This window comes from Monodelphis domestica, chromosome 6, assembly GCF_027887165.1.
Source record: "Monodelphis domestica isolate mMonDom1 chromosome 6, mMonDom1.pri, whole genome shotgun sequence".
Classification (NCBI taxonomy): domain Eukaryota; kingdom Metazoa; phylum Chordata; class Mammalia; order Didelphimorphia; family Didelphidae; genus Monodelphis; species Monodelphis domestica.
Window position 1 is genome coordinate 134,746,395 of NC_077232.1, and position 288,358 is coordinate 135,034,752.

Below are 288,358 nucleotides of genomic sequence, written 5' to 3' on the forward strand. Positions count from 1 at the left end.
TATGAAATTGCAATAATAATATCTAATTCAGAGAATTAGTGTAAGAATCAAATAAGAAACATGTAAATTACTCTTCATATCTTAACGTTCTATATAAATGTCAGTGATATAATGATGATAATATCAATTTTTCCTCAGGAACATTGTTAATCTATAATCAACTATCTTATCTATTGTTAAATAATTATTTCATTGTTTCAAACCAATTAGTGATATTGACAGCATGTTACTTGTGTCCTTATAGATTTATAATGGAGAATTTCCTTTTTACTTTTCTAAATTCTCTTATGTTATGTGTCTACTTGTAATTATACTACGGATCCATAGTGACCCAGGATAGGGTCTTGGTATTCCTTAACACAATGTCCGTATCGGAAATGGCCATGGACAAATGCTGAAAATGTCTTACTGAACATGCTTTGACTTGTAGACCATGATTATATTTATTCCTCTTAAAACCAAATGCAATTTTGTGATTAAAGTCTATGAATTCCTGAAAGGGTTACATATTCTCCAAGGCTTAACTTAATGGACATTGAAAGAAGGAAGAAAGATATTTATGGTTTAAGAAGGAAAGATATTCTTAGAAATATTTTACTTTTTAAAAAGTTAAAGAAGATGCTTTGATTGTAAAAACTCCATTAATAACACAATTGTAAATTAAAATATATTATAATTAACATTTCTATTATATGCCCAACATTTATTGTCATAACATTTGTAATGCACATATATTTATTCTAACTAAAATTATTAATGTTAATTTTAATTGCATAAATGAAATTGTGAATATAATTAAGCTACCAATATTTCTAGCTTTTAATAACAAAAATAACTTTGACTATTGGTACTTTTGGTTCTGATTGCATAAATTTCATATTTTAGTGAGTGAATAGAGATCCTCATTTTTAAAGATTATATCCTCTGTATTCTCATTTTTTTCTTATAATTACGAAGGTACTTATTTAATATCATGATGGTATAAGGTATGAAACATTTAATCATTAATATGGTTGCTTTATTTATATGGTCCCAGTGGCATATTGGATTGATATAAAACATATCAATAAAGAAACAAATGAAGAAACAAATTTTCTGTGTGTTCTAAATTCATTTTGTTTTCAAATGATTTGGAAAAAGAAATTATTGAATTGAAATAAAATTGACTAATCTTTTCTTTTGTCATCTTTGCTAATATGCTATGAGTGATATAAAACCTTAGAGTTCTTTATATTTAAATTTCTCTTATTACTGGTGACATGGATCATTTTTATGTCCCACTTTTCTATTGGGGAATGACTTTTGGTTTTACATGTAGGTATTAATTGTCTCTAACTTATATGTCAAGCCCTTAGTGGATATATTTTAGAGGAAACATTTTTCCTTCCAATTGATCACTAATTTGTTATAGGAGCTTTTTTAATTTTTTCTTACAAGTTATTCATTTTTTAATTTAATTAACAATTCATTCTTTATTCACATATATATGATAGATGCTATGATAGAGAGCAGCATGGAGTGAATAGTAGGACCACAATCAGGAGAAGGCCTGAGTTCCAATTTGGCCTGTGATACTTTCTACCTATATAACCAAAGGCAAATTATGCTATTATTACAATTAACTTCTGCTTGCCTTACCTGAAAATGAGGATAATAATAGCACCTATTTCCCATGATGTTTTTGAGGATCAAATGAGATAATAATTGTAAATTGTTTAGCACAATGCCTGGTACATAATCAGTCTTGTATATATATATTAGCTAATATATTTTTTCAGCGTCACTCTTTTATTTAATGTTTTTCAGTTGCACATGGCCCAACTTTGCTACTTTGGACTCAAAATCCAACATGTATTCAGTATTTTATTTGTCAGTATGTGGAACTTGACTAAAATTTTATATCTGGAATTTTTTTTTACTACTTTGTCATACCCAATGTATAATCTTAAAAAATCTCTTATAATAAGTAAATTTTGTTTAAGTACTCTGAAGACAGGTAGTATTTTCCTTTCTTTTTTAATCCCTAGAATATCTCACCTAGAAGGTACTTAATAAATGTAGGACTAGCCTTATTTTGCTTTGAAATTGAGAGATGAGGATGAGTGTCACTGCATGGCCATTTCTATTTCTGGAATTTCTAGGTCATTTAAAATAATTAGGTCATCAATGACACCAATATTATATGTTCTAGAATGTGTCTGCTTTGTTCTGACTATTATAAATTTTCCAAGATGAATTGCATTAATTAAAAAGATTTCCTTGCATGTTCTCTTTAATGCTCTAATTCTCTCATTTCATTTCAAGTTTTGCCAGTGACAAGGGATGCATTTTTAAATGACATTCGGACATGTCTCAAGAGGCTTTCTTCAAAACAGGTATATTAAATGGGATGAAAATGATCATCCAATATGCCTATTTGACGGGGACACCATGAAACAAGTGCCAGGATTCCATCATTGAGAAAAGAGACTGAGAGAGGGAGAAAGATAGGTAGATAGATAAAGATGAAGGGCCAAACAGGGAGGCATGTCCATGAACTCTGTTTTTTGTGACAAAAAGAAAGGCTTTTATAGACAGTAAAATACTAAGCATTAAAACATTCTTGTGGGGGGGGGGGCGTTACTTTCCCTAGGATAATATTTATGAAATTACTTCAGACAAGGACATTATCTGGGTTGCTTTTACAGATGTGAGCAAGTTGAGAAAGAGTGACAGCTAATCTGTTCTGTGTAACTTAGAGAAAAGAAAGTCTGGTGCTTTAAGACCTGATATAAAGACTTCTTTGCTTTTAAGAGTGAAGGAGGATTTCCAGTTTAATGATGACCTTTGGCTGAGAGCAGGAGTACCTTTGTGTGAGAGACTGGGACCTTGCTAGCTAGTGAACATGACTGCTTTTCCTCAGTAGGCCTAATTTTTCCCTTTATATATCCTCACACCTATTCACATTGATTTTTATACTATAGAATTCAGAGCTCTGCTTCTATTAAACTTTGAGCCATACCTAGTATATCTGTTGTGTGGCTAGATGGAACAATGGATAGAATGCCAGACCTGAAGTTAGAAAGACTTATTTTACTGAGTTCAAATATGACCCGAGACACTTTTTAGTTATGTGATTCTGGGTAAGTCACCAAACTCTATTTGCCTCAATTTTCTCGATGGTAAAATTAATTTGAGAAGGAAATGCAAACCATTCCAGGATATTTGCCAAGAAAACGCTGATGAGGTCACAAAGAGTAGAACATAACTAAAAAAAGACTGAGCAACAAGGACAACCCTAAATCAGTTTTTCTTTTGAAATCTCCCCTTCCATGGACTGTCAGGATCTAGAGTGCAGCTGACAGTGGTATTCCCCAACCTTATCTGTTCTTGCATTTCCCTACTTCTTCATCTTAGCTTTTCCAATAATCTTGAAATATTGAGGAAGTAAAGGAATTCAAAGAGGTGCATGTATATTACTTATTCATGTGTACATGTTATTCTGCTCTACATTGATTAATGTTTATGATTTTTATTGCAGGAAGGTCTGAAAAAATGCATTTATTATCTTTGCTTTTCTGCATTTGCTTGCAATGTTTTTATGACCTAGTATATGGTTGATCTTTCTATATGAGCCATGTGCTGCCGAAAAGAACGTATATTCTTTTTTATTCCTATATGTTTTTCTCCATATATCTATTAGCTCTACTTTTTTATAATATTTCACTCACTTCCCTTGTTTCTTAAATATATATTTTGGTTCACTCTATCTAGTTCTGATAGAGGAAGGTTGAGGTGCCCCACTAGTATGGTTTTACTATCTATTTCCCCCTTAAGCTCCTTTAGAAATCTAAATGCTATACCATTTGGTACATATATGTTGAGTACTGATATTTCTTCATTATACTGCCTTTTATGGAGATGTAATTCCATCTGAGGGAACACAAGGAGGCCCTGGCCCATGCAGGATCAACTCTGTGTCTTCTGGCCCCAGTGGCTGGGGCAAACCACAGCCCCATTAAGGCAGCTCCAGAGGCTGGGAGTGAGTCATGCCCACATCACTAGCTGAGCCCAGCCTGCCCTTAGCCTCCCAGCTGCAGAGGCCCTGCCTCCTCATCCTCCCTGCCCCATTAGGCTCCAAGGACTAGGAGCTGACCCTGTACCTGGCCGAGTGGAGAAGCAGGACAGGTACCTACAACAGAGGAGCAAGTGTAGCTTCCACATCATTCCTGATGGCAACTATCTGTACCCAGCCATGAGCAATGTGGTGTATGGAGATCAGAGTCTGCACCAAGAATTGTGAGAGCAGGCCATGCACTACATTGCAGACCATCTGGACCACTTTGGCCCCCTCATTGAGGGTGACATCCCCTTTGTGTTCATCATTGCTGGGGCACAGGATGGAGTCTGGGTTGGCTATCCTGAGTTGATAGTCATGGGGCAAATGCTCAGGGTCAACATCAACATAACTACAGGAGGGAGCCTGGAGAGCCCTAAAGTCTCCACTATGATTCACTAGCTGGGCCCAGAGGACTCACTCCAGCCTAGCATCTGGCTGAGCTGGCTCAGTAATGGGAACTATGATGCTGTGTTTGATCACTCCTACCCCAACCTGGAGTTTGACAAGTGGTGCAAGGAAATGCAGGTACAGAGGAAATGGGATTAGGAGATCGCCAGGTCCAGAACCACCTCCCTGTCTAAAATGTGCATTGACCAGATGCTTGAAGAAAAATTGGGGGGAAGGAAATGAGGTAGAGGAAAAACTTTGTCTAAAGAGCAGAACAAATTTTCTCTGAATGATGGAGTTTCTATATTCGTTGATATAGTGATTCTGTACTTTTGGTTACTCTGTTAAAGTGGCCTCTGATTATCTAGTGCTCTTGGTTTTATTTGTTTTCCTTTGTTACAGTAGGATTTTAACATAGGATAAAATATGGTAACAAGATAATCACTTTTTATAATATTTATATAATAATATATAATTTATATAATATATATAATTTATATAATAATACATAATAATATTAATTTATAAAAATAAAATAATATAATAAATAATGATACACCTTGGGGATTTAAAAATTAACAATATAAATATTCCTAACAGCAATTAAATTGTGTCAGGAATATATTATCTTTGTACTTTGGTCCTTTGAAATACTTTCAAGGGTAAAATGGAATTGTCCTGTATTCTTATATAAATCTGTCTAAAAAGAATTTGTATGCTTTGCTGAGTCAAACATTTCCAATTTAAGCTATCTTATTTCCAATTTCAACTACTTGTAGTCATATTTGTTAAGTAATGCAATTTGTACTTTTTATTTTGTAATATTTTCTATTGTTTTTACTTTTGACTATATTTATAATAGGACTATTCTCATCCAATGGAATGAATAAATACATACTTTAAAATGTGTTTCATATTTTTCTGTTTTGTCAATCATTTGATTTTGTTTTAGAGATTCTTTTTTTAAATAAGAAAATATGGTGTTCATTTGAATAATTACAAACTGACTGAATGTAAAAATGTTGTCCAGTGCTAAAAAATGGAAAACAAAAGAATAGACTTTAACAGATTATAACAATTTCTAAAGGAAGTTGGACCCATGTAAATCAACTTCCATAATAAGGAGGAGACCAAAGGAACCTCATAAAAACATTTGATCTCCTTGCCAAACATAGAAACATGGAAGCCAATAGGAACACTGGTTCAGATTCTTAACCTCCTATGGTCTCCTATGCAGAAAAAAGTTTGCAAAAAGCTCATCCAGATATCCAGTTAAGCCAAATCATCCTAAGAACACTTAATGAAATTGGACAAAAATACATGAAAAATGGAAAATATCTAACAAAGATTTGTACAACAAATTATTTTCACCAAGTTTAGTGGAACAACTATATTAGGACTCTAACATCAGAGGTTTGCCTGTACTTCCTGAAAAGTGGAAATGGCACTGAATTAAAAAAAGATGGAAAAAGAAGTTGAACTCATCTAAGCACATATAAAGGTGGTCTGTGCTAGAGACGATGCAAGATTGTGGGTGTTGAGTTTTCCATTCTCAAGGTATCTTCATGACTAATTCCTGAAAGAAGCTGAGTTAATGGTTTTTGTGGCTCAGTCATATTTATTTTTTTTATGTATACTAGGATAACACTGAGAAGCTCCATATGATCTTCCTCATGTACAACAGGAATAGATTCTAAAATCAGGTTTATCTGTTCAAGTTCATGTGTACCTATGTTAAGGGTGAATTTTTGGGTTGAGACTAAATATATTATTTACTGGTAACCAGGGATTTAAATTTAAAATCCTAATTCAATACTGTGAATTTTAAAACTGTTCCACCCTACTCAGACTGTACTTTAGAAGATCTGATTAAGCTATTTCCTGATTAGTAACAATGGAGATACTTGGTTTAACAGAATAAAGTCTTAGGAATTTTACATTTTTCCACCCTACTTATTTTAACAAGATCAGGAATGTCTGCATTATACTGAAAGATTTAATTATCTGAGAAGATGGCCTTCAACAGACATGTGCAGAAACAGCTGACAGACCCCTGGGCTGTCCTAAGTCAAGCTAAGCTATCATTGGTACAGATGAGACACAGGAAAGTGATGTAAAACCATCTATATAAGACACGTCACTTCCTCCCTTCTCCCTCTTTCCCCAGAGAGGCAACTCTGGCTGGTAGAGATCTAAGCATTCCAACATCTTGGAGTGGTGGCAGGTATTGTCTGGATTTCTCAGTGAATTTGCCCTTGAGCTGATTCAGGTTCAGGCATCTTGGCTGAGCCTTTTAGACTTCAGGCTGATTCCTTCCTCCTCACCCTTCAAAACCTTATCTCCCTAGAGCCTCTGGTCTTCCTCCTGGCAGGAGAAATCCTACATCCTTTTCCTCTTTCCTTCTTCTTAATTTCTTTCCACTATATCAATTAAATCACCATAAATTTCCAGCTGACTTGGTTACATAAATATATATTTTTTTATATTTGGGATATCCATGGCGACAAAATAACATAGTGTAAGTCACAACACTAAATTATCCTTTACAATACTCAATTCAGAGTGGGATTTTATGGTGGTTAATTTACAATAGAAGGAAGAAATTAAGAAGGAGAAAGAGGGAAAAGGATGAAAATCTACTCCAGGCTGGCCTAAGCCAGGGGGAGATCAGAGGCCTCTCAGCCAAGGGGACTTCCAAGAAGATTAAATCTAGCTCAGCTTCAATCTAGGAGGCCTCCTCCAAGATAAGGGGCCTCCTTGGAGGCTGGAAACTTCAGAAGGGTCAAGGGAAAAGGGAGTCAGCCTTATCACTCACCACGTGGTCATTTAGGGAAGCCATCACACCTAGACCATTCTTCAGAGCTCCCTCAAGATAAATTCCACCACCCATGTCCACAAAAGCTGCAAATGCCACCAAAGGCACAAAAACCCCCCTCACTGGAAGTGAAGTGAAATATAAAGGCAACATCACTTCCTGTGTCTCACATGTACCAATGGTGACTTAAACTTGACTTAGGACAGCCCAGGGGGTCAATCAATTGTTTCTGATTTATCACTTGCTAGCACACACAGGTCACAGACCATCCTCCCCTACATTTAATCCTTAAGTGTGGGTGTTTACAGTCCTGGTTGATAGAATAATAAAGACTAAGCAGGGTGGAGTAAATATAAAATTCACACCTACAAAGAGGTTTTCCCAGTCAGCATTCCAAAGAAAATAGCTTTAATATAGTTATTAGGAGAAAGTAAAAGTTGTGAAGATCTGTACCATTTAGTAACCAATCCTTCAGAAAGATGGCCCTTATGGGAATAATGGGGATCCATGATTTGGCAGGACAAAAGTAACCTATATTCAGCACTATAAAAAGTAACACATTGTTTTGTAATCTTGATTTGTGTAATCTTGCAAAGAGGCTATGGCCACTGCTTGATTTGATTTTTCTCTTTCAATTTCTTCCTTAAAACTTTTTTTTAATATTATTTGGTCAATTTCAAACATTATTCTATGGTTACAAAAATCATATCCTATTCCTCCCTCCCCTCCTCCAAACCCCCATTGCCAATGTGCAATTTGACTGGGTATTACATGTGTCCTTGATCAGAACCTATTTCCATGCCATTGATGTTTGCACTAGGATTTTTCTTTAGTGTCTATATCCCCAATCATATCTCCCTCGACCAATGTAATCAAGCAGTTGTTTTTCTTTGGTGTTTTTACTCCCACAGTTTTTCCTCTGAATGTGGATAGTGTCCTTTCTCATAGATGCCTCCAGGTTGCTCAGGATCACTGCATTGCCAATAATGGAGAAGTCCATTACATTCAATTGTACCACAGTCTATCTGAATCTGTTTACAATGTTCTCCTTGTTCTGCTCCTTTCACTCTGCATCACTTCCAGGAGGTTGTTCCAGGTTCCATGGAATTCCTCCAGTTTATTATTCCCTTGAGCACAATATATACCAACATATACCAACAATATATACCAACAAATCACCAACATATACCACAGTTTGTTCAGCCATTCTCCAATTGAAGGGCATCCTCTCATTTTCCAATTTTTTGCCATCACAAAGAGCACAGCTATGAATATTCTTGTACATTTATTTTTCCTTTTTATCTCTTGGGGGTATGAACCCAGCAGTGCTATGGCTGAATCAGTATTTTAGCACCCTTTGGGCAAGTTCCAAATTGCCCTCCAGAATGGGTGGATCAATTCAGAAGTCAACCACCAATAAATTAATGTCCCAATGTTGCCACATCCACTCCAGTATTTTTTACTTTCCTTTGCTGTCATGTTAGCCAATCTGCTAGGTGTGAGGTGGTAGCTCAGAGTTGTTTTGATTAGTATCTCTCTGATTATAAGAGATTTAGAACACTTATTCATGTGCTTATTAATAGTTTCGATTTCTTTGACTGAAAATTGCCTATTCATGTCCCTTGCCCATTTATCAATTGGAAAATGGCTTGATTTTTTTGTACAATTGATTTAGCTCTTTGTAAATTTGAGTAATTAGACTTTGTCGGAGGTTTTTGTTATGAATATTGTTTCCCAAATTACTTCCCTTCTAATTTTGGTTACATTGGTTTTGTTTGTAGAAAACCTTTTTTATTTTCATGTAATTAAAATTATTGATTTTATATTTTGTGACTTTTTCTAAGTCTTGCTTGGTTTTTAAAATCTTTCACTTCCCAAAGTTCTGATATGTATACTATTCTGTGTTCACATAATGTACTTAGTTTCCTTCTTTATGTTCAAGTCTTTCACCCATTCTGAGTTTATCTTGGTGTAGTGTGTGAGGTGTTGATCCAAGCCTAATCTCTCCCTCACTGTCTTCCAATTTTCCCAGCAGTTTTTATCAAATAATGGATTTTTATCCCCAAAGCTGGGATCTTTGGGTTTGTTATAGACCATCTTGCTGAGGTCACTTATCCCAAGTCTATTCCACTGATCCTCCTTTCTGTTTCTTAACCAGTACCATATTGTTTTGATGACCACTGGTTTATAGTAAAATTAGAGATCTGGTACTGCAAGACCACCTTCCTCTGTGTTTTTTTTTTTCATTATTTCCCTGGATATCCTTGATCTTTTGTTCTTCCAAATGAGCTTTATGTTTTTTTTCTAATTCAGTAAAAAAGTTTTTTGGTGGTTCAATGGTTATGACACTAAATAAGTAAATAAGGTTGGGTAGGATGGTCATTTTTTTATGTTAGCTCTTCCAACTCTTGAGCAGTTAATGGTTTTTCCAATTATTTATATCTCCTTTTAATTTTGTGGAAAGTGTTTTGTAGTTGTATTCATATAGTTAGTGTGTTTGTCTCAGTAGATTGATTCCTAAGTATTTTATATTGTCTAGGGTGAGTTTAAATGGAATTTATCTTTCTAATTCTTGCTGCCGAGATGGGTTGGAGGTATAGAAATGCTGATGCCTTATGTGAGTTTACTTTTTATCCTTCAACTTTGCTAAAGTTGTTGATTATTTCCACTAGCTTTTTAGTTAATTCTCTAGGATTCTTATATCATCCACAAAGAATTATAGCTTGGTCTCTTCATTGCCAATTTTAATACCTTCAATTTATTTTTCTTCTCTAATTGCTACTGCTAGTATTTCTAGTAAAATGTTAAATAATAGCAGTGATAATGGGCATCCTTGTTTCACTCCTGATCTTATTTGGAATGTATCCAGTTTATTCCTATTGCAGATAATGTTAGCTGATGGTTTTAGAAAAATACTTTGTATTAGTTTTAGGAAAGATTCTACTATTCCTATACTTTCTAGTGTTTTCATTAAGAATGAGTTTTGTATTTTGTATAAGGATTTCTTTCTGTGTCTATTGAGATAAGCATGTGATTTTTGTTGCTTTACTTGTTAATATGGTCAATTATGTGGATGATTTTCTCAATATTGAACCATCCTTGCATTCCTGGTATAAATCTCACCTGATCATAGTGAGCAACCCTCGTGACGACTTTCTGGAGTCTTTTTGTTAGTATCCTATTTAAGATTTTGGCATCTATGTTCATTAAGGAGATTGGTCTTCAGTTTTCTTTTTCTGTTTTTGACCTTCCTGACTTTGGAATCAATACCATATTTGTGTCATAAAAGGAATTTGGTAGAACTCCTTCTTGGGTTATTGTATCAAATAGTTTGTATAGTGTTAGGATTAGCTGTTCTTTGAATATTTGATAGAATTCACTTGTGAATTCATCAGGCACTGTGGATTTTTTTCTTAGGGAATTCTTTGATGGCTTGTTCAATGTCTTTTTCTGATATGGGATTATTTAAGAATTCGATTTCTTTTTCTGTTAATCTATGCAATTTATATTTTTGTAAATATTTATCCCTATTACCTAGATTGGCATATATATTGCCATATAATTGGGCAAAATAGTTTTTAATGATTGCCTTAATTTCCTCTTCATTGGAAGTGAGCTCTCTATTTTCATCTATGATATTGTCAATTTAGTTTTCTTCTTTCCTTTTTTTTATTAGATTGACCAGTACTGTGTCTATTTTGTTTGTTTGTTCAAAATACCAGCTTCTAGTCTTGTTTATTAGTTCAGTATTTCTTTCACTTGCAATTTTATTAATTTCTCCCTTAATTTTTATGATCTTAAATTTAGTTTTCTTCTGGGGATTTTTACTTTGTTCCCTTTCATGTTTTTTGATTTGAATGTCAAATTCATTGACCTCTGCCCTCCCTAATTTGTTAATATATGAATTCAAGGATATAAATTTTCGCTTGAGTACTGCTTTGGCTTAATCAAATAGATTTATCAGGATGTATCAGGATGTGTCTCATCATTGTCATTTTCTTCAATGAAATTATGGTTTCTATGATTGATTTGTTCTCTACCCAATTTTGGAGTATCATATTATTAATTTCTGATTATTTTTTTTCATTTTTTTCTCGATGTTCCCTTACTGATTATTATTTTCATTGCATTATGATCTGAAAAGGTTGCATTTATTATTTCTGTTTTTCTGCATTTGTTTGCCATGTTTTTATGACCTAGCACATGGTCAATCTTTGTGAATGTACCATGTGCTGCTGAAAAGGTGTTTTCCTTTTTTTTTTCTATTTATTTTTCTCCTGATATCTATTAACTCGAATTTTTCTAAGATTTCATTCACATCTTTTACCTCTTTCTTATTTCTTATTTTTTATTTTATTTATCTAAATTTGATAGCTGTAGGTTCAGGTCTCCCACTAGTATAGTTTTACTATCTATTTCCTCCTTCAATTCTACTAGTTTCTTTAGAAATTGGATGTTATACTGTTTGGTGCATACATGTTGATTACTGATATTTCCTCACTGTCTATGCTGCCTTTTATCAGGATGTAGTTACCTTCCATATTCCTTTTAATCAGATCAATTTTTATTTTGGCTTCTTCAGATATTATGATTGCAACTCCTGCATTCTTTCTCTCAGTTGAGGACCAATAGATTTTGCTCCAACCTTTAATTCTAATGTTGTGAGTATCTATCTGCCTCAGGTGTGTATCTTGTAGACAACATATGGTAGGATTTTGGATTCTAATTCACTTTCCAATTTGTTTTTGTTTCAAGGGTGAGTTCATTCTATTCACATTCAAAGTTATGATTGACACTTGTGTATTTCCCAGCATTTTGATATCCTCTCCTAGTTCTGTCCTTTTTTCTTTTGCTATATCCTTATAAATCAGTGGTTTACTTTTAATCAATCCCCCTAAACCCCTCCCTTAATATGCTTCCCTTTTTGGTCTCTACCATTTTGTTCCCTACTTTTTTTTAGTTTCTTTTCAGTTCCATTTTCCATCTTCTTCCCTCCTATTTTGTACTCCCTCTCACCTATACTCCTTAGTTTTTCCTTCTCACTTACCTTGTAGGATAAGATTGAATTCAAGTCCCCAATGGATCTGGATGGTCTTCTCTCTCAGAATTGATTTCACTGAAAGTAAAGCTTAAGTATTACCCATTAGCTCTCTCTTCCTCTCCTTCTTATACGAGTTTTTTTCCCTTCCCTTCCCATGTGTATCTTTGTGTGATAAAGATTATCCTATGTGTTTTATTTCTTCAAGTATCTCTTGGTGCCATCTTCAATTCCCCCCTTCCTTTTTTCTTTTTTGCATATCATTTAAATAGTCCATAATGCCCCAATCTCTTCCTGTGAATGATTCTTCTAATTACTATAATAATTAATATAGTTTTTGAGAGTTGCAAATAACATTTCCCTCATATATTAATATATATAATTTGGTCTAATTGTAGCCCTTAAAGAGGAGAATTTGAATAAAAAATGTTTTTTCACATTTTTTCCCTCTCTTTCTTATTTACCTTTTCATGTTTCTCTTGGTCTTTGTGTTTGGATTTCAAACTTTCCACTTAGTTCTGGTCTTTTATTTACAAATACTTGGAAATCTCCTATTTTTTTAATGCCCATACTTTCCCCTGGAAGTATATAGTCATTTTTGATGGATAGGTAATCCTTGGTTGAAGAGCCAATTCTCTTACCTTTCTGAATATCATGTTATAGGCCTTGAGGTCCTTTTGTGTGGGAGCTGTCAGGTCTTGTATGATCCTCATTGGTGCTTCTTGGTATCTGAATTCACTTTTTGGCTTCTTATAACATTTTCTCCTTAGCTTTAAAGCTCTGGAATTTAACAATTATGTTCCTGGGAGTTGTGTTTTGAGGATTTATTGTAGAGGGTGCTCTATGAACTCTTTATATTTTTATTTTATCCCCCTTGTTCAGGGACATCAGGGCAGTTTTCTTGGATGATTTCTTGTATTATGATGTCAAGATTTCATTTTATTTCTGGATTTTCAGGTACACCAGTGATTCTCAAATTGTCTCTCCTTGCTCTGTTTTCCTGATCTGTCATCTTGTCAGTGAGATATTTTATGTTTTCTTCTATTTTGTCAGTCTTTTGACTTTGCTTCATTAATTCTTGCTGTTTTGCAAGATCATTGTCTTCCAGTTTCCTAATTCTGATTTTTAAAGATTGGTTTTCCTTTTCAGTTTGGTCTATCCTGTTTTGCGTATCTTTCAGCTGTTTCTACAGTTGGGAATTTTTATCCTCTAAACTGTTATGTTTTTTCAACTATTTCCCACTTTTCTTGCTAGAAGGCTTCCATTATTTTTTATAAGTTCTAATTTAAATTCTTTAAGAGCTTGTGGACAATTTCCATTTTGGGGGGAAGGTTTTGGGTTTATTTAAGTTTTTTTCCTCTATTTCCTCTGCAGCCTGGGTTTTTTCTCTGTAAAGATTTTTGCGGGTCTATCCCTTGTTCCTGTTTTCTTAGAGGGAGTTTGTTTCTCCTAATCACAATTTGCCATCATTGTGGAGGTTTTTCCTTCCCTTTTTACTCAGAAATGTCATCGAGATGGGAAAGCTGTGTATAGAGTTAAGGAGCAAAGATTTTGCCTAAGGCAAGCTCTCAAATCTCTGCAGCTTCTGTTTTTCCCTGCCGTTCTCTGTGCTATTTTCCCGTGAGCCCCCACAGTCTGAACTCTTTAGCCTGCCAGGGTTTCAGGTGTAGCTTCTCTCAGGGGTAGGTTTTTGATGGTCTTAGTCAGCTCCCAAGGACCTAGAGGTGCCCCTTACTCATTCAAGAGATGCCCCTTGCTCACTCTCTGATTCTGGCATGTGCTGGCTCTGATTCTGCCTCCATAGGTGGGGTGGGGGAGGGTAGATCAGCTTGTGCTTTTATGGGAGCTTTTTCACCCCCTTATTGTGTGGAAATGCCCAAATCCCACGTACCTTCAATGCTGTGCCCTACTGTAGAGTCCCTTCATTCTTGTGAATTTTTTTTTTGGTCTTTTGAGGTAGTCTATAGCGGTGGGTGCTAAAGAGAGGAAGAGTCTTGAATGTAGACTGCCACCATGTTTACCCAGTATAAAGATTATTTTAGGTTTGTGACCTAAAAATCTAGATTTAATTGGTCGCCAAATAAAATACCCAAGTCAATCTGGAAATTTATGGAAAATTAATTAATATAGAGGGAAGGAATTTTAAGAGATGGAGGGAAGAGGATATAGGATTTCTCCTGCCTGGCCTGTGCCAGTGGGTATTTAAAATCCCTGCCTCTAGGTCTCTGAAGATTAAAGGCTTCTACAAGACTAAAGTTGGAAAGTAAAGGAGGAAATTCAGCCAGAAACTTACCACTCAACCATACAATAGCTTGTAGCCATGCTAAGATGCCAAAAGGGCCAGCACCTTGCTCTTAGGTAACTCTCCACCACCGAACAAGGAAAGAGAGGCTTCTGAGAGGCAAAAAAATCCCAAATATATAGAATTTCACCTGTGTGTCTCCTCCTCTAAATTTTCACATCTACCAATCACATCAAAGGCTTTCTTCAGAACAGCCCATACTTTTAGTTCTCATATTCTTTGATTATATCTTTTGAGTTATTTAACAGCTCTTTGTTAAGTTCACCTTTTGTTAGTTACTTGACCTTTTTGTGATTAATTTAACCTCTATAATTACTTCACATCTTTTTGTATTAAGATACTTGACTTTTTTGTGATTAATTTAACCTTTATAGTTACTTAACACCTTTTTGTATTAAGACCTAAAAATAGACTTAGCTTAAAGTTCTAGCTTCACTATAAGGTGAGAACTAAGTACCTTCAATGTTCAATCAGATTACAACTTTATCTTCCTCTAAAGTAGGTCTAAGTAGGGTGGAGTAATTTTAAAGTTCACACCAGAAGTCTCTCCTTTACACTTTATTTCCTCTCCTTAATGTCTCTATTAAATCACTGTTCTACTCATATTTATTTTCATGGCTGTTGAATACATAAACTGCTACTCTCCTCAATTCTTCAGGGTTCATATTATCCCAATTTGGATAACTGGTCTTAAAATAATCTCTGACCACTTTACAATAGTTTTCCACAAATTTTCTCTGGCAATATCCAGGTCTATATATCTACCTCCCAGTTTAATAAGACTATGCATAAATTAGGAAAGATTTTCATTGGGATTTTGTTTAAGATCTTCAAATTTCATCCATGTACCAGACCTATCAGAGCAAGCTTTCATTGTGGTTAATCATTCCCCTCTAGCCTGGTGTAGTCTTGTATAATCTTGCTAATTGTTGGAGTTCCATTTTGGGTCTTGCAGAGGCCACAAACTGCTCTCCTTCCTTGAGCCAGATTGACAAGAGAGACAATTTTATTTTCTCTCTTTCTGTCAAAAAAACTTGGAGCAAATTTTCAATATCAATCTATATGGGCTCATACATGCAAAAATGTTCTCTAGATTTGTAATAATTACAATTGGCTTATTCTCAAAATGAGGATATTTTGCTTGGATATCTCCATATCTTGGGGGGTGAATGATGTATGATGCCTTAGAAAAATTACTTCTCCATTCTTATCAAAGTTGGGTGCTTCTTTCAAAAGGAATAGACTCGTAACTGAATTATTTTTGGTTTTTGCCTCTTGTTTTTTTTTATTTTATTTGCCATAGAACAGCTAATGAATGTAGTTAAGGAAATAGAATTAATGGGAGTATTTGGGGTAGATTTAGAGATAGTTGGAACTTTATAAGGAGGAGTTGAGGTGGTTTTAGTATGAGCAGAATTGCATGGAGCACAACTGAACAGAGACTGAGTCAGCTCTAATAATGATGGAGTGTTGAGAGATAAATTTCTCTTCTTACTCTGGAGATCTTTCAAGCCTTCCTCAATGCTTTTTTACATAAGCTTTGAGATCCTCCAAAATCTCCTTCAGATTTTTAAGGTCATTCAAGTTATTTTCTTGTTTTTCTTCAAGGTGAACTTTTAGTTCAGCAAAACTATTATTCTGTTTCTTCATGAGGAAGAATAGGCAAAATGTCAAGACTCCTATCACTATAAATACAGCTAGGAACAGTGCTATATAGAACCACTATGAAATATTCTATTGGATGATAAGTCAGTTTAGATAGACAAGAAACAAATTGAACTAGACTGCCCAGAATAATAGTTAATTTGTTAATTTTGTTTGCAGTTCTACTTTCTGTCAGTAGATGGTGATACTTAAAATAATGTATCAATAGTTGTAAGGGAATTAACTGCTAAGAACTTGACTTAGGAATAGTTTTAGTAAAAAGTAAGAAAAATAATCAGAAGGTTGTAGGTTTGAGTGTCCCTTCACGGTCTCCAATTAAATATAAGAGTTAACATAAGGGCTTTGAAAAAATAAGAGAGCAACTTTTAATAATTTAAGTTTTAATGAGAATATAGTAGAGTTGTAAATTAGTATTATCCCTTTAACTCAGAGAAAAGAAAACTTCTAGCAACTTTTAATAATTAACAATTTAGTTTAACTAAAATAGAGATATTAAAAGAATATAGTAAAGGAGGGAGAGATAAAAAAGAAGAAAGATTACTAATCTTATACCCTATAAATATACCTAAAATTCCTAATACTACCTAAAATTCCTAATAACTACCTCTAATTGTCTTCTGATGACAGCTTCTTCTTTACTGGCACACACCAGGCCTATCTAAACTACACTATCTATAAATGATATAAATGATATACTGACTACCTAACTTCCTAAAATAATAGACAGCCACTCACTCATTCCTTCAAACAGTTTTCTATAGCAGCCCAAACTGTCACTAGCCAACTGAGAGCAGATCGTTGTCTATGAGGCAGACTTCCTGCTCTCTAGAGATCCCAGACACAAAAAGGCCTCTAAAGGCTAAAGCCAAAAGCCCTCTCAGTAAGCACAGGCCCATCTTTATATTCCAGCAACTAAATGCAAACCACCAACTAATCACCAATCCACACAAACAGCAGCCAACCCCCAAAGACCAACTCATGCCCAGCAGCCAACTTCCTATAACTGCCAGTCCTAACTGTCAGCAACTGACTGACCAGCTGTCAGCAACTGACAGTCTGCAACTGATGCTGGCTCAGCAGGGGTTTTCCCAGTTCCTACTCTGTCACTGTGGGCTGGTTAATCCCTACACATCTCTGGTAAGAGGACCTCCAAATCCCCATTAAATTAAAGAAATTGAAGAATTCCTTTTTAGAGCACCAAGTCTTCAGTATTAATAAAAAGATTAGATGGTTGGAGATCTCTGTGCAGTACATTTGTAGAATGAAAATACTTGAATATAGTAGCTGATGTATGAAAAGCCTGGCATGCTCCTCTAGTAAAAGGTCCTGCTCTAGCAGATTAGCCAAGTCTATCTCCATGTACTCTTAAACAATGTAAAAACACTGTTCACTTCTTTCAGAGAGCTCACATTATTTGTTAACTGACTTCAACTGGGACCAAGAATTTTAAGTGCTTTCACAATGTTGTCATGGTCCAGTATTCTAATAATTTTGATTTCATGTAAAGCATGGTTAACACTCTGGGAATCTGTGAGAACAATTTTCTTGACAGTCATTCTTTTGTCACAGTCTATTCACAGAAAAAAAAAAAAACAAACTAAGCCATTGCACCATAACCCAATAGTTTTAAGTCTGTATACGGAGAGCCCAGATCAACTATTTTAAAACATTTAATATTATTTTCCTTTCAAACTGATGACCTTTTGTAAACACAGAAGGAAACTGGTATCAAAAAGAAAGATCTTTCAAGAAGAGAGAAAAATAACTCAGCTTCCATGGCAAGATGGTTTCTTGATACTCATTGCATGTGACAACCAGGCCTATTGAGTTCCCTTTAAATTTACAGTTTGTAAACTATAACTCATACTGAGAATTAGAAAGATTGCAGTATCCATAGCTCAAGATAGGGGCAGCAACTCTGCAGACACTTAAAGAAAACACTTAAGAAACTCAAATGGAATGAAATGACAAATTGTGTCCTCAGCTTTACTTTGCTAAACATGTTAACATTTTTTAAAAATGTGAATAAATATGCACATGATAGGCATCTCTAACATTTTCCTCATAGTGCAAATATACTGCAAAAGGCTTCCTCCTACTGGACAATGAGCTAGTAGAGAAGGTTCACAGACTCCCCAGCTCCCTTATGCTCAAGAAGTTCACCTACATGATGGAGCAGAGAGCTGTTGACACAGCCCTCTTCATCCTGGGGAGCAGTGACAGGGAGGGGCAGGGCTCCAGGGAGTTGGCCCCATTCTCTAGGGGTTCCCAAACATTTTACACAGGGGGTAGGTTCACTGTCCCTCAGGCCATTGGAGGGCCAGACTTTTTAAAAAAAAACTATGAAAAAAATCTGTATACCACTGTCTGGGATAGTGGAGGCTGCAGTCACACCTTGCACAGGCCCATCACTGCCACTACTATAACGGGCAGCAGTATACACAGTGTGGCATTCCCTTCCCCAGATCGTCGTTCACCATGCTGATGTCTTCCATTGTGCAGCCACATAATCCTTTGTGCAGCGCCTCATTCTTATTCAGTTTAGATAGTTTCAGAACAAGGGGCCACACAAAGGATTATGTCACCAGAAGTAGTACTGTACATGAGTGACACATAGCTTTGTGGTGCTGCCACATGCAATGCTCCTCTCACTGACCATCAATGAAAGAGGTGCCCCTTCTGGAAGTATGGTGGGGGCCAGATAAATGGCTTCAGGGGCCGCAGTTTTGGGACTCTTGCTCTATACCCTGCATAACAACATGCTGGAGTTGTTGACCCCAATTGGCTCTGCCCAGAGACACCAGAAAGCTCTATCTCTATGCTACCCAGGATGTGACTCTCATGCTCCTGCTGATAACCCTGGGCATCTTCGACCACAAGTAGCCTCCTTATGCTGAAGACCTCATTATAGAACTCTGCCAGCATGAGAAGTCCAAGCATTGGTTCATCCGACTTTTATACAATTGCAAGGAACAAGGGGTTCAGCAGAAATCTTCCCACTGCAGGAATTTCTCGTTGCCATGTGCCCCTATGACATGAGCACAGACAAATACATCACACTGTGCTCCAAGATGGAGAACAAGGGCCTCAGAGATGACCAGTGTGTGTGTGGCACCTGGGGGGGCCGACTTTTAATAAAGACCATTTGCATAAAAAAATATTGCAGTGATGGACTGCTCATGAGTAGCATCATTTCTAGGGTGACAGTAAACACTGTTAGTTTTGTTTCTTTTCCTCCTTATTTGTTTACTGTTTATTTGAATAGAAAACTCTGGCAGTTGTTGGTTTACAGAAGAGGTCTTTTGTTAGTGATCAGGTGGCTCCAACTCACCGCAATCACAATCAAAGCTACCATCCATCTTACTCTGCTTCTTAGGCATGAACCTAAGTTAGAGGAGTGGTAGCTGAAGGTTGCGACCACAGTGGCTTCTTCTCTGCTTCTCTCTTCTAGTTGCCTCTTTTCCAGCTGTGGTCAGAGCCCTGAGCTTCATGCAGATGTGGTAAAGGTACTCTGTCCCAGTTGGAACCCTCACCCTGAGATCCCATGGATACCAGAGTCTCAGCATAGTAGATGAGGGAGGGGCACTGGGATCTTCCTTCTTTCTTTTCCTTAAACCCAAGAATTCAAACTTCTCTGTGTACCTTTTAAGGTGAATAAAGCAGCAGGGTCCTGCAGCTCTGCCTTGCTTTTAGATATGCTTTTTCTATCCCTCTAAAGATTAAAGCTCAGTTCATTGTAGAATGAACTGAGTTTTTCAATAATCTGTCCACAGGGGGAATAATAAAAATAATCCTGATCCTGAAGAGAGAATTAAAAGAGAATGCAAAAGGAGAAAGACAATAACTAGAATCAAAGAATTTGCACTAAATTGCCTTAGGAAATCAGATAATGGTTGCACTGAATAAATTGTTCATGAAAATATAAGATAAGTTATTATTGGGACACAGGTTCCAAAAAAGAAAATTTCAGAGAATACCAGTTAATATGGACTGCCAAGAATGAAGTGAACAGGAGCAGAACATTTTGTATAAGGTTAAAAACAGAAAAAGCAACAGCAATAATTACAAATTTTAAGTACTTACCATTTATGATCAAATCCGAGGGCATATGAGGAAGCATATTATTTACCTTTTAACAGAGAAGTAGGTAAGGGATAAAATGTACAGAGACATATATTTTTTGGATGAGAATAGCATGTCAGTTAATTTTGTTTGACTTTGCTTATTTGTTATAATTTTCCCCTCCCTTTTTCTTACTTTCAACTCAATTAATAAAGATGAAGTTTGGGGTGAAAGGAGAAAAATTGGTACAAACATATGTAAGGTCATTTTCTTGGGCATATGAAGTAATTGTTCCTAAAACTAAACACTTTATGAAATTAATAGAACCAAGAGAACATTGTAAACTTAAAGTGAAACATTGTGAAATTATCCAATGTACTGGACTTTATACTAATAGTAATACAACAATCCAGGATAATTCAGAGAGATTTATGAGAAAGAATGCTATCTACATGGAGAGAAAGAACTTTGGGGGTAGAAATGCAAAAGAAAAACTTATGATTTATCACTTATCACATGTTTATATGGGTATATGATTTGGGTTTTTTACTTTAAAAAATTGCTCTATGGTAAAAATGAATAATGGGGAAATAAGTAACAAATAATTTTCTACAACTCAGTGGAATTTCTTTTGGGCCCTGGGAGGAGGAAAGGTAAAGGGGTGAGAAGGAAAATAAATCATGGAAATAGAGAAAAATATTTTAAAGAATAAAATAAAATTAAAATAAAAAAATAAAACTATACACTCAAGCAAAATGAAGAAGAATATCATCAAAGTTGGAGCAGAATTCTCAAATCACATACAAATAATGTTACTCTTCAGTGTTCATATGAGACCTTTGGATTAGACTTGCCATTTAAAAAGCAATTTTCACAAAATAATTAAATTATTAGCTTCTGGTTACTCTGTCATTTCTTATACTTTCTAACTGTCTCCTTCATATTCAGTAAAGTTATTTCCACAAGAACAAACTAAGAGAGGTCACAACCACACCTAAATCTCAGTAGCTATGTTTTGAAATATTTACACAATAGTTCTGACAAAGTTCTAGCATCAGATTTGACCTACTTCAGCTTTGGTCAGAAGAGGTATGGAAGTGTAGAATTAGAACATTTTTAGGCAGAGCAAAACTATTTATGGTGTATTTATCTTATTAAATAATTGTAGGGTAAGTTTGGAATTCAGCTCTGAAAGTATCCCAATAATTTTTAAATAGGAGGAAATCCATAGACTAAGGGGCTTACAAAAATGTTTCTTACATCATTAAAAGGTAACACAAACTGAGGTCAGCTAAGTTAAAATTTTACCTCAGATGTTTCTTAAATATGTGATGCTAACAAATCATTTAACCCCAATTGTCTAGCCCTTACCACTCTTCTACCATGGAACATTTAGCATTGATTCTAAGACAGAAGGTAAGTGTTTAAAAAAAGTAATACCAATTAATTTGGCTTGTATTTCATTACTCGAAAGCCTAACTCTAAACCTTTCTCATTCAGAAAAAGTAATAGGCATGGTCAAAACACCCATATTTGAAGAAAATATTGAGTAAGCTTAAAATCCATTTATAAGGGCAGGTTCAAATATTAGGACTGTGTTTTCAAATTTCAGAACTTCATTCTGAATGACCAGATGTAATGAAGATAATTTATAGGTCAAATAGTTCAGTTCATTCTTTTTAGATGAAGAAACTGACAAGCAAAAAGTAAAGTAACTTGTCTACTGTCACATGTATACCAAGTGGCAGAATTTGAAATAAAAGCCAGGGAAAAATTCAGTCTATCAAATTTTCTAAATGATTTTCAACAAGCCATTTCCTATAAAGTTTCACACTCCTCATACCTCTTCTCATTTGAGCTGGTTTGGCTTCATATGGACCAGTGGTATTTAAACTGTACATAAAAATCTCTGTGAATTATGAATCTTAAAACTGCTCAGACTCTACTTCAGAAGATTTGATTAAGCTATTCCCCATTTTTAACAATGGAGGTACTTGGTCAGGAATGTATTGAGAACTTTTAAAATTACTCCACCCTACTCAGACAGTGCCTTAGGGAAAGATAAAGTTGTAAACTCCTGATTGAACAATAAAAGTCCCTAACTCATACTTATAATAAAGCTAGAACCTTAAGCTAGGTCTATTTTTAGATCTAATACAAAAAAAGGTGCTAAGTACCTATAAAGGTTAAATTAATCACTAAAAGGTCAAGCAACTTACAAAAGGCAAGCTTAACAAAAAGAGGTATGAAGTACTTAGTAGATTTTATCTAACCAGAGAAGGTGAGAACAAAAGAAGATGTGAACTAAGAATGGGCAGTCCTGGGAAAAAGTGTCTACTGTGATTGGTAGATGTGAAAATTTAGGGGAGGTGACATAAGATAAAATGTCTTTAAAAGGAAGGGACTTATAGAATTTGAGGGGATTAGAACTCAGTTCAGGAGTTCAGTGGATGACTGGAGCTTGCTTGAGATGATCTAGTGGTGAGTGACAAAGACTGACTCGCTCTCCCTTAGGCCCTTTCTACAACTTTCTCTTTCTTTCTCTTTCTCTCTTCTTCCCTTAATTCCTTCATTTGTATTAATTAAAATCTCCATAAAATCCAGCTGACTTGGGTATTTTTATGTTTTGGAACTTTCCCCACTTAATTTTAGATTTTAAATCAAGACACTAAAATTTATCTTTATAGTTTGGCTGAAACCTTTACAAATTTGGCAATTCACAGTCTTGGCAAACCACATTTTTCATGGTTACAGAATAAAATACTTACTTAGAAAACCATATATTTACATTACCTCTGTCCTGCTCTGTTTTGAATTATTTTTACAGTGTTTTCCAATTTCATTTTCATAAAGTTGTATTTTTATTTGTAAATGTTGCAGGCTACATGGTTGGCAGGCAGTGGTTGACCCTGATGATGTAGATAAAACAATTATTGATTCATTGGAGTATGTTTAAGAATGACTGGATGAAGTTTTTAAGTCTTAAAAAAGTAGTTCATATTTGCAATGTTTTTGTTAGTGTATAAATTGTTCTGCTGATTCTCCTCATATCACTATGCAACAATTCATAAAGATCTCCCCAGGCTTCTCAAAACATTTTGTTCCAGAATGAAACACATTTTCCAGTATGGACAATATAAGGATTTTTTTTTTGCTTAAATATGAATATTTACTATATTATGTTTGCTTTTTAATTGGGAATGGTAGCGTGAAAAATAAATGTTGATTAATTGAAAATATAAAATTTAATTTAATCAAAGATGAAATCAACAGTAAGTCCTCATAAAACCCATTGGGAATTGAGATGACTATTCAAGTTTTTCATCTGGGTCAATGAAATGGCCTGCAGATAAAAAAAATGATTTCAACATATTCTTGAAAATTCATTGTGATATTTTTACAGAAACCAACAAATCAGGAAGCATTTTTGAAGATGTTGCAAAGCTTCTTTGTCTCCTTTAGTTTCCCATTCTTTATCTTCCATTTTTCCCTGGAGAAATAAGTTGTTCACTGACACTAGTCAAGGGATTTCTTATATGTTTTCTGAGTGCTATGAAAGATGAGACTATAAAAGGCACTGGTTTGTCACATGTAAGCATAAATCTCCAGCTGTACTATAGCCAATTTAGAGGAGATAGTCTTTGGATAGCTCACCTTCTGGATCTTATTATATAAAATCTGGTTACACATTCTCCAGAGAGCTCAGTAGCTATTGTGCTTTTTTGACAAGGCCTGAAACATCACAGAAAAATCTCTGTATTTTTCTGCCTAGGGATTCAATAGAAATTAGTTAGTAGAAGGACATCATAAAGAACTATCTTTCAATTTAAAAGAGTATTTTTTCCAAGTGTCCCCTCTTTGTAGACACTGCAACATTTATTTTAAATTTTAAAAATTACAAGTATTCATAATCAATTGACATTCTTGTGAGGTTGCTGCCCTCCTTCAGAGAAATTATAGATTGGCTCTTTCTAGGAAATACATAATTTATACCATGAAAGTGATTATATTCTGATAAAATATAAGTTAATAGAGATTGTTCTCATATAATTGTGATTTTCAGTTGGAGGTTAGAACTAAACTTTTGTGTCTTTATTATTTAACTTATTTTCATTCCATCTATGTATTTTCACTAAGTATTTACTAGATGGAAGATATACTAAATTCTTATGCTTCAATGAAAACCAGTTCCTGCTGACAAGATACTTTCATTCTACTTGGGATATAACATGTATATAGTTATTTGAATACAATAATATTTGTCCTATTGTCAAAGTTATTGATGAAGAACTATAAGCATTTGTAAATTAAGTTGAAATAAATTTAAAGTGATCAAAGTCTATGGATGAAGTTAATTTTCCATATGGTTAAATGCTCCAAATGCTCTCAAACTTAGTACTTTTACATTTTTTCAGGAAGACAAATTATTTAAAGATAACTTCAAATTTAGTGCTCTAAGGTCACAGGTTAATACTTCAGGAAAAGCTGAAAATGCTGTTATGATAAGCTTATTTTTTCATTCTTTAAAATTGTTTTCATAACAATATTGGTAGATACTTAAAAATCTGTGTTGTGATTGTAAACTTAGGTACTGAAATGATAGATTTTTAAAGGCAGAAAATAACAGATTATCTCTTCTACCTCACCCTCATTTTAAAGATGAGGAAACTGAAAAGTGGAATATCAGTTTGGTCTTGAAAGAATCCTTGGAAGCCAGGAGATAGAGATGAGAAGGGAGAACATTCCAAGCAAGAGTGATAGCCAGAGAAAATTCACTAGGGAGGAAATGGAATATCTTGGTCATGAAAAAGCAAGGTGGCCAGAGTTAATTATCAGGAAGTAAAGTTTAATAAAATAGAAAAGGGAGAGGCAGGGGTAGGTAGATAAGAATATTGACATGTAAAAGGATTTGGAAGTCAAAAAAGCATTCTATTTGATCCTGGATGTAGAAGGAACCTACTGTACTTTATTAAGTAAGGGGATGATATGGTCAGAACTGCAAATGGTGAATGGATTGGAAGAAACCTGAAGCATGCTGATTCACCAATAGCCTGTTGCAAAAGTTTAAACATGAATTGAGGAGAATCTGTTCCATGGCAGTAGCATTATTTCAGGAGAGAAGGGATTTTATGCAAGACCCATTACTTTTCATAACAACTAAGGGGGGTGTAGTGCAGATTAGCCAGAGCACTCACCTAAAAAAAAACAATCCTAGCCACTGCTCTGGCTAATCTGCACTACACCCCCCTTAGTTGTTATGAAAAGTAATGGGGGACTTCCAGGTAAGCATGGTGGCAGTTAAGACATGGGAAACTTACTCTCCTCAGCACCAACCGATATAGACTACCTCAAATGACCAAAAAGAACCAAATTCATAAGAACAAAGGGACTCGAGCCACGGCAGATTTTGTTACAAAGATACTTTTAAAGAAAATTATTCCTCGCTTTGGACTACCAGCACATATTGATTCTGATAGAGGAAGTAATTTTACTGATTCTGTCCTAAATCAGATATATTCTTGCTTGGGAATAACTCCCAAATTCCATGTTCCATACCATCCCCAGAGCTCAGGACAAGTTGAGAGGATGAACAAAGAACTTAAAACTATGATTGGAAAATTATGCTTTGAGACACATTTAAAATGGCCTGAAATTCTCCCTCTGGCCCTATTTTATCTTAGAAGCAGGCCTAGAGGAGACCTACACATCTCACCATTTGAGATGCTTTTTGGACATCCGCCTATTTTGGCTAAACCATTTTCCCCAGCATATACATCACTATTAGGAGGAGATACTACTATTGCTTCCTATATAAAGGAGTTACAGCACAAACTACATGAACTTCATGAATCCGGAGCTGCAGTACAAGCTGGACCACTAGATTTTTCTCTGCATGACCTGAACCCAAGAGACAAAGTTTATATTAAGAATTTCAAGAGAACTGGAGCAACTCAACCTTCGTGGGAAGGACCATTCCAAATATTGTTAACTACTCCAATATCTATAAAGATTGGAGGAAAGGACTCTTGGATTCACTGCTCACATGTGAAGAAAGCATCTTCTGCTGAGACTGATTTACTGTACCCTATCATATGAATTAGAGATAATAATCCATAGACAAATGGATACTGTTTGTTTTTTGAGAACACATAGAATTACTGATTTTTTCCTTATTTTTATTATTGCTTTTCTTTTATTTTTGATTAGAATATTTGATTTTTTCTCATTTCTTGTACAAAAGGTACACATAAATAATATTATTTTTCCTGCAGTAATAGAAGTTAAGTATATATATTCTTCCTATAATGTCAATGCATACCTAAAAGCTTTAAACTATGGGAACCTGCCATTTATTGATACAATATTATAGGACTGGGATTAATGTTTGTATCTGATTCTAGAAAAAAAGTGATAGAAAACAAGGAGCACAGACTTAACCTGAATAGTGCCGAAAAGAGCACACAGGAAATACTAATGTGAGACTCAAGGTTGCGATGCTTGACATATGTTAAGTCGTAGGACTTCCTTGTATCTACACTCTTTGCAAAGTACTCATACAAGTACAAAGTTTGACTATCATGCTGGCTCCCTATATTCCTGAGAATGACAAAAAGGTCAGACGAGGGAATGACATTTCCCCATCAAAATAGAATTTTAATTCTTATTCCTTCTTATGTTATGGCAACTTCCTGTAGTCTTGGGTAAAATGTCTAAATGAAATATTACTGCATTCTGTCCTACAGACTTGTGGGATAGAAATTACTTTAAATTGGACCTATACAAGGACCTATTTTGAATTTTTCCCTTATGTTTTTTATTGTTTTTTCTTTTCTTTTGATAATTGACTCATACACCCCCATAACTCAATATTTCATTCTGAGTTGAACTGGATGTTTTTTAACACCAACTTCAGGGGGAATTGTATTTTAATTTAAAATCTAAGAATTTTTGAATTTTTTTGGTTTGAGATTATATTTTTATGAAAATCCAAGAATTTAGATTTTTTATTGAAGGTTATAATTTTATAAAAATCCAAGATTTTGATTTTGTTTGAGAAAATATTTTCAAGAAAGAAGCTTGAAACTCCTATATCCAGAGAATGAATTGTTGCAGAAAGATACCGGAAAATCCACACTTCATCAAGAAGATCAAGAATGAACTTTGGATATGATTAATTGAACTGAACTTTGATTGAACATTGATTATAAATGTACACATTTATGCCAAAAAGGACTGCCTCTAATTTGGCTTTCTGTCAATGCACCTAGAAAAACATTGGTTTTGCTTTCTTTTCTTTTCTATCTCCTCCCTCACTATTCTAATTTCTCTTAGAAAATTGAATATTGTGTATATCTATAGTTAGAAGTGTATTTAGGATTACAAAATGATTATGTTAAATGATCAATGGGGAGACTAGTCTCCCAATGATCATCAGGGGGTATTGTAAATCTTGAAATTTCTCAGACTTGTGAATGTTAAAAATTTCCACATTGGGGAATTCTCCATTGGAACAATTCCCTACTGGGAACATTCCCCATTTTGACAGTGAGAACTCTACTTGGATCAGAAATGGGAGGGCTTTTACTCCACCCGTTCTTAAGACTGCTTTAGGGGAGAAAACTCCTTGCTAAACAATGAAAGTACTTAAACCCATACTTATAATGAGGCAAAAATTTCTTTAAGCCATGCCTAGTTTTAGAATTAATACAATAGGGTGCTAAATACCTATTAAAGGTCAGGCAACTTGTAAACTTGCCAAGACCAAAGAGGTAAAAACATATTCAGAAGTTTTTGTTGTTTTTTTTTTCTGATTCAAACTTACTAAAGGGATTAGTCGACCTAGCAGGGAATTCAGAATGGTCTGTCCTTTGGAAAACATCTACTGTGGTTGGTAGATGGAAAAATTAAGGGGAGGTGACATAGGAGAAAACCCCCTATATAAGAAAAAGCAGAATCTCTTGGAAAAAATCCTTTTGGAGAATCACTCGAGAGAGGCTCTGGAGAAGGGAAGCTCTTGGAGGACAATCTATAAGGAGGTCTCACTGGAGCTCCTCTGAGGGGACTCTGTCCCTCTGGAAGCTCTTGAGAGAGGCCCTTTGAAACAGTCTCTGGCTGGAAGACTCTTTGAGGAGGACTCTGGCTAGAACTCTCTCTGAGGAGACTCTGTCACTAGAATCCTTGCTTAGACAAACCTTGTGGTGAGTGATAAAGACTGACTGACTGATCTCTCTCTCTTAAAATGCAGGTCTAGGCCATGTTGGCTTAAGGCCCTTCATACTTATTTCCTTTTTCTCTCTTTCTCTCTTTTCTTTAATTCCTCATTGTATTATTAATTAAATTATCTATAAAACCCAGTTGACTTGGGTATATTCATAATTGGGAATATTTCCCTGGCGACCACCTTATATTTGATTTAAAACCAAGACACTGTAGTGAAACATATTTTCTGTGGTCTCAAATTTACTCACCCACTCTTATATCTATCACAATTTATATCTTCAACTATTTTAACTCTTACAGTTTATGGCATTAACTCTTTTAAATGCCACAGTTTATGGCATCCACTATTTGAAATATAACAGTGGGATGGGGAGCACAAAACTTGGATGCTCTTAGGAAGATAACACAGAGAAGGGCAGTGAACAGCGGAGACTGTGGAGATTCAAGAGCTTGTCTCAGGCAAAATTCTTGCTCCTTTACTCCATTCACAGAGAGCCAGCCAATCTCATTCAGATTTCTGACAAAAAAGGGAAGGAAAAACCTACACAGTGATGACAAATTGTGCACAGGAGAAACAAATACACTCCAAGAAAAACAAAAAAAAATCATTGGGCCTTGGAAATTTTTATGGAGGAAAAACCCAGCTACAGCAGAAATACAGGAGGAAATTCAAACAAACCAAAAAACCTTCCAAAAAAGTAGAAATTGTCCACAAGTTCTGGAAAAATTTAAATTGGAATGTACCATAAAGATGGAAGCATTCTGGCAAAAAAGTGTGGTAAATAGTTCAAAAACAAAATCAAAAGATTATAGCAGAAAATCAAAAGATTAAAGCAGAAGACCAAAAGATTATGACAGAAAACCAGGTGTTAAGGACCAGAATTGGGCAACAGGAAACCAATGATCTTGAAAAACAGAAAGAATTAATAAAGCAAAGTAAAAAGACTGACAAAATAAAAGAAAACATAAAATATCTCACTGACAAGATGACAGATAAAGAAAAAAAATAACAATGAGACAATTTGAGAATTATTGGTCTACCTGAAAAGCCAGAAATAAACAGAAATCCTGACATCATACTACAGGAAATCATGGAAGAAAACTCCCCTGATGTTCTTGAACAAGGGGGCAAAATAGACATTGAAAGAGTTCATAGAATGCTTCCTACACTAAATCCTCAAAAGACAACTCACAGGAATGTAATTGCCAAATTCCAGAGCTATCAAGCTAAGAAGATTATCATTCTACAAGAAGCCTAAATGAGACAATTCAGATACCAAAGAGCATCAATCAGGATCACACAAGACCTGACAACTTCCACACTAAAGGACTGCAAGGCCAGGAACATGATATTCTGAAGGGCAAGATAATTGGGTTTTCAACAGAGAATCACCTATCCACCAAAACTGACTATACACTTCCAGGGGAAATTATGAACATTCAAAAAAAAATAGAAAACTTCTAAGTATTTGTATAGAAAAGACCAGAACTAAGTGGAAAGTTTGATATCCAAACACAAAGATCAAGAGAAACATGAAAAGGTAAATAATAAAGAGAGGGAAAAGAAAGAAAATGTTTTTTTATTCATTCAAACTCTCTTCTTTAAGGGCTACAATTACATCAAATTATATATATATTAATATATGGAGAAATGTTATCTTTAACTCTCAAAAATTGTATTCATTATTATAGTAATTAGAGGAATCATTCACAGGAAGAGATTGGGGCATTAAGGGCTATAAGATGATATGCAAAAAAAAAAAAATAAAAAGGGTTGGGGGAGTTGAAGATAACACCAAGAGATACATGAAAAAATAAAATAAATAGGATAATCTTTATCACACAAAGATACACATGGGAAGAGGAGGGGAAGAATACTCTTATAAGAAGGAGAGGAACAGAGAGCTAATAGGAAATACTTAAACCTTACTCTCAGTGAAATCAATTCTGAGAGGGAAGAGCATCTAGATCCATTGGGGTCATGAATTCTATCTTATCCTACAGGGTAAGTGAGAAGGGAAAAATAAGGGAGTTAGTGGGAAGGAGTACAAAAAGAGAGGGAAAAAGAGGTGAAGAGAACTTAGCAGACCCAAAAAAAACCAAGGAGGGAACAAAAAGGGAGGGGCCAGAATGGGAAGCATAACAAGGGAGGGGATTAGGAGGACTGATTAAAAGTAAACCTCTGTTTTAAAAAGATATAACAAAAGAAGGAAGGACTGAACTACAAGAGGATATCAAAATGCTGGGGAAGATAAATGTGACAATCATAACTTTGAACATGAATGGGATGAACTCACCAATAAAATGAAAAAGAAATAGGAGAGTGAATTAGAATCCAAAATCCTACCATATGTTGTCTACAAGATACACACCTGAGGCAGGTAGATACTCACAAGGGTAGAATTAAAGGTTGGAGCAAGACCTATTAGGTTTCAACTGATAGAAATAAAGCAGGCATTGCAATCAGGACATCTGACAAAGCCAAAGTAGAAATAGATCTGATTAAAAGGGATAGGGAAGTTAAATACATCCTGATAAAAGGGAGTATAGGCAATGAGGAAATATTAGTAATCAACATGTATGCACCAAATGGTATAGAATCCAAGTTTCTAAAGGAGAAACTAGTGCAATTGACGAAGGATTTAGATAAGAAAACTACCCTAGAGGGAGACCTGAACCTGCCACTTTCAAATTTAGATAAATCAAATAAAAAATATGAAAGAGGTAAAATATGTGAATGAAATCTTAGACAAATTGGAATTAATAGATATATGGAGAAAAATAAATAGGGACAAAAAGTAATACACCTTCTTTTCAGCAGCACATGGTACATTCACAAGGATTGACCATGTACTAGGGCATAAAAATATGGCACACAAATGCAGAAAAACAGAAATAATAAATGCAAACTTTTCAGATCATAACACAATAAAAATAATGATCAGTAAGTTTATATGGAGAGCCAAATAAAAAATTAATTGAAAATTAGATAATATGATTCTCCAAAATCTGTTAGAGAACAAATCTTAGAAACAATTAATAATTTCATTGAACAAAATGACAATGATGAGACAGCTTTTCAAAATCTATGGAATGCACCCAAAGCATTACTCAGGGGAAAAAGTATATCTTTGAGTTCATATATTAACAAATTATGGAGAGAAGAGGTCAGTGAATTGAAAATGCAAATCAAAAAACTTGAAAGCGAAGAAATCAAAATCCTCCAGAAGAAAACTAAATTAGAGATCCTAAAAATTAAGGGAGAAATTAATAAAATCACAAGAAAAAGAAGTATTGAACTAATAAATAAGACTAGAAGCTGGTATTGTGAAAAAACAAACAAAATAGACCAAGTACTGGTCAATCTAATATAAAAAAAGAAAAAAATAAAACCAAATTAACAGTATCATAGATGAAAAGGTAGACTTCACTTCCAATGAAGAGGAAATTAAGGCAATCATTAAAAATATGTTGCCAAATTATATGGCAATAAATATGGCAATCTAGGTGATATGGATGCATATTTACAAAAATATAAATTGCCTAGATTAACAGAAGAAGAAATAGAATTTTTAAATTATCCCATATCAGAAAAAGAAATTGAACAGGCCATCAAAGAACTCCCTAAGAAAAAATCCCCAGGGCCTGATGCATTCACAAGTGAATTCTATCAAAAATTCAAAGAACAGCTAATCCCAATAATATACAAACTATTTGACATAATAAGCAAAGACAGAGTTCTACCAAATTCCTGTCAAGACAAAAACATTATAATGATTCCAAAACCAGGCTGGTCAAAAAGGAGAAAGAAAAATACAGATCAATCTCCTTAATAAACATAGATGCAAATATCTTAAATAGGATACTAGCAAAAAGACTCCAGAAAGTCATCACGAGGGTTATTCACTATGATCAGGTAGGATTCATACCAGGTATGCAAGGAGGTTCAAAATAAGAAAACCATCTACATAATTGACCAATACAAGACAAGCAAAACAACAAAAATCACATTATTATCTCAATAGATACAGAAAAAGCCTTGGACAAAATATAACACTCATTCCTATTAAAAACATTAGAAAGTATAGGAATACAAGGATCTTTCCTAACAAATAAACAGTATTGATCTAAAACCGTCAGCCAACATCATCTGCAATGGAGATAAACAAATGCATTCTCAGTAAGATCAGGAGTGAAAAAAGCATCCCTATTATCACCTTTATTATTTAATATTGTACTAGAAACACTAGTAGTAGCAATTTGAGGAGAAAAAGAAATTGATGGTATTAAAATTGGCAATGAAGAGATCAAGCTTTAACTCTTTGCGGATGATGTGATGGTCTACTTAAGGAATCCTAGAGAATCAATTAAAAAGCTAGTGGAAATAAACAACTTTAGCAAAGTTGCAGGATACAAAATAAACCCATATAAGTCATCAGCATTTCTATTTATCTCCAACACATCTAAGCAGCTAGAATTAGAAAGAGAAATTCCCTTTAAAATCACTCTAGACAATATAAAATACTTAGGAATCTCTCTGCCAAGACAAACACAGGAACTATATGAACACAACTACAAAACACTTTCCACCCAACTAAAACTAGATCTGAGCAATTGGAAAAACATTGACTGTTCATGGGTAGGATGAGCTAACATAATAAAAATGACTATCGTTCCCAAACTTATTTATTTATTTAGTGCCTTACCCATTGAACTTTCAAAAAACTTTTTTACTGAATTAGAAAAAAAAAAAACATAGCAATGTTCATTTGGAAGAACAAATGATCAAGGATATCCAGGGAAATAATGAAAAAAATTCAAAAGAAGGTGGCCTTGCAGTACCAGATCTCAAATTATACTATAAAGCAGTGGTCATCAAAACAATTTGGTACTGGCTAAGAGACAGAAAGGAGGATCATTGGAATAGACTTGGGATATGTGACCTCAGCCTTAAGGCAGTCTATGTATGATATGCCCAAAGATCCTGACTTTTGTGACAAAAATCCACTATTTGATAAAAACTGCTGGGAAAATTGGAAAATAGTGTGGGTGAGATTAGGCTTGGATCAACACCTCACACCCTACACCTAGATGAATTCAGAATGGGTGAATGACTTGAACATAAAGAAGGAAACTATAAGTAAACTAGGTGAACACAGAATAGTATACATGTCAGTTATTTGGGAAGGGAAAAATTTTAAAACCAAGCAAGACTTAGAAAGAATCACAAAATGTAAAATAAATAATTTTGATTACATCAAATTAATAAGTTTTGTACAAACAAAACCAATATAACCAAAATTAGAAGGGAAGTAACAAATTTGGAAACAATCTTCATAACAAAAACCTCTGATAAAGGTCTAATTACTCAAATTTACAAAGCACTAAATCAATTGTACAAAAAAATCAAGCCATTCTCCAATTGATAAATAGGCAAGGGATGTGAATAGGCAATTTTCAGTCAAATACATCAAAACCACTAATAAGCACATGAAAACGTATTCTAAATCTCTTATAATCAGAGAGATTCAAATCAAAACAACTCTGATATACCACTTCACACCTAGCAGATTGGCTAACATGACAGCAATGGAAAGTAATGGATTCTGGAGGGGATGTGGCAAAGTCGGGACATTAATTCATTGCTGGTGGAGTTGTGAATTGATCCAACCATTGTGGAGGGCAATTTGGAACTATACCAAAAGGTCACTAAAAGACTGCTTGCCCTTTAATCCAGCCATAGCACTGCTGGGTTTATACCCCAAGGAGATAATAAGGAAAAAAGACTTGTACAAGAATATTCTTAGCTGCGCTGTTTGTGATGGCAAAAAAAAAAAAAATTGGAAAATGAGGGCATGTCCTTCAATTGGGGAATGGCTGAACAAATTGTGGTATATATTGGTGATTGAATACTATTGTTCTCAAAGGAATAATAAAGTGGAGGAATTCCATGGGAACTGGAACAACTTCCAGGAAATGATCCAGAGTGAAAGGAGCAGATCCAGGAGAACATTGTACACAGATACAGATACACTGTGGTACAATCGAATGTAATGGACTTCTCCATTAGTGGCAATGCAGTGTTCCTGACCAACCCAGAGGGATCTATGAGATAGAACACTATCCACATTCAGATGAAAAACAATAGGAGTAGAAACACAGAAGAAAAACAATTGCTTGAATACATGGGTCAATATTGATATGATTGGGGTTATAGACTAAATGAATATCCTAATGCAAACACCAACAACATGCAAATGGGTTCTGATCAAGGACACATGAAATACCCAGTGGAATTGCACGTTGGCTATGGGAGGGCTGGGGGGAGGAGAGGGAGAAATAGAATATGGTTTTTGTAACCAAGGAATAGTGTCTGAAATTGACCAAAATAAAATAAAATATGAAAAAAGAAAGGTAATGGTCTGTGGTAAGTTTGGCAGGGCCCTGGGAGGGTCCTATTTCCAAATTGGACCCAGACTTCATCTTACAGTTATTGAAGACAGCTGGTTCATGATCACAAGGTTCTTCTCCAAGGGAAATTCAATAACCAGATAAGTATAAGTCAGCAAACAGGAAAGGGCAGTAGGATAGTATCAGCATCCCAAAGACAGACATTTACTCTTCCCAGGTACACCCAGAGAGAGAGATAAATGAACAGTCCCTTTTTTTCAGCATTCCAGAATTCTTTTCCTGTTAGTCTAATGCTTCTATCCTCTTGCAAACTTACATTTTTTATTAACCTAATCTATTCTATAACATTTCCCACCAATCCCTCTTTAACAAATCATCAAAAGCCATTGTTTTGGTAACTCAACCTGTATTTTCCTATGCCTCAAAATAGCCTATATCCTATAGCATTCCTTTGTTTTGATATGGTTCATTTACATTGGAGAATCTAAACTTGTGTTTCTTCAGCAGAGGTCTGACTATGACATTGTCCTTTTTCAATAAAAGCCAAAGAATTCCTGTTATCTGCAGGATCCAATAAAGAGTTCTTCTATTTGGCATTTATAGCCCTTCAATGTCTGCTCCAAACTACTTTTCCTTGGTTACTAAACGTTAAACCTCTTTACTTACTCTGAAATTTATCTAAATTCACATTTGACATTCTATCTCCCATCTCCATGTTTTTCATACTGGTTTTACCTCAAGACTGAAATGATCTCCTTATCTTCCTCTACTCCTTATCAAATGACATTTTTATATGAAACTTCTCTTAATTTTCCTAGCCATTATGGCCACTTCATATTTCTTTTTCAATCTTTTGGATATATGTATCTTAATTAATCAATAAGTATTTATTTAGCTTCTACTGTGTATCAGCACAAAAGTGAAGCAATCCCTCTACTGAGGGAGTTTATATTCCACTGATAGATATAACATAAATATAGATATATAGATATATACACATACTTATGCATTAGGATATATACATGTATGTGCATATATATATATAAAAAATATATATATATATGTGTGTGTGTGTGTGTGTGTGTGTGTGTGTGTGTGTGTCCATAGGAATTGATAGAAAGGTCTGGAGGAAAAAGTATTAGCAAGTAGTGAGTATTTGAGTTAAATATTGAAATAAACTAGTGATTCCATGAGACAGAGTTGAGAAGGGAATGCATTTGATTTCTTTTTTCTTTTCTTTTTTTTAACAGAATCTCAAAAATACTCAGCAGTGAAATTGGTTCACTCAGATGAGTACTAAGAAATGGAGCAAGAACATGGCTTGTAGGTAGTTTAGAACTTAAAAGGTCTTTAGAAACCTAATGAGTTCCTCCTTTTTTGTAAAGACCAATTTCCAAAAGGTGATTAGCAATGAAGGCTTCTATCCACAGCTACTTCTGCTTATATAATCAGCTCTGCCTCTTTTATTTTTCTATGCCTGAAAATAGCCTCTAATGTTCTTTTGTTTTAAAATAGTTTCTACAGATTGGGACACCGATTCTTGTATTTTTCCAGCAACCTGAAGCCACTTAGTACTTTCCCTCCTTTTTTCCCCATCTACTTTAAAGTATTGGGAATATGTGTATATGTGATAGTTGTAGGAGAGGGATTTATACTTTCTCTGACAGTGTCTTAGTAAGATTAAGCCATATGATTGACAAAAAAATGACAAAAAAAGTATTCCTTTTTTTAAACCCTTACCTTCAAACTTAGAGTCAATACTATGTGTTGGTTGCAAAGCAGGAGAATGTTAAGGGCTAGGCCAGAAATGGCAAACCTTTTAGAGACTGAGTTCCCAAACAGAAACCCTCACACCACATGTGAATACCCCACCTTACCGCAGACAGGGGAGGAAGGAAGTGCTCCCATTGAATTGCTGGGCAGATGGCCATATCATATGAGAAATGTCCTAAGGCACAGAGGAGAGGGGCAGGTGAGCAGCCCCTTCTGGCACACATATCCTGGGTTCTCCAACATAGGGCTAGGCAACAGGGGTTAAGGAATTCCCAGGGTTACAAATCTAGGAAGTGTCTGAGGCTAGATTTGAACCCTCTCCAAAATCTAGGGCTGGCTCTCAATCTACTTAGTCATGTAGTTTCCCCAACAAGTACCTTCTTGCAGCAAATTTCTTGAGCAGAGGAACCGGATCTATGTTGTATACTATGTATGTAAGTCAATTTCCTATAGAACCTTCCATAGTGCCTTTATCCTCTCCAATGGATATAATTTCCATCTCCATGATGATTACTCATAGATCCATATATACAGTTATAATATTTCTCCAAAACTTCAACCTTCTGTCACTAATTTATTATTAACATTTCAAAATACCTTACTTAAATGTTTGAAACTCATCATACCCAAAAGAGAACTCACTGTGTTTTCCCAACACAAACACCACTTTTGAATTTAGTTACATCTGTTAGAATACACTATCATAGTGATGGAGAACTTTCTATGGACCAAATGCCATGCCCCCACTCCCTGTTGAGACCAAGTGTCACCCTACCCCTATTCCAGACAGGTGTAAGGGGTAAATTTTATGTTTGGTCTGAATATATTATTTTAGCTGGTTGCCAGGGATTTAATTTCCAATTCCCAATGGAATACTCAAGTCAGAATGGAATTTTATTGTGGTTTATTTACAATAGAAGGAAGCAATTAAGAATGAGAAAGAAAGAGAGAAAGAGGGAAAAAGGAAAGTAGATCTGCTCTGGTCTGAGCCAGGCAGGAGTTCAGAGGCCTAAGCCAAGGGGTTTCTCCAGAAAAGCCAAGGAAAAGGGAGTCAGCATTATCACTCACCACATAATTGTATAAAGGAAACAGTCTGAGTTCTATCACTGGAGCTACTTCAGGGTTGAGTTCCATGGCCAATTCCCTCTCACAGGAAGTGAAACAAAATATAAAGACAGTTCTTTATGTCACTTCCTATGTCTTACATGTACCAATGGTGGCTTACACTTGGCTTTAGATGGCCCAAGAGTCAGTGAGTTGTTTCTGATTTGTCACTTGCTCACACACGTAGGTCATGGACCTTCCTCCCTCACACTTAATCCTTAAGTGTGGGTGTATACATTCTTGGTTGCTAGAATTCTAAAGATTAAGCAGGGTGGAGTAACTAAACTAAAACACACAGGGGAGGGAGAAAGCACTTCCATTGGGCTACTGGCCAGAGGGGCAGATGAAGTGAGGAATGTCTTTAGGTGAGAAGGAAGGGGGAAAGGAGCATCTTGACCCAAGTCCATCTGAATTTCTAGTAACAAACCTTGGAGAGTGAAGGCACATGTGCCCACAGGGAGGGCTCTGTGTAACTTCCCTGGCTTACATATCATAGTTTTACCACCATGGCACTATCACTTATCTAATCTCAAAGATTCATACCCTTCAGTTTCATACTCTTTCTACCTACACATATCTACTCAGCTAAATCATGTTTTTTAGAAATTTTTATTTAGTCAATTTAGAACATTATTTCTTGGTTACAAGAATCATATTCTTTCCCTCCCTCCCCTCCCCCTCTCCCTCCCATTTCCTGTAGCTGATGCTCAATTCCACTGGGTTTTACATGTGTCCTTGATCAGAACCTATTTCCATGTTAGTGATGTTTCCATTAGGATGATAATTTAGAGTCTAAATTCCCCTCAACCAATGTAATCAAGCAGTTGTTTTTCTTAGGTGTTTCTAATCCCACACATTTTCCTCCTAATGTGGATAGTGTTCTTTCTTATAGATCCCTCCAAGTTGATCAGGAACACTGCATTCTCACTAAGAGAGAAGTCTATTACATCTCTGTGTACGATGTTCTCCTGGTTCTGCTCCTTTCACTCTGCATCACTTCCTGTAGGTTGTTCCAGTTCCCATGGAATTCCTCCACTTCATTATTCCTTTGAGCACAATAGTATTCCATCACCAATATATACCACAATTTGTTCAGCCATTCCCCAATTGAAGAGCATCCCCTCATTTTCCAATTTTTGGCCACCACAAACAGCGCAGCTATGAATATTCTTGTACAAGTCTTTTTCCTTATTATCTCCTTGGGATATAAACCCCTCAGTACTATGACTGGATAAAAGGGCAGAAAGTCTTTTAGTGCCCTTTTGGCATAGTTCCAAATTGCCCTCCACAATGGTTGGATCAATTCACAACTCTATCAGCAATGAATTAATGTCCTGACTTTTCAATTCAATTCAATTCCAATACACGTAAGAGTTGAGTATTTTCTATCTCCAACCTCTTTACCCTTCCAATGTATTGATTTTCTCCACCCTCCCACCATCAACTTAATTGTGACATATAAATGTAACCCCTTTTGTTTCTTTTCCCATTTCTTTTAATATCACCCTCCTTTTTAGCTCTAGTTGTATATATACATATATATGTATTTATGCATACATTTATCTGTGTATGTATTTATGCCTTGGCATTTCATTATATTCAGTTTGTCAGTGTTCCCTCAAAGTATAATTTTTCTAGCTGCCCAGGTGATAATAAAAAATTTTAAGAGTTACCTCTTTTCTTATAGGGATACATATCATTTTAACTTTTTGGGTCCCTTAAAAATGTGGGGGTTTTTTGGTGTTGTTTTTCTTTTTTCCCTCTTTCTTAATTACCTTTTGATGATTCTTTTGAATTCTGTGCTTGGACATCAAATTTTCTGTTCAGGTCTGGTCTTTTCTTTACAAATGCTTGGAATTCCTCTATTTTGTTGAGAGATCATACCTCCCCCTGTAAAAATATACTCAATTTTTCTGGGTAATTGATTCTTGGTTCTGGACCTAGTTCCCTTGCTTTCTGGAATATCACATTCCATACCTTTAGGTCCTTCAGTGTACATGCAGCCAGATCCTGTGTTATCCTCACTGTGATTCCATGGTATCTGAATGGCTTCTTCTCAGCAGCTTGTAATATTTTTTCCTTGGTCTGATAGTTCTTGAATTTGGCTATAACATTCCTGGGTGTTGTCAGTTAGGGATTAAGTACAGGATGTGATCCGTGTATTCTTCAATCTCCATTTTTCCCTCTTGTTCTAGAATATTGGGGCAGTTTTCTTCTATAATTTCCTGTAGTATGGTATTGTAAACCTTAAAATTTCGTAGACTTATAAATGTTGGAAATTTCACCATTGGGAAATTTCATACTCAGAAAATTGCCTATTGAGAGTGGGAACTCTATTGGAATGTGAACCCCATTGGCATGGGAGGTTCCTCCTCCTCCCTTCTTAAGATTACTTTAGGACAGAAACCTTTTGCTGAACAATGGAAAGGGCTTTGACCTATGCTTAAGCATAGAACAGGAATTTCTTTGAGTCATGATTGATTTTAGAATTGATACAATGGAGATACTTGGAATGACAGAACCAGGTCTTGGAAATTGCAATCTCCACCCTACTCAGTCCTAACAAGGTTTAGGAAGGGCTACAGCATAGATCAAAATTTAATTATTCCAATCTCTACCCTACTCAGGGTAACAGGATTTAGGAAGGGCTGTAGCAAAAGATCAAGATTTAATTATTTGAGAATATGACCTTCAACAGACATGTGCAAAGCCACAGACCTCTGGGTGGTCCTGGGTTAAGCTAGAGCCACCATTGGCACAGGGAAAATGATGGACAGTGATTGGTAAATGTGAGAACTGAGGGGAGGGAACTTGGATGGTTTCCTTAAAGATAGAGGGGTCTGAGAACTGAGAGGGTTGGTTGGAGAGTTTTGGCTCTGAGTGGTTGGAGAGGTGCTCTGAAAAGCTTGCTCTGAAGGAAGCTGGAGGTGGAGGCCCTTGAGACTGTTTCTCCATTTTGGTCACGTGAGTAATAGGGACTGATCTCCTTTCTTTGCCCCAGCTATCTAAGGGCTTGGGCCTTTTGGCCCAGCCTAAACAGAAGGGGTATTTAAGCCCTATTCTCTTCTCTCCCCTTTCTCTCTCTCTCTCTCTCTCTCTCTCTCTCTCTCTCTCTCTCTCTCTCTCTCTCTCTCTCTCTATCTCTAATTCCTTTCTTCCTCCTGTTTGTAATTAAACTCTATAAAAGATTGACGGCTGATTTGAGTTTTCATTTAGCAATTACATAGCTGAATTCCTTGGCGACCTTAAATTAATATATATCAGTCTTTTAAAGTGATTTCCTTGTCACAGTATCCAGGATTTTTCTTTTATCATGGTCTTCTGGTAGACTAATGATTCTTAAGTTGTCTCTCCTGGAACTATTTTCTAAATCTTCTGTTTCGTGAATGAGGTGTTTCATAATTTCCTCAATTTTTTCATTCTTTTGATTTTGTTTTATAATGTCCTGCTGCCTTGTGAAGCATCTTGCTTCCAGTTGTTGTATTCTGAATTTAAAGACTGGATTTCTTCCCTGGATCTTTGGTCATCCTTCTTCTGTTCTTATTTTCTTTGAAGGTCATCTTTCATCTTTTTTGCCTCATCTTTCATCTCCTTTGCCTCATTTTCAAACTGATCAATTTTTGCTTTCAAGACACTTTTTTCTGTTTCCAGATGACTTATCTTGCCTTTTAATTTCTTTTCCCAGTTGTCTTCAGCCTCTCTTAATTGTGTTTTCAATTATATTTTGAGTTCTTCCAGAAGCTGTATTCAATTTGCTGGGGTTTCTGTTTTTTGTTGTTTTTTGTTTTTTTGTTTGTTTGTTTTTCTTGGAGTTCCCTCATCCTTCTCTGTTCTATTGAATCTTTGTTCATTGCCTTTATAGAAGTTGGCAATTGTAATTTCTTTTTTCTTTTTATGTTTTTTGCTTATATTTATCCCCTTTTTACTCCTTGCTGTTGCCTTATTTCTTGATCCTCTCACTTTTTTGTGGTTTGGGGCTATTCTTTCCACCTTCACAGTTCGTGTTTGTCAGTAAATCTCTCAGTGCAGTCTATGGGGGAGGGGTGTTGGAGATTGAGATTCCCTGCCCTCTGGAGGATTTGATAGGATTATGACCAACTGGGTTGCTGAATATGCCCTGAGTCCAAAACCCTCTGGAAGGTGAGGAGGGGTGCAATATGGAGTGTCTCTGCTGCTGCAACTATGCCTCCCACTCTGTGCTCTGTGTTTCTTCTCTGATTCCTACTGCCTGTGTTGGACACTCTGAGCCTGGCACAGCTTTGCCAGCAAGATACTCTCTCCAGACCAGCACCTTTGCCCGCCCAGAGGTTCCAGCTGATGCTAGAGGCTTAGTACTCTAGGTGGGGGAGGGGTGAAGTTACCTTCCTTCTTCCTTCCCCTTAAACCAGAGTGTTCTCAAATTCCAGGTTTTGGGGGCCTAGCTTTTAAGTTGAGTCTAGCAGGAGGGTTCCTTGCCTCTGTCTTGTTGTTAGGTTTGATTTTCAGTCCCCTAGGAGCATTTATTTTATAATCAGTAAGGAAGAGTTTTTAGAGGTCTGAACTTTTGCTGCCTTTATGCCGCCATCTTTCTCAGCAGCAATTAAAAAAAAATACCATTGTTCTCCACTCAAAACCTTACAGTTCCCCAGCTTTGCATGCATATACTATAGCTAGGGATAAATTTAAATATTCATTCACATTATTTGTCCACAATGGAGATGTCATTTCTTCATACTGACTCTTCTGTAGAAAGCAACAAGGGATTGATGTATTCAAATCCTTCAAATTCAAACTGGTCTATTCTTTTTATTACATCCTTATCATCTGGGGTTAGCTGCACAGGTTCACTGGTGAACTGTGTATCAAAGTTATCCAGACCATAATCATCAGTTATCTGAGATTGAAATGGAGGGAGGGCTTGCTTATTCCCCAGCAGATCCCAGTCTATGCTGCGGAAGAACATGTGAGACTTGATATCTGAAAATCCCATGTGTGGTTGGCAACCAAGCCTCTCTTTTAGATGCTTATTTAAAAATTCCTTTAAGACATGGGAACCTTTGACAGAGAGAAATTTGGGGATTAGAATAGACTTTTCAAGGATAACTTGGAAGAGGTAATCTTCAATGTTCATATCCGGGTTGTCTGTGATTATATCAAATGGTGTTCTTCCTGCCATCATCTCAAACATCAGGATGCAAAGAGCCGACAAGTCCACACTGAACCTGTATTCTTCTCCTCTTAGGATTTTGGGTGCAATATAATTTGTTGTCCCACAAATGTGCTTGTTCTGTCACCTGGCCCCAAACCTTCCTTGCACATGGCATAATCTGTTAATTTGATGTGACCTTTGGCATCAAAGAGGACATTATATAGTTTTAAGTCCCTGCAAATAATTCCTCATTTGTGGAGAAGTTTAGAGGAATATATATTTCATCAGTATAAAGCCTGGCATGCATTTCTTTGCATTTGCATATGAAACATGAAATCTCCTCCATTCACATACTCCATGACAAGCAATAACTGACTTGTTGTTTGGAAGCAGGAGTGTAGGCCAACAAGGAAGGTTACTGGAGGCCTGTTCAAAAACATGCTTATCTATCTGCAGCCAGTCAATATTTTCATCATCATGGACCAACTCCTTTTTTACTACCTTCACAGCTTAAATCTGGTCATTCTTTTTCAATCGCACTAAGAGAGCTTTGGCATAATGCCCCATCCAATATCTCTGATTAAATTGAAGTCCTGCAGCCCGAGCCCCTGGTATATTTTTATTCCATCCATTCCATCGATAACTAGCTTAATGTCCTCAGAATCGTCTTTAAAACTGTCATGTTTCAGGGTTGAGGGAATATAAACAAGCCCATCATTTTTTTTGGAGGGAAGGTCAGCTTCATTGTTTATATCATCTATTTGAGGTTCTTAGGAAGGCATCACCAAATCCATATTCCTTTTGCAGGTCAGTGGTACAAGTATATGACAAGATTTATAGACCAGTAATTTGAAGCTGATATACTTTTAGCCTTGCCTTCCGAGACCCCATATCCTTTCATTGCACTGGCCACAGTATGCTCTTCTGTTGAAATATTTGGCTTGAAACAGATGCCCATTCACTTGGTAGGGTTTCCTCCATCTTCTGGCACCACAGCAGTCAATTGATTTGTCTTCTCCTGGATAGGGCATTCATGGCTTCGCTGGGATGCTTGGAAAAACATGAATGATGAGTCTTTCATATCTGTGTTGACACTACAGATGAAATGCTTCTTCCAGTTCCATCTGAGACAATATGTTGTATGGGTCACCTTCATCATCAATACATTTGAGGGTGATTGGCTGCTACTGCTGTAAACTACACATTTCTCTCACTTTGTCAAAAAGGTTGTCATGTCATAGGTGGTCAACGCATCCATGTTGGTTATTAACATGGACCCATTATAGTGTGCCTTGATGCAGATGCTCTTGGCCCACATTCCTCTTGGACCCCATCCTGTTCTGCATGACATTAATCCCAAGCAGAGGAGTCTGAGTCCTGAACACATACAGAGCTGTGGATCTGGCTCCCAAGAGGTCCCTGGAAGAGGCTCCTGGGCTCAGGACTTGGGAATGGGGCTCACAGGCCAACTCAGGGTTCTCCGGGCTCTTCCCATTTCAGCACTGGGCCCACTGGTGGAAGCTGAAACACTAGGATGGGCACACTGGCCCAAGAGGATAACCCTTGGTAATGGATTCTGGCTGTGCTAGGACTCCAGGTGCTGGGAGATACCTGGTAATAAGGGTCTGGGATTTAAAATTAGAAAGGCCCTCAAAGGTCATCTAGTTCTATCCTCTCATTTTACAGATGAGGAAACTGAGATCTGGGGCTGGGACTTGTATTTATTTAGAATCTTGAACCCTAGAGACTACATTTCCCACAATCCCTTTTTCCTTTTCCTTTTTGTGCATCTGCTTACATGGGTTAATTTTGAGTTTCTGTTTTCTGCCTATGTGGTCTCTGGGTCAATGGTGGAAGAAGGAAGAGTGGCTCTTGGTTTTTGCTAGCCTTACTTCCTTATACTTCAAGATAAATATTTAATAAATATTATTAAACATAATACTTAAATTACTAGATATTAATTTTAATCTTTACATTTTGGCAACCATGAAGGGATTCTAGAACTTGGCTTTTCTTTTTCCTTTTCTTTAAAGCAAGCAGCCTGGTTACAGTTGAGCAACTCATCAGTTTAAAACTGTTCCTGGTTTGCAACCAAAGATACTTTTCTACCAGTAGTTTTCAAACCCCCTCTCCAGCCACCCAGCTGTGGCCCATTCTTCTAACTCTCCTTCCACCTTCCAAGCTTCTGGCAACTGCAAGTATTTAAGTATGTTTACACCCCTGGCCTCCATGCCACACCCAGCTGTCTTAATTTAGGGGACTTGGTGGAGAAGCCACTCCCCACCCATGGCCTGGAGAGCAGTCCAATCAGCCTGTTTGACCATTCCTGCCCACAGCTTTGCCAAACCCTGGCTACCGCTGCTTCAAACTTCTACCTCAGTCATGGAATCTGTGAGCCCAATCTTTATAGACCCTTGTAGGCAAGGGTTTAGGGAAGCCAGGGAAAGGTACTGACTTGTAGGGAAGAACAAATCTGGGAAGTTGACTGGAATTCATTAGCTCCCCTTGGGCAAGGAGGTTTCCTGGGGAAGTACAAGTGTGGAAAGGTGGGATTTGTAACCTTAAGTAAACAGTAGACCTTCAGGGAGGATGAAGCTAGGGGAGGGTATGGGGGCTTGGAGAAGCATCCTGAGTGTTTACTGGATTGGGGTGGGGAGGAAGCCACTAGGTGAGAGGCAATCTGGAGAGACCTTGGGGGGTTCTGGAGGGAGTGGAGGACCCAAATTTACTCAGGATGCAGGCCCCTTTCCCTGACCCCTTCATCTCCTGTGGCTGCCATAGAAGGGAAAGCCCAGGCATTACCCCTGATCCTACCTGGGAATTCTGCAACCCCTGCCCCACTTTGCTCCACCAAAGATATTAGAGCAGGGTAATTGGCATGGGGCTGGCCTGCGCACATGAGTGCCACCCATGGGAGATCAGGAGGCATGTGATAAGCCCTCAGAGGTCCCTGGAATAGCCTTCTTGCAGGCTGTACCTTCCTTTCTTCCTAGTGACTTTCTCTCCCTACTTTCCAAGTTGTCTTCTGCAAGAATATTACATCAATCTATCACTTTGTTGGGTCATTCATAAATTTATTTTGAAGCCTTATTTTAAAGTTGGTTTGAGTGAATTGTCAGAGAGACTAGGACTTTCAGTTCCTCTACTTTGCCATTATGGCTCCACCAATTTTGTTTGTCTTTTAAAAGCATTTACATCCTGACTTCAATGTGTCTTTTCAGTCTTGCTAAATCCACCATTTCTTATTCAAACAAAGAAAACAAGAAAAAAGAAAGAAAAGAGGAAGAAAAGAAGAAATAAAAGGGAAAGGAAGAAAATCTAAGAAGAAATGAAGGAATGTATGATAGCATTTATTATAGAAAAAGTTTTATGGTGTGGACTGAGGTAAAAATAAAAGAGTAAGCCTCTACTGTCAAGGACCTCATAATGGGGGGGTTAAGAAATAAGAAAGATCTTAAAAGCAAGTCCAATGGAAAGATCTTTTGATCCTTAGTGGCAAAGTAGAGAGTAGTGTCTCTTTTAATGTAATTTTTACAGATAAAAGCTTATTGGTTTCTGATTTGGAACCATTTTATAATGCCAAGGAATTTGTAAAAATGATTTTTAAAAAATTAAAAAAAAATTTTAATTATAAAAAAATTTTAAAAAATTAAAAAAAATTTTTCTTTTTTTGAATCTTCATGAATGTTTATGCAGTACCTGAAGGCACAGTTGCCTAGCTACATTTCCACAGGAGATGCTTTCCGGGATATCTTTGGAAATTATCCTAGAAGCTTTGCTATTCTCAAGACTCAGGTTCCAGGTCCTAGATTATCTCCCTTGGAGTTTCTAGGTGAAATAAAAGCAGTGGTGGTCTGACTTGTCTGACCCATGCTGCCTCCTTTTCCTCCCTCAATATGTTTGCTGTTTCAGTTGGGCTTGTCTGCCTTGTGGGGTGCAGTTTATTGAAATTTGGTAGGTGGGTTGGCACCCTGTTCACAGAAGTTGCTTCCCTGGATAATGTGGCTATGAAGACTAACCTGGGAACAGGTGCTATCATCTGGTAGTGCAGGATTTTTTCACACTTGTGGTTCATGGGCTTATCTTCCAGTTGGTCAACAGTTATTTATTTATAAGCATTAGGACAGAAAGTTTGTCCTCCATGATGATTTCTCTGTATTCTTTATACTGCTTGCTTTATCTCCTATCTCCATGTCTTAGCATTGACTTTCCCTCATGCTTTACATAATTTTGTTATATGAAGATTAGATTTGGCTTTCTTCTGATTGTAACAATGAAGGTACTTAGCTCTTCCTTAATTGTGAAGATTAAATTGTAATCCCCTGCCTATTTTTAGATTTAAATCCCCCAAAGTGTAAACCCAGTATTTAAAGTAGATCTACCCATTTTAACCACAAAAAAAGGTATGAACTAAGTACAAAAAGGTATGAACTAACCACAAAAAGGTATGAACAGCCATTTCATACATTGACAGGGAGGTCTGTGACCCATGTGTGAAAGAGTGGGAAATCCTGGAGAAGAGTGTCTGCTGTGATTGGTAGACATAAAATTTAGGGGAGTTGACACAAAAGAAAATGGTTTTTAAATAGTGGAAAACAGAGACAGAATCATGTAGTCACTCAGAGTTGGACTAGAAGACAGACTCTCCGATGGAGTAAAGAGAGACTCTCAAACTTGGAGTGAGAGAGAGAGAGTCACTCAGGCTAGGAGTGAAGAGTCACTTGGAGTTGGAGTGAAGAGAGACACTTGAGAGACTGGAAGACAGACACTCAGACTTAGAGTTAAGACACTTGGTGCTGGAAATGGACCCCTGGAGAAGCTTGTGCAGGAGACCTCAGACTGTTTTACTTTTAGATGGTCACCATGGTGAGTGTAAAGGCTGACTTCCTTCCTTGCCCTTTCTGGAGGTGTGAACCTCCAAGAAAGGCCCATTGTCTTGAGACTCCTTTCCCTTGACTGGTGCTTTAAAAATTCTAACTGCTTCAGAGGAAGCTGGAGCTTTCTCTCTCCCCTTTTCTCTTTTCCTTAATATCTTCCCTCTATTGTAAAAATAAACTATCATAATTCCATTTACTTGAGTAATTCATTTTTAGGATTTAGAAATTAAATCCCTGGCAAACACCAATTAAATATATTCAGTCAAACCATAAATCTAACAGTTTCTAACATTTTCCTGAAAGCACCAAACTCTTCTTTTAAGATGTAGTTCAAGCAACATTTTCTACATGGAGCCTTTTGTGATCCCCCAAGTCTTATCATCTCCTTTCCTGCCAGAGGCCATCATACCCCAGCCGGTTGACAAGGTCACAGTCTGAAGAAGGAAGGTCAGCAAAGCAGACCCCAGAATGAGGGCCCCCCCACTTATCCCCCTCTGTGACTTCAATCCCCAAATTTTCCCCACTAATGGACTTATTATGATTATAATTCTCTCCCCAATACAGGAGAAATAATATGAAAGCAAATACTTATAGGAGCAATAACTATATACTCTACTTTAAGCCCCCTAGGTTATTACCCTGAAAAGATTATAGTTACAGAATTAAAGGCCAAAGATTACTGCTCATGACCTTTCCTTTCTCAAGCACAAGACATGCTCCAAGGCCCTACAATAAACACCGGCCAAAAGCTTGAGTACTATAATGAATCTTTTCCTACAGTTACCACACTCCAAAGAATTTTTGGAACAGAAGTAAAGCAGCATTGCTAGGCACTTCAAAGTAACAGAAGAAAAACAGAACTTGTAAATTGAGGAAAATCCCAAAACTGGTCTGCTTTAAGTCCTCACACCTAGATATGAATACATTTTGTTGTTTGTCTCCCAAGCGATTATGATGGATAGTGAAAGCTGACCAAAAGCACAATGAACCTCGCAGCAGGTAAAGGGGTACTAACCTACAAATGGCTTTATTCACATTAATCATATCAATCACAGAGTCTTGTAGAAACCTAGTAAATTATCACAGAATTCTTTGCTGTAGTAGCATCATAAGAGTTTTGTTTAGGTGATTTGATAATATCCAATCAAATTGTAGAATGTCACATACATAGAGAATTGATTGTGTGTGTGTATCTGAAAACCTATATAATAAATGAACCATGATACTATGGCAGAGCACTGTGTGATTCCTGCACACGTGGGTTGAACCCATATCTCATTTCCTTATTCCAACCATAAAGTCACATCTAGGCAGAGCGACCTAGAATCCTCAGAGGGGCCACTGGATGGACCCCTATCTTTTCCTAATTAAAATGTTTTAACTGCTTTTTATTTATTTATTTCTATGAATTCTGTATGTATACACACAAAAAATATAGAAGCATTTATTGTGTCCCCCCTTTTTTTTACAAAATGATTGATACACAAAATACTAGAGACATAGTTTATAAAATACCTTCCTTACAAGAAAGTAAAAGGCTTTACTTCCTACTCTGAAGAGATTTTTAGGGTTTAGAACAGTAAAACACAAAACAAATCCCCCAAACATGAAAGAAATCCTTTTGTTTTGAAATTTCTTAAACCTGGGGACAGTCAATTTGGATGTGATTTGTGATTTGGTAATGAAAATTGCACAATATACTAGCATGTCCTCTCCTCTAGAAATCTGTTCCAATAAACCCTTCTGAGGTGATTCTCGCAGAAATTTCACCTCATTAGATTCCCTTTCTCTTTATTTGGTTATAACTGATATTTCAAATTCATATAACTCAGACCCTCATCTAACTCTAATATAGTGGGTTAAAATTATTTAAGATAACCATTTAACTTTTATAAATTCTTCCATAAGACAGTGTTATGTAAATGATGTAAGATGGGGGTCATGGTATTCTGACTACAAAGGTTTGTGGGTCACTGATAGACAATCAAAATGAAGTAGAATGATTCAGAATATTGCTGTTAAGGAAATATATTTCATGATTTTACAATTCATATTTTATCTTGGGAAAATCCATTTGTTGTTTTTTTATGGTCAAGAATTTGGGTGACTAAACACCATAGCCAATTGCATAGTATATTGCCATTCTCACCTTCCCCACCCTAAACTAAATACCCAAAGAATAGGGGAAACAGTCACAAAGACAAAAGGAAAGACATAAAGTGGCATTAAAATCCCAATCATACTGTTTCTGGAATGAGGTCTTCTGTAATTTTTGTCTTTCTCAATACTACCTCCTATCTTGAATTTCACTTCTTTTTTAAAATTTTTATTTTTAAATATGTTTCCATGATTCATTTTCTTTCCCTTTCTTCTTACTTTCCCCCTCCCAGAGCCAACAAGCAATTCCACTGGATTGTACAAATGTTATCACTTGATCCCTATTTCCATATTATTCATTTTCTTCTATAGAGTGATCTTTTAAATCCTAAACCCCAAATCACATAGCGATATATACTTGTGATAAGGGATGTCATATGATTTTCTTTTGCATTTCTACTCCCATAGTTCTTTCTCTCAATGTGGTTAGCATTCTTTCCCATAAGTCCTTCAGGAGTGTCCTGGCTTGTTGCATTGCTACTAGTAGCAAAGTCCTATAGCCCCCAGGAGTGATAATGCACATCAGGATGTAAAACTTCTGGGTGGATAGAAAATCAGGGGCTTTCCATTCAGCAAGACTGTGGAAATAAACCTAGAACATCCCAGAATGCAAGGTATCTGGGGAAGCCATTCACTTAAAAGCATTAAGACACCTAGCATTTCCCCTTAGCCTGAACCCAACCTATTCTTCTCTCTGAGTTAACAGATGTTATGCCAAAAAAAAAAAAACACTAGAGAAGAAACTCATCAGGAACCTTGCTAGGGAGTCATCCACTGAACTACCAAATCCAGCTGAGCAATCATACATTCTCATATTGATCATTCATATATAGAAAACTTTTGTTTTTAATCACTGAACTAACCTATGTTCATTGTCCTTTACCCTGTGAATCTTTACCTATCATTTTTTTTTCTGTATGAAGATTACCTAATTCTTTTACCTACATCATTTACCCTATAAATTGTAGACCCCAACTCAATAAAATTTACCTCCACTCTAAGAGACTGTCTGCATAATTCTTAGATGAGGCTGGTCCTCCTGTAACCCAGCCCCTCATGCTTCTTACCCCGACTTGATGACCCACAGAATTCAACAAAGTTCATTACATTGGATTGTTCCACAATGTTTTACTTTCTGTGTACAATACTCTCCTGGTTCTGCTCATTTCACTCTGCAATCAGTTCATTGAGGTTGGCCCAGTTCAAATAGAAATCTTTCATATCATCATCCCTTACAGCACAACAATATTCCATCATCATTATCACATACCATAATTTGTTCAATCATTCCCCAATAGAGGGACAACAATTCATTTTCCATATTTTTGCTACCACAAAGAGTGAAACTTTGATATTTTTTGTAAAAGTATTTTTCTTTATTATCTCTTTGGGGTACAAAAAAGTATTGTTGGATCAAAGGGTAGGTATTATTTTAAAGTCTTTTGCACATATTGAATTTCACTTCTATATATATAAAGACAAAGGTTAGATGCAAAATATTTTAATATTAAATATTTATCCCATTTTTCCTTATGCACATAAAAAATTGGCCCTGTGTAGAAAAGAATCTGATATACCCTTTTGTGATATTTTTTCCTATAGCCGTCTTCTTGATAGCTTCATGATAAGCTAAATTCTTCTATATTTTTCATGGCTACACATAGTATATTTTGAAGTCTATAGAGTCTAGATCCTCCATTCCTGGCAGTCAAGATGGTAGAATAAGAAATGTTCCAAGCTCACCCAAACCCATTTTAAACAGCCACAAAAATATTTAAAACAAATTTTGGGGTGACAACCAACTGAAGACAGAGTGGGCAGAGTTTCAGTCAAGGAAAATTTAGAGAACAGCAGGTAGGACCCAAGAAGTGAGAGCACTGAAATTAGCAGCATGAGGAGCAGCCTAGTACAAGCATATATTGAAGAGCTTGAGAAGTGACCTGGTACAAATACAGCATGGGGAACCCTCATTGGAAGGAATAATTCTATTGCTTGCAGTATAAGAGGGAACAGGCAACAGAATAATGGAATCCAAACAAGATGCTTCCATGTGGCACCCAGCAGAACACAGGGGCAGTATCCCTTCAATCTCAAAAGTATTTCTAAGAGAACAAGACCTAGATATGGGAAGTCATGGATTCAATTCTGGCCCCAAATACATCCTAGCTATGTAACCAGGGACAAGACACTTAAACCCCATTGCCTAACCCTTATCACTCTTCTGTCTTAAAACCAATACATAGTGTTGATTCTAAGATGGAAGGCAAATTAAAACAAAAAAAAATTGCCTTAGATCTCTGTATTGCTGAGAAGATTTATTATTCATGGTTGATCATTATACAAAAATTGCTTTTACTATATACAGTGTTCTCCTGGCTCTGCTCAATTTATTTTGCAGCAATTCATGTAAGTCTTTTCAGGTTTTTCTGAAAGAATTCTGTTTATCATTTCTTATAGAACAATAGTATTCCATCACAATCATACATCACAGCTTGTTCAGCCCTTCCCCAATTTACAACCCCTCAGTTTCCAATTCTTTGTCACCAGAAAGAGCTGTTATATATACCTTTGAATACATGAATCCTTTTCAGAATTGTTTTTATCTCTTCAGAATGCAGATCTAGTAGTAATATTGCTAGGTTAAAGGGTATGCACATTTTTATAGGTCTTTGGGCATATAGATCCATATTGTTCTCTAGGATGGCTGGATCAGTTCACAACTTTACTAACAACGAATTAGTGTCCCAATTCTTCATCCTTTCCTTTATTGGTCATTTTTATTTTCTGCTATCTGAGACAATTTGATAGGTGGGAGGTGGTACCTCAGATTTAATTTGAATTTTGTTAATCAATTGTGATTTAGAGCATCTTATATGATTATACACACCTTTGATTGTACTATCTGAAAATTGCCTATTTATATCTTTTGACCATTTATCAACTTGTGATTGACTCATAGTCCTACAAAATCAACGTGCTTTTCTATATTTTTAAGAAATGAAATCTTTATCAGCAGCTTGTGTTTTGATCTTTGTATTTATCAGTTACATCTTTTTTTAAATTATATTTTATTTGATCATTTCCAACCTTATTAATTAAAGACATAGATCATTTTATTTTCCTCCCCACACCCCCCATATCCTACGTGTAAATCCACTGGACATTACATGTTTTCTTGATTAGAACCCATTGCTATGTTGATAATATTTGCATTAGAGTGTTCATTTAGAGTCTCTCCTCTGTTATGTCCCCTCAACCACTGTATTCAGGCAGGTGCTTTTCCTCAGTGTTTCCACTCCCAAAGTTTATCCTTTGCTTATGAATAGTGTTTTTTCTCCTAGATCCCTGCAAATTGTTCAGGGACATTACACAGCCACTAATGGAGAAGTCCATTATGTTCGATTATACCAGAGTGTATTAGTCTCTGTGTACAATGTTCTCCTGGTTCTGCTCCTCTCGCTCTGAATCACTTCCTGGAGGTTGTTCCAGTCTCCATGGAACTCCTCCACTTTATTATTCCTTTTAGCACAATAGTATTCCATCACCAACATATACCACAATTTGTTCAGCCATTCCCCAATTGATGGGCGTCCCCTCATTTTCCAGTTTTTGGCCACCACAAAGAGCACAGCTTTGAATATTTTTGTACAAGTCTTTTTGTCCATTATCTCTTTGGGGTACAGACCCAGCAGTGCTATGGCTGGATCAAAGGGTAGATATTCTTTTGTCGCCCTTTGGGCATAGTTCCAAATTGCCCTCCAGAATGGTTGGATCAGTTCACAACTCCACCAGCAATGAATTAATGTCCCTACTTTGCCACATCCCCTCCAGCATTCATTACTTTCCTTTGCTGTTATGTTAGCCAATCTGCTAGGTGTGAGGTGATACCACAGAGTTGTTTTTATTTGCATCTCTCTGATTATAAGAGATTTGGAACACTTCTTCATGTGCTTATTAATAGTTTTGATTTCTTTATCTGAGAACTGCCTATCCATATCCCTTGCCCAATTATCAATTGGAGAATCACTTGATTTTTTGTACAATTGATTTTGCTCTTTATAAATTTGAGTAAGTAAACCCTTGTCAGAGGTTTCTATGAAGATTTTTTCCCAATTTGTTGTTTCCCTTCTGATTTTAGTTACATTGGTTTTGTTTGTACAAAAGCTTTTTAGTTTGATGTAGACAAAATTATTTATTTTACATTTTGTGATTCTTTCTATGTCTTGCTTGGTTTTAAAGCCTTTCCCCTCCCAAAGGTCTGACATGTATACTATTCTGTGTTTACCCAAATTACTTATGGTTTCCTTCTTTATGTTTAAGTCATTCACCCATTTTGAATTTATCTTGGTGTAGGGTGTGAGGTGTTGATCTATTCCTAGACTCTCCCACACTGTCTTCCAATTTTCCCAGCAGTTTTTATCGAATAGTGGATTTTTGTCCCAAAAGCTGGGATATTTGGGTGTATACTGTCTTGCTGAGGTCGCTTTCCCCCAGGCTATTCCACTGATCTTCCTTTCTGTTTCTTAGCCAGTACCAAATTGTTTTGATGACAGCTGCTTTGTAATATAGTTTAAGGTCAGAGACTGCAAGGCCCCCATCATATGTGTTTTTTTCATTATTTCCCTGGATATCCTTAATCTTTTGTTCTTCCAAAAGAACTTTGTTATGTTTTTTTTCTAAATCAGTGAAGAAGTATTTTGGTAGTTCAATGGGTATGGCACTAAATAGATAAATAAGTTTGGGTAGGATGGTCATTTTTATTATATTGGCTCGTCCTATCCATGAGCAGTTAATGGTTTTCCAATTGCTTAAGTCTAGTTTTAGTTGTGTGGAGAGTGTTTTGTAGTTGTGTTCATATAGTACCTGTGTTTGTCTTGGGAGGTAGATTCCTAGGTATTTTATTTTGTCTTGGGTAATTTTGAATGGGATTTCTCTTTCTAGTTCTTGCTGCTGAGCTGTGTTGGAGATATATAGAAAAGCTGATGATTTATGTGGATTTATTTTGTATCCTCCAACTTTGCTAAAGTTGCTGATTATTTCAATTAGCTTTTTGGTTGAATCTCTAGGATTCTTTAAGTAGACCATCATGTCATCTGCAAAGAGTGATAACTTGGTCTCCTCCTTGCCTATTTTGATGCCTTCAATTTCTTTTTCTTCTCTAATTGCTACTGCTAGTGTTTCTAGTACAATATCAAATAGTAGAGGTGATAATGGGCATCCTTGTTTCACTCCTGATCTTATTGGGAATGCATCTAGTTTATCCCCACTGCAGATGATATTAGCTGATGGTTTTAGATATATACTGTTTATTATTTTTAGGAATGACCCTTCTATTCCTATGCTTTCTAGTGTTTTTAATAGGAATGGGTGTTGTATTTTATCAAATGCTTTTTCTGCATCTATTGAGATAATAATGTGGTTCTTGCTGGTTTGCTTGTTGATGTGGTCAATTATGTGGATGGTTTTCCTAATGTTGAACCAGCCCTGCATCCCTGGTATAAATCCTACTTGATCATGGTGAATGATCCTTCTGATCACTTGCTGGAGTCTTTTTGCTAGTATCCTATTTAAGATTTTTGCATCTATATTCATTAGGGAGATTGGTCTATAGTTTTCTTTCTCTGTTTTTGACCTGCCTGGTTTTGGAATCAGTACCATGTTTGTGTCGTAAAAGGAGTTTGGTAGAACTCCCTCTTTGCTTATTATGTCAAATAGTTTGTATAGTATTGGGATTAACTGTTCTCTGAATGTTTGATAGAATTCACTGGTGAATCCATCAGGCCCTGGGGATTTTTTCTTAGGAAGTTCTTTGATGGCTTGTTGGATTTCATTTTCTGATATGGGATTATTTAAGAATTCTATTTCCTCTTCTGTTAGTCTAGGCAGTTTGTATTTTTGTATATATTCATCCATATCTCCTAAATTGGTGTATTTATTGCCATATAATTGGGCAAAGTAATTTCTAATGATTGCCTTAATTTCCTCTTCATTGGAGGTGCTGTCCCCCTTTTCATTTTTGATGCTGTTAATTTGCTTTTCTTCCTTCCTTTTTTTAATTAGATTGACCAGTACTTTGTCTATTTTGTTTGTTTTTTAAAAGTACCAGCTTTTTGTCTTATTTATTAAATCAATAGTTCTATCCCTTTGATGTTATTAATTTCTCCCTTAATTATTAGGATTTCTAGTTTGGTTTTCTACTGGGGGGTTTCAATTTGATCGCTTTCAAGTTTTTTCATTTGCATTTCCAATTGATTGATCTCTGCTCTCCCTAGTTTGTTAATATAAGCATTCAGGGATATGAATTTACCTCTGATTACCACTTTGGCTGCATCCCAAAAGGTTTGAAAGGTTGTCTCTCCATTGTCATTTTCCTCGATGAAATTATTGTTTCTATGATTTCTTCTTTAACTAAAAGGTTTTGGAGTATCATATTGTTTAATTTCCAATTGGTTTTAGATTTGGTTTTGCATGTACCATTACTGATCATTATTTTTATTGCCTTGTGATCTGAGAAGGCTGCATTCATTATTTCTGCTTTTCTGCATTTGTGTGCTATGTTTCTGTGACCTAATGTGTGGTCAATTTTTGTGAATGTGCCATGTGGTGCTGAGAAGAAGGTGTATTCCTTTTTATCCCTATTTATTTTTCTCCATATGTCTATTAATTCTAATTTTTCTAAGATTTCATTCACTTCTTTTACCTCTTTCTTATTTATTTTTTGATTTGATTTATCTAAATTTGATAATGGTTGATTTAAGTCTCCCACTAATACGGTTTTACTATCTATTTCTTCCTTCAATTCTCCTAGTTTCTCCATTAGAAATTTGGGTGCTATATTATTTGGTGCATACATGCTGATTAATGATATTTCCTCATTGTCTAAAGTCCCTTTTAACAAAATATAATTACCTTCCCTATCCCTTTTGATCAGGTCTATTTTTGCTTTGGCTTTATCAGATATCATGATTACCACCCCTGCCTTCTTTCTGTCAGTTGAGGCCCAGAAGGTCTTACTCCATCCTTTAATTCTGACCTTGTGGGTGTCAACCCACTTCATGTGTCTTTCTTGAAGACAGCATATGGTAGGGTTTTGGATTCTAATCCATTCTGCTATTCATCTACGTTTTATGGGTGAGTTCATCCCATTCACGTTCAAAGTTATGATTGTCATTTGTGGACTCCCTGGCATTTTGATAGCCTTCCCTAATTCTAACCTTTTCTTCTTTGGCTCTACCTTTGATTCCAGTGATTTACTTTGAATCAGTCCCCCTTGTCCCCTCCCTTGATGTTTCCCTTTTTAGTCCCTCCTTTTTTGTTCCCTCCCCTCCCCCCTCTCTTTCCCTCCATTTTTGTTTTCCCTCTCCCCCTCCCCACCCTTGGTTTTCCCTTCTCCCTACCCTTGTTGAGTAAGATAGAATTCAAGATCCCAATGCATTTGGGTGTTTTTCCCTCTCAGAGTTGATTTCCCTGAGATTAAGGTTTAAGTAAAAAACCCTCTCTTCCTCTCCTTCTTATAGGAGTTTTCTTCCCCTCCCCTTCCCATGTGAATCTTTGTGTGAGAAAGATTATTCTATTTTGTCTTTCTTTACCCCCTATTTATACATTACATTTTCCCCACATGTTAGTATACATAGATTGATAGAGATGTAGTCCTTAAAGAAGAGAGTTTGAGTAAAAGAAGAAGATAACATTTTTCCCCTTTCCTTAATATTTACCTTTTCAGGTATTCATTGCTCTTTGTTTTTCGGTATCAAACTTTCCACAGAGCTCTGTTCTTCTCTTTGCTAAAAGTTGGAAGTCTTCTATTTTGTTGAATGCCCATACTTTCCCTTGGAAATATATAGTCAGTTTTGCTGGGTAGCTGATTCTTGGTTGAAGACCCAGCTCTCTTGCCTTTCTGAAGATCATGTTCCATGTCTTACAATCATTCAGAGTAGAACTTGCAAGGTCTTGTGTGACCCTGATTGGCATTCCTTTATATCTAAATTATCTTTTTCTGGCTTCTTGTAGGATTTTTTCTTTTGTTTGAGAGCTTTGGAATTTGGCAATTACATTCCTGGGAGTTGTCTTTTGGGGCTTTAGTGTAGAAGGTGTTCTTTGAGCTCTGTCAGTGGCTGTATTACCCCCTTGTTCTGATATCTCTGGGCAATTTTCTTTGATTATATCTTGTATCACGATGTCGAGTTTGGTGTTTATTTCTGGCTTTTCTGGAAGTCCAATTATTCTTAAATTATCTCTTCTTCCTCCATTTTCCAGATCTGTCACCTTGTTGGTGAGATATTTTATGTTCTCTTCTAATTTCTTGGTATTTTGGCTTTGCTTCATTAATTCTTGCTCTTTTACACGATTGTTTTCTTCCAGCTGCCTGATTCTGGCCTTTAAAGCCTGGTTTTCCTTTTCACTTTGGTCAAACTGGTTTTGTAGATGCGTGAATTTCTTTTGCATTATTTCCCACTTTTCCTCCCAGAAGGGTTCGAACTTTTTGGTCATTTCTGTTTCAAATTCTTCATGTGTTTGTGGAGAGTTTCCATTTCCTTTGGAAGGTTTCAGAGCATTTTCTTGTGCATCGTCTTCTATCTCCTCTGTATTTTGTATTTTGGTTCCATAGAATGTGTCCAAAGTCACCCCTTTCTTCTTATTTTTCTTGGGATTTTGGGGCTTCTCTGCTTCTGTGGAGTTTGCCATCTCTGAATGGAGAGGATTAGCTTTTCTTATCTCTGTCTGGTGTTCAGAGGCTTTAGTCCTGGGCAGATTGTCGGTTATATGAGCTTTCCCTGGGTTAAATTGAGTATGCCTCCCGGCAATGACTTTTACTGGAACTGGAATGGAAGGGTCGGACCAGGGGGCCACACTCTCCCCTGGCTCTATCTGCTTCCCTGCTGCTAAGGTGCCCCCTCGACTGGACTGTGTTGGGTTGATTTCCGGAAGCTGCCTTCAGAATAGCTGGCCGTGAGGCTGTTTTGTTGGCCCTGAGGGTTGCTGTTTTTTCAGAAGACTCTGCTCTCTGCGGGGGAAGGAGTCGGGGCTTCCCGGAGCTCTGAGGGCAGTGACTTTCACTGAGACTTGGATAGCAGGATCCAGCTGCTGAGGCTGTCTTGCCCGCCCTTAGGTTGCTGGTGTTTCAGACCATCCTGCTCTCTGAGCGGGGCGGGGCTGCGGCTTCCCGGAGCCATGGACTCTGTGCTCCTCCCCCTTAGGTCCAAGTGATCTCGGGTTCTGGCTTTTGAGGGGGGCCGTACCTTTTGATCCAGGTCCAGGTCCAGGAGGAGGATTCCCAGGGTCTATGCTGTTGATAGTTTTGAATTTCGGCACCTTAGGAGCTTATAGTTTGAGATCGGTCGGGAAGGATTTTCTGGAGATCTGAACTTTAGCTTTCTCTAAGCCGCCATCTTGACTGGACAGTTACATCTTTTTTTAATGATTTTTCTTCCATTGGTTTCAAGGAAACCCAATCATACCACAAAGTAAAAATGGTATTTTCTTTTGGGAATTTTAGGGATGACATTCATATAAGCTTTGAAATTAATGGGCTGTACTAAATTTTTATTTCTTTTGCTTTGCATGTTTTAATTTAAATGATTTTGTTAATTCTTGTTAAATTTTACTATAGTAACATGTTTCATCCACATTATTAGTTGTTCTAATAGTGTTTCTTTTCTAGTCTTGAGAATTTCGCTTTCTCTTTCAATGATCAATATCATCAATTATTTACCTCATTTGATAGATAGTGGATATTCCAGTAATAAAAAAGTAATTCTAATTTCACAGCATTTTAGTAAATGCTGTTTATTGCTTTTGTTACATATCTTGATTCATATATTAATGGTGGGAGAGCATCTATGTATGTATGTGTATACATATCTATCTCTCTATATCTTTTTATCTATCTATCCATATAGGAAAAGTTTTTAGGTCCATACTATTATTGTCATCAATATCATTACTGCCACATACAAATATTTTTATTGCAAAAAGCAACCTATTTGTATTGTCTCCTTTGATTCTAACAATAGGATATCATTCTATATTGTTTATTATTGTATTCAACATAATAAATATTATATATAATTTGAAGAATAGGCTAAATTACTGAATAAAATATTATGTAAGTGACTCTTAAAGTCTTGTGCTGAAATATGAAATATTTCCTAAACACCTTTGAGAACTGGTCATCTAGTTATGGCTTTAAGAATGAGAAAATTAATTACCTACCAAATTAGCCTATTTAATTTTACAGAGTTCTAACTTTTAATAGCTTTTAATTTAATTGACCCCAGGTTTTCCTCAATGGAATTTCCACATACTTCCCCTTATATTGGCTTTTGACTATAAATCAGACAAATTTAATTTCTCTTCTACATGATAGCTGTTTAAATACTGAAAGAAAATTGTTTTTCTCTAAATCATTTATACTCCAGATTAAATATTATCCTACTTAATTCTTTAAAAAAATATATAAATATGACAGACTCTGCAGAATCATCATTCTTGTCATCCTCTTCTAGAATAGAATCTACATTTTTATGTTTTATTTTAATTATTTTTTTAAAATGAAAAAAATAAATCATATTTATAAAAATAATTTCTTTTCAAATAGCCTGAAGAGATGAACACTTCTAAATATACTCTTTCCAGGACAATGAATATTAGTACTATAATGTCCTTTATTCTGAATATCATGCATCCCTTTCTCTAAGATTTGAATGCATATCCCACTGTTGACTTACATTAAAAGAGCAAACTACAAAAAGTCAAGAGATGTCTAGATGAATTATTCTCTATCAAAATCTCCCTCATTTTTACTTGTGAAATTTATTTTTCTTGTACCCAAATATAGAATTATATTGTGAAATTATATTTATTAATTCTCATCATATTATATTGTATCTTCCCCAAACTCTTGTCATATTCAAATATTCTCCAATATTTCAAATATTTTTAGAGAATTACTAAATCTTTACATTTCACAAAGATGACTTACATACATACAATTCATGGGTTAAAAAATATTTCATGAAAGATCTACCGGGGATTTCCCTCTAAGATGATGTCAACATCAATCCAATATGATTATGCTTAGGGCCTTATCATTCAAACAGTTTCAAATTGAACTAAATATAATATTCTCAGCCCAAAGGTTCCCAGTGTTTAAAATGAAGAGTTTATATCAATGATAGTCATTTGGATGAGTAACCATACTATTTTTTTTATTAAAACCCTTTCCTTCTGTCTTATTGGCTCCAAGGCAGAAGAGTGGTGAGGGCTAGGCAATGGGGTTCAAGTGACTTGCCCAGGATCACACAGCTGGGAAGTGTTTGAGGACAGATTTGAACCTAGGACCTCTAGTCTCTAGGCCTGACTCTCAATCCACTGAGCCACCTAGCTACCCCCAGTAGCCATACTATTGGTAGGCTTCCATATGTACCTTACTCAGGAATTTTTTTTAAAAAGAATTTATGTTCTAGTAATCATATTATCTACAGTTGTTTGAAAAGATGTATCACATAATTATGTTTATAGAAGGGACATTAACAATGTTAATTTACAATACTGAGACAATTGATAAGTTGGTTATTGTAAAAATTAGTTCAGAGACTCTGAAATAATTTCCTTTCCTCCTTTAGTTTCACAGCTTGAGAACCACTTAGGTTGCAAAAAATTGTTAATGTTATTTATAAAAAGATTATATTGATAAAGCTAGACACAAATTATAATAATTAATACTTTTTCCAAATATTTAAAATAACAGCTTTCAATAATTTGTTCTAAAAATTTGCCAAGCATAGAATTTAAGATTGTTTACAGTTTCTAAATTCTCTCACATAAAAAAAAATTGGTCAAAATTTGCCTTTTCTAGTCTTGCAGTTCATTTTTTTATTTCCCACAATATTTTATTAATCAATAAATAACATTTGGTTATCACATTTGATAATTCACTTAGTACTCTAAGATGTAGTTCATCTGAGCATGGCACAAAGATTGCATAGAGGTAAACTAGGTGCTCCCTAATTCTTTTCTTAGTTGTCTTGAGCTTCATTTTCATGCTCATACTTGTATTCCATATTACCGTGTCTAAAGATCATTTCTTCCTAGGTTCAAATCTGACCTCAGACACTTCCCAACTGTTTGACCCTGGGAAAGTCACTTGATCCCCATTGCCTAGCCCTTACCACTCTTCTGCCTTGGAGCCAATACACAATATTGACTCCAAGACGGAAGGTAAGGGTTTAAAAAAAAAGATCATTTATAAATGTTTACATCTTTAAATAAAGAGCAGATCAATTAAATAGCCATACAACTAAAAAGCTGCAAGTACAACCAATTAAAGATGACCAATTATAAATCCAGAAAATCAAAGGAGATCCATAAAACTGAAAGAAATTAAACCACTGAGCTATTAAATAAGATAAAGATTTTTTTTATTATAGGAAAAATAGGTAAACCATTGATTCATTTGAATTTTTTTTAGAATCCTTACCTTCCACCTTAGAATCAGTACTGTGTTTTGGTTTCAAAGTAGAAGAGTGGTAATGGCTAGGCAATGGAGGTTAAATAACTTGCCTAGTATCACACAGCTAGGAAGTGTCTGAGCCCTATTGTGTTCCAGGACACCCAGTCTCTAGGTGTGACTCTCAATCCAATGATCCACCTATGTTCCCTTGATTAACTTGATTGAATAAAGAGGAAAACCAAATTCCCAGTATCAAAAATGAAAAAAAGATAAATTCACAATCAATGAAGAATAAATTAAAGCAATTTTTCTAGTAATTTTGTCCAACTCTGGGCAAACCTGACACTGTAAATGATATTGATGAATGCTTATAAAATTTGAACTACCCAGATTAACAAAGGAGGAAATAGAACACTTAACCCCATCAGAGAAACAGAAAATGAAGGCCACTGAAGAATTTTCTAAAAAAAAGGGCCCAGGGCAAAATGGATTCAGAAGTTAATTCTAGCAAACATTCAAAGAACAAATAATTCCAATAATTTATATAAACTTTTTGGGGAAATAGGGGTAGAGGGAAAAATTTAAAAATTTTTATGACAAAAATATGGTACTGATACCAAAATCAGGAAGATATAAAATATAATGAAAACTTCAGACCAATCTCCTTAATGAACATTGATGTAAAATTTTTAATAAAGTATTAGCAAGAAAGTTATAATATTATATTACAAGAATTATATACCATGATTAGAAATGTTTTATATCAGGAATATTGAGATGTCCCAAATTATGAAAATTATAATCATAATTGATCATATTAATAAAAATAATAGAAACTACAGAATTATTGTAATAGATGTTCCCCAAAAGCATTTGATATGATAGAATATATTTTATTTTTAAAAATTGACATAAATATAATCTTCTTTAAAATAATGTAGTATTTCTCTAAAACTAACAGCAAACATTATTTATAATGAGGATGAACTAAAACTCTTCCCAATAAGATCAGATGTAATGCACGGATGCCCATTATCACCCCTACTATTTTATATGGTACTAGAACTGGTAATGACTGCAATAAGAACAGAAAAATGAAGGAATTAGAATAGCAAATGAGGGGGGAATGTTTTTGTTCTTTGAAGATGATGTGATGGTATAGCTAGAGGATCAACCAAAAAACTGACAGAAATGATTAACGACTTCAGCAATCACAGGATCCAAAATAAGATGCCATATATCAAAAGCATTTCTAATTATCCTCAACAAATTTCAATAGCAAGAGATAGAGAATGAAATGCTATTCAAAATAATTTAAGATGACATAAAATACTTGGGGATATACCTACCAAAACATATCCAGTAACTGTATGAACACCATTACAAAACATTCTTCATATAAAGTGGATCTAAACAACTGAAAAAATATGAATTACTCAAGAAATAATGAGCTAATATAATAAAAATGACAATCCTACCTAAATTATTTTTACCTATTCTCTGCCACACCAATTAAACTATTCAAAATATGCCATAAATTTAGACTAAATAACAAAATTAATCAGGAAAAACAAAGAGCCACATTATGAAGTAAAACAATGAAAAAATATATATAAAAGAAGGAAGTCTAGCTCTAGCAAATCTCAAACTATAATATAAAGTGGTAATAATCAAAACAATCTAGTAATGGTTAAGAAATAGAGTAGTGAATCAATGGAATAGATTTAGAAATCAACTTGTAATTAATGTCCATGTTATTAACTTAGTGTTTTATAAACCAAAGAATCCAAGCTTTTCAGGAAAGCACTCACTATTTTGACAAAAACTATGAGGGAAACTTGGAAACAGTATTTCAAAAACTAGACACTCCATATACTAGAATCAATTAAAACTCGATAGTTGATCTAGAAATACAGAGTGACACCCTAAAAAATTAGGAGAGCATAGAAATGTTTACCAGTCAGATTTATGATTAAGGGAAGAATTTATGACCAAAAAAGACAGTTATTAATAAAGAAAAAAAATAGATGATTTTGATTACCTTAAATTAAAATTTTCTGTACAAACCAAACTGATACAACCAAGATTAGAAGGTAAAAACAAATTGGGGGGGGGAGAGGAAATTACAGCAAAATGACTCTGAGAAAGGCCACATTTCTCAAATACATAGAGAACTGCATCAAATTTGTAAGAATTTAAAACATTCCCCAATTAAAAGTGGTCAAGGATATGCATAGGCAATGCTCAAAGGAAGGAATAGAACCCATCTATAGTAATATGAAAAAATGTTCTAAATCACAAGGGTTTATAAAAATGCAAATTAAAACATCTCTGAGATATCATTTCACACCTATCAGATTGACTAACATGACCAAAACAGCCAATGATAAATGTTGGATGGGAGTGAGAAAATTGGTACACTGATATATTGTTAGTTAAAAAGTGAACTGATTAAACAGCTTTAGAGAGTAATATGAAACTATGTCCATAGAGTCATAAAATAGGAATACCTTTTCACTCAAGAATATTCCTACTGACTTTAAATCTCCAAGATATCAGACAAAAAGATTTACCTATATATAAAAAAAAACTTACTGCTCTTTTTGTAGTGACAAAGAATTAGAAATAATGGTGTTATTTTTACTTGTGGGATTGCTGAATAAGTTGTGGTATATGGTTGCATTAAAATACTATTAATGGAGTGGTGGGGTCAAGATGGTGACATAAAAGCAGCAAAAGCTCAGACCTCTAAAAACCCTTCCTTACTGATCACAAACTGAATGCTCCTAGGGGATTGAAAATCAAACATAACAATAAGACAGAACCAAAGAACCTTCCTGATGGACTCAATTCAAAAGGTATGCCCCCCCAAAAGCCGGAATTTGAGAACACTCAGGTTTATAGGGAAGGCAGAAAGAAGGTCCCAGGAGACGCCCCCCCCCCCGTCACCTAGAGCTCTATGCCTCCAGAGGCAGCAGGAACATCTGGATGGGCAAAGGTGCTGGTCTGGAGGGTGTATCTTGTGGGCAGGACTGTGCCAGGCTCAGAGCGTTAAACACAGGTGGTGGGAAAAGAGCTTGAGAGGGATTGCAGAGCACACAGCCTGGTCAGAGTGGCAGAGACCTTCCATATTGTTCCAGCCTTCCAAGACCTCAGAGCACATCCAGCCCAACCCAGCTGAATTTAATACCTTCAAAAGTCTTCAGAGGTCAGGGAAGCCCAAGGTCCAATACCGCTCCCTCACAGATTGTTGGACTTTAATCCAGTCAAAAGCCTCCATAATACAAGCAAGCTAAACTCAGATACCCCTCCCCAACAGACTGCACTGAGAGATCTGACAAAGCTCCAAGAGAAGAGACTGACAGAAAGCCCCAAAACAAAAAAAAATAAAATAAATGAGATGAGGAAGAGCACAGACAAATAAGGGACTAAATAAGGGGTAAATATGATCAAACAACAGAAAAAGAAATTACAATTAACATCTTCTGTACAGGCAACAAACAAAGCAAATGGAACAGAGAAGGAGGCAAGCAATAAAACAGAAATCCCAGAAAAATGGATACAGACTTTGGAAGAACTCAAAATGCAATTTAAAACACAATTAAGAGAGGTTGAAAACAATTGGGGAAAGAATTTAAAAACTAAGATAAGTCATCTGGAAACAGAAAATAGTGTCTTGAAAGCCAAAATCAACCAGCTTGAAAATGAGGCAAAGGAGATGAAAGATGATGTAATGAGAATGAAAGATGACCTCCAAAGAAAATCAGATCAGAATGAGAAGGATGACCAAAAAGCCAGGGATGAAATCCAGTCTTTAAGAACCAGAATACAACAAATAGAATTAAGTGATCTCACACGGCAGCAGGACACTATTAAAAAAGAAAACCAAAAGAATGAAAAAATTGAGGAAAATATGAAGCATCTCATTCACAAAACAGAGGATTTAGAAAATCATGCAAGGAAAGACAATTTAAGAATCTTTGGTCTACCATGACCATGACAAAAGAAAAAGCCTGGACACCATACTACAGGAAATTATCCAAGAAAACTGACCCAATATTCTAGAACAAGAGGGAAAAGTGGAGATTGAAAGAATCCACAGATCACCTCCTGTACTTAATCCCCAACTGACAACACCCAGGAATATTATAGCTAAATTCATGAACTATCAGACCAAAGTAAAGATATTACAAGCTGCCAAGAAGAAGTCATTCAGATACCATGGAAACAGAGTGAAGATAACACAGGACCTGGCTGCATACACACTAATGGACCAAAAGGCATGGAATATGATATTCCGGAAAGCAAGGGAACTAGGTCTACAACCAAGAATCATAGGTAATTGGATATGTTATACATGTATTATCACACAATAACTATTTTCATGTTCATCATGCTTTAGAAAAGGCATATCACACATATACAGGAAAAATTCATGAAGGAAATAAAATGAAAAATGATATGCTTCAATCTCCTCTCAGATTCGATCAGTTCCTTCTAGGGCATGGTTAGCCTCTTTCATCCTGAGTCTTTTGGAGTTATCTTGGATCCTTGCTATCTGTATAAAATTTGTCATACATTCACAGTTGATCAACATATATTATTACTTTTATCATATACAATAGTCTCCTGGTTCTTCCTGGTTTTTATCACTTCATATGAGTCTTTCCAGGTTTTTTAATGATAATTTCTTATGACATAGTAGTGATCCATTAAAATCATATATGTGGCATTATTTGTTGTTATTGGCATGACTAGGTAATAAGAATGTGTTAATCTAGGGAGAGGCAAGGCTGGATTTTGATCCTGAATTGAAGAGATAACCATAAAGAGAACTAAACATCTCTTGATCTCAGTTTCTGTATCTTTAAAACGAGAAGGTTGAACTGAATCTTCCTTAATATTGCTTTTTATTCTAACTCCTATCAGCAATGCAAACACCCAGGAAAACTTCAAGGGACTCATGACAAAAAAGGCCATCCACTGCCCTAGAAGGAACTACCATAATCTGAATGCAGATTAGTGCATTTTTTCCTCCATGGATTTTTCTATGGTGTAAGAGATCTGTGTCTTCTTTTACAAGATGATGAATGTGGAAATATGTATTGTATAATAGATAACACATATAACATACATATCATATCATGTACTGTCTTGGGGATGAGGGAAGGAGAATGGAGGTTGAGAATATGGATAGGAAAATATCAGAAAATTATTATTGAAAATTGTATCAAAATATAATTTGTGTAAAAAAAATTTAGGTTTTAATTCATTGATCTATGGATCATATCTTGGGCCATGCTCCCCCAAAATGCTAGTTCTTCTTGACTTTTTATTTATTCAGTAATCCCTAGGATATGCTACCTTTCATATACCTATTCTGCTCACATAAAGCAACACATGAGGATATTTGCTAAGAGCACAAGTACCTGACAATTTATTGCATCACCAAAGTTTCAGTGGTATTGGCAACTTCCTGAGTAGATATGGATAAATTATGGAGACTGGGTAGCAAAGTTCATATGTTCAGAAAGACCTTGGCTTAAATTCTGCCTCATATTCTCTGAGACCCTGGAAAAGTTTCAGTTTCTTTTTTGATATTCATGTTATACATATATTAAATGTGAATAATACTAGTTCCTTCATCATAGGATTATTGTAAAAAAACAAAATTAGGTTATGATATGTATGTAAAGTTCTTGGCAAACCCTAAAAAATAAAGAGGTGTCATCCACATTTTCTTTTATTATTTTCTCTAATAGCTGATATTAATAGTAAAAAGTGTAAAAACAATACCCTTGGGCATACATGATTTATTTGAAGAGTACATTAAAAAATGAACCATTGACAAGTCTATCTTTTAATAAAACAGTTTCTAGCCTTGATGTAGATAAGCATCTTACTAAATGTTGGGACTCCCTTCCATATTTGTTTATAGTATTCTTAATATTGTTAAGCATAGTTCTGGGTACATAGTAGGCAATTAAGCATTGTTAATGTCTAGAATCTCTGCTTATGTGCTCCATGTTTGTCATTATGTAATGTACTATGGTATGTACAGTTGCATTTGCATTTTTTAAGCTTTCCTTCTACTTTTACTCAAGAAGTTATAGATGCTCTGATATTTTATCAGCAACAAACTATTCTTTCTTACCTTATTAGAATGACAGCACTTTGGGGACATTGAGGAAAATTATAATATTGGTTTTGGATGAATATTTTGCTTAATTTTGATAGTGTTCACAAGGTCAAAAGCTATAATCATAAGAAGCTTTAATATGTATTCTTAACTTGGAACCATGATTAAAATATTTTGGTAACTATATTATATCAAATTTTTTTTTGGTATTCTATGTATTTTTAAGCATTGAAAATAATTATTTTTAAATGTTGTTTATGGGATTCATCCCAAAGTGTTTCAACACATACATAATGCACCTATATATACATGCATGGGAAATGAAAAATCTATGTATTAGAGAGTTTCTTATCTAACCCATATCTTTTTAATAAGGCAACTGAGACTCACAGAGGTTAAAGGTTAAATGAATAACCTAAGTAATACAAGTAATGGATGCATGTGGGTTAAAAAGCCATCTACTTTGTCTTCAAGTCCAATATATTTCCTCCTATTTCTATATTGAAATACTTTGTTGATTTAACTTTCATAGCACAACATTTTAGAGTTTTTTTCTTTGTTTTCTTTAGGTAAATAACAAAATATTCCATAAGATGTGGGGAAAGAAGCATTGATTGATAAAATGTAGGAACACTATTCAAGTCCTGTGTCTATCACTAAGTACCCATCTGACCTTGGGCAAGAGTCATATTACCTCTCTAAATCTATTGGTTTATGTAAACAGTAATGAGTTTTAATTACTTTTCTCTCTAGATGTCCTCCATGATTTAAAATCTCAATGGCTTCTTCAGAGGTTTCTAATTCCTGTCAGTAAATTGTATATCACCAATTATCTAACCACTTAGGTTCCTTCAGTTCCAACACGGAAATACCTCACTACAGAAAATTCCCTAAATTTTGAAGTCCTTGCTAATGCACTAATTTTAGGAATAAAATGTTTGGAACTGCATTATGGATTAAAATACTTGATTGGAAGTCTAAATGAGGGTTAGGAAAGAACATGGTTAAGGTAAAGTGTAATCAAGTAGATGATAATAATAAGGGTACATAAAGTGTTCTGGACAATACCAAAGAGACTAAGACAAAAGTTCTCAACTTCCTGGTTGATGGTTCATGAAACACAGAAGGCTGGTCAAAAAATGTATAAATACCTGAGTCAGAGGTTACAACTATGATTTGCTCCAAAGAACATTTCTGCTTCTTTCAAAAACTTAGTACTTAATTTGCATGTCTCCTAAACACTAACCATATTAAATTCTATTTTATGGGAATTTCAGCCCTCAATTAAATTATATGCATCATCAGAGATACTATATATTCAAAAGACTAAGGAATATGACTTATTTAGTTCAAAGAATGTCTTTTAAATTATTTTATTCCCTAATCCTTGAATCAAAAGTCTTCATTCACCCAGCACTTGCTGATTTTGCTCTGAAGCCTGAGAATATTTTTTAAATGGGAGTAGCTTAGATCTGATGATACTTGAAAGCCTAAAACTATTTCATGTAGTCTACTTCCTAAAAGATGGAAACTGGTTTATCCCACATTTGAGGAGTTTAAGAAAAATTATATCCTTTTCCTCATAGCAGGTTTACATTTTCCTTAATAATGAACTATTTACAACATGCAAAACTCTGCCAGCAGAGCTTGTGTTATTTGCTTCACTTTAATCCAAACTTTCCTCCTATAAAGTTCTGGATCTTATTGAAAGATAATTTCCTCATAGGGACTATTACATTTTTTGGCTTTGTATCTTCAGCTTATAGTCTAGTGACTTCCAGAAAAAAGTGGCAAAATAACATTTTTTAAATGGACAAGATGCTATGAAGTAAATATAATGTCACCTCTATGATCCAATTTATCATTATCCTGATATTTTTCATGATTAAATTCCTTACTAATATCTTGAATTGGAGTGCTATCCCTCTGGGAATGATGCTCAATGATGGTTGCTGAGAGAACAGCCCTTCTAAACTCCACATCATGCACATCAAAATTATCTCTTCTCAGTGCACTCAAGAATTTTTAGGTATTCATAATGCTTATTGTTTCATTCAATAAGGAGAGAAACACATTTTTCTTTGCATAAAAATATGTTCTTTGTTATCACATTTAATTCCATTGTTATTGTTACTCAATGGGCAATGATTGGATGGATACAAATCAAAAACAATGCAAAAAAAATCACTTATGAGACCCCATTAAATGCTGGTGAAAAGATTGAGTATTAAATAGCCTGAACATGTCAACTGAAATGGAAACACAGAAAAATGCTAATCTTTTTTTCTATTTTAATTTGTAATCAAAAAGACTTTTGAGAAGATATTAGAGGTTTAATAATGCAAATATTGGTTTCCCCCTTTACCTCAGACTAATTTCTTTCAGTGACATTTCCAAAAGAAACATTACCTAATTGTTCAGTATTGTAAATCTGTTTCTATAGTGAAAATACATATTTCTTAATAATTTCAATAGCACTTGATGTAGATAAAGGAGGTGAAGACTGTAGGAAGAGAGAATTGCTATTAACAGGGAAATTGACAAAAAAAGACTTAAGTGATAGCAAATAATCAATGTAAGGGGTGAAGTTATTTTTGATGATTTTTACTTCAAAGAGGATTTATTTTCCTGTTAAATGTAACATTAGCTGATGTTGTTTTGCAATGAAAAAATAGGAAAGAATACACAGATTTTCATGACCACCTAAGCAGTATTTTCAGAGTAATTTTATTTGAATAAATATTTAATTCACTTCTCATATTACGCTTGTGTTTTACTACCACATTACAGTATGTGCATTTTAATTATTAAAGTTTGCAATTCAAATACTCACAAAAATAAAAGTTTTTTTAATTGTACAAAATGACAAACAACATAGAAGCTTCCTTGTGAGTCTGTTAGATGAATTAAAAAAGCATTAATTTTCCATCCAAATAATATAAACTCAAGATCTGAATATTAATTAATAGACACTGTTAAACACATTTAATTTTTGATAAATTCATACAAGACTAACAAAGTTAATTGAAGTTGAGACAGGATGACTTTCAGTATTTTACACTTTACCTTTTACTCCAAATACTAGAATAGATCTTAAAATGATTTCACCCTAAATATACAAAGATCCTACTTTATTTAACTTATGACTCTCCTAGAACTTAGCATAAATTCCAGCCCATATTAGTCATGTGTGAAGCATTTGTTCCATTGAATTGAAATTAACAGGGTAGTTACAGTATTTCTGCATTCTCTTTCTATCTTTTATCTCCATATTACTATATATGTGTCTGATGTATGCTTGGACCCTTAGGAATAAGCCAGAAATAAGAAGGTATACAACAATGGTCCACCAAGGTTCTGGATGCCTGATTTTAATACATGCTAATGAAAATATATGAACTATTTACAATTCATATAAGTATATAGAGTCTGGCATAGGGCCCATCAATCCATTTTCCAAGTACATCTCATTTTGAAGGGTGCTAACAGGCAGTTTTTGAAAAATGTGTGTGCTGGTATCATTATAAACTATCCGAGAAATCTCCTCCAATCTTGAATGCCACCTAGGCTTGAGGAGGTGCATTACTGAATATTAAAAGTATTAATATTGTGAATTGGTGCTAAAGTTAAAGTGTAGAAATTCATGAAAATAAACATTTACCACTGACAAATATATAAGCTACTGTAAAGAAACACACCACACTGAAGTTAGTTCCAATAAAGTCTTTTCATTTTGAAAGATATATATTTTGGAGGTTAGCCTCTTGGTTAAGTACCTATTGATACTGATGTTACATATTCCTGTATTATCACATAGTAGGCATTTCATGAATATTTGTTGAGTGAGTTCTTCAATAGACATGAGTTCCTACAATGTAGTCCTGCCTAGAGATGTAGAAGAAGCATATCACTTAAGTTATTTAAACCATTTTGAGGTAGTGTTCTATCCAATGAAATTCCCTAAAACTAGGTAAATATTTCAGTGACTCTAAGAACCTAAACATGAACACACCCACTTTCCAGGCAGGACTAAATATTAAGTTGATTCTTTGGGTAGTTCCATGATTAGCTTATAATCACAAATTAAGTCTGATTTCTGAGGGTCATCTACATACTTCAGAATACAAAGGTAGATATTTGCATGCATACTCATAGAAACACTTTGAAAGTTAATTCTTATTCATCAAGTTATAAATTGTAATATTCCAGCCTGCAAGCACTCATGGAATAATAACATATTCAAGATTTTACCTTTTCAAATTTTTCCCAAGAAAGTGACAAATCATGAAGAAATTACTCAAGAGTCAAAAACTATTATATTCACAATCTATAAAACTTCACTCTTCTATGAAGCTATAGACAATGATGTCAAAGAATGCTTGATTAGAAATTAGACAGGAAGTTGATATCAAATATATTAATAACTTATAAAAATAAGGTAAAATAACTTCCATTCAGGATAACTTGACAAGCTCAAGAAATAATTTATCTCATCCATTGTTCCACTTAATTCACCACTAACCAACTCCTATTATGAAATATTTGGAAATATACATTACAATAACTGACACTTTTATCATTGTAATATTTTTAAAATAAATCTAGGAGGTAGGTTATGCAAATGTTCTTAGCCTCATTTTATAGATAAGGAAATATGTTCACTGAGGATAACTGAATTATAGGAAAATATATTTAGGGCAGTAAGAGTTTTAGGGGACACTGAGTGAAATCTCCTCAATTTTTAGATGAGAAACCAAGGTGGAGAGAGAATAGGCAACTTGTCTGGGGTCATGTAGCTAATGCATGCCTGAGGTGGGATTTTGTTTTATGTCTTCTTGACTTTGATTCCACTGTGTTATTCATTACTCTATGCTGCTTTGTTTAAGGTAACATTAAGTTTCCAATCTGGCAGGAATTTTCTGACTGTAAGGAGTCCTATGTTCTCTTTTTAGAAAGAATTAATTGATATTTACTTATTTTGTTACATTGCGATCACTCCCCAATATATCTCATTCAAGTCATACCCTCTCCTGCTGCCAACTACAGCCAGAAAAACAAATCAGACTGCTAAAAGTTTTGCATGCCTTGTCCACCCCTAGTTTCCCAGTTCCCTATTCAGTGGAGGGAGACATGTTTCAACAACAGTTCACTGAAGCCTGAAATAGTCACTGTATTGATTTTAGTTCTGATGTCTTTCAATGTTGTTTATATCTATATCTATGTTTATAGATATAGATATTATTTTGAAACTTTTCCCTTTCTGCTACATCTTATTCCACACTGCCCCCCCCCCAAGGGCTTTCTCTGAGACACTTGTTTCAAGGAATTAAGAATATAATTATCCTTTTTCTGGCAAAGTTTCTAGTATGTGAGTACATATATATATATATATATATATATATATATATATATATATATATATATCCTAAAAGACAGCTAGGCACCTCTCCTACTTTGCTTTGTCCAAGTAATTTCCCTGAATCATTTATATTGGAACTCAGGGCTTCTCCATGTTAAGGAAGTATCATCTTAGTGACAGATAGATGCATATAAGTACACATTTATAAAAACATAGGATAAAGGATAGATGGCTGGAAGGAACTTCTAAGCCTGATTTAACTTTAAAGGATTATCTTTCTCTTGTTCTAGCCACCAGGAATTATAAGGGTTTTTTTTTTTAATCCATTAAATTTTATTTTTACTGAAATTCCAAAAATAGACTAGAAAATAATTTGATCTCATTTTTCCTTGAGCACTTTAAAAAACTAGTTCTTTGAGGAGAAATGCCACATAAGTATATATAATATCTGAATATGTAATTCAGACTTTTCACTACACCTTATTTTAATATCCTTATTTGTCTTTACCCACTTATCAGCAGTTTCAGCCCAAATCCTACCATTTGTCTTTTGTAATCATTCAGAATCTGGACATAGATTTTCCCCCAGTTTTATTTTGCATTATTCTCCTCATCAAATCTATATGCTCATCTTTCCAGGCAAACTGACTTCACAGATAATTCTTTGATCATAACTCCTTTCTCTATGACTTTGAATAGATTATCTCCTAAACCTAGAATCTTGTTCTCCATATAATCTCATCATTTTCTGGAATGTGTAACTCCTTTCAAGGTTTGACTCAAGTGCTATGTCCCACAATACTTCTTTCCTGTTTCTCCAAGTACTCCCTCTCCATAATATATTGTATTTACTTTGTATTTAAAATCTGAAAAAAATGTGGGGCCAAGTCCTGTCACTAACATATATTACCTACATGGCCTTTATTTACGTCACTTCATATTTTGAATACCCTAGATTATTCTTTAAGATTATTAGTTGCAGAGAAGCTAGCAAACTACCTTAATAGAGGGAATTCCTTTCTCATATCTCCATATTCTGTTTAAATCTGAGGTCCTATGCTGAACCAAAGGATTCTTTGTTCCATGAAATGCTCAAATAAGGCCCAATCTGCTCAACCCAATTTGTGTAGCCTAGAGTTGGAAGATCTAATCAATATACATTTAGCTTTACCCTAATAGAATGTAAGCTCTTTAAGGGCAAGGGTTGTTTTGTTTCTGTATACTAAGCAGATAGCACAGTTTCCAGTATTTTTAATTGAATATTTGATTTTATTTTTAGAAGATCCTATATCTAATAACACATAGAGTCTACTCTGCAACTTATGGAGAGATACATGAGTACATAGAAATTTTAAATGTTTTGGCAGGGTCAAACAGCTGGTACTTGTTAGTTGTGGTACTTGAACTTTGATATTCCTGTCATTGCATTCAGATCTGGATGCATTATGCCACATTCTATCTTTTGTTAGCACATTTTAGATGCTTCATACATATTTTTGAGTTACATTGAATATAAAGTCAAAGAAAGGTAAAAAGTATGCAGTATCAGGATAATGCTATATTTTCTTTTTAATTCAAGGAAAGTTTATTTTGGAAACTCTTCTTTAGAAGGGAATTTTAGGCCATGCTAAAGACGTGGTAATTGTTTCTTATGGCTCCTCAGTAAAGCTTGAATTGTTCTGATAGCAGTCAAGGAAGTGTCAAAGTGGCTCTTTGCAAGTGAGGAATGGGAAAAGAACATCTTAGCATCACTTGTTTTCTCATATCTTCCACTTGAGTTGACATGAAGCAATTTTAGTTTTGAATATAAAAATTACAGTAATGTAAAAAAGTTGTGTCATTCCATCAAAAACATCATATATATTAATTAGACCCCTACTATATAGTATGCTAACAAGAATAATAGTGTTAATGGAAAGAGATTGAAAGCTTGATAAAGAGGAATTTATATATCAAAGGAAAAATCAATTTAAGTTCCATAGACAACTTTTTATGGACTTAGGCTGCTTAGATCATGATCAAAAATTATTTCTCAGATTGAAGATAAGATCATTCATAAATAATTATGCAAATTGTGTCATAAGTAGTCTATTCATTTTTAACACATTTACTAAACAATTTGTGTGAGGTATATATTTTAGATCAATATTATATTATGATGGAGATGGTTTATAACTTCTTTGTGTGTTTACATGGTAAGGAATTCAGCTACCTCATTCTCCTGTCTAATATTATGCATTTTATAAAATTTGAATGGTATTTTTCCTATTCCAATTTTTTTAGAAGTTGATAGATATATTATCTTCACCCTTCTGGCATTGATCTATGATTTATTTGAGGGTTTCTTTCAAGAACATATCACTTGCTTAAAATAACATATCTGAAAATAGCTTTGATTCACTTTAGTACAATTTATTTCATGCTTATTTCCTGAGATAAAATATGGGGATTGTACATACATTGATTTTGATATTAATTTTAAATTACATCACCGTTGACACATTCCTACACTAAATAAGCCACATCTATTTAGAATCTAATTCATCAAAATTTTATGGTTTTATTTACTTTTTTCCTCCTAGATACTTTATGTTATATATTTATTACACTTTTAGTTTAACTCAGGGGAGTCTTAAATATACAAGTCATTTCAGAATATTATTTCTATTTTTATAATATTCAAATAATATGAAAGAAACATAATATAAGTGATTCCTTTTTTTAATAGTTGATTCATAAAGCAAACTAGTCATGTCATTTGATAGGTAAGAGAACCAGGTCATCATAAATTATACTTCAAAAGCTTATCACTTCTCAAATTTGTTGTATTAATGTTTATATGGTTGTGTGAGGCAGCATGGCATATTGGATAGAAGGAATGCCTAGTGTCATAAGGAACTGAATCAAGACTTGTGTCTAATACAATTAAATCATTTCTCTCAAAGTATTCCAGGTTTCACTCAAAGGCTATATGTGACAGATATATTTCTAATATAAGCTGTTGAGAGGAGTTTCCATATCCACAGCTCATTATACTGAGGACAACATAGGTTAACTCTCCAATAAAAAATAACAATATTGATTTGTTTTCATTCCAGCTAGGGAATACAATGTTCCAAACACAATTGATTTTTGGGGGGAAGACAAATATCCATGAAGAACTATTATGGAAGACAACAAAGGAAATAATAAAAATCATTGGAAATAACATTTTTGTTTATACTATCATTGAATCACCACATTCATGTGATGTTGCTACACTACAGTAGAAGAACCTGGGTTTGGATCCCAGCTCTATTTTATCATACCCATGTAAATTTGGATAAACCCTCTCTGTACCTTGATTTCCTTATTCACAAAATGAGAATACTACATCAAATGATCTGTCAGGTCTTTTAAATATTTTAATCAGAAACCCTAGAAGAATCTAAGCAAACAAATATCATATTTTCAATACTATTAACAGACATGTTACCCCTTCAAATTCAGAAAATCAATAATAGCTTAATAAATGCTTGAAGTATAATTTTTAGAATCATAAAAAACATAACAGTAAGATTTTTAGTTAGAATTTGGAACGAAACTAAAGTCTGTGCATGCAGTCATATTAAAAATGTAGTCCTTAGCTAATGCCTGAATTATAATTTCAAATATGTATATTGTTAAAGTAAATTTAACTTACCATTTTTATCACATGATTTATTATGCTAATCCTAGGTGTATGAATCTCATTTGTAATTCACTTTATATCAAACTTCATTGTAAGGGGCTATAGAGACCAGAAAATCAACCAAAGGTCATGGAGGTCAGGAGCTTTTAGAGGGCCAGAGCCTTGGTGGCCAAGAGCTCTTAAAGGGCTCATGGAAGTTGGGATGTACTATGTCAAAATAACCTATAAAGAAGCCCAGATCAAAAGTGTTCTGACACGGACATGATCTATAATTCACCATTACTCATATCAACAGTGGCCCCTAAGTCTGTAAATTTCACTTTTGGCTTTTAAAAACCTATCAATGTCAATAGCCAGGGACTTAGAATTTGAAATGGGAGGAAACCTAAAGACTTCTGGCCCTGCAATTTCTCTGTCACAATAAATCCAGATCTATAACCAGAAGGGTCTCCCAGCATCTAAATTTTACAAAAATGATATATTTGAATGTCAATAGGGTCCTCTTGAACTTTTTATCTTATTAAAAAGGAATGGTAATTTGGGAGATAATTATAACAGCAATAATAATAATTATCAGTGTAAAATTCTTTAATGTTTGAAAAGCATTTTATATTGTCTCATCTGTTACATTCAGAAATGAGTTGGGAAAGACAGTAGCACCCTTTTCCTCATATGACCAGGATCAATCCTACATCATATAGCCTTAAGGAGTTTACAGGTATGAACTTTCCAGTATCAGACAGTCTAATTGGTTACCTATTCTGTTAACTGTTAAAGAATATCTTAATAAGTAAGGTCTCCTTCATGGCAGAGGAATGTACAGGAATGGGTTCTTTATTTAAAGACAAGCAGATCTTGGTTTAAATCCTTTCTGCTACTTATACATTGTGAGACTTTAAAAAATCATTTATTCCTTCTTGGCCTTAACTCCTCATCTTAAAATAAAGGGTTTGGACTAATCTATAACAGGGATGGATATAAATGATACCAATAAAGAAGAGATAAATCCCTTGTCATTGATCATCTTTGAGCAGCAGTAAAAACTCAGGAGCCTCACTTTCTTCTTTCCTCATAATCACTCAACAAATGCTTGTTAAACATTAGCCATCTATCATGCACTGTACATGGGGGGATACAAAGAGAAATGGAATTTTTAAAGGAGAATTTCAGTCTACCTTTTTATACTAAACATTTAAAAATAACTATGTTTTGGCTTTTGAAGAAGACTACAAAATGATACAGACTTGTCTTGTAAACTACAAAAAACTTTGTTTTTAATCCTAAAATAGAATGATTCCTTTAGGATAAATCATTTTAAAATTTTCAAAAAGAGTAAATATACTTTATAGAATCATTGAACTAGCTTTCAAGATTCACTGTTTAAGACCTTTTAATCCTCTCAGAATATTTAAATAACACTGACATGATTGTACTGAGAACTCACTAACCTCAGAATTCCAGAACTGCCCTTTATGACATCACTTCTAGTAATCTCCTGTCTATGAGGGGCTTCTTGCAATCGAAATTTCAAGATAATGGGTCATAAAGCTATGGCATATCAAAACAGAACTGGTCCAGACAACATAAACATCATTCAGGCTTGTGATAATCTGGAACTTAAATCATTACTTTGTGAATGGAAACTTCAGAAGCAATAAAATCTTCACTATGTGCAATCAGTGACAATAACATACTAATGACAATGCCTTGAACATGATAGGAAATCAATAAATATTTTTGGAATATATGATTGGAAAATTCTGCCTCTTCTTCCATAAAATTTCTTGATAACAAAACAGTATTCATTCTAGATGCACCTCAATTTCTAACAAAAGATGTGTCATAACTGGATTCACCCAATCACCCTTATATATTTTTATTTTTACTTGTATTTTGAAGATGTGTGGCATGAGAGATCAATGTGTTATTCTCTAGGTAACAGTTATTAATATATTGAAAATTAATATGCCTAGGACCCCAGTAAAATTAGTCTCCCTTTGAATTGCCTCACCTCATTCAGAATACAAAGGTCTGTTAAATACTTTTACTGGAGTGAGACAGAAACAACTTATATCTTTACTATACAAAGTATTTTTTGGAATTGTGGGATACACCTTTCAAGCTGATATTTTCCTTTGTTAATAAGTTTGTACCTTACTACATGCACTATATATCTATCTTCATTTTGCATGAATATGAACCTCTAATTAAACCCTGATGAGTGTTCCAATGGACTCTATGTAGTTATGCAAATTAGAACCTCTAACTGACAAGAGACTATTCAAACTGAATTCTGTGGGAGTTAGAAAGAGGGTTCCAACAGAGTAGGTAGCAAGTCAAAGATATGAGGGACTTTTCATCAGGTTTTTCTTTTCTTCTTTCTCAATAAACAACTGCATTGTGATTGATGGCTTCCTGGTCTCTTGAATAGTGCTAGAGAGACATTGTGCACAGAGAAATTAAGATTAGGAAGAGACTGAAACAAAATTAGAAGACTGATACTAAATCCATTATTTCCTTAATCTTTCTGGCTTGAGTTAGACAAGAAGCCTTCTATGGTTCTAATATTCAACTTCTCATGTTTATGTCTTTATAACTGTATCTGGAAATAAGATAAACTAGAATCCAATATTAATTTTGCCATCAATTACCTAAGTAATTGTGAGCATTTTGCTTAAACTTTCTGTGGCTTGATTTCTTTATTTATAAAATGAACATAGTATTATGTGTTATTTTTGCTACACAAGTTGTTACAACATAATGCTAAATGTAAACATTTTTAAATAAGTTAAATTACCGATACAAATAAAAGATATTTTCATCATTACTTAGAATATTGTAACTATCTTTTGAGAATCAAGGAAATAGATGAATGTGGTTATATAATTGACAAGTTAAAAGCATTACTTCTAAGTTTTGAATAAAGTTCAACATCAAGCTTATGTAATATAAAGGTATTTGTTACCTTTTTTTTACAATAATTTCTGTTTGTTGATTTCAATATTTATATATTCACATCTCCATTTTTAAAGGATGTTATAGTTCTGAAATCTATATATATATATATGCATATATCTACACATACATATATATGTATATATGTATGTATACTTTAGTGGATGTATTTCAGGTTCCTAAATTACCATTTGGCATAATATGACAGTATTTAGGTTGTAAGGGTAAAATGATGCTCTGTAATCTACAACAGCAAAGTTATAATTTTGTATCATTCTTTAGAAGCTTAGGCCTTGGTCCTTTGATGGTCTGTATTCTCTTTATGAAAGATTTGGTTCCAGCACGTAATATATAGTGAATGGGAATAAGCCTTTTCTTTAATAGTGTAAATAGCAGGCATTTACATAGACTTTTATGGTATACAAAAGCACTATATATACATAAATTAATTTTTGAATTGTATAAATACATTTATATGCACATATATGTATACATACATATATGTATATAGTCCAGTAAGCAAAAGCCTTTCTCAACCCTGTTAGGCTGGTGCTCAGGGAAGAGTCTGTCACCAGACTTATTCTGTACTCAAAAATTTTCTAGCTTGGAACTGGATAAGACCTGACAGAGATGATTTTCAGCTGGCTTAGGCTTTAAAAATCCAAGAATACTTCCAGGCCATGACAAAGAGATAATTAATCTTATTTTGTTTTGTTTTCTTAAAGCCCTAAACACATCTACATGAATGATATACAAAGGAAAATGAAGACAAATCCTCATTGTTTCCCTATTTCTCCTCAAAATCCACATGATTTCTTTAGCTTGACTGTGCATATTTCAGTGAAGAGGATAGGTGTGAGGGAAACAAAATATAAATTGAAAATGATATATAATTTACTATATATGTTCATTATTCTTAGGCCAGTATTCCTTCTGACCTGAAAAAAAAAGGTTAATATCAATTTTTCTTTTCTAGAATTTGACTCTCCCAACAAATGTTGAGAACACATATTTCAATATAACATCAGACATGGGCGTACTTACTACAGTGAAGCTGTATTTACAGAAAATCAATTAACTAAAAATTAAGCAAATGTATAGATAAAATAATTTTCTTGTGAGTAAGGGCTAGCAATATCACCAACTGTAATTTACATGTGCTTAATTCACTTTGGTTTAAGTGCTGCAACTATAGAATCCTCAGAAAGATATGGATGGATGGAATGTTTAAAATGTTCACTGTTTTTCTGCATTAGTAAAAAATAAACTTCATGTTATTGATGTGAATAGAACAATATCTATGTTTAGCTAGGCTTTTTCAATATTTGGGAGTAATGGGAGTTTATAAGTAAAGGTAGCCAATCCAATAAACAAGATTAAATAGAGCAAAGGCTGTTGGGAAAAATATACGTGAATATGAGTCGATTTTGGCAACACGGATGTGTATTCTTCCTTCCCTCCAAGACCCTGTCCGGCAGTCTTCAAAGCAGCAGAAGAAGCTGGCACAGTCTTTGCCTTCCAGGCATTGATATCCATAATCATCCTCTCGTTGTTGTGGATGAGAAATGCTGTTTATTGGAATGAATGTAGAACCAGGACGAACTGAAACTGCAGGTGATTTCTGAATAGAAAGGAACATTAGATTTTTCTGATTGAATTAATATTAACAATATTAAAAGAATATCAGAACTATTAAAATCTCTATAGTATTCATTTGTATATACAAATATTTCAGTTCCTTTTTAATAAATCCTCAAAAATAAGCTAATAATAGAATAAAGATTTACATTTTTATACATTTGTACATCTGTGCAATTATTTTCTTTTTCTAAATTTACTTCAGAAATTAATGTGTTAATTGAAAAACACAATAACCAATGTAACATGGAAGATTAAGCTACAATTTAACCATGCAATAATGAGTTTGAGTCTCTATAAACCTAATTCACCAAACCATTCAATAGAAGCATAACCTTAAGAAAATAAATCAAAATGTACCTTATATAATGCCCTCCTTTAATGATAGGTAGATTTTTTTTACCTTTTTGTTAGTCTGTTATTAGGTTTTTTAAAATAATATTAGAGGATTCTAATGAAGTGAGATTTTGAGATGCTGTGTGAATGGGGAGAAAAGTGAAAGATGAATTTTAATGTGGATAAATGTAAAACATTGCTATTGGAGAATACTGTTAGGGAATATATACAGGTTTATTTCTAGAAAAATGGGCACTGAACTACACTCATACTATGCATAAGAGACATGGAGGTTGTAGTAGGTTGATCACTGGAAAATATTGCTTCTTAACATTGATGTATCTAAGAAAAAAGCCAATTAAACATGATCTATACTCAGGGATGGTATTGAAAATAAAATGCAAATATACAGAAGTAAACAAAGCCAAAGCAACTGGAATACTATTTGCCATATTTATCATTAGACCTCAGGAAATAAGGAAGTTGTAAGTAATGTAAAATGACAACTAAATTATTTTCAAATATTAGTGTATCCCACATGAGAATAAACTTGACATATTTAGATTCTTCAGAGAGAAAAAAAGGAAGGCTAGATAAAGAATGATTTTACAATCTCTCAAACAATTCACTAAACTCTGAAACATAAGAGAGAAAATCTTTTCTAAGGAGAAAATGAAGATAGGTTCATATAAAAATAAACCTAACATCATACATTGTCTAATATACAGAGAGAAGTAATTACATTCATCTAGACCTCAGTATCATACAACAACTCCTGAAAGTCAATAGTAGCACAAAGGTAATTGTATATGTTTGTTTAAAACTTTGCTATTCTTTTGGAAAAAAACATTTCTTTTTCTTAATCAAGACATACAAAAAAAAATATTTAGATGGACTCATGTTGCTATAGAACATAGAGAAGTGAACCTGGAGTAGGTAAAATCTAAGTTTGAATTCTGACTCAGATACTTATAAACTGAATGATTATGGACACTACACTTTGTTGTACTTAGACCAATATGTTCATTATAAAATAAAAAGGATTGGACTAGATGGCTTCCAAAGTCTGTTCTAGATCTAGACCTCTAATCATATTAGAAACACTAACTTTGAAATAGTATATACCTTACAGGATTTCTGTCAGGCTCAAATTAATAAGAAATCCACAAGTATTTAAGAACCCATTAGCTGTATTGTAGCACTGCACTTAGTGCTAAAGATAAAATGGCAAAAAGCATCACAGTTTCTCCTTTAAAGGAGATTGTATTGTATGGGGAAGGACAATATACAAACAGATCAAATACAAAATTATATGGGAGAGGAACCAATAGCTCTCAGGATTAGGAAAGTATCTCAGTGAAAGTGGAACTTGAACAGATTTCTGAAGACAGTAAGAAATTTTCTGAGTCAAAAGTGAGGAGACAATGAATTCCAGGCATAGGGATGACCTATGCAAAAGTATAGAAGCCTAAGACTGAATGCCATATATGAAGTGTTTTCCAAATTTTAAAATGTCTTATAAGTGAGAGAAGTTACTGTATGATTGTAACTCACCAATAACATTATTTTGCAGCAAATCTTTTCAAAGCACCTACTTAGGAGAAGTAAAATTTTAGAATGACTACAATATAATACATATTGAATACATTTTCCAAGTTCACCATATATACTGAATATTTTGAAAAGACAAAGTAGAATGTGTGTGTTCAAATAGCCCTGCTTATGTGGACAAATATATACATCACTGTGTTTAGCTAAGTGATCAAGTAGCTGTCACTTTTGAAAGGGAAGAAAGTATTGAGGATATATAGAATTGTATCATAGAAACCACTGAAAGATTAACCAACACATTCCCTGTTGGTTTGCTTATCTCTGCTGTAACTCAGGAAGATATAGGGAAAATCACTTCATCATCACAGCTATTAGTGATGCAAACATGGACAAAAGAGATTCCATGTGAATTGTTTAATATTGTAGAAGGGGGTGGGGGGGATCCAGGTTTTTAGTTATATCTCTTTACCTACAGTGACAACTTTTGTGGCTAGGAAATGGACCCTGAAAGCTCTAGGGAATTTATGCTCAAAATGGTTCTCTCTATGAAGCTGAAATAAAAATCAAACCCCGAGGGTTATATAATTATCCATTAAAAAATAATGATGCCTTGTGACTGCTTACCCATGGAAAAGGTCTCTAAACAAAGGGTTTCAAAATCTCCACTTTAACATATTTGACAGTCAGTCCCTGACCCTTAAAAGCTGTGGAAGTAAGCTACTTGCTACTCCCTCTGTCGTGTAATCTTTCCTGGGAACTTTGCCAAATGCCATTTATAAGGAGAATTTTTAATATGTCTGAAAATTTTGTTTCTACAAATATTCATCTCTCTGAAAAGGACATGAATATGTCTCAGTCACTCTCTGGGACCCTCAATGCCTATTTAACACTTATCTCTTTGAGATATGGAGAGGCTTAGAATGTCCTCTTCAAAATATATTTTTAAATGACCTCGGGCTCAGAGAAGGCCAAGGGGATATGGATGTGATGACTTTGTGACACAGTTTTCATGAGTTGACCAGTATGGCTGAATACATAAAAACCCTCAGGTGAAGATTCTATAGGACAGATGACTTGACTAGTGGGATCTTCAGGCTCTTCAATTACTATCATCACTGGTTCATTATCATGTGCCTATGCACAACTTTAAGTTTTCCTCAAATGTTAAAATAAATCTTTCTTCCTAATCCAACTTCTGTCTCATCTTCCTTCTCTCCTTCATGGTCACAATTTTAGAAGAATTCATTTATACTCAATGATCTACTTCCTTGTCAATAACACTGCTTATTCCGTGGAAACCTGATTTTTACCTAATTCAATATTCCTATCTCAAAAGACACTTTTGCTAAACTAATCACTAAATCTACTGACCTTTTCTCAGACCACATCCTCCTTTACCTCTTTTTAGATGTTCACACCTTTTGCCATACCTGCTCATGGATGATTTTTGTTCCCTTGAATACAGAGATAGCATATTCTATTTTTTGAATAATTACTCTTCTTTCTCTTTTTCTGGCATTTTTTTCAAATAAGATGGGCTTTTCATCATCCCTCTATCCATGGCACACTAATCTTCTCTCTTTAGACATTACCTTTAAATCTCATTGAGTTATAGATTCCCAGGATAAGAAATTTAGAAATGGAAGAGACCTAGCTGATCTCTTCATTTTATGGTTGAGTGAACTAGATCCTAGAGAAGTTACTAAAATTATTTACTCCTTTCATGAAGATGACAAAAATGTTCTACATCTCTTTCCTGAGATATGAATCCACCCTCCTACAATCCATCTCTACCTGGATGTTCCATCACAATATCAAAATCTATATATTCAAAACAAAGCTCATTATACTTTCTTCTTGACTTGCTCCTACTTCTCATTTAACTAATTCAATAAGTTGCATCATTTTACTTAATCTGCCATCTTTTACACCCAGTGTTCTTTTTATTCTTCCATCCAGCTTTTCAAATGAAATAATTTCTCTTAATCAAACCAGAGAACTATCCTTCATCAATTCTACTTATATAATATCATTTCCTTTCATTCAGTAATCATCCCTACTATCATCACTTTAATATGAACCCTTATTAGGCTATTTAAATATTTTCTCATTATCTACTCTCTCCCCATCCTGAAATATCATTTTATTTCTTCCGGGATATTCTTTGTTATTCATAATCCTGATAACACAACATTTCCTTATCTATAAATCTTCAGTGACTGTTTATTGGCTACCTACCAAGTACAAATTAAATACTCACAGGCCTCCACAATTTGTTTTTGCCTTACATTTCTGATTTTATTTCATGTTGTGCTCATCCATGTATTCTGTGCATCACCCAAACTGTATTATTACTTACTTTCTAAACTTGGCTTGTCCTTTCCTGTATCTAGGTCTTTATTATGTTGTCCTCTATGTTCTCACACTTCTTTTTTTTTATAAATCTTTCCTTTAAAGTTTAATTCAAATTCTAACTCTTCCATGAAGATGGGCTGGTTCCTTTTCATTACTGACCAGCTTCCTTAGCTGCTTTTGGTTAAGAATTCAATAGTGGGTATTGTGTGGACATGGAATAATAGAAATTTTGACAAAATTACCCAATGATGTTAGCTGAGAATGCCTATTAAAGAAACTCAATGGATGATTAACTGCTTTTGCTCCCCAATACTTTTGACAGTGCCATAACAAATTCTTCTATTTATATTTGACATATTTTGCTTAATTTACATATCTTTTCTTTTAGAAATGACCTAATCATTTACAAATAAAATTAGCGACCATTGGAAATGACACAAAAATAATGAGTATAAAAACATTAATTTAAAGGTACAATCCATTTCCTTCATCCTGAGAAACTGATAGGTTGAAAAAATTTACCTTGTCAGGTCTCACTGCACCCATGATTTAATTATTTTGAAGTTTTGGGTATTCCTCAAGCAAAGAATCCAAGGACTGAAGGGTCGAGATTTTTTTTTCCCTAGTAACTGTTCTATGGAATGTTTTCTCTGTGCTTCAAAGATGCCCTGACCTTTCAGCTATTCTGGCCTAGCAACTTCAGCATCACACTCTAGAGCTGTTATTAAGGAATGAGGGGGAAAGTTAGATCTATATATCTAATATTATATATATATGTATATATATATATATTCATCCATAATTTGATTATGTATTTATCTGAAATTTAGATTTCCTTAAAAGCTTATATTTTTCAGAGAGGAAATGTATGAGATAGAACAGAATAAACAGATGTGATGGCCAGAATACATGTAGATTTTTTGGCACTGAGCTTACTATCTGTTTGCTTAGACTAGAAAAGAAAGGATGCAGAGATTCCATAAGGGTTTCAAGTATATGGTTTATAGACAGCAGTATTTACAGCTGTCTATGCAACATAAAAATGTGCTACAACCCACCTGATTAACAAAACCATATGACTGAACACTGAACTATGGGGAGAATCAGATATTATCACTAATCCCAGTTTTTCACTCCACATGCCATCTATGGTTGAAAGAATTGGCAAGGCAGCATAACCAAACTACAGAGGAAAACAAGGATTTGAACTCCATAGGTAGCCTCTTAGGGCTCAAGTTTTTAGAAGGTACTAAATGAAATCTTTTTTTTAATCCTCAGGAAGAGCATAACATGTAATTACAAAGTCCTGGTTTCATACACCAACTTATTAATATTTGTAATAGGATGCTGGGAAGACCAAAATAGCCTTAAAAACAAAATACCAGAAATTGTACTACCCAGTGCCAAGATGGCAGAGTGGGGTCAGAACTTTACTTAACTCTCCCAAATTCAAATCACTTTAAAACAAAGCCTTTTACTGAATTTTGGAGCAGTTCTCCTACATAGAATAGAGAATCTGTAGAAGGTTTCTTTCCATGGGGTGGGGAGGGAAGCTTAGTTCTAAACAGGCAGCCTGAGCCAGAACAGACAATACACAAGTGGTGGGAAGAGGGAGAAACCTCAACACAAAGGAAGCCAGCAGTAGTCCAGGAAAGTAGAGGGTAGCAAAGAGGGTTTAACTGGATATTGGCATACAGTGGCCCTACCCCCAGTGTATGCTGTCAGCAAGGACCCCACTGTGCAGGACAATAAAAGGGCTCTATCCCCACTGAATGCCATTAGTAAAGTTTTACTTCTAGGGCAAAACAGCAGAATGGCCACAATAGAGTCTTAACCCTGCACAAGCTATTTCCAACACAGGCAAACTGTGATGATTTACACCCTAGGCAAGCTAGGATCAAGGAGTGAGGCCCCTTGCAGAAGGTTTTCAAACTTGTACAGATACTAACAAGGCCCACAGCCTCATGGTAATCCTAACCAATAGGCAAGGCAGTTGTGAGGTCAACCCACTATGCAAGCATACAGAAAGGTTGCCCATTGTGCCAACCAGCAGCTAAGACTCTCGAATGAACATTGAATAAGTCAGCAATAAGGACCCCCAACTGGTGCAAGCCAGTAATGAGGCCTACAACTGTGAAAGTAAACAGCAAGAGCCTTACTGTGCAAATCTGCTGTAAGGGTCCTACTACTTCAAGTCAGAAGCTAGACCCTAAGAATTGCACAAGCTGTGCTCCACAAGAAGAAGTGTGGGACAATGACTTCTCCAATACAAGAACAGAACCCAGCTTTAATTTTCAATGAAAAGTTACATAATAAATTGAAAAAATAAGGAAAAAAGAGTCTGACTATAGAAGTTATTATGGTGCTAGGGAGGATCATGGCACATCAAAAAGGCTGTAAGTGAAACCTTAAAAACCTTCCAAAAAAACTTCTCGAAGAGATATTTTTAAAAAGGACTTAAAATCAAGTAAGAGACTTAGAAGAAAAATTGGAAAAAAAATGAAAGTAATGCAAGAAAGTCATGAAATAAGGGTAAAGGGAAGTAAAAAAATGGGAAAAGATAATCCAAATATTACCAAAGAAAACTCCTTAAAAAGAACTTTTTCGCAAGAAGGAAAAGGAGATACAGAATATCATTGAAGAAAACAATTGCTTAATAATTAAAAATGGGGAAATGGAAGTTACTGATTCCATGAGACAACAAAAAACAATCCATCATTTTATAGAAAATGAAATAAATAGAAGAAAATGTGAAACATTTCCCTGCAAGAACAAATGACTTGGAAAGTAGATTTAGGAAAAATAATTTGAGAATTATTGCACTACCCAAAGACCAAGGTAAAAAAAATGATCCTGGACATGATATTTCATGAAATTATCAAGAAAAAATTGTCAGGAAATGCTAGACTCAGAGGGTAAAATAGAAATTGAAATAATCTAGCAATCACTTCCAGAAAGAGATTCTGAATGAAAAATCCAAAAAATATAGCAGCCAAATTCCAGAGCACCTAGTTTAAGGAGAAAATACTCAACCAGCCAAAAATAAATAAATATCACCACAGTCAAGATAGCACACAATTTATTCCCTTCTATCATAAAAGTCAGAGGTCCTGGAAGATGACATTCTGAAAGGCAAAAGAGATAGAATTACAACCAGAAATTACATACCCAGAAAAAACAAGTATAATCCTTCAGGGGGAAAATGATATTTAATTTATGTAAATAAAAATGGCAATTTAATTCAAACATTTCTAATTAAGAGACGAGAGCTGCATAGAAAATTTGACATTCAGACAAAAGATTCAAGAGAAGCAGAAAAAGGTAAACAAGAAAGAAAAACCATAAGGGATTCAAACACTTTATGTTCTTATACAGGGAGATAATAATAATTCTAAGGAACTATATCAACATTAGGGCAGTTAGAAGGAATATGCAGAGAGAGGATATGGGTATAAATTTTGATGGTATGTTATTTAAAAAACTGAAATTAAAAGTTGAAAAAGTGGACTATTGTGGAAGATAAAGGAACAGTGAATAGGGTGAATTATTTCAAATAAAAGAGACATAAAAGAGCTATTATAATGAAGGGAAGATGGGAGGGAATAATGGGTAATGCTTAAACCTTACTCTCATCAGATTTGGCTCAGAGAAGGAATAATATACACTCTAATTTAGATATAGAAATCTATCTTACCTGATAGGGAACTAAAAATGGAAAGGGATAATAGAAAGGAGAGGAATATGATAGAAGGGAAGACAGGTCTAGAGACATGTTGCTCTCTGAGCAACATTATTATATGCTCAGAGGAGCAACAACTTATAAGGAGGAACAAAATTAAAGGAGTTAAAGAGAAGGATAAACAGTAAATGTAAGGTGGAGGAGGAAAACACATAGTTAATTATCATAACAGTAAATAAGAATGAGATGGATTTGTCCATAAAACAGAAGCTGATAGTACAATGAATCAAAAACCAGAATCCTTTAATATGCTTTCTAAAACAAACAAAATTGAAACAAGGAAACATACACAGAGTAAAGGTAGGTGGCTGGAACAGGATCTATTGGGATTCAAATGGGTTTATAAAAAGCATGGGCAGAAATCATGATCCCAGACAAAGAAAAAGCAAAAAGAAATGCAATTAAAAAAGATAAGGAAGGTTATTACATCTTAATAAAGGTTTCATGAAATAATAAAAATACTTAACACATATTCATTTAATAGTATAGCCTCCAAATTTGTAAAGGAGAAATTACATGAACATAAGGAAGAGATAGACAGCAAAACTCTACTAGCTGGAGATCTTAGTTTCCCCTTCTCAGTATTAGATAAATATATCCAAAAGGTAAACAAGAAAAAAGTTAAAAGGGTGAATAGAGTTTTTGACAAATTAGATATGATAGATGTCTGGAAAAAAACTGAATAGGAATAGAAAAGATTACAACCTTTTTTTTCAGAAGTATAAAGCATATACACAAAAATTGACTAGGTATTGGGGCACAAAAATATCACAAAAATGTGGAAAAGCAGAAATATTAAGTATATCTTTTTCAGATAAAAATGCAATTAATATTACATTCAATAAAGAGTTATAGAAAGACAGATAATAATCGATTGGAAACTAACCTAATTCTAAAGAATAAGTGGGCTAAAGAACAAATTATAAAAAATCATCAATAAAAAGAATGACAAGAATAAACATAGAGAGGTGGAGTCAAGATGGTGGCATAGAGGCAGGGAAAGGTCAGACCTCTGAAAATTCTTCCTCACTGATTATAAACCAAATGCTTTTAGGGGACTGTAAACCAAACCTTACAGGACAAAGCTAAGGAACCCTCCTACTGGGCTCAACTTAAAAGGTATGCTCCCCCCAAAGCCTGAATTTGAAAACACTCTGGTTTAAGGGGAATGAAGAAGGAAGGTCCCAGGACCCCTTTCCCACCCAAAGTACTGAGCTTCCAGCAGTGACTGGAATCTCTGGGCCTGCAAAGGAGCTAGCCTAGAGGGAGTAACTTGCTGGCAAAGCTGTGCCAGGCTCAGGGCTCCAAATACAGGTGGCTGGGAGTTATCTCAAGAAGAAGCACAGTAGATACAGTCTAGTCACAGCAGTGGAGACACTCCATATTGCCCCTCCTTCCCAAAGTTTTGGTCTCAGGGTACATCCAGCTCTGAAATTTCAACTCAACTGGACTTAATCTCATCATGCCTTCTGAGGGCAGGGAAGCTCAAGCTCCAAAACCCCTACCCCACAGACTGCTCTGAGTGCCTTGCTAACTTCCAAGGGTGAAGGCTGACAGAAAAGCCCAAACCCACAGATTCAACACAATGAGAGGATCAAGAGTGCAGGCAACTACAGGGGAGAGAGAAGGGGCAAATATGAGCAAACAACAGAAAAAGAAAAAAAGAAATTACAATTGACAGCTTCTATCCAGGCAATGAACAAAGAGCAAATGGAACAGAGGAGGAACAAGGAACATCAAGCAAAAACACATAAACCACAGCAAATTGGACACAGGCTTTGAAAGGACTTAAAATACAATTCAAAACATAATTAAGAGAGACTGAAGACAACTGGGAAAAGAACTTAAAAAGCAAGATAAGTCATTTGGAAACAGAGGCAATTTTACTAAAATGAGTAAATAATTGCTTTAAAGCCAAAATAAATCAGCTTTAAAATGAGGCAAAGGAGATGAAGGATGAGGCAAAGAAAATGAAAGATGGGGCAAAGGAGATGAAAGATGGCCTCCAAAGAAAATCCGACCCGAATGAGAAGGATGACCAAAAAGCCAGGGATGAAATTCCATCTTTAAAAACCAGAATACAACAATTAGAAGCAAGCAATGTGACAAGGCAGCAGGAAACTATAAAACCAAACCAAAAGAATGAAAAAATTGAGGAAAATATGAAACATCTCATTCATAAGACAGAGGATTTAGAAAATCATTCCAGGAGAGACAACTTAAGAATCATTGGTCTACCAGAAAACCATGACAAAAGAAAAAGCCTAGACATCATCCTACAGGAAATTATCCAAGAAATCTGCCCAGATATTCTAGAACAAGAGGGAAAAGCGGAGATTGGAAGAATCCACAAATCACCTCCTGTACTTAATCCCCAATTGAAAACACCAAGGGAAGTTATAGCCAAATTCAAGAATTACCAGACCAAGGAAATAATATTACAAGCTGCTAAGAAGAAGTCATTCAGATACCATGGAACTATAGTCAGGATAACACAGGATCTGGCTATATCTACACTGAAAGACCAAAAAGTATGCAAAATGATATTCCAGAAAGAAAGGGAAATAGATCTACAACCAAGAATCAATTACCCAGCAAAACTGACTATATTCATATACAGGAAATTATGGTCATTTAATAAAATAGAAGAATTCCAAGCATTTGTAAAGAAAAGACCAAACCTGAACAGAAAATTTTATGTCTAAGCACAGAATTAAAGAGAATTATCAAAAAGTAATTAAGAAAGTGGAAAAAAAGAACAAAAAGAAACAAAACAAAACAATAAACAAACTCTTCTTAAGGGACCCAATAAGTTAAAATGATATGTATCCCTACAAGAAAAGAAGATATAGATAACTCTTAAAAAATGTTATTATCACCTGGGTAGCTAGAAGAATTACACTTAGAGGGAACAGTAAAAAACTATATAGGATGAAATGCCAAAATATAAGTATGTATATAGATATATGTATGCATAAATATATATGCATATATACACACACACAACTGGAGTTTTAAAAAGTGGTCAATACTAAGAGAAATGGGAAAAGAAACAAAATGGGGTGAATTTATATGTCACAAAGAAGCTCATGGAGGGAGGGTAGGGGAACATCAATACACTGGAAGAGTAAAAAGGTTGGAAACAGGAAATACTAAATTCTTAGGTACATTGAAATTGACTCAAAAAGAAAAGAACAATCACATACATTGGGGCAGAGAATTTATTTTCTCCCTATAGGGAAGAAGAAGGGTAACAAATGGACTGGTGGGGAGGGAAGCAATACAAGGGAGGGACAGGGTGGAGGGGTAGTTAAAAAGACTGGAAAGAAAACAAGAGGGGAATAAGAAGGCAAAGGAGTATAAAATAAATTAAAATAAGGTTGGAAATTAGGGGAACTGATTAAAAACAAAACACTGGTGTAGAAGGAAATATTGAAAGAACAAAGGGCAGGACTGGGAGTGGAAATAAAAATGCTGGGAAATACACAGCTGGTAATCATAGCTCTGAACGTGAATTGAATGAACTCACCCAAAAAGCGCAAGTGAATAGCAGAGTGGATTAGAAGCCAAAACCCTACCATATGCTGTCTACAAGAAACACACATGAGAAAGGTAGACACACACACAGGTTAAAAGTAAGAGTATGGAGTCAAATCTATTGGGTATTAACAGATAAAAAGATGGCAAGAGTCACAATCATGACATCTAACAAAACCAAAGTAAAAATAGACCTAGTCAAAAGAGATAGGGAAGAATAAACAATATATCAAAATTTATGGTATACAGCCAAAACAGTATTTAGGAGAAAAGTTCTATTCCTAAATACTTATATCAGTAAATTAGAGAAAGAACTAATCAATGAACTGGGCATGCAACTAAAAAAAGTTAGAAAAGGAACAAAATAAAAACCCTAATTTAAACACCAGATTGGAAAACTTGATACTTAAAGGTCAGATCAATAAAACTGAAAATAAGAAAATCATTGAACTAATGAATAAAACTAATAGCTTTTTTCATGAAAAACAATAAAATAAACAATTGGTTAATTTGATTAAAAAGAAAAGAATATAAATAAAATAACATTAACAAAAATGAAAAGGGTTTCTTCACAAATGATGAAGAGGAAACCAAAGGAATTATTCAGTCATTTTACCCAATTCTGTGCTCACCAATTTGATAATCTGAGTGAAGTGAATTAATATTTACAGAAAATAAAACTGCTTTGATTTAATAGTTAAGGAAATTGAATACTTAAATATTTGCCTCTAAGAAAATGAAATTGAACAAGAACTCAGTAAAGTCCCCAAAGGAAAAAATAATTCAAGACCAGATGGGTTCATAACAGAATTTTACCAAATATTTAAAGAATAATTATTCTCAATACTATGCAAATTATTTAGAAAAAAAGGTCAAAGAAGGCATCTACCAAATATTTTTATGGCATAAATATGTTCTAATACCAAAACCAGGGAGAGCAAAAACAGCAAAAAATAAATAAATAAAATAGATCAATTTCCCTAATGAACACTGGTGCAAAAATCTTAAATAAAACACTAGCTTAAAGATTAAATGGATATATTACAAGGATCATTCACCATGAAAAGATGGTCTTATACCAGGAATGCAGAGACGGTTCAATATTAGGGAAACTATTAGAATAATAGACCATATCAATAACAAAACAAACAGGAATATAACTTACTCAATATATACAGAAAAAAGTTTTTACAAATACAATATCTTCATTCCTATTAAAAACACTAGAGAGCATAGGAATAAATGGAGCTTCCTTTATAATGATAAGTAGTATGTTTATATAAGCAAAATCATCAGCAAGCATAATATGTAATAGGGATAAGATGGAAACCTACCCCATAAGTTCAGGAGTGAAACAAAGATGCCTATTATCACTACTATTATTCAATATTGTACTAGAAATGCTAGCTATAGCAATAAGAGAAGAAAAAGATAGTAAATAAATTAGAATTGGCAATGAAGAAACAAATTCTTTGAAGATGATATGATGGCATACTTAGAGAATTCTAGAGAATTAACTAAAATTAGTTGAAATAACAGCTTCAGCAAAGTTGCATGATATAAAATAAACATGTTAATTCATTAGCATTTCGATGTATTACCAACAAAGCCCAGGAGCAAGAGATTAAAACATAATTACATTTAAATTAACCATTTTAACATATATCATATAAATAACATAATATACTACAATATGTTTGAGTATACTTGCCAAGAAAGGCTGAGGAATTGTATGAACTTATTTAGAAATTTAGAAAATGCTTTTCATGTAAATAAAATAGAACTATTAACTGATTGTTAACAATCAAAAATATTAATTGCTCTTGTATGGAGCAAATTTAATAAAAATCACAATTTTACCTAAAGTAATCTGCTTATTCAGGATCATACAAATTGCACTTTCTCCAAATTATTTAAGAGAGCTTGCAAAAATAACAAAATTCATATGGAAATACAAAAGTTCAAGGATATCAAGGGAATAAAGGGAAAAAAATAATGTGAGAAAAAGTGGCCTAGCAGTACCAGATCTCAAGCTTTATTGTAAAGCTGTAATCATCAAAACAATCTGGTTCTGGCTAAGAATTAGACCGGTAGATCTGTGGAACTGATTAGGTATACCAAACCTAATAATAAATTACAATAGAAATTTAGTGTTTGATAAATCAAAAGGTCCAACTCTTTGGGACAAGAATTCACTGTTTGACAAAATGGTAACATCTCATACCATATTACCAGATAAAGTCAACATGAGTACATGAGTACACTATATATTAAGAGTGATACATAAACACATTAGAGAAAGATAGAATAGTTGGTCTACCTGTTAGATCTATGGAGAAGGGATGACTTTAGGATGAAACAAGAGATAGGAATATCATAAAATGTAAAATGGATAATTAGGATTATATTAAAATGTTTTCCTAGAAATAAAACAATTTCAACCAGGATTAGAAGGAAAGTAGAAAGCTGGGGGAAAATATTTTGTAGCAAATATCTCTGATCAAGACTAATTTCTCAAATATTTACAGAACTAAGTTAAATTTTTAGACATAAAAGTAAGCCTCCAATTGATAAATCTTCAAAAGATATGAAGAGGTAGCTTTCAGATGAAGAAATCAAAGCCATCTATGAAAAAAAAATTGTGATTTTTTTTGGAGAATATCTTTTATTTTACCAATTACTTATGATAACTACTTTCCATATCAGTTATATAATCCAAATTGTACATATTCTATCATGCAAAATATATTCCCCATATTATTTATTTTTCTAAAAATAAACATATAAAACCAAAACTCTAAAATAAAAACACAATCTAAAATGAAAACGCTTTGATCTGATTCTGATTCTAAAAGTTTTTGCCCCACACAAGTAGCTATCATACTTTGTCATGTACTTCAGAATTATCCTGGATACAAAGTCTCTCACAGTTGATGATTTAATAATGTTCCTGTTACTGTATGTATTGTTTTCCTGGTTGTCCTCCTTTCCCTCTGTGTCAGTTCATGTAGAACCTTTTAATTCTTTCTGAAATCATCTTGCTTATCATTTCTTATAGTACAATATTCCATCACCATCATATCCCACAATTTGTTCAACCATTCCCAATTGATGGACATTCTCTTAATTTCTAATTCTTTGCCACCACAAAAAGAGCTGCAATAAAAGTTTTGTCCAAACAAAATTTCCCCTTTTAATCTCTTTTGCATATAGACCTCATAGTGGTATTACTGGATCAAAGAGCACATAGAATTTTATAGTCCTTTGGTTATAGTTCCAAATTATCTTCTAGGAGGGTTGGATCAGATCCCAATTATACCAATCATGTATTAGTATTTCAATTTTGCTACATCCCCACTCCTGGTTAGAGACACACAAATTAAAACAACATGGATGTGCCCCTTACTACTATAAGATTGACCAATAAGACAATAAAGGAAAATGATGGATGTTGGAGAGGATGTGGGAAAATTAAGACACTAATATATGGTTGGTGGAGTTGCAATCTGATCCAACCATTCTGGAGAGTAATTCAGAACTATGCTCAAATAACTTTAAAATTATATAAAATCCTTGGCTCAGAAATATCATTACTAGGTCTGTACCCCAAAGATGAAAAAAATTTTAAAGTACCTACCTGTAGTAGGTACTTTGTAGTAAACAAAAATGTTTACTACAGTTCTTTTTGTCATAGAAAAGAATTGGAAATTGAAGGGTTCTCCAACAGTTGAGGCTAGACATGTTGTAGTATATGATAATTATGCAATAATATTGTGCTATAAGAAATGATAAGCAGTATGATTTCTGGAAAATCTGGTAAGACTTACATGAATTGATGCAAATTGAGGTGAGCAGAACAAGAACATTGCACACAGTTCCAGATATATTTCTTGATGGAAAATGTTGCATAAACATAGATATTCTCAGTAATATAGTGATCCAAAACAATCTTAGAAACTCATGATGAAAAATACCATCTGCCTGTTCATAAAGAATTGATGGAGTCTGAATGCAGAATGAACATACTATAATTCATTTTATTTTTTTAAGACCTCTTTCACAAAATGATTAATATAGAAAAATGTTTTACATGATTACAAACAAAAAATCTATATTAAATTGTTTATTCTCTCAGATTTTATAAGGGGAATTTTGGGGAAGGGAAAGGTTTGAGGAAGGGACCACACAATTTTATAAACAGATTATTAAATAAAAGGGAAAGGAATGGCAAGGAATGGAAATCTAACTTACCCACCCAGATATTAACTAACTAATATTTCCTAATCTAAATAAATCTGGCTGCTAAAGGATAATAACTTTAAGAGAGATTTGGTAAGGAGAAGCCAATCCAAGGCCTGTATTAGAAATAGATAATCTGTGGAATATTTTTAGTTGCAATAAAGGATATACTCTGGCTCTGCTAGAGAGATACTAGGGGAAATCTGTTGTCTATTGATCACTACTGAGGGCTAATAGATTAATGTTTTTCCTACCCCCTCCTCCCTCAATTACCCCCTTCACCACCCTCTTCTGAAGCCCCTCCCCCCAGTGTCAACTCTGAGGTTTATGAGGAAACACTCTTTTCCTTTCTCAAGTAAGGGAATTGATTGGGAACAAGATGGAGGACCTAGGTAAGATGAGGTGAAAGGGAAAGGGTTGTCCCTAGTCTATAAGGAGGGTTAGAAGGACTTTGGGAAATGTCAGTCCTTTCACAACTGTGACACAAGTTTCTTAAGAAAATGGGAGGACAACTGTTTAATCTTCTTTCTTCTTCCAATAACACAAAGCCACCAATAAAATTAATTTCTTTTCAGCCTAGCTCCAGAAGCACCCCCTCCAAGGGTCCTTCAACCTAGGACAGAAGAAGCCAGTCTCTCCCTGGTCAGAAACCAAATCAGTCACCCCCTTGGTCAGAAGCCAATGCAGTCTTTCAGTTCATCTCCTGGATGGGCTCCAACTGATTTTTCTGGGAATATTCGTTTTGGAATGTTCACCTTGATTGACAGATGATGTCCCCAACTTTCTGTCTTGCATGCATGAAGTTCTCTCTTTCTTCATGCCTCTTCCACATTCCCCTCTTTTTTTCTTTTTTAAAGAAATTCACATCCACAAATTTCAATGATACTTACCTTTAATATAATTCTATCTATTCTCAACTCTGTACTATCTGAAATATTCCCTTCCCTCCCCCAAATAACAAAATCCTAACTTATCTTACCTATTCTGTCTACCTAATGCTAAGCTGAGTGGTTATAGGAAAATCGTTTAGGTAAGGGATTTACATGAACATAACTTTTACAACAAAATCTGTAACAATTTTTAAAATCATTTCAATAATTTCACTAACATTCAGAATATCAATTGTCCTATTTTCTAATGTCTATAAATTTAACCAAGAAAATTCCTACCACTAGCAAATACTAACTTACAATAACAATGCAATCTAACTTTTATACTTAAGAACTTCTGTCTCTCTACTTCCATAAGACTTGAATAAATTCACTAGTCTGTCACTATTGTTAGTAGTTAGAATATTAATAAACTTTTTACAATAAAGTTAGTTTATTAGTCAATTAGTATTTACACGTGTACATAATTCTAGATTTCTGTGCAAACTCATGCAGATAATAAATATCGTTATCTGTTTGAATTTCCACAGAAATTTTTATCAGTGTATCTTATTGTTATGCAACTATGCATGTTGTATACTACCCTGTTCCATGAGATATCTTCCTAAAGTGTAATCCTATGAAGCATGTGCATGCACATATGTGATGTTGACATGTATAACACATTCTTACATATCCTTATGATCAAAAGATCCAAAATTTAAAAGTCCTTCCACATCCTTTTATGTTGCTTGTAGAAACTCTTTTGTCCTCTCTGGTCCTCCATCTGATCAGCATGCCAGTTGTCTTCTTCCAGTCTTGATTGAAGATATGTTCTTTAAATCAGTATCCACTGGAATAATCAGGAACACACAGGAACAAAACACGAACATGTATCCATGTAATATTTTTACATGTGCATGCATGTAAGAGTGAAATGTACATGTGCATGGAAGGAAGTTGACATCTTCATGAATGTTTGTCAGAATTTATCAATCTTTATGTGTGAAATTATAGATTACATGTGTTTTCTTCATGCATGGGGGTAAGATTTACATATATACATCTTCTTGAATGCAAGTAAGCTGTACATATGTTCATCATAGGTGGCTGTGAGCATTATGCATAGGTTCTCATGAGTTTTGTTAAAAATAGTGATTTGAAGTTTCTAATCTTTTGCTGTGTAACTATTTACAAGGAGATTTATTATATGGTTACTGTAATCATTTCTTGTATAGTTACTATACTTATTTCTTAGAGAGAACTTAAAGAATTATGTATTCATTTTCAATAACATTGTTTCTGTCTGTTCAGTTACTGTGTGGCTGGCAGACACTTTGTATAAAAATTATACAGAGGCTTTTACATGGCTGCTAACCTTTCCTTTTGCCTGTATTACTGGCTGTATTTGCTTCAGGGGTACTTGTTGTCCTGTTGTCATTTTAACATATACAATGCTCTCTTATTTGTATTTTGGTGGAAAGAACTCCCATGTGCTTTCCTTTGTTTTCAGTGGGAATGTTATTGTTTATCGATTATTTCCTAGAGCTACTCAATATTATGGGTGTGATACAATTTCACATGTGAAGCATGGAACAATGGATCTCTTTGATCAACCTTTATAGATGTTGTTGGTCCTATCCATCTTGGTTATGCATTAAAGTTTTTTACATATACCTTATTGTCTGGTTTTATCTTATGCAGTGAAAAATCTAGTGGTATCTTTTGCACAAGCAAACCCAGTTTCCTTAGTTCTTCAATCCTACATTGTATCTGTTTTAAGTATTCATGAAGAACACATTCCCCTCTTAACTTGGACAAATAAGGTGGCTTTACTGTCCTACCATGCCAAAGAGGCTGACAATATAGCATTTCAAAAGGCAATATATGCAGGTCAGTCCTAGGCCTGGCAAAGCAAGAGGCAAAACATCTGTCCATTTTAAGTGTTTTTCTGAACAGAGTTTACCTATTTGTGTTTTCAATTCTTTCTTCATATGTTCGACCTGATCAGAACTTTGGAGCTGATAAACTGAATGGTAATTGCACTTAATGCCCAAATTCTTGTAGATTTCTTGTATAACCTGGGAAGTGAAGTGGGACACCTTGTCTGAATCTATGGCATTGGGAATGCCATGTCTTGGTATAATCTCCTTTAAGAGAAGTCTCACTACTGTGGCAGTATCATTTTTCTTGGACAGACATGCTTCAACCCATCTAGTCAATCTATCTACAATAACCAATGCATATTTGTATCCCTTGCCTTTAGGCATGTTGATATAATCAATTTGAATACACTGGAAAGGCATATAGCTGAGTGGTCTGCCTCCCAATGCTACAACCTTAAAATGTCCTTGATTACACCTTCTGCATGTTTCACATGCCTGACAAGTTCTACTGACATTTGTTGTAATTCCTGGTGCTATCCAATACCTCTGTATGGTATCCAGAATCTCTTGCATTCTGTAATGTCCCCTTGCATGAATTACAGTGCATAGATGTTGATATAACTTTTTAGGGAAAATAGGTTTACCCCTTTGAGCAATCCAGATGCCTTTCAGTAGTTTAGCACCTAGCTGCTCTTTCCATGACTGCATTTCTTCTCCATTGTAGGGTTCAGTGAGATTATGCCTTTTGGTCAGAGAGAAATTCAGCACATGGAGGGGACCGAATCTTGCAGAGTACTTTGATGTTATGTCTGCTCTATCATTCCGTAGGGATATTCTGTCCTTTCCATGAGTATGTGCCTTACAATGGATTATGGTCACCTCTTCAGGAAAGTCTACAGCACTTATAATACAATATATCAGATTGCCATATGCAATTGGTTTCCCAGCTGAAGTTTTATACCCTCTTTGTTTCCATATGTATGATGACCAATGTACAGTGGAGAAAGTGTATTGTGAATCCAGAAAAGTATTAGCTCTTTTATCTCTAGCTAATTCTAAGCCTATGAGCAGAGCCTTGAGCTTAGCTCCTTGGGTGCTGACATGACTTGGTAGTGAAGCATGCCAAAGCATTTTGTCATTGTCAACTACCACTGCCCTGTGAATTTTCTCCCATTACAAATATAGGAGGATCCAACTGTGTATATTTCTTGATTTCTATTTCTGGATCAATAAGAAATGTATCTTTAAGGTATTCATTTGACCTATGCATGAGTTCCACTATTTGATCACAATCATGTAATACTTCTCCACCCATTGGCAAATCAGGAATCAGAGTTGCTGGGTTCAATGGTGCACATCTATGAATTGTGATGTTATCATTGCCTAACAGAATGATTTCATACTGGGATATTCTTGCATCTGTGAATGAATGCATATTCTGCGACCATAACAATATTTCAATTTGGTGTGCAGAATACACATGCAATTTACATTCCAGTACTATATCATATGACTTCTTGACCATTAGAGCTGTAGCTACTATGCTCCTAAGGCACTGCACCATTCCTTGTGCAACCGTGTCAAGGATAGAACTGAAAAATGAAATAGCCTTCAGATTTAACCCCAAATACTGTGCTAACATTCCAGAAGTGATGCATTTTGCTTCATGGACATACAAGTGGAATTCTTTCTTATAATCAAGTATTCCCAAAGCTGGAACTGATAAAATAGCTCCTTTCAACCATGATAAAGCATGTAAATTTTCTTTATTCAATTGTAATGATTCTTGAATGTCTTTCTTTGTCAAATCAGTTAAGGACTTGGAAATATGAGAATATCCCACTATGTACTGTCTTGAGAAACCAGCAACCCCTAGAAAAGCTTTATGTTCTTTCTTAGTTTTAGGATGCCTAGATTCTGTATTTCTGCTATCCTTTTATTAGAGATTTTCCTGGTGTCCCCCTCCAGGACAAATCCTAAATATTCCTCTGTTGGAAGGACCCAATAAATCTTCTTTTTAGAAACTTTATGTCCTCTCTTATAAAGTTCTATCAATAATTTCTTTGAATCTTCCAAACATGTTTTTGGGTCAGGGGATTCTAGCAGCAAATCATCCATGTAGTATATTAATCTGCTAGGTTTGAAAGTTATAGTGGCTAGATCTCTTTGCAACAGTTGACAAAATATTGAAGCAGACTCACAACAACCTTGCACTAATCTAGTATAGCACAGCTGAGTTTGTCCCCATTGGAAAGCAAAAATATTTTGAAAATCAGGATGCAACAGTATAGTAAACTAAGCATTGCTCAGGTCTAACACTGTGTACCACCTAGCTTTGGCAGGAATTTGAGTTATGATATTGTTTGGAGATGGTGTTACAGTGTGTTTTACCTCATAAAATTAATCACAGCCCTCAAATCCATCACAAATCTCCAGGTAGGAGTGCCATCTTCATTTAACTTATTCTTTTTAATAGCTAATATAGGGCTATTGTATCCAGATACCATAGGTCTCAATATACCTTGCTCAAGCAAACTATTTATGATAGGTGTTATTCCTTCTCTTGCTTCTCTACTCAATTTGTATTGCTGTATCTTAAGTGGTATTCCTTCCCTGACCTCAATCCTTACAGGAGTAATCAATTTGATCTGACACATCATTTTGATGTTTTGCAAAACACCCCTTGTGGTATCTCTGTTGGTATGTCATACATATAAGTTACAACTTGAATCTTTTCAGATTCTTCTTCTAGCTGTTCTAAGTATAACAAAGGATAGTGCTTTAGTGAATTCTTGGACAAATGCAAATAAATTTCCCCAGATTTGTCATATTATAATGTTGCCTGAATGTTACACAAAAAATCTTGTCCTAAAAGGTTGTCTGGGCATGATAGAATCAACAATAAGGTATGATCTATGGTGAGAGGGCCCAATTTAGCCATAGTGCTTTTGAGCTCAGGGACCTGTTGTATTTTTCCCATTGCTCAGCAATGGACACCATACCCCCTATGTCGGTATGTCCTAGACATGTCTTTAGGACAGATTTTGAAGCACCAGTATCTAAGAGAGCCTTATAGTTTTTCTTTCCCACCTTAATCCATACACATGGTTCTGGCCTGTGTGTAGCTAAAGAGTTTATTGCCACTGAATTACTACTCGTGTCTTTGCTACCCTCTGCCAGCTGTATGTGTGTCTCAGCAAATTCTTCTTGATTTGATTCATTTCCTTTGAAGTCTACATTTGAGATTGTATTCTCTACTACAATGGAACATGAACCTAAACCACAGATGTTGCTTTGCCCAGATATCCCTTTGCCCCTTAGAATGTTGGCTTCAAGCCTGTCTTTTGAATTCATGGTAGTTTTTTCCAGTTGGTAAGAATTCTATTCCATCCCCATATTCAAATTTAACTGTTATGTTACCTCCATTACTTTGAATAGGACTAGTGTTTTCAAAAGTAATTTCTGCTTCATTTTCAGTTAATTTTTTTCTCATCTATATCACTCATTGCTGGATGGAAGGTATCAGCTTCTGAATTCAAATCAGGTGATTTTTCTAAGGGTACCTTTGCCATAAAACTATTTACAGAATTAACTGAATTTGGTGGGAGTTCATGATACAAATCTGTGAATGGTTTCAAAGCCTTTATATTTTCTTCTTTAGCAACAGTAACCTCTAGGCAATTGAAATGATGTGTCTCTGTATCTGTCTCAAACTTTTGCTTGAGTTCTTGTGATTTTTTCATTTTTTCCTTTTGCATAATTCAATCCCATTATCCCCTCTAAACTGGAAAAAAGTTCTCTAGGAATGATTTTATGTCCTTTAATTTTTTTCCTGTTTAGTTACTGTGAAGCTCTTTTCAAAGTCTCTCATGTCAGTTGCAATTTCTGAGATAATTTCTTTTATTTCCATTTCTGACTCTTCAATCTGTCTCTGCCATTCTCTTGCTTTATTGCATGTACTTTCAATCACAGACTCACTATCTTGCACAGCATTTTCACCATTTACCAACTTTATTCTATTATTTTTAACTGCAGCCTCATTCTCACGAATTCTTCTATATCCATATGTCACACTATATACTTTATGGACCTGGCTTCATAGCTCTTTCCTAACCATATCTGAGTACTTAGGTTTAGCTCCAGTTAATTGCATGTTGCATCTCTTGCAAATCATTAGCTTGTTTTAATGATTTTAACATGTGATGTAACAAGAAGTGGACTTCTTGTACCTAGTTTGTGAATTTTGTGTGTTCTTATTATTAATCTCATGTTTCTTCTTCAAAAATCAATTTCTAATCAAGTGACCTTTTTTGTGGCAAAATAAACATTCCCTATGTTTCTCTGCACTGGTTTTTGTCTGTAACTAGGTTTCTTGTAACTAGATGTTATGTAAGTCTTAACCATGTTTATTCTCTTGATTTCTTCAATCTCCTTTTTTTAAAGATTATTCTCTGTCATTCCTAACTTTTCTTTTAGGTCTTGAACTTGTTAACTTTGCTCTGAATTATTCTCATGCAAGTAATTTTCTGACTCATGGAGTTCTGTCAGGCTAACCGAGTCATACTTAGGAAAATAGTGTTTGAAAAAAGTTTTTAGATTAGGTGTGCAACCCCTTAGGAATTGTCTATGGACATGGCTAGCCGATTCTTCACTATCAGCTTCTATTCCCAAAATCGACATCTCTGACAGATGGTCTATGTATGTGGCAGGATGTTCCCCTTTATTCTGCAAGATCTTGTCAAGCCTAGCCCACGTATTAGGTTTTGAACAGCATTGTTTTATAGCCTGTAGTAAATCCTCCCTGCATTTTCTTAGGTAGTATATGCAAGTAGGGTTAACAAAGTCCATATCTACTCTTTGTTCCACAGTTGGCCAGCTAGTCAGGCTACTATCAAATCTTGTATTTTCCAAGAATTATCTCCTTTCATGGAGACTGAACAGTTCTGATAATAGGAACTCAACATCTTCAAAATCAGGATGAAAGATCCTTAAAGCTGGTTTCAATTCCTTCTGAGATTTGAAAGAATTTTCTACAAATTTTGGGAAACTTCTCTTTATGGATTCAAGTTCCTATGGGGTGAATTGTCTATGGGCTTTGGAATGTAATACATCATCATTACTGGACAATTTGGTGACCTCTTTAAGTGGACAGATTTTCTCAGATTAACAGTCAATCTTGTTCTCATTTGTCACCTTCATTTTCCTGAGGTACATTCTCTGTTTGCTCATTGTCCTTGCCCACAACCAGATCTAGTTCTTTTTCTTTAATCAATTACTCAAACACAGCCTTAATCATGCTTTTCAGGTTGTTATCAATAGCCAGTATCTTTTCTGCCTTAAGGGGAATCACAAATCTAAAGATCTTCTTTACTTGGGTCAGAGTTTGAAGGACAGTCATAAAGAGCATATACACTTGAGCCAGGACTTGCCAGAGTATAGAATCAGTTTGGAATGGCAACTGCAAAACAGACCTTGTTATGTTGCTTATATCATCAATAGATTCCACTATCATAATGGTTGTCCTGTTGTGCAATTTGTGATAGACCCAGAAACAAGTGATGACAGCAATCATCACAACTCCACAAACAACTTGTTTAAACATTGTTTCTTCCTTTATTCTACTCTACCTGTCAAAGGATTGTTGGGTTCAGTTAATCTTTGAGGTGCCAATTGTATTATAAATAGATAATCTGTGGAATATTTCTAGTTGCAATAAAGGATACACTCTGGCTCTGCTAGAGTGATACTAGGGGAAACCTGAAAGTGCCTAGTTATAATGGAGATAGGAATATTTCTGAGAGATAGAGATGCTACTATTAGAGAGAAATACTCTGGGGTTGTCTATTGATCACTACTGATGGCTAATAGATTAATGCTTTTCCTACCCTCCTCCTCCCTCAATTACTCCCTTCACCACACTCTTCTGAAGCTCCTCCCCCCTGAGTCAACTCTGAGGTTTATGAGGAAACCCTCTTTTCTCTTCCTTTCTCAAGTAAGGGGATTGATTGGGAAAAACAAGATGGAGGACCAAAGTAATATGAGTTGAGAGGGACAGAGTTGTCCCTCATCTATAATGAGGATTAGAAGGACTTTGGGAAATGTCAGTCCTGTCATAACTGTGACACAAGTCTCTTAAGAAATGGGAAGATGGGGGAAGATGGGTAGCTCAGTGGATTGAGAGTCAGGCCTAGAGACGGGAGGTCCTAGGTTCAAATCTGGCCTCAGACACTTCCCAGCTGTGTGACTCTGGGCAAGTCACTTGACCCCCATTGTCTAGCCCTTACCACTCCTCTGCCTTGGAGCCAATACACAGTATTGACTCCAAGACAGAAGGTAAGGGTTTAAAAAAAAAAAAAGGAAGACAACTGTTTAATCTTCTTTCTTCTTCCAATAACACAAAGCCACCAACAAAAGTTAATTTCTTTTCAGCCTAGCTCCAGAAGCCCCCCCCCCTTCAAGGGTCCTTCAACCTAGGACAGAAGAAGCCAGTCTCTCCCTTGGTCAGAAACCAAATCAGTCACCCCCTTGGTCAGAAGCCAAGGCAGTCTCTCAGTTCATCTCCTGGATGGGCTCCAACTGACTTTCCTGGGAACATGCGGTTTGGAATGTTCACCTTAATTGACAGATGATGTCCCCAACTTTCTGTCTTGCTTGCAAGAAATTCTCTCTTCCTTCATGACTCTTCCATAGGCCCTAGGGATTTTTCTCACACACAAGTCCTCCTTGGGTCCATCCAGCAGCTCAGAGGGATGATAGCAATCTCCTGTAGAAAAGCCACCTTTCTAGGCAGGTTTCAGCAAATGGAAGCAGGCAGTAAATCCAAACAGCCAAAGGGAAGAAAGTACTGAGTTTGGGTCCACTCCAAACTCAGTCAGGTATTCCTCTGGTCTAACTTGTGAGCAGGAGAGATGCAGCTTCTCCCTTTAATGGAGTCCAATCACAATTGACACATCTACTGATTTTTTCAGTAACAGTCTCTGTGTTCAGCCCTTGCTCCTAGGAGAGTTCTAAGTGGATTCTTGAACTTGCAACCTCTCATGCATCTAGCTTTGCAAAATCTCCTTACTACACAGCTGGGGGGGGAAAGGATACAGCATGGAAGGGGTGGCAGAAGAATGGAGGGATTTGGAAATCAAAATGTAAAAATATGAATGTAAAGTTGTTTTAATATATTATAAAGTAAAATAAATATATTATTTAAAACACAATTGACATTATATTATTTTCACTTTTAAATCTTAGTATCTTCATACACTGAGGATCTCAGAATACTGTTCAATACTGCTGCTTAGAAACCACTTATAACTTAACAGTTAACTATTAGGAGTTTCACTTTATTTCCCTAATAATTTTTTTTCTGTAGTATAAGTGATTTGTGTTTTCTCTCACAAAACTATGGACATAGAAATGTGTTACATGATAATATATGTACAAACTATATTATATTATCTGCCATCTTCAAGAGGAGAGAAGGTAAGGAGGGAATGAGATAACATGAATTGCAAATTGTCAGAAAAATTCTTAAAATTATATCTACATGTAATGTATAAAATATATATTTTAAAAAGTCTTGAAAGACTCCATGTGGTTAAATGATCTTTCCAGATCTTTCCATCTAGAACCAATAAGTAGATCACAAACTAAAAATAGAATCAAGGTTTTTCAGACTTCTCCTTTAGCACTATGCTACACTCCCTATTTTTCCAGCTTTTTCTCACCCATCCCTAGAACCATACAGAACAGATTGCACATGACAATTACCAGTGTTTAAAAGGCATTGAGATATTAATTTCCCCAACTCCAAATACCTTGTATGTGTCAGATCTGAGGTTAAAGCAACATCTTAAATTCTTTTGGCTGAATCTCTATTGCGACATCATATTGCTTCTCTCTTCTATATATTGGCCCTCAATTGTAAACTCTGATAAAGTCTTAGGGTTTATGTGATTTTTTTCCTAATCATATATCGATATCATTGACAGAGATTACCTCTTTAGAATGTACTTTCAAAATTTTAAGGTCTTCCAAGAAAAACCCTCAGAATTATCATGTAAAACTTTTCATAAGAAAAACCATAGTAAAGTCCAGGATTTAAAAGAGTATTAGAATCTGATGTGGCAACTTATGAATGAACATATGGAGAAACCTGATTTTGAAGGGGAGAATAGCTTGAGTTAAAGCAGACGTGTGGAAAAGTTGTTTTTTTCCACTGAAAACTGCTGGGAATAGTCTATCTGCCTTTAATGCTCTCTAAAGGACTGCTTCATTTATTGACTATGGTTTGTATGAGAAATAAACTATAATAATCTCAAGTAAAGACCGAGTCAGAAGCTAATTCTAAAATGCAAATTTGTGTGGCTGCATGATTGATAATGAGCTCCATTCTCTTGGGATGTATCTCCTATTTTCAGGGGGATGATCTTTTAAATTCCCCAAGGAAATAGTCAGACAACTTGGTATATCTGTGCTCCCATCAATATGTACCAACCAATCAGACTTCTGGCACTGAGACTCACATAAATGGTTTTTCATTTAGATTAATTGAAAAATATCCCAGAAGTGAATAAAAGTGAAAATTGAAGGGGGAAAGAGGCAAAATATGTTGAGGAAAAAAAACTGGAAAGGAGCATTTGCATTGGAAGAGGAAAATAATCTGTGGTTTCATCTCTTCTTAATTTTAGATGAAAGGAGAACCCTGCACTATGGTCCTATGGACCATTTTTATTTCTGTATCATTGAACAAATATTTGTTCTATGCTTCTAGAATATTTATTAGAGGTGACATTCAATATTTGAAAAAAATCTGGAGGAAAAAAAGGAAATGGCTCATCTAAAGTGTCAAATCAGGTTAATCTTCTGTTTGAAGTACTATGTAATTTGCTCCAACTTTTTAATTAGATGCCAAACAAAAGAAGATATGAGTAGGAAAGATAATAGTAGGAAAAGGGTCAATAAAGTTCTTTTTTTTTTTGCAATATCAGGAATTATCATGACACTTTTCAAAAGCATGTTTCTCCAGAAAAGTCATTTTTGTAGAGAGCATCAAGTTCAGATAGAACCTAAATTCTAGCAAAAAGTGAAAATGGAGGACGGACAAATCTTCATCCATAAGATTCAGTACTTGAGAAAAACTAAACTAAATGAAGAAATCTATGCTTCTACAGAATGGTCTGACTTCTAGGTGAGATATATATTTTTATGTTTTTTAACCTTTTTATTTAATTAATTTAGAATATTTTTCCATGATTCCATGATTCATGTTCTTCCCCCTTTCCCCTATGAAGCTATCAATTCCATTGGGTTTTACATGTGTCATTGTTTCTATCTTTTTATATTGAAGGAATGCTTATGTTATTTTTAATCTCCATTCATTTTTCACTCACCCTCTATCATACCCCATACCTCAAGCCTCATTTTATGAGAATGATATATATGTAAACATATATATACATATATATATATATATAATATACATACTTTTCCCAACAATATATCTGTATGTAGATGAAAGCGATAGAAAGGTAGGTTTTAACATACCCCAGACTTATGTTTGGACTTCCTCTCTTTAGGCTTCTTCCCCTTTTTGTTGCTAGTGAAATAATGCAGGGTTCCATATTCCATCAAGGCCGCAAAAACAAAAATGAAGCAAACAGAAACAAAGAGGTCCATAGCTGTCACATAGGAAACTTTAGGAAGGGACTTCCTGGCAATGGTACTCAATGTTGTCATTGTCAGCACTGTGGTTATACCTACATTTAAAAAAATTGGAAGAGAAGGAAAGTTATCAGTTTTTTTATGGACTATTGTTTTTATTTTCATTTAAAAGACTTCTAGGGATGAGTAAATAATTCAATAAAATTTCTTTATCATGCTTTTTAAGGAGAATAATTATTGCTAATTATAATTATATCATATTCCAACTTTGTAGTGGTGTTCTAAAGCTTTTAAGAGTTTATGATACCTGATACCACATTATCATTCTTTCCATAATGGTGCAAAAGCTTCTTTTTAAGATAAGAATATTAATGTATGACACATAAAGTTACTATGATTTTTCAGTCATTTGGGGGATTATATGTTTTAATGCTATGTTATTATAAACACTTTAAATATTTTATACTACTAATTATATGACTATTGTCCTTTAATATAACAAAAACCATTTTAAGAAATAAGAACTGATTAAAGCAGTATAGCATAGTGGATAGAGAAGAGTGTTTAGTCAGAAAGATCTGAACCAGGTGTTTCTTAACACCCACTTCAGGGGGGGATTTTATTTTAATAACAATCCAAGATTTAAAAATTTTGTTTGAGAAAGATCTTCAAGGAAAGAAGTTTGCTAACTCCTAAATCCAGAGAATGAACTATTGCAGAAAGATGCCTGAAAACCTACACTACATCAAGAAGATCCAGAATGAACTTTGGGGTGTGTTTGATTGAACTGAAGGTTGATTGAACATTTATTTGAATGTATATTCTTATGCCAAAAGGAGACTGCCCCCAATTGGGTTTTGTCAATGTGCCAAGCAAAACATTGGTTTTGCTTTCTCTCTTCTATTCCCCTCTTCTCTCTCACTATTGTAGTTTCCTCTTAGAAGGTGAAATTTTGTGTGTACCTGCAGTTAGAAAATTTAGAGGTGTAGGATAATTATGTTCAGTGATCAATTGGGGAGACTAGTCCCCCAGTCATCATCAGGGGGGATTGGGAATTTTAGATTTATTTCACCCTGCTTAGTCTAGCAACCAGGAATGTATATACCCCTACATAAGGATTAAGTGTTGATGAGGATGGCTTTTGACAGACATGTGCTAGCAAGTGACAAATAAGAAACAACTGATAGACCCCCTGGGCTGTCCTAACTCAAGCTTAAGCTACCATTGATACATGTGAGATGGAGGAAGTGATGTAAAGAACAGTCTATATATTTCATGTCACTTCCTCTCTCTGGCCTCTCTCTCACATAGACGTGGCTTATGTTCTCACTCTCACTTGTGGAGACAATCTCTGGTGACAATGTGGGGAGTGCTGGGTGGCATTTGGCGTCTTGGCAGTGGCATTTGCAGCTTGATGGTAAGGGACTGGAGAAGCTCAGTAGGTTAGATGTCATCCCTGAGCAACCTGGGTGAGTGATTATGCTGAATCCTTTTTTCTTTTCCTCCTAAAAGCACTATCTTCTTAGGAAGCCCCTCATCTCGGAGTAGACTTTGTGGCTGGAAGCCCAGCTAGTTTTAGTCTTCTGAGGAGGCCTTGTGGCTGAGTTCTCTGAACTTCCCTTGGCTTAGGCTAGGCCTGAGAAATCTTATATCCTTTTCTCTCTCCTCTTCTTAATTCCTTCCCTCTATTGTAATTAAACCGCCATAAAATTCCAAGACTGACTTGAGTATTTTTATTGGGATTCAGTTAATCCCAGGCAACCACTAGTATAAAATATTCAGTCAATAAACCCTAAGTTTTCCCCTTACAGATCTGAAGCATTCAAAAACTGTGGGGAATCACCTCAAGCATTCAATGATTACTGGAGCTTTCTCTTCACTACTCAGGACTCCAAGGATCTCTAAACTGTTAGTGACAAAATGGTCAATGTACTTGCCTTCCATTGAATTCCCTATATCAATAAAATCCTATGTCTGACAATAAACAAAAGCACTAAGTGAGAAAGTGGATATGTGGGGAGGGGATTAAATGGGGTACCCAGAGAAAGTAATTTATATATAAAATGGCCCAGGTCACTCAGCTGTTAAACAATTTGTTTCAGGTTAGACAATAAATAGATGTCAGAGGAAGGCTTCAAAACTAGGTTCTGACTAGGTAACTCTTCCACATCCACTAAATTATGCTGCCTCTTTTTGACAGTCTTAGTTTTTCACCTTAGATTTGTCCCTTCAGATTCTGAAATGCATGACCACATTTTGTAAAAAAAAAATGACAAGGTAGTATATGTACCTTAAATTTTGAATGTAAAATTGTTGGTAATTTATATTTGTGTTTTAATATTTCAAAATATTAAACACTTGCAGATTTAGAATGTTTACATATTTCATCTTTGCTCTTTCATAATACACTGATATATGGAATTATGTAACCTAATGATAGGAATAACTGAACATTTTTTTCTGAAAGAAATATGTAAATAATTAAAAAATTAAAATAGATAATCTCATGCCCTTTAAAAATAAATCATAAATCAAAACTTTCTGAAACTAACACTAAACAGAGGATATTACAGGGCATTGTGGAAGAGAAGTATTGTAGTCAGTCAATGAACCTTTATTAAGTACCAACTATATTTCAGGTACTATATTCAACTCTAGGGCAGTGTTAGAGAACATTTTATAGATCACATGCCCAAACTGTACCTCAAGCCTGTGAAGATTAGATTTAGCTAATTCCTGATTGTAACAGTGAAGATACTTAGCTCTTCCTTTATTGTGAAGATTAAATTGTAATCCCCTGATTGTAACAATGAAGGTACTTAGCTCTTCCTTTATTGGGAAAATTGAATTGTAATCCACAATCTATTTTTAAATTTTTAATTCCCATACTCAGTATTTGAAGTAGATCTATCAATTTAATCTACAATAATGTGCAAACTAACTACTAAAGGTATGATCTAACCAACAATGGTATTATCTAGCCAAAGAAGGTGTGAACTAAAGAGTGGGCAGTCCTGGAGAGAAGCATCTACTGTGATTGGTAGACATGAAATTTAGGGGAGATGACACAAGAGAAAACGATCTTTTAAAAAAAGGACCACATAGTCCAGGAGAGGATATTCAAGGATATGAGATTCAAGATTTCAATATAGATGGAAGAATTCTGAATCAAAGTTGGACTAGAGGATCAGTCTCTTGAGCTTGGAGTAAAGAAGAGTCACTCAGAGGAGAGACTGGAAGTCCAACTACACAATTTGGCTGTGGAACTCAACCCTGGAGGAGCTTGTGCAGGAGACCTCAGACTGCTTTCTTTTTAGATGGTCACTGTTGGTGAGTGAAAGGCTGACTTAGTGAACCTGCCTTTCTGGAGGTGTAAACCTCTGAGAAAGGCTCATTGTCTTGAAACTCTTTTCCCTGATTAGAGCCTTTTGAATTTCTACCTGGCTCAAAGGAAGCCAGAGTTTTTTTTCTCTCTCTCATTCCTTAATATCTTCTCTCTATTATAAATAAATTACCATAAATTCCACTTACTCTAGTAACTCATTGTGTGATTTAGAAATTAAATCTCTGGTGACCACCTGATGAATATATTTCAGTCTCAACCACAAATAAATTTAACAGTGGCTTGTTATTATTATTATAATATCATTAATATATCTGTATATATTAATAATATTATTAATTGTGTGGCTGAACTGAAATATTTAATTGATGGTTACCAGAGATTTAATTTCTAAATGCCAAAATGAATTATTAGAGTAAATAGAATTTATGGTAATTTATTTACAATACAGAGAAGATATTAAGGAAGAGAGAAAAGGGGAGAGAGAGAGTGATAGATCTCTGGCTTCTTCTGATATCAGTTAGAATTTCTAAGCCCCAGCCAGGGGAAAAATATTTCAAGGCAATGGGCATTTCTTGTAGCTTTAGACCTCCAAGAAAGGCAGGATCACTAAGTCAGCCTTTCACTCACCAAAGGTGAACATCTAAATTGGAAAGAAGTGTGGGTGTCTGTCTTCCAGTTGCTCCTCAAGTGTCTGTCTTCTGGTCTCTCCTCCAAGTCAGAGAGCTCTTCAATATCCTCAAATCCAATCCAAGCTCAAGAGGCTGATCCTAGAGTCCCACTCCAAGTCAGAGATCCTCCATCCAACTCAAATTTCTAATCCAATATCCCTTCTTATGGCCTCAGATCCTCTTTTTAAAAATCTTTTTCTCTTGTGTAACCTCCCCTAAATTGCATGTCTACTAATCACAGCAGACTCTTCTCTCTAGGACTGCCCACTCTTTAGTTCACACCTTCTTTGGTTAGATTATACCTTTTTGGCTACTTGACACCTTTTTTTGTTAGTTCAACTTTTGTAGTTATTTAACACTTATTTATAGTTAAAATCAGTAGATCTACTTAAAATACTGAGTTATCACCTTTTGGGGATTAAATCTAAACATAGATTGTGGATTTCGATTAAATATTCCAAATAAAGGAAGAGCTAAGTACCTTCATTGTTACAATCAGGGGATTACAATAAAGGAAGAGTTAAGTATCTTTATTGTTACAATCAGGAGATAGCTAAATCCACACTAAATTCACACCACCTATGAACCCCCAGCATAACCCTAAAAAGGGGAGGGAAGAAATGCTTGCATTAGGCTGCTGAGAAGAGTGGTGGGACATGTAAAAAATGTCCTTGGGCACTGTGGAGAGGAGGAACAGAGCAACTCCCTCTGGCACATGGAGGCATGTGTGCCATGGGTTTTCCAACTTGGCCCTAGGGGTATGAAGTAAAAAAAATAAAAATGAGGAGTCTTTTAAAATAGCTCACATTCTCTCTCATATATATATGAGAGAGACAGAGAGAGAGAGAGAGAGGGGGGGGGTTATTTGGGGGTAGACCTCCTGAAGTTATTCCTATGATTCTAGAGACAACATACAAGCAATGGATTCTTTAAGCAGATGATTGAATAGATATTTGATGTGACAATTTCCTAAATATATATTTATATTTTTGTTTGTTTGTAGGCCTCTGCTGGCTTTCCTTTTTTCCTCTTACCTAGGTTATAAATACATTCATGTGGAAGCATGAGATATTAAGTGGTATCTGAGAGTATAGCATTTCTTATTACATATCCTTTCATATGTAAGGCAAATATGGGAATAGGGACTAGTCATATTTCATTTCTACATGGAGCTTTCAGTTGTGGAAGCTGACCTCACCAAAGTAAGTCAATCTCTTCTTAGTAACTTGTACTCTTAGAAAGTTGTCTAGAACAATAAGACATTGATTTGATCAGGATCATGCAGTCAGTGTATGTCAGAGGCAGAAATTGAACTCAGGTCATTCTGCCTCCAAGAGCATCTCTTCCTCTCTCCATTACAGCAGGTTGCCTCAAGGCAAATATAATCTCTCTTTTTTTAAAGTTTTGGCTCTCATCAGCATACTCCACTACTTATTTTTGTGACTAGATCATTTAGTAAGATGTTTCAATGACATACCTACAAATCAGGGAGCAAAGCATCTCTTCCCAGCTTTTATGATATGTAATTTTTCATTGGTAGGCCAATTTGAGACAATTTTTTTCATCTAGTTTCCACATGCTCCATTATTCTGGGGATTTTCTCTTGCTTCATTTCAGATAGAGGCATACAGCTTATCTAGAACTTTATGGCTTTCCTTTGGAATTTCTTTCTTTGCAAGAGTCTCATACCATTCTTAGTCTAGATAATACCACATTAGTAGAAGTAGGTTCTGCCATAATTTTGAGTTATATATTGAGCACCTAAACTCCTCTTTGGACCAGTTATCCAAGGATAATTTATAAATAACCTTCACTTTGCCATGAGGGTAGGAGAGTTGTATATCTTTACACTAAATGCACCAGAAAGAGCTCCAGAAGGTCTGATTTTGATCCAGAGACAGTATCAATTCCAGTACAAAAGAATACCAATCTAGTGCTCTAAGATTTGGAAATATTACCTCATTCGATCTAGTTAACTGTAAAATTTAAATTCTATCTCAAATAATAAAAAGATTATATTTTAAGGAGGTTTATTAAAGATCATTAGAAATCAAGGAATAAAGAGGATATAAAATAAAAACCACATGCTGGTTAGCCATTTTCAAAATTTCCCACCTTACCACAATCCCTGCTGATGTTACAACATGCTAAAAAGAGAGGAAGAGTCTCAATACACCCTAACTTTATCCTCTGTCTACAGGAAGTGTGTAATGACAGGAAGTCAGTGGGCTGTCGGGATATGTAGGGGTTTTTATAGGGTAACAGATTTTCAATTATACATTCTCCCCTGAGAGCCAAGGGAGACTGGTCTCTCTTATGGGTCTTATAAACATACCAACTTTGAAATTACAATAATTTGAGGATAATAGGAAAAGAGAACAACAAAAAAAAAACAAAAAAACAAAAACAAAATAAAACCCTGCTACATAGAAGTTTCTATCACCAAATTTGCCAATCTGGTCAATTTGTACCCAAGGCATTGTGGACTCTGTTAAAAGAGTTTGGATGGCCCCTGGTATAACTAGTATAACCTCTAGAGTGTGTACAGCCTGCTCTACCTGCCAAGCATATAACCAATAACCCTTTCATAGCAAAGTTTTTGGTGGGTGTCCTCTGGCCTACACAACTTTTGAGCACCTACAGATAGATTTCATAAAAATGCCAAAGGCTGGACATTATAAATTTTGTCTAGTCATAGTAAATTAACTGACCAAATGGCTGGAAGCATTTCCTACTACTTGAGCCACAGCAGTTTTTGTTGCTAAGGCACTTTTAAAAGAGATTATTCCTTGTTTAGGCCTGCAAGCACATATTGATTCAGTCAAGGGAAGTCATTTTTCTGATTCTGTTATAATTCAGATATATTCTTACATGGGGATAACTCCGAAATTCTATGTACCATGTCATTCCCAGAGCTCAGGGCAAGTTGAAAGAATGAACAGAGAACTTAAAACTATGATTGTCAAATTATGCACTGAGACATAATTAAAATGGCCTGAAATTCTCCCTCTAGAACTATTTTATCTTAGAAGTAGACCCAAGAGAGACCTACACATCTTACCATTTGAGATGTTTTTTAGACATCCACCTGTACAGGCTAAGCCTTTCTCCCCTACATATACATCACTATTAGGGGAGATACTTATATTGTTTCCTATATACAGGAATTACAGCACAAACTGTGTGAACTCCATGAATCTGGAGCTGCAGTATAAGTAGGACCACTAGACTTTTCACTTCATGACCTAAACCCAGGAGACAAGGTGTATATAAAGAACTTCCAGTGTACTGGAGCAACTCAGTCTTCCTGGGAAGGGCCATTGCAAATATTGTTAACCACTCCAACATCTATAAAAATAGGAGAAACAGACTCTTAGATTCATTGCTCATATATAAGAAAACATCTTTTTTTGAAAATGATTGACTGTTTCCTATCATATGCATTGGAGATAATAATCCATAGACAAGTGGATACTGTTTTGGGGAACACATTGAATTCTTAAATTTTATTTTATTTTTGCTTTTCTTTTACTTTGATTAGAATATTTAATTTTTTTCCTTTTCTCATTTCTTATACTTAAGGTACATACAATCAATATTATTTTTATTCTGTTGTAATATAACTTAAAATATATACACTTGCTATAATATTAATGCATGCCCAAAAGCTTTAGACTATGGAAACCTTCCATTTATTGATAAATGCTCTGGGACTGTGATTAATGTTTGTGTCTGATTATAGGAAATGGGATCAAAAAATGAGCTCAGACTTCATCTATACAGTGAAATGGAAGCACATAATTTAACCTGAATAGTGCCAAAAGTGTACACAGTTAAAAAAAAAGAAACTGATCCATGTGGGATTGGTGAACTTCTATGCCAATAGAAAAGGACTTGAACCTAGTGTGAGACTTGAGATTGTGATGCTTGACATATGTTAAGATGTAGGACTCCTTGTATCCACACTCTTTGTAAAATACTCAAAGACAAGTACAAAGTTTGGCTATCATCCTGGATCATTCTATCCCTGAAAATGATGAAAAATCAGACCAGGGAATGACACTCTCCTATCACACAAAAATCTAGTTCTTTTTTCTCTCTTATAGTATAGCAACTTCCTATAGTCTTGGCCACAAATGGCTAAGTGAAATATTCTGTATTTTGCCCTACAGACTTGAGGGAGAAAAATTACTTTAATTGGACCCTAATACAAGGACCTATTATGAATTAATTTTTATTTACTCAAAATTGTATATACATAGATTTTGGTATTTTGATTCTGATTTGAAGTTTATTTTTCTTTCTCCCAAAAGTTTAATTTTCTTCCATTTTTGTTTGTTTTTTTCTCCCATTTCTTTTGATAATTGAGTCATATACCCCCATAACTCAACCATTCATCCTGAGCTGAACTGGGTGTTTCTCAATACACATTTCATGGGGGATTGTATTTTTATAAAAATCCAAGATTTACAATTTTTCTTTCAGAAAGATCTTCAAGGAAAGAAGCTTGTTTACTCCTAAAATCCAGAGATTGAACTGTTTCCAGAAAGATGCCTGAAAAACCTACACTACATCAAGAAGATCCAGAATGAACTTTGGGGTATGGTTTATTGAATTGAAGATCGATTGAACATTGATTTTGAATGCAAACTCTTATGCCAAAGAGGGCTGCCCCCAATTGGTTTTTGTCAATGCACCCAGCAAAACATTGGTTTTGCCATCTCTCTCTTCTTTCCCCTCTTATCTCTAACTATTGTAGTTTCCTCTTGGAAGGTGAAATTTTGCATGCACCTGTAGTTAGAAGATTTAGAGATACAAGATGATTATGTTAAGTGATGAATTGGGCAGACTAGTCCCCCAATCATCATCAGGGGGCATTGAGAATTTTAGATTTACTCCACCCTGCTTAGTCTTTAGAATTCTAGCAACCAGGAATATATACACCCCCACATAAGGATTAAGTGTGGGGGTGGAACATCTATGATCTGCATGTGCTAGCAAGTGACAAATCAGAAACCACTGACTGATCCCCTGGGGTGTCCAAAAGCCAAGTTTAAGTCACCATTGGTACATGTGAGACACAGGAAATGACATAAATAGATGCCTTTATATTTTGCATCACTTCCTGTGAGAGGCACTTGGCAGTGGAAATTGACTGTGGAGGAGCTCCTGGGTGAGATCACAGACTGCATCCTTTAGACTGTCACATGGTGAGTTCAAGGTTTACTTCCCTTTCCTTAGCTTTTATGGAGGCACAATCCTCCAAGGAAGTCCCTCATCTCAAGGCCTCAAGGTTGGAGGCCTTGGAGGCCTCAAGGTTGGAAGCTATGCTAGATTTAATCCTCTGAACCCCCTCCCCTCCTTGGTTGGGGCCCCTGAATTCCTGCTTGTTATTTTTCTCCCTTTCTCTCTTTCTTTCTTCCTTAATATCTTCTCTCTATTATAAATAAACCACCATAAAATTCCATTCTGACGAGTATTTCATTGGGATTTAGAATGTAAATCCCTGGTGACCAGCTAAAAATATATTCAGTCTCAATCCTAAATTTTACTAATAACATAACAGCCATATAATACAGGCACCATTTTCCCCATATTACATATGACAAGACCAAAATTCAGAAAGTTTAAGTGATATTAATATCCATAGTTACAAAGCTACTGTTTCATTTGTTAAAATTGGGATTTGAACCCAGGTCATGTCAACTTCCTGTTCTAGTACTCTGTCCACTATACCATAATCTTTCATACAATAACCCAAGGAATCCAATGATATATCAAATAACATTTAAAATCCTCAGTTACTTAGGCAGGTTTTTTTTAAAACAATTGTAAGCTCAATAATAACCAGGAGGATATAAAATAGCATACATATTAGAAAAATAAATGGATTTCATATTAAAGCAACAATCATAGAAAACCAAGTAAAGATAGATTATAATCTCTTATCAACATCTACATCTTTGTCAAACTCCAAAGGCAATTTTTTTTTGCCAACCACAGAATTAGATGTCTTGTACTTTAATATTGATGATCCCAAGTAATTTACATTTTAATATACATTATTAAAAGATCTTCACCAGCCATCTCAGGCAACCACATGAAGGGGCTCTTTGTGATTAAAAATAGAAATTCCTTAGGCTTTTAAGGGTTTTTTTCTGGAAATCTATATGAGTAGTCAGAGAAATATACTATTCATGGAAGTGAGTCAATTAAACAATAAGCTATCTTTGTAAATGAATCGTACAAATGAAGGTAACTTTATTCAAATCTAAAATAATGATTAGTTCATTTTAATACAGTTTAATTATTATAATATCTTCAGAATGCACAGCAAAAATTATTTAAAGTAAAAAATAACTACTATGCACAGGTATTTAACAATAATTATTATGACAACAAAAAGGGAATTAAAATGTATGCTCAGTGATTGAACTATTATGGAATAAAGTATGATACATAAATATGAAATGATTTAAATATGCTATAACAAGTAATGAACAGTAAGAATTCAGAGAAACATGAGAATTGTTTAAAATGATAAAAATGTTATTAAAACTAAATAATAATGACTTCAACCATGTAAATAAATTCAACCTGTAGGAATAAATAAAAAATGATGAAATATAGCAAATAGTATTATTTCCAACATCATAAGTGTGAAAGGATCCATATTTTTTATTAAGGATCAATGAAATATAAAACTACAAAGTAGCATGTGTTATCAGTTAAAATCGTTCTTAGTATCTGGTTTGGGATTGCTGTTTAGGGTGAATATACTTTGCAGGAAAGATATGTGTTGATTGGAAAATGGCTGAGTTTTTTTTAAGTCTCATTGCAGAAAAATAATTATTGCAAAAAACAAACCAATTATGAATAGCAATTTACATTATTCTTTGTTGTTGCTATTCAAGTATACTGAACATCTTCTTGGTTGATTACTCAATTTATTGATTATTCAATTCATGACTTTTGTCCTTCTTACTTCAGTTCCTTTCCTCTTGGAACCTTCAGTTCTTGTTAGCACCATCACCAAAACAAACAGGAAGAATCAAAGTCAGTCAATTTTACTCCTTGGAACTATGCTAAAAGGTTTAGTATGTAAAATTACTTATTTAGGAAAATGAAGTTTAGCAATGGGAGAATTTCATTGGCCTAACTTTTCCTTGGTTCTATTTTCCTATGACTGTCTTGCATAGATAAGGATGAATTGCTTAAAATTTAATTATTCTGCAATATTTTTTTTTCCATAGTGCCCCTCTAACCAAGTTATTTTAATAGTATTCCAATGAGATACAATTATTTTAGATCCAAGTGGTATAGAGTATAATTCATTTGTTAGTACATTCTAATAAAATGATATATTACAACATGTTATATTTTAATATCTCATACCCAATGATGTCCTTGCAGGTACTGCATCTTTGTTAATCCAGAATGACACCCAGGAAAGAACAACAGTTAATATGCATGGAATATATGTCTGAATGGTAAAATATCCCATACGTCTACTCAGATCAAAAAAGATTGTCATGATGATATAATCTCCTGAAATAAAAAGATAAAAAGGTATATTAAGTCACAAGTTTACAAAAAGCCAGAGTTGAGAGGTATCTCATTGGATAGCTCAACCAATGTATTACTGCACAAGAATCCCCTGTATAATACACCCAAAAGCAGCATTTGTATTTCCTCAATTATATGTACATGAAGATATAAATCTATCTGGAGAAATCCATTCAAAAATTTGAAAACAATAATACCAATGGTCTTTTTTTGTTGTTTGGTATACTATTTTTCTTACCAGATAGGGTATGAGAGATTTCTGTTGAGTTCCGTAACCCTACAAATGCAAATTGGTACAATCTCCAGTACTTAGGATCTGCTACTTCCACAGAGGTTTTCTTCCATTTATATTCTATTTCATTCCTAGGGTACCCATCTGGAAAAGATTATGGGAATACATAGGATCAAAATGTTCCTATAGCCCAATTTTTTTATTTGCCAAAAAAAGAGAACTAAACTCAGAAAATCTCATCTATTTTTATTTTCCATACCCCCCCCTCTATATATCTCTCTGTCTCTTATGTGTGTGTTTCCTATTCCTTCTCTTACTCTCTTATTCCTCTCCTCCACCTCATTATTTTTCTAATTTATTTTTTACTTTTACTTTTTCCCTCAATGGTGCCTTAGGTCAGAAAGTAACATTTTAAGAGGTTCTTAACTCTTCAATCACCTCAAACCCTTAAGTCTCTGCCTTGAAGCTTCATCTGTAATAGCATCAATATTGTACTCATATCCACTACAATATCCATTTAGCAAACATGCTCTATTGGTTCTAGATTGAAAACTATTCTATCATATTTCTCTTTCCTCATCATCCTAAAAATAAACCCACATTAAATTTTCACTTGAACTATTTTCATATCTCCTTATCTGACTACTTTTACTCTTTTGAAATCTAGTCAATTCTTATTTGCAATATCAGGTACAATGATAAAATCCACTGGGGTAAGAGGAACAAAAACCCTCTACAAAGACTATTTCCTAAAAAATAAAGTCCTAATCCATTAATTCAGTATTTGTTATCCTCATAATTTGGACAAACTAAATGATATAACATTGCCTTACATTACTCCCTTTCATGTGCACAATCCTTTAAAATCCAATATGGACAACTGACCATCACTAAAATAAATTACTCAGATCACTAATGAAAATGGTCATATCAAGTGAGTGTTACTCTTTAGAAAGGATAATAATAATAATAATAGCATTTACACAGTACGTTAGTAATTCAAAATGCTTTTCATATGTTAACTTAGCTGATTCTCATAACAGACTTGTCAGGTAAGTGCATTTATTATCCTCATGTTATAGATGAGAAAGCTGAACCTGAGAAGTTAGGTGACTTCATGAGGGTCACAAACCTCATGAATATTAGAGTTAGGATCAGAAGTCAAGTCTTGATGATTCCAAGCCCTATATGCTATCTACTGTTTCACCTAGCTGCCTAAAATAGGGGGAATTGTATTTAGGTAATAGGGAAGTAGCAACTAGTCAGGGGGAGAGAAGATTAATGAGAAGGTGATGGAGAAGGCAATCTATCATAGATGATGGAATGGAATGAGATCAAGGGTGAATGTGGAAGGGGGTTTTCTTATTAAAGAGAAATATAGCCTCTTCATGTGAGACAGGAATGTAAATAGTGGGGAAAGAAATTTGTGTGCTGTGAGATAATGAGGAAATCACAGTGAGTCAATTGCCTCAATTTTTTTCAATGAAATATAAACCAGGATTTTCAGGGTGTGATCCCCTGGGATATTTGAGGCAGTTGAAAAGGTTTGTGAAAGTCATTATGATAAGTTAAATAGTGAACAAATGTAAGGGGAACATAAAAGAATATCCTTGCCTCAGTGGGGGTCCAGTTAAGATTTTGTGGCACAAATTTTAATCATTCCAGTCAGAGTTTCACTATTTTCTCAAGCACAGTAGATGGTATCATATTTAATATTTTATGAAATACTCTATGAAAGACTATCAGGTATATTCTTTAAAATTACTTCCATTTATTTGCTTTATTTTTATATAAAGGTATAATCAATATCTTTTACTTTTGCTGTCTTCTTTTTCTGTCAATCTTCACTTCTCTCCAATATGTGTCTATCAAATATTTTCCTGTTGAAATTTTTCCTTCAAGATCCAATAGATTCCCCTAGTTTTTGCCTCACAGGATTATCCTTTCTGATTTTGTAAAATAATCACATCTGGATATGTACCATCTCTCTTCCAGAATGAAAAAAAAATTTTTTAAACAGTTCTTTCTTCCTCCTTCCCTTCTCTGTCTCTCTATTTGTCTCTCTCACCCACATCATAGTGTTTTCAATAGAGTAAATATTTCACAAATTTGCAGTAAGTATAATGATCATAATAATTTTCACATATTGCATCTTTCTTAAACATCCCTATAAACCATAGTTTTACTTACTGATAAATGTTTTGGGACTTAATATAGTTTGGATAATTATAATAATGAATATATGAAAATAATATTATTCAATGCATTTAACTATTTATGGAATCAAATGAGTTAGAAAAATAAGAAAGCCTTGCCAAATGAAACAAAAAGTATAGAACAGAATGTGAGTATGTAGGATTAGAGTATTTTTTTCTCAGAATTTCTACACTACACTAAAAGGAATTAAATTATGCACTGTAAAAAATTAAGAGAATTACATCAAAAATTAAAATAATTCTTGAACCAGCTTGTAGATTACATAGAATGAATATTTCATTTAATTTTATATGCTTTTTAAAAGAATTCCTTTATGTAAGTAAGTTATCAAGAAAAATCTATTAAATTCTTAAAAATCAAACCATAAATGCAAATAGATACTAAGCTCCTGAAAATAAGTGTGATAATTGTGCTACACTTCCATAATCATAGTTTACAATGTAATATAAGTTAAAATCTTTATCATTTAATCACTGTGTAGTTGCATTCACATACACTCATACATATAAAAAGATAAAAATTTGCCCAGTATCTACCCTCAAGGAATTGTAGTCTCTTGGATGACATATGACATATATAAAGGTGTATATACTATTTTCTAAAATTGATATCCATGTTGTTTAATTTTAACCTTTCTTTTTTTATTCCTACATATCAACAACAATAACTTCTCAAACTTATTTTCTTATTATTTTCTATTTTGGGTTCTCTAACTCATCCAGTTTTAATTGTATGACTTTTAGAAATATGTTTGATATTATCCATTAAAATGTTAATTCCTTGAGGTCTGAGCTACTATATCTATATAATCAAATTTAGTACAATGTGTTTCACATAAATCAACTTAATGAGTGCTTGTTGAATTGAATTAAATTATATAACTCTTGGTAACAGAGTCGATTTTTTGCTTCTTCAAAGTGTAGACAACTCTAATAAAATTTTCTAAACCTTTGTAAGAAAGTCTGAAAATGTATTTGACATTTGAAACTATTCATATTATTGAAATCTTACATGACTAGCTCTGAAACATTATTCAGTTGTGTCAGAATAAATAGTTGCTGCTTGAATAATTTTTAATGTTTACAAAGTATGATGCACTGAAGTGTCAAATTTGGCTTTAAGTCATATGTCATATTCTTAAGATTAAAAAAAAAGACTAAGTGCTTAATGGGTTTTATATAGCCCAATCCATGTATCCTTAACATGCATTTATGGAAATAAAAGTACATAATTTTTCCTTTGCTATTATTAACTGAAAAATCTCTAAATTTAAAATTTAATAACATTGTGAAATATTTTACCACCTACAGCTGGAAAACTCCAGTGGACAGGAATGTTCATCCATTGGGAAGTTATGTAGCTGAAGATAGCATTCAGCATTAATTGTCAACCTGATTCAAAGAAATAAAAAAAGAAACTGGTAAGTCACAAATGATATTAAATATTATAATACATTAAGATAGTGATGAGGTAAAATTTTGATACTTTAAATGGGACACTGGACAAGGAACTATATACATTAAAATAATACCAAATTTTCACACCACAACCAGAATCAATAACTTTAACAATTTTTACATGTCATTATAATAGTTCTACCAAATTGCAACATTATCCTTGTGATATTCTCTGGCAATTTGGGATAGTAAAATATTGTGTGCACTCCTGTCTATGTCCAGACTTCAAAGAAAAATGAATTTTCTATTACAAATATTTTTTTCTAATTCAACTACTTAAAATTTTAAAGTAAATTTGAAAATCTAGGTTTCAGTAAGTATAAAAGGAAATACCTAGTATGAGGAAAGTATCTGTCCTTAATTGTTATGGACCCAAGAGAATGAATTCAGGAAATTGGCATCTTTGAATCATATCTATATTTGCTTCTCTCTTTGGATAATTTTGGCACATCAAAATTCACGGAATAATAGAAATTCAGAGCTAAAAGATACCAAAGAGATTGTCTAATACAAAACTCTTATTTTAGAGATGAATAAAGTGAATGATACTCATTGATTATACAGGCTTACAAAAGAAAGAAAACAATATTTTTATGTTACTGTATTTTCAGATTTTAGGTTCCACTTTCTACTTGAGAGAATAAATTGAATGAATGTTGTAATAGTTATGAGAGAGGGCCAGATTTCTAATACCAGTTCAGTCACTGGATAAATTATGACAGCTCTGTGCCTCAGTTTCTCTACTCTAATATGGTAATTAATGTATTTGTTCTATATCTTAACTTCACAAGAAAGTAGAAATCTGAAATTCATAAAGAGATGATATAGCGATAGGGAAGAGGAAGATTGGTGGCAGCAGTTTTGGTGGTGACAATAAGGCTTCAACATCCCTGTAATACTTTGCTAGTTGGAAAGTGCTTTTGCATACATAAATTTAAAGTTGCCATGAACCCAAATTATAATGGAGAGGCACATGATGGCTGTAAGAAAGTTACTACAAATTACCAACAAAAAACTGAACATATGTACAAAGAATGACATGAAAGGATCATGTGCTTTGGGAGGGGGTATATAGGATAACTTATAGCAAACTTCATGGTCTCTTTCTATGTAGATGATTTTCAAGGAACACAGAAGAAGCCCCCACAGCAAACTGATAAGGATTTGAAAAGATATGGATTATTGAGAAAAGATGAGCATTGTTGGGGGTTATGCATTGGTGGAGGGAATTCACATTTTGTTAATAATCATAGATTCATCAGAGAATCAAATCTATATATTTGAGAAGACAACCTTGTAATGTAAATACTATATGTATTAAATATGAATGTGCATTATTTTCTAAAAAATGAATGTGCTACATAAGTCAAAAGTATTAGTAACATCACTGCTCTAAACATATTTGCTTCTGGGAAAGGATGAATGACACAAAAAGAGTGAAAGTTGAAATTGATAGGTATTCAAACAACCAAAGAATTTGGTGGATTGTCTGTATGCAATTGGATTTCCACCTGTACCCTCTGTCAGAATTTATGCAACTAAACTTGGAAGAGGATCAAAATCTATGTTCTGAATAAAAAGCCTCCAGGTCATCAGTAGGTTTGTGAATCAGTCAACAATCCTAATGGGAAATCTAGTTGGGTTTAGGAGGTAGCTTTTTCCCTTTCCTCCTTAATTCTTGTGAATGTTGGAACATTTCTTGTCTTAATTTTTCCTGGGGATATAATAACACCAAGTTTCCATTGAATTAAAGAGTTCCATGCTGGTATCATCTCCACTGTGAAGAGCAGAAGTCAAGGAATTTAAATCACTCCCATGAGCCTGAAGTCACTTTCCATAACAAGCTTACATTCAGGTGAGCGTAAAGTACTTTAGAAGAAATGCTATAATTTCTAGAAAGATTAAAAATGTCTCAGGATAGAGAGATTTAAAATCAGTTTTGGTATTCAGTGCAAGCTTTTAGATGCTTGATAATAACATAGATAACAGTGATATTATTTTGACATTTAAGATTTAATATATTTTGCAAATGAATCACTGCAAAAAAACTCAACAGCTGAAAATTACCAGCTGTTAATATCTGGTCGTGACAGACTGGATGATATATCCAGGAATAACTGGTTCTTCTTTGAAAATAATTTCTTTTAATCCAATTTTTGGTATTTTTTGTGGATGGTATTTTTCATGTAAATTTAGGAGGCAGTTCAATTATACTGAAAGCAAAAATTTTAGATACTTTCATCATAGTTTAACTCAAATCAGATTTTTCAAAATGTGATAATTTATTATTTAATAGAAAAAATTCTGACCTATTGAAAGCTTGTGTTATTTTGTTTCAAAAGTTTCTATTGAGTCAATTTCCCTATGAATTACACTGAAATTTGTCAAAAGATCTTTTTCACTGTGGCATTTTCAGGGATTTTAAGGGTTTCTTCTCAGAGGTATGATTCAAAGAACCCCTGAGGTTCCAAAGGTATTCTACAGAGTGTGTGAAGGACATTTCTGGAGGAGGTAGGTAGATCATAAAAGGACAAGGATGAAAATTAAAACAAAACAATATCAAAATTTATTCTTTTCATATAATACAACTCCACACACATTGGATACACTTTTGAGATATCACATTTTTTTAATGAAATGGAAAAAAAAATTAAGGCTAAGATGGACCTCAAAGGGACTTTTTTTTTTAATAGTAAAGTATATCATGTTGGAGCATGGTTCTTGATAATTACAGTTAGAACCCAGAAAAAGATACATTTAGAAAAGTAAGTTTCAAACTACCTTCCGTATCCTTGTCTTCTCCTATGTAATTGTAAAATTATGTGTAATAATGATTGGGCAAAAGTTTAGAATCTACATAAAGAAGTGATTTTTTAAATACAGATATACCTCTAGAAATAGACTTCCTTTATGGTTCAAGAATTGGAATTTGGCCATAGAGTTTGAGTAAATTGTTGAAAATCTCTTTGAATTATGACTTCTAATTAAAGGAAAAAAGAAAGCACATAAACATGCACATACCTACATGTATATTTGTATATGTATCTGTATAAATAGTTATAGGAGAAATAACATGAATGAGAGGTTCTTAAGGTTTCATTGGCAGCAAAAGGATTTATGACTAATCCTGTCTTATCCTGGAAGAAGGACTCAGTAACTTAAGCAATATAGAGAATACAGAGGCAGAGATCCTATAAAATCAGATTTATAGGCCCAGCTAGAGTTGAGTTTGAACAGGAGTAATATTATAGAATATATTATATGTCATGCTTCATTCATCTATTCAACATTTATTTAGCACCTAATGCATGTGTTTTTGTGTGTCTGTAGTGAGGGAACAGTCAGACACTGAGGAAGATACATAATTTACATAAAATACAGTCTCTTCCCTCATAGCATCTAAAAGAGGGAGAAGACATATATACAGGTAATTATAATATATGGTATTTATTAGGATCATGGATGAAGAGTAGAAAGGAACCTCATGGGCCACTCACTTTAATTCTATACTACAAAGAAATTCAAGTGCAGGGAAGTTGACTTGTTAAACAATTAGAGAGATAGAGAACAAAGTCTTATATGAAGTTAAAATAAGAAAAGATGTCTTGTACTTCCAGGTAAAAATGGCTACAGTTTAGATTCAGGAATCTACCTCTTCTTATCACCTACTGATATAGACTACCTCAAAAGGCCAAAAAAAAAAAAACAAATTCATATGAATGAAGGGACTCCACAGTAGGGTGCAGAACTGAAGGTACACGGGATTTGGGCATTTCCACACTATAAGGGGGTGAAATGACTTCTACCAAAATGCAAGCTGATCTAACCTCCCCCACCACAACTATGGAATCAGGGAGCCAGTGCTCTAGACTCAGAGCCTGCCCAACTTAGAATCAGTGGGAGAGTGAGGGGCACCTTTAGGTCCTTGGCAGCTGACTAAGACCACCAAAGACCTACCACTTGAGCAGCTATATTTGAGACCCCAAAAGTCAGAAGAGATCAGACCTTGGGCATGGAGATAGCACAGAGAAGAGCTAAAAACAGTAGAAGGTCCAGAGACTTTTGCCTCAGGAAAAAAACCTCACACCATAGTTCAATACACAGAGAGCCCATTCTCCACACCCAGACTTCTGGCTGGAAAGGAAAAGAAAAACCAGCATAGTGATGGCCAAAAAATGCCCAAGAAAACCAACTTCCCATCACCAAGAAGGAAAATAAGAAGGCTTTGAAGCTGGATAATTTTTATGGAGGAAAAATCCAGACTACAAAGGAAATAGACAAAGAGGACAAACAAATAAATACATAAAAAACTTCCCCAAAAATGAAAATTGGCCACAAGCTCTTGAAGAATTTAAATTGGAGTTTATGAAAATAGGTGTAAGAATATTGGCAAAAAAGTGGGAAATATTTAAAAAAGAAAATAACAGTTTAAAATATAGGAACCCCCAATTGGAGAAAGAAGCCCAGAAATCAAATGAAATGATAAATGGATTAGAGACAAAAATTAAACAGCTGGAAGCCATGAAAAGCAGGATAGAACAAACTAAAAAGGAAAATCAAAAGATTATAGTGCAAAATCAAAATATTATAGCAGAAACCCAGTCTCTAAAGAACAGAATTGGGCAATTAAAAATCAATGATCTCACAAAACAGCAAGAATTAATAAAGCAAAATCAAAAGATTGAGAAAATGGAAGGAAACATGAAATATATCACTGAGAAGATTATTGACCAAGAAAACAGGTATAGAAGAGACAATTTGAGAATCATTGGTCTATCTGAAAACCCAGAAATAACTTGACATCATAGTACAAGAAATTATCCAAGAAAACTGCCCTGATGTTCTTGAACAAGAGGGCAAAAAAGACATTGAAAGAGTACATAGAATACCCTCTACATGAAATCCACAAAAGACAATCCCTAGGAATATAATATACAAATTTAAGAGCTTCCAAAATAAGGAAAATATTTTACAAGAAGCCAAAAAGAGACAATTCAGATATCAATGAGCACCAATCAGGATTACACAAGATCTGACAGTGTCCACACTAAAGGACTGCAAGGCTTGGAATATGATATTCAGAAAGACAAGAGAATTGGGTATCCAACCAAGGATCACCTACTCATTAAAACTGACTATATACTTCCAGGGGAAAGTATGGGCATTCAACAAAATAGAAGATTTCCAAGTATTTGTAAAGAAAAGACCAGAACTAAGTGGAAAGTTTGATATCCAAACACAAAGGTAAAGAGAAATATGAAAAGGTAAATAAGAACGAGAAAGGAAAGGGGGGAAATGTTTTTTTTAATTTAAATTTTCTTCTTAAAGAGCTTCAACAAGATGAAATTGTTTATAGTAATATATGAAAAAATGTTATTTGTAATTCTCAAAATTATATTCACTATTATAGTAATTAGAAGAATCATTCAGATAAAGATTGGGGTAATAGGTAGTCTAAGATGATATACAAAAGAAGAAAAAGGAAGAGGGGAATAGAAGATGGCACCAAGAGAAACTTGAAGGAATAAGATAAATATGAAAATCTATATCACACAAAGAGGTACATGGGAAGGGGAGGGGTGAATGCTATTATAAGAAGGAGAAGAAGAGAATACTAATATGAAATACTTAAACCTTACTTTGAGTGACATCATTTCTGAGAGGGAAGAGCACATAGATCCATTGGGGTATATAATTCTATCTTACCCTACAGGGAAAGTGAGAAGTGAAAAACTAAGGGGGGGTGCAGTGGGGCAGGGAGTACAAAAAACAAGAGTGAAAGGGGAGAAGGGAACTTAATAGACACAAAAATAAGAAGGAATCAAAAAGGGAGGGGAGAGAAAGGGAAGGAAAATAAGGGTGGGGATTAGGAGGACAAATTAAAAGAAAACCACTGGTTTGCTGACAAAGACAAAGTAAAAATAGATCTGATTAAAGAGATAGGGAAGGTAATTACATTCTGATAAAAGGCAGTATAAGCAATGAGGGAATAGCAGTAATCACCATGTATTCCCCCACTGGTATGCCATCCAAATTTCTAAAGGAGAAACTAGTGGAGTTATAGGAGGAAATAGATAGTAAAACTATACTAGTGGGAGACCTGAACCTTCTTCTATCAGATCTAGATAAATTAAACCAAAAATTAAATAAGAAAGAGGTAAAAGATGTGAATGAAATCTTAGAAAAATTAGAGTTAACAGATATGTGGAGGAAAACAAATAGGAACAAAAAAGGAATACACCTTCTTTTCAGCAACATATGGTACATTCATAAAGATTGACCATGTACTAGGGCATAAAAACATGGCAAACAAGAGCAAAAAAAGCAGAAATAATAAATGCAAACTTTTCAGATCATAATGAAATAAAAATAATAAATAGTAACGATACATGGAGAGCCAAATAAAAAATTAATTGGAAATTAAATAATATGATTCTCCAAAACCAGTTAGCTAAAGAACAAATAATAGAATCAATGAATAATTTCATTGAAGAAAATTACAATGAGGAAACATTCTTTCAAAATCTATAGCATGCAGTCAAAGTAGTACTCAGGGGAAAATGTATATCCTTGAGTGCATATATTAACAAATTAGGGAGGGCAGAATTCAAAGAATTGGGCATGCTAATCAAAAAACATAAAAGGGAACAAATTAAAAATCCCCAGTTGAAAACTAAATTAGAAACCCTAAATAATAAAATGAGAAATTAATAAAATTGAAAGTGAAACAAGTATTGAATTAATAAATAGAAGTAGAAGATGGTATTTTGAAAAAATAACAAATAAAATAGACAAAATACTGATAAATTTAGTAAATAAAAGTAAAGAAGAAAACTAAATTAACAATACCCAAGATGAAAAGGGAGACCTCACCTCTAATGAAGAGGAAATTAAGGGAATCATTATAAAATATTATGCCCAATTATATGGCAATAAATATGGCAATCTAGGTGATATGGATGAATATTTACAAAAATATAAATTGCCTAGATTAACAGAAGAAATAGAATACTTAAATAATCCCTTATCAGAGAAAGAAATTGAACAAGTCATCAAAGAACTCCCTAAGAAAAATTCCCCAGGTCCTGATGTATTCACAAGTGAATTCTTTCAAACATTCAAAGAACAACTAATATCAATACTATACAAACTATTTGACATAATTTGCAAAGAAGGAGTTCTACCAATTTCCTTTTATGACACAAATATGGTACAGATTCCAAAGCCAGGCAAGTCAAAAATAGAGAAAGAAAATTATAGACCAATCTCCTTAATGAATATAGATATAAAATTTTTAAGTAGGATACTAGCAAAAAGACTACTGCAAGGGATCACGAGGACTATTCACTATGACCAAGTGGGATTTATCCCAGGAATGCAAGGATGGTTTAATATTAGGAAAACCATCCACATAATTGACCATAATCAACAAGAAAACCAACAAAAATCACATGATTATTTCAATAGATGCAGAAAAAGCCTTTGACAAAGTACAATACTTATTCCTATTGAAAACACTAGAAAGCATAGGAATAGAAGGGCCTTTCCTTAGAATAATATACAGTATGTATCTAAAATCATCAGCAAGTATCATCTGCAATGGGGATAAACTAGAAACCTTCCCAATAATATCTGGAGTGAAACAAGGATGCCCATTATCACCTCTATTATTTCACACTGTACTAGAAACACTAGAAGTATCATTTAGAGAAGAAAAAGAAATTTAAAGTACTAAAACAGGTAATGAGGAGACCAAGCTATCACTCTTTGAAGATTGTAGGATGGTCTACTTAACGAATCCTACAGAATCCACCAAAAAACTAGTGGAAATAATCAACAACTTTAGCAAACTTGCAGGTTACAAAATAAACCCATATAAATCATCAGCATTTCTATATATTTTCAACACATCTCAGCAGCAAGAATTAGAAAAAGAAATTCCAATTAAAATCACCCTAGACAATATAAAATACTTAATAATTCATCTAACACAGGAACTTTTTGAGCACAACTACAAAACAGTATCCACACCATTAAAACCAGATGTAAATAATTGGAAAAACATTAATAGCACATGGGTAGGATGAGCTAACAGAATAAAAATTATAATCCTACCCAAACTACTTTATTTATTTAGTGCTATACCCATTGTATTTAAAAAAGATAAATACTTTCAGTCTTGAGAGGGGGAAAGAGAGGGGACCCCCCTTCCACAAAGCAGGGTTCAAGGGAGACAGCTGATGTTTAGGGTTGGCTCAGAGAGAGGAGAGGGAGTTTGAAGATTTCACCCCCTTATTCCTTCCCTTCTTAGCTAAAGATGCTCTCCCCAATTTGCTCTTATTCCTCTTGTTCCCCCTCCACTACTCAAGACCAAAGGGTCTCCCCTTGATCTGTTCACTCACACTAAGCTTAGGGAACAGATAACTTTTAATGTCAACTCAATCAGGTAATACAAAGGAATAATGGGCAGGGAAGAATGGGAAAAGAAAAGTGGGGAAAAGGGGTCCCTGTCTCTATCTAAACCCTTTTCCTCCCTCCTCAAGTTTGGGGGGAACTCAGGCCTTGACAGCCTAAGGCTGCTGAGAAAAAGTCAGGCTGACTCACCCCTGGGCAACAGGACCTGAGGCAAAGTCTGCTCAGATTTCTCTTCAGAAAGTCCCTTAAATTAGGAAGTGTTGGGGGTAAATATTTCCAGTCACCAGCAGGAAAAAGTCTTTTTCCTACCTTCTGTCTTTGGCTTCTCAAAACTGAGAGACCTCCTTTGCCAGACAGAGTCTACTCCTCCTCCAGATTCCAAATGCCTCGGGCCCCTCCCCATTGAGGTGATCAATTTCACACACTCTTAACTCTGGCAATTTTCTTTAGTGCCAGCCTCTGTCACACCATTAAACTACCAAGAAACTTTTTTTTACTGGATTGGAAAAAAAAAAAACTATAAGAAAGTTCATTTGGAAGAACAAAAAATCAAGAATATCAAGGGAAATATTGGGGGGAAAATGGTGATGGAATACATGGCCTAGCAGTACCAGACCTCAAGCTATACTATAAAGCAGTGGTCATAAAAACAGTATGTTACTGGCTAAGAGACAGAAGGGAGGATCAGTAGAATAGGACTTGGGATATGTGACCTCAGCAAGACAGTCTTTGATAAACCCAAAGATCTCAGCTATTAGGACAAAAATCCACTATTTGACAAAATCTGCTGCAAAAATTGGAAAATAGTATGGGAAAGATTAGATTTAGATCAACAACTATTACCCTACACCAAAATAAACTCAGAATGGGTGAATGACTTGAATATAAAGAAGGAAAATATAAGTAAATTAGGTGAACACAGTGTCAGATCTTTAGGAAAGGAAAGTCTTTGAGACCAAGCAAGAGTGAGAAAGAATTACAAAATATAAAATAAATAATTTTGATTATATTAAATTAAAATGTTTTTGTACAAACAAAACTAATGCAACTAAAATTAGAAGGGAAACAAAAAAATTGGGAAAAATCTTCATAACAAAAACCTCTGACAAAGGTATAATTACTCAAATTTATAAAGAGCTAGATCAATTGTACAAAAAATCATCATTCCCCAATTAATAAATGGGTAAGGGACATGAATAGGCAATTTTCATATAAAGAAATCAAAACTATCAATAAACACATGAAAAAATGTCCCAAATCTCTTATAATCAGAGAAATGCAAATCAAAACAACTCTGAGGTACCACCTCTCACCTACCAGATTGGTTAACATGACAGCAAAGTAAAATAATAAATGTTGGAGGGGATGTGGCAAAATTGGGACACTAATACATTGCTGGTAGAGTTGTGAATTGATCCAACCATTATGGAAAGCAAATTTGAACTATGCCCCACGGTGCTAAGAGGCTGCCTACCCTTTGATCCAGCCATAGCACTGCTGGGTTTGTGCCCCAAAGAGACAAGGAAAAAGATTTGTACAATAATATTTATAGCCTTGCTGTTTGTGGTGGCAAAAAAATGGAAAATGAGGGGATGCGCTTTGATTTGGGAATGGCTAAACAAATTGTGGTATCCATTGGTGATGGAATACTATTGTGCTCAAAGAAACAATGAACTGGGGGAATTCCATGTGAATTTGCATGACCTCCAGGAATTGTCCCAGAATGAAAGGAGCAGAACCAGGAGAACATTGTACACAGAAACTGATACACTGTGATACAACCGAATGTAATGGACTTCTCTATGAGTAGCAATGCAATGATGCAGGAAAATTCTGAAGGACTTATGAGACAGAACATTATCCACATTCAGACAAAGATCTGTGGGAGTAGAAACACAAAAGAAAAACAACTGCTTGATCATATGGGTCGTTGGGGATATGATTGGGGTTATAAACCCTAAATGATCACCCGAGTGCAAATATCAATAATACAAAAACAGATCTTGACTAATGACACATGTAAAACCCATTGGAATCATATGTTAGCTATGGGAGGGGACTTGGGGGAGCAGAGGGAAAGAACATGATTTTTGTAATCCTGGGAAAATACTCTAAATTAATCAATTAAAGAAAAAGAAAAAGAAAAAAATAGAAAAAAAAAGAAAAGAGGTCTTAAATTTGGGAAAAGTATTAGAGCAGCATATGAACTAAGCTTAGAAGTTGGTCATCATGAGCAGTGATTGGTGGGTGGTCAGGAAAGGAGATGATCTTGTTATAGAGAGTAATAGTCTAAATTTGTGGAAACATAAAGTGGAAGTGTATAACTAAAAGAAAGATAGGTGGCAAAAAGACCCAAATTGTGGAGTTTTGATAGGAATCTTTAATGAAAAGCAAATAGTCTTTACTTAATAGATCAGGAGGAGCCACTAAAGATATGGAGGCAGAGGGGGAAAATTATAGGTCCTATACAACAACAATATTAATCTGGAAGTAACACAAAGGATGAATTATAGGGGATTTGAAGAAGAATGGAATAAAAAGACCTGCAGAAGGCTATTGAAAGAGTCCAATAAAATGGTAGTAAGAGACAAAGGCATTTGGAGGAGGCAGGAGGGGGCTGTTGTAAGAGATATAGAAGGAGTTGTCAGGATTTAGTAACAGATTAGATACTAGAAGTGACTAAAGAGAGAATAAAGCCAATGTTAAGAACATGTGTGGCAGGGCAAACATAATAAAGTCATAAGGAGAAGCAGGTTTTAGAAATAAAGATAATAAGCTTGGTTTTCGACACTGGGATTGAAATGATGACCCTTTTAATACCATTTGGTGTTTTTGATGATAGGAGCTACAGGTTTAGGTCCAGGTAGGAAAAATGATTGACTGGGAATATATAAATGAAAATCATCTTAACAGAGATAGTAGTTGAAACAAGAAGTGAATCATTGCCAAGGGAAGAAGGACAAAGGAAGAGAAGAATTGACATACACTCTTGGAGTATGTGGTCCCCTCCCTTCTAAATACATTAAAGGGCTAAGGGGAAAAAATGTCACCAGGGAAAGAAACAAAAAAATTAAGGATCATGAAAAATAAGGAGTTAATGGTATGTCTGAATACAAGGAAGAATTAAACAACCAGTAGGAAGACCTGGTAACCTATGTAAAAATTGTCAAAATGTTACAGAGAATGATGACTTTTTAAAATCCATTTCATTTGGTGACTATTTAGGTACTCTTTAAAAAAGCAAATTAATTTGGGTGAGGATCAGAAGCTTGAATGCAAAAAGGTGAGAGTGAAACATTAGTACTGTATAGGCACTGGGATTAAGCTATTTTTTATTCTTTCAAGATATTTACAGTGAAGAGAAGTTGGAAATGTACTAATTGAAGGTCATTAAAAGGGATGGTTTTTATTTAACACATTAGGTTGAATGAAGAGGAGAAAAATTACTTTCTAGACATCAGCAGATGGGTATGGGGTAGGACTAGAGGCAGAAATTTAAGAAGTAGAGGATTTATTGGTAAGGATACTTTGTTTACTAAATTATTGAAACTACTTTGTCTGTAAGCAGAACAGGCTAATATTTATGTCCCCTCCCTCTAAAATACATTAAGAGGCTAAGAAAAAATCACCATGAGAAAGAAACAAAAAAAAAAGTTAAAGATCAGGAAAAAGGTGGAGTGAGGAGAATTTGGGAAATTATACAAACTCTATCTATCCAACACCTTGCTTTTTTCTCATAATATGAAAAGATGAATGCATCTTATAACATTCTGTAATCCCTTTTTTTGGTGTGAAAACTTGCATGTGAATTTATTGTATGAGAATGTTATTTACTTATTTGCCATTAAAAAAGAAAAGAAAATGTTTAATAGGTTATATAATATTATTAATGGATTAAGGAACTAATATATATATATATATATAATATGTATATTCAAATTAAAATATCAATGACAAAAACATTACCTTAAGGTATATAAAACTCTTCCATCGCTCCATATTCGAAGCAATCGATTGGGAGTTGTTATCCAATGAGCATCTGATTTTCTTGAGTTCCTGAAGAATGTATCAGGGATCCAAATTTTCCCAACCATGTTACTATTAAGCATAAGTACTTTCATTGTGCTATTAAATCTTAAGCGACTATCAAACCAAGTTTGGGCAAAAATTATATCTATGGTATACTCCTGAAAAGAAAACCAGAAACATGAGGGTATATTAGGATATATACATATATACATATATATTATGTTTGACAGCTCTATTTTATAGTTATTTAAATAAATATCAGGCTTTTTTTGCAAAGTTGTGAGCTAATGCTATGAGGGCAAATACATTAATGCTCTGCACAATGTCCAACATATATTAAGCAATTAATACATATTTATTGACTAAGTTTTGACTGAAACTTATTAGATCTTTCCATATTGCCAAAGGCCTAGGGTTCTAAATAATTTTTTTGATTTATGGACACCTTTGGTGATCTCATAAAATCTATAGACTCTTAGGACTAATATTCCAAAATACAATGCATATCATTCATAAAATGTAAAAAATGAATTGAAATAGTTATCAGTATTGAAACAACAGCAACAAACAAATAAAATCTGTTTACCCAAGACATACATATACATACATATAAGCCAAAAATTCTTACCTTATGGGGTAGCCTAGACTAAACACTATACCATACAAGCAAAGAAATGTAATTTCCTTTCTATGGAAGAATTAATAAAAATAGAGTAGATATAATCATATGCTAAACCATAAAGGATGAGTTATTTTCTCAGTGTAAGGAATTTATTGTATGGGAAATTTGTTTATGATGTAAAAGCTCGGTCTTGGGAAATTACTTGAGGTACAGAGAGTTTATGTTGCTTATCCAGCATTACAATTAGCAAAACTCAGAGGTGGCATTTGAATCCAGTGCTCCTGACTTCAAACCCAGCATTATTTCCATTATGTCTACAAGCTCAATATAAGGAATAATTATAATTACAATAAAAAGGCCACATATTTAGCTATTATGAATTTGTATGGTTTGAAAGAGAATATTAAGTATATTTTAAGAAGCTCTGGACTCAGACTATTTCTGCAGATAGGACATATTCTTTGGACTCAAATTACTATTCTCTATTTAATTGTTCATTGAATTAAGAAGGCTAGTTTGTTCAATTTCAAATGTAATAGAAATAAATATTAAGTTATCTTCTTTATTGGACACCATTTATTAACATAGTAATAAAATTCTTACACTCTATGTTCTTACTTCCTGTACTGGATTCCTAATTGAATGTTTTATTAAGGCATGATGATGGTTATGTTTTCATTAAGGTTTTGCAGCAAATCACTAGTTTTGCCAGTTTCTATGAAGGCAGAAACATTTGGAATGGAGCCCTGGTGATAGCTGTAGATTTGCCCCATAAGGACCTTCTTCTCATAACCAAGCTCAATGAAAGCTTACATTCTCCCACTCTATCCCCAAAGGGTAACTTGCAAAAACCTATCAATGGAAGGAAACTCTACACAATGAAAATCATGGATACTTTAAAAGCTGAATTATATCCCTTGTGACAGAGGTTGGCAGTATAGAAAAAGTGCCAGACTGAATAGTATGTGAAATTGATCACCTCGACAGGGGAGGTGCCCTAGGAGGGGAATCCTGAGGAGGAGGAGACTCTGGCTGGTAGAGCAGTGAGGCTCTCAGTCGGGAGAGTTGGATAAAGACTTGTGATCAATTTCACATACTCTTCAATCTGGCACCTTTTCTCTAGTGCCAACCTCTGTCACACCCTTAAAGTATCTCATAGAGACTCAAGTCTTGGAAGAATTAAATAAAGACATCTTCAGAAAAGAGACCACTTGTGTTTTCTTAATGTGGCAGAAAATACCTGTAATAGGCATAATTGTGATGCTTTAGGTTCTCTCTCAAAGGAGGACTTTAAAAGGTGAATGATGACTTATTAGGTCAGCATTTGGGATTCACATTAATGGTTGATTTTGATTTGCTAAACTCTGGGTTAATCTCCGTAACACTGAGATTCTGTAATACTATATCTAATACTTAAGCATTGAAGTCAGGAGAAAAGTATACTCTATCGCCATGATGCAATCCCCAAATGGAAATAAGGACCACTAAACCATGTATAAAATTCCCTAAAGACTGCATTTTGACTTAGAAAATCACACATTCTTACTGATTTCTTTTAAAAATTAATATATCGATGCATTAAAATCTGAAATGACCTTCTTGTTAGTCTGGTGAGGACCACATCCAGGAGAATGTGGACTACCTGTGACCTGTTTATCACATAATTAGTTTATATTTTAAGATTGTCCAACTCCTTTTGAATGAAGTAAAAATTATGGTGGTTTTTTTTTCTGGTAACTAAATACTAGAAAAGTAATATTCTGAAAGATAGTCTAAAAGTGACTACTCAAGTAAATTGGACTACAACTTAGCTTCTCATAAGGCCCTTAACTTTTATATATCTAGGCATGGCTTATGCCATTTCATGTGCCTGGCATAGATTCATTATCCTATTATTCTTAATGAATTTTTAATAATTCTTTTAAGTCTAACTTAAATACCATATATTCTATTAAATATTCCCCAATTCTTCCCTTCTGTGTGTTTTTTTTTTCATTTATCCCTTTCTACACAGGGTTATAAGCTATTTAGAACTGGAAAGAGAAAGGGGGGGGCTAGTTCTAACCCCTAAGGTTTGGTGGATGAACAAAAAGAAGCTGAGAGAAGTAAAGAGTATTCTCCAAGGTCATCTAGAGGGTATATGACAAAGTCAGGTTCAGAGCCCTATTCTACCTAAATCAGTATTGTTTGATTTGCATTTTTTCCAACTGCCTAGAAAGACTTTGAGATGTTAAATGATTTGCCAGTTTTACCAGTCTCACATGTTTGCGAGTTTAGGGGAAGAAGAATACATTACCTCAGATGTTTCTAATTCTAAAACCATTTCTCTGACTATTCAACCAAGTTACTTCTAATCCAAGTGTCTTTAGTAGAGACATGATTCATAAACAAAAAAATATGTCTACTATACAAGACAAGTATGAGAAGCAATATTGTGTACTAAGTAGAGAGGTGACCTTGGGGTGAGGATGACCTGAGTTCCAGTGGTATAATTTTCTCCTCCCTAATCCCCCCACCTTACAAACACTAATTTTGTAACCCTGAGCAAATGACTTAAGCTCTTGAAAGTCCTATGCAACTGCTAAGAAAATAAGTTGCTCAGAAAGTGCCAAGATGACTGAATCAGAAGAATCTGCCTCATACTTGAGTTTACTGTACCAATGAGATCTCAGGTCCTGTCTTTATCTTTTTCCTTAAACACACACACACACACACACACACACACACACACACACACACACACACACACACATACAAACACACACATGAGGTATAAGACAAAGAATACATCAAGTATCTAATAAGTATTAGAAATCAGTCAAATCAATATTCAGTTCCCTACAGTCTGATTCCAGATCTACTATTTGTCCCTTGCCAAAATATAGGTACTGGATTAAAATCAATTAGCCTAAATAACACTGACTAGTGTCTGGGCTTCAAAAGTTGTCAATAAATACATTTTTAAATTAAAATGCACAAGACAGTGGAACAGTTGTGTTGATAAGAATGACACTAAGGCTTTTCATGATAATAAAAAACACTCCCTGTGTTATCACATTCAGATGTGAACATTTTATAAGGTACAAGAAATAGTCACAGTAATCAGAATTGTACATATAAATGTGTTACATCTATTCAGGGACCACCTCTTGTGATAACAAAATAGAATTGTTTTCTTTAGCCTTTATGTAATTCAATGTACATTAAGGATTTCTTCATCTGAAGCTGATGGAGCAAGAAGCAATCCTCCTCACACCATTCTCATTTACTTCAACTATTGCAGCAATCTGTTTTACAACAAATATTGTGCATTACCCTAACTCACCCATCCACATCTTCAGTCACTGACTGGTACTAACAGAATTCTTATATTATTTTCCAAAAAATTATTTATTATCAAGTTTATATACTAGTAAGATCTAGCTGTTTATACTTAATACATATGATATTCTGTTCATCATTCAGGAAAAGTAAACTACTTCCCTAGGAGCAAAAGTCCTTACTGGATATATTGTGTCTCTCTTCTTCAGATTCTTTTTAAAATTTTTTTTAAATCCTTACCTTCCATTTTAGAATCAATACTGGGTATTTGTTCTAAGGCAGAGGAGTGGTAAGGGCTAGGCAATGGGGATTAAGTGACTTGCCCAGGGTCACACAGCTAGGAAGTGTGTAAGGCCATATTTGAACTCAGAAACTCCCATCTCTGGGCCTGGCTCTCAATCCACTGTGCTACCAAGCTGCACTGTTTTTTTCAGATTCTGAATCCTCATTTATATTGCCAAAATGTCAGTAAACCATATATTCCTCAGCAGTGTCTGGAGCATAGCACTGAAGATGATGATGAAGATGATAACTATAATAATTATTAAACAATTAACCATATGAGATTAAATTAAGAGTTTATATTGTATTTCCTTTTTTGAAAGTAATTTTTATACATTAGTTAATTTTATCATCATGAAAATTTTTGACATTGAGGAAAATGAGAACTAGAAAGGATATATGATTTCATTGCTGACACACAAGTAGTAACTTATGATGATCTATGATCCAAAGCCAAATCATTGGATTACAAATCCGGTCCTCTTTCTTCTATATGAAAGCTGTCTGTTGGCAGATATATAGAATCTGCTCCTAGGAACTCAAATTCCTACAAGAACAGGAAATACCAGATATCTCTCTATGTCTCCCCTTATACCTATTAAATGTAGCTTCATGCAAAAATTTTCATAGTTCTCTTATCCTGGGGATGAGGTCAATATGGACGCCATTTATGTTTATTACCCAAACTTATCACCTTGAATCATTTTTGTGTCCAATCATCTAATTTATGAACATAAATGAATTACTCTATCTTTAGGTCTCTGACCTCCACTGAAAAACTTAGATGTATTATTTTTTCCATTAACAACATTATTTTATCCTGCAATGCTTTGTGTAATACAATATTTTGTGTCTGTTTTTTTTTTCCTGAAACAAATAGGAAGGAAAGAGGGAAAAAAATTATTCATTAAACATCTACCATGTTTCTGGAACTGTACTATTTGCCTTAAAGATATCATTTCATTTGATCTTCACAACTATTCCAGCAAGTAGACTCTATTGTTATCCACATTTTACAGTTAAAAAAAAAAAGCAAAGTGACCTGCCCAGATCATAAAAATAGAAAGTGTTTGAGATTAAATATGAACTCAGGTCTTTCTAACTCCAGATCTGGCAATATATCCAATGGGTCACAGAACTGTCTCTAAGAAACCAAATTACTTTGTTCCACAGTGTTTAGCATAGTACCTAGTATATATTAGGTGCATATTAAATATGCATTGACATACATAATAATAACTATAATAATACCTTTAAATATTTTCATAGCAAAGCTTCAATTTACTTATCTATTTTTCTGTTGTTAGTTATTATTAAACTTATTGTATACTATGTAATTGAATTGCTTAATTTAGGGACATTGTTTTTTCTCCTATATTTATTCTTTTTTAAAAATCACAAACATCTTGAAACTATTTTTTTTGCAGTCCATGTCCAAATTATGCCTAATTCAATTCAATAATTGTATCTCAAAGGCCTACTATGTCCCAGTCATTTAAAGGAAAAACAAAACCCAGTCTCTTACCTAAAGAGCTTGTAGTGCTAAAATTTCAGATAAAATGGAGCTCCAGATAATCATACAAGATTATAAAGGCAGATTAACTATAAATACAATAAATATGTAAGGAAGGTTTAGACAAAATTTTATAAGAAATGGAAAAGAGAAGGGATACCTCCTCAGAGGATCAAAATAGGTTTCATGGAGGAAAATGGCATCTAAGCTAAGTTAGGAAAGATACCAAAAGGTAAATATTTGGGGTAATTAAATACTGCTTATTACAGATGTGGAGATCAGTTTGCAGAGTGAATTTGGTTAATAGTGATATTGTGATGAGAGAACATTAAAGACCAGTAGATGGAAAGGTAATATAATAATTCATTGAACTGAAAATTTTTCTGTGTGAAAATCAGAGTAGGGAAGAAATTTCTAATGTGCCTTTATGCATTGCATATGCAACATCTCTACTTCATCCAAACTAGAGCTCTGTGGGCAAATAGCACTAGCAGTATGTCAAGTTATGTGCTAACAGAAAAGACCTATGGGGAGGGATGAGTGTATTTAAAAATAGATGAATTTTGAATGTAGGGAGTGTTATGCCTTTCTTCTTGCTAGCTTCTTTGGCTGGAAGATGATAATCAGGAACCTTCTTTTTAGAGGTGGAATGGGAAATCACTTCCAACTTGTGCAGAATTAAAATGAGGTACAAATGAAATTAAAATAACTAGATATGAGAGAAGGAAGACTGTGATCACTTGTAGTTGTGAATATGAATAACATCTGGCATTATTCTCAGCCTCTGAGGAAAAGAATAGCTGATTTGTAATGATTATACTGAATGGAAAACCAAACAAAATCAAACAGAATGAAATGCATAAAAATGAAACAAATAAACAAAATCCAGAATAAAATCTAGCCTTCTCCTTCTAGGAGGCATAGGATTATTTGGGTTTCTAGCTTCTCGGTACATACCCTACTAAGGCTCTAATGCAGGTAAATGATTGGAAGTAAAATATGGCTTTACTATCAAACTACTTAGATTGATTTATTCTATTTAAAAAAAAATCTTATTAATGGCAGTGTGTCACAGTAGGAGAGCCCACACCCTGGAGCTGGAGGACCTTTTCACATTCTTTTTCTGATCTTTTACTACCTATTTGACCTACAACAGATCACTTAACCTCCCTGTGACTCATTTTCTTCAAGTACAAAACAAGATGGCAAATTTAAATCATTTTCATGGTCCCTTCTGGTTCTGATCTATCCTTCACTATCTTTGTAATTGAACTTAAGGATGAATAGATGTCAGAGGGCAAATGAAGAAGTAGAGTGAGAGGTTGAGTCATTGACCTGATTTGTAGAAATGGAAAGCCATACAATTAGGAAATTTTACCACTTTAAAGCAGCTGATGGCAAGGACAAAGTGACCACTAGGTGCTTCAAGAGTGAGTTGTATGTACAGGACGCTGGATTCATTTATAGCCTTCTCTGTTTGAAATACCAACCAGAGTCTAACTTTTAGAGTAACAGACGTATACATTGGGTTCTAACTACTGCAAAAGACTAGACCCTGGTTATAATATCTTTTAACTTGCATCACTGAATGGGTCAAGTCAACCTCAAAACTAAAGAAGAGCTATTCATCTGAATTAACTACACTATTAAAATTATACTTCTAGAAAAAATGTAACAGCAAAACAAAACAAAAATGATTAAATTGGTATCTTAATGAATGAGTTCCATACCAAAGAAGCTATGCTTATATATTTTTTCTAGGGGAATGAAAATTGAAAACTGAGCCCACAATTTGACATTTATCACCATCAGAGTCTGAAAAAGCAATAATTTGATGATATTAAGTCACTCATAGATATAGATGCAGATCGTATTTGTTTCCCAACTTTTATAGCTATAAAAATATCATTATTAATGAAACAATCTTTAAAAAGATAGTTTTCATTATACCTTTTCAATAATTCATGGTACTAAGGAATGTTATCCATATAAATTCAATTATCTCCAAAGATCAAAGTACAAAGACATATTATATCATAATGACCCTACTAACTTACTAAAGACCTTTCTGTTCTCACTACAGTTAAAGACTCTGCCCATAAAAAGTTTATAGTCTAAGACAGTAAAGATCATATGAATGATTGCCATCAATAATTATTTTACATCTCTGAGTGTGACTTTTATAATTCCTGAGTTTGTCTTAATATTGCTCAATTACCACTTTGTAAAATTTGTGTTTGAAAAGAAACTTGTCCAGTTGGTTCTGGGTATCTGTGGCATCATATTCAAAGTATAATCCTTGCTAGCTCAATTAGATTACCAGCTGAAGCATGATTAAGCCCTATATCTGCAAAAAAAAAAATTGCAGTATTCTACATTGCATGGTCTATGTTTGTATTTATTTGTGATATTAAAATCCTATGGGAAGAATTCACCACTAGCCATCTTCCTCATGCATAAAATTAAGGTGTTTTCAGTCATAAAATGCTTTCACTGGGCTATTAGAAGGATAACATATATTCCTTTGGGGACTGTTCATATCACACTTGTACATGACTAAGTTGACTTCTAAGTCCATAACCACAGCTTTTGCTGTGATTTTTTTTCCAAATGAAAATTCACAGGATTGCTGTGTAATTTACATCATTAAAGTAGCTTAAGAATGATTTCAAGTATCAAAATTATTTATTCATCATTCAAAAATGGCTGCATCTCCCAATTTCATTTAATTGCCAAAGGAATGATATCACTTTAAATCCCCCATGAAAGAAGTGGGAACACTGCACTCAACATAATTAATCAATCTACAAACCTTGGCTTTAAGTAGCCAGGATTATAAATAATAGCATAAGGGGCCTTGAAAATGTGTACTTTCATGCAACATTTTTTACTAAAACACCAATCTTATTTGACAGTTCTTTAAATTTTCATGTGGCCAAGTTTTAAATGTTTTATGCAGGTGAATGGTGTTATAGTATCACTTTCCAAGGAGTGAATTTATTTTTAATGTTATATGCAAGAACAGGGTCAGTCATTAGGGAAAAAGTATGAAGTATGAAAACTTGTCTTCAGTTCCCTATCCTTGTCCTCCATGCCTATACACCCACCTTCATGCCTCAAGGCACACATCTTTTTTCTTCTTTTGGTAGCAAATAATCACAGAGAAAAACAGAAGTCAAGATTTTGCATATTTAAAGGGATCTCAGAGTTCATCTAGTCCAACTCAAACCTGAAAAAAATTTTTTTTCCAATATATTTAACAAAAAGTTACCTAACTTTTGCTAAAGACTTCTAGTGACGAGGGAACCCATTAACTCGTGAGGTATACTGTTCTATTTTAACTTATCCCTTCTCATTAAACACTCTATCATTTCCTTAAATCAAATCCAAGTTATCTACTTGAAATTGACACTCACTGTCCCTTATCTGCCAACTGGGATAAAACTGAGCAATATAATTGTTTTTATCTAAGTCATATTAAAAAAAAAAAACTAAAGATAACTAGTAGAGGTCCTTATCAGTCTTTTATTTTCCAGGATAACCATTCCTACTTTCTTCATTCTATTCTCATAGTCCATAATCTTTAGTACTTTTCACTATCCAGCTTGCACTCCAACAATGAAAATCATTTCCTGAAATATGGCACCTAAAACTGATCACAATATCCAAAATAATATCTGTCCAAGCCAAAATACAGCAGGCTGTCTAACTTTGCACAGTATGCTGCTATTTAATTCTAGCTACTTTTGTTTTGCTTTTTTGGCTACCCTGTTGAATTATAAAATCATTTTGAGCTTCCAGTCTACTAATACCCATAAACTTTTTTTTAAGCTGAACTGCTTCTACATGGTTGGCACATAGCAAGTACTAAAATACTTTCATCTCTCCATCTCTCTCCATCTCTCTCTCTCTCTCTCTTTCTCTCTCTCTCTCTCTCTCTCTCTCTATATATATATATATATATATCCATCTATCTATACTACCCATCAGTCTATCAATTAATCTATCTATCCATCTTATTAGAGGCATATAAGTGATGCAGTATAGAGCATTAGGAATGGAGTCAGGAAAACATAAATCCAAATCTGGCCAAAAAACATCTACTAGCTGGAGCCTTCATGTATCCTTTATGGACCCTTCTTGTTTTTTCAAGTGCAAAATGGGAATAATAATAGCATCTGACTCCCAGCATTGTTGAGAGGATCAAATGAGATATTTTTAAAGCATTTAGTATAGTGTTTGGCTCATTCTCACTAAAATAAAAAAGGTAGATGATAATAATAGGCACTAATGTGTTAACTATCTATCTTCTCCCTTTCCCCAACATATTTAAAATTTAATACAATCCACAAGAAAAACAAAAGATCCTTGAGGTCCAAAGAAGTATAATAATGAAAGTAAAATATTAAATATAATATTAATTAAAATTAAAAAATTGTGGTCACTGTCTATAAAATTGATTCTCAAGTCACAAATCTGTTAGTGGCTCTTAATTAAATTTTAATTAAAATGGTGATAAAGTAAAAAGAGGGAAGTGTAAGAAGGAGACAGAAAATATCACCTAACTAATATACTCTAAGCTGAATTAGGAAGTCAAAATCCAAAGCCATCAGAGTCCACAAAAGCCCTTGAGCACACATCAGGCATTAGAGCTCCAGGTCAAGGTCCTCTACCCCTGAAGTTACAACCCAGAGAGAGCTCACTCCATGTCCCCTACAACTTTTTCTTTCTGACTCCTCCTTCATTCAAAGTATGCACACAAAATGAGATGTGGGAGCTTGAATAGGATGAGACCTAGGAAGTATATTTTATCTACACAATCCCTCCATAATTATATTGGGAAACAAGAATGTTGAAATCTCCCAGACTTATATGCCTAGTTTATCCAGTGAATAATTTTAAATAGCCATCTTATATCTCTAAAGATCTATTAGAGGGGCATACAATATTGCCCTAATAATTGGAGATAAGAGATTGTGAAGATAGGATTAACTCTCTCATTGCCTATATTTAGCTAATCAAATCAAGAACTTGAAGTACCCCTACTTACTATTAAGTATGAGAGTTCACAAGTCAATTAATAGAGTAAGTGACAACTCTAAAGGCCATAACCCTCCCCAAACCCTTTGGTCAGTGCTAGGCAAATTGAAAGACTGACATTGGTTTCTATGAAGAAGAAATGCCAGAAAGTTACAGGAAGTGACATGGAAAAAAGGGGAATAAAAAAGATACAAAAATGGTCTAGCATTCATTCTCTTCCTGGCTTCTGGAGAGATTGGTTGTGGAGATTCCTGATTTGGCTTTGGAGGATACTGCACTGATGGAACCCTGGCTGAAGACACCCCCCCCCCCAGTACTTCTGCTTGGAAAGATTACTGCCTTGGTGGCTCTGTGAGGAGACTCTCTCTGCTAGTTAGCACTTCGGTGGGACACCCCCTTCATTGTGTGTTCTATGGAGAGACTCTTTTCCTTGGATCCTACATCTGCTTGCTGGTGAGTGACTCAGACTTCCATGTGGAGATTGGAACTTTGAGGGGAGTGAGCTGAATTTCATTGGATCAGTATTTAAGGTAGGCTAGGCAACTCCTTACCTCTTTCCTGCCTACATCTCACACTTCAACTCTTTCTCTTCCTTGTTATAACTAAAAGCTGCTAATAGTTTTGTTCATTTGTTTGTTTGATTGGTTGGATGCTTTTCCTGGCTTAGGGATAATATTTTTAATTTGGTGACCAAAATGTTGAATTTATAACTCTTATTTAGTCAAAACCTCAGTTTAACTCTTACAAGAGAAATAAAAGAGAAAGAGAACAAAACCAATGATTGCAAGGCTCATTGACAAAAGGCCAATTGGGGCAATCCCTTTTCGTATAAGAATTTACATTCATATTATATGCATTTAACTCCTTCTATTTAAATTAATGAAATCCCAAAGTTCATTTGGGTTTTTTGATGGTTTCTATGGGCTTCTTTATGGTGTCTTATACAAACAGTTTACTTTCTTGATTTGGGGAGTTAGTGGGTTTCTTTTCCTAAAATTATTCTAATTTTTTTAATTTTTTTACAAATTTTTTTATGAATTTTACAAATTTTTACAAATTTTTTTTACAAAAATTATAGAGTAGAAGTGAAGTATAGAAACCCTAGGCATGGTGCTAAGAAATGGGGATCGAGAGAAGGGCAAAAGCAGTATGGCACTCAAAGAGCTCATATTAAAAGAAATGGTATGCATATATATATAAAAAATATGTACATACATATATATGTATATGTATATATGCATACATACACACACATATATACACATTTCAATGCAATATATGTACAATTTATCTGACAAATTAGAGATCACCTGAGAGGGTGACCACAAACATCAAGAACAATCTAGAAAGTCTTCTTTTAGAATTTGAACTGAAACTTGGCAGAAGCCAACGAAGCCATTAATTAGAGATAAAGAGGGGGATAAATCTAGAAATGATGTATAGATTGTGGAGTTGGGAGACAAAATGTAAGAAACAGGAAGGAGGCCAGAGTCTCTGCATCTTAGAGTATATGGGGGTAGAAAAGTAGAAAGTAAAGTACAAAAAGATTGGAAAGTCAGAAAAGTAAGGTAGGAAAGGAACGAAAAAGTCAGAGGAATTTATATTTAATCTTCTACATAATAGGGAGCTAGTAGAGTTTATTGAATAGGGGAATAGTATAGTCAAACCTTCAATAAGGGAAGATTATATTGATACATGACTAGAGAATAGATTGGAATAGGAAGATGTGAGATAGGAAGACCACTGAGAATGCTATTGCAATAACAAAAGTAATCCAGTATGAGGTGATAAAGAGATTTCAGAAAGGTGATACCAGTGCCAGAGAAGATAAAGGGCTATATAGGAGAAATGCTGAAAAAGTAGAATCTATAAGGCCTAGGAACAGATTGAATAATGGGAGAGGGGTGACAGTCAGGGCTTAAGCTTCAAAGGAATAAACCTCAATTTATGGTATTTTAGACAAAGATATTTGGAAACATCAATCCTGCCTTGTATATAGCTGACTTGCAAGAGCTTCCTGCATGTTGTAACACTAAGTGATAAAATATGAACAGAGAAAACTGTATATTTTAAGTAAATTAATTCTTAGTGAGATAATAGTTTTTGACTTTGTTATCCTTTCTGGATAACTCAGAAATAGCATCATATTTCTCAAACTAAATAATCTCAAATAATGACTTATTTATGTTTTCATTAAACAGAGAGAACAGGTTTACATGTCTTTGATGATAATCCTTCAAACTACTGATTGTTATTACAAAAAAAAAAAAAAAACAGATTAGATGGCCAATTATAACCTATACAGAGCAACTTTATCCTCAAATTGCACCACATAAAATTCTTCAATTCTAAACCAAAGGTGAGGCAACTAGATGGCATAGTAAAAAAAGCAAGAGGCCTCAAATCAAGAAAATCTAAGTTAAAATCCAGCCTCAAATACTTAGTAATTCAGTTACACTGGACAAGTTCATTTAACCTTGTTTGTTTCACTTTCCATATTTGTAAAATGAGCTAGAGAGGAAATGGCAAATGACTCTAAGATTTTCGGCCAATAAAACCCCCAAATGGACACAAATTCTAAGATACCACTGAAACATCTGAACAACAACAAACCAAAGGCATGGCCTCTATACCACTTTCTTCTCATCACCTAATCTTATTGGTTCCAACACACCTCCATCTTTATCTTCCTCCACAATAATCTTGGATTAAACCATAGATGCCTCAGTTCTGAGAAGTGATCATTTACCTTATGTTTTCCAGGAACTAGTCAATCATCTACAACACTTTCTGACAATTTCCATATTCTATCCTAGAGCGTAAACCCTTTATTCTCTTTTCTAGAACTTCTACATACATGTTTTTCCCCATTAACCTGTAATCTCTTCGAAGACAGGTCTGCTGGTATTTGTAACCCTAAAACTTGGCTTCTAGGTGGCACAAACTATCTATCTATCTATCTATCTATCTATCTATCTATCTATCTAGCTAGCTATGTCTGTCTGAATGACTGACTGAATGTCTATCTATCTCTCTATGTCTTTCTTCTTTTAGTTTATTCTTTTCTAATGGAATAGTTGCCATTAACAACTATTTTAACAACTAAAGTTAATGTTCCCATATTAGAGATAAAGAAAGTAAGGCTGAGAAAGCTAAAGTGATATGCGTGGCATTACATGTTACCTGAAATAAGATTCAAATAACTATACTCTACTACTTTTTTAATTATTAATTTTTTTCTTCCTTTTTCTTCAATACATTTAGATTCTATCAAGTAGACATATCAAATTTCATATTCTTTGTTAAACATTCTAATGGCTATTAGGATATAACATAGAAAGGCAGCAAAAATCCTCTAATTGAAAAATAGCTTACAGGATTTGAGGATTTGGTTAAGTATAATTCATTAACTCTAATATTGGGACTCACAAAACAGTTTCATATTATCAAAATTCAATTGCTTTATAACAGCATAATAGTTACATGGTCTCCTATGTATTTTGGCTCCTATTAACTAAATTTTGGGGACATTTAACAATATTAATGCCATTTCTATGTTGCACTTTAATTTTGATATTTTTCTTCAAATGTGATTTGTATAGATGGAAATTCTTGAATCCCTAAAACTATATTACATCAAATTCATTTCTGTATTATCTAGAATCCTTTTCCTTTTGTCCACGTTTGGGTCTTCACATATTGGTTATAAATTCTGCAGCTCCTCCCTCTCTCTCTCTCTCTCTCTCTCTCTCTCTCTCTCTCTCTCTCTCTCTCTCTCTCTCTCTCTCTCTCTCTCTCTCTCTTCTTTTGAGAGCCGGCTGGGTGGTTTAGGTAGTTTTTTTTTTAACTATAGTTATTATTAATAAAACTTTAAAAAATATAATACTTACTTATTGAATATTAATTTTAATCTTTGAAGGTTTCATTAGACTTTTTAAAAATTATCTTTGATCAGTGATAGATATAGAATTTTAAGAAAAAGTAAGAATTCCCCTAGAATGAAAGAAATCCAAAAAACTGAATCTCTAATCTGGCAGGTAAATTTAGAAACTTCCTGAAAATAATCTATAAGACACTGTGACATAGTAGATAAGATGCTAAACTTGGAATTAGGGGACCTAGATACACATAATCTCTGTGAAAAGTCACTTAATCTCTCTTAAGTTCAGTTTTCTCTTCTAGCAAATGGGGATAATAATATCTGTATTACCTTACAGACTGAGTTATATGTGTTTTATAAAGTTTAAAAATCAAATGTAATGCATATTGATTCCTTTCAAAGTCTACTAGAATTATATATCTTTTTTCTTTAAAAATCAACCACTCTTTTTTTTTAGTATAAATAAATAAATACTTATTGGCTAATGAAGGTAATTAGTTTATAATCTAAAGTAGTCCATAAAATATAATACATTATTGCAATTACTGAGAAACCAAACGCTAAAATAGAAGCTATATTTTTACAACTGAAGAAAATGTAGTATATTCAATTATGAATTAAAATTGAATAATAAAGGCCACTTTCTATTGATTAATATTGAGATAGTATTGTAAAAATAAAAGAGATGATGCTATGTTTTAGACACTATTTGCCCAATAGGAAAATTGGGATCTTATCCTATAAATATTTTATAATCTTGATAAACAACCTCAACTTACCCTCTGAGGAAACCAATGATGTATATGAAGGATCTCATGAAAAAAAAATAGGAGTTAGAAGCTGAATTTGCCTAAGGCTTTGTCTATCCCAGCCAATCCATTTTGTAGATGACAAATCAGAACTACCAGGAAATGATGCAACTTCAAATACATTCACACAATTAGTGTCACAGACAGGACTGAGACACAGATTTGTTGCCTCCTTGACAAGAATTCTCTCTACTAGATCCCACTGTATCTCACAAAAATTGATGTAACCTGCCTAGACAAATACAAAATCTCATTTAATCTTCAATGGAATTAAGTGAATCAAAGAATTATGTCAATAACTTCAGGACTGACTATTCAATATTTCAGTTGCATTTTGCCAACAGTTGTCTCTCCTTTAGCTCTCATCATAAAAAATGAGGAAATTCAAGAACTAGATGAAATAATATAAAAGAATAAGGACATGTCTTTCTTTCATTTTCTGCTTATACTAGGCAACCAAAATCATGAACAATATCATTTATAATTATATATCCACCATGCTCAGAGTAAAGTTGAGATATAAAGCTTAAGTAAGAGTTAGACCCTTCCACTCAAGAGCTTATAGGTAAAATGAGAAGGATAAGACACAACAGAGAGGGATCTAATAGAGTTGCATGTATGCTCATTTTGTTTCAAATACATGCAAGAAATATATAGAATAAATGCAATATAATCTATTAAGACAAATAACTAGTAAATTTAGTGGTTCTCAAAAAGATGGAATGAAGGAAGCCAGAGAAGCTTAGACAAAAATAAATAAGTAAAAAGAGATTTTTGGGTTTCAGAAATGCTTAGTGCAAGACACAGATATAGGAGATGGAATGTCCGGGGAACATTACATAGACCAGTGTATCTGGATCATAGAGTGTATGGAGGGGAATAAAATATAAATAATGGAAAATCAGGAAAAGAGTAAGTTACAAGCAACTTTATATCTGAACATGGAGTCAATGAGAGAAATCTGAAGTTTTGATTGGGATTTTAAGGTGACAGAACTAATCTTCAGATAAATCACTTTGGCAGCTGAGTGGGGGATTACAGTGGAAAGACATGTGAACAAAGGAAATCAATTACAATGCTTTTTCAATAGTCCAAGTGAGAAGTTTGGAATACCTAAACAAATGGAGGATCAGTACAAGGACATAGACATATATGAGGAGCTATGAACATAGGAGAAAAAAAAAGATATCCAAAGGAAAAAAAGAGCTGGATTTTTACCTAGTACAAAACAGGGAACCAAGAAAGTTTTTTGAACAGAGGAGAAGGCTAACATAATGAAATTTATGCACAATAAGGATTATTCTGACAATCACATGAAGGTTGATTGTACAAAATAAGAACTAGTAAAACAGGAAAACTAAAGTAAAATATAAACCAAAAACACATGTAATTATTTGAATAGGTTGTAATTAGGATCTGCAATAGAATGAGAGTAATGTGTAGGGAGAGGAAGGCAGCAATATTATGAAGGTGAAACAAATGTGGATAATACATTGGGAAACAAATGTATGAGAAGGCAAAAGTCAAAGATAACTTGAAGTTAAAGTTATGTGAAAAAAAGGTGAGTAATTATGGGACCACAAACAGAAAATGTAAGATCATAATGAGCAGTAGTTTTAGAATGAAAGATAGAAAATAATAATGTTAGTCTAGATAAGTTTTAGCTGTCAATAGCACATTTAGGTGGGATGTCCCAAAACAAGGATAGACCTAAGTATGTATGTAAGTTCAGGAGGAAAAAAATCATGATGAGATACAAATTAAATTATTTTTATTTTTTTACAAACATTCATATATGTGTAAATATATGTATATATGTAAAACAAGTTTTAATATTATATATATGTGTATATATAAATACATATTTATATATACATATATATATATATATATATATACACACATACACCATTGTTGGGTTTACCAAGGTCATTAAGAGATCAAATATGGCAGTCAGTAATCAAAGAAACAATCACAAATTTCAATCAATCTTTACAACTAGTGGCAGCCATTACAAACACAAGATGCTCTCAAATACATACTGTGGAAAAGACAAGGGAAAATAGTGGAGTGGATATTGCAGGTCCAAGAAGATGAAGATGAACCACTAAGTGAACTTTTGAGATGGTCTGAGTTTTGACGTCAGGAACGAAGAGCCAATTCAAAAACAATACAGAATAAAAAACAGTAATGACATGTACTGGATATAGGAAAGAACAATATAAATGGGTTTATTGAGACTGACTAAAAAGAGTGGTTTTCTTAAAGTAATGAAATATTGAAAGAGCAGTTTAAAGGGATTTCATTTTCATATTATTTGTTTAATATAATATTGGTGGTGGTAGTCTTTTATGGATAGTCATAAGGAAAATATTTATAAATCTTCTCCTTTCTATGCTCAGTAGAAAACATTAAACAAATGCTTATGTAGGAGATAAAGAGATAAATATATCTCTGCTTTGTAAAATATTACATATATTTTTAATAAAATTGTATACACATTTAAATATATATGTATATATACATACCTAGCTATATATCATTTGTATTTTACTGGTTGGTCCATCATGTCAGCATGAGTATAAATTGACAGAATTAATATTTTAAGTATATTAAATGTGTAATATAAACATAAAAACCATAGAAACCCAGATTAAAATGTAGTTGTTCTATTATAAAGTATATAATATCCAAAGGAATAAGGTAACTTAACATTTCTGACATTGACTTAAGAATCAGACATCTTGGAAAATACCATTCATTTTAATTAATAAAGTATTTTTAATGAGGATTATTCTAGACTACTGATTGTAATGATTCATTTATAATTCTTCAAGTGGCATAGTATTTGCAATTCCTCAAACTTCTATGGTCAGTTTGTCAAGGGAAAGAAAAATCATTGACTGAAACCTGACCAAGTCTTATGAACATGCAAAATACATCCATAAGATGTAATATAATACTACTACTACTAATATATAGTAATGATAGTTGTAGTAGTATTACTGGTACTATTAATAGTAATACTATAGACTTAGTGTGTTAAAAATAATAATTTACATAGTATCTGAAATATGTGGGTAATATTGTTGTTAAGTTTGTAGACTTAGTATATCAAGGTTAGATGATTACTTGATTTGCCTAATAGGGAATTGGGCCAGCAGGCCTTTCTAGGCCCAGAACACTATCTGACTCAGACAAATGTTTATAAACATCAAATATAGGGTTTATTATTTTTCAAATGAATGAGGATGGGAGGTCTAGGATCCAAGGCATCCCTAAGTCTTGTAATGGAGAAAGTTTGTTGGTGGTAAAAGAAAGGATCTAGGACAGACAGCTGATGTTTAAGGTTGGCTCAGAAATAAGAGAGGGGGTTTGGAGATTTCCCCCCTTCAGCCATCCCTCCTCAACTATGGCTGCTCTCATAGATTGGCTCTTGTCCCCCTCTACTACTAAAGTCAAAATGCTTTCCTCCCTCTTTTCCACTCACACTTGATTCAAATGTGGGAAAGGATAGCCACTTTAATATAAATTAATTCAATTACGGTAATACAAATTAATGGCTGGCAGGGAAAAGGCTGGGAAAGGAAAATAGGAAAAAGGGGGTCCCTTCTCTAACTACACCTTTCCCTCCCTCAAGTTTGGGGAACTCAGGCTTTGGCAACCTGAGCCCCCTGAGAGATAGTCAGGTTGAATGACCCTGGGTTTATCCCCTTGGCCACAGTTCAGACCCAGGGTAACAGGAGATGAGGTAAAATCTGACAGAGACTCAAAATGTCTTTTCTCAGGTTTCTCTTCAGTAGTATTTGCAATTGGGAAATGTTGAAGGGAAGAATTTCCAGTCACTAACAGAAAAAAGGTGAGTAATTCTCAGGAGAAAGTCTTAACCAGTCCTCTCTCTTCAGCTTCTCAAAACTGAGAGACCAACTGCTTTTCAGAAGGAACCTTCTGCTACTCCAGATTCCAGCCTCCTGGGGCCACTCCCCGAAAGAGGAGAAAGATTCAGCCTGGCAATCTTCCCTTAGTGCCAGCCTCTGTCACACTATGAATTCTGGATTCTCCTCCCCCCTTTTCTTATGATTCTTCAAAGAACTGTCTTCAAAGTCTTCTGTCTACCTATGTCTACACTATTTTTCTATAAATTCCACTATATGGTATTAACATGGAATCTAGAAGTCCTCAGTTTATTTAGTTTGGAGGTAGAAACCCCAGGTTTTGACCTTGTCACAGGAGAGTTTTCTCCCTGAGGGAAGGTCCTTCTTCACTGGTCTCAGGCTAACAATAGGCATCCTGGTAGTTTGGGTGACAATAGCTAATCCCATCAGAAGTTAAGTATCTCTTTTGTCCAAATGGCTTCTCTCTTTAGGCTAAAGTCCTTTACCAAGGTAGCCAAGCCTTAGGCTGGGTCTTTCCCTTTTGTGTCCATTGTAAAGCATCAGCTCCTCCCTGTTATTCCTGTCTAGAACTCCTTTTTCCTTTCCAAACATTGTAAATTCAATCAACTGTCCCTCTCATCCTCAGCCCCCACATTTTACCTAGAAAGGTATTTAAGCTCCCCAACTTTAATGGCTCTTTGGAATTGTCATTCTTTATATTTGGCATTCCCAGAGGTCAGTGAACAGAGTGGCCAGAGTTCAATCCTCAGACTCTGTGCAGTCCGGTGTGACATGGAGCTCTGTGTGGAGGCCTACTATCACTGATCCCTTTTACACTTTATTAAAGAGTGATTTTGACTATTTAATAGTTCTGTGTTTTTTCACAGTCAAAAATAGCTATCTGTTCTGATTAGTCCTCACAAATAATGCTTGGATAAGTTTGTAGTTTATCAGAATAGCATCTTTGAACTCTTGATGAATTCACCCTCTTTCACCTGGGCCCAAGATGGCTTCAGGCCTTTCCCATAGACAGGTTTACTGGTTTGCCAGCAGTTCTATTAACAGAGGTTAGGAAACACACTCAGGACTCAGGACCACAGTTGGATGATAAAATTGGGAGACAAAGTTGATAGAATCTCACACCAGGATACTAGGACAGCAGGAATGGTAGCTTTAGTTCCACCCAGAACAGGTAGGCAACCTCCCACTTGGCTCAGACAGGAACAAGCCACAGAAAGTTACCTCTTCAAGCTCTCCCACGACAGGAACCAACCACCCTCAACTGCCCCAGTGTCTCTCTCTTATATCTTCCCCACACTCTAGAATTAAGCCCTTATAGTTCTATGAAGTGTGGCAAGTCATCTTTGTAAACTTACATCTGCTCTCTGTTTGCAAAGCTTTTCTTTCCTTTTCCTCATTACATATATTAAGGTTTAAAAAGTTCTTCACATGGAAGCTGAGACCTACTTCAAGACTCCATTTCAATGACATATTAACATCAAATTGTCTTGAGTGCCAATGCTCCCAGTTAAAGGTTAATTCCTTTGAGTAAAATGATGACTTTTCTGAAAGGTCCCTTTTTTATTTATTTTAAGGAAATATCACTATAATACCAGTGTCTAAATATTTTAAAACAATCAAAACCAGAATACATATAGTCTAAGAAAGGGATAGGTAAATAAGAATGAGAATCAAGAATAAAAGGGTATTAGATTAGAACTGGAAGGAAATGTAAAGAAACATCTCTTCCTCCTCCATCAGTTTATATATGGAATAAAAATGAAGCCAAGATCATTTAAATTTTCAAAGATATAAGAGATGGAGATACTATAGACTAACATTTTCTCCTTCTAAATTTTGTTTAGTAGAAGTATACAATGGAACAGCCATAACATAATATTGACCATGATATGATTATTCTGGACTACAAAAATGCAAATGACTTGATCTTATTTTTCTTTATAGCCTTCAAAATAGATATTCCAGTAGAAGAGACTTCCTTTCCCTTCCTATTTTAGATACATAACCAGCATTCAGCATGAATGACAGCTGGTTTGACATTTTTGATTTTCCTTATTCTTGAGGATTTAGCAAATTATTTTTTGTGTTAAATACCCATGTAGGGGGCATCTAGGCAGCTAAGAAGATTAAGAGCCAGGACCAGAGATTGGAGGGCTGGGTTGAAATCTATCCTCAGACACTTCCTAGCTATGAGACTCTTGGGTGTTGGGTGAGTCACTTAACATCCTTTGCCTAGCCCTGTCAACTCTACTGCCTTGGAATCAATGCACCTTATTGAAACTAAGATGGAAGGTAAGGATTTTAAAAAATATAATTTAATAATGTAGTAATTTAGTAATTAGTAATAAAGTAAATGTAGTAACGCAAATTTCATTTTAAACACAAAGACATTGATAAATAAAGCAACTCTTTCTCTTTCTCAAATACTCATACATACATACACTCACACAACCTCCGCAACCCCCCCTTTTTTGTGGAAAGAGGTTTTTCTTTGAGATATGGCCTTTGAGAGTTCATATCCCACATTCTTTATTTACTACCATTATAATATTTAGTAAGTCTCCTAATGTCTTCGGGCCTTCATAGTGATACCAGAAAAATGATAAAATTTTCTTAAGATGTTCACCCAAAACAGCATATCATTGTTCAGCTTTTCAAATATAGCTGAGATACTGAAAACAATAAAAAAAACTTAGTTGCTTTTTTCCTTGAAATTATAACACCCTGAGGCAAGAAACCACTTAACTAGTTACAAATTACTTAAAAAAATACATTACTTTAGGAACTTCATTCAAGATTGATTTCATTAAAAGCTATTTCTCACTCTTCCTATTAATTTATGACTTACCATATTGATTGGATCAACAGGTCCAATGCTGTTAACATAAACATCAGTTTCAATTATTGTGGGTCTCACTGAAAAATAATAACAACAAAAATAGTCACAGATATGATCAGTTGGGTAGGGTTTAAAATTCAAACTAGTGACAGAAAATTATTTAATTGCACAAAATAGGTCCAAGTAAATAAGTTTTCATTAAGGAATCATGTAAGATCTTTCCACTTACTGTCAGCTCTAGATTCTAATATTATAAATTTGTACAACTTGATAATAGGAAAGAAAAGAAAGATTGAAAGAAAGGAGAAAAGAGAGTAGAAAACAAATTTAAAAATCAAAATTAAACATCTAAGTGATGCAATTGTGAAATAGATCACATTGATAAATCAATACATTTGAAAGAGACCTTAGAGGTCACTTGATCTAATACCTATATAATGTAGAAATCTCTATGATAATTTCCCTGACAGCAGATAGTCTAGGTTCTCTCTGCCTGAATGCATCTAATGGCAGGGAGTTGATTGCCTCAAGTCAATCCATCTTAATGTTAGACAGCTGATAGAAAATTCTTCCCTCTATTGAGGTGAAATCTTAAAATTATTAGTCCTAGTTCTGCCCCTGATGAGATAAAAGGTAAAAAGACTAAATCTAATGCATTTTATGTATTACAAGATTTCAAATAATTGCATACATAGTGTCACTACTTTCTGCTAAATTTCCTATGTTCAGATTAAATTACCTTTGTTTTCTTCAATTGTTAAATTTAATGGATATGAAAAAAAATCATTAAAATAATGGCATAATATTTTTCCATTGATTATAGGGCAGCCAGACCATTTGGTCTCAAATGCTGCAACCCTAAATGTTTTTCTTGAGAAAGTGGAAATGGCACAAAAGAAAATAAAGATGTAACAATATCATAATGAGATTGAAGAATCCAATTCCCAGTGAATGTAGCTTTAAAAAAAAAAATCAAATGCTAAAGGTCTGGGAAAACAAACAACATCAAAAACTTCTTAATTAATTCTTTATTGGAAAAAAATTGACTACCTACATTTACACTTATCAATTCATATGACTACTTTCTCATCACTACATTGAAAAAAAAATCTATGTCTAAGGCAGAATGGTAGGAGTAGAGTACAGGGATGAGAAATCAAAAGAATTGGGTTCTGCTGGGCTTTGACTCTATTAACATTGTATCTCACTATGGTAAACTAGTCAACTGAAATCTCATCACCATGCAGATTGACTCTGCTTTTAATACTCAAAAACATTCTCAGCTTGCCTTTCCCTACTAATTAGAGTGCTGGAGATGGAAAAATAAGCTCCTCACAAAGGCATTCTTTATAGAGGGCTCAGTACCTTCCAAGAGTAGTTAGCTGCTGCCATGGATAGAGTGGCTGGCCAAAAGGTCAGGAAGATTTATTTTCCTGATTATAAGCCTGACCTCATTAGATTATTAGCTGTTGGACCCTGGAGAAGTCATTAACCCAGTTTCCCTCATTTCCCCATTTGTAAAATGATCTGCAGAAGGAAATATTAGACTATTCCAATAATTTTGCCTAGAAAACCACAAACGGGGTTACAAAGAGTTGAAGAAAAGTGAAAATAACTGAAAAACAAAATGTGCCACACACTGTGCTAAGTACTCTTAGGGCAGCTAGATGCTACAGTGGGTAGACTACTAGGCTTAGTCAGGAAGACTTCTTCCTAAGTTCAAATGTGGCCTCAGTTATTGACTAGCTATGTGACCATGGGTCACACCTAACCTTGTTTGCCTTAGCTTTATCATCCATAATATGAGCTGGAAAAGGAAATGTCAAAACATTCCTTTTCTCTTTGCCAAGAAAACCATAAATGGAGTCAAAAAGAGTCAAATATGACCAAAAATTATCATCATCATTAGTATTTTCACATAATTCTCCATCTCCCATTAATATGTCTTCTTGGTTTTGACTCGACAAATATGTTCCATGCTCTAGTGCTTCCCCAGCACACAATTTTCAAATTCATTTTTAATTGTTAACTAATAAACTTGAATGCAGAGATTTTCTTTCTTTTTCTGATTTGTAACTCTAGTATTTAGTATCATGCATAGCACATAGTAGATATTTAATAAATGCTTATTTAATTGTATTCAATTATCTAAAGGGAAATGGGATTCTCATGGTAGACGCAAGTAATATATAACATAGTAGTGATCAAGATTTGCAAAAGTCACAAGTATGTCACTGGATATTCATCATTGCCAGAAGAATTGGACCAGACATGCCAGGAAAGAGGGATAACTAATTTTATTATTATTTGTATTTATTTTGTTAAGACTATATAATAATTAATAAATTTCCATTTGTGCCATCCTAAGTGTATTATTACTCTTTAGTCATGATCAATTTTGTAAAACTTCTTGTCAATGGCATTATTATTTAAGAAAAAATGATTTTCTACATTGAAATTATCAATGATATGTATATATATGTATGTGTGTTTGCATTTATTCCAAAAGATCAAATTTAAGGATATTTATCAGATGCACCAAGTAAACATAAAAAACAATAAGTAAAGACAAATCCCTCTGTTAATTCCCTTTTTATTACAAATTTTTAAGAGAAATAACTTTTAGGTGTGCCAATGTTTTAACCTTAATGATTTTACAAAGTTAGTAATGGAACTTTAGTATTTGACATCAAAAGGCCAAATTTGTCCTCTGTAAAATTCACCTCACTGGGTGATACAAAGCCCTTTGGGAAGCTCAACAAGTCTCTTCTATGAAATTCTAATTCATCACATCTAACTTGTTCCTTCGCTGCAGAAACAGAAAGTATCTCTGTTAAATCAATTCAATCTGTATCATTTAAAAAGTAATATAGTCAATAGGGACAACCAATACACACCAAAGAATGATAAACACAGATTCCTCTGAGCTATTTCACTTTGTTGAGGTCAATAAGTGTGTATGTTTGCTAGTAGTAGTTATATAGTATCTACTATGAGTAAGGCACTATGTTAATACAGTACAGATATGATCACTTTTGATCCTCACAATGACCATGGTAGTAGGTGGTATTATCTTCTCTATAACTGAGGAAACTGGGCTAGACATAGATTAGAGCCTGGAACATTGTAGATACTTGACAAATGTTTGTTGATTGGAATTGACATTCTCAGGATCACACAAGTAGTGAATGAGGTTTGATTTGAAATCAGGTCTTCCTGACTCTAGGCCGGACATTCTATCCATTTTGCTACCTATTCCTATATATACATATATACATGTATATACAACACAATATATAACCTGTATATATATGGTGGAGTAAAAAGTAGAATCCTCTTATGGCATTGTAATATGTCTTCTTCCTTCTCCTTGAACTCTCAAGCTCTCTATAACCAGTTCAATGATGGTCCAAGACAGAGAAAGGTGCCCCAAGATATTTTTAACATTTCTATAAGAGTTTTAAATTTTAAGCTTTCTTCAAAATTCTACAAATTTAGGTAGTACAAGTATTTCAAAAATAATTTCACAGATGGGGAATCAGAGAGTATTTTAGTACTCCCTGGGATATATACATTGCTATATGATATTATGTTATTAGACAAGATGAAATTCACAAAAAAAGGAGAAAATTATAAGTATCAAGATAAATGGAGGCAGATAAGTTTGGGAAAGGGATTCATCATATTTTTCGACACTGATTTTCTTATCAACTCAGTCTAAGACATATAAAAACAAATTAGAAATTGGCAGGCATTGGATGAGGCAAGATCTTTGAAATAATGTTTCATCTCTTCTTTTATAGCCCAAGGGGCTATAAAAATGTTGGTTTCCTTTGACCTAGAAAATACATTACTAGATTTGAATTCCAAAGAGATCAAAGAAAAAGGACCAATATATAGATCAATAATTATAGCAGCTTTTTTATAATGGAAAAAATTATCAATTGGTAAATGGCTGACCAAGTTTTGGTATATGATTGTGTGGAATACTATTGTGCCATAAGAAATGATGAGCAGAATGGTTTCAGAAGAACCAGAGTTAAATCAGTTATTCCAAATTGAAGTAGCAGAACCAAGAGAGTAACAGCATAGAGTAACCCCGTAACAAGAATATTTAATTAGGATCCAAGAAAATTCCACAGAACTCATTATGAAAAATACTAGCCATTCTCAGAGAGAGAGAATTGATGGACTATGGGCCAAGATTAAAGCATACATTTTTTCCACTTTGTTTCCTATGATTTTTTTGAACATGTAACATGAAAATATGTTTTGCATGATTTCACATTTTTAATGGCCTAATATTGCTTCCTTCTCAATAGGTACAAGAGGGTCTGAAGTGAAGGAGGAAATCTATGACTCAAAAATTGTAAAGAATTCATGACAATGATGAATAAATATCTTTTTACAAATAGAAAAAAAGATAAAACAGTATATATAGAGGGTGGGGAAATAGACATGTCTGTCACATTAATAAAAGTGAAATTTGAATTTATTTTGTTAGATGGGCTTTTAAAACACTGCTTACTAATATATACCAGCATGAATGAATGCAGAAAAATAGATAATTGCTCAATGATTGCAATTTTATTACAATCCATTATTTATATCCTAAATATAACCCATTTTTGTCAAGATTAATAGACAGGAGATTTTAAAAATCCTGAAAATATAGTATAACTAGATTTAAACAACATATTTGTCAAAATCTTTACAGATGAGTTAAAAATATCATAAATGATAGTTTGGGAGCTAGACAGAACACATCAATTTTTTATACCCAACCTTCTTTTTATAACCATGTGATACAACTTGCCCAATATGAAACAAGCAGTATATTTGAGTAGATATGGGATTCAAATGCAAATTCCCCAATTCAAAAATCAATCATTCTTTCTATTCCACTAATATTACAGTGAAATGGTTTCTGAAAAGACTGGACAACCCAACCACAAAACAAAACTGAATTATGAATGAATTACTATCATGTTTTAAAGAGATTTTCTAAGACATATTTCAAAACCCTATATTTTGCCCTGTTCTGGTTGAAGGCATGGATGGCATGTTTATCAGATTTATAAAATTAAAGGATAGATAGTTATTATATTAGAATGGATAACTTAGATTTAAGCTTACTATTTTTGTATCAATTGAATTAAATATGAAGTCCCTCATTTCATTAAAAAGGATAATAGCTGAAAAGATGTAACTAAAGTATCAATATGCAAAATAATTGACTCAATATTGTCATCAGTCAGTAGTTGCAAAATAGTCAAAGATATTTTAAAAGAAAATAAATGTTTGTGAACTTCTACTATCATAATTTAAAATAATTTTAAAAAGAGCTTCCATTTTATCATATATACACATAAAATACATATTTAAGCCATGAAAATTTAACCATGTAAATTTTTTTTGTAGAATGATTAAAATGTTATGATGATAAAATAAGCTTACCTCCTATATCAGGTCGAAGTTTGTTATCATAGCCTTGAAGCAAAGAATTCAATATGTGTGTGACATCACCTTCATGTATCTTTGGTGCTAATACCCAAGTTTTGTTCATTGTTAAATCCTCATCATCTTCATCTTCTGCTTTGTCCACACTAAATAAGAAATTTAAAAAATATGAAAAATGAAACTAAACATAAATATTTCTATTATTTTAAAATGTATTTAAAGTAATACTATGAATTAATGATTTCTAAACCAATCTCTTTCCATGTCACTCAATTTAGAATTAAAATATGAAACCTAACTCAAGAATACAATGTGGAATGAATAAAAAATAAGCAACAAATGACCATCGGTAAATTGAAAATAAAGCCTGAGAGAAAAGATCTAAAAGATTATGCTGAAATAATCTATTTAACAATCATATCTATAGAAAAGGATGAGGAAATATGACTCAAAAAAGTTTAATATAATTGCCTGAAATTATACATATGTATTTCTTCATTCCATGTGAGAATAAGTGCATTGCAAAAACAAAATCCGTGAAAATAGATTGATGGAGATAGAAATATATAATTAAGTATTATAAATAGTCCTTGTTGCTTAAGTTTTGATTTGATATAAAAGTGGATTTTTAGATCTGCAAAGGCCATTAAAATATTAGATAGCAAATTAGATTCCCAACTTATTTCACAGATGAGTAAATCATGCAAATGGAATTTTCAAGAAATCTCACTGTTATAAATATAATAAGAAGGACAATGACTCTTTTCAACTTATTTTATTATTTGGTATGTTGGGAGAGGCCCATAAAATAGAGGAGTTTAAAGTTTCAGGGATCATTAGTTTGGGAATGGGAATGTGGATAAGAATTATTGTTGGGCTTCCTGTTTGGCAAAAATAAGAACCAAGTGTCAAAAAAGAAACGAACGGCAACAAAAACCTTTATAATTTTTTTCCTGAATTTAAGGATAAACTTAACATCAGGACTAATAGAAAATAAATCCATATTATGACCAATAGCGGATAAATCCATGTAATGAAATAGATTTCCTTTTTATTTAACTACAAAAGCATAAAATTTCATCTTTTGCATAATTTATTGAGTAAAATGAATTTTACCTTGATTATAAGAAGAATGTTATAGCTTTATCTTTCAAATAGGCAGATTTCTGTGGCTACCACTTTCCTGGAAATTTGTATAAAATGCATAAAAATAACTCATACTTAACCATTTAAACAACAATAAGAAAAAACATATTCTGTACCAATCAAGTCAAGTAAAAATGATTTATTAAGAAATCTACTATGTACCAGGAACTCAGGATACAAAGAAAGTGAACAAAAAGTACTTCCTGCCTTCCCGAAGCTCACAATCTAATGGCAGCCAATACATCTGGATAAGCACTACATATATATATATACATATACATATATATATATATATGATAAACTGGGTATAATCTTTGAAGGAAAGCACTAAGTTTAAAAGGAAATGGAAAAACTTTCTTATAGAAATTGGGATTTTGCTAAGGGAAATCCAGGCAAACAGAAAGCAAAGGTAATAAGGGAGAAAATTCCAGTCATGGAGGGCAGCTAGGAAAATAAAAGAAATCAAGAGATGGAGTACATTGCATGAGGAACAGCAAGAACAAGACCTGATTTGGAAAATCATAGAATACATGGAGAAGATTAAGATACAAGAGGTCTGGAAATATCAAAAGAAGCCTGCTTATGTATGATCTAGACACTTGGGAAAGTATCTACAATATATAATTAGATGGGGAGTTTTATGTGAAGCCTTTTTTAATATAACCAAATATGAAAAGAATATTTTATTTTTATTATATAAAATTATTCTATTGGTTATGTGATATTAGACGCATAAACATAAACAAAATTTAAATTACTTAAATGACCAAATACAAGTATTTATCATCCATAATTCCAGATACTGGAATTCCAAATACTGAAGCTCAAGCATGCTTATCACCTCTTTAGAGAGGTGTTATAGTCTAAAAATACCTAGAATAAGACATATTTTCATTTTGTGTTAAAGCTCAAAATATATATGTACACAATAATATAATAGACATATTTGTTATTCCCAAATTTCCCTTTATATATTCTTTTACCCAAAGGTATATGCATGTTCCTTCTCCCATTAAAATGTAAATTCCTTAAAGCCAAAGAATGAATTTTTGCCTTCTTTTGTATTTCCCCCAGGATCACAGTGTTTGGCATACAACATATGATTAATAATTACTTGCTCATTGACTGCAATGTTAAAGATGAAGTACTTCAGGAATTTGCACAAAATGAGGGACTATCTAACAATCACAAAGTTATCCTGGTTTATAAGCAGAGCATTAATGGATATGAAGAGCAGAGCTGAAAAGAAATAATATCACAGGAACAACTAGTAAAAGAAGAAAAAGAAAATAAGACAGATATGTTTAAAAATAGGGAGGCAGGAGGGCCATTGACTCTAGTATAATCTTGGACCAGAAAATTCTGGCTGATATCACATCCTGAAGGAATGAAGAAAACTTCCAAAAAAAGGTCTGTTTTTTACTCAATTTCTCTTCTTAGTGCTTACTGCTTAATCAGACAGAGCTTTCAAAAGTCTTTTTTATTTGGGAAAATATACTATTTTCTTGCCCCCTAATACTATAATATCTCCCTTCTAAAGGATGCAGAAAATAAATGATACATTATAGAAATACATACACACACAAATGTACATGTCTGTGTATGATGACAGATACTATATTTCTCATCTTCTTTCTCCAGATAATAGTATTTGTTTTCTCTAGATGTTTCTCATATAAAATGGTTTTAATGTCTTCGATATAGGTCATACTCCAATGACTGTCCTCTTGATTGTCAATGATCATCCTAAAACAAAGCATCACAGATAACAACATATTCCACAGGTCCGGCTGTGTCCATTACACAGTACAATGGGACTAGAATTTTTCTTCTTGACACTATTATTGCATTTTAAAATTATGTCATACTAACTTTTGGCAGTCACATCATCTCACAGAGGCAACTAATAACAATCTTTAAATATGTATCCTATTCTATAACAACACATATATATGCCTTCTTTAATATAAGTATGAAATTTTAAATTTCACACAAATAATATCAGAATTTTGAGAAAATTCAGAGATCACCTTAAATCCATCTCTACAATTTTTGAAATACCTCTTTCCAAAACATTTTTTGCTCTTTACTTGAATTCCCCATGTTTCAGGAACTATATGCTTCTCTTTTTTCAGTTGAAAATCACAACTGCATTTTTTTTCTGCTGTATTGAATTACTGACTCATACTGAGCTCACAATCAACCACAATTCTCAGATATTTAATTGAGTACATTCCTAAATTTTGCAACCCAGAATTAGGACTTCATTTATATCATTATTGAATTTTAAATTATTAGATTCAACCTAATATTGTAGCTTATTGAAGTCTTTTTATTTTTAAGATTTCCATTCTTCCTTCTTAAATCACAGTTATCCTTTGTGGCATCATTTCCTTCAAAAAATTATAACCATGCCATTTCTATCTTCATCAATTTTTTTTGTTTTGTTTTGTTTTTAATTTTAATATTCAATAGGGCAGAGTTTAGAACAATGTTCACTAAGATACTCTTCTCCATTTTGCCTTTAATCTATTAGGTAACACTTCTAGGCCTGTTAGTTGATTGTATATTTACTTGCTCTCCAAGAAAGCAAGACCAATGTTGTCATGCATCTTTTGAATTCAAAATACATAATTCACATTTCCCTAAATTATTCATTTCAATATTTTGGGAAATTTCCAAAAGTTTTCCTTATACTCAGAAATCTATGCTTTTATTTCCCTAATCTAGCCATTCTGCCAAAAAAAAAAGAAAAAAGAAGGTTTGTTAGTATAGCAGTATTACTTATTTTTAGTGGACTAATATCTTTTTTTTTATAACCTCAAATATTGGTCACAAGATATCATCTTAAAATGCAGACCGCAAATCTTACAAGTAAAAGACATAAAGTTCATTATTTATAATTTTCAGACCCTGATTACTGAGAATCAGGTTAAATCACGTTCCTGTACACAACCCTTTCATTGACTAGAGTTCCTCAGAATTCATTGATTGGTTCAATGGTTACATATAAAATAATTGTAGTATCCTAAGGCATAAATTTTACAGACAGGTAACAAATTCATCAAACTTCAGTATTTACAAATTATTTTTCATCTACCTTGGGCTTAGATTCCCTCATTACCATTTTAGGACTGTCTTTTAAAATCTGATACTTTTGATGTAGAAGACAGAAGTTGAGTGCAGAGTAAGAATCAAATAGCACCAGATTTTTTTCTCTCTTGTCTGTTAACAATACCCTTTGATTCTAAGCAGCAAACCTGTCCCTTCTGTGATTTTATATTGCTCTAAATGTATCTTTAAAAATGCTTTTTATGGCTCTTTGCATTTTGTTTCTGAAAGCTTCAGCTCATTCTATGCTTTAACCTTCCTGACACTCTTCTTACAGGTCATGCCACATTTTTTGTATTCATCCTTAGTTATCTACCTCTACTATGTTCCATCTTTTGTATATGCTCTTTAAGACTTGAGCTTAGGTTGGGGAGAAATGGACATTATTGCTGCTTCCATAAAAAAGAGGATAGAAAAACTCAAAAAAGAGGCAGAATTTTTCTCAGTTTATTTTCATGACTGCCTCATTTTCTAAGTTATTTAAAATGATACCCTAGTCCTCAGTAGAAAATTAGATTTTATTTTTTAAAGTTAAGTTTAAATTTAGCTACTCAACTATATTCAACTAAGTTAGTAATATGGAAAGTTACTATCAAAAATAGAAACTATACCTATCTTTTTAATAATTTAATTATATTTTTCAATGCCTGGTGTTAAGAGGTATGTAGATTTGATTAAGGTAAATTAATGTCATTTACAGTGAGTTAAACAAGCACAAGTTTAGAAATTCCAAAATACTTCACTATATCAATTTATCTAAAACTTTCTGGGTTTCTCTGAAATTAGTACTTTGGTTATTTCTGGTAACAAAATATCATTCCATTATATGTATGAACCAAAATTTGTTCAGTTATTACCCAATTGATTAGAACCTCCTTAATTTCCAGTTTGAGAATGAGACTTGCATTTTTTTATTTGTCCTCTATGGGCACTGCTGATGTCTATTTGTTGGAAGTGTTTCATTCTTTTATTTTTCCAATTAGGGAATGATTAGGAGAGAAGATAAATAGATGAATTTAAATTTAAAATAATATATTATAAAATATGCTTCATTGATATAATTTCCATGAATTATTTTTTGTAATATTCACATTCAACCATTTCATAGTTCCCTAAGCAGAAGGAATTGCTATTGGTTAAAATAAATTGAGAAAGATACATTAGCTCATTCATTCAGCAAAAAATTTAAATGCCAGTTATTTTCAAGTTACTAGAATGGGTACTTTAGAAACAAAGGTGGAAAAGAAATATGCCTTGTTCTCCAAGTTTACTATCCAATGAAAAAGGGTTGGGTGGAGCAAAAATCATAAATGACAAAGAGAAATACTGACAAAATTTAATGGAAAATTGTGGTGGGGAAGATAATTCTCATCCCATTGAGATGGGTCAAGGAATGTTTTATGGAGCACATAGCATGCTAGTTGAGATGTTAAAAAGATGTAATCACATAGGAGAGAGACAAATACTATGTACATCCCTACCAACTTAAATGACTGAACATGTGGACTGGTATATACATTTCCTGTTTACATTATACTGATAATTTCCTCATAGTTTGGACAAACTTTTTCTCCAATTAGAAAATGATGTTAATAATTTTGTTTTATCTGAAAATTACACTAGATTCCCAAAGCTTTGTCTTAAACAGTTCTCCTATTTATGCTCTGATTTGCAGGATGCCTTACTGCTTAAACATGAAAGGACATTTATAATTAAAGGGATTCAATCACATTAAGTTCAGAGAAAGCCAATATTTTAAGGAATAATTGCTAGTTACACTGTCCCCTTAGATTATTTTCTTTCACTAATTCATCTCATTGTGATCTATTCTGGATAGCAAGCAAGGCAGAGAATTATCATTTATAGCCCCCAGAATATTCATTTGGACACATTTTTCCAGTATAATTCTAAAGTATGGCTCTATATGTGGATTTTGCTGCTTAGAAAAATAGAAAAGACCTTGAAAAATTATTTAACTGATCCTTTTATGTGAACAAAATCATGGCTAAATGATCTTTTCATCTTTTTTTATGGGTAGGAACTATAATACAAATACATGTATACATACATATAATATTCAACTTCATCTTTATATGTATATATACATATATATATATATATATAAAATTATAGATGTACATGTATAATTTAAAATAGGGCCATAATATTTCAGTTTAGATCTGTGTGCATACATGCCTTTATAGTAATGCAGAAAAATCTTATATTGTATACACATGTAGGTTCATGTGTATATATATAAAAATTCATAAAATATGTACATACATATGTAAACATCTATATTAAATAAAATCTTAAAACACTTTAATGCCAACTATAATTATTATTATACTTTTTGCAATAAATATATAATTTTATATATTTACCTAATAAATGTGTTAAATTGAATAATATTTAATGTTATATTATGGATCCATTTTGTACCCCATAAGTATGTTTATTTGTAGCTCATGTACATCCTGATCTAATTTATTTTACAGTCTCCAAAAAAATTTTAAAATGTATTTTTTAAAAAGTCATACATAAAGAAATTCAACTTTCTTTGGTTATTTCCTAGTAATGAACCATAAAATCTGTGTGGGTTAGGAATAGTTGAAAATTTTGCTTTGGGCTCCATAGGAGATTATGGGAAAAACTAGGAAAAGAAATAGAAGAATTTAAATTGAATAAGAATATAAATAAAAATATGTAAGAAAATTCAAAGATTTTTAACTAGTTAAATAGATTAAAAGTTGAACGTAGGGAGAAAGAACTTGATAAAATTATAAATTTTGAGCAAAATTTTGGAAATTGTTAAAATATATTGTGGTTGGACTCTAAATATATATGTGGTGGTCGCCAGGGATTTAATTTCTAAATCCTAAAATGAATTACTAAAATAAATGGAATTTATGGTAGTTTATTTACAATATTTACAACAGAAGGAAGATATTAAGGAGAGAGAAAGAGATAGAGAGAGAGAGAGAGAGAGAGAGAGAGAGAGAGAGAGAGAGAGAGAGAGAGAGAGAAAGAGAGAGAGAGAGAGAGAGAGAGAGAGGAGAAGCACTCTGGATTCTGATACCAGTTAGAATTTCTAAGCCCCAGCCAGAGGAAGAGAGTCTCAAGAAGTTGGGCCTTTCCTGGAGACTTCATGCCTCCAGAAAGGCAGGGACACTAAGTCAGATTTTCATTCACCACTGGTAACAGTCTAAAAGAAATCTGGGTATTGTTCTTGCAGTCGCTCCTCCATACTTTACTCCAAGCCCGGTGACTGACTGTCTCCCTTCAGTCTTTTTTTCTTCTATTTAAAGACCTTTTTCTCTTGTGACACCTCCTCTAAATTTTTTTGTCTACCAATCACAGCAAATGCTTTTCTCCAAAACTGTCCATTCTTTAGTCCTCACCTTCTTTGGTTAGATTATATCTTTTTGGGTTACTTAACACCTCTTTTGTTAAGTTTACCTTTTGTAGTTACTTAACACCTTTTTGTAATTAAAATCTAAAAATAGATTGTAGCTTACAATGCTAGCTTTACTATAAAGGAAGAGCTAAGTGCCTTCATTGTTACAATCAGGAGATAGCTAAATCCAATCTTCACAAAACACACTCTAGATAAAGATACTGATTCAGATTCTGTTTTTAAATTATGAGAGAATCAAGGTCAATCAAGAAAGGTTAATGAGGAACTGGAAAATAAGAGTAGAATATGAAAAGGTAGAGTCAGAAAGATTAGAAGATAGTTGGCATGACAAGGTATGATAAGTAAAGGTAAGGAGAGAATTAGATAGGTAAGCAAATTAATATTTTGGATTGGCAAGAGAGCCATACTAATTAATTAGATAGGAAGTTGGTGTATACCAGAAAGAATAAGTGACTAATTATTGGAACATTTGAAAAATTTGAAAAATAAATAATTATCTAAGAAAGCTAATTCTGAGAAAGGAATTTGTATTTTTGGTTCATGTTTTACAATTCAGATTCCTACACAGAGTTCACCAAAGAAAAACTAATAGGAATGTATTTTCCAATGTCTTTTTAATCTAATTTAAAAGACTTTAAATTAAAACCAATGAGGTAGGAAGAAGATCCCCAAATTATATTCCTGTAGTTAGAGAACAACCAGTGAGAAGAAAGATAAGCAACTGTGAAGAACCAGAGATTTATAGGAGATAAAATCCTAGAATGGAGCCAGTTATAAAACCAATTATCTAAAATGTTTTACACAAATGTACCAAGTGTAGGCAAGAGGGTCTAATAAAAGGGAGATAAAGTTCACCTCAGTTATGAGTGATATTTAATGGAGTGAATTTATGATTGGGATTACCACAATGTGTGCCCATAATTTATTCAAGCAAACAAAATTATGTTAGGAAAAATTAATTAACATGAATAGAATAATGCTTTATCCAAGAAATAGAAAACAGATAAACAGATTGGGAAAAAGATGGCAATTCTGGTGTTCAGGCATACCTGAATTCAATTCAGTCTACAGTAAGCAGATATCTACTATATGCTATGCAATAAGCAGAGCAACTAATAACTTCTTGGGTTGCCTTAGTAATAAGGTTGAAAGAAATATAGGGATAATGTCATCTGAGTCTCACTAACAAATAGGAACAAACTTTTGACAGGTGTGGAATATTGGGAGAAGTAACTACCTCACTTTTGTGTTTGTGCTATAAGAAGAAATCTATATTTGTATTACATGTAACTAGACATGGGGAAAGTAAATTTCAAAGGGTTCAAGGTAGGATAAAATGGTATAAAATGATTTAGTGTAAATTATGCCAAGAGATGTTCAAAAAAGAAAAACTATTGACACAAAGGGAAACATTTTCTGTGAGAGAGGAAGCAAGATTTTTGCCTTTTTCTAGACTACTATTAATGCAAAGGAAACTGGATAAATAATTGAAATTGAAATTTGTGTGTGTGTATGCATATATATATACATATATATATGTATGTGTGTGTATATGCATGGATATATGTATGTATTGATTCAATCATTTGTTTATGTGTTGTATTTATCTATCATCTATTTATATCTATATATGTATACAGGCACATATGCAATCATAGTTATTCTATTTTTTGTTGAATGGTTTTCATCACATCTGACTTTTCAGGACCATATTTTAGAGTTTCTAGGGCAAAGCAGCTTCAACTTTTTTTCTATTTCCACTTTTTCTTTCTTTACATTTGTGTACATATATAAACAATATGAAAGCAGTTCCAAGAACCAAAATAAATGTGTCACACAATCCTATAAAAATAATGTCTTGAACCTGAAAAAGGAAGGTAAGAACAAATTTTTATTATAATGGAAGAAGAAAGATCAAAGAAGGAATAGGAATTTTCTGTGGAGTACATAGAAGAGTGTGACAACAGAAACAATACATGACTTTCAAATTCCTTTGTTTATTATTTTTTCCTATTGCAAAAAAAGTATTACCTTTACCTGGGAAATAACAAAACATTACTGACTATGGGGAGTGATAGACAAATAAAAAATGAAAGTATTTAGATAAATTAAAATCATCTACCTTAGCATTGCTATATACTTGGTCCTGAAAGAACTAAGATATTTTTAATTAAAATTTTTTTCCAGACTATATGTTGATACAATTTTAAAAATCATTTCTGACATTTTGTGATGCATATTCTCTGCCTGCTTCCCATTCTCCCCCCCCCTCAGGAAAGCAAGTGATATGATGTCACTTGTACTCCTGTTATCATGGAATACAGATTTCCATGTTCATCATATTATGAAAGATGAAAAAAATATCATGAAGGTAATAAAGTAAAGAATGGTATATTTCAATCTCCATTCTAACTCCATCAATTTGTTCAATGATAGACACTTTTGTCATGAGTCCTCACACTGCTGATTGTTAATTCACTGACAGTTGGTCATCATATTTTATTGTTTTTACTATGTAAAATGTACCATGGTTTTGATCATTATACTTTTCATCACTTCAAATGGCTTTTGAGGTTTTTTAATAATCATATTTTATGTATTCCTTATGGTGAAATAATATTTCACTATAATCATATAACACAATTCAGCCATTCCAGAACTGATGCATATTTCCTTTAGTTTCCACTACAAAATAGCTGTTACAAATATTATTGAACAAGGTCCTTTTCCACTATCATTAATCTCTTTGGGATATGGATTTTTTTTAGTGGGTAAAAGGGTAAGCACAATTTAATGACCCTTGGGGCATAGTTCCAAATTGCTCCTTAGAAGGATTATATCAGTTCACAGCTCTACCAATGATGTATTAGTGTCCCAGTTTCTCTATATTTCCTGCAACATTTATCATTTTTCTTTTTTTGTGATATTAGTCAGTTTGATAGGTATGAGGAGAGAACTCAACTTTGTTTTAATTTGTATTTTTCTAATTGTGCTTTGAAGCATTTTTATATGACTATAGTTCTAATATCTTCATCAAAGAATTACACCTTCATTTTCTTTGACCGTTTGTCAGTTAGGGAATACTTTGTAATCTAATAGATTTGAATCAATTCTCTACATATTTGAGAAATGCGGCCTTTTTCAGAGACACAAAATTTCCTCCAGTTTCCTTTCTAATGTTGGTTGCATTAGTTTTATTTGTGCAAAAACCCTCAAATCTTTTAATTTAATGTAGTCAGACTTATCTGTTTTAAATGTCATAATATTATCTATTTCTTTTTAGGACATAAATTATTTCCTTGTTCATATATATAACAGGTTAACTATTCCATTCTCCTGTAATTTGTTTAGGGCATCACCTTGTATTTCCAAATCATTTTGACTTTAACTTGGTATATGGCATGAGATGTTTATCTGTGCCTAGTTTCAGCCAATCTGTTTTCTAATTCTCCAAGTAGTTTTTGTCATATACTGAGTTCTTCTTCCAAAAGCTTAGATCTTTGGATTTGTCAAAAACTGGACTAACATTGTCATTTGAGTGTCTAATGCATGTTGGTTGTCTAATTTATCCCACTGATCTACTGAATTATTTTTATTCAGTACCACATTGTTTTAATGATTGATCCCTTTAATAGAGTTTGAGATCCAATACAGCTAAGTCCCCCTTCATATTATTTTTTCATTAATTCTCCTAAAATTCTTGGTCTATTGTTCTTTCTCTTGACCTTCCCATGTGGAATTGATGTGTTTTCTCCAATTGTTTAGATCTGAACTTATTTTTGTGGAAAGTGTTTTGTAGTTGTGGAACTGAGGTATTTTCAGTGATATTTGAAAGATCATAGAAAACTGAAAAGATTGAAAAAGTACAAACATGCCATTTTTTAAAGGAGAAAAATCTGCAAATATCAGGTCAATGAGATTGACTTAAATCCCTGAGATAATTCTAGGCTCAACTGAAAGCAGATTCTTTGTGAAAATCTAGAAAAGGAACTAGTAACAACAAAATGCTCTCAGAGATTCATGAAGAATAGATTAACCATTTATTTACTTAGATACAAGCAAGAGTTTGGTGAAATATTTCATACTATTCTTGTGAAAAAATATGGAGAATAACTGATATTACAATGCTTCTAACCAAATGTATGGCTGAACTCAGAATAGTTGTTAATGTCTTCTATGTCATTTTTGATTCTTTTAAAATTATTGAAAAAATATTCTAATTCAGCATTCTGTGATTGGCCTTGAGCTGTTCAATATTTTTATCAGTAGTTTATATAAAGGCCTAGTTGCTATAACATAAATCTTAAGGAGATATCTTATGCACTGAATGATAGTATATAAAATGATTTTGATACATTATGGTACCAGGACTCAATCTGAGCTGAAAATTAATAAGCATAATTGTTAAATATAATGCTTTAGTAGAAAATTCCACCTCAGAAATATGTGCTAGAGGAAGCATAGAAAGATCTTTATGGTTGTTCTATAAAGATCTGGAGGTTAAAGTGGATATGAAGCTCAATACTAACTGGAAGTATCATGTAGAAGTTCAAAAAGATAGTTAGAACTCATGTTAAGAAAGTCAGAACTTCCAAGAATAATGAGGTGAGAGTAAAGTTGCACTCTGATCCTATCAGAATTAATCTGGAGAATTACATGAAGTTCTAGGCATCATGTTTTAAGAGAACATTGATGATCTGAATAATATATACAGAAGAAGGCAAAAGGGATGTATAAGCCCATGTTGATGAACCTATGGCACATGTGCTAGAATGTGCCAGAGGGCGCTACATTCTTCCCCACTCCTCTGTGTTTGAGGACATTTCTCACATCACCTGCTCCACTGCCCATCAACCCAATGGGAGCACTTCATCCCTTCCTTGTCTGATGTCTAAGTCATGGGCCTCACATGTGTCAGGGTGCAGTTTGGGCACTCAGTCTGTAAAAGATTTACCATTACTACTATAAGTCTTCAGTTCATAATATATGAGGATAGGCTGAAGGAAATGAATATATTCAATGGGAAAAAATTTTTAAAGATTTATGATGTATATGATAGCTGCTTTCAAATATCTGAAAGGTTATCATGTAGAGGATGATTTGTTCTCTTTGGCCTGGCACTGCCAATCAGAAAAACTAGGAGTAATGGATAGAAGTTGTAATGAGGCAAATGTCAACTTCATGTGTGGAAAAGGACAAAAAAATCCTAACAAGTTAAAGTATCTCAAAATCAAATTGGTTGCTTGCAAAGCTGATGGCTTCCACTGTTTTGGTTGTTGTAAAGTAGAAGCTAGAAGAGTATTTGCCCAGCATGTTATACAGAGGATTTCTTTGACCTATAGGTTAGACAAGATTTCCACTGAGAACATGTTCAAATCTTGAATTTTCTTATTTTCTGAGGAATACTTGAATGAATAATAATCAAATACATCCATCTTCAGGGAAGTGTATAGTCAGGGAAGAAAGTGGGAAAATTTTGTTTTGATAGGAAAGGATAATAAAAAGACTGAGCATTACACTGGTTACTGAGGAATGTTAAAAGCCATATAAGAAATCTTCTTGAATATTAAATAGATAGTCTAGGATGAATTTAAAAGAAAGAAGAATGTAAATCAAGAGAGAGAAAAATGTGTGAATCAATTGCATTTATATGGGTGGAGACAATCAGTGATATCATAGATTCATGGAAATTCTTTGAACAAGTCTTTTGAAGGAATTATCTTGATCAAATGTTCTGAAAGGATCTATTCATTATAATGAATTAACATTTCATTAAATAATCTCCTTCCAAGTAAAAATGTCATATTGGTATTGCTGAGGCATATAATCATAATAGTGACTCAAGGATAAATAAACAACTATCTCTAAAATTTATAGCCTTCTTATAGCATTATAAACATAGACTCCCCAACCACCTTAAATAAATAATTTAAAGAATGTATGATACTCAAAAAAATGTTTTCTTGCATTAATCTAATGAAATTATATGAATTATAAATATTTGAATTAATTTTAAATATGATTCAGCTTCCTATATAATGGAATGTTTAAATTTTTATGTTTACTCATAATAGAAACTTGCCTCCTAAAACCTTTCCTGTGGGCTACTCTTGCAAATTCTGTGCTTTAAGTTATATGGTAACTTCCTCATTTTCAACTCAATATAGTCATAATTACTTAAAGTAAATCAATTTTTATGCTTTATTCAGTAGATAATATCTACTAGAAGAGATATATTTCTAAAATATTAATGTAAAGGTGAATCAATAAGGTTCCTAGAACATCTGAAAAACTAATTAAATATTTAAACATTTAAAACTGAGAACATGAAGATTTGTGAACATTTTCCTTATTCTTAAAAGTAGAAATGTGATGAGAAGATTATTGTCTCTTTGGTGGAGTAGAATCACAGTATTAAGAAAATGGCATAATGGTCATTATGAAGCATATTATAACATTTATGTAGAGCTTTAAAATCATTTGCAAAGTAGTTTCCAAATATCTCATTTTATTCTCAGAATAATCCTGGAATTTAGTTGCTGTTATTATTCCCACTTTACAGATTGAGAAATTTAGCAAGACAGTGGTTGCACTGATTTTGTTCAGCTACGGAATGCCTCATCATACTTAGTACATATTTGAGGCCAAATTTAAATTCTTATCTTCCTGACTCTAAATCCAGCACTCCATTGCCTGTGAACTGACTGAATGGAATAAGGTTGAATGCACTATTTTTTTTCCTTAACATATTCAATATGGGTCAAAAGTTATTAGGAAAAGAAATGTGTATAGTCTTAAAAACATTTGACAGTAAAATAGAGAAAATCAAAACTGGCCTCTTAGATTAGATTACAGGTCTTTCCCTGCAGATTTCTATCTCTGAAAGTGACATGGATGATTCTTCTCTTTGATGTCAACTTGAAATATTAAGTACATATCCATAAGTATTCTCTTTATATTTATCCTATTCTAGGTCTATCTTTCATGAATTTACTCAATTTTATAAGCTAAAATATAAATACTGACAGGTGCAAGAGGAACAAATTTTTAAATAGAACAAGGGATCCATAGGCAACAGCTAAACATCAGCTTTTTGGCAAAAAAAATATTATATATATATATATATATATATATATATATATATAATGTCAGTATAGATCAACATACACAGAACCTGATAGAACTTAAGCTGAAATTAAAAGAATCAAAATATAAGAAATATTGGGATTTATAATTCTGAACCCTGGTTCTGATTCCAGGCCCCTCAGGTACACTTCTATCAGATAATAGCTATGGTGTTTATAATGGATTTATTTGTGATCCTATACTAATTAACAGCAAGCCATAGATAAGACTATTTAACATAGTTTGTGGATGACTTTAGTCCTCTATTTTTTTTTTCATTCTCTTTTAACTTTGTATAAGAAACCTTGACCTTCATAATTTCTCTCTCTTTCCTGTTCCCTCAGATTGACAAAGGTTGGGGCATGGGCCCTGATTATATTAGGTAACATCATATTTAAAAATTGGTATTTATACATATATTTAAATAGATGTACCAAGTAATATTTCTCAGAGGTGCCTAGACCAATCTGGAACTTTTTAAAAAGCACCTTTCATTTTGTCTTATGGGTTTTATTTTTGTTTTATTATTTTTTTATGTACTAGAAAATTTCCTTATTTTTAAGCTTCCCAGAAGTATATGGTTCTTAGTCTTTAGTAATTTCTGGAAGAGAGAATCTATGAAAAGATTTTTAGAGCTAAATATATAATACATTTGGATGTCAATCAAATTACACATCTTTTAAGTGTAATCGATATAAGTTAGAATTTGTATTGCTTTGTTTTTTAAAGTGCTTTTCCCCCACTATTTTTCATTATCAAAGACATGTAACAAGGGAATCACTTTAAAAGACTAATATATATTAATTTAAGGTCGCCAAGGAATCAGCTATGTAATTCCTAAATGAAAAACTCAAGTCAGCCGTCAGCCTTTTTTGGAGTTTAATTACAATAGGAGTAAGAAAGGAATTAGAGATAGAGAGAGAGAGAGAAAGGGGAGAGAAGGGAATAGGGCTTAAATACCCCTTCTGTTTAGGCTGGGCCAAAAGGCCCAAGCCCTTAGATAGCTGGGGCAAAGAAAAGAGATCAGTCCCTATTACTCACGTGTCCAAAATGGAGAAATAGTCTCAGGGGCCCCCACCTTCAGCTTCCTTCAAAGCAAGCCTTCTCAGAGCCCAGGAACCACACCGACCAAAACCTCAACCCCCTCCATTCTCCAGACCCTCCTATCTTTAAGGACACCATCCAAGTTGCCTCCCCTCAGTCCTCACATCTACCAATCACTCTTCATCAATTTCCCTGTCAATGGAGGCTCTCCCTTAACCCAGGACCGCCCAGAGGTTTCTGGCTTTTGCATATGTCTATTGAAGGTCATATTTTTCAAATGATTAAATCTTTACTCCTTTGCTACAGCCCTTTCTAAATTAATTTTGATCTAGGCTGCAGCCCTTACTCAATCCTATTAGGACTGAATAGGGTGGAGTATCTCCATTGTATCAATTCTAAAATCAATCATGACTCAAAGAAATTCCTGTTCTATGCTTAAGCATAGGTCAAAGTCCTTTCCATTGTTCAGCAAAAGGTTTCTGTCCTAAAGTAATCTTAAGAAGGGAAGAGAAGGAACCTCCCATGCCAATGGGGTTCCCATTCCAATAGACTATCAGTAAGAAATTTTCCAAGTATGAAATATCCCAATGGTGAAATTTCCAACATTTATAAGTCTAAGGAATTTTGAGGTTTACAGACAATATAACCATTAATTATTAAAATGAGAAATGAGATGCTATTATTCATAGTAAAGCTGTAATATATTCTTTATTGAGGCATTATGTAAAATATTTGGATCTCATAAAAAGTGAATTTCTTAAGTATGAGAACAGTTCCACCTATAAAAATTTAGATATCTATTGATATCCTTTGATAGGCCTTTGGTAGCCTTAAAATTAACTAATGGAAAGATACAGATGAAAGCCATCCAGAATAAGCAGGCCTGGATGAGATATAAACTGAGTTATTAAAGATAGCAAGCACATTAAAGAGATTATAATTCCATTGAAGTCTCATTTATTTTCACAAATAATAAACTAAATATATGTTTCCCAAGTCAAGTCAAACAAAAGGAGAAAATGAAAACTTTCCAAAACCTAGATGACAAAGAAACATTCCCTCATAAACCAAATGATAGTACAGAAAGGAGGCCTCAGCTGAGGGAGAAGCCTACCTCTCAAAGCAGTCCATTATATTTTTGTTCCATTGTGAATGGTTTTCCCTTTCATGAAGCTGAAATTGGCCACTGAAAAGAGGACATACTTCTCCTAGTTATCACCTGATTCCAAGTGAACCAAGTTTTATCCCCCTTTCCCTATGAGAGCACTGGAAATACTGGAAAAGAATGAGGAATGAGGGAAGGGAATATGCTTTCATATAACAACTATATGCCAATCACTTTGCTACATCTTTTACAAATCTTATTTGATCTTCATGACCAAACTAACATGTAGGAATTATTATTTTCCATATTTTACCCTTGAGCATACTGAGGCAAAAAGAGATTACATTATTTGCTTAAGAGTCACACAAAACTCTGACCACTGCACATCCTACCTACCATTAGGAAAAAGAAAAATCTCTTTAGGTCTTTTCTTCTGTTGATTAAACTTTATCAACACCTTAAATTCATTCTACTTTAGTTTTATTTTTAGTCTGTGATCATACTCTTCTAAACATGCCAGTGCCTCCATATTCAACATATATTACTATCCTCTTATTCATTCTAGACTTTATGCCTATCAAACCAGATGAGCATGGAATTATTTTTTTCTTACAATTTATATGTCCCAGCATAGTGGATATAGAGTCATCTGAGAAACTGGGAAACCTTGATTAAGTCATTCCTCTGTTATATATTGGGTGGGTCACTCATACTCTGAAGGCTCAGACAATTAAGATGACAAGGTAAAAATAAAGACTGATATTCTTTGGTAAAGAGAATTTTGTCTTTAGGGATTTCCCTGGCCCAATAAAGGTAGAGGACATTTCCTACCATCTTCTTTGTTGCAGTATTGATTTATATTGACTTTAAAGTATACAGATGTCCCCATACTTTAAATGAATTAAGTATTACCTAACCACACATCCTCAATTCTATATTTAATTCTAAGTATAGATTGGCCTATTTCATTTTTTAAATATATATTTTTAGATAGAGCAAATTTGGAGCCTATGGAAGCTTTTTGGTCCTGATTCTGTCATACAATATATTGACTATCCTTCCCAGCTCTAGTCTTTCAATAAATTTCAAAAGAATGTCATTTATGTTCTCATGTCATTAATAAGCATTTTAAATATAACAGAATCACACACACACACACACACATATATATGAACTTTAAAATATGTTGGTCTATTGTATGGAGGCAGACAGAATTGTGTAAAGAGATGAAAGAGTGATTGCAGACCACCTAAAGATCAATTTTTCTTTTCTCTTTAAGGCATGTGAGAACTATAGTAAAAATTAAAGCTCATAATGGGTGAAGAGATAGGAAAAGTACCTATCTCTTTTAAACTCATTCACCTCTAAAGGCCATAGAAATTAAAACTTCAGTCTCTTTTATAAGAATGTGCTAATGTAGTTGCAGAAATATTATCAATGATCCAAGAGGAATTATTGGAAAGAGAAATGTGATGATGGGAAAAGGGAAGATGATGTCTTCATTTTCAAATGTGATGTGGAGTAAAGAATGATTTCGGAAATATCAGATTGGTTCTTTCTTGACAAAATTCTAAACATATTATTAAACAGTTATATTTGAACACAGAAAGAAAAATGGTGATTAAGATGCATCATGGATACATTGAGAATAAGTTATATGAATATCTAAATTCCATTTTCAAAGGATTCTCATACTAGCATATAATTGAATTCCATAAACCAATTATTTGTAGGCTGTCCCAATATATGTAGAAAAGTTTCTCATGATATCTTTGTAGAATAGGTAAAGAAATATGGAATTAGATGATTGTACATTTAAGTGAATTCATAGCTGGTGAAATAGATAAACCTAAAGTAGTTTTATGAACGGATCAATTAATGTTCAAATTTCTACATTGGTTGGGTTTATTGAAAATTTTAATTGGAAACCTGGCTACTTTTATATTTGTGAACACAAATCTGGTAAATCTAGCAAATATAATGAATAACAAAATAAGGATTTGTAACTATATCATCAGGCTAAAAATATCAAAATTAAATTTAAGAGGAATTGGTATAATTTTTGTATAAGTATCATGATAGGAAACTTTATTATTATTTAATAGAATACCTCATAGTTTATTTAAGTACAATATAAAAGAACAATATACTGCAAATGCTAAATAAACTAGTGTAATTATAGTTAGATATTCTTTAATGTGAGTAAATTCACATTGCACATTTTCATTGGGCTGGATCCAATACTATATTTTTATAATTAAAACTTTGGGATGGTACTATCTTTAATATGACTTCATGGGTTTTGTTTTTCTCACTAAGTGGGATCTAGTGGTACTTGATGAATTAACAAAGGCCTACCTACAATCTAAAAAAAAAGTAGTCATATTCTACTCTGATTTCAGTTCTTGACAGAGTATTTTTTAAATATGAAAATATTCTGGAAATAGCAAATTACTATAAAAATAAGACAATTGCTTCTAATATTTAAATTTTAATTACAATTAACTGAAGCACATGCAAGATGATTACTGATCTAGAATTTATTCTTTAAGGAACAATTGCAAAAACTGAATATGACTGTCCAAAAAGAAAGGACACTGAATATATGTAAAAGTTATCAGTCTTTGATTTTTAGCTCCTTTAGGTAAGGGGTATCTTTAGCTCTTCTTGGATCTCTAGTGCTTAGCACAGTGTCTGGCATAGTAAATGTTTAATAGATTGTTTTTTAATTTATTACTTTGTAGGCTGGATCTGGGGCCCAATTTTTCTACAAAGGTCAAAGTTAGGAACAATGTTTAGAAATAAATTGTGAATTTATAGTTGTAAGTAACCTTTGGGGCCATTTTCAAACAATGGAATAACCTGAGTTCTATGTAATATAGTTCCCTTTTTATCATCGAGAAATAGCAGAAGCTTTGACTGTACGTTTCCAGTGATATGAATTGGAATCACCAGACTTTGTGAAGAGTTTATACCTATAAATTCTTATCTAATTGGGATTGGGAGCAAGCAGAAGACGAAAGAGATAGCTCTCTGAGCTAAAATGGGTTAGCTAATGCAAAAATATATAAAATTTATAATTTATTGGTAATGATGGTCCTGTGACTTCCACAGTGCACTATATTGTAGAATCTTAGACAATTCCTAGGAAAGAAGTTAAATCATTCATCAGAGAGGCCCATGGTCATACACTTTCTGCATATTAGTAAAAGGAATTGAACTAAGTCTTCTTGGTTCATCAAAATTACTCTAGTATTCTGCATTCTCCTGGTATATGTCTGAATATATATTTTCCTTACTAGTCCACACCTATGTCTGACTGCTTATTGTGTGCATATCCAATGGATCTATCTTGGGTCTTATTATCTCTATTCAATTATCTCTATCCATTCCCACAGTGAATTCACCAACTACCATGGACTCAGATATAATCTCTATAATGATGTCTATATCCCACCTTTATTTTTCTTTTGACCTCGTCATGCATCATCAATGAAGTGTTAAACATTTCAAACTAATTATCCCAATTAAATTTGAAATTCATTGTGTTCAAAATAGTTCTCAATATTTTTTACTATTTTCTAGTACTATCCCTTGCTTATGCCCCACCACCATCCTTTGGGGTGGTCCTATTTTTATCCATACTATCATTATCACTGTATTCACTCAGGAAAACAACCTCAGAGACTTGTTTAACTCCTTACTCTTCAGCTCACACAATCAGTTGCCACACCTGTTGGATATTCTGTCACAATATTTTTTCACATTAATTCCATTCTTTCAAATCAAATGGCCACTATCCTAGTTCAATAGAGGGAAGGCAATAAATTAATGAGAATAAGGAAAAGTGTCTTCCAGAAGATGCCACTTTACCTGAGATTTGAAAGAAATGAGGGAAGCTAAAAATGAGAAAGGAGAGAGTTCTAGGCATAGAGAACATTCAGTAAAATCATTATTATATAGAGATATTTTCCTAAATGTAAGGAAATATATTCTTTGTATTATGACAATGTAGTTATTTTATAGTGCTTTCTCTTGTAAGCAAGAAGCTGAGGCTGTTGTTAATAATACCTGTTTCATTGCTTCTGCCCACTTTCCTTATACCTAGAGTCTAATTACTTTTAGGAGTCTCATACTTTTTAAGAATTGACTTCCAATGCTCCTAGTAACAATCTACTTCAGAAAGAAAATGACAGCACTAAACAAACAAACACTGAGAAACTTTTCAGATGTTTTTCCTATAGAATATTGGCAAATTTGTTCTTAGCAAGGGTTTTTTATTTCTAGTTAATCAAGGATTAATCATAGGAGTTCAGACTTCAGAGCATATGCAGAAATTTCTACTTACTACCAATCTACATGAATGTAGTGATATTGCTTCTGTAATGGCATACTGATGTATAATGTGTAAATGTGTAATTCGGAGCATTCATAAGCATGCTCTGTTTTGTTTTTTAACTACATACTGCCTGGATCAGGAAAAACTTATTATAGGTTGCTAAGAAGGAACTCTACTATGTCCATACTATGGTTGACTGGCTTAAGGCCTAGAATCCAACCAGCCAATCTCCTAGTATAGCTATTTTAATCATCTCTTTGAAACTATGCTGGGTGATTTCTGATTCAAAGAATCAAGATGGCAGATTAAGGAAAGAATACTCATAACTCACACAAACTCACTTCCAAGTAATCACAATAATGCCTTGAGATGAAGTCTAGAGTGAGAGAACCATCAAAAGACAGAGAAAAAAGTGTTTAAGACCAACAATATAGAAGGATAGTAGGGAAGATTCTCACTGGGGTAATAAGGGTACAACATTACAGTGAAGGAATCATACAGGGAACTGGTAGCTGAAGGGGAGAAGTATCAGCTCAAAACAGAAGCTGTAAGCAGAATCAAGTTCAATCCAGCACAGGTGGTATATGGGCAAAAGAACTAAATGTATCCACAAAGCAAGGGAACAAGAGCTGCCCTTATGAAATGCATTTTATAAACACTGTAAAGGGAGATGACCAACCCAGAGCAGCAGATGAGATACCAATACAAATCCAAGATAAAACTCACTCCAACCTAGGCAAAAAGAAAAACTTCAATATTGTCTTTATGGAGGCAAGGCCAACAAATGGGCTAGAAAAATGAGCCACCAACAAAGAAAAACTTTTGACAGGAGAAAATTAATTTGGAACAGAGGATGGCAAATTACTAACTGAAAAAAAAAGACAACAATAATAAAATGGCTACATGTGAAGTCTCAAAGGAAAATGAGAAATGGCATCAGCACCAAAGATAACCTATGGAAGGAATTGAAAAGGGTTTTGAAAATAAAATGTGAATGGCAGAAGAAAAATGGATAAAGAAACAAAAGTGAAGGTAAAGAATCATGAAAAAAGAATCAACAACTTTATGAATGGTGAACAAAATGTCACTAAAAAAATCTTTCTGAAAACTAGAATTTGCCAAATTGCAAAGGAGGTTTAAAAATACTGTGGGGGGAAAAGCATTGTAAAAAGTAGATGTGTCTAAATGGAAAAGGAGGCACAAAAATAAAAGGAAGAAAACTAACTCTTAAAAATTGGATTGAAACAAGTGAAAAAGGAATTAAAGAATCTCAGTGAAGAAAATTATTTCTTAAAAATTAGAATCATATGGAGAAAAAACAAATAAAGGCTTTAAAAAAGAGTAAAAGAAAACCAAAATTATGAAAAATGGAAAAAAATCTGAAATGTCTCATTGGAAAAAACAACTGACATGGAAAATAGATGTAGGAGAGATAATTTAAGAATTATTGGACTGCCTGAAAGCCATGATATAAAAAGAGCTGGTTACAGTATTATAAGTAATTATCAAGGAAAATTCCACCAATATTCTTGAATATCAGGGGGAAAGAGAAATTGAAAAAAATCTGCCAAATACTTCCTAAGAGAGATAAAAAATAGAAACTTTGAGGAATGTTATAGGAAAATTCCTGAGCTTCCAGATCAAAGAGAAAAATACTGTATCTAGCCAGAAAGAAATAATTAAAATATTGTGGAGCCCAATTGTATGTCAATGAATCTGATAATCTAAATAAAATTGAAAAATATTTATAAAAATATAAATTTCACTGATTAAAAGAAGAACTAGAACACTTAAATAACCCCATATAAGGAAAAGAAATTGAATTATCCATCAATGACCTCCCTAAGAAAATATCCACAGGACCAGATGTATTTATAAATGAATTCTATCAAATATTTAAAAACAATTCCTATACAATATCAACTCTGGAAAAAATAACCAACATGGGAATCCTACCAAATTTCTTTTATGAAACAAATATTGTGAGAAAAAACAATAGACCAACTTCCCCAATAAATAGTGATGGAAAATTTTTAGATAAAATACTAGCAGGAGACTATGGCAATATATAACAAGGATCTTTCAGTATGTTGAAGTAGGATTTAAACCAAAAACTCAGGACTGGTTCAATATTAGGAATAGAATCAGCATAATTTATCATATGAATAATGAAAGCAGCAAAAATCATGTGATTATCCCAAGAGATGCAAACTATATACTTTTGACAAAGGACAATACCCATTGCTATTAGAAACATCACAGAACATCAGAATAAATGGAGCTTTCCTTAAAATGGTTAGTATCTAGCTAAAAACATATGTAAGTATTATCTATAATGGGGATACCCTAGAAACCTCAGTAAGATCAAGGGTGAAATATGAATGCCATTATTAGCACTATTATTCAATATTTATGCTAAACATGATCACTATAGCAATAAGAGAAAAAAGAATTTAAAATAATTAGAATAGGCAATAAGGAAACACAACTATAACTCTTTTGCATATGACATGATGCATACTTAGCAAAACTAGAGAATCAAATAAAAACTAACTTACATAATTAATGATGTTAGCAAAGTTTTAGGATGCAAAATAAACCAACATAAATCAGCATTTCTATATATTACCTAGAAAGTTCAGTAGCAAAAGATAGAGAAAATCCATTCAAAGCCACTGTAGGTAATATAAAATATTTGGGGATCTAACTGCCAAGGCAAACTCAGAAATCATTTGAATATAATCACAAAGAATTTTTCACACAAATAAAATCATAGTTAAATAAATGAAAAAAAATAAATTCTCATCTAATGTACCTATTCAGAACCATAACAATCAAACCACCAAAAAAAAAAATCATAGAGTTAGAAAATAATAAAAAAAATTAATCTGAAAGAACAAAAATTCAAGAATAGCAAGAGGATTAATTTAAAAAATTTAAAGCAAGATGACATGGTGGTTCCATATCTCAAAAAAATAAAATAAAACCTTAGTCATAAAAAACAACAAATACAGATACAACAGATATAATGGACCAATGAAATAGATTAGGTATACAACAGAGAGTATAAAATGACCATTATAATCTAATCTCTGATAAACTCAAAGATCCAAGTCTCTAGAATAAGAATTTATTGTTTGACAAAAACTGTTTGGAAAAATGGAATTCAATATGGCAGAAACCAGGTATGAACATCTTATACTATATGACAAAATCAAATAAAATCAAAATGGGTACATGACTTAGATATAAAGGATACTAAATTATGCAAATCAGGGGCACATGGAATAGTTTACCTCTCAGACCTATGAATAAGAGATGACTATATGGTCAAACAAGACATATAGAATATCACGAGATGTAAAATAGATGACACTGAAAAAATTAAATTAATTTTTTCTTGCACAAACAAAAGCAATTCAGGGAACCTTAGAACTAAAAAATAAAACTACAGAAACAATTAATAGCAAATGTTTCTGAAAAAGATATAATTTATCAAATATATAAGAATATGTGTCAAATATATAAGAATTCAAATCATTTCCTAATTGACAAATTGTCAAAAGGTATGAATAGTCAGAGTTTTCAGGTAAAGATATCAGAATTAGCTATAGCCATATAAAAAATTATCCAAATCATTATTGATTAGAGAAATGTGAATTAAAGATTCTCTGAAGGTATCACATCACACCAAGTAGATCTGATATGACAGAAAATGAACATAATATAAGTTGGACAGGATGTTAGAAAACTGTGACACTATATTGTTGGTAGAGTTATGAATTCACCCACCTTTTCTAGAGAATGATTTGGAGCTATGCCAAAAGGGAAATAAAGAAATAAAACTATGCATACTCTTTGACCTAGCAATATCACTACTAGATCTATATCTCATAATCTAAAGGGGGGTGTTTGTACAAAAATGTAGCAGCTCTTTTTGTCGTGACAAAAAATTAGAACCTGAGGAGATGCCAATTAATTATCGAATGGCTGAACAAGTTTTGGTATATCATTGTGATGGAAATCAAATGTGCTGTAAGAAATAATTAACAGACATATATCAGAAAAATCTGGAAAGATCTATATGCAATGATGCAAAATGAAGTGAGCAGAATCAAAAGAACATTATATACAACAAAGCAATACTCTGACTAACAGCTAACAATGAGTTAGCTATCCACAGCAACATAATTATCCAAGATAATCCTAAAGGATTTATTATAAAAATGCTATCCACCTTCATTGAAAAAAAAAACTGATGGAGTCTGAATGCTGATTGAAGAAAATCATTCTCAATTTTATTTTCTTCATTATTTTAAAATTTTGTTTGTTTCTATAACATGATGAATATGGAAATTTTTGTAATGATAGTATATGTAACCTATAGCAAATACAGAGTCATAAAGGGAAGGGGTAAGGGAGGGAAGAAGAGAAAGAGGGAAAGAGGAGAAGAGGAGAGAGTGAAAGAAGGAAAGCATAAGAGAGAGAGAGAGAGAGAGAGAGAGAGAGAGAGAGAGAGAGAATTGGAATTCAAAATGTTAGAATGCAAAATATTGATTTTATATGTAATTGGGAAAAATAAAACATTACTATAATTATATAATATATATTACATATATCTTATGTAAAATATAATATAGTTTTACTTTAATGAAAAAGGAAAAAAACTGTGTTTCAATGTTCTTATCATTCCAATAGGATTGGTCTGGGAGTAATAAACTAATGTTTTTAGGCACGTGATCATGTGTCTAAAATATTCCAATTATATCAGGTAGAAACTTTAATCCTAGCCTGATAGTATCATGTGCAAATCTTCAATTAAGGAAAACAATAAATACTACTAATGACAATAACAATAACCACAAAGCAAAGTCCCTGCCAGTTATTTTTGTCTGAAAAGAAGCACAATTTTGATAAGGTACCTTTTATGATGTGGCATGGGAAGTTTTCATCACTTCTGACAATTCAAGATAATGATATCTATCCTTGAAGTTCAATATTTCTTTCCCTCCCTTTGGTGCTGAAAAAGATTTTCTCAGCATCCTCTTAACTGACCTTAAATTTTGAAACAATATTTTCTTCAACTCTTTTCTTTGGATATCTCTCCCACTCCTTGCCATGTTAATGATCCTTGAGCCAAGTCTCTGACCAAGCAAAACAAAAGACTAGAAGAACTTATTGGCAATTTCACATGGAGAAATATCATTAATTATAAATTATTATATGAGAGAAACTCCCAGTAAACTGGTACTTTTTAAGCAACTTACTTTCTTGTAAGGAGTCATATTCTATTACTACTTTTCACTACCTCAGGGGTAGACATATAAATAGATAACTAGACAAAAAGATGAAATCTAATGAGTAGATATTATGTGAGACATTGTACTACATGCTGTAGATACAAATACAAGCAATCAAAACATCCCTCCACCCCTCAATGAGCTTACATTCTAATGGGATAAAAGAAAACAAGTAAGAGGATATGAGAATATGGTTGGAGGAGAACAGTATCTGAGTGGGGTGTATGACAAGGACCCTGTAATAAGAGGTACAGAGGACCAGGCATTAGCCAGGGATCTGACTAGAGAACTCAGGGATATCTATCTATATATGTATATGAATATATTTATATGTGATTTTAAAATAATCTCTCTACATATGTTTAAATTCATCACCTCACTCCTTTATCAAAATATAAAAAAAGTATTAGCTTTCTTTCATGCTTGGTAAAGATTTCTATCATTATTTTTATTATTGTATTGGTCCTTCCCATTTGCTGTTTCAGTCTTGGAGTGACTAATTCTCAGAAGATAAGATCTGGAAAGACAAAGCAATGATCATTGACTTGATTAACCTAAATGTTTAATTGTTCACACAGTAGTTCTTGGTATAAGTTTATTATGGGTTTTTTTCCTTCACAACTTGAGAGAAATCTAGTTCCTCTTCCAATTTCTTTTATTTCTATTGGAGTATAAAAATGTATACTCAAGTAAAAAATATGTTATTTCAACAAATATCATTTGGGTAAAGATTCTGCCATAAAATATAATGAGTAAACATCTTGTTTATTGTCAATTCAACTAGAAATCAACCAGAGAATATTACTTTATTCCTACCACTCTTCCCCAAAATAGTAATGATAAAATCTCTTCAAATACTAAAATTGAAAATAAACGAGTGTATTTCAGTATCTTCATTCAGCCTGAGGATAGCAGGAATAAAGTTTTCTTACAAACAATTATAGGGAGATTTAAATTCCTCCCCCCATCTTAGATCTTTCCCCACAATATAATAATGGGCCAAAATAGATTTTACTATGGACTTCTTTCTTGAACTGGGCACTTTTAATAGTTATGTTTATCAAAATACTCCTCAAATGGCAAAGACCTGTAATTCATTAAAAAATTGTTAAATCCACATTAAAACATTTAAATTGAAAATTAAGAGAAATAAATTAACATGGCATTGCCAAGAAATAATAGATCTTTTAGATAGATGATGAAATCAGAACACAGAAAACAATTGATTTATCTTTATTATTGAAGCAATACAGGACAAACTTTAATAATTCAACAATACTAAAATCAATACAATATTACTCTTCTATATTATTGATAAATTGCAATGGAGGCAATTACTCTTAGCAAATTCAAGGAATACTGGTTTTATAATCCTTAAATCCAAAAATGTAATGCTTTTAAAGTGAAATCAATGTTAAAGTTTAGAATGTGATGAACAAGTCTGTTTGTGGCTGTTTTGAGGAAGTTTCACCAAACAGAAAGAGGTAGGGGGAAGGGGAGGGTAAGTGCTTACATTTATAAATTTGTGTTTATCAATGAATCTTGTCTACAGTGAAGAAGGAAAACATTTAGAAACCACTGAGATTATATTTGCTCAGGAAAGACTAAGTGGAAAACTTAGTCTATTATCCATATAGTTAAGATCAAAAGAGCTATTATGAGGGTATATACAGCTTTTTGGATGGAATTATATATCGAGACTGTCAAATTTTTCTCAATGCACTAGTAACTTATCCAGTCTACTTCATGCATGTTTAGACAAACTTGGTGTGTACTCTTTTTAAAGATTAATATCAAAATTCAATTACCTTCTAATTAGGAATTTCTCATCTGAAAAATGATTTTGCATGTCCACTGATTCAAGCCCTCCACCTCTTAAAAAACTTGCCTATGACATTGGATTCAACTGCACAGACTGGAAAGTAAAAAGTATGATTCCAAACTTAGAGCAATTTTATCATAAAAGGGGTATTTGTTTAAGGGTAAGTAAAAACTTTTTCCTCTTTTTAACAAATTAAAAGTTTAATTTGCCTTATATTATGGATAATACATTGAAAGGAAGTTTTATTGTTTTTTGACTCATAAACATTGTTCATTTAGGAAGCCATTAGGGATGATTATCTCCAGTATTGCTGATATTATTGGTACCTAATGAATAGTGTGAAGTTGAATATCTAGTTGGGTATCATTCCTCTTTAATCCCCCCTAAAATATCTCCATAACTCATCAGAGGTGTGTTTTCTTAAGAGAACTCTAAAAAATATGACTTTAATCTGAAAAAAAAATTAATCTATATTATTTCTGAGTATAGGCATGCTTTATCTAGATAATGAGCTAAAATCAGAATACTCAAAGGAATAGAGTTACAAAATCATTTTGGCATATTATTATAATTCTTAGGAGGAAAAAACACAATTGCATTATGTGATATGAAAAATAACAATTTGTCCTGTTAGAATGTCCCAATCCTAAACAACCTTTCAATTTTGCAATATTGAAAGTGCATTGTGTCAAAGTATGTCTTCCACTGCATAATGTTCATACTTTTACTCCTAGTTTAAAATAAATTAATATAATGTATTTTTATTATTTAAAAATGTACACTTCCTAAAAGCCAAAATTGTATAATATAATAATTTAAAATCTGGACAGTAATCATTTACTTTATTCACAGCTATTTGTTTTTTTCTTAAGCAGCCATCCAATAGAAATGTCTGTTCATTTTACTGTGCTTCCAAAATGACATGAGAGTTTTACTGAAAGAAAAAAAAAACCTGTTTTTATTGTGGGAAGAGAAACATAGGAAGTGACCATTCTGAATGTATACATGTATGTGTATATGTATAGATGTGTAGATATGTTTTTATTTGATGTACTTTAATACACCAGGAAAATGACTAAAATACTTTTATTTGCATAATGATCATATAAAATTTACTAACATGTATTCAGTAAATTGATTTTTTAAAAATTCCTCTTACAACTGATTCAATAAGGCAATACAACTAGTGGCTGACCTTAAATGTTCCTTGCCTTCTACCCAAACAGGAAATGGTAGTTTTTTCTAGATTTTAAATAAACTAGATCAAACAATTCTCTACACAGATGTCATAAAACTGAGTCACAGGAATAATAAATGTAAGAGAAAGAGGAAAAGGGATAAAAGTAGATAGAACAGAACTGAAATACACAATTAAAGTGTAACAGGTCTCTCAAAAATAAAAACTTTCTTATAAGCAACAATCATTAATGGTTTTTTATACCATCAGTTTATGCTCAGCAACTATAACAACAGATATTTACTTTCAAAGATGACTTGAGCATTTAAAGTACACTGAGCATCACTTTACTTCTAAAAGAAAAATGATTAGACTGGGAGATAAACTAAATCAAACCTATTCAATAATCTTATCTGGTTTAGAACATCCAATGATAGAGATGTGTAATACTTTTGCCCATAAAACGCACGTCACTTAACCCAGAATGATCAATCAAAGTGAAGGGAAGAAAAGGGGGATAGGTTCTTGTCTCTTCCACTTGTACTCACCAAGTCCCCAAACGCAGAATCAGTAACAGGAGCAGGAGCCTCACCCCACCACAGTGACTCCATAGGAATAAAGGAAAAAGAAAAGGACTTTTCCAAGAATCCATTGAATTTGTTCTTCTCTTTCCGAGGGGACTAATTTAAATCTCCAAACAGAATACTTATTCTGCCATCTCGGCAGTATCCCGGTGAGAAAGGGTGAGTGTGAGGAGGGAAAAACGCCCCCAAACAGGTAGCATCAGATGCTGGGAGGACTGTAGCCAGCGCGGCCAATAAGATCATCAGATCTTGGCATAAATTAGCTTAGAAAGTGTCGGGCGAATCAGGGGCTCAGAGAGGTGGGGCTTCCCTTACTAGAAAGGGACAGTAGTCTGGGGGTCTGTAAGAGATTGGGTCTTAAGGAAAAGAACAACAAAACCTCTTCTGTTTCAGAGCTAAATTGCCAAATCGGTTCGGGTTTGATCAGTATCTCTGCCACAGAGAGAGAGAGAAAAAGAGAGCGAGAGAGAGCGAGAGAGAGAGAGACCCCCATCTTTATGGTGGCTTCCCATCCTTAGACAGCCTGGCTCGACTTCAGGGCTGGCTGATTTTCTTTCCCAATTCATCTTGGATTCAGAATTTCTCTTCAGGAAGAAATCCATGTGATCTAGCTGGTCAGAAAAAGGCCGAGCCTTTCTTAACTTCCCCAGTCACCATTGAATAACTCGGGCACCTGAGCGCACAGTGGGGAGTTTAGTATGCAACCTGTGTTGACTGGCCTTTGCAGCTTTTACCCTTCTTGCATACATTGAGAGAGGACCACCAGGCACGAATCCTCCACCAGAGGATCGCAGTGACACCAGGCGCCAGGATTTGTGAAAGAGTCTGGTGGGGAAAAAAATGGTCAGAATCCTGTCTTCCCCTGAAACACAGCAGCCCAAAACTGCTGTTCGCCCCTACCTTCATTATTTTCTCCTTTTCTTCCCACTCACTCTTTTAGCTCCTGGTCAGCTTCACTAGTCACAAATAGCAGTAGTGCCTGCTTACTCTTCAGTCCTCAGGCTGCTTCTTTCTTCCCCCTTCTCACCCCCTGCATTTGTTAAACTGGCGTGGCTGCTACCTAACTTCAGAGACACAACCCAGTAGAGTTTGCAGTCTTGCTCTGGGTTGCCATGAGAACCAAAAAGCCTTGTGGCAGCAGCTGGAACAACTGTATAGATTCAGGCTGACTGCTGTTAGAACTCCCGTATACTGGCATTCTCTCTGTCCTTTTGCTTGTCTTTAAATCCCCACATGCAAAAAGCTCTGCACCTGGCTGGGATTGCTGGCTGTCTCATCAATCATTCCACAACCACCTGGAATTGGCCGTGTCCCCGACTGAATCGTATTAACTAACTGGGCTCACCCAGACTATGGAGTATCAGTGGTTGTGTGTTAGAGATAAGGTGTCTGTTTCTATCGGATCATTGGAAATCCTCAAAACGAAGGGGGTCGGTTAAGTGATTCGGTAACATATCTAAATATTCTACCAAAATTTGACAATTTAAAGTCTCAGATTCTTGTTCTTAATAATAGGCACTGCATTGCCATATCTCTCTGGGTGTCCGTGGATATTTTCCTTATCACTGATTCTCCATTTAATTCAGATCTTCTAAAATATGCTAACTTCCTTGTTTTGTTTTGTTTTCCCTCTTTCTTTATTACTCTCTTCTGTAGGATATGATTAAAATATCATTTGTATTAAAGTGTTTGAATAAAAATAAATTTTCATTCGAATAGATTCTGAGGGGTCTGAGTTAACTAAGAGGAAATAATGATGCAGTTGAAAATGTATTTTGCAGAAATATTTGAGGTATTTTTGGCACATACCTAATATTCTGATCTGATTTGCTAGTTCATTCTGATATTATTCAGGAGAAATGCATTATGACTGGAAAATTATCATGCCAGTTTTCATTAGTATATTTTGTCAAGTCAAAATAAGGGTATTTTCCTGGTTGTATGAATATAATCACATAAACAATATCATAATTTTGTTACTATTAATTTCTAGGACTTTGTTGGGTCATTTATCTTACGCCTTTTAAGATATGAACTTAAAGAAAAAAGGAGAATAAGAAAAAGTACAGGATTTATGTCCCCATGGTTACAAATTATATATCTCTTTAAGTAACAAATGCAACATTGTCAATAAGATGGCTCACCCTCTGCACAGACGTGCTCTAGAGCAGCAGTCCTCAACCTCTCAATTTGTAGCAATGAGAATACATAATGCATATCAGGTATTTACATTCCAAATCATAACTGTAGCAAAATTACAGTTTGAAGTAGCTACCAAAATAATTTTTTTGGTTTGGGGTCACTGCAACATGAGGAATTGTATTGTGGGGTCACAGCATTAGAAAGGTTGAGAACCACTGCTCTAGAGTTTATAGTTCAGATCATGTCAGTTTCTTGCTACCTAATCCTTTTTACAGTCTTTTTGCTTGAATCTTTTAAATTGTATCCTTTCATTCAAGTCTTTTTTTTAATATATAACTCTTCTGAGAAACAGATCCCCTCCCACTGTTATGGCTAATAAAGATTTCCTTGAAAAGTAAGTGATGGCAGTGCCAGCACTGCAGGACCAAAGGAATGGATTTTTCACTAAAATCCCTGGCTTGACATTTTGACTGCTTGTCTCATTTGATTTGTAAACCTGTTAAGGGAAAACTAACCACAGTCTATATTTGTATGGGCCCCAGAGCTCTCTTGCTTCTCCCTAGATAAATCAAAGGACTCCCCGAATGTGGAGATTAAGAGGTTTGTTCCTTACCTACAGGTAGAAGGCCATACTGTGATGAAGATAATGATCGAAGAAAGCTGCTTCACTTTCTGCTGGGGACAAAGGAGGAAAATATTCTGATTGCATAAATACCGTTGATTTCTATGTCACCATATAAATCACTATTCTCAGTCATCCCTTTCTTGCCAGGCCACAACAGTGGCAAGGACCTAAACATCAGTAAAAAAAAAGGGCCAAAATTAACTAAAATCATACTTCCTGAGGTATGATATACTGAGCTATATTGTGAGCAATACATCCCCAGCATGGCTCAGATGATAGCTTTGCAGTCCTGGGAGAGTCATTCATTAAGTCATGACCTTGGTCTATGTTTGGCTTTTCTAGGCTTTTATCTTTCCAAATGATCTTGGCCATGGCACAAACAGCCATTTACCTGATGTTCATTCTTAGTGGAATCATTCCTTCTCAGCCAGTTCCTAGCAAAGTATCTTGTGTAATAAGTTCTTAATAAATGTTATTTATAGAATTGAATTGTTCAGTTGAAAAAGGTCAAATTAGAATTAAATGAAGAAACAAGTAACTGAATAGTTCTTTTTGAGCGTCCACACAGTAAGTTTGGTAAAAGATTGATTTAGGGAGAACCAAACTTTGCCAAAATAATAATATAGATAATTTATCTTTTGAGTTTATCCATATTACTTTATATACACTTAAAGACTTCATTTATATCTACTGTACACATGTGTTTTCTCAAACTCACAAGTTGGCCCTCCAATCTTGCTCCATCATACTTTAACTGTTATTTCCCTAAGAACAACCTTATGAACCATGTTGCATTCATTTTCAGTTCAGTGGCACTTTTTACAAGTCTTTCCTATTTCTATGAAATTATCTATTTCTTCATTTCTTTTAACAATATTTTATTATAAAAATTAACCCTTTTTTAATTTTTTTTTATAATTCCAGTCTATCACTTTTGCCCTCCCTTCTCACATCACTGAGAAGGCAACAATTTGATATGTTAAACATGTACACTCATGCAAAATTTCCACATTAGTCATTTTGTGAAAGAAAAAAAGACTAAAAATATAAAGAAAGCTATTAAAAGTAAGCTTTGGTTTGCAATCAGACTCTATCAGTTCTTTCTCTGGATGTGTATAGCATTTTTCATCATAACTTCTTTAGAAATGTCTTAAATAATGGTGGACCTGAAAAGAGTTAAGTTATTCACAGTTTATCATTGTATAGTATTGATGTTACTATGTTTAATGTTCTCCTGGTTCTACTTCTTTCATTTTGTTTCATTTCATGTAGGTCTTTCCAGGAGAGTTTTCCTTGATAACTTCTTTGGATTTTAAGTCTAAGCTCTTTTTTGATCTTGGTTTTCAGTTGGTACATTAAATCTTAAATTTTCTCTATTTAATATATTTTCTCAGTCAATTGTTATTATTCCAAAGAGATTTCACATTTTCTCCTATGTTTTTCAATCTTTTGACTTTGTTTTATTGTTTCTTGATGTCTCATAAAGTCACTGGATTTCACATCCCCAATTCTACTTTTAAAGGATTTATTTTTCCAGTAAATTTTTAACATCCTTTTCCACTGACAATTCTACTTAAGAATTTATTTTCTTCAGTATTTTGTGTGCCACCTTTACCAACTTTTGGACCTGTTTTTATATAATTTTCTTTCATCACTTTAATTTCTTTTCCCAATTTTTCCTCTACCACTCATATTTGATAAAAAATTTGTTTTGAGCACTTTCAGGATCTGAAACCATTTCATATTTTCTTTGAGGTTTTGCATGTAGCTGGTTTGATTTCATTATCTTCTTTGGAATGTGTGTTTTGATCTTCCTGGTCACCATAGGAACTTTATATGGTAAGCTTCTTTTTGTGGTTATTGTTGTTTGCTCATTTTTCTAGTCTAGATCTTATTTTAAATTGAGCTCTGCTCCTGGGACCCAGGGGTCACTGTCTCAATTTTAGACTTTTGTGCTACTGTTTTCATTACTAGTTCTTGGGGTTTGTAAATTTTTAGTTCTTTAAAGGTAGTATGGTCTAAGGAGAGATATGATTATCACTTGCTTGGCCTGTGAGTAACTACAATAACTACAATAACTTTTTTCATACCTAGAAAAGTGACTGGGTTCCCTTTCCACCTAGTGCTCCTCCTCAATGTGAAGAGGAACTATTTATTGTCAATAAAACATAGTATTCCTGCCAGTAATATTAATTCTTCTTTTGACCTTAGAAATCTAATTTTCTGATCACTTGTCTGACGCCCTTACCGCCTGTGGGCTGAAAGCTCTGGAATTGAGCTACTTGGCTTTCTGGCGTGGTCTTTCTTGTACTGGACTCCACTTTCATACTTGTTAGATATATGTTTTCTTGCTGACTTTCTAAACTGTTTGTGTAGAAAAATTATTTTACAACATCCTTTTGTTAATTCTGCTGCTCTGCAATTCTTTTTTCAGCAATTATATTTAATTGTTTGGAAGAGAACTTATGAGAGTCCAAGCAAATATTTGCTTTTATGCCATGGCTCCATACTCCTCAATTTCCTCTTTATGTGCAGCAAAATAATATCCTATGGAATTTGTATAGTAGAATTTATTCAGTTTTTCCTCAATGGATAGATATTGTAATAGGTTCCAGTTTTTTAAAGCAAATTACAAGTTATGATATTTGTACTAAAACACCAATATTTGGAAAAGAAATGATCATGAAGTTCTTTATATCCTGAAGAATGAAATTAGCAGAACCAGAAAAATAATTTATAAAATAATACAAAATAATAGCAATGAAAAGAAAGATAAGTGGCCCCATATATCTAAGTCCCCGTAGGCCTTGAGGAGAATCATCAGGAATTGTTTATAGAGGTTTCAGGGACAGGATCTCAGTCTCATAGCAAGAAAAAAACACTAGAACACAAGAGCTTTCTGCAAAAGATAATCAACAGAACCCATTCACACTTTCAGGGCAGAAAAAAGTATTTGTAGTTACTCAAAGACAAGACTGCAGGCCAGATAATACTAAACAAACCTTTCTTAAATCATACAACCTTGGAAGAATTGAAATCTTATACATGCAAGAGCTAGTCCTGAAGGCACTTACAGGAAGAAAATGAAGTGTTGGACAGTGAGTGACCCATTCAGCATAGGAATAGCCCACTTGTAACTGTTTTGGTTAGTTAAAAGTTGAGAAAAACCTGAAATTGAATAAACACACACTCACACACACAACACTTCACCAGAGAAAGTTATTTTTAGCGACAGGAATGAGCAAAATAGAAATTCAGAAGACCTCTGTATAGAGCAATATTTATACCAGATGTTTTCATGGTGGGAGAGAAGTAGAAATTGAGGAGATAGCCATCAATTGGGAAAGGGCTGAGTAAGTTGTGGTATATGGTTGTAACATAATACTATTGTAAGATAAGAAATAATGAACAGGATAATTTCAGAAAACCTAGAAAGACCTATGTGAACTGATACAAAATAAATAAAGCAGAACTAGAACATTGTACTCATTAACAGCAATATTTTATGATGAATATTTATAACTTTACTACACTCAGCTCATGTCAGTAACCAAAAGCATTATTTTGTGAATTTGCCTCAATCTCAGCTATCTCCATTTGTTGTCAGATGTTATTTCTTCCATTATCATCAAAGAAATTCATGTCAAAGAAAATACATAAAAATAGAGAAAAAAATATTCACAATGATTCCCTTGAACTTAAATACTAATGTGAGAATGTATTTTCCACCACATAGAAAATTATTTAAACTCGGTGAACTAATGACACCATCAAAAGTCATTGATCCAGTTTTTAATTAGGGAAAATGGAAGAAAGAAAACAATTACCCTTCTTGAAAAATGGAATAACTAACTAGTTAGACCTAAATCATCCTATACTGGAAAATGGAACAGACTATCTGCCATTTTGGTCAATATTAGAATCGGAACTGATAGTAACCAGTGTACTTGAAGCCAGTGTGAGATAGAGAGACAAAGTTAAAAACATAATAAAACAAAACTGATGGAAGAAATTCTTGTCACAGGGTGGATGACTAAAAGATAGAATATAGTTAAACAATGGTAGAGTGCAAAAGCCTGAACTGTGGTTATTAAAAATTAAACTATAGAAGTTATAAATCTGAATGAATAAGCCTAAAGATTTATTGTTATGGAGCTCTGAAACATAGGTTTGAAATAAGAGATGTTGTAGAGGTAAAAACCACCATGATTTGGCAAATGATTAGTTGTGTCATATGAAGAAGGATGAAGAATTAATAGTAAAACTGAATGTGAACCTGGAAAACTACAATAATGGTGGTACCTTGAATAAAAATAGGGAAATTTGGAAAAGAAGTGTGTTAGTAGAGATACTAACTTGTATTTTGAATGTATCAGATTTGAGATTTTTCTGGGCCTAAAGTTTTTAATAGGGATGTATTGAAGTGGGTATATATATATACTAGATGAGAATGACGAGGACTGCAGAAAGAGACAGAGACAGAAACAGACATGGAGCCTGACAGATACCCAGAAACAGAGTAAGAAATGCACATACAGAAACACAGAGAGATAAAGATGGAGATAGTGAGGGTCAGAGAGACATAGAGTAGAGAGAGAAGAGAACAGGTTCCAGTGTACTGTCTGCATAAACACTAACAGTTAGGAGATATGATATGGATCATGAAAAAAAGAATAAAAAGGAAGACCAAACTTGTAGGAGAAAAACTAAGAGAGGGCAGGATAACAAAAATTCAGAAAAAAAAAGATTATCCGGAAGGAGAGTTGGGTCAATGGAAGAAAATGCAGCAAATATTAAAATGTTAACTTAGAAAAGAGTATTAGGTCTTTAACAATTTGAAGATAACCAGTAACTTTGATGAGAACAGTAGTTTCTTTTGAGTAATGAATCAGAATCTAGATAGCAATGGGTGGAGGACAGAGTGAGAAGAGAGGGAGTAAAGGTAATGTATGTAGACAACTATTTTTAAGAGTTTGTCTAAGAAAAATTGGAGTTAGTAGAACAAAGTTTGAAGGGATGGTAAGGTCTACTAATTTTTTTAAAGAATGAAGAATAATAATGTAGAATAATAAAGAAGAAACTAGAACATAGAAATTGACAGTTAGCAAAAGAGAATGATTGAGGAAGCAATATGTTGGAGAAGACAGAATGAGATGTGATCAAAAGTATGAGTGGAGGGGTTGAGCTTGGGAAGAAGGGCCACTTTATTATCAAAGATTGGAAAAATGAAGGAAGAGAATAGAGTAGTGATGAGGTAAGACAGTTCATGGCAAATAGCCTGGATTTTCTTTATTCAGGAGTCCTATTAGGTCCTTGCCTGAGAGAGGGGCAGGAAGAAGATATGGGAAACTTGGGAAAACATAAAAACTTTGGTAAAAATTCTGTGTAGAGTAAAATAAAGGATCAATAAGAGTTAATAAAAAGATTACATTATTACAATGTGGTGAATATGGATAGATATGGAATTATCAGTGGATAAGGCATTATGGACAATGGATAAGCAATTATCAATGACATGAAAATAAACTCTGAACAAACTTCTCCACTTCCAAAAAATTGTATGGTTAAATATATTGAGAACTACACTACCAAATACATTTAAAACATATGCTAATTAAGCTTTAGAATTGCTTCAGAGGTTATATTTTATGGTTATTTTTCATAATAGAAGCCATTTTTGTTTGATAAAGGAAACCATATTAAGTCATTTTATGTCTATTTAAGTTGTTTGGTTATAAACAAAAATCAGAAAACTTAGAAGTGAAGTGCAAGGAAATAGTTTTGATAGCTTTAAAATCCAGTTTTCTTGACTCCAATCCATTTATACAGTTAGTTCATTTTCCATCAGCTGCTCTGCTTGGTCTCCACTGCATCAACCTCATGCCTCCCTCAGGACAAGCTCATCACCTGAAATCACATTATCATGCAGATTGACTCAACTTTGATACTCAGCACCTCAGCACCCTCAGTTGTAGCTCCCAGTTTAATTTGAGGACTGGAAGGTACAGCAATAAATTCTACTCAAAGTCTTCCTTTAAAGATGATTCAGAATTTTTCACATAACCCTTTATTTTCCATCTGCTACTCTGTTTGGTTTTGATTTCATTTACATCATGTCCTTTCATCAGATTGCCCAATACATCTTCCGTTTTCAGATTCTTTTTGCATGCTGTCATCCCTTATTAGATCTTAAGCTTTTTGAGATCAAGAATTGTCTCTCTTTTCTTATTTGTATGCCCAACACTAAACACAGTATGTGTCACATAGGAGGGGCTTAAATAAATGATTTTTGATTGACAATTTAAAGCTGATTAAATAATCTTATTCAAAGTAGATGTCCAAAGCAGAATGACATCAACTTGCAAGGGAGCACTGGCTTAACACAGGGCTCTGTCCTCCACTTTGGCCTGATCAACTTATTTTATCAATGACTTGGGAAAGAGTGACAAGCAAAATGATTATATGTATGGATAATAAAAGATGGAGAGAAATAACAGTTATATCAAATTTCAAGATTTAAAAAGATTTGAAGTTATCAAAAACAAGATGAAATTTAATAGGAATGGAAATTTAATACTTTTTATTGTTATGTATGTATATCTATATCTCATATACATATCCACCATATATATCCACATGTGTATGAAAATATATGCATACACATTTATAATACATACTTGCATATACATATAAGTATATAAGAATACAGGGTTGACTATCTTGATTTGAGAGCAATTAATGATTCTTATATACTATGTCATTTGCCTTTGTATATTTCCATTACTGTCAATGCCTTGCCATCTAGAAAAATATTGCTAAGATGTTTTACATGTGGATGATGTAAGGAGATATAGTGATCTTTTCTCTTTTTTTGACTGTTTTTCTCAGTAATATATTTATTTGTAAAAATTTAATATTGTTCTGTAGAACAAAAATATTAAAATGTGCAATGATAACAAGCCAAGTACTATTTTCCCAAGACACTCATTTTTTCTCTATGACATAAATTAATCTCCAAGTTTTATTTTAAATAAATAAACTTAAAGCACATGAAAAACTCCTCCAAATTGCTGAGTTCTATTTGGCATTATCCATGAAACTTTGTAATTAAGTAGTTCAAAACTAATATTAGTTGATTAAAATAATTAAAAATCTACCTTTTTCTACTATCCCAGTAGCGTTCTTTATTTATTTTGTTTGTTTTGTTTTGTTTTTGTTTTTGTTTTTGGTTAATTTTTGGTTAATGAAATTTTTGGTTAATTTTTGGTTAATTTTTGTTTAATAAATTAATTTATTTATTATATCTTCCCATGATTACATGATTCATGTTCTTTCCTTCGTGTAGATTTTTGAAATAAAAATATTAATATTCAATACTCCAAGTATTATATTTATAAGATTTATTACTAATAAAACTTAAAGCAAAAAAGCTAGAGAAACAGATTGCTCACCCAGCCTCACATATGGGGGAAAAGAAAAAGAGAGGGCAGGGAAAACATTCAACTTAAAAACAATAATGTAATGATGCTAACATGAACAAAGGTTAAAGGATTCTTGAGGGAAAAAAAAATTTCTGTGTGATAGAGTCCAAATTTTTCAAACTATACATTTCACCCTGTGATCCTTTGGGAGGCCAGTCTCCCCAAAGGGATCATGGAAACATAACTAACTTATAACTTTAACTAGGGGTATATGCAAAAATCACAGTTTTTTAAAGGGAAAGTACAATAATTTGAGGATAAGAATAAAATTAATGAAAAAAAAGAATAAAACCAATGTTAAGTGCATTGACAAAAAGCCAATTGGGGGCAGTCATCTTTTGTCATAAGAGTGTACATTCAAAACAAATGCATTTAACCACCCATAATTAAAATCACCACATCCCAAAGTTCACTGTAGATCTTCTGGTACAGGATGTGATCTCTGCAGGCATCTTATTGGTGTCTTATCCAAAAGGTTCACATTCTGGATTCTGGGAGGTAGTCTCTTGTACTAAATTATGCTCAAATTCAAATCAAAGTTCACAACAATAACATAGTCCCCCCTGAGGAAGATAATAGCACATTCCTTCCAAAGGAGGATACAGAAATAGGAATCACACAGGGATACATAGTCGAGTCATAAGGCATATGAATCAATTATTAAAACATAAAAGAATCCAAAGAAATTAAAAAATAACCTTTGAGTGAAATATAGAATAATAAAAACATTTAAAATTCTGGCATGAAAGAGCAAAAAAAATTCAAAAATCACAATATGTTCATGTAGCAATCCATGTCCTATTAGCCTGCAAACAACAATCAGTTACTAATCCAATATAGCACTGTGGACTACAGTAAATTTCCACACAATGAAAAAATAATAGAAAAAGAGACTAGATCTTGAAACGAATGGGAAATAGAATTCCCTGGTTTGACCCTTTTCTTATCTTTCTTGGATAATGGAGCCTGAAAAATCAATGTAATTTAATTGCTATAGAGTGTGGTACAAGGAAGTTCTCAGTTTAACATGTTAAACAGCCGCAACCTTGAGTCTCACACATGATCAAGTCCTTGAGCTTTTTTTTGCACAGAATATGATCAATCCCCATAGTACTGCATTTTTAAAAATCTTTTATGCTTGCTTTGCACTTTGCAGGTTAACTTCTGTGTTCCTTTGTGATCTGCTTCTCCTTGGATTAGACATATTCATTGAACAAAAGTCTCAATATTTAAATAACTAGTGGCAGGTTGCCATAATCCAAAACCCTTTGGGTATGCATTTATATGCAAGGCAAATTGACTTCTTAGCTTATTCTATTACAAAAGGAAAAAGAGTTAAAAATCTTTGCAATACTGGTGACATGTGCATTAATGCAAAAAAAAAAAAAGAGAAAAAAATTGAATACAGGGTCAGTGCCCCATGTGTGTGCAGAGCAGTGAATTACAGCTATGTCTTTGGGAGCTGGAGGTCAAAAAGAAGTTCAGTAATAACGTATACATTGTCAATATATTTTTCAGCTGATGTTGAGGATCCCCTTTGATGCCATAGTATGCCAATGGTATGACAGATGCCAAATGTGTAAGAGTTTGTGTAAATTGTGACCCTTGTAAATATTAAAATTAAATCTCAAATATTAAAAAAATATTATATTTTAGGAGATTTATTAAGTGATCATTAGAAATCAAGGAATAAAGATGATACAAAATTAAAAAAAACATGGGCCAATGGCTGGTTAGTCATTTTCAAAATCCTCAATCACCACCATCATTGCTGGCTGCATGCCAAAGGAGGAAGAAGAGCAGAGTCTCAATGCCCACTGACTTTATCCTCCATCTACAGGAATTATATAATGACAGGAAGTCAGTGGGCTTTTGGGAAATGTAGTTCCCCTTCAGGGTAACAGATTTTCAATTATACACCCTTTTGTCATTTGCAGTGATACAGGCATGTTTCAAAGCTGTGAGTTCTTCACCTTGTGTGCTTACATTTGTGGGTAAGGAAGCTGACAACACAGTATCAAATTTGGTAACTACCTCAGCTCCTATATAGAGCATGCCATCCCTCATAAATGAAGAACCATCTATAAATAATATTAAATGCAAATTATCCAAAAGTGTGTCTAGTAAGTCATTACAAGGTTAATCAGCAATGGGCACTAAAGATGTATAATCATGTAAAGGTTCTCTGGAAGTTGGCTAATTGGGAAGCAAGGTTGCAGGATTAAAGTATCCATAACATTTTAGAGTGATACATTCATTATTCAATAGGGTTATCTCACATCCCCTAATCCTTTGATTAGTAAATGCCCATGCCCTATGTTTTAATAACAATGCCTCGACCTTCTGTGGGCTCATTATGGTTAGAGGGCATGCTAATACTAGTTCAGCAGATTTAGTTACTAATAAGGCTATGGCAGCTACTCCTCTAAGGTATGGTGGTGCTTCTGAAATTACTGGGTACATCTGTGCTGAATAATTGGTTACCAGGTATTGAGCAGGTCGCAAAAGTTAAGTTAGAATACCTGAAGCAATCCCTTTCTGTTCATGGATATATCAGTTAATAGTTTGACATAATTTGGGATGCCTAGCACAGGGGCTGACTGGATAGACAGTTTTAAATTTGAAAGAGCTGTTACCGTGTTCCATTTTCCATTCAAGTGGTTCAAGGACCAAGGTGTGTGTGTGTGTGTGTGTGTGTGTGTGTGTGTGTGTATGTGAGTAATGCAAGGGGCTTAGTGATTTTCTCATAGCAAAGAATCCACTGCTGACAAAATCCCATTGCTCCAAGAATGTCCCTCAATTGCTTTTTAGTGGAATAAAAATCCAAATTATATTTTAATATCATAAAAATTACATTTCAGAGGTTTATTTTTTATTTTTTAAATTAATTTATTTAATCTATTTAGAACATTATTCCCTGGTTATAAGTTATATTATTTCTCTTCCTCCCATCACCCCCAACCTTCCGCAGCTGACAAACAATTTCATTGGGTATTACATGTGTCCTTGATCAGAACCTGTTTCCATGTTGTTAGTGTTTGCATTAGGATGTTCATTTAGAGTTTATATCCCTAGACAGTATTCATGCAGTTGTTTTTCTTCTGTGTTTCTACTCCCACAGATTTTCCTCTGAGTGTGGAGAAAGTTCTTTCTCATAGATCCCTCCAAGTTGTTCAGGATCACTACATTGCAACTAATGGAGAAGTACATTACATTTGATTTTACCACAGCATATCAGTTTCTGTGTACAATGTTCTCCTGGTTCTGCTCCTTTCACTCTGCATCAATTCCTGGAGGTCATTCCACTTTTCATGGAATTCCTCCATTTTATTATTCCTTTGAGGACAATAGTATACCATCACCAACATATACCACAATTTGTTTAGCCATTCCCCAATTGGAGGGCATCCCCTCATATTCCATTTTTTTTTGCCACCACAAAAAGCACAGCTATGAATATTCTTGTACAAGTCTTTCTCTTTATTATCTCTTTGGGGTACAAACCCAGCAGTGCTAAGGCTGGATCAAGGGCTGAAAACTTTTTACCACCCTTTGGGCATGGTTCCAAATTGCCCCCCAGAATGGTCAGATTAATTCACAACTCCACCAGCCATACATTAAGGTCCTGACTTTGACCCATCCATTCCAGCATTTATTACTTTCTGTTGCTGTCATGTTAACCAATCTGCTAGGTGTGAGATGATAACTCAGATTTGTTTTGATTTGCATCTCTCTGATAATAAGAGATTTAGAATACTTTCTCATGTGCTTAGTAATAGTTTTTATTTCTTTAACTGAAAATTGCTTATTCATGTCACTTGCCCATTTATCAATTGGAGAATGCCTTGATTTTTTGGTACAGTTGGTTTAGCTCTTTATAAATTTGAGTAATTGGACCTTTGTCAGAAGTTTTTGTTATGAAGATCATTTCTCAATTTGTTGCTTGCCTTCTGATTTTGGTTGCATTGGTTTTATTTGTACAAAAATTTTTAATTTGATGTAATCAAAATTAGTTATTTTACATTTTGTGATTTTTTTCTAGCTCTTGCTTGGTTTTAAAATCTTTCCATTCCCAAAGATCTGACATGTATACTATTCTGTGTTGTAATGTGGAAATTTAAGGCTTCTGGGAGAAGGTTATAATATAGTAATGGTTACAAATGTGGCTACAAGATTTATATAATATTTAAACAATGGCCGCCAAGGAATTTACTTATGAAATTCCTAAAATGAAACACTCAAGTCAGAATGTGGTTTATGGAGGTTTAATCACACTGGGAGTAGGGAAAAGGTTAGTGAGAGAAGGAGAGAAGAGAAAAGGGAAAGAGGCTACTCAACCTCTAACCAAGGCAGGGGGAGTTTTAGGCCCAAAGGCCCAGGTGGAAAGAATCAGTCCTTAACTCACGTGACCGATCTGAAGGAAAGCTGTCTGCGGGCGTCCTCTCTGTCTAAGCTCCTAACACCAACTCCCCTAGCTCTTTACCCAGGAAGTTCCGCGAATCTCAGAGGCTGTTCCCTACCTCACTTCCTGTGTCTCACAAATCCAATGGTTGGCTCTAGCTTGGCTTAGGACAGCCCAGGTGGGCAGTTAGTTATTTCTGATTAGTCATTGACTAGCGCATGCCCGTGTAGGTGGGTGTGCACAATTTTTGGGTGCTAGACCAAAATGGAGACTTTTAAAATTCACAATCCCCCCTGATGATGATTGGGAGACTAGTCTCCCCAATTGATCACTAAACATAAGCATACTGCACCCCAAAAATTTCTAACTATAAGTGTATACAAATTTTTTTCCACTAAGAGGACAATTATAATAGTTGTAAATATGGGGAAATAGAGGAGAGAGAAAGACAGCAAACCAATGTTTTGCTGGGCGCATTGACAAAAACCTATTAGGGGGCAGTCCCCTTTGGCATAAGAGTGTACATTCAAAAAAATGTTCAATCAACCACACCCCAAGGTTCATTCTGGATCTTCCTGTAGTGAAAAGGTTTAGATATATTTCTGCAAACAGGTCATTCTCTGGATTCAGTTAGTTAGCAAGCTTCTTCTCTGAAGATTTCTCTCGAACAAAATTTAAATCTTGGATTTGATGAAATAAAATCCCCCCTGAAGAAAGTGTTGAAAAAAACACTGAGTCCAGCTGAGGATTCAAGTTTTAGTTGTGGGGGTGTGTGAGTTAATCCAAAAGAAAAACAAAACAATATGAAAATAAAATCAAAAATCAAAATCAAAAGAGGAAAAAGGGAAAAAATTAAGGGAAAAATTATAAACCCTTTATATATGCATATTTATATTAAAGAAGAATTCAAATTCAGTATCAAATCAAAAAATCTATGTATACAAAATTTGAGAAAGCAAGAATAAATTTTTTTTTTCACAGGCCTCTGTATTAGGGTCCAGTTAAGTAATTTCTAATCCCACAAGTCTGTAGGACAGAATGCAGTATATTTTACTTCCCCATTTGCAGCCCAGGCTACAGGAAGTTGCCATACTATAGGAGAGAAAAAAGAGGACCAGATTTTTATTTTATATCTAGGGAAGTGTTATCCCCTTGTCTGATTTTTACCTTCGTTCTCAGGGATGGATGGAGCCAGGATGGTAGCCAACCTTAGGTACTTGTCTGTAGGTATTTTCACGAAGAGTGTGGATACAGGGAAGGCCTACATCTTAACGTCTGTCAAGTGTCGCAACCCTGAGTCTCACACTAGGTTCAAGTCCTTAGTATTGGCTTAGAAATGCATTAATTCTTCCTGGATTGGTCTTTTGATTTTTAGACCTGTGAGCTCGTTTGGCATTATCCAGGTTATCTCTGTGCTCCTTTTTTAATCTCATATCTAGAATCAGACACAAACATTAATCATAGTCCCACAACAATTATCAATAAATGGCAGGTTCCCATAGTCTAAAGCTGTTTGGGTGCGTATTAATAATAACAACAAGTATATATATTTAAACTAATATTGTAGAATAAAAATTAATATTGATCATATGTACCTTAAGTACATAGAAATGAGAAAAAGGGAAAAAAATAAAATAATGTAAAAATAATAATAATAATAAAATAAGGAAAAGAGAAAAAAAAGGAAAAAAGGAAAAAAATTAAATTTAGGAATTCAATGTGTCAAAAGCAGAATAAAAACAGTTCCACTTGTCAATGTATAGTTATCTCCAATGCATGTATAGGATAGAGTCAATCAGTCTCAACAGAAGATGCTCTCTTTACATGAGAACAGTGAATCCAAGAGACCTTTTCTCCAACCTTTATAGATGTTGGAGTAGTTAACAATATTTGGAATGGTCCTTCCCATGAAGGTTCAGTTGCTCCAGTACACTTGAAATTCTTTATATACACGTTGTCTCCTGGGTTCAGGTCGTGAAGTGAGAAGTCTAGTGGTCCAGCTTGTACTGCAGCTCCGGATTCATGTAGCTCACGCAGTTTGTGCTGTAATTCCTGTATATAGGAAGCAATAGTAGTATCTCCCCCTAATAGCGATGTATAAGCCGGGAAGAAAGGCTTAGCCTGTATAGGCGGATGTCCAAAAAGCATCTCAAATGGTGAAATATGTAAGTCTCCTCTAGGCCTGCTTCTAAGATAAAATAGGGCCAAAGGGAGAATTTCAGGCCATTTTAAATGGGTCTCAGTGCATAATTTTCCAATCATAGTTTTAAGTTCTTTGTTCATCCTCTCAACTTGGCCTGAACTCTGGGGATGATATGGAACATGGAATTTGGGAGTTATCCCCAAGCAAGAATATATCTGGTTTAAGACAGAATCGGTAAAATGACTCCCTCTATCGGAGTCAATACGTGCTGGTAGGCCAAAACGAGGAATAATTTCTTTTAAAAGCACCTTAGCAACAAAAGCTGCTGTGGCTCGGGCTGTAGGAAATGCTTCCGGCCATCTGGTCAGTTGGTCTACTATGACCAAACAAAATTTATATTGTCCAGCCTTTGGCATCGTTATAAAATCTATCTGCAGGTGCTCAAAAGGTGTGTAAGCCAGAGGACGTCCACCAAAGGCTTTACCACGAAAGGCATGTTGGTTATATGCCTGGCAGGTAGGGCAGGATGAACACACTTTAGAGGCTATGGTAGTTATACCAGGGGCTATCCATACTCTCTTAACAGAGTCCATGATGCCCTGGGTACCAAAATGACCATTTTTATGAATAGATTGGCAAATTTGGTTATAGAAACTTCTAGGGAGCAGGGGTTTTCCTACAGATGACACCCATACTCCATTAATTTGTTTTGCTTTAAATTTTTGTTTCCATTTTTCCACTTCCTTTTCATTATAGGAGAGTGATAAATTTAAATTATCAGTGGTTGTTAATGTTAAAATTAATCCAGGTCCTTCTATGGCTGCTAGTTTTGCAGCGGCATCTGCTCGGTCATTTCCTCTAGAGACAGGGTCTGAGCCACCTGTATGGGCAGAGCAATGAACTACAGCTAGGGCTTTAGGCAGTTTGAGAGCAGAAAGAACTTCATTAATAATTTCTGCATTAGCTATGGATTTTCCAGCTGAGGTTAAAAATCCTCTCTGGAGCCATAGCATTCCGACTGAGTGACAAATGCCAAAAGCATATCTAGAATCCGTATAAATTGTTGCCTTTTTATCCTTGGCAATTATACAGGCATGTTTCAGAGCTATGAGCTCTGCTCCTTGAGCGCTAATGTTAGAAGGTAGTGAAGCTGACCATTCAGTGGCAAATTCTGAGACTACGGCAGCTCCAGTGTAATGTATGCCATCCCTCATAAAAGAAGAACCATCGGTAAATAAAATCAGATCTGCATTGTCTAAGGGAGTGTCCAAGAGATTATCTCGAGGCTTTTCTGCCATGGACACTAATGTTTCACAGTTATGTAGTGGTTCTCCTGAAGTAGGTAAATCTGGAAGCAAGGTGGCAGGGTTAAGAGTTGAACAGCGTTTCAAGGTAATATTTTCACTATTTAATAAGGTTATTTCATACCTTGTAATTCTCTGATCCGAGAATGCCTGTGTTCTATGTTTTACCAATAATGCTTCAATCTCATGTGGGCACATTATTGTTAATGGACATCCCAATACTAAATCAACGGTTTTTGTTACTAGTAAGGCTGTAGCAGCTACTCCTCTAAGGCATGGTGGTGCTCCTGCTGCTACTGGGTCTAGTCACATAATTTTCTTATAGTTTCCCTCTTTATGTTAAAGATATTCACCGATTCTGAGTTTATCTTGGTGTAGGATGTGAAATGTTGATCCAAACCTAATCTCTCATATATTGTCTTCCAATTTTCCCAGCAATTTTTATTTTTGGTATTTGGTCCCAAAAGTTGGGATCTTTGGGATTATCATAAACTGTCTTGCTGAGGTCACTTACCCAAGTCTATTTCACTGATCCTATTTTCTGTTTCTTAGTCAGTACCAAATTGATTTAATGACAACGGCTTTATAGTATAGTTTGAAATCTGGGACTGCAAGGCCCCTTCATTCACATTTTTCATGATTTCCCTGGATATCCTTGATTTTTGTTCTTCCAAATGAACTTTGTTATTTTTTTCTAATTCAGTAAAAAAAAGTTTTTTGGTACTTCAATGGGTATGACATAAAATAAGTAAATTAATTTGGGTAGCATTATCATTTTTGTTGTTTTAGCTTGTCTTACCCATGAGCAGTCAATGTTTTTTTCATATTGTTTATATCTACTTTTAATTGTGTGGAGAGTGTTTTGTAATTGTGTTCACATAGTTTCTGTGTTTGTCTTGGCAGGTAGCTTCCTAAGTAATATATATGGTCTAGGTTGATTCTGAATGGAATTTCTCCATATAGTTCTTGCTGCTGAGATGTGTTCGAGAAATATAGAAACGCTGATGACTTTTGTAGGTTTATTTTGTATCCTGCAACTTTGCTAAAGCTGTTGATTATTTAGAACAGGTTTTTGGTTGATTCTCTGGGGTTCTTTAAGTAGACCATCATATCAACTTCAAAGAGTGATAACTTTGTCTCCTCATTGCCTATTTTTTTTACTTTCAATTTCATTTTCTTCTATTATTGCTACTACTAGTGTTTCTAGTACAATGCTAAATAATAGAGATGATAATGAGAGTCCTTGTTTCACTCCTGATCTTATTGGGAAGGCTTCTAGTTTGTCCCCTTTGCAGATGATGTTTGCATATATATATATATATATATATATATATGTATATATATATATATATATATATAGTTTATTATTTTTAGGACAGGCCCTTTTATTCCTATGCTTTCTAATGTTTCCAATAGGAATGAATGTTGTATTTTGTGAAAGGCATTATCTGCATCTATTGAGATAATCATGTGATTTTTGTCAGTTTCCTTGTTAATATGGTCAATGATGTGGAGGGTTTTCCTAATATTAAACCATCCTTACATTCCTGGTATGAACACTATCAGGTTATAGTGAATAACCCTCATGATCAATTGCTGGAATCTTTTGGGTAGTATCCTATTTAAGATTTTCACATCTATATTCATTAAGGAGATTGGTCTATAGTTTTCTTTCTCTGTTTTTGACCTGCCTGGCTTTGGAATCAGTACCATGTTTGTGTCATAAAAGGAATTTGATAGAACTCCCTCTTTGCTTATTCTGTCAAATAATTTGTATAATATTTGGATTGGTTGTTGTTTGAATATTTGATAGAATTCATTTGTGAATCCATCTGAACCTGGGGATTTTTTCTTAGGGAGTACTTATATACCTTGTTCAATTTTTTTTTTCTGATATGGGGTTGTTTACGTCATCTATTTCTTCCTCTGTTAGTCTAGACAATTTATTTTTTGATGGTATTCATCCATATCACCTAGACTGTCATTTTTATTGCCATGCAATTGGGCATAATAATTTTTAATGATTGCCTTAATTCCCTCTTCATTAGAGGTGAGGTCTTCCTTTTCCTCGTGGATGCTGTCAATTTGGTTTCCTTCTTTCCTTTTATTGATTAGATTGACCAGTACTTTGTCTATTTTATTTGTTTTTTAATCACCTTTTAGTCTTATGTAATAAATAAATAATTCTTTGACTTACAATTTTATTAATTTCTCCTTTGATTTTTAGGATCTCTAATTTAGTCTTCATCTGAGGATTTATAATTTGTTCACATTCTAGTTTTTTAATATGTATGCACAATTCATTGACCTCTGTCGACTCTAATTTATTAATATAGGAACTCAAGCATATGAATTTCCCACTGAGTACTGCTTTGGCTACAACCCATAGATTTTGAAAGGATTTCTCATTTTTGTCATTATCTTCAATGAAGTTATTAGATGTTTCTATGATTTGTTGTTCTTTAACTAGCTCATTTTGGAGAATCATATTATTTAATTTCCAATTAATTTTTGATTTGCCTCTCCATGTACCCTTACTAATTATTAATTTCATTGCATTGTGATCTGAGAAGGTTACATTTATTATTTATGCTCTTCTGTACTTATTTTCAATGCTTTTATGCACTAGTACATGATCAGTCTTTGTGAATGTGCCATGTGCTGCTGAAAAGAAGGTGTATTCCTTTTTGTCCCTATTTATTTTTCTCCACATATATACTAACTCTAATTTTTCTAAGGTTTCATTCACTTCTCTTAACTCTTAACTCTTTCTCATTTACTTTTTGGTTTGGTTTATCTAGTTGTGATAGAGGAAGGTACAGGTCTCCCACTAGTATAGTTTTTCTATCTATTTCATCCTTGACATCCACTAGTTTCTCTAGAAATGTGGATGCTATGCCATTTGGTGCATACATGTTGGGTACTGATATTTCCTCATTGTTTATACTGCCTTTTATCAGGATGTAATTACCTTCCCTATCCTTTTTAACTAGATCTATTTTACTTTGGCTTTGTCAAATATCATGATTATGACTCCTGCCTTATTTTTATCAGTTGATGACCAATAGTTTTGGCTCCATCCTCTTACTGTCACCCTATGCGTATCTACCTTCCTCATGTGTTTTTCTTGTAGACAGCATATGGTAGGGTTTTGGATTCTAATCCACTCTGCTATTCACTTGCATTTTATGGGTGAATTCATTCCACTGACATTCAAATTTATGATTATTGGCTGTGTATTTCCCAGCATTTTGATTTCTACTCCTAGTCCTGCCTTTTCTTCTTTCACTATTTTTTTCTACACTAATGTTTAGTTTTTAATCAGACCCCCCTCATTCCCACCCTTAATTCACATCCCTTTCTACCCACTCCCTTCTCATTCCCCCTTTATTTTCTTTACAGTCTTTTTAAACTACCCCCCACCCTTTCCCTCCCTTGTACTGCTTCCCTCCCCACCAGTCAATTTGTTACCCTTCTACTTCCCTATAGGGCACAAATAAATTCTCTGCCCCAATGGATTTGTTTGTTCTTCCTTCTTCAAATCAATTTCAATGCACGTAAGATTTGAGCATTTCCTATCTCCAAATTCTTTACCCTTCCAGTGTATTGATGTTCTCCCCCCTCCCACCATGAGCTCCTTTTTGACATATAAATTTACCCCCTATCATTTGTTTTCCCATTTCTTTTAGTATTAACCTCTTTTTAGCTCATGATGTATATATATATATATATATATATATATGTACATATATATATATACACACATATTTATGCATACATATATATATATATATATGGTTATTTATGTCTTGTCACTTCATCCTATACAGTTTGTCACTGTTCCAGCTAAGTGTAATTCTTCTAGATGCCCAGGTAATAATAGCAATTTTTTGAGAGTTATCAATGATCTCTTTTATTAGAGGGAAACATATCATTTTAACTTATTGGGTCTCTTAAAAAAGTTTTTTTTTTGGTTTGTTTTGTTTTTCTTTTTTCCTGTTTTTTTAATTACCTTTTGATGATTTTCCTGAGTTCTGTGCTTGGGCATTAGTTTTCTGTTTAGATCTTGTCTTTTCTTTACAAATGCTTGGAATTCTTCTATTTTGTTAAATTACCATACTTTTCCCTGTAAGTATAGCCAGTTTTGCTGGCTAGTTGATTCTTGGTTGTAGACCTAGTTCCCTTGCTTCCTGGAATATCATACTCCATGTCTTTCGATCCTTCATTGTAGATGCAGCTAGATACCATTTTATACTCATTGTGGTTCCTTGGTATCTGCATGACTTCTTCTTAGCAGCTTGTAATATTTCCTCCTTGGTCTGATATTTCTTGAATTTGGCTATAACATTCCTGGATGTTGCCAGTTGGGGATTAAGTGCAGGAAGTGATCTGTGGATTCTTTCAATCTCTACTTTTCCCTCTTGTTCTAGAATTTTGGGGCAGTTTTCTTGGATAATTTCCTGTAATATGATGTCCAGGCTTTTTCTTTTGTCATGGTCTGCTGGTAGACAAATGATTCTTAAATTGTCTCTCCTGGAACAATTTTCCTAATCTTCTGTTTGTGAATGAGGTACTACATATTTTCCTCAATTTTTTTCATTCTTTTGATTTTATTTTATTGTGTCCTGCTGCCTTGTGAAGTTGCTTGTTTCTATTTGTTGTATTCTGATTCTTAAAGACTGGATTCTATCCCTGGCTTTTTGGTCATTCTCTTTCTGGTCTGATTTTCTTTGCAGGTTATCTTTAATTTTCTTTGTCTCATCTTTCATCTCTGTTTCCTCATTTATCATATTCTTTGCCTTATCTTTCATCTTCTTTATCTCATTTTTAAGCTGTGTTATTTTGGCTTTCAAGATACTACTTTCTTGTTTTAGTTCAAGTGACTCTGTTTCCACTTGACTTATCTTAGTTTTTAAGTTCTTTTCCCTGTTGTCTTCAGCCTCTCATATTGTGTTTTGAATTGTATTTTGAGTTCTTCCAGAGACTGTATCTAATTTGCTGTGGTATCTTTTTTTTTTTTGCTTGGAGTTCCCTCATCCTTCTCCGTCCGGTTTGCTCTTTGTTCATTGACTGTATAGAAGCTGTCATTTGTAATTTCTTTTTCCTTTTTCTGTCATTTGCTCATATTTACCCCTTATTTAATCCCTGTTGTTACCTTACCTCTTGCTACTCTCATTTATTTGTGGTTTTTGGCTTTTCTTTCTACTTTCCCCCTTTGAGTTTGTTGGTAAATCTCTCAGTGAAGTCTGTGGGGGAGGGTTTTGGGAGCTTGGGCTTCCCTGCCCTCTGGAGCCTTTAATGGGGTTAAGTCCAGCAGTCTGTGGGTATGGGTGTTGGAGCTTTTGCTTCCATGCCTTCTGAAGACTTTGATGGGAATAAGTCCAGATGGGTTGTTAAATGTGCCCTGAGGCCAAAACCTCGGGAAGGGGGGAATAACATGGAGTGTCTCTGGCTCTACAACTATGCCTCCTGCTCTGTGCTGTGTACTTCTTCTCTAATTGCTTCCCCACTGCCTGCGTTGGACACTCTTAGTCTGGCACAGCTTTTCCTGCAATGTACTCCCTCCAGACCAGTGCCTTTGCCCACCCAGAGATTCTAGCTGCCACTGGAGGCTTAGTCCTCTAGGTGGGAGAGAGGTCCCAGGGCCTTCCTTCTTCCTTCTCTTTAACCTGGAGTGTTCTTGAATTCTTGCCTTTGGGGGCATACCTTTTAAGTTGAGTCCAGCAGGAGGGTTCCTTGGCTCTGTCTTGTTGTTAGGTTTGATTTTGAGTACACTAGAAGCATTTAGTTAATAATCGGTAAAGAAGGATTTTCAGAGGTCTAAACTTTTGTTGACACTACAATGCCATCTTGGCTCCACCCAGCTAGAGTTTTATTAAATGATCATTAGGAAACAAGGAATAAAGAGGATACAAAATAAAAATAAAAACCATGTGCCCATGGCTGGTTAGCCAATTTCAAATTTCCCCAACTTACCACCATCACTACTGATGCTACATCATGCCCAAAAGAGAAGGAGTAGGATTTCCCCCTGGATATGTATTCCCTGTCTAAAGGAAGTATGTAATGACATAAAGTCAGTGGGCTCTTGGGAAATATAGTTCCCATTTAGTGTAATAGATTTGCAATTATACAGTGGTAGGAGTGCTTAATTTTTGGATACTTTCAATATGCTTAGGGGACATTAACTGGGATCAAGTTAAAAAGAAACCTAAATACTGTACTTTAGGGAGATACCACTGAACTTTGCCTTTGGATATCTTGTGGCCTCTCTTATACAGCTCTTAAAGGAAATGTTTGCTATCCTCTTGGCATGCTCCAGCGTTTGGTGAAGCCAAGACCAAATCATCTATACATTGAATTAAACACTTGTATTTAAATTTAATACATCCATATCAGCAGTTAAGAATAGTGTAATCAATGTTGAGCTGTCCACAAATCCTTGAGGCAAATGATCCCAGGTCCCCTAGGAACCTTTCCAGGTGAAAGCAAAGATATGCCTGGAATCCTCATGTATAGGTATAGAAGGGAAAGCTGAGAACAAGCCTACTATGGAAAAATATGTAGCTGTGCTAGGAATAGAAGAAATGATAGTGTTTATGTTGAAAACTACAGGGTGTCTCTTTATAATGTGATTGTTCACAGCCCTCAAATCCTTCATGAATGTATAGAGATGATTGCCATCGGGATCCAATTTTGGATTTTTAACCTGCAGGATGGATGTATTGTATTCAGATTTACAGGGAATTATGATGGCTTGGTCACTTAGTAAATTTATTATCTGGGTAATGCCCACAACTGCTTCTTTAAGAGAAGATACTGAGGAATGGAAGGAGGTGGGCTAGATTTTGTTTTAATTTGGAGAGGGATAGCCAATTGAAGTAGGTGAACATAACATGATGTGGCCCAGAGTGACTCAGTTATATCAGCTGTGATATCAAAAGTGGGAGATTCCTTTACCTCATGAACATTTGAAAGAATTACAAGTAGAAAAGTCAAGGATTCCTCAGGAAATCACAGTGACATGGAGCCATCTCGAGAACAAGTTATTGTGGCTCTAAATTTGCATAAAATAATTTATAGGGGAGCCAGGCATCCAAAGGAAAAAGTGTTCTACACTCAAGGGTTCTATAAACACCATCCTAGGGGAAAGTTTTGGAAATTTTAGGGCTATACTCAATACCCCCACTACACTTATTGAGCTAATGGAATTTCAATCTGAATCAGGTGTACTCTTCAATATAGATCTGGAGACTCCTGTGTCCAAAAGACAATCATAGTAGGTGTTACCAACCTTTAATGTTATATGGAGCTCATCAGTATGGGAAGGGCAGTTGATAGGGACATCTGGAAAGTTAAAGGTTGTATCCTCTGATTCCTGTGCCTCAACATCCCATACAACTTCATAATCTTTGGATAGTTCCTTGGGGTCCCCCCGAGGGGCAGTAGCACCCTGGGTAGTTTGGGGACAAACTCCACTCAAAATATGCTGTTGTGAGGTCATTTGGTAAGTGTTATCAATTGCTTGATTTATATCATTAAAATTGTTATCAGTCCTAAAGTTGTGGTTCCTGAAATCATTATTGTAATTACCATTTTTATAATTGTTTATATATTTATTATTCAATTGGATATTACTTTTGTTTGCCTGGAAAAATTTCCTACAGTTCATCATAATGTGGCCCTTCTTCTTAAAGAACTGGCAGGTAAGTGACCAATAGGTTCATAGAGAGGGGCAAGTGCCATTGGTTGAATACCATGCCCTTTCTTCTGTTTATTGTAATAATTAAAATAGTTGAGGCCATAAACTGTAGTGATTAAATAGTGGAAGATTTAAATTGTAGTGGATGAGTAAGTTGTGACAGCAGGAAATATGTTTTTACTCCAGTGTTTTCTTTTTAAATCAAATATAAGGTGGTCGCCAGGGAAATATTCCCAATTATTCAAATATACCCAAGTCATCTGGGTTTTATAGAGATTTTAATTAATACAAATGAGGAATTAAAGAAAAGGAGAGAAATAGAGAAAAAGGGGAATAATGAGAAAAGGATAGACCAGCCCAGGGCAGCCCTGGCCAACTCAGGCTTAAGCCCTTAAGAGAAAGATCAGTCAGTCCTTAATCACTCACCACAAGATCTGTCCAAGCAAGGATTCTAGTGACACCAGGCCAGCATCATCTCAGCTGCCTCCACCAGCTCAATCCTCAATCTGAATTCCCCTCTGAATGAATCTGAGCTCCTATTTAAAGGGCATTTTCTCCTATGTCACCTCCCCTAAGTCCTTATATCTACCAATCACAGTAGACATTTTTCAAAGGACAGACCATTCTTAGTTCTGAGTAGACTAATCTTTTGAGTAATTTACACCAGGAAAGCTCTGAATAAGTTTCTCACCTCTTTGTTCCTTGTAAATTCACAAGTTGCTCGACCTTTATAAGTACTTAGCACCCTTTTGTATTAGTCCTAAAATAGGCATTGCTTAAAGAGCTTTTTATCCCACTATAAGTATGGGTTTAAGTACTTTTCATTGTTCAGAAAGGATTTTACAACTTTATATTCCCCTAAGGCATGCTTAAGTTTGGTGAAGTAGAGTTCTCACATTCATAATCTAAGTAGAGTTCTTACATTCCTGATCTAAATTCCCTCATTGTTTAAAGTGGGGAATGGTCTTAACTAAACCTTATGAAGTAGGGTCTGGGAATTTTTAAGGTTCACAATCCCCTTATGAAGTAGGGTCTGAGAATTTTTAAGGTTCACATTATTAATCCTGTAACTTAAAGATTTAATTTCTTCTGAATTGTTTCCATGAAATTATTAGTCTCTTCAGTCTCTTCCTGTTTTTCTTTATGGCCTTTAGAAGTATAAACATTAGTTCTCCCCAAGTCATCAAGATCATTTCAAGCCACCTTAGGAAATGAGTTTTAAAATAATCCTGGACCACTTTGCAATTGGTGTTGGCAGTTTCTTTATATTTGCCCAATGTCCCTTTCTTTAAAAAGATCAAGATCCAGATATTTACCCCCAAGCTCAATGAGCCTATCGATGAATTGAGAGGATGTCTCATCATCAGATTGTTTAAGGTTTTCAAGTTTGGTCCATGCATCTGGTCTATTGGAACATTCTCACATTGCTTTTTGAATGGCCTCCCTACAACTATATAATTGCAAATAGTCCTTGGGGTTTTTATCATCCCATTCAGGATCTTATGATGGTCAGTATGATGCATTGCATCCCAGGACTTTATTAACATGAGAGATGATCTCATTTTTCTTGTGTTCTGTTTGAAAAGCCTGTAGCAAATCTTCAACATCTTTATAAGAGGGATTATATTGAAAAATATGTCATCCATTGGTTTTTTAATACAACAATTGGTTCTTCTTCATAACTAGGAATATTGCATTTCAATTCCATAATATGTTTTGGTGGGAAAGGTGTATGGTATTTTAGGATTACCACAGCCTTATTGTGTCCTATTTTGGGCACTTACTTTATGGGAAAAAGGAATTTATAGAAATCAGATACTATTCATGGTTTCTTAAAGGCTGACTGTGGGGATACCAAGGCAGCATGGGTAGTAATAGGTATGGTAGGAGGCCAAGATTTCCTTGGGGCTGGGATTGATTGTGAGGTGGGAGAAGGGACAGGAGAGGATGGGGCATTGGGAGAAGGATCAGGAGAAGTAAGGTAAGCCAGAATTTGCAGAAAATGAGAGAGGTGGTATAGAGCACTAGAGAGGAGATTCTGCACCTAAGATATAGGAGAGGGTTCCTCTGTCTCTATTTTGGGAGAAATAGAATTTTCCTCTTTTAGTGGTTCAGGAATAGGCTTGAAAAAATCAGACATGTGTTGGATGGGATCTTCATTGCCATTGGGCCCTGTTAGAAGTATTTGAAACTGTCCAATTGAGTTTGCATGTTGACCTGCATTTCTGTATAAATTTTCTGTATGGTAGCATTTTTTTTTGTCCTAACATTTAGGATTTGGAAAATAAAATTTCCTAGAATTGTAAGTAGAAGAAGGCAATCTGAGACCGTAAAGGTCCCTAACTGGGCAAAAGTCAGAAGACAGTCTTGCAGAGTAGCATTTATGCTGCTTGGCATTGTAATTAAAAGGTTAGATAAAAGAGAAAGGGGGAAATGAGATACTTTTTAATGTAGTATTGTATATTTTAAAATTTTATTTATTATTATTATTATTACTAGGGGTGAGGATATGGTAAGGGGAAGGGTATTGATACAATTTTATTTTATTTTTTATGATTTTGTTGGATTTTATTTGTCAATTTTTTTTGCAATTTTAATTTATTTATTTTGTTGTTGCTGCTTTCTGGTGGCAGAAAATAGCCATTGCAAAGCAGCAGAAAAAGAGAAAAAAACTGAGTGACCAATACTGACCCCAAGAGGAGCAGTACAACAGGGAGATGTTATGGGGCTTGGTCAGGGTGGTGGGTGGGAGTAAGGGGAAAGGTTAAAGTGGGTTTTGTCTGCCAGAAACCAAGATGGATGTTTTTTACTTCAAAGTAGGGCAGGGTTTGGGTTTGTTATGGTCCCAAAATCAAATTCTCTCTGTAGGAGAGACAGGTGCAAGGCAGGTTAGGGTAAAGCATAGAGGGAGTTGGAGGCAGTCTAGGTTGGCTAGAAGAGGGTCAGGAACCTCCCACCAAGGCAAAGTGTGTGGCAGAGATTAGGAGGCAACCATCTGCCTGGCAGGGAAAGGGACTCCCCCCTGCTCTGGGCTGGGGATGGGAGATGGGAGGATTTTTAGCTTGCCAACAAGTCAGGCAGCAGCAAGAGAAGGAGTAGGATCAGTTGAAACAGCAGAAGAAGCAGAACATGGTAGAAGCATGCGGGTGGAACGGGATGGGCAGGCTGTGTGGGGTTGGCAGAAGCTTTAAATCCAATAAGGCAGTGCCAGCTATATCAGAAGCCATGCTGAGGTGAGCAGGCTGCATGTGCTAACTTTAGCTGGAGGCTGCATAGAAGGAGGGAGCCAGGGTGGTGGCGAGCTGTCAAAGACTGCAGGCTTGGCAGGGATCACTCAATAGAGCCAGAGGCCTCAGGCAATTGGAGTGGCTGGAGCCAGAGCTGCTGCTACTAAGTGGGTAGCTCTCCTAGTGGGGGAGAGCCTCACCATTGGGAATAATTACTGTCCTCACTGAGGGGCTATCTTAAAAATATTTGAGAATTCTGTCCCTTTGTAGGTCAGCCAAATGCAGATTTTAAAAATTAAAATCCAATACTCCAAGTATTATATTTATAAGATTTATTAATAATAAAACATGATGCAAAAAGTCTAGAGAAACAGAGAGAGCTCATTTAACCTCATATGTGGGGAAAAAAGTGAGAGAGCAGGTAGGGAAAACATTCAACTTTTTAAAAATTACATAACCATACTAAAATGAACAAAGGAAACAGGATTCTTGGGAGAAGAAAAGAATTCTGGGAGATGGAGTATAAATTTTTCTAATTATACACACACCTCTTTTCTCTCCCTCCTGAAGCTCAGCAATTCCACTGGGTTATATATACATGTATCATTGTTCAAAACCTATTTCCATATTATTTATATTTGCAATAGATTGATCATTTCAAGCCAAAATCTCCAGTCATGATGTATCCATTGAGCCATGTGATCAATCATATGTTTTTCTTCTGCATTTTTATTCCCACAGTTCTTTCTCTGGATGTGGATGGTGTTCTTTCTCCTGGGTGCCTCAGGATTGTCCTGAATCATTGCATTGCTACTAGTAAAGAGATCTTTTCTTCTTTTCAAAGTGAATCATAATTGGTCAGAAGAGATAATTGGGAGTTTGGGAGAGAATAAAGGGTTTCTTTTTGGTTCTCAATCTCTCATTACTTCTTTCTTATATTTTACCAGTCCCCTAAAACATAAACACACACAGTCACAAATAGATATTATCCAGGTCAATACACTTGTGACCATGAGCACATCCCTCTTCTTGGTTTACTTCTCTGTTTCCTGATAAGCTGAACTCTTCATTAACCTTTCATATTTTGGGAACTTTAAGGAACAATATTGCATTGTGTAAATTAATTTTAAAAATACTATAGGATTTCAATAATTTAACAAACATTTATAATTGTACCATCACATTCCATTCATTTTTGAACTGATTCTAAACAGCACGTAATTACACAGACACTTAAACTACTTATTTATATTTGTGTAAGTGCTTGAATAATTATAAGTATCTTATTTTTTATATTATTCCTAACTGATGTAATTTCTTTTTAAGACATCTACCCCTGGCTAGAAAAATCTCCTCAGAAAATTTAGTCAATATAATTATTGGAAAATATTGGATTTTCATATGACCTTGAAATTTAATAGCCAGGCATGTATTTATTTTTAAAGGAACTAAAGAATAATGATTATCTCCTACTGGCTTAGTGAAATTAATTTTAAGTTATTTGGACTTGGGTATGATGGGAAAGGACTAAAATATCAAACAAAGCAATCACTATGATACATATAAAATATAAGTTCTAGAAACCAGCATATGGTTTATATTTGAGATTTTTGTTGAAGATTTTAAAAAGAAAGAGCTTTATCTCCCCACAAAAAGGTTTAAATATCTAATTCATTGTTTTCTTTTAAAACAAACTTATATTTGTATTAAATTGAATATTTATAGAACAAAAATAGAACAAAAGAATATGAACAAGAAGAAGAAGAAGCAGAACAAGAAAAAAAGTCAATGAGGCTCAGAAGAGAAAGAGGAGGAAGAAGAAAACCAAAAAGTTCAAATCAAAGTGGGTGCTAACTGATTGGGAAATGTCAAAAGCTGTTGCAAAGCATGTATACCATCTGACATTTTATGCAGTATGCAATTTCAAATATGAATATAGGAAATATGAAGCTTTCCATGATTTGAAGTGGACTTAAATAAACACAACCAAGAGAACAGCATATGAATATTGACTGTGATGATGTAAACAAAATGATTGATAAAATGAATGGTAAATACTGTGACTGAAAAAGCAAAGTGGTCTTGTGAATTTTAAAAGTCTCCATTTTGGTCTAGCACCCAAAAATTGTGCACACCCACACTACACGGGCATGCGCTAGTCAATGACAAATCAGAAATAACTAACTGCCCACCTGGGCTGTCCTAAGCCAAGCTAGAGCCAACCATTGGATTTGTGAGACACAGGAAGTGAGGTAGGGAACAGCCTCTGAGATTCGCGGAACTTCCTGTGGGGAGAGCTAGAGAGGGAGTTGGTGTTAGGAGCTTGGAGAGGGAGGACGCCCGCAGACAGCTTTCCTTCAGATCGGTCACGTGAGTTAAGGACTGATTCTTTCCACCTGGGCCTTTGGGCCTAAAACTCCCCCTGCCTTGGTCAGAGGTTGAGTAGCCTCTTTCCCTTTTCTCTTCTCTCCTTCTCTCCCTAACCTTTTCCCTACTCCCAGTGTGATTAAACCTTCATAAACCTCATTCTGACTTGAGTGTTTCATTTTAGGAATTTCATAAGTAAATTCCTTGGCGGCCATTGTTAAATATTATATAAATCTTGTAGCCACATTTGTAACCATTACTATATTATAACCTTCTCCCAGAAGCCTTAAATTTCCCCATTACAGTTTTGGCGACCACGAAGGGAGGAACAGAAAACATAATGAAACATCTCTCTTTACTTCAGGCATAGAGGCAAGACATGATTAAGGCATGATGCTGTGCACATTGTCCTGTGAGATCATTTTATAAGACTTTTTTGCCTGTTTTTCTTTTAAAGGAATGCTCAGTTTTCTACAAGCAAGGGGGAAGAGGAAGAATTAATCAACAAGCATTTAAAGTCTCTTCTTTGTATCAAATATTATGCTAAACACTGTATATTTTCTCTAAATAAATGATGTAAAGAAAAAGAAAAGTAAACATATTTAAAATATGTTTCATGAAAGAATTGTGTTTACTTCTCTAGGACTTATAATGATGTTCACTATAGAAAAAAAAACTTGTTATTTCTAATGGAAAATGGTACTGTTAGATCTGGAATCATATAATTGTGTTCACAAATAGTAGGACACTAAAGTTGGGGCTATAATCTTCAATAAGTATGAAGTATAATCAGCTATTTAAAAATAAAAGTATATTTTATCTGTTTGTTAGTAAATAAAAATCCCAAGAAAATGACAAATAAGGCACAAGTAAGCTACCAATATGATGGTATACTTAACAGTAAAAGAATGAGATTAGAAGTAATTAAAATATCTCCAAAATTTCCTATTATCTTTTTTAGAAAAAAAAAACCAATATTCTCCTAATAGGTATGTATGCTTCCATTTGCTTGTTTATTTTTTATTTTGTTTTTGTTTTCCCATTCTGCTTCTTTTGAGCTTGATATTTTCTTAGTATGGTGACCTAGGATTAAGATATTCTCTCTAGCAATGAATGTCTGCAAGTTGCCCAAGAAACTCAGAATTTAGCTACTTGAATGTGTTTCAATTAGCTTGTATATATCAGAGACAAGACTTCCTAAATTCAGCCTGCTTACCACATTTACACATTCTCTTAATGTTTTCAATTATTTTTTTAACTTCATGTGTATATATTGGCAAGGATAATAAAGAAAATAATTTTGTAAATGAATTACTAGCAAAGCGGCATTCATGCCAGATAGTTCAAGGATTATGTACTACTAGTAACACACAGAAATCATGTGACCATGGAGGCAGTTTTATTTATTTATGCCCTATTTTCGTTGTATTAGACCATTGTATAAGCAAAGTCTATTTGTTTTAGGCAAATGAATGGAAGAACAGTTCGAAGAGGCAGAAAATGTAGTAGTCAAAGAAGAATAAGTTTTTTAGGGACTAGTAAGGATGAATCAAGAAAAACCTTCCCTTATGAAAAATATTAAATCTACTCTTTCTTGTTCCTAAGTTACATTCTAATAATAAATTAGATATTTAGTGAAAGAAAATGGAGGCATTTTAAGTGAATGCATTTTTAAAAACATAACTACATATTTTAGTGAATTTTTGTAATCTAAACTTATGATGAGGAATTAAACATTAACTTTTTTTTTTAAATATATTTTATTTGATCATTTCCAAGCATTATTCGTTAAAGACATAGATCATTTTCTTTTCCTCCCCCCCACCCCCCATAGCCGACGCGTAAGTCCACTGGGCATTAGATGTTTTCTTGATTTGAACCCATTGCTTTGTTGATAGTATTTGCATTAGAGTGTTCATTTAAAGTCTATCCTCTGTCATGTCCCCTCAACCTCTGTATTCAGGCAGTTGCTTTTTCTCGGTGTTTCCACTCCCATAGTTTATCCTTTGCTTATGAATGGTGTTTTTTTCTCCTGGATCCCTGAAAGTTGTTCAGGGACATTACACCGCCCCTAATGGAGAAGTCCATTACGTTCGATTATACCACAGTGTATTAGTCTCTGTGTACAATGTTCTCCTGGTTCTGCTCCTCTCGCTCTGCATCACTTCCTGGAGGTTGTTCCAGTCTCCATGGAACTTCTCCACTTTATTATTCCTTTTAGCACAATAGTACTCCATCACCAACATATACCACAGTTTGTTCAGCCATTCCCCAATTGATGGGCATCCCCTCGTTTTCCAGTTTTGGGCCACCACAAAGAGCGCAGCTATGAATATTTTTGTACAAGTCTTTGTGTCCATTATCTCTTTGGGGTACAGACCCAGCAGTGCTATGGCTGGGTCAAAGGGTAGATATTCTTTTGTCGCCCTTTGGGCATAGTTCCAAATTGCCCTCCAAAATGGTTGGATCAGTTCACAACTCCACCAGCAATGAATTAATGTCCCTACTTTGCCACATCCCCTCCAGCATTCATTACTTTCATTTGCTGTTATGTTAGCCAATCTGCTAGGTGTGAGGTGATACCTCAGAGTTGTTTTGATTTGCATCTCTCTGATTATAAGAGATGTAGAACACTTCTTCATGTGCTTGTTAATAGTTTTGATTTCTTTATCTGAGAACTGCCTATCCATTTCCCTTGCCCATTTATCAATTGGAGAATGGCTTGATTTTTTGTACAATTGATTTAGCTCATTATAAATATGAGTAATTAAACCTTTGTCAGAGGTTTCTATGAAGATTTTTTCCCAATTTGTTGTTTCCCTTCTGATTTTAGTTATATTGGTTTTGTTTGTACAAAAGCTTTTTAGTTTGATGTAGTCAAAATTATTTATTTTACATTTTGTGATTCTTTCTATATCTTGCTTGGTTTTAAAGCCTTTCCCCTCCCAAAGGTCTGACATGTATACTATTCTGTGTTTACCCAATTTACTTATGGTTTCCTTCTTTATGTTTAAGTCACTCACCCATTTTGAATTTATCTTGGTGTAGGGTGTGAGGTGTTGATCTATTCCTAGTCTCTCCCACACTGTCTTCCAATTTTCCCAGCAGTTTTTATCGAATAGTGGATTTTTGTCCCAAAAGCTGGGATCTTTGGGTTTATCGTATACTGTCTTGCTGAGGTCGTTTTCCCCCAGTCTATTCCACTGATCTTCCTTTCTGTTTCTTAGCCAGTACCAAATTGTTTTGATGACTGCTGCTTTGTAATATAGTTTGAGGTCTGGGACTGCAAGGCCCCCATCATATGTGTTTTTTTTCATTATTTCCCTGGATATCCTTGATCTTTTGTTCTTCCAAATGAACTTTGTTATGGTTTTTTCTAAATCAGTGAAGAAGTATTTTGGTAGTTCAATGGGTATGGCACTAAATAGATAAATAAGTTTGGGTAGGATGGTCATTTTTATTATATTGGCTCGTCCTATCCATGAGCAGTTAATGTTTTTCCAATTGTTCAAGTCTAGTTTTAGTTGTGTGGCGAGTATTTTGTAGTTGTGTTCATATAGTTCCTGTGTTTGTCTTGGGAGATAGATTCCTAGGTATTTTATTTTGTCTAAGGTGATTTTGAATGGGATTTCTCTTTCTAGTTCTTGCTGAAGAGCTGTGTTGGAGATATATAGAAAAGCTGATGATTTATGTGGGTTTATTTTGTATCCTGCAACTTTGCTAAAGTTGTTGATTATTTCAATTAGCTTTTTGGTTGAATCTCTAGGATTCTTTAAGTAGACCATCATGTCATCCGCAAAGAGTGATAACTTGGTCTCCTCCTTGCCTATTCTGATCCCTTCAATTTCTTTTTCTTCTCTAATTGCTACTGCTAGTGTTTCTAGTACAATGTCAAATAGTAGAGGTGATAATGGGCATCCTTGTTTCACTCCTGATCTTATTGGGAATGCATCTAGTTTATCCCCATTGCAGATGATATTAGCTGTTGGTTTTAGATATATACTGTTTATTATTTTTAGGAATGACCCTTCTATTCCTATGCTTTCTAGTGTTTTTAATAGGAATGGGTGTTGTATTTTATCAAAGGCTTTTTCTGCATCTATTGAGATAATCATGTGGTTCTTGCTAGTTTGCTTGTTGATGTGGTCAATTATGTGGATGGTTTTCCTAATGTTGAACCAGCCCTGCATCCCTGGTATGAATCCTACTTGATCATGGTGAATGATCCTTCTGATCACTTGCTGGAGTCTTTTTGCTAGTATCCTATTTAAAATTTTTGCATCTATATTCATTAGGGAGATTGGCCTATAGTTTTCTTTCTCTGTTTTTGACCTGCCTGGTTTTGGAATCAGTACCATGTTTGTGTCGTAAAAGGAGTTTGGTAGAACTCCCTCTTTGCTTATTATGTCAAATAGTTTGTATAGTATTGGGGTTAACTGTTCTCTGAATGTTTGATAGAATTCACAGGTGAATCCATCAGGCCCTGGGGATTTTTTCTTAGGAAGTTCTTTGATGGCTTGATGGATTTCAATTTCTGATATGGGATTATTTAAGAATTCTATTTCCTCTTCTGTTAGTCTAGGCAGTTTGTATTTTTGTATATATTCATCCATTTCTCCTAAATTGGTGTATTTATTGCCATATAATTGGGCAAAGTAATTTCTAATGATTGCCTTAATTTCCTCCTCATTGGAGGTGCTGTCCCCCTTTTCATCTTTAATGCTGTGAATTTGCTTTTCTTCCTTCCTTTTTTTAATTAGATTGACCAGTACTTTGTCTATTTTGTTTGTTTTTTCAAAGTACCAGCTTCTTGTCTTATTTATTAAATCAATAGTTCTATCACTTTCGATTTTATTAATTTCTCCCTTAATTTTTAGGATTTCTAATTTGGTTTTCTGCTGGGGGTTTTTAATTTGATCGCTTTCGAGTTTTTTCAATTGCATTTCCAATTGATTGATCTCTGCTCTCCCTTGTTTGTTAATATGAGCTTTCAGGGATATGAATTTGCCTCTGATTACCGCTTTGGCTGCATCCCAAAAGGTTTGAAAGGATGTTTCGCCATTGTCATTTTCCTTGATGAAATTATTAATTGTTTCTATGATTTCTTCTTTAGCTAAACGGTTTTGGAGTATCATATTGTTTAATTTCCAATTGGTTTTAGATTTGGTTTTCCATGTACCATTACTAATCATTATTTTTATTGCCTTGTGATCTGAGAAGGCTGCATTCATTATTTCTGCTTTTTTGCATTTGTGTGCTATGTTTCTGTGACCTAATGTATGGTCAATTTTTGTGAATGTGCCATGTGGTGCTGAGAAGAAGGTGTATTCCTTTTTATCCCTATTTATTTTTCTCCATATGTCTATTAATTCTAATTTTTCTAAGATTTCATTCACTTCTTTTACCTCTTTCTTATTTATTTTTTGATTTGATTTATCTAAATTTGATAATGGTTGGTTTAAGTCTCCCACTAGTATGGTTTTATTGTCTATTTCTTCCTTCAATTCTCCTAGTTTCTCCATTAGAAATTTGGGTGCTATATTATTTGGTGCATACATGTTGATTAATGATATTTCCTCATTGTCTAGAGTCCCTTTTAACAAAATATAATTACCTTCCCTATCCCTTTTGATCAGGTCTATTTTTGCATTGGCTTTATCAGATATCATGATTACCACTCCTGCCTTCTTTCTATCAGTTGAGGCCCAGAAGGTCTTACTCCATCCTTTAATTCTGACCTTGTGGGTGTCAACCCGCCTCATGTGTGTTTCTTGAAGACAACATATGGTAGGGTTTTGGATTCTAATCCATTCTGCTATTCGTCTACGTTTTATGGGTGAGTTCATCCCATTCACGTTCAAAGTTATGATTGTCATTTGTGGACTCCCTGGCATTTTGATTGCCTTCCCTAATTCTAACCTTTTCTTCTTCGGCTCTACCTTTTAGTCCAGTGATTTACTTTGAATCAGTCCCCCTTGTCCCCTCCCTTGATGTTTCCCTTTTTAGTCCCTCCCTTTTTGTTCCCTCCCCCTCCCCCCTCTCTTTCCCTCCCTTATTGTTCTCCCTCTCCCCCTCACCCCCTTGGTTTTCCGTTCTCCTTACCCTTGTTGGGTAAGATAGAATTCAAGATCCCAATGGATCTGGATGTTTTTCCCTCTCAGAGTTGATTTCCCTGAGATTGAGGTTTAAGTAAACCCCCCCCCTCTCTTCCTCTCCTTCTTATAGGAGTTTTCTTCCCCTCCCCTTCCCCTGTGAATCTTTGTGTGAGAACCATTATTCTATTTGGTCTTTCTTTACCCCCTATTTATACATTACATTTTCCCCACATATTAGTATACATAGGTTGATATAAATGTAGTCCTTATAGAAGAGAGTTTGAGTAAAAGAAGATAACATTTTTCCCCTTTCCTTAATATTTACCTTTTCAGGTATTCCTTGCTCTTTGATTTTCGGTATCAAACTTTCCACAGAGCTCTGGTCTTTTCTTTGCAAAAAGTTGGAAGTCTTCTATTTTGTTGAATGCCCATACTTTCCCTTGGAAGTATATAGTCAGTTTTGCTGGGTAGCTGATTCTTGGTTGGAGACCCAGCTCTCTGGCCTTTCTGAAGATCATGTTCCATGCCTTACGATCATTCAGAGTAGAACTTGCAAGGTCTTGTGTGACCCTGATTGGCATTCCTTTATATCTAAATTGTCTTTTTCTGGCTTCCTGTAGGATTTTTTCTTTTGTTTGATAGCTTTGGAATTTGGCAATTACATTCCTGGGAGTTGTCTTTTGGGGGTTTAGTGTAGAAGGTGTTCTGTGAGCTCTGTCAGTGGATGTATTGCCCCCTTGTTCTAGAATCTCTGGGCAATTTTCTTTGATTATATCTTGTATCACCATGTCCAGTTTGGTGTTTATTTCTGGCTTTTCTGGGAGTCCAATTATTCTTAAATTTTCTCTTCTCCCCCTGTTTTCCAGATCTATCACCTTGTCGGTGAGATATTTTATGTTCTCTTCTAATTTCTTGGTGTTTTGGCTTTGCTTTATTAGTTCTTGCTTTAAAGCCTGGTTTTCTTTTACAGTTTGGTCAAACTGGTTTTGTAGATGTGTGAATTTCTTTTGCATCATTTCCCACTTTTCCTCCCAGAGGGCTTCCATCTTTTTGGTCCTTTCTGATTCAAATTCTTCATGGGTTTGTGGAGAGTTTCTATTTCCTTTGGAGGATTTTGGAGAATTTTCTTGTATATCTTCTTCTATCTGCTCTGTATTTTGTATTTTGGCTCCATAGAATGTGTCCAGAGTCGCCCCTTTCTTCTTATTTTTCTTGGTATTTTGGGGCTTCGGTGCTTCTGTGGAGTTTGTCATCTCTGAACATGGAGGATTGGCTTTTCTTGTCTTTGTCTGGTGATCAGAGGCTTTAGTCCTGGGCAGATGTTGGTTCTATGAGCGTTCCCTGGGTTAAACTGAATATGCCTCACTGGAACTGGAATGGAAGGGTCGGACCACAAGGCCACACTCTCCCCCTGGCTCGATTTCCGGAAGTTGCCTTCAGAATCGCTGGCCGTGAGGCTGTTTCGTCGGCCTGCGGGGGGATGGGCTGCCGCTTCCCCAAGCTCTGAGAGCACAGACTTTCACTGAGACTTGGATAGCAGGATCCAGCCCGTGAGGCTGTCTTGCCCGCCCTGAGGGTTGCTGTTGTTTTGACCAGCTCTCTACAGTGGAGGCCCCAGGCAGTAACTTTCCCCCGGACCGACCAGCTCTTTGCAGCTGAGGCCCCAGGCAGTAACTTTCACCCGGACCGAAGGGCTCTCTGCAGCGGAAGCCCCAGGCAGTAACTTTCACCCGGACTGGGACTTGGGTAGAAGACCCTGAGGGTTGTTGTTCCTCAGACCCTGCTCTCTGAGCCCAGCGCGGCTGCCGCTTCCGGGAGCCTTGGACTCTGCGCTCCTACCCCTGAGGTCCGAGGGATCTCGGGTTCTGGCTTTTAAGGGGAGCCGTACCTTTTGAACCGGGTCCAGGTCCAGGAGGAGGGTTCCCAGGGTCTGTGCTGTTGATCGTTTTGAATTTCGGCGCCTTAGGAGCTTCTAGTTTGAGATCGGTCGGGAAGGGTTTTCCGGAGATCTGAACTTCAGCTTTCTCTAAGCCGCCATCTTAACCGGAAGTCTAAACATTAACTTTTTAAGACAAATAAGAGATTTTTTTTTCTTTTTGAAGGAGTATTTCATTCAAAATTAAAGACCCAAATGTTTTCTTCTTTCCCTTAAGAAGAAATATGACTTTAAGCAAGATATTCTATCCTTCTAGTCCTCTGTTTCCTTATGTTTAGAAAAAGGGAGTCAGAAAAAAATGTCTCATATTTTCATTGAATTAGAGTTGAAGAAATCTTGACTGTCATTTTGTTCAATCTTTTCATTTTACAGATTAAAAATTGAATCCAAAAGAGTTTGAGTAACTTATTCAGTGTCATGCAGATAGTTATCAGCACAATAGGGTCTTAAATTCTTCTGACAGCAAAGGCAAGATTAATTATTTTGTTTTTATTTTCCCTGACTTTTCAAGCAAGTTTAAAAAATTATACAATTTAAAGAAATTTCACTTTTATTGAAATAATCTCACAATTATGGTAAGGGATCACGACAATATCTTAGTCCAATATGTCTGTATTTGACTTTGAAACCTCTATTGCCTTCTGTCTCTATTCACAAATCCCTATTTCATTGGTGAGTTCTTTCTGGAACCTCGATTGTAAGGGTGTTCACAAACCAGTGATCTTTTCATTTCTAACTTTAAACAGTATACTCCTGAGTTGGTTCTTCCTTCTTCCAATGTCCAGCATCTTTTTCTTTTTTTTTACCTATCTTTCTATGTGGTAATATAAACACCTTCAGAGCAGAGTCCATATTTAGTTTTTTTTTAATTATATTTTTATCTTAGTGGTTATAATAATTTATGATAATAGGTAGTGGTAGTCTCTCGGTGACCGAGAATGACAATAACAATAATAATGTATGATAATAAGTATATATAGATACATGTAAATAGGAATGGACTCTAGAGATAATTGCAAGAAAAATAATTATTACCTGCAAAAAGAAGTGGATCTTTTTAAAATTCTTTTTATATTCTAATTCATTGTTTTACAAAAGATGCTGGTCCTCTATTGGAAGAAGTGGGTGGTAAAATGGAAGTTACTAAAATTTTCGGGAAAAAAAAGTGATTATTTATTTTAAACTTCATTATGACAAAGAATAGGCACACTTGGAATAGTTTCTTATGTGTAATAGTTGTTTTAAAATTGGAATTCAGTAGGTTCAGAGAATAGAGACATTTAACCTAAAATATAAAATTTATACAACATTAGGGCAAATTATTAATTAATTCCCTTTCCTAAAAGGAAAGTAACATGATAAAAAGTATACATATTTTATCATTCAATACTTGTTTTTCTTTTTTGTCATGTTGTGAAACAAAATACATTGTTTCAATAGAGAAAATAATTCATGTAGGAAATAATGTTAAGAATGAACTTATTGCAATCTGCATTCCTTCTGTGGCAGAATGGTGGGTATTCTTTTCATCATCGTACATTATTGTTTTTGCAGTGCTCAGCTTTTTCCTGGTTCTGCCCACTTCATTTTCCATCACCTCATACAATTCTGTCTAGATTTAATTAATATATCCAAGATTAGAAGGAAAGTAATAATTTTGGAAAAAAAACTATACAGAGCTTATAGGTCTCATATATAAGACATATAGGGAAATTTGTCAAATATAAGAGGATATGAGCTATTGTCTAATTGAAAAATGATTAAAAATATGAATAAATATTCTTTGGATAAAAAAGAAAGCTATAATATAACTAAATGAAGAAAATGCTCTAAATCTTTATTGATTAGAGAAATACAAATCAAAATAATTCTGAGATATCGTATACCTATTATATTGGATAAAGTAATAAAAGATTGAAAAGAAATGCTATGGAGGATGTGTAAAAATAAGTATGCATACATTTTAATGTAATTGAAAATACCTAATCATTTTGGAGAGTACTATGTAATTATACTTAAAGAATTATAAAACTGTGTATACCTATTGACCAGTAATACCACTATTAGGTTTATTTCCCAAGGTAACCAAAGAAAAAGGACAATAAACTATATAGTTTATGATGTTTACAGCATCACTTTTTGTGGTGGCAAGAAACTGAAAGGATGTCCTTTATTTGGGGAATGGCTGAACAAACTGTAGTAGATAATTGTAATGGGATTGTGCCATAAGAAATGAGAATGTTGATCTCAAAAATGAACAAGATTTTAAAATAGTATAAAGGTAGAGAGAAAGTAACATAACCAAATAACATTAAAATTGTCAAAATCCTCTAAATAAAGTATTAGAAAAAATGAATCCAGATTAGAACTAAGGAGAAATACAAAGAGGAAAGCAAGCAGGTAAACATAGGAAAAACAAAGAATGTAAATAAAGATCAGAAGGTAGGGAGATGAAAAGAGGAGAAAAATACAGGGAAAGGGAGTGGAGAAGAGGGGGAAAAGAAGAAGAGAAGAGGAGAAAAGAATAGAGAGAGCAGAGAAGGAGGAAAACCCTCGGGAAGTAAAGTACTTTTCTCTCAACTTATTTTGTACAAGGAGAACAAAAAAAAAGGTATGGTTTGACTCCCTGAGGCAGATGCCATTATATGAAAACAAAAAATGAATCAATTTAATCATTATTTATTTTGTCTAGACTCTATCAATAATTTTTAATGAAAAGAACAAAGATGGTTATTATGGAAATGAAATATAAGTCAGAAAGAAAAGAAATGAAAGTTCCTCTAAAGGACTGCATGCATCTAAGTCCAGAAAAAATATATATATTTATATCAGGTGTAAATAAAGAATTAGGAAAGAAAGGGATTTTTTAATATCCTCACTAATCTTTGTGGAACTTTGTGGGGTAAGATAAAAAAAATCTGTACATGGGAAAATAAAAATAAATAAAAAGAGTGTGTAATAGGGTGGTTAGGGTTTGTGGTATGTATGTTAGAAATAGATTTTATTGGTTTATAGACTGGCAAAAATGTATTTATGTCCAGAAATTTTTTAGAAATTTAATGTTTTCTAAACATTTAGGAAGGGATTCCAAAAGAAATGGGTAAAAGTTTCAAATATCAAACTTAGTCTTAATCTTAAGAGAACATTCTGAACAATTGGAGATTTTTAAAGAAAAGAAGTAAGACTCATAAAACTGTATTTTTTTCTTATTGAAGATCATTAAGAAAGCCTCAATATTGTTCAGGTATGGGAATTATATGGAAAATATTTTTGGAGTTAAAGAACCAAAATCGATTTTAATGATAGATTCCTTTCAGTTATTAAATTCCATGACTGAAATAGTGAAAAAAGGAAGTATTATCAATAATAATTTCTTTACAGAAAAGACTAAAGAATATGGAATTGCTATTAGGAGAATTAACAGCTAAATCCAAAGACTCAAGCTCAAGAGAAATCAGTAGTGCCATAAAATAGGGTACTTCACGAAGTCCAATTTTCATCATTTTTTTAAATAAACAATTTGGGGGTAGGAGAGCCAAGATAACTGGGAAGGTACGCAGACTCATCTGATCTTTTACAAATTACCCTCCAAACTACCATGATATAGCATCTTAAAATGAATTCTAGAACAACACAATTCACAAAAAGAAGGGTTGAAATAATTTTTTTAGTCCAAAGCAATTGTGAAGTTCAACAAAAAAGGTCTATTGCACCAGATTGTAAGTAGAACATGAAGAAGCACAAGACAGGCCCTACTGTGGCAACAGGCCTTAGTGGTGGCTAAATTGGTAGCAAAGTTTCCTGACCTCTCAACCACAGATAGTATGGGGGTTGAGCAACTGCTCAGAAGGAGATTACGAGGTAATTTTTTTTTCTTTCTCTGGGTGACTCTTGTTGCATTGCCCATATATAGATCCAGGTCAGAGTCTTGGTTTGTAGACTCAGGATGTGGAGGAAAGCTGATATTATCAGCACTTGAGGCCATAGGAGACTATGCAAATTGGTCAAAGTTCAAAGGGAAGAAAGAGTACTTGTGGTTGGGAGAGAGAGAGGAACAAACCAGAAATTCAGAAGAAGATAACAAAGTCAGTACTTCTGAGTCCGAAGTCTCCAAAAAACCATGAATTAAAATCAAATCCCCCCAAAGTAATGGAAGAACTTTTAAAAATCAAGAGGTAGAAGAAAAATTGAGAAAAGAAAGGAAATTGATAAAGGAAAATCATAAAAAAGATGCAACAAATATGTAAAAGAGGCAAAAATACTGAAGAAAATAATTCCTTAAAAAAACAAAATCAACCAATTAAGAAAAAAGGTACAAAAATTCACTGAATAGAAGAATTCTTTAATTCAGTGAGGGAAAGAACTCTAAGAAATAGAATTAATCAAACAGAAAGGGTAGTACAAATGCTCCCTGAGGAAAATAATGCCTTAAAATTAGAATTAAACAAGTGAAATTTGATGACTCCAAGAAATATCAAGAAATAATCAAATTCAACTATTGTGCTCAAAGGAATAATAAAGTGGAGGATTTCCATGTGAACTGGAACAACCTCCAGGAAGTGATGCAGAGCGAGAGGAGCAGAACCAGGAGAACATTGTACACAGAGACAAACACACTGTGGTATAATCGAATATAATGGACTTCTCCATTAGTGGTGGTGTAATGTCCCTGCACAATCTGCAGGGATCAAGGAGAAAAAAACACTATCCAAAAGCAGAGGACAAACTGAGGGAATAGAAACACCGAGGAAAAGCAACTGCCTGACTACAATGGCTGAGGGGACATGACAGAGGAAAGACTCGGAGCGAACACTCTGATGCAAATACTAACAACATGGCAATGGGTTCAAGTCAAGAACACATATGATACCAGTGGAATCACGCGTTGGCCATGGGGGGTGGGAGGGAGGAAAAGAAAATGATCTTTGTCTTTAATGAAAAATGCATGGAAATGATCAAATAAAATACTATAAAATTAAAAAAAAGAAATAAAAAAAAGAAATAATCAAATTCAAAAGAGTGAAAAAATATGAGAAAATATGAAATATATTATGGAAATAACAATTGAACCTGAAAATAAATCCAGGAGTGATTATTGGATTATCCGAAAGTTAAGATTAAAAAGAGAATTTAGAAATTATTTTTTTCAAGAAATTATGAAGTAAAATTGCTTTGGCATTTTGGAACCAGGGGAGGGGATAGAAATTGAAAAAACTCCACTGATCACCTTCTGAAAGAGATCCCCAAATGATAATTCCTAGGAATTTCATAGCCAAATTCCAGAATTCCCAGGTCAAAGAGAAAATTGTGCAAACAAACAAAAAGAAACAATTCAAATATTTTGGAACCATAGTTAGGGTAACACAAGATTTGGAATCATCTATATTAAAGAATTTGAGAGTCTGCATTATGATATTTCAAAGGGCTAGGACTTCAAGCAAGAATAACCTGTCCAGCAAAAATGAGCAAAACCTTCCAGTGGAAAATGGGATATTCAATTAAATATAGCACTTTCAGATATTCTTGATTAAAAGACCAGAGCTGAATGGATAATTTTACTCTCAAATACAAGACACAAGCAAAGTGTAAAAAAGTAAACAGGAAGGAAGTCAAGATATTCAATAAGGTTAAACAATTTACATCCCTACCTGGAAACATGATTCTTGTAATTCCTAAGGACTTTATCAAAATAGTTAGAGATAATATGCATAGACAAGGAAAGAACAAAGATATGAGTTGAATATAATGGGATAATTTTTAAAAATAAACTTATATGTTAAGAAAGAAAAATACATTAGGAGAAAGACAAAGGGAGTGATATAGAAAGATGTAAATTATCTCACATAAAAGACACATGAATGAGATATTATAGTGGAAAGGAATATGGAGAGGTGGGGGAAGAAAGCACTTGAACCTTATACCCATTGATATTGGTCCAAAGGGAGAAGAACATAAACATTCAATTGGAAACAGTGGTCAGAAAAACAAACACTTTTGAGAGTGGAAAGAATGAAAGAAAAGAGGAAAGGATAAATGAGGGGGAATAGGGTGGAGAGTAATACATATTAATCATAATGGTGAAAAAATGTACTGGTTTCTCTAATGAAGTCCTCATTTCTCAAATTCATAGAATATATAAAAATAAAAGTCATTTCTCAGTTGATAAATGGTCAAAGGAAATGAACAAGCAGTTCTCAGACAAAGTAATTGATGGTCAGTATAAGCATGGAAAAATGCTCTAAAGCACTATTAATTAGAGAAATGCAAATTAAAACAATTGAGTTATTGCCACACACCTATCAGACTGGCTCTAATTACAGAAAAGGAAAATGTCAAAACTCAAAGGAGATGTGGGGAAATTTGAGACACAAAGGCACTGTTGCGGGAGTTGTGAACTGATTCAACCATTCTGAAGAGAAAATTGGATGTATAAACCTGAACATATCCTTTGAGTCAGAAATAGAATAAATTTAATAATTTTGCATTCCAAAGAGATGAAAAAGGAAACAGACCCATATGTTCTTTTTTTGGTGGAGGTGAAGAATTAGAAAGTGCGTTGATGCCTATCAATCATATAATGAATAATTATAGTAAATTATTATAATGGCATATTTTGTAATATAAGGAATGATTAACAGAAGGAGCTCAGAATAATCTATAAAGACTTATACAAACTGATTCATAGTGAAGTAAGCAGAACCATGAAAACATTGTATATAGTGAAAAGAATATGAAGAATGAATATGAATAACTTACGTATTCTCAGCAATATCTGTATTAGTCTCAAAAGACTCATGATAAAAATGCTATCTGATTCCAGAGAAAGATCTAATGGAGTCAATCTAGACCAAACAAAACTTTTTTCACCTTCCTTATTGATTTTTTTCTTTCCACACAATGATTAATAAAGAACAACATTTTATATGATTAAACATATAAAATCTATATCAGATTGCTCTTAAAAGGAGAGAATGCAAGACAAAATTATTTTTAAACTGTTGGAAACTGTTTTACATGCAATAAGCAAAAATTAAATTAAATTAAAAATAAATGAAGAGAAAAAGCCCAAATTTAGGATTAATAAAAACAAATACATAAAATTTTGGTTGAAAACAGGAAGCTTCTTATTTTTCTTTATTATATAATGATGAAACTGGAAAAAGGGAAAAAAAACAATTTGGAGATTTTGACAACCTAGGAAAAATTATCACAAAGTAAGAAGATAATCAATTAATGTAAATAAATATAATGTCCTATATTTAGTTTAAAAAATCTGTACTCAGTACATGATGAGAGAGACATGAATAAACAAAAATCCAATCAGGAAAGAGAAATGTAATTCTATTTAGTTCCAAAGACTAGAATTACTAGCAATATTGTATGTGTATGAGAGTAATAGGGGGAAGGTGTTAGAGAAAGGTATGCTTCTGTTCAATATAATGAATATCTTCAGAAATAGCATGAGTTGCCTTTTAATGACTCATCCCTTAGCACTCTAGCAGTGATTTGACAATCATCTGTATCAGCCATGTTCAAAAAATTATCTTACAGGGGACAGCTGTGTGGCTCAGTGGATTGAGATCCAGGACTAGAGATTGGAAGTCCTACATTCAAATCAGGCCTCCAACACTTCCCAGTTGTGTGATACTGGGACTTAACCCCCATTGCCTAGAGACTCTTCTGCCTTGGAACCAATATACACTATTGATTCTGAAATGGGATGTAAGGATTTTTTTTAATTATCTCACATAGGAAAGGAAGTTGGACTAGGTGACTTCCAAGATCTCTTCAAGCTCTAAAAAAAAAAAAAAAAAATATATATATATATATATATATATATATATATATATATATATATATATATATATATATATATATATATATATATATATGATTCCCTGGCTCCCTAAAAACCAATTAAATTGCTAAATATATTTGGAAAGATAATTTTTCTATACTTTCTATTTTCATTTTCTTTTCATACATTAACATATCCCTTCTTTCATTCCTGGTTCCTTTTTTCTCTGTAATTATGACCATTAAAATAGTAGACATAAAAAGATATGTAGATTAAACATTAAAAGCTATCTCTCCATTTTGAATCTCTGTTCAGTTTCATATTTTATTCTTCAATTGCCTTATGAAGACAGGCTTCTTTATTTAATTAAACAACACCAGGCTCAAGTTGCCAATAGTGATTTTAATGAGTTAAAGATAAAGCTGTATAATAAATGTACTGTGCAGAAATCTTAATATGACTTTTAAAACTATCACTGGTAAAAAGTAATACCAAAAATATTAACTCTTATATTAAACATGTTTATTATTTTATATATTTGGATTTTAGCTATAATCTTGGCATTTTATGTTTTATCTTTTCATTCCCTTTAAATCAGTATTATAGATAGATCTGGATAAGTATGCTTCAAAATATCTCTGCCCTAATATTCATAGGATGTAATCTTACATTCTTTAGAATTTATTCACAACTAGTGACAAAAAATAAATCTTTATTTTAAAAACTCTAAACATATAATCCTAAAATTTTGTGTTAATTATAAAATAATATTAAATATGATTATTTATTACTTTCTAATGTCCTATACTTATCTTATGTCATTGTATGGAGGTGATCATATTTCGGCAAAGGCTATATTAATATGGTACAAATAAGTTCCTCTGAGTATAAACTAAATGGAAAAAATCTAATATAAATTTAAAACACATTGTAAATATGTATATGATAATTTGTACAGATAAACATGTTAGTCTCTAACTTTAAGATTTTGAACATGAACTAAGGATTAATTTTCAACTGATGAAAAAAATTTAAAGGGTCTCTAGGGTTACTATTTCCACCAGGAGAGGGAATTTTAATGATTCAAAAGTATCTAACATGGAAATAATAGATTTGTGAATTATAAAGCAGTACTATTCACTAACCAAGTTTCATGCATGTTTCTTTGTTTAATTTTTTCTCACCAACTTCAGGCAAAAATAATTTCTATAATGTCCCTTTCCCCATAAGTGGCTTCTCTTGAAAATTAAGCAATAAGGGGTCACCACAAGGCTTATTTCTTACAGAAATATTTGATAAAATTACCATAATGCAATAAAAATTTCACTGAACAAAGGGAAGCAGAAAACAAAAAAAAATAATTGGAAACTAAATATCTTATCCAAAAGACTGAATGGGCCAAAGAACAAATCATAGAAACACTTAACAATTTCATTAGATTTCATTAGATGAAAAGATAATAGGGAGACAACATATCAAAAGTTATGAGAAGCAGCCAAGGAAGTACTTAGGGGGAAATTCATAAGTCTAAATGTTGACGTCAATTATTTAGACAAGTTGCAGATCAATCAACTGGGCATGAAACTAAAAGAACTAGAAAAAACTTAAAAACTCTGAAATTAAACATCAAATTAAAAAGTCTGAAAATCAAGGGATATATTAATCAAATTTAAAGTATGAAAACTATTAATCTAATTAGACAAGGAATCGGTTTTCTGAAAAAAAATTGATAAAATCATTGGATAACGTGATTTAAAAAAAGAATACCAAATTTTCAGTAGCAAAAATGAAAAAGGTAAAATAACAAAGAAAGAAAAATTAAAACAATTATTGCAAGTTGTTTTGCCCTAATCTATGCTAATACATTTGATAATCTAAATGAAATAGATGAATACTTACAGAAATATAAACTACCAAGATTAACATAAAAGGAAAGAGAATACTTAAACAACCTGATCACGGAAAAAGAAACAGACCAATCAATGCACCAAAGAACTCCCTAAGAAAAAGGCCACAGAGCCAGTTGAATTCACAAAAGAATTCTACCAATTACTATAAACTAACTCCAATACTATATATAAACTATATAGAAAAATAGAGGAAGAGAATTCTATCTAACTTTTTTATAGCACAAATATGGTATTAATATTTAAACCAGGAAGAAATAAAACATAAATAAAACTCTAAACTAATCTCTCTAATGAATATTGATGCATTTTTGAATAATATACTCACATAGAAATTATATATTACCTAAAATATGTAACATCATATCATAAAAATCATACACAATGATCAGGTAGGTTTTATACCAAGAATGCTTAGATGATTCAATATTAGGAAAACCATCAGCATAATTGAATATATCAATAACTGAACCAACAGAAATGACATGTTTATTTCTATAGATGCAAAAAAAAGCATTTGACAAAATACAGCACTAATTCCTTTTGAAAATATTTGAACACATTAGAAAAAATTGAACCTTCATGAAAGTTATGAATGGCATCTATCTAAAATAATCAGCAAGCATGATCTTTAATGGTGATGAGCTAAAATGCTTCCTAATAAGGTTAAGGGCTCATTAATCACCACTATTATTTAGTATTATTATAGAAATGCTCACTATAGCAATAAGATAAGAAGGAAAAATTTAAGAACTTGAAAGAAACAATATGGAAAAAAGTTAGCACTTTTTGCTGATGATCATATAATTCCTGGAGATCCCTTGAGAATCAACCAAAAAGTTAATGGAAATAGTTAACAACCTAAGCAAACTTACAGGATAAAAAAATAAAGTCAAATAAATTTTCAGCATTTCTATTTACCACCATCAAAATCCAAAAGCTAGAGATAGAAATGGAAATTCCACTCAAAATTACTCTAAACAATGTAAAAAACCTAAAATCATACTAATGAAACCAAATAGAGTAACTATATGAAGACTATTATAAGACACTCTTTACACAAACAAAACCAGACATGAACAATCAGAAAAACCTTAATTCCTCAGGATAGGTGTAAAAGAAAATTCTTGTTTCTCTTTGCCTATTCCGAGTTTAAACTTATAAAAAGGGAATCCTTCATTCTCTTTGCCTAATTTGAGTTAACACTTTGTTTAACCATAACTTAAGTACCTGTACTTACTGCCTCACTAAATTGTGAAGACAGGATTTACTCTTCTTTGTCTACCTTTTGATTGACTGAACAAAAACTTTAACTAGATGGAGGAGCTGGAAAACCACTCAGAGAATTCACACCAACAGAAACTGAATCAGTCAGGAATCTGTAAATACTTTTATTCCTACAGAAGTGAGAAGTAGATCCCACAGAAACTGCCCATCTGGGAAATGTCTAGGAAATTTGGGGACTGTGATTGGCCACTATGAAGAGGGGAAGGGACAAGACGCCACCATAAAATGTCCTGAATTTCTGGGATAAGAGTAAACAGCTTCAAGAAGGAAGTGGGCTGTAATAAGAAAGTTGGCTTCAAGAAGAAAGTCAGTCTCAAGAGTCATCTTCAGCTGTAAAAATGGAGATTTGAACCCCAGATTTCAATCCCCAGAAGTCTTTGCTAGTTCCCAGAATTCCCTAAAATCTCACCAGGGTCCTCACCTGGGCCAAGAACAAAATGGGTATTTAAACTGACTGTATCGCCTATTTGGTCTCTCTCTCTGCTTCTGCTTCTAGGCTCATGCATCTCTCTACCAGGCAGTCAAGATGTAGGTTGCACGTGCTTTTCTCATTTTGTATTTCTTTGTTTTTTAATTCTAATAATCTTTTATAAACTTCATAAAAATAGAATACCTTTGGCAGAGAAACTAATTTTAACTGTTACACTTTTGGCTAACCACATTGGTTATGACAAAATGCCCTCAAAATTCTAAATCTTTTCTCTACTGTTACTAAGTTCAGCTACTACCTAGATTTTAAGCCACATTTCTCCAAGGCTTTTTAGCAAGCCACTTGACTCATCTTGCTCCTGTCTCTGACCCTGGCTCTGGGCTCTGGCTCCTGCTCCTGGCTATTGCTGCTCACCTGGTCCAAGACCCAGCCTGCCCAGCTGCTGCCTGAAATCCTGACCTAGATGAACCTCCTGGCCCAGCAATTCTGGTCATTGCCCCAGGCCCAGGACTCACTTCCACCGGCTGGTAAAAAAGGGGTTGATTTTTCCTTAGGCTATGATTAGCCTCCACATGGACTGGGAGAAGGGGATTGCAGAGGGGGAGAAAGAGGAGAAGGAAGAGACTTTTGAACTTAAAGCATTGCTACTTTAAAAGGATATCTTTTGACTGTATTGATTCTTTCACTTAGCTCACCTGGGAGTCAGGGGAAAAATTCAGCTCCATGCAACTCTTGGGACAAATTTGAGATGGCAAAAATCCACCCTCACTATGGGAAAGCAGCTCAGGGGCTCAGTGAATTGAAAGCCAGGCCTAGAGACAGGAGGTCCTTAGTTGAAATCTGGCCTCAGACACTTCCTGGTGGGGTGGCCCTGGGCGGGTCATTTAACCCTCATTGCCTACCCCTTACCAATCTTCTGCCTTCTGACAATAAGCATCTAAATTGATAAAAATCTCAAGGAACTTTAAAGAGACTGAAGGTTATATTTTTAAGACTTTTTGGACTCCAGTGTTTTATAAAAATCTCTGTATTCTATTGCATTTTACTGATTGTTTTAAGATTTAATCTTGTTGGTTTAAGTTCACATATTACTGCATTCAATACTATTCTTTTACACTGAATCATTTTAATGTACTGGGTTTTAACTATTGTTATATTGTGTTTCTTTTCCTCTATAACCATACTGAACAAACATTATTGAGTAAGCACATATAAAAACAGCTTTTCTATTTTTGACTTTGTAAATTGTCACATAGAGGATAGATGGACTCCATCAGAAAATTGCTATAACAACCTTTGGAAAATTTAATGAGCTAAATATCTCAAATTGATTTTAAGGGTTCTTTAGACATGATTTTTAGAATTTTAGAATTTCTGGTCATTTTGCCTGCCTGTACCATGAGGTAAGGCCCATGTTAGTAGCTGAAGTGAAATACAATTATAATCCCAACTCCCACATTTATAAAAATGTGAATGGAAGTTGGGAAGTTAATCCCAGGGCATTGTAACCCTAGAAGCCTCCAAAAAAGGAGCATCTCTCATTTATAACACTTCAGCTCATTTTACTTCCACCAGGATGAAATCTAGATTTCTTGATGATGTTCTTGTTCCAAAATAAATTTTATTTTGTTTGAAAATATATTTACCAAGATTGAAAGATTTGCTACTGTAAAGATTAAAATTTAGGGGAGACTGAGGCAGGTAGAAATTAGTTTCTCTCTGCAAGGAGTATTATATTTTTAGAGGTTTATTAAAGATTAAGGATTAAAGAAAATACAGGATAAGAAACACGTGCCTAGGCCAGAGAGGCCTAGACAAGATAATCTCACATCATGGAAAAGCCACTTCTGCACCAAAATAGAAGTCCAAAAGAGACCACAAAAGCCTTTGCAATCAGGTTAAATCCCATTTCGATCTTGGCCGACCTGAGAATTCAGTTAGATTAGAGGGCATTCTGGGAGCTAGCAAGGACTCCTGGGGAATGGAGTCCAGAGTTCAAATCTGAAATGGGAGAAAAAGACTCTCAATCTTCTGATTCTTTTCTGATCTTTAGTTCAGCTTTAATACCTAGTACCTAGAAATTTTTTGATCCACTTTTCTCTGGCTGAGGTTTTTTACCCTCACAAAGCTGCTGCTCGTTCCAGCCATTAGCTTCTCCCTGCCTGCCTGTTTGCTGTTTGCCTCTCACCTAGTTCCTGGCTGCTTTTTTCTGCCTACCTGCTTTGTCCTGCTGTGGATCCTGACCCCTCTCTGTCCTCACCTGGTCCAATCCCTGCCCACCCTGGAAGCCCACTCGGGCTCTGGCTCCTGCACCTGGCCTCTCACCTGGTGCCCACTCTCTCGGCCCTACCTGCCTGTTTCTGTACCCCAAACCCACGAGCATGACCCCAGCCAGCTCATCACCCAGATCCTTGGAGCAGATCGCTCAGGACTCATTTCTAGCAGCTGGTAACAGTATTGGCCATGTGGGTGGAGGGGAGAGACAAGAGGGAAAGGAAACCCGGTAATTTTCCCTTAGGCTAAGCCTCCATGTGGATGGGGGTATTGACCACATTGGCCAATCATAGCAGGGGAGAGAGAGAAAAAAAAGAGAGAAGAAATAGACTTTTTAAACAGGAACTCAAAAGCAATGGGCTGTTTAAAAGAATACCTTTTGACTGTTCTGGTAATTTTATTGACTTCACCTGCATGTCAGGGAGAAGATTCAGCTAACTTTGGGGAGGCAAATGGGTGGCTCAGCGAACTGAGAGCCAGGCCTAAAAACATGTGGTCCTGGGTTAAAATCTGGCCTCAGATAATTCCCAGCTGTGGGGCTCTGAGCAGATCCCTTAACCCAATTGCCTAGCCCTTACCACTCTGCCTTCTGACAATAGGCATCTAAATGGATAATTAAAAACAACAAACAACATCAACAACAAAAACCAACCCCAAAGAACTTTGAAGAGACTAGAGGCTATATTCTAAGGCATTTCAGACTCTAACGGTTTATACAAATCTCTGTTTTCTATTGCATTTTTCCTGATTGTTTTGTTTAAGATTTAACTTTGTAATTTTAAGTTCATATATTACTGGATTCAATATTATTCTGTTATACTGTTCATTTAATGTACTGAGTTTTAAAAATTCTGTTGTTTTTCCCCCTATAACTATTGAACAAATATTGTAATTAAGCCCATATTAAATTTTTTTTTTCTATTTTTGACTTTGTAAATTGTCACATAGAGGATAGATGGACTTCAAAACTGGTTATAATTGCTATAACAACCTTTGGTAAATTTAATATGCTAAATATCTCAAATGATTTTAAGGGTTTTTTAAATATGATTTTTGGAATTTTTCTTAACAATCTCTGGTCATTTTGCCTGCCCCTACCATGAGGTGTAAGGCCAATTCTTGCTGAAGTGAAATACATTTTATAACCCCCAACCTTCCCGCATTTCTAAATATGTGAATGGAAGTTGGGGCTTTTAATCTCAGGGCATTTGTACCCCTAAAAAGCCTCCAAAAAAGGAGCATCTCTCATTTATACTCTTCAGCTCACTACATTACTTCCACCAGAATGATATATAGATTTCATGATGTTCTAAACCCAAGATGAGTTTTACTTTGCTTAAAAGTATGTTTATTCACCAAGGTTGAAAGACTTACTATGATTGTAAAAATTGTGACAAATATCCATCGATTCATAGGTTTTAAAAATGTCATACAGGAACTTATGTAAATATGATAGTGTGTTTGTTTGCTATTGTAATTAATTGGGCTATTGAGAATTAGGGGGATATTGATATCTACATATTTCTACTACTGTTCAATTCATTTGCCTCATACTTACAGTGGAGTATGGTGAGATATTAAGAGGAAATGGATCTCATTATTGGTGAGAAAGCTTTGTATTTTATATTTTCTTAGCTGACACAGAATGTCAATTTTTGACATTTTTGAATTTTTTAAAGACTTTTATTATATTTTTATTGTATGTGCAATATACTTTTTCAGTTATTTTTTATTTTTTTCTCTCTTTTTATATTTGAGGCACATGTCACCAGCATTAAGATTTTCTTTAACCTTTTGATTTTCAGTACTACAAGTTTAAGATACATTTGCTAATGCATTCCCTAAAAAGCTTGTGACTATAAAAATGATGCCGCTAATTATTTAAATAAATTATGGGACTTTGCTTAATGATTCTGTCTGATTCCAGGACAAGATATACACACAAGAGCCATTGCACAGGGCCAAAGAAAAGCCAATCCAGATTGGATTGATGCACTTCTAGGAAAATACAAAGGTTTTGAACCTAGTGTGAAGACTCGAGGTTACTGTGTTTAACATGTTGTTGCGACATAGGCTTTCCTTGTGTCCACACTAACTCTGAAAATACAGACGAGTATCCCAGAAACCTTGGCTCATATAATCTGGTCCCCTTTTCTGCCTTTCATAGTGTGGTAACTCTCTGTAGTCCTGGCTACTGACTGGGTAAATGCATCATTGCTTCGAGCATTTTGATTGGGCCCTGATTCAAGGACCTGTTATAGATTTATTTTTCTTTTACTTAGAATTTTTTTCACATAAGACTTTGATAGTCTATATTTTCATCCAGAGTTTTTTCTTTTTTTCTTTGGATTTTTCTGATATCTTTTTAATATCTCTTGCCAATTGATTCATATACCTCAGCCATGCATCCCTAAGTGATTCTTTTTTTTTAATCACCCTCTTAATGGGGGAAATGTAAAAAATATCATTATTTAAATTGCAAAGTTTAAATTCCTTTTTGAGAAGAATTTTAGGTAAATAAAGATACCACCTCTCTGAATCCAGAACTGAACTGTTTGAGAAGCCACCATGAAGAAGCCTCCAGACCACAAGCTGCACAAAAATGAACTTTGGGTGTAGTTGATTGAACATTTATTTGTATGTATACTTTTATGCCAAAGGGGACTGCCCCCTAACTGGCTTTCTGTCAATGCATCTAGCAATTATTGGTTTTATTCTTTTTTTCTCTTATCCTCAAATTATTGTAATCTTTAAATTGATTATGTTTTTATGATCCTTTGGGGAAGGACTTCTTCCCAGAGGATCAAACAGGAGGGAATGTAAAATTCAGATTTGAACTCTGGACTCCATTCCCCAGGAGTCCTTGCTAGCTCCCAGAATGCCCTCTAATCTCACTGAATTCTCAGGTGGGCTGAGATTGAGAAGGGATTTAACCTGATTGCAAAGGCTTTTGTGGTCTCTTTTGGACTTCTGTTTTGGAGCAGACGTAGCTCTTCAATGATTTGAGATTATCTTGTCTAGGCCTCTCTGGCCTAGGTACATGTTTCTTATCCTGTATTTTCTTTAATCCTTAATCTTTAATAAACCTCTAAAAAATATAATACTCCTTGCAGAGAGAAACTAATTTCTACCTGCCTCAGTCTCCCCTAAATTTTAATCTCTACACTACATTTGTAAAAATTGTAACAAATATTCATCAATTCATAGGCTTTTAAAAATGCCATATAGCAACTTATGTAAAAAATGATAGTGTGTTTTTTTTTTGCTATTGTAATTAAGTTGGCTATTGAGAATTTGGGGGATAATATTTGTAATACTGTTCTTTATAAAAAAATTTTACCTTGTATAATTCATTTGCTTATACTCACAGTTCATCATGGCCAGATATAAAGACGAAATGGATCTCATTTTTGATGAGAAAGCCTCGTATTCTATATTTTCTTAGCTTACACAGTGTGTCAATGATTATAATCTATATTTTTATTTTTAAAAACACTTTTATTATATTTTCTTGCATGCACAATATACTGTTTCAGTTTTTTCTCTCTCCTTTTTACATTTCAGGCACATATCACCAGAATTAAGATTTTCTTTAACTTTTTGATTTTGCAGTAATATAAGTTTAAAATACATTTGCTATAATTTCAATGCATGCCCCAAAAGCTTGAAACTATAAAAATGATGCCACTACTTGTTTTTTTTTTTAAATGTATGGGACTTTGCTTAATGATTCTGTTCAATTCCAGGAGAAGATATAAAAAAAAAGCCATAGCACAGGGCCAAATAAACCAATCCAGTAAGGACTGATGCACTTCTAAGCCAATACAAAGGACTGGAACATAGTGTGAAGACTCAAGGTGACAAAGCTTAACATACGTTAAGATGTAGCCCTTCCTTGTATCCACACTCACTCTGAAAATATTTACAGACAAGTATCCCAAACTTGGTTCCTTTTTGGCTCCTATAATTCAGTCCCTTTTCTGTCTTTCATAGTGTGGCAAACTTCCTGTAGTCCTGGTTACTAACTGGGTAAATGCTTACTTGCTTAGATCATTTTAATTGGGCCCTGATTCAAGGACCTGTTATAGATTTACTTTTCTTTTACTTGGAATTTTTACACATAAGACTTTTATAGTGTATATTTTCATCCAGAAATTTTCTTTTTTATTTGGATTTTTCTGATGTCTTTTTAAATTTCTCTTGCCAATTGATTCATACATCTCATAACTCAGCCATGCATCCCTAAGTGATCCTGTGTTTTTCAATCACCCTCTTCAAGGGGGAATGTAAAAATATTATTATTTTAAATTGAAAAGTTTAAATTCCTTTTGAGAAGAATTTTAGGTTAGTAAACATGATACCTCTCCAATCCAGAGCCTGAACTGTTTGGAGAACACACCATGAAGATGCCTCCAGACCACAATCTACACAAGAAGATCAAGAATGAACTTAGGGTGTGGTTGATTGAACATTCATTTGTATCTATACTTTCATGCCAAAGGGGACTGCCTCTTAACTGGTTTTGTTTTGTTTTGTTTTGTTTTTGTCAATGCATCTAGCAATTTTTGGTTTTGTTCTTTTTTCCTCTTATCCTCAAATTATTGTAATCTTTAAGCTGATTATGTTTTCATGATCCTTTTTGGGGAAACTTCCCAATAACGATCAAATGAGGGAATGTAAAAATGGAGATTTGAACCCCAGATTTCAATCCCCAGAAGTCCTTGCTAGTTCCTAGAATTCCCTAAAATCTCACGAGAGTCCTCACCTGGGCCAAGAACAAAATGGGTATTTAAACTGACTGTATCACCTACTTGGTCTCTCTCTCTCTCTATTTCTGCTTCTAGGCTCATGCATCTCTCTACCAGGCAGGTAAGATGTAGGTTGCACGTGCTTTTCTCATTTTGTATTTCTTTATTTCTTAATTCTAATAATCTTTAATAAACCTGATAAAAATAGAATACCTTTGGCAGAGAAACTAATTTTAACTGTTACACAGCTCCAGTCATCATCTTGGCCTACCTCTTGGAGGGAACTTGGATGAATGAATGGCTGGCTTTCCTTTTCTGTTTTCTAGAGAGAGTTTAATTCCTGTGGAAGGTAAATTAGTTCTGGCTGAGTTGAGCTTCTAAGAAATATTTAGATAGATAAGCTAAATGTCTTCTCCACCTTTCTATATTTCTCTACTTTCATTCTTTCCACCTCTTTTGTAAATAAAATCTATTTAAAGTCATTTCAACTTTGAGCAATAATACTTTAAATTGGTGTCTATCTTATTATTTATAATTTTCTTATATTTTAGTCAAAGCATTAAAAATTAATTCCTATATAGTACAAACCAATATAATGAAAATGACAGGGGGTAGCTGGGTAGCTCAGGGGATTGAAAGCCAGGCTTAGAGAGGGGAGGTCTTAGGTTCAAATCTGGCCTAAGATACTTCTTAACTCTGTGACCCTGGGCAAGTCACTTAACCCCCATTGTCTAGCCCTCACTGTTCTTTTGACTTGGAATCAATACAAAGAATTGATACTAGGATGGAAGGTAAGGGTTTTTTTTAAAAAAGGAAAATGATAATTCTACTTAAATTAATTTCCCTATTTAATGTTATAACAATCAAATCGCCACAAAATTATTTCATGTACCTAGAAAAAATATCTACAGAGTACAACTGGAAGAACAAAAGGCCAAGCATATAAAGGGAATTCCATTTTTAAAATATATAAGGAGAACTTTGTGTACCATATCTCAAACTCTGCTATAAAGTGCTAATCAACAAAACAATATTATTGGCTAAGAAATAGAGTGGTGGATCAATGGAATAGATTAGGTAATCATCATGTGGCAATTAATATCTATAGCAATTTAGTGTTTGATAAACTGAAAGATCCAAGATTTGGGAGAAATTATTCACTATTTAACAAAAAGTTGCTTAGAAAACTATAAAGCAGAATGCCAGAGACTAGACATGGACTGACATGTAACATCACACACCAGGATAAAGCAAGCTATATCCTTACTTTAGAAATAAAGGGTGACACCATTAACAAGTTAGAGAAAATCAAAAAGTTTACCTGTTAGATTTATGGATAAGATTTATGGCCAAAGAAGATATAGAGAACTTTACAAAAATAAAATGGATAATTTTGTTTACATTAAGTTAAAAAGGTTTGACAAAAATAAAACCAATGAAAGCAAGATTAGAAGAGAAACAACTAATCTGGGGCAAGGACTGTCTTGTAGCAAGTATCTGTGACAAAACCCTAATTTCTTCAATATAGACAGAACTGATTCAAATATATGAAAATGGAAAGCATCCCCTAGTCACCAAATGGCCAAAGGATATGAATAAGCAGTTCTCATAGGAAGAAGTGAAAACTATCCCTAGTCATACTAACAAATATTCCACATAACTATTGTTTAGCAAAATAAAAATTAAAACAACTTTGAGATACAATCTCACATCTACCAGATTGACTAACATGACTAAAAAGGACAGTTATAAATATTGGAGGGGATGTGGGATTATTGGGATACTAATATACTGTTGGTGGGAATATGTACTGAATCAAAAAATCTGGAAAGCCATATTGAATCAAACTCAAAGGGCCACAAAACTGTGCATAGCCTTTGATCTAGCAATACAAATAGTGTTTCTATATCACCAAAACTTTAGAGTCAAGGGAAAAGTACCTAATTGTATCAACATATTCTAGCAGCACTTTTTGGGGGATCAAAGAATTGGAAAAAGGAGTTCTTCTTCACTTGGGGAATGGGTGAAAAAATTGTAGTATATGGCTGTAATGTAATACTTTTATGACAGAAGAAATGATGAATGGGATTAGGACAAAAAAACCTGGAAAATCTTATATGAATTGTTTCAAAGTGAAGTGAGTGGAACCAGAAAAATAATGTATACATTAAAAGAAATATTATATAATGATCAACTGTGAAAAAGTAACTGTTATCAACAAAGCAAATCTCCAAAATAACCACATGGTACTTGTGATGGAAATACTATACACAGCAAAAAAAGAAACTGTTTAGAGTCTGAGTGCAGATCAAAGCATGTCATCTTCCACTTTATTTCCTTAATGAGATTTCCATGATATGTATGACATGTCACTTCTATAATAATATTAGCAATATGGAAAAGGTATTACATGAACACATATCAGAATATTCACTGCCGTGAGGAAGGTGGGGCAGGTAGAAAGAAAACTTGAATTCTAAAATATCAAAAAATAACTTTCAAAAATTGTTTTTACTTGCAACTGAACATTTTTAATTAAAAACTTATATTATGCTTATTGACACAATTAGAAAGAATGAGAGTTATCTGATGGCATAGTCAAGAAAATTTAGTATTGATTAAATGGTCAGCTCCAGGAAATAATTGTAAATAGGCTGATATAATTTTGGGAAAAAAGGTCTATTGAAATGCTTCCAAGAATCTGTCCTTATATTCTTACTGTTCAATGTTTTAATCAATTAAATAAATGAATTAGTGTCAAATTTGCTGCAATGTTGGGAAGAATAGCAATTACATTTTGAGACAGGGTCAGGATTCCAAAAGATGAAGTGGCAAAAATAATGGGCCAGATCAATGAGTTCTTATGATGGTGGAAATCTAATGATTGTAATGTGGTGATGGTAAATGTGGGATATTAAACTTAGATTTAAATAAAACTACAAGTTTAGAGTCAATGAAGCACAGTTTTGTAAAAAAAAACAATCTTTGTATTTTGGAATAAATTGCAAAATCAGTTGGAACATGGAACTCAAGAGCTGAAATGATTTCTTAGGCTACATTGAGAGAGTCAGAGTCAAATGGCAGAGATTTCAGAGAATCACTGTATTTCATCCTATTTAAAACATATCTAGAGCATGACTTTTCTGCTAAATACTGTAATTAAAAAGTAATATGACAAGAGATAATATCAGAATATTGCCACTCTGTTAATGGAATAGTGAAGGCTATTCCATGTGAGGATCAATTGAAGGGGCAAAGGATATTTAGTTTAGAAAAGAAACTATTTAGTCCAGGACAAGAGAGACTTAGCAATTCTTATACATTTAAAAAGATATGACATGGATGAGAGAATACAATATTTTTTTGGCTTGGTGCCAAAGGGAACAACTAGGTTTTCTTGATGAAAGTTTCATACTGAAAATCTTTTTTTTTCTTATAAGAAAAAAAATACCCTACTGTAACAATTATACCAATATAAAATGCAAAAAGGTATTTAGGGAAGTAATAAGACCCCCATTCTTAAAAGGTAATCAAGCAAAAGCTGAGTGAACACCTGTCAGCAAAGCTGAAAGAGGAAACATCATTCAGATACTGCTTCAACTATATGATCACTAAGTCCTTTCCAATTCAATGATTAATTTATAGAATCTGCAGTGTACTATGCTATGACATCAGATAGAATCCCTTATCTATTAAACCAATAATCTAAGGGGGAATAATGTACCTAAATTTTGATTTTCAGCAATTATTCAAAATCAATTCACAGTGTAATTTTATTGACTTTTCCAAATCATTCAAAACATTCCTTCCAAATTCTTCAAAACTTGATGAACTGAGGAGAGGAAAGAGTAGCTTGTCATTGAAATCTTAATTTTATTACAATTCCATAATCTCTAGAATTTTAGTTTTCTCAGACTTTTACAAAATTAATTTTATAACATTCCAACTAAATATAAGTAAGGCCAGATTTCCAGAGTAAGAAGATAAAAGGCTTGAATTATAATAACTCAAACATCTATGTCAGATTCTCAGGTCCCTAGTGATAACAATAAATTAATCAAATATTTGCTAAGTGCTGTTACTGCATTTGTCATAGACTATTCTAGGCACCCTGGATACAAACAAAAAATAGAATTGTTCTTGCTTTCAAGAATCTTATAGAGCATAGTATAGACATGATGGCTGACTTCCCATGAAGTAATACCATTAGTCCTTCCTCAAAGAACTAGCACTAATAATTCTAATAGTCTGTACTACTGATATACACAAACACAAGTTCTATGAATGATTCACTATGTTTTTTAGGGATTAGTGCCTGTGATTTTATTGGTAAATGAAACTCAAGGTTGAGAAAATCTCCCTATGAAGAGGGGTAGCACTTTCTCTGTCACTTTCACTGTCAATAGTCTCATGAAGTTGCATGTGGCACTAAAAAGTTAAGTGGCTTTCCAAGTTGTCACACATCCATTCTATTTCAAAGGCTGGTCTTGAACTGAAATATTTTTTATCTGAGGCTAGATTTTTTTCCACTTCAGTTTTTGTATGTTTATCTTGTAGTGGAAGAGGAATAATGAGGAAAGGGCAACAAGACAGTCTTCATTTACATGATGACCCTTAAACTGAGCTTGGAAGTAATATATGAATTACAAAAAGGAGGCAAAAGGATGGAATACTGGGAATAGGTGACATGGTTTTAAAAAAAACCAAAGAAGCAGGCAATTGAATATGTGTGTTATATTTGGCAGCTGGGTGGTGGGGTATATATAGTTCTAAGCATGGAGTCAAGAATAACTGAGTTCAATCCTGCCTCAGACACTTACTAGCTATGTCACCTTTTCCAAGTCACTTAACTCTCTAGTCCTTAGTTTTCTCATCTTTAAATGAGCTGGAGAAGGAGATGACAAACCACTTCAGAATCCTTTCCCAGAAAGAGTTTAAAGCAGCAATGGTTTCATAATCCTTATTTTTGAGCAGCTAGGGGGTGCAATGGATGCAACACCATGCCTGGACTGAGGAAGACATCTTTCTGAGTTCAAATCTGGCATCAGATACATACTAGATATATAACCCTAGGCAAGTCACTTAAACCTGTTTGCCTCCTTTTTGTAAGGGTTAAAATAGGGAAGAATATAGAAGAGTTACAAATTACTATTATCCCTTTAAACCAGAGAAAAGAAAATTTCTAGCAGCTTTTAACTATTAATGAATTAGTTTAATTAAAATAGAGATAGTAAAAGGATATAGTAAAATGAATATAATAAAGGAGAGAAATATAGGAAAGAGAGAAATAAATTTCTTAATACCAAATGAAATATCCTATAACTATGTGTAACTGGTTATATTTACCTATAACTGCCTATGACTACTGCTAATAACAACCACCTCCAAAAGTTCCAATCCAAACCACCCAATCAAAACCAACCCAATCAGTGTTTAATACAACCCTAATTAGGTCTGTCAATGAAGACCAGTCACCTTCCAAAAAGTTCAAGGAAGGGAAAAAAACCTCACATCCAAAGCTAAAACGCAAAGCTAAAACCCCCAAAGCAAAAAGCCCTCTAAAGGCTAAAGCCAAAAGCTCTCTCAATAAGCTCAGGCCTGCCTTTATATTCCAGAAACTAAATGCCAACCACCAACTAATGACCAACCCACACCACTGGCAACCAACCCCCAATGACCAACTCATATCAAGCAGCCAACTTCCATGCAACTGTAAGCCCTGTTAGCAACTGACAGCCCCCAACCACTAGCCATAACTGTTAGCAACTGATTGACCTAGCAACTGATGTTAGGCCCATTTTATAACCTTCTACTACACTTCTTTTCTCTCTGGTTCTTCCTTCCTCTCCCTTTGGTTTCTACTTCCTCATCTGTAAATTGGAGAAAGAAATTGTAAACTGCTCTACTTTATCTTTGTCAAGAAAACAACAAATGGACTTATGGTCAAATGGCGGCTTAGACAGAGCTAAAGTTCAGATCTCCGAAAACCGTTCCTTACCAATCACAAACTGTATGCTCCTAGGGCACCGAAATTGAAAATGAACAACAGGATAGACACCAAGAACCCTTCTCCTGGACCTGGATCAAAAGGTACGGTCCCCCAAAAGCCTTAACCCTACATCATTTGGATCTATAGGGGTAGGTAGAAGGAAGGTCCCAGGACCCATTCCCCCCCCCCCAAACCAGAGCACTGAGCCTGAGACAGCAGAGGGAACCTCAGGGCCAGCAAAAGGACCTCAGGGCCAGCTATTCTGAATGCCTCATCTTGAAAACAACCTGAGCCAGTCGCAGGGGCACCCAACACAGAAGGCAGGGAAACAGAGAGAGACTGGGGGTAGCCTGTAGCCCCCTGGCTGGATCCTTCCATCTGAGTCAAACAGAAGGTCTCTGTGTCAGGGCACACTCAGTCCAACCCAGCTGAACTTAATCCTATCAGGAGCCATTGGAGCTCCAGGAAGCCATGGTCCCTCCCCCTCAGACTGCAGGGTCTTCTGAAAGAACAGTAAACTAAGGGCCAGGAAAGGCACTGAGATACCTTGCGGACAGTGCAGAGCCAGGCTCATAGCATGGAAGTAAGGCAGCAGAGAAACATTGGGAGGGAACTGAGAGCAGTAACACTGGAAACATCAGCAAGCCTCGGGCTTCCCCGGGAAGACAGAGCAGCAGCAGAGAACAGACAATTAGCCTGGGGCTAAAGCCTCTGAATATCAGACAGATACATAAAGAGGAGTCCTCTTCACTCAGGTAGAGATGGCAAACAGTACAGAAGTACAAAAGCCTCAAAACACCAAGAAAAACAAGAAGAAGGGGGAAAATTTGGACACAGTTTATGGAGAAAAATACAAAATACAGAGGAGATAGAAGAGGAAACACAAGCAAATGCTCCAAAACATTCCAACGGAAATGGAAACTCTCCACAAACTCTTGAAGAATTTGAATCAGAAATTATCAAAAAGATGGAAGCCTTCTGGCAGAAAAAGTGGGAAATAATGCAAAAGGAATTCACGCAACTACAAAACTGGTTTGACCAAACTGAAAAGGAAAGCCAGGCTTTAAAGGTCAGAATCAGGCAACTGGAAGACAATGACCTTGCAAAAGAGCAAGAATTAATAAAGCAAAGCCAAAAGACCAAGAAATTAGAAGAGAACATAAAATATCTCATTGACAAGGTGACAGACTTGAAAACTAGAGGAAGAAGAGATAATTTGAGAATAATTGGACTACAAGAAAAGCCAGAAATAAACAGCAAACTCAACATCGTAATAGAAGATATAATCAAAGAAAACACCCCAAAGATTCTAGAACAAGGGAGCAATACAGGCATTGAAAGAGTTCACAGAACACCCTCTACACTAAATTCCCAAAAGACAACTCCCAGGAATGTAATTGCCAAATTCCAAAGATTTCAAGCAAAAGAATAAATCTTACAAAAAGCCAGAAAAAGACAATTTTGATATAAAGGAATTCCAATCAGGGTCACACAAGACCTTGCAAGTTCCAACCTGAATGACCGTAAGGCATGGAACATGATTTTCAGAAAAGCAAGAGAGCTGTGTCTTCAACCAAGAATCAGCTATCCATCAAAACTGAATATATACTTCCAAGGGAAAGTATGGGCATTCAACAAAATATAAGATTCCAAGTTTTTGCAAAGAAAAAAACCAGAGCTCTGTGGAAATTTCAATATCAAAAAACAAAGAGCATGGAATACCTGAAAAGGTAAATATGAAGGAAAAGAAAAAGGAGAAAAATGTTATCTTTTTCTTTTATTCAAACTCTCTTCTATAAGAACTACATTTATATCAATTTATATATATTTATATGTGGGGAAAATGTAATGTGTAAATAGGGGGAAAAGAAAAACCAAATAGAATAATCTTTCTCAAACAAAGATTCACATGGGAATGGCAGGGGAAGAAAACTCCTATAAGAAGGAGAGGAAGAGACTTTTGACTTAAATCTTACTCTCAGGGAAATCAACTCTGAGAGGGAAGAACATCCAGATCCATTGTGATATTGAATTCTATCTTACCCAATAAGGGTAGGGAGAAGGGAGAACCAAGGGGGGTAGGGAGGGAGGGAACACAAAAAGGGAAGGAAAGAGAGGGGAGAGAAGGAGGGAACAAAAAGGGAGGGGCTAGAAAGGGAAACATATCAAGGGAGGGGACAAGGGGGACTGATTTAAAGTAAATCACTGCCTTAAAAGGTTATAGCTAAAGAAGAAAGGTGAGAATTAGGGGAGCATATCAAAATGCCAGGGAATCCACAAGTGACAATCATAACTTTGAATGTGAATGGGATGAACTCACCCATAAAATGTAGATGAATAGCAGAATGGATTAGAATCCAAAACCCTACCATATGTTGTCTTCAAGAAACACACATGAGGCGGGTAGATACCCACAAGGTCAGAATTAAAGGATGGAGTAAGACCTTCTAGGTTGCAACTGACAGAAAGAAGGCAGGAATTGCAATTATGATATCTGATAAAGCCAAAGCAAAAATAGACATGATTAAAAGGGATAGGGAAGGTAATTATATTTTGTTAAAAGGGACTTTAGATAATGAGGAAATATCACTAACCAACATGTATGCATCAAATAATATAGCACCCAAATTTCTAATGGAGAAACTAAGAGAATTAAAGGAGGAAATAGACAGTAAAACCATATTAGTGGGAGACTTGAACCAACCATTATCAAATTTAGATAAATCATAAAAATAAATAAGAAAGAGGTAAAAGAAGTGAATAAAATCTTAGAAAAATTAGAATTAATAGGCATATGGAGAAAAATAAATAGGGACAAAAAGGAATACACCTTCTTCTCAGTACCACATGGCACATTCACAAAGATTGACCAGACACTAGGTCACAGAAACATGGCATACAAATGCAGAAAAACAGAAATAATAAGATATAATTCAAGATCCCAATGGATCTGGATGGTTTTCCCTCTCAGAGTTGATTTCCCTGAGATTGAGGTTTAAGTAAACTCCCCCCCTTCCTCTCCTTCTTATAGGAGTTTTCTCCCCCCCCCCCTTCCCATGTGAATCTTTGTGTGAGAACGATTGTTCTATTTGGTCTTTCTTTACCCTCTATTTATACATTACATTTTCCCCACATGTTGGTATACATAGATTGATATAAATGTAGTCCTTATAGAAGAGAGTTTGAGTAAAAGAAGAAGATAACATTTTTCCCCTTTCCTTAATATTTACCTTCTCAGGTATTCATTGCTCTTTGATTTTCGGTATCAAACTTTCCTCAGAGCTCTGGTCTTTTCTTTGCAAAAAGTTGGAAATCTTCTATTTTGTTGAATGCCCATACTTTCCCTTGGAAGTATATAGTCAGTTTTGATGGGTAGTTGATTCTTGGTTGGAGACCCAGCTCTCTTGCCTTGCTGAAGATCATGTTCCATGCCTTACGATCATTCAGAGTAGAACTTGCAAGGTCTTGTGTGACCCTGATTGGCATTCCTTTATATCTAAATTGTCTTTTTCTGGCTTCCTGTAGGATTTTTTCTTTTGTTTGATAGCTTTGGAATTTGGCAATTACATTCCTGGGAGTTGTATTTTGGGGGTTTAGTGTAGAAGGTGTTCTGTGAGCTCTGTCAGTGGCTGTATTGCCCCCTTGTTCTAGAATCTCTGGGCAATTTTCTTTGATTATATCTTGTATCACCATATTGAGTTTGGTGTTTATTTCTGGCTTTTCTGGGAGTCCAATTATTCTTAAATTATCTCTTCTCCCTCTATTTTCCAGATCTATCACCTTGTCAATGAGATATTTTATGTTCTCTTCTAATTTCTTGGTGTTTTGGCTTTGCTTTATTAGTTCTTGCTTTAAAGCCTGGTTTTCTTTTACAGTTTGGTCAAACTGGTTTTGTAGATACATGAATTTCTTTTGCATTATTTCCCACTTTTCCTCCCAGAAGGCTTCCATCTTTTTGGTCATTTCTGATTCAAATTCTTCATGGGTTTGTGGAGAGTTTCCATTTCCTTTGGAAGATTTTGGAGCATTTTCTTGTATATCTTCTTCTATCTCCTCTGTATTTTGTATTTTGGCTCCATAGAATGTGTCCAAAGTCACCCCTTTCTTCTTATTTTTCTTGGTATTTGGGGGCTTCTGTGCTTCTGTGGAGTTTGCCATCTCTGAATGGGGAGGATTAGCTTTTCTTATCTCTGTCTGGTGTTCAGAGGCTTTAGTCCTGGGCAGATTGTCGGTTCTATGAGGTTTCCCTGGGTTAAATTGAGTATGCCTCACTGGAATTGGAGTGGAAGGGTCGGACCAGGAGGCCACACTCTCCTCCGGCTCTCTGGGTCGGGTTGCTTTCTGGAAGTTGCCTTCAGAATAGCTGGCCATGAGGCTGTTTCCTCAGCCTGTGGGGGGATGGGCTTTGGCTTCCCAGAGCTCCAAGGGCAGGGACTTTCGCTGAGACTTGGATAGCAGGATCCAGCCCGTGAGGCTGTCTTGCCCGCCCTGAGGGTTGCTGTTGTTTCAGACAAGCCTGCTCTCTGCGGTGGGGAGCTCCGAGGGCAGTGACTTTCACTGGGACTCTGATAGAAGGCCTTGAGGGTTGTTGTTCCGAGGACACTGCTCTCTGAGCCGGGCGGGGCTACGGCTTCCGGGAGCCTTGGACTCTGAGCTCCTACCCCTTAGGTCCGAGTGATCTCGGGTTCTAGCTTTTGAGGGGGCCGTACCTTTTGATCCGGGTCCAGGTCCAGAAGGGTTCCCAGGGTCTATGCTGTTGATCGTTTTTAATTTCGGCACCTTAGGTGCTTATAGTTTGAGATCGGTCTGGAAGGGTTTTCCGGAGATCTGAACTTTAGCTTTCTCTAAGCCGCCATCTTGACTGGACAGTTACATCTTTTTTAATGATTTTTCTTCCATTGGGTTCAAGGAGACCCAATCATACCACAAAGTAAAAATGGTATTTTCTTTTGGGAATTTTAGGGGTGACATTTATATAAGCTTTGAAATTAATGGGCTGTACTAAATTTTTATTTCTTTTGCTTTGCATGTTTTAATTTAAATGATTTTGTTAATTCTTGTTAAATTTTACAGTAACATGTTTCATCCACACTATTAGTTGTTCTAATAGTGTTTCTTTTCTAGTCTTGAGAATTTCGCTTTCTCTTTCAATGATCAATATCATAAATTATTTACCTCATTTGATAGATAGTGGATATTCCAGTAATAAAAAAGGAATTCTAATTTCACAGCATTTTAGTAAATGCTGTTTATTGCTTTTGTTACATATTTGAATCACAAAATGTAAAATAAATAATTTTGACTACATCAAACTAAAAAGCTTTTGTACAAACAAAACCAATGTAACTAAAATCAGAAGGGAAACAACAAATTGGGAAAAAATTAATTACTCATATTTATAAAGAGCTAAATCAATTGTACAAAAAATCAAGCCATTCTCCAATTGATAAATGGGCAAGGGAAATGAATAGGCAGTTCTCAGATAAAGAAATCAAAACTATTAACAAGCACATGAAGTAGTGTTCTAAATCTCTTATAATCAGAGAGATGCAAATCAAAACAACTCTGAGGTATCACCTCACACCTAGCAGATTGGCTAACATAACAGCAAAGGAAAGTAATGAATGCTGGAGGGGATGTGGCAAAGTAGGGACATTAATTCATTGCTGGTGGAGTTGTGAACTGATCCAGCCATTCTGGAGGGCAATTTTGAACTATGCCCAAAGGGCGATAAAAGAGTATCTACCCTTTGACCCAGCCATAGCACTGCTGGGTCTGTACCCCAAAGAGATAATGGACAAAAAGACTTGTACAAAAATATTCATAGCTGCGCTCTTTGTGGTGGCCAAAAACTGGAAAACAAGGGGAGGCCCATCAATTGGGGAATGGCTGAACAAACTGTGGCATATGTTGGTGATGGAATACTATTGTGCTCAAAGGAATAATAAAGTGGAGGAGTTCCATGGAGACTGGAACAACCTCCAGGAAGTGATGCAGAGCGAGAGGAGCAGAACCAGGAGAACATTGTACACAGAGACTAATACACTGTGGTATAATCGAACGTAATGGACTTCTCCATTAGTGGCGGTGTAATGTCCCTGAAAAACATGCAGGGATCCAGGAGAAAAAAACACCATTCATAAGCAAAGGATAAACTATGGGAGTGGAAACACCGAGGAAAAGCAACTGCCTGAATACAGTGGTTGAGGGGACATGACCTAGGAGAGACTCTAAATGAACACTCTAATGCAAATACTATCAACAAAGCAATGGGTTCAAATCAAGAAAACATCTAATGCCCAGTGGACTTACTCGTCGGCTATGGAGGGTGGGGGGGAGGAAAAGAAAATGATCTATGTCTTTAACGAATAATTCTTGGAAATGATCAAATAAAATATATTTTAAAAAAACAGAAATAATAAAAGCAACCTTTTCAGATCACAAGGCAATAAAAATAATAATCAGTAATGGTACCTGGAAAAACAAATCAAAAATTAATTGGAAATTAAACAATAAGATACTCCAAAATCCTTTAGTTAGAGAAGAAATCATAGAAACAATTAATAATTTCATCGAGGAAAATGACAATGGTGAGACATCCTTTTGGAATGCAGCCAAAGCAGTAATCAGAGGTAAATTCATATCCCTGAGTGCATATATTAACAAACTAGGGAGAACAGAGATCAATCAATTGGAAATTCAAATAAAAAAGTTGAAAGTGATCAAATTAAACCCCCCGAGAAGAAAACCAAACTAGAAATCCTAAAAATTAAGGGAGAAATTAATAAAATCGAAAGTGTAGAACTATTGATTTAATAAATAAGACAAGAAGCTGGTAGTTTGAAAAAACAAACAAAATAGACAAAGTACTGGTCAATCTAATTAAAAAAGGAAAGAAGAAAAGCAAATTAATAGCATCAAAGATGAAAAGGGGGACATCACCTCCAATGATGAGGAAATTAAGGCAATCACTAAAAATTACTTTGCCGAATTATATGGCAATAAATAAAACAATCTAGGTGATGGACAAATATATACAAAAATACAAACTGCCTAGACTAACAGAAGAAGAAATAGAATTATTAAATAATCCCATATCAGAAAATGAAATCCAACAAGCCATCAAAGAACTCCCTAAGAAAAAATCCCCAGGGTTCAATGGATTCACAAGTGAGGCCTATCAAACATTCAGAGAACAGTTAATCCCAATACTATACAAACTATTTGATATAATAAGCAAAGAAGGAGTTCTACCAAATTCCTTTTATGGCACAAACATAGTACTGATTCCAAAACCAGGTAGGTCAAAAACAGAGAAAGAAAATTATAGACCAATCTCCCTAATGAATATAGATGCAAAAATCTTAAATAGGATACTAGCAAAAAGACTACAGAAAGTGATCAGAAGGGCCATCCACCATGATCAAGTAGGATTTATACCAGGGATGCAGGAAAACCATCCACATAATGGACCATATCAACAAGGAAACCAACAAAAATCACATGATTATTTCAATACACGCAGAAAGACTTTGATATAATACAACACCCATTCCTATTAAAAACACTAGAAAGCATAGGAATAGAAGGGTCATTCCTAAAAATAATAAACCTTATATATCTAAAACCATCAGCTAATATCATCTGCAATGGGGATAAACTAGATGCATTCCCAATAAGATCAGGAGTGAAACAAGGATGCCCATTATCACCTCTACTATTTGACATTGTACTAGAAACACTAGCAGTAGAAATTAGAGAAGATAAAGGAATTGAAGGCATCAAAATAGGCAAGGAGGAGACCAAGTTATCACTCTTTGCTGATGACATGATGGTCTACTTAAAGAATCCTAGAGATTCAACCAAAAAGCTAATTGAAATAATCAACAACTTTAGCAAAGTTGCAGGATACAAAATAAACCCACATAAATCATCAGCTTTTCTATATATCTCCAACACAGCTCAGCAGCAAGAACTAGAAAGAGAAATCCCATTCAAAATCACCTTAGACAAAATAAAATACCTAGGAATCTACCTCCCAAGACAAACACAGGAACTATATGAACACAACTACAAAACACTCGCCACACAACTAAAACTAGACTTGAGCAAATGGAAAAACATTAACTGCTCATGGATAGGATGAGCCAATATAATAAAAATGACCATCCTACCCAAACTTATTTATCTATTTAGTGCCATGCCCATTGAACTACCAAAATACTTCTTCACTGATTTAGAAAAAAACATAACAAAGTTCATTTGGAAGAACAAAAGATCAAGGATATCCAGGAAAATAATGAAAAAAAAAACACATATGATGGGGGCCTTGCAGCCCCTGACCTTAAACTATATTACAAAGCAGCAGTCATCAAAACAATTTGGTACTGGCTAAGAAACAGAAAGGAAGATCAGTGGAAAAGACTGGGGGAAAGCGACCTCAGCAAGACAGTATACGTTAAACCCAAAGATCCCAGCTTTTGGGACAAAAATCCACTATTCGACAAAAACTGCTGGGAAAATTGGAAGACAGTGTGGGAGAGATTAGGTTTGGATCAACACCTCACACCCTACACCAAGATAAATTCAAAATGGGTGAGTGACTTAAACATAAAGAAGTAAACCATAAGTAAATTGGGTAAACACAGAATAGTATACATCTCAGACCTTCGGGAGGGGAAAGGCTTTAAAACCAAGCAAGACATAGAAAGAATCACAAAATCTAAAATAAATAATTTTGACTACATCAAACTAAAAAGCTTTTGTACAAACAAAACCAATGTAACTAAAATCAGAAGGGAAACAACAAATTGGGAAAAAATCTTCATAGAAACCTCTGACAAAGGTTTAATTACTCATATTTATAAAGAACTAAATCAATTGTACAAAAAATCAAGCCATTCTCCAATTGATAAATGGGCAAAGGACATGGATAGGCAGTTCTCAGATAAAGAAATCAAAACTATTAACAAGCACATGAAGAAGTGTTCTAAATCTCTTATAATCAGAGAGATGCAAATTAAAATAACTCTGAGGTATCACCTCACACCTAGCAGATTGGCTAACATAACAGCAAAGGAAAGTAATGAATGCTGGAGGGGATGTGGCAAAGTAATTCATTAATTAATTCATTGCTGGTGGAGTTGTGAACTGATCCAACCATTCTGGAGGGCAATTTTGAACTATGCCCAAAGGGCGATAAAAGAATGTCTGCCCTTTGATCCAGCCATAGCACTGCTGGGTCTGTGCCCCAAAGAGATAATGGACAAAAAGACTTGTACAAAAATATTCAAAGCTGTGCTCTTTGTGGTGGCCCAAAACTGGAAAACGAGGGGATGTCCATCAATTGGGGAATGGCTGAACAAACTGTGGTATATGTTGGTGATGGAGTACTATTGTGCTAAAAGGAATAATAAAGTGGAGAAGTTCCATGGAGACTGGAACAACCTCCAGGAAGTGATGCAGAGCGAGAGGAGCAGAACCAGGAGAACATTGTACACAGAGACTAATACACTGTGGTATAATTGAACGCAATGGACGTCTCCATTAATGGCAGTGTAATGTCCCTGAACAATTTGCAGGGATCCAGGAGAAAAAAAAACACTATTCATAAGCAAAGGACAAACTATGGGAGTGGAAACACCGAGGAAAAGCAACTGCCTGAATACAGCGGTTGAGGGGACATGACCGAGGAGAGACTCTAAATGAACACTCTAATGAAAATATTATCAACAAAGCAATGGGTTCAAATCAAGAAAATATCTAATGCCCAGTGGATTTACGCGTCGGCTATGGGGGGTGGGGGGGAGGAAAGGAAAATGATCTATGTCTTTAACAAATAATGCTTGGAAATGATCAAATAAAATATATTTAAAAAAAAAACACTAGAAAGCATAGGAATAGAAGGGTCATTCCTAAAAATAATAAACAGTATATATCTAAAACCATCAACCAATATCATCTGCAATGGGGATAAACTAGATGCATTCTGTAAACCTTAAAATTCCTTAGACTTATAAATTTTGGAAATTTCACCATTGGGAAATTTCAAACTTGAAAAATTTCCTATTGATAGTGGGAACTCTATTGGAATGTGAACCCCATTGGCAAGGGAGGTTCCTCCTCCTCCCTTCTTAAGATTACTTTAGGACAGAAACCTTTTGCGGAACAATGGAAAGGGCTTTGACCTATGCTTAAGCATAGAACAGGAAGTTCTTTGAGTCATGATTGATTTTTGAATTGATACAATAGAGATACTTGGAATGATAGAACCAGGTCTTGGAAATTACAATCTCCACCCTACTCAGTCCTAACAGGATTTAGGAAGGGCTGTAGCATAGATCAAAATTTAATTATTCCAATCTCCACCCTACTCAGGGTAACAGGATTTAGGAAGGGCTGCAGCAAGGGATCAAGATTTAATTATTTGAGAACATGACCTTCAACAGACATGTGCAAAGCCACAGACCTCTGGGCAGTCCTGGGTTAAGCTTGAGCCACCATTGGCACAGGGAAAACATGGACAGTGATTGCTAGATGTGAGAACTGAGGGGAGGGAACTTGGATGGTTTCCTTAAAGATAGCAGGGGTCTGAGGACTAGAGGTGGTTGGTTGGAGAGGTTTTTGGTATGAGAAGTGGTGCTTTGAGAGTTGGCTCTGAAGTAAGCTGGAGGTGGAGGCCCCTGAGACTGTTTCTCCATTTTAGTCACGTGAGTAATAGGGACTGATCTCCTTTCTTTGCCTCAGCTATATAAGGGCTTGGGCCTTTTGGCCCCCCCTAAACAGAAGGGGTATTTCAGCCCTATTCCCTTCTCTCCCCTTTCTCTCTCTCTCTCTCTGTCTCTCTCTATCTCTGTCTCTGTCTCTCTCTCTCTCTCTCTCTCTCTCTCTCTCTAATTTCTTTCTTCCTCCTGTTTGTAATTAAACTCTATAAAAGGTTGACTGCTGACTTGAGTTTTCATTTAGGAATTTCATAGCTGAATTCCTTGGCAACCTTAAATTAATATATATCAGTCTTTTACAGTGATTTCCTTGTCTAAATTCCCAATAAGATCAGGAGTGAAACAAGGATGCCCATTATCATTTCTACTATTTGACATTGTAGTAGAAACACTAGCAGTAGCAATTAGAGAAGAAAAAGAAATCAAAGGCATCAAAATAGGCAAGAAGACCAAGTTATTGCTCTTTGCAGGTGACATGATGGTCTACTTAAAGAATCCTAGAGATTCAACCAAAAAGCTAATTGAAATAATCAACTACTTTAGCAAAGTTGCAGGATACAAAATAAACCCGCTTAAGTCATCAGCATTTCCATATATCTCTAACACAGCACAGCAGCAAAAACTAGAAAGAGAAATCCCATTCAAAATCACCTTAGACAAAGTAAAATATCTAGGAATCTATCTTCAGAGACAAACACAGGAATTATATGAACACAACTACAAAACACTCTCCACACAACTAAAACTTGACTTGAGCAATTGGAAAAACATTAACTGCTCATGGGTAGGACAAACCAATATAATAAAATGGTTTTGGGGCTGTCAATCTAACCTCTTGGAGCTTTGTGAGATCTCTTGGTACAGTTTATAGGGGAGGAATGTTAGCTTCCCTGTCCTCTGGAGGCTTTTGATTGGATTGAGTTCAACTGGTTTGGGCTATATGTGGTATGAAGCTCTGAGGCTTTGAAGACTCCTGGAAGGCTGGGCCACCCAGGCTCTTTCCAGTTCTCTCCAGCTACTTCTCTGCTGTCCTCAAGTGACTTTGCCCGCCTCCCTAAACTCTGAGGAGTTTTGATGGGATTATGTTCAACTGGTTGGTCTGGATGTGCCCCAAGGCAACTGTGAGACTGGAGCCCGATGGAGGGACCCAGCCATGGCCCTCTGTCCCTGGCTTCCTCCTTGCTGTCCAATCTAAATGCTCTAAGCCCGGCTCCCTGCTACTCACAAGGTAGACCCTCCAAACCAGCACTTTGCTCGCTCAGAGGTTCCTGCTGCAGCTGGGGGCTCAGCCCTCTGGGTTGTGGGGGAGGGGTCCTGGGACCTTCCTTCTGCCTTCCCCTTAGCCCCGTGTTCTCTCAGATTCTGACTTTTGGGAAGCAATCCTTTTGATTTGAGTCAAGAAGGAGGGTTCCCCTCTTCTGTACTGTTGTTCAACTTGAATTTCAGTGCCCTAGGAGCATTCAGTCTGTATTGGTTAAGGAAGGGTCTTCCACGAGGTCTAAACTTTTGCTGCTTGCTAAGCCGCCATCTTGACTCTGCCCCCAATATAATAAAAATGAACATCCTACCCAAACTTATTTATCTATTTAGTGCCATACCCATTAAACTTCCAAAAAATTTCTTTACTGATTTAGAAAAAAACTATAACAAAGTTAATTTGGAATAACAAAGGATCAAGGATATCCAGGGAAATAATGAAAAAAAAATACAAAGGAAGGGGTCTTGCAGTCCCAGATCTCAAACTATATTACAAAGCAGCAGTCACCAAAATAATTTGGTACTGGCTAAGAGACAGAAAGGAGGATCAGTAGAATAGACTTGGAACAAGTGACCTTAGCAAGACAGTATATGATAAACCCAAAGATCCCAGCTTTGGGGACAAAAATCCACTATTCGATAAAACTGCTGGGAAAATTGGAAGACAGTGTGGGAGAGATTAGGTTTGGATCAACACCTCACACCCTACACCAAGATAAATTCAAAATGGGTGAATGACTTGAACATAAAGAAGGAAACTATAAGTAAATTAGGCAAACACAGAATAGTATACATGTCAGACCTTTGGGAAGGGAAAGTCTTTAAAACCATGCAAGACATGGAAAGAGTCACAAAACATAAAATAAATAATTTGACATCAAATTAAAAAGCTTTTGTACTAACAAAACCAATATAACTAAAATCAGAAGGGAAACAACAAATTGGGAAACAATCTTCATAAAAACCTCTGACAAAGGTTTAATTACTCAAATTTACAAAGAGTTAAATCAATTGTACAAAAAATCAAGGCATTCTGCAATTGATAAATGGGCAAGGGACATGAATAGGCAGTTTTCAGATAAAGAAATCAAAACTATTAATAAGCACATGAAAAAGTGTTCTAAATCTCTTATAATCAGAGAGATTCAAATCAAAACAACTCTGAGGTTTCACCTCACACCTAGCAGATTGGCTAACGTGACAGTAGAAGAAAGCAGTGAATGCTGGAGGGGATGTGGCAAAGTAGGAACATTAATTCATTGCTATTAGAATTGTGAATTGATCCAACCATTCTAGAGGGTAATTTGGAACTATGCCCAAAGGGTGATAAAAGACTGTCTGCCCTTTGATCCAGCCATAGCACTGCTGGGTTTCTACCCCAAAGAGATAATAAGGAAAACGACTTGTACAAAAATATTCATAGCTGCGCTCTTTGTGGTGGCCAAAAATTGGAAAATGAGGGGATGCCCATCAATTGGGGAATGGCTGAACAAATTGTGGTATATTTTGGTGATAGAATACTATTGTGCTCAAAGGAATAATAAAGTGGAGGAGTTCCATGGGAACTGGAACAACCTCCAGGAAGTGATGCAGAGTGAGAGAAGCAGAACCAGAAGAACATTGTACACAGAGACTGAGACACTGTGGTACAATCGAACGTAATGGAATTCTCCATTAGTGGCAATGCAATGTCCCTGAACAATCTGCAGGTATCTAGGAGAAAAACACTATTCACAAGCAGAGAACAATCTGTGGGAGTAAAAGCACCAAGGAAAAGCAACTGCTTGACTACAGTGGTTGAGGGGACATGTCTGAGGAGAGACTCTAAATGAACACTCTAATCCAAATAGTAACAACATGGAAATGGGTTCGAATCAAGAACACATGTGATACCCAGTGGAATCACTCATCAGTTATGGGAGAGTTGAGGGGAGCAAAAGAAAATGATCTTTGTCTCTAATGAATAATGCTTTGAAATGATCAAATAAAATTTTGTAAAAAAAAAAGAAAACAACAAATAGGGTCAAATGAGTAGGAGAAGACTCAGAAAACAGTTCAACAATTCCTATTTTTGTGTGAGAGACAAATATTATTGAACACAATATATGCATAATATTTTGCTAGTCCTCATTGGGAAAATATAAAGAAGTATAGATAGGGCAGCTAGGTAAAAACCTTGGATAGAGCTTCAGGCCTGGAACTAGAAGGACCTAGGTTCAAATCTGACCTCTTCCTACTTGCATGCATCTGAGTAAGATACATAACCCCAATTGTGCTGCCATATCCACTTTTATGTTGTAAAGTTTAAAAACAAATATAGAGTCAAGATAAAGCTGATTCTACCAATTTTATAGTTGGAAAAAATATATAAAAAGTTAAACAAAGATGATAAGAATAATATATTTATATTACACCATAAGGTCCACAAAATTCTTTCTTCACAACAACTTTTATATAATTAGTAGAGCAAATATCATTATCTTCTTTATAATGATGAGGGCCTTGAAATCTAGAAGAGTAAACTGAGTTGCCAAGAGTCTAATAACTATTTATATCCTAGAACCATGGAGTAATCTCAGATTAGAAAGAGAGTGTTCTTTTTAGTACATAATATCTGGGTTAACAAGAAATTTAGAACAACATTTCACAAACTGTCACACAGGATAATAGGTAATTAAGGACTAAGTGACCATAGAATATACATGTTTTAGGGACACAAGGAATATTATGAACAGAGACAGAGAGAAAGAAAATTTGAGAGGGTTGCTGACAATTGAAGTACTTTGAGTAGGATTCACAGAGAAAGTAAAAAATGAAATTCTTTATTACTGGGCAACTATGTACAGAAATGCATACATACACACACATATATGTCTGTGTTCTAATACATCTGAAGGTCTTCTATTTATAATGCATTTTTTGGTTTACAATGTATTTTACAAAAATTATTCAAGAACCAAGAATCATCTGCACATAATACCTGACAATATTCTTTTAGGGGATATTATGGTCATTTAATAAAATAGAAGATTTCCATGCATTCCTAAAGGAAAGACCAGACATAAATCAAAAATTTGATGTTCAAATAAAAAATAGACGTGAAGCATAAAAAAGTAAACAAGAAAGAGAAAAAATTAAAGGCTTCAATAAAGTCATATTGTTTATATTACTATTTGGAAAAATAATATCTGTAACTTAAAAATTGTCATAATTTTCATAATAATTAGAAGTATGCATAAACAGAGGGTGTGATAGTAAGCTATTCAGGATGACATGTGAAATCCTTGGAGTAAAAAAGAGGATGGAGGATGTACTAAGAGAAACTGGAAGAAAGAAGGAAAATGGGATAAATTATATCACATAATGAAGCACAGAAGGGTGAGGAAATACTCTGACAATGGAGGGATGGATGAGTGGTGAAAGGTAATCAATTATTAAACCTTACTCTCATTGGAATTTGCCCAGATAGGGAAGAACAACCACATTTATTGAGGTATAGAATCTTATCTTACCCTAAAAAATGTAGAAGGGGAATAAGGAAAGGGGTGGTGGGGAGGAAGTAGTATAATAGAGGGAGAAGTAGGAGGAAGTGATTAAAGATGCTATAGAGAAGTAGGAGGGAAATAAGGAAGTTGGTAGTTAGGAAGGAAGTAATATAAGTGAGGAAAAAATAAGGGAGTAAGTAAAAACAAAACATTGGGGTAGACAGAAAGTGAAAAGAGAAAGAACAAGACTATGTAACAAGGTGTCATTGTTCATTAAGGAAACTTGTCTATAATTTTCTAAATAACACATGAAAAACAATTAATCCTAATACTAGACAAACAATTTGGCAAAATAAACAAAGAAAGAGCCATACCAAAAATTTTTTATGGCACAAATATAATGCTGATACCTAAACCAAGAAGACAAAAACAGAGAAAGAAAATTATAGACCAATTTCTTTAATGAACAATGATATAAAAATCTTAAATAAAATCCTAGCAAAGAGACTTCACAAGTTATCACAAGGCTTATTCACTATGACCAGGTAGAATTAATACTAGGAATGCTAAGATGGTTTAATATAAGGAAAACCATCAGCATATTTGACAATATAAATAATCAAACTAACAGAAATCAGATTATTATCTCAATTTGATGAAGAAAAAGTCTTTGACCAAAATACAACACCTATTAACAAAATAATAAAAGGGTCTTTCCTTGCATTGTTAAGAAGTATTTATTTAAAACCATCAATACTTACCATCTGCAATGAGGATAAGTTAGAAACCTTCCCAATAAGATTGATAGTGTACCAAGAGTGCCCCTTATCATTACTATTATTTAATGTTGTACTAGAAATTCTAGCTTTAGCAATTAGAAAAGAAAAAGAAATTGAAGGAATTAACATAGGCAGTAAATAAAGTAAACTATCATTCTCTGTAGATGGTATGAAAATATACTTAGAGAATCTTTGAGTATCAACCAAAAAAACCTACTTGGAATAATAACTTCAGCAAAGTGGCAGGATACAACATATAAATCATCAAGAATTCTATATATTTCCTAAAAAAACTCAGGAGCAAGAGTTAGAAAGAGAAATTTCATTTAAAATCACTATAGACAATATAATATATTTGGTAATCTATTTGCCAAACTGAATGCAGGAATTATATAAATACAATTACAAAACATTTCAAACAAACAAAATTAGATCTAAACAATGGTAAAAACTTTAATTGCTCATGGGTAGACTGAACTAATATAATAAAAATGATAATCATACCAAAATGAATTTAGTGCCATATCTATCAAATTACCAAAATACTATTTTATAGAACTAGAAAAAATAATAATAAAATTTGTCTGGAAGAAAAATGGTCAAAAATATCAAGGGAACTAATGAAAAATGTGAAAAATGGTTGTCTTTCAGTATCAGATCTTAAAATATACTATAAAGCAGTAATCATCAAAACAATTGGTACTGATTTAGATATAGAAGAATATGTCAAAGGAATAGTCTAGGAGTAAATGATCTGAACAAATTAATTTCTGATAAACTCAAAGATCCCAGCTTTTGGAATAAGAACTCATCATTTGACAGAAATCACTGGGAAAACTGGGAAATACTATGACAAAAATTTGATTTAGATCAATATCTCACACGCTATGCCAAGATAAGGTCAAAATGGGTACATGATTTAAACAAGATTTATATTTTAAGGTAAATTGGGGGAACATAGAATAGTTTTCCTGTCAGATGTACAGAGAAGAGAATAATTTATAAAGCAAGCAATAGAGAACATTACAAAATGTAAAATGAATAATTTTGATTATATCAAATTCAAAAGTTTTTGTACAAACAAAACCAATGCTATTAAGATTAAAAATGAAGGAAACAAAAGAGGAAAAATTTATAACAAATTTCTCTGATAAAGATCTCATTTCTCAAATATGTAAAGCACTAAGATAGACTTACACATAGCAGACTGGTCAATATGGCAGCAAAGGAAAATGATAAATGTTTGAGGGAATGTGATAAAAATGGGACATTAATACACTGCTGATGGAGTTGTGAATTGGTCCAACCATTCTGGAGGGCAATTTGGAACTTTGTGCAAAGGACTTTAAAAGAATGCATACCCTTTGACCCCAACATACCACAGCTGGGTTTGTACCCTAAAGAGATAATAAGGGAAATGACTTGTACTAAAATTTTTATAGCCAAACTCTTTGTGGTGGCAAAAAAAATGGAAAATGAGGGGATGCCTTTAGATTGAGGTATGGATAAACAAACTGTGGTATCTGTTGGTGATGGAATTCTATTGTGCTAAAAGGAATGATGAACTGGACTAATTACATGTGAACTGGAAATACCTTCAGGAATTGATGCAGAGTGAAAGGAGCAGAACCATGAGAACATTGTACACAGAGACTGATACTTTATGGAACAATCAAATGTAATTGATTTTTCTACTTGCATCAATGCAATGACCCAAGACAATCCAGAAGAACTTATGATAAAGAATGCTATCCATATCTAGAGAAAGAATTGTGGGAACAGAAATGCAGAAGAAAAATGTATAATTGATCAAATAGTTAGATAGGGATATGATTAAGATTTTGATGTTAAAAGATCACTCTACTGCAAAAATAAATAACATGGAAATAGGTTAATGATATACTTATAACCCAGTGAATATGCTTGTCAGCTCTGGGAGGGGAGAGGGAAGGGTGGAGGGGGTTCATGAAACATGTAACTTTGGAAAATATCCTTTTTTTCAGTTTTTGAATTTATTTAGTCAATTTAAGAACATTATTCCTTGGTAACAAGAATCACATTTTAACCCTCCCTACCCTTTCCCCACCCTTCCCACAGCCAACATGCAATTTCATTGGGTATTATATGTGTCCTTGATCAGAACCTGTTTCCATGTTGTTGGTGTTTGCATTAGGAAGTTCATTTAGAGTCTGCATCCCCAGATATATCCCCTCGATCCATGTATTCAAGCAGTTGTTTTTCTTCCATTTTTCTACTCCAACAGTTTTTCCTCTGAATGTGGATAATGTTTTTTCTCATAGATTCCTCCAAGTTGTTCAGGATCAGATCACTGCATTGCCACTAATGGAGAAGTACATTTTATTGTACCACAGTGTATCAGTCTCTGTGTACAATGTTCTTCTGGTTCTGCTCCTTTCACTCTGCATCAATTCCTAGAGGTCATTCCAGTCCGCATGGAATTCTTCCACTTTATTAGTCCTTTGAGCAAAATAGTATTCCATCACCAACATATACCACAATTTGTTCAGCCATTCCCCAATCAAGGAGAATGGCTTGATTTATTTACAATTGGTTTAGCTCTTTATAAGTTTGAGTAATTAGACCTTTGTCAAAGATTTTTGTTATGAAGATTGTTTCCCAATTTGTTGCTTCCCTTGGTTGCATTGGTTTTGTTTGTACAAAAACTTTTTAATTTGATGGAGTCAAAATCATTGATTTTACATTTTGTGATATTTTCTAGCTCTTGCTTGGTTTCAAAGTTTTTCCTTCCCCAAAGATCTGATATATATACTCTTCTGTGTTCACCTAATTTGGTTATAGTTTTCTTCTTTATATTCAAGTCATTCACCCATTCTGAGTTTACCTTGGTGTACGGTGTGAGATGTTGATCCAAAATTAATCTGTCCCATACTATCTTAAAATTTTTCCAGCAGTTTTATCAAATAGTGGGTTTTGGTACCAAAATCTGGGATCTTTGGGCTTGTCATAGACTCTCTTGCTGAAGTCACTTACCCCAAGTCTGTTCCACTGATCCTCCTTTCTGTCTCTTAGCCAGTACCAAATTGTTTTGATGACCACTGCTTTATAGCATAGTTTGAGATCAGGGAATTCAAGGCCACCTTCCTTATTTTTTTTCAAGATTTTCCTGGATATCCTTTATCTTTTGTTCTTCCAAATGAACTTTGTTATGTTTTTTTTTTCTAATTCAATAAAAAAGTTTTTTTGGCAGTTCAATGGGTACAACAATAAATAAATTAATTAATTAATTTGGGCAGGATTGTCATTTTTATTATATTAGCTCATCCTATCCATAAGCAGTCAATGTTTTTCCAATTCTTTAGATCTAGTTTTAATTTTGTGGAGAGCTTTTTGTAGTTGTATTCATATATTTCCTGTGTTTGTCTCTGCAGATAGATTCCTAAGTATTTTATATTGTCTAGGGTGATTTTGAATGGAATTTCTCTTTCTAATTCTTGCTGCTGAGATGTGTTGGAGATATATAGAAATGCTGATGACTTATGTGGGTCTATTTTTTATCCTTCAACTTTGCTAAAGTTGTTGATTATTTCGACTGGCTTTTTGGTTGATTCATCATATCATCTGCAAAGAGTGATAACTTGATCTCCTCATTGCCTATTTTAATACCTTAAATTTCTTTTTATTCTCTAATTGCTACAGCTAGTGTTTCTACTACAATATTAAATAATAGAGGTGATAATGAGCATAATTGTTTCACTCCTGATCTTATTGGGAAGGCTTCTAGTTCATCCCCATTGCAGATGATGGTTGCTGATGGTTTTAAATATATACTGTTTATTATTTTTAGGAAAGGCCCTTCTATTCCTATGTTTTCTAGTGTTTTTAATAGGAATGAGTGTCATTTGTCAAAATCTTTTTTGCATCTATTAAGATAATCATGTGATTTTTGTCACTTTGCTTGTTAATATGGTCAATTATGTGAATGGTTTTCCTAATATTGAACCATCATTGCATTCCTAGTATGAATCTTACCTGGTCATAGAAAATAATCCTAATTATCACTTACTGGAGTCTTTTGTTTAGTATCCTATTAAAACTTTTGCATCTATATTCATTAAGGAGATTGGTCTATAGTTTTCTTTCTCTGTTTTGACCTGCCTGACTTTGGAATCAGTACGATATTTGTGTTGAAAAAGGAATAGTTTGTGTATAAAAAATAGCTTGTATATTATTGGGATTAGTTGTTCTTTGAATGTATGATAGAATTCATTTGTGAATGTATCTGGACACGGGGATTTTTTCTTAGGGAAGTCTTTGATGGATTTTTCAATTCCTTTTTCTGATATGGGTTTGTTTAGGTAGTCTATTATTTCCTCTGTTACCCTAGGCAATTTAAATTTTTTGTAAATATTCATCCATATCAACTAGTTTGCAGTACTTAATGCCATATAATTGGGCATAATAATTTTTAATGATTGTCTTAATTTCTTCTTCATTAGAGGTGAGGTCTAGCTTTTAATCTTGGATTCTGTCCATTTGATTTTCTTCTTTCCTTTTTTTTAATTAGATTGACCAGTACTTTGTCTATTTTATTTGGTTTTTTCAAAGTACCAGCTCCTAGTTTTATTTATTAAATCAATACTTCTTTGACTTTCAATTTTATTAATTTCTCCTTTGATTTTTAGTATCTCTAATTTAGTCTTCATCTGGGGATTTTTAATTTTTTCACTTTCTAGTTTTTTAAATTTGCATGCCCAATTCATTGACCTATGCACTCTTTAATTTGTTAATATATGAAGTCTAGGATATGAATTTCCCCTAGTACTGCTTTGGCTGCATCCCATAGATTTTGAAAGGATGTCTTGTCTCATCATTGTAATTTTCTACGATGAAGTTATTAATTGTTTCTATGACTTCTTCTTTAAACGATTTTGGAGAATCATATTGCTTAATTTCCAATTATTTTTTTTATTTGTCTCTCCATGTACCCTTACTAATTATCATTTTCAGGGTATGGTGATCTGAGAAGGTTGCATGCATTATTTCTGCTCATTTGCACTTGTTTGCAATGTTTTTATGCCCTAATATATGGTCAATCTTTGTGAATGTACCATGTGCTGCTGAAAAGATGGTGCTTTCCTTTTTTGTCATTATTTATTTTTCTCCACATATCTACTAACTCTAATTTTTCTAAGCTTTTATTCACTTCTCTTACCTCTTTCTCATTTATTTTTTGGGTTGATTTATCTAGTTGTGATAGAGGAAGGTACAGGTCTCCCAGTAGTATAGTTTTTCTATCTATTTCATCCTTGAGCTCCACTAGTTTTTCCTTTAGAAATATGGATGCTATGCCATATGGCACATACATGTTGTTTCCTCATTGGCTATACTGATTTTTATCAGGATGTACTCACCTTCCCTGTCTCCTTTGACTAGATCTATTTTTACTTTGGCTTAGTTAGATATCATGATTGGGACTCCTGCCTTCTTTTTATCAATTGATGTCCAAGAGATTTGGCTCTATCCTCTTACTTTCACTCTATGCATATCTATCTTCCTCATGTGTGTTTCTTGTAGACAGCATATGGTAGGGTTTTGGATTCTAATCCACTCTGCTTTTCGCTTTGTTTTATGGGTGAGTTCATTCAATTCACATTCAGAATTATGATTATCAGCTGTGCATTTCCCAGCATTTTGATTCTTACTCCTAGGCCTGCCTTTTCTTCTTTCACTACTTCCTTCTACACCAATGTTTTGTTTTTAATCAGTCCCCCTATTTCCCACCCTTATTTTACTTCCCTTTCTACCCCTTCCCTTCTTATTTCCCCCTTATTTTCTTTACAACCTTTTTAAAGTACCCCCCCACCCTTTCCCTCCCTTGTACTGCTTTCCTCTCCACCAGTCCATTTGTTACCCTTCTACTTCCCTATAAGTTGCAAATCAATTCTTTGCCCCAATGGATTTGATTGTTCTTCCCTCTTTGAGTGAATATCAATGCATGTAAGAGTTGAGTATTTCCTATCTCCAAACTCATTACCCTTCCAATGTATTGATGTTCTCCCCCTCTCCCACCATGCTTCTTTGTGACATATATATTCACCTCCTTTTGTTTTTTTTTCCATTTCATTTAGTATTAACCTCTTTTTCAGCTCTAGTTTTATATATATATACATATATATGTACACATATATGTATATGTGTTTGTACACATGTACACACATATATATGTATTTATGTATACATATATTTATATACATATTTGTGTCTTGTCATTTCATTCTATACAGTTTGCCACTGTTCTCTCTAAGTGTAATTCTTCTAGCTGCCCAGGTGGTAACAATTTTAAGAGTTACCAATGACCTCTTTTCTTATAGGGATATATATCATTTTAAGTTATTGGATATCTTTAAAAAATTGATTTTGTTTTGTTTTGTTTTGCTTTGCTTTTTTCCCTCTTTTTTAATTACCTTTTGATGATTCTCTTAGGTTCTGCGATTGGGCATCAAATTTTCTGTTTAGGTCTTGTATTTTCTTTTCAAATGCTTGGAATTCTTCTATTTTGTTAAATGATCATACTTTCCCCTGTAAGAATACTGGCAGTTTTGCTGGATAGTTGGTTCTTGGTCATAGACCTAGTTCCTTTCCTTTCCCGAAAAGTCCATGCCTTTCGGTCCTTCATTGTAGATGCTGCCAGATCTGTGTTATCCTCACTGTGGTTCTATGATATCTGAATGACTTCTACTTGGCAGCTTGTAATATTTTTTCCTTGGTCAGATAGTTCTTGAATTTGGTATAATATTCCTTAGTGTTGTCAGTTGGGGATTAAGTACTGGAGGTGATCTATAGATTCTTTCAATCACCACTTTTTCCTCTTCTTCTAGCATATCAGGGCTATTTTCTTGGTTAATTTCCTTTAGGATGATGTCCAGGCTTTTTCTTTTGTTATGGTCTTCCGGTAGACCAATGATTCTTAAGTTGTCTCTCCTGGAAAGATTTTCTAAATCTTCTGTTTTGTGAATGAGGTGCTTCATATTTTCCTCAATGTTTTTCATTTTTTTTATTTTGTTTTCTATTTCTTGCTGCCTTGTGAAATCACTAGCTTCTAGTTGTTGTATTTTTTATTTTAAAGATTGGATTTCTTCCCTGGCATTTTGGTCATCCTTCTTCAGGTCTGATTTTCTTTGGAGGTCATCGTTCATCTTCTTTGTCTCACCTTTCATTTTCTTTGCCTCATCTTTCATCTCCTTTGCCTCATTTTCAAGCTGATTAATTTTTTCTTTCAAAAAACTGTTTTCTGTTTCCAGATGACTTATCTTGCTTTTTAAGTTCTTTTCCCAGGTGTCTTCAGCCTCTCTTAATTGTGTTTGAGTTGTCATGGAAAAATATTCTAAATAAAATTCCTTCCATCCTGCCCCCTCAAAGTCAGAACCAAGTCAGACTAATAAGATTCCAAGTCATTCCCCAATTGATAAATGGTCTCAAGATTTGAATAGGCCATTTTTAAGTTAAGGAATCAAAGCTTTCAATAATTATGTGAAAAATCTTCTAAAACCCTCTTGGTTAAATAAATACAAATTAAAACAAATCTGAGGTACTACCTCACAGTTATCAGATGGACCAATATGACAGTAATGGAAAATAATAAATATTATAGGGAATTTCACAAAATTTGGACATTAATGCATTGCTGGTGTTGTAAATTGATCCAACCATTGTGGAAGGCAATATGGAATTATGCCCAAAGGGTTTTAAAATAATGTGTAGCTTTTGATCCAGTAACACTACTAATAGGTCTACAACCCAAAGAGATAAAAAATGGGAAAGGACCTGTTTCTACAAAAATATTTATAGCTGTGCTTTTTGTGGTGGCAAAGAATTCACAGCCAAAGTGATGTTCCTCAAGTGATAAATGGCTGAAGAAATTGTGGTATAAAATAGAGATGGAATACTATTGTGTTATAAGGAATGATGAATAAGGTGATATCAGAAAGAACTGGAAAGACCTATATGAACTGATGCAGAGTGAAAGATTCTGAGTCAGAAGATTATAAACAATAACTGAAATATTGCAGAATGATCAAATGTGATAGACTTTGCTACTCCCAACAATACTGTGATCCAGGACATTTCTGAGGGACTTATGAATAAAGAATGCTATCTACCTCCAGAAAAAGGACTATTAGAATAGAAATGCAGATGAAGAGATATGATTTATTCATTGTTTATTTGGATATATGATTTAGGGTTTTGGTTGTAAAAATTATTCACTTACAAAAATGAATAAGGGAATATATTTTGCATGAAAATACATGAATAATGCAGAAAAAATAAAAAGTACTTTTTCACATTCAAGTTTGCAAACATATTATCTCATTTAAGCTGAAAGGGAATATAAAATCAAAATAGATCTGAAGATTAGTCTAGTCTACTTTCTTCTTTTCACAAATTAGAAAAATCTGCTTGTAAAGACAATATTATTGTTCCTGGGTTAAATGTTAATGTGAAAAAGAAGGCATTCTTTCAAAAGTTAAATTTGTCTTTTTATTCTGTCTAATTGAAAAAGACAAAAAAATCTTTACTAAGTACTTACTATGTCACAAGCCTTGTAATGAAAGCTAGAAACACAAATACAAACAACAGTAAGGATGGGTGGTAAAGGTAGCTATAAAATGGCATCAAAGAAAAGTCTTGACCATTCAGATTAGAGCAAGAAGAGGAGTAAAGTAGTGAGTATGGGATTGGTCTGGGCACTTACTCAAAAGAGAAGTTCCAGGAAGAAATTAACAAACAGAAGATAGGACCACAGACAAGAAGGAATATTTTATGATAAAGCTAGTATTCCTTTTAATTGTTCCATAATTACCTTTAAAGTGTAATAGTTTGACTTGAGCTTAAATTATGTGATGGATAATAATAATAATGAGGATGATATTCAAAATATGGTTTGAGACTAGAATGTAGGTGGTTTTAAATGTCTGAAAAAAATGGAAGCCACTGATGATTTTTGATATGTAGCATGATCAAAACATTGAGTGGATAATATAAATATAACAGCATTACACAGAATTTGCTGAGGAAGAAGATAAATTGGAAATGAAATTACCATTTAAATGACTGTCACAATAGTCTAGTAGAGAAGTAACTTTGACTTGAAATGAGGTAATGAAAGTGGATAGGATAGCTATCAGTTTTATATTTGTGCCACCATCAAGATATTAAATATTTTAAGATTTTCTATCTAGATCTAAGTATTTTTTAAAAATTGAGCCAGAAACAAAAGAAATACATAAATAAAACTTGTCACACAACTTAATCAACTCTGTGTTGTTTTTTTTTTCCTTTCTAGAGTCTTACATTTTTTGACTATAGAGTCTGGATCTGGGAACTCTAGCATTATAGTTAGGAAAAAAAGGATATAACATTGGCCATCTGTAGGACACATGGCCTGAAAGTCCAATTAAAACACAAAGGAAGACAGATGGTGACTGAGGAATATGATTTCTTTTTGAAAATATCTAATCAAAAAGAAAGAAAATGAACATAAAAGGATTTAAAAATTTTACAATGGCTTTCAGCTGGCCCTGGAAAGAGAATAGATAAGAGGTCTTTACCAGGAGGGAAAAAGACAATTAATGTCCTGTATACTCACAAGAGAAAGAAAATAGAAAAAAATTTCATGGCCATTGTAGCTCTCCAGAGAAACAAGGAGACTTTGAAATTGATGAAGATAATGTATAAATTATTCTAATTCTCCCCAGGAAATTATTAGTATTTAATTTTGAAATGCTTTTGTAGGAAGATATTTTATGGTCCTTCGTATCAATTCTCTTTATAAGAGTAATTTAATTTGCTAAATTCTAAAGTCAATTTATAAAAGCAACATTTACCAGTAATAATTCATATTTTGAACTAAAACAGTTTCATTAATATGGACCTTTTGTTAATAGCATTGTATGTTTTTAGTCTAAAAGTATCTTCAGGTGAAGCTTCCTTAGGCCTTTCAGCAAATATTTGCTGATATTCCATGATATGAATGTTTCCCACAATTCTTAGTAGTCTTACTGCAAACATTCCTAAGTTTATTTATGTCCTTCCTAAAATGACATTCAGATTCAAAAACAGAAATCTAGAAGTGGTCTGCCCAGATGAGGAGAATAAGATGGTTTTAAGGAAGCCTCTGGTGTCATAAACTTATGCTACCACAATGTAGCTCTTTAGATTCTTATTTAGCTTCTTGGTCACTAAAACCATCAGATCTTTTTCAGATATACTATTGCCTACCCAATCTTCCCTTACCTAAATACTAAGAAAATAAATTTTATCAATCTCTGTGAAAGGCTTTAAATTTGTCCTGTTCACTTAAATCAAATCTTACCAGACTCAGCCTCTTGGTGATGAATTCCAGTAAACACTTCTTTCATTTGGGCATTGTCATCCATTGTCCCTATCTCTCTTCCAGTTTTGAATCATGACCACAACATTGTAATGTTTTATATCTCTTCATTTTTGACAAGTTAGTGTGTATAAAGAGGAGAAAGGTGGGAAGAAAGACTTTACCTAATTCAGAATAAACTTCATCTCTATTATCTCAACTATCAAGTATTCTAGAAGTCTCATCACAAAAGAAATTAAGGTAAGTTGCCCAGGACCTGTCATTCTGTTTGAAGTCACTTGGCCCCTTAAAAAGAGAAAAGAAGGAAGGAAGGAAGGAAGGAAGGAAGGAAGGAAGGAAGGAAGGAAGGAAGGAAGGAAGGAAGGAAGGAAGGAAGGAAGGAAGGAAGGAAGGAAGGAAGGAAGGAAGGAAGGAAGGAAGGAAGGAAGAAAAAACTCTGAGATATCCTGTGAGATATGTCTAATGCTTTACAATACTAAAAGATTAGAGATGAAGATTGCCCTACCTGACCATAGTTGGGGTGGGTTCTGCTAGAAGTGGATCAATCAAACAGAATGAAAAGAACTAGAAGAATAGAAGAATAGAAGGTAACTAGAAGAATAAGCACAATATTCAGAGTTTCAGTTTCAATATTCCAGTTTCCCTGGAAAACCTTTGTCAAGGACCAGACCTGATGAGAATTAAAGTACCAGGTTCAAGATTTTGTTAAAAGTCAATGAAATGTCATATTACAAATTTCTGTAATTTTTTTTCACCTGCAGTGATATTCTGAGTTGTATGATATTTAAATTTGACATACATTTCTTTAAGAGTATGATTTCTTAAAATAAGTAGATAAGACTCATTAAGAAAGAAAAGTAGAAAACCAAACATACCCTTTCATAGAAACTTAAAATATAGATTTTTGGTGTGAAGACATTAAATTTGAGAAAACCTTTTTACGTTTTACAAATAAAGAATCTAAAGTCCAGATGTTCATACAGTGTCACATACGTATTAAGAATGTGCACTAAGAATAAGAATCTATATTAAGATTTGAACCTTCTTTCTGATTGAATCCATGCATCCATTCTTGAATTCACAAGGCTTCTAGATGAGTTATAGGCTGATTATTAACACATAAAAAGTAAACTGCTGGAGATTGTGTCTTCACGAGGATTTTCTTTTCTATTCTAGCCTTAAGGAGGCTTTAGAAAAATATATTCTTCTCTTCCTTTTTGAGGTTTCCTTTTTCTAACAATATGCCTGAAAATTATAATCAATGTCTGGTTACATTTTGTATAATTGTTCTGGAAATTCATCCAGAGTCTCTGAAGTTATGCATAGGTTTGTAGATTTCCCCTTCATTTTCAAGATGAATTTTATATCCAACTTCAGAATTTCTATTGTTCTTTCAAACATTTGAGGTCAGCCAACTCCCTCACATAAGGCAATCTCTCATGACTTTATCTGTGCTGCTTGTTCTGACAGAATCTGCCACTCTCTTTCATATAATGCTTTTCTAACAGATATTTTTTGATAGCTTTTCCCTTTGTAAGCTAATACTATCATAATAAAATGGAAGTCACCTTGCTAGAATGATGATTTAAGATTACTGAAAGCTCAAGGTTAGATTCAGGATAGGAAATACTGATCCACTTATTTAACTGTTTTCCCACGAATGTGGTGTGACTGCTACAAAATTTATCTCCTGGTAAGGGAATACTAA

General features: G+C 34.2%; 1 protein-coding gene and 2 pseudogenes across 3 annotated transcripts; 1 reads left to right on the forward strand and 2 right to left on the reverse strand.

The window, feature by feature from the left end:
* Positions 1-4,028: 4,028 nt before the first annotated feature.
* On the forward strand, positions 4,029-4,729 carry LOC100019901 (OTU domain-containing protein 1-like; annotated as a pseudogene).
* A 37,563-nt stretch (positions 4,730-42,292) lies between these two features.
* On the reverse strand, positions 42,293-44,350 carry LOC100019844 (protein kinase C zeta type-like; annotated as a pseudogene).
* A 31,198-nt stretch (positions 44,351-75,548) lies between these two features.
* Positions 75,549-196,411, reverse strand: GABRG1 (gamma-aminobutyric acid type A receptor subunit gamma1). 3 transcript variants are annotated; one of them, XM_007496495.3, is made up of 9 exons: positions 196,144-196,411; positions 166,006-166,154; positions 160,558-160,625; positions 138,284-138,504; positions 125,754-125,836; positions 122,235-122,372; positions 121,826-121,978; positions 110,300-110,511; positions 75,549-82,233 (listed from the first exon to the last, which is right to left on the reverse strand). In XM_007496495.3, the coding sequence occupies exons 1-9, from the start codon at positions 196,245-196,247 to the stop codon at positions 81,955-81,957; spliced, it is 1,407 nt and encodes a 468-aa protein (XP_007496557.1). In that variant the 5' UTR covers positions 196,248-196,411; the 3' UTR covers positions 75,549-81,954. The 3 variants fall into 3 exon arrangements, with proteins under 3 accessions (XP_007496557.1, XP_056658560.1, XP_056658559.1); XM_056802582.1 differs by lacking the exon at positions 75,549-82,233 and adding an exon at positions 97,818-99,729; XM_056802581.1 differs by lacking the exon at positions 75,549-82,233 and adding an exon at positions 106,777-107,835.
* Positions 196,412-288,358: the final 91,947 nt, after the last annotated feature.

Bases quoted from the DNA above. Each gene is read 5' to 3' on its own strand.
- GABRG1 (XM_007496495.3), bottom strand. From the start codon at position 196,247: ATGGATTCTTGGAAAAGTCCTTTTCTTTTTCCTTTATTCCTATGGAGT. The intron at 160,626-166,005 runs GTAAGCTTATTT...ATTATTTTTCAG, and splicing joins ACTTCGACCTGATATAGGAG to TGAGACCCACAATAATTGAA. The intron at 110,512-121,825 runs GTATGAGATATT...TTTTAAATGTAG, and splicing joins ACCTGCAAGGACATCATTGG to GTATAACCACAGTGCTGACA.